The 242,227-nt window shown below is 45.3% G+C and overlaps 2 protein-coding genes across 2 annotated transcripts; both read right to left on the bottom strand.

Annotated features, from left to right (window-relative positions):
* Positions 1-87,420: 87,420 nt before the first annotated feature.
* Positions 87,421-198,195, bottom strand: LOC144251269 (alpha-1,3-mannosyl-glycoprotein 4-beta-N-acetylglucosaminyltransferase A-like). Its single transcript, XM_077794310.1, is given in 20 exon segments — positions 87,421-87,623; positions 89,096-89,283; positions 105,877-105,994; positions 107,575-107,712; positions 109,613-109,703; positions 111,925-111,959; positions 114,578-114,644; positions 115,264-115,342; positions 117,746-117,939; positions 118,045-118,152; positions 119,893-120,023; positions 120,988-121,102; positions 131,002-131,077; positions 131,978-132,091; positions 133,798-133,843; positions 148,521-148,664; positions 157,700-157,840; positions 159,959-160,126; positions 193,789-194,118; positions 198,127-198,195. Coding segments are annotated over 17 exon segments (1,752 nt in total). The 5' UTR covers positions 193,883-194,118; positions 198,127-198,195; the 3' UTR covers positions 87,421-87,623; positions 89,096-89,283; positions 105,877-105,983.
* A 13,629-nt stretch (positions 198,196-211,824) lies between these two features.
* On the bottom strand, positions 211,825-239,681 carry LOC144251272 (uncharacterized). The gene is made up of 7 exons (XM_077794314.1): positions 239,481-239,681; positions 237,788-237,996; positions 237,198-237,313; positions 236,800-237,030; positions 235,602-235,716; positions 235,310-235,407; positions 211,825-211,925 (listed from the first exon to the last, which is right to left on the bottom strand). Exons 1-7 carry the CDS (start codon positions 239,540-239,542, stop codon positions 211,902-211,904), a joined length of 855 nt encoding a protein of 284 aa, XP_077650440.1. The 5' UTR covers positions 239,543-239,681; the 3' UTR covers positions 211,825-211,901.
* Positions 239,682-242,227: the final 2,546 nt, after the last annotated feature.

Genomic DNA, 242,227 nt, shown 5'->3' with positions numbered 1-242,227 from the left:
ACTACAGGAACACCTTTCAAGGAAATAGCCCCTTGTACCCCAGTACCTCTTAGTTCACGTTGGACCCATCAAAGAGAAACAGCTAGACTTTGTATCTGGATTGGTCCCCAAAGACTCATGTGTTGAAGGTTTTCTCCCCACTGCAGCAATGATCACAGGTGGGTTTGGGGAAAAGCACTTGATGGTGGGTGCCTCCACCTTGACAGTGGACTCATCTACTCATACAGGGCTACACTAATTGGAGGGGTATGGTTTGGAGGTGTGTTGAGGTACTTAGGTACTCACCCCGGTCCGCCTGGCTCTCAGGCTCTGCCTGGCTTGATCTGCCATCTTCAACCTGGGCCAGCAGGTGGTGTGCTTGGTGCTCCAGGTTAAAGCCACTCAGGAGGAGCCACATGTACGGCAGCAGCTGCTGCAGACTCAGAGAGCCTGGAGGCTGATGGGAAGCCTCGGAGTAGAAGTTCACCCAGGTCCCCAGGAAGGAAGATGAGGCACTGTGGGGAGGCAGGTGTGGAGTCAGCAAAACCCTGGCCTTGCCTTCGCCACGGCCTCCAGAGCAAACCTCTGACCCTACCCTCCTGAACCGTCCCTGGTTCTGAACACACCAGTCCACCTCAGGCAAGACACAGTGGCTGTACAGGCAGGGTCAGGACAGGTCGCTACAGGCAAAGAACCTTCAACGAAGGAGCGCTAGATCCATGGTTTGACCAGCTCTCCCCTCCTCTGGGCAGGCCTGACACTCTTCTTCCTCTTGGCTACATGCTCTCCAACCTGGAATGCACCTTCTGGGAGTGTCTGTCCTCCTGCCCACTCTTCTCGGGGCTCAAGAGACACCTCCTCCCCTGGCGTGGGCTGCAATGCTACCTCATTCTCTGTGAGCTCTCACTGAGTTCCCCTGAGTAGCGGTGGACCTCTCTTTTCCCATGAGTGCAGACCACATCTCTGTGGCCCTGGGGGAGGACAGGGAGGTGTGGTGTGGGGGGATCCATTATCCCAGGGCCTTCCCCAGAGGACCCTGACTCCACCTACAACTCCCCGCCTTACCCCTCCTACTGTTGAAGCCCCACACCTTACACTGCAGGCAGAAAACTGAATTGGGCAGAGCAGTCTTTCCTCAGCCTTCCCAAGTCAAATCACCTTGCAGGTCCCTATTCTGGAAACAGGAGCCCACCCTCTTGACCCCAAGCCCATTCCATGTTGAAGTTGGTCCAAGGGTCCACCATAGTCACTGAAGAGGACAACGTGCAGTTATGCCTCATGGAGTCAGGGATGCAGTCACATGGAGGATATGTACTCATGGCACCTGCGGTTTAGGCTGACCCCATGAAAAGGGACACAATGGCAATCATTTGCACCCCATTTTTCACTGAATTATGAAACGTGACTGGAAACGTGTCTTCACACAGTGGGTGCTTTCTCCATGTTCACCAGTGAATGAGCCCAAACTGCTGATTCCCACATATCTCTGGGTGTGGGAGCTGCCATGTCCAAAGCCCCTGTCCAGCTATGTCCCAGCTAGGACGCTCTGTCCCACTATGGAAACTAACATGTCTTTATTAACCCAAAAGTGCTTTTCCCAAGGCCCGAGTTTTGAGACGCCTCTGGCACAGATCTACGTTCTTCACAAAGCCAACATCACACCAGAAAGACCACCTGGCCTCACTGAGTCCACCTGGGAATGAGCTCAGTGCACACCATTGAGCTGTGGTGCCCAGTGTGTGGGGACTGCTCCATGGACCTCTGTGGATCAGCTGGAGTCAGGATGGTTTCTCTGCCTGAGAGGGGAAGTTCACTGCCCTTGCAAGGCTGTGGCAGGCACCTCCAGGACTCGTACCATTCGGGGCTGACATTCCACTATGAGTGTGGTCCTCTATCTCATTAGGTATCACAAACCTTTGGGTCCCTGAGAGGCACATGGCAGCCCCAAGACAGAGGCATGAGGGGGCTACACACTTGGGCTTGGTGGTCTGGTGCTTACCTTGGGAACAAGAGATCCAGCACCTGCTGGGTGGGGATGAAATCCCAGGAGATTAACCCCATGTGGCTGCTGAACTGTAGGTTCCTCCCACAAATGACAGGCAGGAGCTCATTCCTAAGCTGGTCCTGCCTGTAAGGTTCAAGGCTCTGAACCCTGAAGGGCTCCTCCGTGTTCTGATCATTTTCACCCTGGGTTGGGACCAAGAATGGTGGGTTCAAAATGGAAATGGTGACAAACAGAAAAATGACTTGTGCCAATACACTAGAGTCAAAGCACAATGGGACAGTTCCCATCAGTACAAACACACACACACACACACACACACACACACACACACACACACACAGAGTCAGAATAGGAGTCCTGGGCCATTCATCAGGGATCAGACTAGAGGGCCTGCTGGGCTCACCTGCCCTGTGCTACTCACTGTTACTCTTGAGCTCCTCTGCGACAATCGCCAGAGGCTCTGGCGTCTAAGATGAAGCCTCACCCAGTGTATCCACAAAAGGGCTAGTTGGCCCCCCTGAGATTCCTGGGAGCCTGAGGCTCGGCATTGTCTGCAACCACAGGAGAACATCCTTCTCCCTCCAGTGGCTCCAACCAAGTGAGCTCGGATGGCTTGGTCAGTGAAGTGGGTGCCTGGATACCAGGGTTCCATGTTCTGTTGGATCCATTGTCAAGGCAATGATGTCATTTCCTGTGCCCATACCTGAGCCTCTTTTCACATAAGACCACTTTCAAAAGCCCTATGGGCTGCTGATTTCTCCTCCATGCCTACCCATCTCAGGTGCACAGGTGTTCACCAACAACTACCCAAACATCCCCACCAGCATCTGCCCTGCTTGGTGCCACTAGAGTTCCAGCTTGGAGCCTTCAAAAATGCATTCACAACCAGTCCTTCCCTCTCAGCAGCTTTTGGACCCTGGTCCCATCATTGTGCAACTCATGGTGTGCCCAGTCTTTTCTGGAAAGTAGGGTAGCATCTAATCTCTAGGGTTTATTGTGTCTATTGGCCCCTAACACCCTCTATTCTCTCTGAAACCAGAGATGGGACTCACAGGTGGCTAAAGCACAAATGTACAGATGGGACAATCACAAGAAGGGGAGAGACAAAGAATGCACCCTAACTCAATCAGGCCTGTGTCCCACACAGGGACATGGCCAATGTCCGTCCCATCGTGGCTGCAGTTCCCTCTCTACACCATGGCAAGTTGGAGGGGACTGAGATGCAGAGGCTGCTCCCCTCTGCCATACAACTTCCCAAGGCTTCTCCTAAGATTTCAAAAGGGCCAAGTGTGTCTAGTGTTGGGGTCTCACAGAGACTCCGAGGTACCACAGCATCCTGCTGCCCAGAACCGGTTCACCCCTCACCTCAAGGGGGCTCAGCCTCTGGATTCATGGGAATTGAAGTGGGTACAGGTGATGGGATATCACCTCCAAGACTGAGTTATGCCAAGTCCATGACCCCTGTCTGCATCCCTGTCTCCAGCACCACTCCCCCCTCTCTCTTTCCTCCTCAGAGCAAACAAATCCATTTAGCAAGTGTGTCCTGTGATAAAGACATGACGGTCACCCATCCTCTCATTACAAAAACACTGAGGCTCAGCCAACATGGATCCTACCAGGAACACAGGCATAAACTCAGAGTCCGATCCTCCCAGCCGAGCCTCGGTGGAGCCTGGACTCCCAGCCTCCTGAGTCAAGGAAACAGAGGTGCCTAGCCGAGCCACCTTGGATGCAGCCGCACACAAACTGAACTCATCAATGCCCCTTGCTCTCAGTTGTGAGTAAGAGGGGAGGGTGTTTCACAACCCTGGACATCCAGTGCAGTCTCCAGGCTTTGGGGTGTGCCCTGGCCTCTCTCTATCTGCCCAGGCCCTCCAACCCACACTGGCCTCTTACCCAACCTCCTCCTAGGGCCAAACTCAATCCTGCCTCTCAATTTCTGCTGCCTTCCCCAACACACTGCTCCCCAAAATGAGCAGGGCTGGCTCTCTGTTATCATGCTGGTGCCAGCAGCAATGCCACCCCACTGACAGAATTCTGAGTCCCAACCTAGGCACTCCAGCTGTCTTTGCCACACCTGGCCTGTTTGGGCTCTGGCTCTTGCTCTTTTCTTTCATGTGCATGTGTTTTGAGGTTTTGAGTTTCTCCCACTGCAGAACTGCAGCTGTGGCAGGGTAGAGCTCATGAGGGTGACACTCTGAGCCACATCCAATCCCATCAGGACTGTTAACTGGGGTGATGCTGGAACACAGTGATGAGTGAACACATGGGAGGTGGTTGGACCCACCTTGCCTCTGAGTGGTTTCCTTTCAGGACAGGAATGTAGGGATGGGAGCCCCTGGCGCGGGATGCTTTGCACAAGGCGTGACCACGGGCTCTTTCCTGGCAAAAATGGCTCCACTCAGCATGGAGAGCACTGTCATTCCTGGTGGCTAACAACAGCCCTGGACCCCAGAAAGGAACCCACACTCAAGATTAACATCTGAGTGTGCGTGTCCTTGAGGAAATGAGGTCTCCTGATCCCAGGTGCAAAGGGGTAAGTCCTCTAACTCCAGGGGCCATGAAGGGACATCTGAGTTTCCCTCGTCCTTCTTTCCCTCTCTGAACCCAGGGTGTCCTCACACTAACCACAGTTAGGACCCTGGCCTCATTCCCCAGTGAGGATCATTAGGCTCCATAAAGGACAGTCTCTAAGATGCTCAGTGGACCAACACCCTCTGCACAACCCATAACCCTATTCACCCAAGAGGCAAGAGGATTTCTATTCAGGAAAACCAGGAAAGGGAGAGCCTTTCTCAAGGACACAAGGACATTAGTGAGTGAGGGAGTGATTAATGGATGGAGAACTATTTCCAACACCAACTTCCAGGAGCATATATGGCCCTTTGGAGAATTCTGCAGTGTGTTGGTGATTAAGGAGAACGTGTGAATCCAGGGGTCACTAGGTCCTCTCAGCCATAAGGAGGGAAACTGCCATAAAGGAACTAGGACAAGGGTGCGAGGAATGCTCACTGGGGGGAGATCGGAAGGAAGGAAAGTGTACTCATTAGAAAAGTGTCGCCTGAAAATTCTTAAGCCAGCCAAAAGTCGTGCGGACTTGTGTGGGAAAAGAGTCTTTGCACAGTGATGAAGCTAAGAGCTCACATGATGGAACACAGCATCAACTGGGACCAAATCCAATATCTGATATTCTTGTAGGAAGAGGAGAGTCTGGACCCAGATACCAGGGAGACTTGGGGATACCAGCTATGTGAGGTTGGAGCCAGGGCGGGATGCCCATATGGGAACCACAGATCGTGGGCAGCAATAGGAGAGTGGGCAAGGGCTGGGAGAGTTGGGGGGACAGTCCCCTAGGAACCTGTGAGGTGTTTTGGCAGTGAGACCGCCCAACACCTTGTGTGTTGAGCCCCTGGAGCTTGAGGGAAGGCCCTTCCTCTGTTGTTGGCCACCCAGTTGACAGAGTTTGGTTGTAGCAGGCCTAGGACCCAGCCGAAGGTCTGAGCATGTTGGCCATGCAGGGTGGATCTGGACCGCAGACACACTCTGATGACTGTAGGGTTTCAGCCATGCACCAACACAAGCACCAAGTCAGGCCAGGTGGGGAAAGGGCTAGGAACACACTCTGGGGGCTGGTGCCTATATTACTGGGAGCACTTCTGACCCCAATTCCCTGATCTGCTGCCAACACAAGCTACAGAGGAGGGTGGAGGGACACAGAGCATGGATCTTCCCCACTCAGTGGGCCCAGGCATGTACCATGGCCAGCAGCCTCGTGCCTTGCCCGGTGAGTCCTGAAGCGGCCCCCTCTTCCCATCCTGAGAGCTCTTCCCTTCCTCATGTGCTACTACCTTCCCACTGTCTCTGGAAATATCTACTTGCTGTGGTCCTCAGGCAGTTTATGATTTAAGTTAAAAAAAAAAAAAACAGGTCTTGGTGCTCAAAAATATTTGATTTGCCCATCCTCATCCCCCAACCCCAATATTTTCATTATTTCCTCAACATATGAAATTTTACTAGCAAAAAGTTAATTTTGAATTATACAAAGTTGATTCAAATAACATTGGTATACATAATCAATCACAGTACTTTCAATGTTTGTTCTCCTTTCCTGTTAGAAACTGCTCGGAAAAAAGAGAACAGAGGGGGCTGGGGATGTGGCTCAAGTGGTAACGTGTTCGACTGGCATGCGCGAGTCAGTGGGTTCGATCCTCAGCACCATATAAAATAAAATAAAATAAAGATATGTCCGCTGAAAACTGAAAAAAAAAAAACAAAAAAAAAAAAACAAAGAGAACAGAGGACAGACTCATGGAAGTACTTGAACTGATAAGAAGCTCCCACTCAAGCTCAGCATTCAGTCCTGGACAGGGTAAGACCAGGCCACTTTGACATATGTTCCAAAGAGTCTACCAGACAGAATCCTCTGACTGATCCCTGACTGAGCCATAGGAACTGGCTAGAAAAGCCTTCACATCCTCAATACATTCTTCACTTCAGAATACTGGACAAGCATTGATATCCATCTCTCGTTACCTTGCTCCCCAGCCAACCATTCTTCAACAAATTCAAAGGAGCAACTCATGCAAGCACACAGAAAGGGATGTTCACTACACACATCCATGTGCGAAAAAGACAACTGGTATTTCTTGTTTGGGCTATTTCAAATGAAATCACTTCTGCATGACCTCCACAAACCAAAGGAAAATATTTTTGAAATTCCCACGTAGAAGACAAGATACACTTGCCAAGGAGGCAGTGCCAAGAATTTTGACACTCCAAATGTAGAGTGTGTGTTTAGGAGGCAGTCACAGTTTCCATGAGAGAGTCCCATGAAATCAATTAGGAAGATCCATGCTCTAGCCCTACCATGCAAGTGATGTGACTTGAAAGAGTCACTTAGTCTTAGTAACCATCATCACTAACAACTAAGTCAATGAATAAAGGTCCTCAGGTGTCAAGCTACAAAATGAGCATGGATGAGGATGGGTGGGAGAAGTCTCCAACTCTAACACAATTAGGGAAGGCTGTGCCTGTCCTCAAGTGGCTGGGGGGGCTTGGGATCCTGCCACAGAGGGGGATTCCAAACCTCACATCCCCTGACCCAGGCCAGAAGACCAGGTAGAGTCCAAGGACCCTGGGGTGGCCCAATGGCAATAAAGGTCAAAAGGAACTAGGGATCTGCCTGGTCCCTCAATCCCCTACTCTGAGCAGGGCTGCATGACGAGGCCAGAGGCCATCCACAGCAATCTGCCTTTACAGGAAAACAGGGACTGCAGGCTGCCTCTGGCTCACTGAATCAGGGTGGTGTTTTCATAAAGCAAGACCACTTCCTCACATTTGACCAGCAGCTCATGTGTTGACAGCACAATGACTGACTTGACTCAGGCCCTGATGAATGAAATAGAAAATTCATAGCAAACCCATCTTTAGCTCTTCCACATCATCAGGGGCTCTGATTCAATTCCGTCCAGAAAGGTGTCTGAAATGATTTCTAAACATGCTGGGGACTCACCTCTGTGTGGAACTTTTCAGGAAAAAGGGGATCAAGTCTCATGAAGCAACTCTTCTCTCTTCTAGCCCATGGGCAATGCAAGGAACCTGCATGATACCAGAGGCTCACTTCTCTCTTCTCATGTCTTCTGGAAAGGATTCGTTAATGCTTCCTGCAAGGTGAAGCAGAAGCCTGCATTCCCAGCTGCACAGAAGTGTTTGAGGGCAGTGTCTCCCTTAAAACCCAAAAATAAAAAAACAGGTCATTCAACAGGCACATGGATTAGAGTACATGTTCAATGATCCCTCCTCCCTGGAGCCTTCCACATGCCCATCTTCCACATTCACAGAGCAATGCTTGGCCATTCTCAAGACCAGGAGACCATGATGCTCATCACCAGGAAGTCAATAAGGAACATGAAGAGAGCAGCATGGATTGCAGAAGGTGGCACATCAAGGATCTTCAGCTCTGCTGCTAGAACACAAGAGCTTAACTTCAGTATTGACTTTTTGCCAACTACCAAGTACGATAGCAGTGTCAAGCCCAATATGCAGATATGCAAGTAGTAGGTGACACCCCGCATCCATTCACAAAAGTGGGCAACATCTGCATCAGAACAAGGAAGTATCTTACCCTTACTCATAAAAATCATCAGAAACAAAATAAAATGGATGCAAGACTTCTCATTTCACTATTAGGTAGCTGTTGGAATTCCCTATTAAATAATACCTCCTCCAAAATAAAAAGTATCTCAGACATGTGTTAACTATTCAATGGATGACATTTTAAAAACTATGGACTTTAATTAATATTTATGTATGCTATATCCCTGCCTAAGGCTCTATGAGAAAGGAGCACATAGAATTGGATCTTTGAAAATCTCACATTTGCTGATAAATATTACTGCTGATCTCAGGCATGGCGAAGTGAAAAGTGGGACTTTGGATATTCCAAGAATGCTATGTTGTGGGATTGGTGTCCCTGATTCATACATAGCATATGGTTTCTATGAAATCCAGTGAGGGAGCAGGAGTAACGAAGCTGATTGCACAGATGACCTCAGGGAATACTGACAGATAGGCCAAATGAAAAATATGTTCCAGCTAACCATTGGTATTTGGGCTTCTGATCCCAGTCCTGTTTTTAAAAAAGGTGCAGACAGGCAGTGTTCATTAAAAACTGTCTACCATGTAAAAGTGGGTAATTTAAATGGCATCTAGTTACACATCTGATAGAATGGTCTGGCAACATATGAATTTCATTCTAACAACAACAACAACAACAACAAAACATAGAAAATGAGACATAAAGATAAAACCTTGTCTTCACCAGGATGCCTAAAAATAGGTTTTATTTGGCTCATGCAAATAAATATCTTCAATAGAATTTCTGATTTCCGAATGAATCCATTCAACTTCATACTGCACAGATCACAAGGTTTTCTTTACAGAATATTCTCTTCTTCTTCTTAAAGCCTCACATAGAAAATGTCTCACAGGACATAGGAGGGGAATGACCCAAAGGATGAGAGAATGGCTGGAACCGTTCTCAAATGTGCCCATGTAGCCTAAAGTTTGAAGGCATCTAATTGTACTCTAAAACAATTATGAACCTATTTGATCCATTATTAATAAATATCACCACTTTACCACTTGAACCAAATCACAGAAAATTGGAAACAGATGATCATTTGCTTTGATACCTTTACTTCTGTTTCATTACTCAGAGTCGATCAACTCTATACTTCAAGTGACACAGATTTATTACAGAATGCCTAAGATCCTAAGGATCTATTTTAGCTCAGCCCATGGTATTGCTTCATTATTTTATTATTTTGTAAGTAATAAAATATAACTTCATGTTGGATGATATATTCAAGCCATGAATATATCATCCAACATTGTTCTTCCCAAAATATTAGCCCAATTTCTGCGCGTGCTCACTTACTGTTTAGGAATTTTACTAATTGTCTGAAGGTTCTAGAGGACCTGTTAGACTCCTAATGGACAAACCATACAACATACTCCAGAGAACGGACGAGTGCCATAAGAAGAAAATAAGGTCAGCCTACAGCAATGGGCAGCTGCCTGCCCTCGGCTGGGAGGAGCCCTGGCCATGGCACCAGGGCTGCTGGGCAGCAGAAGCCTCCACAGCCCTGCAGGGAGCCTGGAGCACAGCTCTGCCTAACCATGCTCAGCCCTGGACAGATGCACATGAGTTCCCATCACAGGCTCGAGTGTGACAGTCCCAGGTGCATGCCTGTCATGCCAGCCACCAGGGAGGCTGAGGCAAGAGGAACGTTTGAGGTCAGCCTTGGCAACTTAGACCCCGAGGCAAAGGGGAAATACTTTTACAGGGGTCTCTGAGGGTGTAGCTCAGGTAGGTCACTTGCCTCACAGGCTCAAGGCCCTGGGTTCAATCCCCAGAACCCACGTACACACAAAAAGTGAACTTGGAATATTGTTTAAAATGATGGATCAGGTACACACAAGGACTTCAATATGACCTCTCAGAGGAGCTCAATTTGAGATCAGACTGAACAAAAGACCACCTGGACCATTGACTCAGTGTCTGAAACCCTCTGTGAGCATGGGAAGCACTGCTGGCAAGACACCAGAGGGCCAAAGCACTTGTGCCCCCTGCAGGGGTGTCTCTTGTCTACCGCCAAAGACTGTTCCCCTCCTGGGGCAGCTGAGAGCAAGCTGGGCCTTGGAGCAAGGACTAGTGCTTTAGATATAGACTATGCAAGCAAGGGGCAATGTCTTTAATAAAACTAAAATTAAAAAGTCACATTGAAAAAATTTTAAAAAGAAGAAAATAAGGTCAAGTAGAGGAAGCCCATTTTCACAGGAAAAAAATCCCCCAGTGAAAAGCATCAGAATAGATACCAAGAAAAATACCAACAAAAACAGTGTGCTCCCACTATGTATCTACTCAACATGCAAAAGTTAGAAAGCTAGATAATACAATCCTGGCCACAGGTAGAGCTATGCAGAGGAGCCACCTGGCAGTGCTTAGTCAAAGAAGTAAACATGCACACTTTGACCTAGAAATTCCACCTGTGTGTAAACCAGGCGGTGCTTAAGCAGTTTCACAAGGGGACATGCACAGGGAAATTTATCCTCAGGTTCTTATAGAGTTGTCTGTGCTTACAGGGAGTTGATGGTTGTCAAGATGCCCACAGCTGCGAAAGTCAAAAGCTAAAAAAATAATAGATGCCAACCTGGATATATTAATAATCCCGTATCTATGATCACCTTCATAAGGTAGCTTCCCAACTTCTGTGTGGAAGTGTGTTTCTCCTTGGCCCTTACACTGTTGTGGAGACCACTAGGAGTTCAGCTTTGTGCAGGATCATCTGACCTGGACTTTTTGCAAGACCTGTACAACCCTCACACATGCTCAGATGCTACAGGACTTTTCAGACCAGTCCAGACAACAGTAGGCATCCATTCATTGTCTGCACTCTACAGATTCCTAGATGCACGACATTCATTACCATCAAATGCAGAATTTTCATCAAAAACTAATATATATATCATTCCAATCTCAATCAAGAAAATCGGAAATATCCCCAAATCCAAAGAGTGGATCCCCATTGTGATGCTACAAGTTGAAAATTCCACAGCTGACCTCATGGGATGGTTCACAGTCAAAAGACAGCTGCATGAAAAATATTACATGACCTTCCTGCTATGTGAAAAGTGGCATGTGAAGTACACATGCATGCCTTCCTCAGACATGGGTTCATTTGCAAGACACCTTGTGCAATTGAAAATACTCCAAAAGGGGAGAAATCAGAACCATGTCTCCAAAGTATTTCAGCAGGGACCAACTCCATCTGTCTATCTATCTCTCAGTGAGTGTGTGTGCTCTTGTGTGTGTTTGTGTGTCTTTGTTTGTGTTTGTACCATCATAGCTGATACTTCATTGCCCCCATTGGAAAACTGACTCAGATAATGCCATCTGCCAAACTCCTAAAAACCAAAGTTCTTGCTGATAGAATGAAACATTCCTTCCTGTTGGTTTGGATGTGTCCTTTAGGAATCACTGCTACATTTAGTATACTCAAATCATCACAGTAGATCAGGTAACAAAAACATATATATTTTAAAATAATAATATATTAATGGAAACAACAAATACAGGATAGAGTAACAACTGTGTTACTAAACAAGGTCAAGGACAATGGCAAACTATAGATTCAAACTTTGAAGAAAATAGTAATCAATGTAAATATTCCTGGGCTGCCTCAGCCCCGCCCAGGCACACAGCAGCAGAATGGTTTTGCAAGCATCCTCAGGAGGGCTGGAGCCTTCTTTCCAGGACGAGAGGGAGGTTGAGGCTCGATCCACCCATCATTCTTTTGGGAGAGGCTCCTTTTCCTCAGCACAAAGTTGGATTTTTTGTGAGGATTCTTGGCATAAAATACGTTGGCCTCTGCTGGAATCCTCAGCTCTGGGGAGAGAGGGGTGTACAAAAAGAAGGTGGCACTCAGGAGGTGCTCCCTAGGACACGCCAACATCTGAGAGCCTGTGCCAGAAAAGGCCAGAGCCACACACCTGAGAGCTCTCCAATTCAGCACCAATACCAACAAAGACAGCCTCCACAGTCCTCCCTGAGGAAGAACTAGGCAGAGCACTTCAACAGACCTAATGTCTGTTCCTACCAAAGGCTTTGGACTCCAGAATATCTCAGGTCCTCTTGCATCTGCCAAAGCACACCACTAGGGTTTGCATCTGAAATCTCCCACAAAAGGCTCCTGTGCCGAAGATTCAGTCCCCACATGAGCCATCTTCATAGGTGGGTTTGGAGGGAAGCATTGGATGGTGAGTGCTCTGATGTCAACATGAAATTCTCATTCAAGATGAATACACTACTGGGGGGTGGGAGGGACTGGAAGAAAGGTTGAGCATGGTTGGAGGAAGACCTAAACAGGGTTGTGCCCTGGGCAACAGTACCTTGTTCCTGTTGGCTCCACTGAATCCTCATTCTCCAAGTAGAGGTCCTCCCTCTCCATCTTTCTCTCTCTCCCTCTCTGCCAGCCTCGTTCTCTCTCTCCCAGTCTATGCCTTTGTGGCAAGGGCTGAGGAGCTCTCCACTGCCACACACTAGAGCTTTATGGACAGCCTCAGTGCACAACCAAAGAGAAAGCTATGAAACCCAGAGAAAAGGCCTAGGATTCCTCCTCTGAGTTATTTTCCTCAAGTATGGCCACAGTGAGGACAGGCTGACCAGCACGGATACCACGTTAGAGCCATGCTTCTGCGTTGGTGGAGCCCGCCTCCATGTGAACCAGGCTTCTGAGAATGGAGGCCACATTCCAAATACTGCCCTACTGAGAACAATGGTTCCAAAGACCAGCAAAGGGACTGCTTCCCTCCAACATGGTGTATGGCCCAGTGGTGCCATGACCCCGAGTGGGGGAATACAACAGCCGCTTCTCCTTCCTCTGAACATGTGTTTCCTGTCGCCCTCCTCTAACCTAGAGCCTGTTCTCCATCCCTTCTGGGTTGGATGTGGAGATCTCTGCTATGAATTTCTTAGGCTACCAAGGCCCCAGGCAGACTTCCTCTTCCATAGACTCTACTAACCTAACAGTAGGTTAAGATAGGAGACAAGTGATCCTAGAACTCATAGGGATGGTGGTCTTCAGGGTACATAGGCTGGGATAATGGCTGCTGTGGTGTTTGGCTCACAAAAACCAACCAACCAACCAACCAACAAAAAAGCGCTGGCATTATTATCAGATGAGCTCTGTGGCTAAGTGCTCAGGAAGCCCTCATCTGACTTTAGTTAGGGATCACAACCTGGCTATTGTGATCACTCCTTGCCTAGTGGACTCAGGTGCGTAAGACCATGGAATTTATGCAAAAACAGATGATTCAGGCTGTCTCCCAGGCTGTGTTTTCTTCCCAATTTCATCCTGTTACTGCTTGCTAGAATCCTGGCAATGCTCTGCCCAGGCAGTGGTTTTTTGGTCACACAGAAGGCTTTCAATAGTACTGCTTCAGTCCACAAAATGCCAGTTCCCTCTTTAGCCCATGCATTCCCATGTTCCTTTGAAACCACTCCTATCCCAGACCATGAAAACATACTGCTCCTGGAGAGAGGCTTTCCTCCTCACTCCTCAAAGATGTCAGCTTTGGATGCCTGTTCATGTCCAGGGGAGGGCACCTGGTGGGGAGCCGCAATATCCACTGGGGTATACTATTGGACCTCAAGACCTTCCACCAGCAGAAGTGCAGTTGGCTTTGTGCACGAACCCAACACACCTGTTGGAGTGTTCTTGGGGGTCAGAGACTACTCTTTGTTGCTAAGAGTTGACCTGAGTCCACATCCTGACCCTTGCTCTCTGCTATCTGATTGTCTCACTTACTCTGACGGCGAGAGATGATTTGGCCCAGCTCATAATCCTCTGGATTCTCCTCAGTAAGGAAGTGTAGGTCGAGGGCGCTGCGGATGACAACAGGAGCCCTATCCTGGCAGGTCACCTGGAGCAGCATGGGAGACAGGCCTTCAGGAAATGGGCCTTGAAGTGACTACTCAAGGACAGTGGGCAGGGGCATTCTGGAGGCACCTCCGCTCTAAATACAAGTGCAACATCCATGACCCTACTACCTGAGGCTGACCTCCTGCTCATCGTGTGGGCTCTTCCCACAGGCTACTAGCCCAATCCTTGTACATAGGACTTCCTGGGCCTGCCATTGCTCTTTGTGGAGCTGCACTCCTCTCGGAGTGAAAGGACCCCACTACCTGCATACAGATGCAATCTCATCCCACAAGTTGGGAGGAATGGGACAATAGCCTCCAAGATCCCAGGTATGCCCGAGGATGCAGGCGGCATTGGGAATGGCCTAGGCACAAAACCTAGAGGCTTTGGTCTGGATTGCCAGGGCCAAAAACAGACCCAGGAACATGACCACACACAGGAGTGCTGAAAGATAGCCACGAGAGCTCCTGGCCTCCAGAGGCTCAGTGCTGGCTGGGATGTAGGAGGGCACCTCATCCGGCAAGGGTGGTCATTGGGTTACCTGGACATTTAGTGTGCTTGCTCCACATCCATATCGACTCTGCAGAGAGACTCTCTCAGCTCCTTGTTCAAGGAACACGGAGAACCTCACACTGCTGTCCTCCTCCATAGACGTCAGCATCCCATACAAGGGAACCTGCAACCTAGTTCCTGTCCTATTCTCATCTGTCACCCATACCTGTCCCTGCCCTTCTGGACTGCATGCTGCCACCTGACACACAGACTCCCTCAGACATGGCAGTGGACAAGCTGCTGCACTCGCTCATCTCAGCTCCAGCCCTTCAAACTGACCTCTCCCTTCTTGATTCCCATCTATCCTCCTGATCATCCAGAAGCTCCAAATTCAAGAGGGCATGAGTAGTCCATGGTATTGGACCAGTGTCTGCTCCCCACCCAGGTGTAAGCACCAAGGGACACCCCTGCTCCCAGGCTTACCAGAACACTCTTGGCCATCTCTGGACTTTGTGTTTCTAAGTGGACACGAATTAAGCAGGTGTCTCCCACCTGCTTGTGGGAAAGCGGCCTGGAGGACTTGCAGGTTGATTCTGAGAACTGTGGGGGATGGAACATCAGCAAACCCAGAAAGAGAAAGCCACCCCAGACTGTCAGTTGGCTCTATGGGCTTCCAGCAAATATGTCCAGGTGCTGAGGCTTCTTATTTCCTCAGGTCGGAGTGGAATGGCAGCACATGCACAGCTTGAATAAGGTAGGTGTTTACCTCCTTTCCCTTGACCTGGGGGCGTTTCCTCACGATGAAATATTGTACTCCCAGATTCATGGACAGACACACGAGTGAGTGGTCAGAGACCTTGATTTCTGCAGAGCGAAGTGGAGAGAATTGTTAGGTGGCACTCAAGGATTATACCACAAAACACCCACAACCCCTGAGAGTCTCCGCCAGGCCCATCACACTTTGGTATTTTGGGGCCAAGGCCCACTTTCTCTTGGCTGTCAGTTATCCTGAGCCCACTGTGGATCATGTCTCCCCACTGTCTGATTGTCCTACTTACTCTCATCCTCAGACATCATATACAGCAGCTCAAAGTTGTCCACGTCCTCATGCTGCAACAAATTTTGGTCCAAGGCCCTGCGGATGAGGCTTGTCACCGTCTCCTGAAAGGTCACCTGGATCAGGGTGGGACAAATGTCATCAGAGAATGGCTTTTAGAAGAGCTACCCAGAAGACTGTGGTCAAACATTCAGGAGAAATCTCAGCTACATATACAAGGGCACAATCTTGTTATCCTGCTACCTGAGTGTGTCCTCCATATACCACCTGGGTTCTTGCAATGTGCTACTAGAACAATCCTGGTACAAATATCTGCCTGTACCTGCCATCTCCCCTCCCCCTGGGGAGCCACATTCCACTCATGTCAAAGGACCAAACTGCCTATGCACAGACACACTCTCATCTCACTGAGATGAGAGCAATGGGCCAGGGATCTGCGCACCAAGTGTGATCTGGGATGCAGGCTGCCTTTGTGGGTGGAAGAGGCAGATGCACTGAAAATTTGGGTCCTGACTGCCACGACACAAAACAGACTCAGATACAAGAGTGTGCACTTGAGTGCTTCATGATAGCTTTGAGAGGCCCTGGCCTCTGGAAGCTCGGTGCGGGTCTGGTTGTAATGATGTACTTGACTCAGCACTGGCAGTCACTGAACATGTCTCCTCTGCAGCTGGACACCTGCAGCATTAGCGTGTCTACTGCACATCCATAGAAATTCTGCCAAGAACCCCTTTAGCTCCGTATTTACATACATGCAAAGCCTAACATTCCGAAGCTTTGGCATGACCCCCCAGGTGATCCCGACCCCAAATTCCTACACCTAGTCATGCTAAGGAGGTTCTCTTCCCTGCCACCAGGAACACATCCCCTCCTACACATGTGACAAGTCACTGCCACCTCCTCTGCTCCAACTTCACTCATTGAGAATACCAAGTTCTAGGCACTGCAGCCTGCACCCTGGACATATCTCTGCCTTCATCTGTCCACAGCACTTCCGTCTGCACTTCTGGCCTGCAAAACCCACAATACACAGGCCCACTCACCACGGAAGCTGGGCATGCTGATGCTCTCCCTCCTCAGGTCAAGCCCTTAAGACGGACCTCTCTCTTCTTTATTTCCCACCATAGCCCTGGGGTTGGCTGTGTCTCCTGCCTTCCACTGTGTGGACACCCAGGAGGCAGCCCTGCTGTCGGGCTTACCGGGATGCGCTTTGTCTCCCTCAGGCTCTGTCCCTCTAGGAGGACGTGAACAACGCGGCTGTCTTCCACCTGCTCGCTGGAGTGAAGCAGTGAGGAGCTGCTACTGGTGACTTTTCTCATGCAGCACTCATTGCTTTGGGTGGCCTGGGGCAATGATCCTGCAGCCACTGCAGAGCTGCTGCTCACAGCTGCTGGGGTCCTGGATGCCACTGCCACAGAAGGTTCCAAGAACTGTGGGGGATGACAACATCAGCAAAGCCCAGCAACTGCACCCCACCCAGCCTGGCAGTTGGCTCTGTGGGCATTCTACAACATCCATCCAGAACCTGAGGTTCTTGTCCCCTTGGAGGATGTGGAGTGGCACCAGGAGTAAAGACTGAAGAAGGTGGCTGTTTACCTCCTTTGGTTTGACCTTCAACGACTTGCTGGCATCTGTTTCTCGAAGAAGAAAGTCATAATGCACTCCTCCAATCAGGCCGTGATAGACTTTCGCATCAGCAGGGACCCTCAGCTCTGGAAAGGCAGGGGCAGAGGCGTGGTAGGTGACACTCAAGGAATACACTACCCAACATCCCCCACAACTGAGAGCCTCTGCCAGCTCAGGTCTCACACACAGACCTGAGAGCCCCCGAATCCAGCTTCTGTTCCACCAAAGACTCCCCACTGATTAATCCCTGAGGACCCTCTATGCACAGGAGGTCCACTACAGGAACACCTTTCAAGGAAATAGCCCCTTGTACCCCAGTACCTCTTAGTTCACGTTGGACCCATCAAAGAGAAACAGCTAGACTTTGTATCTGGATTGGTCCCCAAAGACTCATGTGTTGAAGGTTTTCTCCCCACTGCAGCAATGATCACAGGTGGGTTTGGGGAAAAGCACTTGATGGTGGGTGCCTCCACCTTGACAGTGGACTCATCTACTCATACAGGGCTACACTAATTGGAGGGGTATGGTTTGGAGGTGTGTTGAGGTACTTAGGTACTCACCCCGGTCCGCCTGGCTCTCAGGCTCTGCCTGGCTTGATCTGCCATCTTCAACCTGGGCCAGCAGGTGGTGTGCTTGGTGCTCCAGGTTAAAGCCACTCAGGAGGAGCCACATGTACGGCAGCAGCTGCTGCAGACTCAGAGAGCCTGGAGGCTGATGGGAAGCCTCGGAGTAGAAGTTCACCCAGGTCCCCAGGAAGGAAGATGAGGCACTGTGGGGAGGCAGGTGTGGAGTCAGCAAAACCCTGGCCTTGCCTTCGCCACGGCCTCCAGAGCAAACCTCTGACCCTACCCTCCTGAACCGTCCCTGGTTCTGAACACACCAGTCCACCTCAGGCAAGACACAGTGGCTGTACAGGCAGGGTCAGGACAGGTCGCTACAGGCAAAGAACCTTCAACGAAGGAGCGCTAGATCCATGGTTTGACCAGCTCTCCCCTCCTCTGGGCAGGCCTGACACTCTTCTTCCTCTTGGCTACATGCTCTCCAACCTGGAATGCACCTTCTGGGAGTGTCTGTCCTCCTGCCCACTCTTCTCGGGGCTCAAGAGACACCTCCTCCCCTGGCGTGGGCTGCAATGCTACCTCATTCTCTGTGAGCTCTCACTGAGTTCCCCTGAGTAGCGGTGGACCTCTCTTTTCCCATGAGTGCAGACCACATCTCTGTGGCCCTGGGGGAGGACAGGGAGGTGTGGTGTGGGGGGATCCATTATCCCAGGGCCTTCCCCAGAGGACCCTGACTCCACCTACAACTCCCCGCCTTACCCCTCCTACTGTTGAAGCCCCACACCTTACACTGCAGGCAGAAAACTGAATTGGGCAGAGCAGTCTTTCCTCAGCCTTCCCAAGTCAAATCACCTTGCAGGTCCCTATTCTGGAAACAGGAGCCCACCCTCTTGACCCCAAGCCCATTCCATGTTGAAGTTGGTCCAAGGGTCCACCATAGTCACTGAAGAGGACAACGTGCAGTTATGCCTCATGGAGTCAGGGATGCAGTCACATGGAGGATATGTACTCATGGCACCTGCGGTTTAGGCTGACCCCATGAAAAGGGACACAATGGCAATCATTTGCACCCCATTTTTCACTGAATTATGAAACGTGACTGGAAACGTGTCTTCACACAGTGGGTGCTTTCTCCATGTTCACCAGTGAATGAGCCCAAACTGCTGATTCCCACATATCTCTGGGTGTGGGAGCTGCCATGTCCAAAGCCCCTGTCCAGCTATGTCCCAGCTAGGACGCTCTGTCCCACTATGGAAACTAACATGTCTTTATTAACCCAAAAGTGCTTTTCCCAAGGCCCGAGTTTTGAGACGCCTCTGGCACAGATCTACGTTCTTCACAAAGCCAACATCACACCAGAAAGACCACCTGGCCTCACTGAGTCCACCTGGGAATGAGCTCAGTGCACACCATTGAGCTGTGGTGCCCAGTGTGTGGGGACTGCTCCATGGACCTCTGTGGATCAGCTGGAGTCAGGATGGTTTCTCTGCCTGAGAGGGGAAGTTCACTGCCCTTGCAAGGCTGTGGCAGGCACCTCCAGGACTCGTACCATTCGGGGCTGACATTCCACTATGAGTGTGGTCCTCTATCTCATTAGGTATCACAAACCTTTGGGTCCCTGAGAGGCACATGGCAGCCCCAAGACAGAGGCATGAGGGGGCTACACACTTGGGCTTGGTGGTCTGGTGCTTACCTTGGGAACAAGAGATCCAGCACCTGCTGGGTGGGGATGAAATCCCAGGAGATTAACCCCATGTGGCTGCTGAACTGTAGGTTCCTCCCACAAATGACAGGCAGGAGCTCATTCCTAAGCTGGTCCTGCCTGTAAGGTTCAAGGCTCTGAACCCTGAAGGGCTCCTCCGTGTTCTGATCATTTTCACCCTGGGTTGGGACCAAGAATGGTGGGTTCAAAATGGAAATGGTGACAAACAGAAAAATGACTTGTGCCAATACACTAGAGTCAAAGCACAATGGGACAGTTCCCATCAGTACAACACACACACACACACACACACACACACACACACACACACACACAGAGTCAGAATAGGAGTCCTGGGCCATTCATCAGGGATCAGACTAGAGGGCCTGCTGGGCTCACCTGCCCTGTGCTACTCACTGTTACTCTTGAGCTCCTCTGCGACAATCGCCAGAGGCTCTGGCGTCTAAGATGAAGCCTCACCCAGTGTATCCACAAAAGGGCTAGTTGGCCCCCCTGAGATTCCTGGGAGCCTGAGGCTCGGCATTGTCTGCAACCACAGGAGAACATCCTTCTCCCTCCAGTGGCTCCAACCAAGTGAGCTCGGATGGCTTGGTCAGTGAAGTGGGTGCCTGGATACCAGGGTTCCATGTTCTGTTGGATCCATTGTCAAGGCAATGATGTCATTTCCTGTGCCCATACCTGAGCCTCTTTTCACATAAGACCACTTTCAAAAGCCCTATGGGCTGCTGATTTCTCCTCCATGCCTACCCATCTCAGTTGCGCAGGTGTTCACCAACAACTACCCAAACATCCCCACCAGCATCTGCCCTGCTTGGTGCCACTAGAGTTCCAGCTTGGAGCCTTCAAAAATGCATTCACAACCAGTCCTTCCCTCTCAGCAGCTTTTGGACCCTGGTCCCATCATTGTGCAACTCATGGTGTGTCCAGTCTTTTCTGGAAAGTAGGGTAGCATCTAATCTCTAGGGTTTATTGTGTCTATTGGCCCCTAACACCCTCTATTCTCTCTGAAACCAGAGATGGGACTCACAGGTGGCTAAAGCACAAATGTACAGATGGGACAATCACAAGAAGGGGAGAGACAAAGAATGCACCCTAACTCAATCAGGCCTGTGTCCCACACAGGGACATGGCCAATGTCCGTCCCATCGTGGCTGCAGTTCCCTCTCTACACCATGGCAAGTTGGAGGGGACTGAGATGCAGAGGCTGCTCCCCTCTGCCATACAACTTCCCAAGGCTTCTCCTAAGATTTCAAAAGGGCCAAGTGTGTCTAGTGTTGGGGTCTCACAGAGACTCCGAGGTACCACAGCATCCTGCTGCCCAGAACCGGTTCACCCCTCACCTCAAGGGGGCTCAGCCTCTGGATTCATGGGAATTGAAGTGGGTACAGGTGATGGGATATCACCTCCAAGACTGAGTTATGCCAAGTCCATGACCCCTGTCTGCATCCCTGTCTCCAGCACCACTCCCCCCTCTCTCTTTCCTCCTCAGAGCAAACAAATCCATTTAGCAAGTGTGTCCTGTGATAAAGACATGACGGTCACCCATCCTCTCATTACAAAAACACTGAGGCTCAGCCAACATGGATCCTACCAGGAACACAGGCATAAACTCAGAGTCCGATCCTCCCAGCCGAGCCTCGGTGGAGCCTGGACTCCCAGCCTCCTGAGTCAAGGAAACAGAGGTGCCTAGCCGAGCCACCTTGGATGCAGCCGCACACAAACTGAACTCATCAATGCCCCTTGCTCTCAGTTGTGAGTAAGAGGGGAGGGTGTTTCACAACCCTGGACATCCAGTGCAGTCTCCAGGCTTTGGGGTGTGCCCTGGCCTCTCTCTATCTGCCCAGGCCCTCCAACCCACACTGGCCTCTTACCCAACCTCCTCCTAGGGCCAAACTCAATCCTGCCTCTCAATTTCTGCTGCCTTCCCCAACACACTGCTCCCCAAAATGAGCAGGGCTGGCTCTCTGTTATCATGCTGGTGCCAGCAGCAATGCCACCCCACTGACAGAATTCTGAGTCCCAACCTAGGCACTCCAGCTGTCTTTGCCACACCTGGCCTGTTTGGGCTCTGGCTCTTGCTCTTTTCTTTCATGTGCATGTGTTTTGAGGTTTTGAGTTTCTCCCACTGCAGAACTGCAGCTGTGGCAGGGTAGAGCTCATGAGGGTGACACTCTGAGCCACATCCAATCCCATCAGGACTGTTAACTGGGGTGATGCTGGAACACAGTGATGAGTGAACACATGGGAGGTGGTTGGACCCACCTTGCCTCTGAGTGGTTTCCTTTCAGGACAGGAATGTAGGGATGGGAGCCCCTGGCGCGGGATGCTTTGCACAAGGCGTGACCACGGGCTCTTTCCTGGCAAAAATGGCTCCACTCAGCATGGAGAGCACTGTCATTCCTGGTGGCTAACAACAGCCCTGGACCCCAGAAAGGAACCCACACTCAAGATTAACGTCTGAGTGTGCGTGTCCTTGAGGAAATGAGGTCTCCTGATCCCAGGTGCAAAGGGGTAAGTCCTCTAACTCCAGGGGCCATGAAGGGACATCTGAGTTTCCCTCGTCCTTCTTTCCCTCTCTGAACCCAGGGTGTCCTCACACTAACCACAGTTAGGACCCTGGCCTCATTCCCCAGTGAGGATCATTAGGCTCCATAAAGGACAGTCTCTAAGATGCTCAGTGGACCAACACCCTCTGCACAACCCATAACCCTATTCACCCAAGAGGCAAGAGGATTTCTATTCAGGAAAACCAGGAAAGGGAGAGCCTTTCTCAAGGACACAAGGACATTAGTGAGTGAGGGAGTGATTAATGGATGGAGAACTATTTCCAACACCAACTTCCAGGAGCATATATGGCCCTTTGGAGAATTCTGCAGTGTGTTGGTGATTAAGGAGAACGTGTGAATCCAGGGGTCACTAGGTCCTCTCAGCCATAAGGAGGGAAACTGCCATAAAGGAACTAGGACAAGGGTGCGAGGAATGCTCACTGGGGGGAGATCGGAAGGAAGGAAAGTGTACTCATTAGAAAAGTGTCGCCTGAAAATTCTTAAGCCAGCCAAAAGTCGTGCGGACTTGTGTGGGAAAAGAGTCTTTGCACAGTGATGAAGCTAAGAGCTCACATGATGGAACACAGCATCAACTGGGACCAAATCCAATATCTGATATTCTTGTAGGAAGAGGAGAGTCTGGACCCAGATACCAGGGAGACTTGGGGATACCAGCTATGTGAGGTTGGAGCCAGGGCGGGATGCCCATATGGGAACCACAGATCGTGGGCAGCAATAGGAGAGTGGGCAAGGGCTGGGAGAGTTGGGGGGACAGTCCCCTAGGAACCTGTGGGGTGTTTTGGCAGTGAGACCGCCCAACACCTTGTGTGTTGAGCCCCTGGAGCTTGAGGGAAGGCCCTTCCTCTGTTGTTGGCCACCCAGTTGACAGAGTTTGGTTGTAGCAGGCCTAGGACCCAGCCGAAGGTCTGAGCATGTTGGCCATGCAGGGTGGATCTGGACCGCAGACACACTCTGATGACTGTAGGGTTTCAGCCATGCACCAACACAAGCACCAAGTCAGGCCAGGTGGGGAAAGGGCTAGGAACACACTCTGGGGGCTGGTGCCTATATTACTGGGAGCACTTCTGACCCCAATTCCCTGATCTGCTGCCAACACAAGCTACAGAGGAGGGTGGAGGGACACAGAGCATGGATCTTCCCCACTCAGTGGGCCCAGGCATGTACCATGGCCAGCAGCCTCGTGCCTTGCCCGGTGAGTCCTGAAGCGGCCCCCTCTTCCCATCCTGAGAGCTCTTCCCTTCCTCATGTGCTACTACCTTCCCACTGTCTCTGGAAATATCTACTTGCTGTGGTCCTCAGGCAGTTTATGATTTAAGTTAAAAAAAAAAAAAACAGGTCTTGGTGCTCAAAAATATTTGATTTGCCCATCCTCATCCCCCAACCCCAATATTTTCATTATTTCCTCAACATATGAAATTTTACTAGCAAAAAGTTAATTTTGAATTATACAAAGTTGATTCAAATAACATTGGTATACATAATCAATCACAGTACTTTCAATGTTTGTTCTCCTTTCCTGTTAGAAACTGCTCGGAAAAAAGAGAACAGAGGGGGCTGGGGATGTGGCTCAAGTGGTAACGTGTTCGACTGGCATGCGCGAGTCAGTGGGTTCGATCCTCAGCACCATATAAAATAAAATAAAATAAAGATATGTCCGCTGAAAACTGAAAAAAAAAAACAAAAAAAAAAAAACAAAGAGAACAGAGGACAGACTCATGGAAGTACTTGAACTGATAAGAAGCTCCCACTCAAGCTCAGCATTCAGTCCTGGACAGGGTAAGACCAGGCCACTTTGACATATGTTCCAAAGAGTCTACCAGACAGAATCCTCTGACTGATCCCTGACTGAGCCATAGGAACTGGCTAGAAAAGCCTTCACATCCTCAATACATTCTTCACTTCAGAATACTGGACAAGCATTGATATCCATCTCTCGTTACCTTGCTCCCCAGCCAACCATTCTTCAACAAATTCAAAGGAGCAACTCATGCAAGCACACAGAAAGGGATGTTCACTACACACATCCATGTGCGAAAAAGACAACTGGTATTTCTTGTTTGGGCTATTTCAAATGAAATCACTTCTGCATGACCTCCACAAACCAAAGGAAAATATTTTTGAAATTCCCACGTAGAAGACAAGATACACTTGCCAAGGAGGCAGTGCCAAGAATTTTGACACTCCAAATGTAGAGTGTGTGTTTAGGAGGCAGTCACAGTTTCCATGAGAGAGTCCCATGAAATCAATTAGGAAGATCCATGCTCTAGCCCTACCATGCAAGTGATGTGACTTGAAAGAGTCACTTAGTCTTAGTAACCATCATCACTAACAACTAAGTCAATGAATAAAGGTCCTCAGGTGTCAAGCTACAAAATGAGCATGGATGAGGATGGGTGGGAGAAGTCTCCAACTCTAACACAATTAGGGAAGGCTGTGCCTGTCCTCAAGTGGCTGGGGGGGCTTGGGATCCTGCCACAGAGGGGGATTCCAAACCTCACATCCCCTGACCCAGGCCAGAAGACCAGGTAGAGTCCAAGGACCCTGGGGTGGCCCAATGGCAATAAAGGTCAAAAGGAACTAGGGATCTGCCTGGTCCCTCAATCCCCTACTCTGAGCAGGGCTGCATGACGAGGCCAGAGGCCATCCACAGCAATCTGCCTTTACAGGAAAACAGGGACTGCAGGCTGCCTCTGGCTCACTGAATCAGGGTGGTGTTTTCATAAAGCAAGACCACTTCCTCACATTTGACCAGCAGCTCATGTGTTGACAGCACAATGACTGACTTGACTCAGGCCCTGATGAATGAAATAGAAAATTCATAGCAAACCCATCTTTAGCTCTTCCACATCATCAGGGGCTCTGATTCAATTCCGTCCAGAAAGGTGTCTGAAATGATTTCTAAACATGCTGGGGACTCACCTCTGTGTGGAACTTTTCAGGAAAAAGGGGATCAAGTCTCATGAAGCAACTCTTCTCTCTTCTAGCCCATGGGCAATGCAAGGAACCTGCATGATACCAGAGGCTCACTTCTCTCTTCTCATGTCTTCTGGAAAGGATTCGTTAATGCTTCCTGCAAGGTGAAGCAGAAGCCTGCATTCCCAGCTGCACAGAAGTGTTTGAGGGCAGTGTCTCCCTTAAAACCCAAAAATAAAAAAACAGGTCATTCAACAGGCACATGGATTAGAGTACATGTTCAATGATCCCTCCTCCCTGGAGCCTTCCACATGCCCATCTTCCACATTCACAGAGCAATGCTTGGCCATTCTCAAGACCAGGAGACCATGATGCTCATCACCAGGAAGTCAATAAGGAACATGAAGAGAGCAGCATGGATTGCAGAAGGTGGCACATCAAGGATCTTCAGCTCTGCTGCTAGAACACAAGAGCTTAACTTCAGTATTGACTTTTTGCCAACTACCAAGTACGATAGCAGTGTCAAGCCCAATATGCAGATATGCAAGTAGTAGGTGACACCCCGCATCCATTCACAAAAGTGGGCAACATCTGCATCAGAACAAGGAAGTATCTTACCCTTACTCATAAAAATCATCAGAAACAAAATAAAATGGATGCAAGACTTCTCATTTCACTATTAGGTAGCTGTTGGAATTCCCTATTAAATAATACCTCCTCCAAAATAAAAAGTATCTCAGACATGTGTTAACTATTCAATGGATGACATTTTAAAAACTATGGACTTTAATTAATATTTATGTATGCTATATCCCTGCCTAAGGCTCTATGAGAAAGGAGCACATAGAATTGGATCTTTGAAAATCTCACATTTGCTGATAAATATTACTGCTGATCTCAGGCATGGCGAAGTGAAAAGTGGGACTTTGGATATTCCAAGAATGCTATGTTGTGGGATTGGTGTCCCTGATTCATACATAGCATATGGTTTCTATGAAATCCAGTGAGGGAGCAGGAGTAACGAAGCTGATTGCACAGATGACCTCAGGGAATACTGACAGATAGGCCAAATGAAAAATATGTTCCAGCTAACCATTGGTATTTGGGCTTCTGATCCCAGTCCTGTTTTTAAAAAAGGTGCAGACAGGCAGTGTTCATTAAAAACTGTCTACCATGTAAAAGTGGGAAATTTAAATGGCAATCTAGTTACACATCTGATAGAATGGTCTGGCAACATATGAATTTCATTCTAACAACAACAACAACAACAACAAAACATAGAAAATGAGACATAAAGATAAAACCTTGTCTTCACCAGGATGCCTAAAAATAGGTTTTATTTGGCTCATGCAAATAAATATCTTTCAATAGAATTTCTGATTTCCGAATGAATCCATTCAACTTCATACTGCACAGATCACAAGGTTTTCTTTACAGAATATTCTCTTCTTCTTCTTAAAGCCTCACATAGAAAATGTCTCACAGGACATAGGAGGGGAATGACCCAAAGGATGAGAGAATGGCTGGAACCGTTCTCAAATGTGCCCATGTAGCCTAAAGTTTGAAGGCATCTAATTGTACTCTAAAACAATTATGAACCTATTTGATCCATTATTAAGAAATATCACCACTTTACCACTTGAACCAAATCACAGAAAATTGGAAACAGATGATCATTTGCTTTGATACCTTTACTTCTGTTTCATTACTCAGAGTCGATCAACTCTATACTTCAAGTGACACAGATTTATTACAGAATGCCTAAGATCCTAAGGATCTATTTTAGCTCAGCCCATGGTATTGCTTCATTATTTTATTATTTTGTAAGTAATAAAATATAACTTCATGTTGGATGATATATTCAAGCCATGAATATATCATCCAACATTGTTCTTCCCAAAATATTAGCCCAATTTCTGCGCGTGCTCACTTACTGTTTAGGAATTTTACTAATTGTCTGAAGGTTCTAGAGGACCTGTTAGACTCCTAATGGACAAACCATACAACATACTCCAGAGAACGGACGAGTGCCATAAGAAGAAAATAAGGTCAGCCTACAGCAATGGGCAGCTGCCTGCCCTCGGCTGGGAGGAGCCCTGGCCATGGCACCAGGGCTGCTGGGCAGCAGAAGCCTCCACAGCCCTTCAGAGAGCCTGGAGCACAGCTCTGCCTAACCATGCTCAGCCCTGGACAGATGCACATGAGTTCCCATCACAGGCTCGAGTGTGACAGTCCCAGGTGCATGCCTGTCATGCCAGCCACCAGGGAGGCTGAGGCAAGAGGAACGTTTGAGGTCAGCCTTGGCAACTTAGACCCCGAGGCAAAGGGGAAATACTTTTACAGGGGTCTCTGAGGGTGTAGCTCAGGTAGGTCACTTGCCTCACAGGCTCAAGGCCCTGGGTTCAATCCCCAGAACCCACGTACACACAAAAAGTGAACTTGGAATATTGTTTAAAATGATGGATCAGGTACACACAAGGACTTCAATATGACCTCTCAGAGGAGCTCAATTTGAGATCAGACTGAACAAAAGACCACCTGGACCATTGACTCAGTGTCTGAAACCCTCTGTGAGCATGGGAAGCACTGCTGGCAAGACACCAGAGGGCCAAAGCACTTGTGCCCCCTGCAGGGGTGTCTCTTGTCTACCGCCAAAGACTGTTCCCCTCCTGGGGCAGCTGAGAGCAAGCTGGGCCTTGGAGCAAGGACTAGTGCTTTAGATATAGACTATGCAAGCAAGGGGCAATGTCTTTAATAAAACTAAAATTAAAAAGTCACATTGAAAAAATTTTAAAAAGAAGAAAATAAGGTCAAGTAGAGGAAGCCCATTTTCACAGGAAAAAAATCCCCCAGTGAAAAGCATCAGAATAGATACCAAGAAAAATACCAACAAAAACAGTGTGCTCCCACTATGTATCTACTCAACATGCAAAAGTTAGAAAGCTAGATAATACAATCCTGGCCACAGGTAGAGCTATGCAGAGGAGCCACCTGGCAGTGCTTAGTCAAAGAAGTAAACATGCACACTTTGACCTAGAAATTCCACCTGTGTGTAAACCAGGCGGTGCTTAAGCAGTTTCACAAGGGGACATGCACAGGGAAATTTATCCTCAGGTTCTTATAGAGTTGTCTGTGCTTACAGGGAGTTGATGGTTGTCAAGATGCCCACAGCTGCGAAAGTCAAAAGCTAAAAAAATAATAGATGCCAACCTGGATATATTAATAATCCCGTATCTATGATCACCTTCATAAGGTAGCTTCCCAACTTCTGTGTGGAAGTGTGTTTCTCCTTGGCCCTTACACTGTTGTGGAGACCACTAGGAGTTCAGCTTTGTGCAGGATCATCTGACCTGGACTTTTTGCAAGACCTGTACAACCCTCACACATGCTCAGATGCTACAGGACTTTTCAGACCAGTCCAGACAACAGTAGGCATCCATTCATTGTCTGCACTCTACAGATTCCTAGATGCACGACATTCATTACCATCAAATGCAGAATTTTCATCAAAAACTAATATATATATCATTCCAATCTCAATCAAGAAAATCGGAAATATCCCCAAATCCAAAGAGTGGATCCCCATTGTGATGCTACAAGTTGAAAATTCCACAGCTGACCTCATGGGATGGTTCACAGTCAAAAGACAGCTGCATGAAAAATATTACATGACCTTCCTGCTATGTGAAAAGTGGCATGTGAAGTACACATGCATGCCTTCCTCAGACATGGGTTCATTTGCAAGACACCTTGTGCAATTGAAAATACTCCAAAAGGGGAGAAATCAGAACCATGTCTCCAAAGTATTTCAGCAGGGACCAACTCCATCTGTCTATCTATCTCTCAGTGAGTGTGTGTGCTCTTGTGTGTGTTTGTGTGTCTTTGTTTGTGTTTGTACCATCATAGCTGATACTTCATTGCCCCCATTGGAAAACTGACTCAGATAATGCCATCTGCCAAACTCCTAAAAACCAAAGTTCTTGCTGATAGAATGAAACATTCCTTCCTGTTGGTTTGGATGTGTCCTTTAGGAATCACTGCTACATTTAGTATACTCAAATCATCACAGTAGATCAGGTAACAAAAACATATATATTTTAAAATAATAATATATTAATGGAAACAACAAATACAGGATAGAGTAACAACTGTGTTACTAAACAAGGTCAAGGACAATGGCAAACTATAGATTCAAACTTTGAAGAAAATAGTAATCAATGTAAATATTCCTGGGCTGCCTCAGCCCCGCCCAGGCACACAGCAGCAGAATGGTTTTGCAAGCATCCTCAGGAGGGCTGGAGCCTTCTTTCCAGGACGAGAGGGAGGTTGAGGCTCGATCCACCCATCATTCTTTTGGGAGAGGCTCCTTTTCCTCAGCACAAAGTTGGATTTTTTGTGAGGATTCTTGGCATAAAATACGTTGGCCTCTGCTGGAATCCTCAGCTCTGGGGAGAGAGGGGTGTACAAAAAGAAGGTGGCACTCAGGAGGTGCTCCCTAGGACACGCCAACATCTGAGAGCCTGTGCCAGAAAAGGCCAGAGCCACACACCTGAGAGCTCTCCAATTCAGCACCAATACCAACAAAGACAGCCTCCACAGTCCTCCCTGAGGAAGAACTAGGCAGAGCACTTCAACAGACCTAATGTCTGTTCCTACCAAAGGCTTTGGACTCCAGAATATCTCAGGTCCTCTTGCATCTGCCAAAGCACACCACTAGGGTTTGCATCTGAAATCTCCCACAAAAGGCTCCTGTGCCGAAGATTCAGTCCCCACATGAGCCATCTTCATAGGTGGGTTTGGAGGGAAGCATTGGATGGTGAGTGCTCTGATGTCAACATGAAATTCTCATTCAAGATGAATACACTACTGGGGGGTGGGAGGGACTGGAAGAAAGGTTGAGCATGGTTGGAGGAAGACCTAAACAGGGTTGTGCCCTGGGCAACAGTACCTTGTTCCTGTTGGCTCCACTGAATCCTCATTCTCCAAGTAGAGGTCCTCCCTCTCCATCTTTCTCTCTCTTCCTCTCTGCCAGCCTCGTTCTCTCTCTCCCAGTCTATGCCTTTGTGGCAAGGGCTGAGGAGCTCTCCACTGCCACACACTAGAGCTTTATGGACAGCCTCAGTGCACAACCAAAGAGAAAGCTATGAAACCCAGAGAAAAGGCCTAGGATTCCTCCTCTGAGTTATTTTCCTCAAGTATGGCCACAGTGAGGACAGGCTGACCAGCACGGATACCACGTTAGAGCCATGCTTCTGCGTTGGTGGAGCCCGCCTCCATGTGAACCAGGCTTCTGAGAATGGAGGCCACATTCCAAATACTGCCCTACTGAGAACAATGGTTCCAAAGACCAGCAAAGGGACTGCTTCCCTCCAACATGGTGTATGGCCCAGTGGTGCCATGACCCCGAGTGGGGGAATACAACAGCCGCTTCTCCTTCCTCTGAACATGTGTTTCCTGTCGCCCTCCTCTAACCTAGAGCCTGTTCTCCATCCCTTCTGGGTTGGATGTGGAGATCTCTGCTATGAATTTCTTAGGCTACCAAGGCCCCAGGCAGACTTCCTCTTCCATAGACTCTACTAACCTAACAGTAGGTTAAGATAGGAGACAAGTGATCCTAGAACTCATAGGGATGGTGGTCTTCAGGGTACATAGGCTGGGATAATGGCTGCTGTGGTGTTTGGCTCACAAAAACCAACCAACCAACCAACCAACAAAAAAGCGCTGGCATTATTATCAGATGAGCTCTGTGGCTAAGTGCTCAGGAAGCCCTCATCTGACTTTAGTTAGGGATCACAACCTGGCTATTGTGATCACTCCTTGCCTAGTGGACTCAGGTGCGTAAGACCATGGAATTTATGCAAAAACAGATGATTCAGGCTGTCTCCCAGGCTGTGTTTTCTTCCCAATTTCATCCTGTTACTGCTTGCTAGAATCCTGGCAATGCTCTGCCCAGGCAGTGGTTTTTTGGTCACACAGAAGGCTTTCAATAGTACTGCTTCAGTCCACAAAATGCCAGTTCCCTCTTTAGCCCATGCATTCCCATGTTCCTTTGAAACCACTCCTATCCCAGACCATGAAAACATACTGCTCCTGGAGAGAGGCTTTCCTCCTCACTCCTCAAAGATGTCAGCTTTGGATGCCTGTTCATGTCCAGGGGAGGGCACCTGGTGGGGAGCCGCAATATCCACTGGGGTTTGCTATTGGACCTCAAGACCTTCCACCAGCAGAAGTGCAGTTGGCTTTGTGCACGAACCCAACACACCTGTTGGAGTGTTCTTGGGGGTCAGAGACTACTCTTTGTTGCTAAGAGTTGACCTGAGTCCACATCCTGACCCTTGCTCTCTGCTATCTGATTGTCTCACTTACTCTGACGGCGAGAGATGATTTGGCCCAGCTCATAATCCTCTGGATTCTCCTCAGTAAGGAAGTGTAGGTCGAGGGCGCTGCGGATGACAACAGGAGCCCTATCCTGGCAGGTCACCTGGAGCAGCATGGGAGACAGGCCTTCAGGAAATGGGCCTTGAAGTGACTACTCAAGGACAGTGGGCAGGGGCATTCTGGAGGCACCTCCACTCTAAATACAAGTGCAACATCCATGACCCTACTACCTGAGGCTGACCTCCTGCTCATCGTGTGGGCTCTTCCCACAGGCTACTAGCCCAATCCTTGTACATAGGACTTCCTGGGCCTGCCATTGCTCTTTGTGGAGCTGCACTCCTCTCGGAGTGAAAGGACCCCACTACCTGCATACAGATGCAATCTCATCCCACAAGTTGGGAGGAATGGGACAATAGCCTCCAAGATCCCAGGTATGCCCGAGGATGCAGGCGGCATTGGGAATGGCCTAGGCACAAAACCTAGAGGCTTTGGTCTGGATTGCCAGGGCCAAAAACAGACCCAGGAACATGACCACACACAGGAGTGCTGAAAGATAGCCACGAGAGCTCCTGGCCTCCAGAGGCTCAGTGCTGGCTGGGATGTAGGAGGGCACCTCATCCGGCAAGGGTGGTCATTGGGTTACCTGGACATTTAGTGTGCTTGCTCCACATCCATATCGACTCTGCAGAGAGACTCTCTCAGCTCCTTGTTCAAGGAACACGGAGAACCTCACACTGCTGTCCTCCTCCATAGACGTCAGCATCCCATACAAGGGAACCTGCAACCTAGTTCCTGTCCTATTCTCATCTGTCACCCATACCTGTCCCTGCCCTTCTGGACTGCATGCTGCCACCTGACACACAGACTCCCTCAGACATGGCAGTGGACAAGCTGCTGCACTCGCTCATCTCAGCTCCAGCCCTTCACACTGACCTCTCCCTTCTTGATTCCCATCTATCCTCCTGATCATCCAGAAGCTCCAAATTCAAGAGGGCATGAGTAGTCCATGGTATTGGACCAGTGTCTGCTCCCCACCCAGGTGTAAGCACCAAGGGACACCCCTGCTCCCAGGCTTACCAGAACACTCTTGGCCATCTCTGGACTTTGTGTTTCTAAGTGGACACGAATTAAGCAGGTGTCTCCCACCTGCTTGTGGGAAAGCGGCCTGGAGGACTTGCAGGTTGATTCTGAGAACTGTGGGGGATGGAACATCAGCAAACCCAGAAAGAGAAAGCCACCCCAGACTGTCAGTTGGCTCTATGGGCTTCCAGCAAATATGTCCAGGTGCTGAGGCTTCTTATTTCCTCAGGTCGGAGTGGAATGGCAGCACATGCACAGCTTGAATAAGGTAGGTGTTTACCTCCTTTCCCTTGACCTGGGGGCGTTTCCTCACGATGAAATATTGTACTCCCAGATTCATGGACAGACACACGAGTGAGTGGTCAGAGACCTTGATTTCTGCAGAGCGAAGTGGAGAGAATTGTTAGGTGGCACTCAAGGATTATACCACAAAACACCCACAACCCCTGAGAGTCTCCGCCAGGCCCATCACACTTTGGTATTTTGGGGCCAAGGCCCACTTTCTCTTGGCTGTCAGTTATCCTGAGCCCACTGTGGATCATGTCTCCCCACTGTCTGATTGTCCTACTTACTCTCATCCTCAGACATCATATACAGCAGCTCAAAGTTGTCCACGTCCTCATGCTGCAACAAATTTTGGTCCAAGGCCCTGCGGATGAGGCTTGTCACCGTCTCCTGAAAGGTCACCTGGATCAGGGTGGGACAAATGTCATCAGAGAATGGCTTTTAGAAGAGCTACCCAGAAGACTGTGGTCAAACATTCAGGAGAAATCTCAGCTACATATACAAGGGCACAATCTTGTTATCCTGCTACCTGAGTGTGTCCTCCATATACCACCTGGGTTCTTGCAATGTGCTACTAGAACAATCCTGGTACAAATATCTGCCTGTACCTGCCATCTCCCCTCCCCCTGGGGAGCCACATTCCACTCATGTCAAAGGACCAAACTGCCTATGCACAGACACACTCTCATCTCACTGAGATGAGAGCAATGGGCCAGGGATCTGCGCACCAAGTGTGATCTGGGATGCAGGCTGCCTTTGTGGGTGGAAGAGGCAGATGCACTGAAAATTTGGGTCCTGACTGCCACGACACAAAACAGACTCAGATACAAGAGTGTGCACTTGAGTGCTTCATGATAGCTTTGAGAGGCCCTGGCCTCTGGAAGCTCGGTGCGGGTCTGGTTGTAATGATGTACTTGACTCAGCACTGGCAGTCACTGAACATGTCTCCTCTGCAGCTGGACACCTGCAGCATTAGCGTGTCTACTGCACATCCATAGAAATTCTGCCAAGAACCCCTTTAGCTCCGTATTTACATACATGCAAAGCCTAACATTCCGAAGCTTTGGCATGACCCCCCAGGTGATCCCGACCCCAAATTCCTACACCTAGTCATGCTAAGGAGGTTCTCTTCCCTGCCACCAGGAACACATCCCCTCCTACACATGTGACAAGTCACTGCCACCTCCTCTGCTCCAACTTCACTCATTGAGAATACCAAGTTCTAGGCACTGCAGCCTGCACCCTGGACATATCTCTGCCTTCATCTGTCCACAGCACTTCCGTCTGCACTTCTGGCCTGCAAAACCCACAATACACAGGCCCACTCACCACGGAAGCTGGGCATGCTGATGCTCTCCCTCCTCAGGTCAAGCCCTTAAGACGGACCTCTCTCTTCTTTATTTCCCACCATAGCCCTGGGGTTGGCTGTGTCTCCTGCCTTCCACTGTGTGGACACCCAGGAGGCAGCCCTGCTGTCGGGCTTACCGGGATGCGCTTTGTCTCCCTCAGGCTCTGTCCCTCTAGGAGGACGTGAACAACGCGGCTGTCTTCCACCTGCTCGCTGGAGTGAAGCAGTGAGGAGCTGCTACTGGTGACTTTTCTCATGCAGCACTCATTGCTTTGGGTGGCCTGGGGCAATGATCCTGCAGCCACTGCAGAGCTGCTGCTCACAGCTGCTGGGGTCCTGGATGCCACTGCCACAGAAGGTTCCAAGAACTGTGGGGGATGACAACATCAGCAAAGCCCAGCAACTGCACCCCACCCAGCCTGGCAGTTGGCTCTGTGGGCATTCTACAACATCCATCCAGAACCTGAGGTTCTTGTCCCCTTGGAGGATGTGGAGTGGCACCAGGAGTAAAGACTGAAGAAGGTGGCTGTTTACCTCCTTTGGTTTGACCTTCAACGACTTGCTGGCATCTGTTTCTCGAAGAAGAAAGTCATAATGCACTCCTCCAATCAGGCCGTGATAGACTTTCGCATCAGCAGGGACCCTCAGCTCTGGAAAGGCAGGGGCAGAGGCGTGGTAGGTGACACTCAAGGAATACACTACCCAACATCCCCCACAACTGAGAGCCTCTGCCAGCTCAGGTCTCACACACAGACCTGAGAGCCCCCGAATCCAGCTTCTGTTCCACCAAAGACTCCCCACTGATTAATCCCTGAGGACCCTCTATGCACAGGAGGTCCACTACAGGAACACCTTTCAAGGAAATAGCCCCTTGTACCCCAGTACCTCTTAGTTCACGTTGGACCCATCAAAGAGAAACAGCTAGACTTTGTATCTGGATTGGTCCCCAAAGACTCATGTGTTGAAGGTTTTCTCCCCACTGCAGCAATGATCACAGGTGGGTTTGGGGAAAAGCACTTGATGGTGGGTGCCTCCACCTTGACAGTGGACTCATCTACTCATACAGGGCTACACTAATTGGAGGGGTATGGTTTGGAGGTGTGTTGAGGTACTTAGGTACTCACCCCGGTCCGCCTGGCTCTCAGGCTCTGCCTGGCTTGATCTGCCATCTTCAACCTGGGCCAGCAGGTGGTGTGCTTGGTGCTCCAGGTTAAAGCCACTCAGGAGGAGCCACATGTACGGCAGCAGCTGCTGCAGACTCAGAGAGCCTGGAGGCTGATGGGAAGCCTCGGAGTAGAAGTTCACCCAGGTCCCCAGGAAGGAAGATGAGGCACTGTGGGGAGGCAGGTGTGGAGTCAGCAAAACCCTGGCCTTGCCTTCGCCACGGCCTCCAGAGCAAACCTCTGACCCTACCCTCCTGAACCGTCCCTGGTTCTGAACACACCAGTCCACCTCAGGCAAGACACAGTGGCTGTACAGGCAGGGTCAGGACAGGTCGCTACAGGCAAAGAACCTTCAACGAAGGAGCGCTAGATCCATGGTTTGACCAGCTCTCCCCTCCTCTGGGCAGGCCTGACACTCTTCTTCCTCTTGGCTACATGCTCTCCAACCTGGAATGCACCTTCTGGGAGTGTCTGTCCTCCTGCCCACTCTTCTCGGGGCTCAAGAGACACCTCCTCCCCTGGCGTGGGCTGCAATGCTACCTCATTCTCTGTGAGCTCTCACTGAGTTCCCCTGAGTAGCGGTGGACCTCTCTTTTCCCATGAGTGCAGACCACATCTCTGTGGCCCTGGGGGAGGACAGGGAGGTGTGGTGTGGGGGGATCCATTATCCCAGGGCCTTCCCCAGAGGACCCTGACTCCACCTACAACTCCCCGCCTTACCCCTCCTACTGTTGAAGCCCCACACCTTACACTGCAGGCAGAAAACTGAATTGGGCAGAGCAGTCTTTCCTCAGCCTTCCCAAGTCAAATCACCTTGCAGGTCCCTATTCTGGAAACAGGAGCCCACCCTCTTGACCCCAAGCCCATTCCATGTTGAAGTTGGTCCAAGGGTCCACCATAGTCACTGAAGAGGACAACGTGCAGTTATGCCTCATGGAGTCAGGGATGCAGTCACATGGAGGATATGTACTCATGGCACCTGCGGTTTAGGCTGACCCCATGAAAAGGGACACAATGGCAATCATTTGCACCCCATTTTTCACTGAATTATGAAACGTGACTGGAAACGTGTCTTCACACAGTGGGTGCTTTCTCCATGTTCACCAGTGAATGAGCCCAAACTGCTGATTCCCACATATCTCTGGGTGTGGGAGCTGCCATGTCCAAAGCCCCTGTCCAGCTATGTCCCAGCTAGGACGCTCTGTCCCACTATGGAAACTAACATGTCTTTATTAACCCAAAAGTGCTTTTCCCAAGGCCCGAGTTTTGAGACGCTTCTGGCACAGATCTACGTTCTTCACAAAGCCAACATCACACCAGAAAGACCACCTGGCCTCACTGAGTCCACCTGGGAATGAGCTCAGTGCACACCATTGAGCTGTGGTGCCCAGTGTGTGGGGACTGCTCCACGGACCTCTGTGGATCAGCTGGAGTCAGGATGGTTTCTCTGCCTGAGAGGGGAAGTTCACTGCCCTTGCAAGGCTGTGGCAGGCACCTCCAGGACTCCTCCCATTCGGGGCTGACATTCCACTATGAGTGTGGTCCTCTATCTCATTAAGTATCACAAACCTTTGGGTCCCTGAGAGGCACATGGCAGCCCCAAGACAGAGGCATGAGGGGGCTACACACTTGGGCTTGGTGGTCTGGTGCTTACCTTGGGAACAAGAGATCCAGCACCTGCTGGGTGGGGATGAAATCCCAGGAGATTAACCCCATGTGGCTGCTGAACTGTAGGTTCCTCCCACAAATGACAGGCAGGAGCTCATTCCTAAGCTGGTCCTGCCTGTAAGGTTCAAGGCTCTGAACCCTGAAGGGCTCCTCCGTGTTCTGATCATTTTCACCCTGGGTTGGGACCAAGAATGGTGGGTTCAAAATGGAAATGGTGACAAACAGAAAAATGACTTGTGCCAATACACTAGAGTCAAAGCACAATGGGACAGTTCCCATCAGTACAAACACACACACACACACACACACACACACACACACACACACACACACACAGAGTCAGAATAGGAGTCCTGGGCCATTCATCAGGGATCAGACTAGAGGGCCTGCTGGGCTCACCTGCCCTGTGCTACTCACTGTTACTCTTGAGCTCCTCTGCGACAATCGCCAGAGGCTCTGGCGTCTAAGATGAAGCCTCACCCAGTGTATCCACAAAAGGGCTAGTTGGCCCCCCTGAGATTCCTGGGAGCCTGAGGCTCGGCATTGTCTGCAACCACAGGAGAACATCCTTCTCCCTCCAGTGGCTCCAACCAAGTGAGCTCGGATGGCTTGGTCAGTGAAGTGGGTGCCTGGATACCAGGGTTCCATGTTCTGTTGGATCCATTGTCAAGGCAATGATGTCATTTCCTGTGCCCATACCTGAGCCTCTTTTCACATAAGACCACTTTCAAAAGCCCTATGGGCTGCTGATTTCTCCTCCATGCCTACCCATCTCAGTTGCGCAGGTGTTCACCAACAACTACCCAAACATCCCCACCAGCATCTGCCCTGCTTGGTGCCACTAGAGTTCCAGCTTGGAGCCTTCAAAAATGCATTCACAACCAGTCCTTCCCTCTCAGCAGCTTTTGGACCCTGGTCCCATCATTGTGCAACTCATGGTGTGTCCAGTCTTTTCTGGAAAGTAGGGTAGCATCTAATCTCTAGGGTTTATTGTGTCTATTGGCCCCTAACACCCTCTATTCTCTCTGAAACCAGAGATGGGACTCACAGGTGGCTAAAGCACAAATGTACAGATGGGACAATCACAAGAAGGGGAGAGACAAAGAATGCACCCTAACTCAATCAGGCCTGTGTCCCACACAGGGACATGGCCAATGTCCGTCCCATCGTGGCTGCAGTTCCCTCTCTACACCATGGCAAGTTGGAGGGGACTGAGATGCAGAGGCTGCTCCCCTCTGCCATACAACTTCCCAAGGCTTCTCCTAAGATTTCAAAAGGGCCAAGTGTGTCTAGTGTTGGGGTCTCACAGAGACTCCGAGGTACCACAGCATCCTGCTGCCCAGAACCGGTTCACCCCTCACCTCAAGGGGGCTCAGCCTCTGGATTCATGGGAATTGAAGTGGGTACAGGTGATGGGATATCACCTCCAAGACTGAGTTATGCCAAGTCCATGACCCCTGTCTGCATCCCTGTCTCCAGCACCACTCCCCCCTCTCTCTTTCCTCCTCAGAGCAAACAAATCCATTTAGCAAGTGTGTCCTGTGATAAAGACATGACGGTCACCCATCCTCTCATTACAAAAACACTGAGGCTCAGCCAACATGGATCCTACCAGGAACACAGGCATAAACTCAGAGTCCGATCCTCCCAGCCGAGCCTCGGTGGAGCCTGGACTCCCAGCCTCCTGAGTCAAGGAAACAGAGGTGCCTAGCCGAGCCACCTTGGATGCAGCCGCACACAAACTGAACTCATCAATGCCCCTTGCTCTCAGTTGTGAGTAAGAGGGGAGGGTGTTTCACAACCCTGGACATCCAGTGCAGTCTCCAGGCTTTGGGGTGTGCCCTGGCCTCTCTCTATCTGCCCAGGCCCTCCAACCCACACTGGCCTCTTACCCAACCTCCTCCTAGGGCCAAACTCAATCCTGCCTCTCAATTTCTGCTGCCTTCCCCAACACACTGCTCCCCAAAATGAGCAGGGCTGGCTCTCTGTTATCATGCTGGTGCCAGCAGCAATGCCACCCCACTGACAGAATTCTGAGTCCCAACCTAGGCACTCCAGCTGTCTTTGCCACACCTGGCCTGTTTGGGCTCTGGCTCTTGCTCTTTTCTTTCATGTGCATGTGTTTTGAGGTTTTGAGTTTCTCCCACTGCAGAACTGCAGCTGTGGCAGGGTAGAGCTCATGAGGGTGACACTCTGAGCCACATCCAATCCCATCAGGACTGTTAACTGGGGTGATGCTGGAACACAGTGATGAGTGAACACATGGGAGGTGGTTGGACCCACCTTGCCTCTGAGTGGTTTCCTTTCAGGACAGGAATGTAGGGATGGGAGCCCCTGGCGCGGGATGCTTTGCACAAGGCGTGACCACGGGCTCTTTCCTGGCAAAAATGGCTCCACTCAGCATGGAGAGCACTGTCATTCCTGGTGGCTAACAACAGCCCTGGACCCCAGAAAGGAACCCACACTCAAGATTAACGTCTGAGTGTGCGTGTCCTTGAGGAAATGAGGTCTCCTGATCCCAGGTGCAAAGGGGTAAGTCCTCTAACTCCAGGGGCCATGAAGGGACATCTGAGTTTCCCTCGTCCTTCTTTCCCTCTCTGAACCCAGGGTGTCCTCACACTAACCACAGTTAGGACCCTGGCCTCATTCCCCAGTGAGGATCATTAGGCTCCATAAAGGACAGTCTCTAAGATGCTCAGTGGACCAACACCCTCTGCACAACCCATAACCCTATTCACCCAAGAGGCAAGAGGATTTCTATTCAGGAAAACCAGGAAAGGGAGAGCCTTTCTCAAGGACACAAGGACATTAGTGAGTGAGGGAGTGATTAATGGATGGAGAACTATTTCCAACACCAACTTCCAGGAGCATATATGGCCCTTTGGAGAATTCTGCAGTGTGTTGGTGATTAAGGAGAACGTGTGAATCCAGGGGTCACTAGGTCCTCTCAGCCATAAGGAGGGAAACTGCCATAAAGGAACTAGGACAAGGGTGCGAGGAATGCTCACTGGGGGGAGATCGGAAGGAAGGAAAGTGTACTCATTAGAAAAGTGTCGCCTGAAAATTCTTAAGCCAGCCAAAAGTCGTGCGGACTTGTGTGGGAAAAGAGTCTTTGCACAGTGATGAAGCTAAGAGCTCACATGATGGAACACAGCATCAACTGGGACCAAATCCAATATCTGATATTCTTGTAGGAAGAGGAGAGTCTGGACCCAGATACCAGGGAGACTTGGGGATACCAGCTATGTGAGGTTGGAGCCAGGGCGGGATGCCCATATGGGAACCACAGATTGTGGGCAGCAATAGGAGAGTGGGCAAGGGCTGGGAGAGTTGGGGGGACAGTCCCCTAGGAACCTGTGGGGTGTTTTGGCAGTGAGACCGCCCAACACCTTGTGTGTTGAGCCCCTGGAGCTTGAGGGAAGGCCCTTCCTCTGTTGTTGGCCACCCAGTTGACAGAGTTTGGTTGTAGCAGGCCTAGGACCCAGCCGAAGGTCTGAGCATGTTGGCCATGCAGGGTGGATCTGGACCGCAGACACACTCTGATGACTGTAGGGTTTCAGCCATGCACCAACACAAGCACCAAGTCAGGCCAGGTGGGGAAAGGGCTAGGAACACACTCTGGGGGCTGGTGCCTATATTACTGGGAGCACTTCTGACCCCAATTCCCTGATCTGCTGCCAACACAAGCTACAGAGGAGGGTGGAGGGACACAGAGCATGGATCTTCCCCACTCAGTGGGCCCAGGCATGTACCATGGCCAGCAGCCTCGTGCCTTGCCCGGTGAGTCCTGAAGCGGCCCCCTCTTCCCATCCTGAGAGCTCTTCCCTTCCTCATGTGCTACTACCTTCCCACTGTCTCTGGAAATATCTACTTGCTGTGGTCCTCAGGCAGTTTATGATTTAAGTTAAAAAAAAAAAAAAACAGGTCTTGGTGCTCAAAAATATTTGATTTGCCCATCCTCATCCCCCAACCCCAATATTTTCATTATTTCCTCAACATATGAAATTTTACTAGCAAAAAGTTAATTTTGAATTATACAAAGTTGATTCAAATAACATTGGTATACATAATCAATCACAGTACTTTCAATGTTTGTTCTCCTTTCCTGTTAGAAACTGCTCGGAAAAAAGAGAACAGAGGGGGCTGGGGATGTGGCTCAAGTGGTAACGTGTTCGACTGGCATGCGCGAGTCAGTGGGTTCGATCCTCAGCACCATATAAAATAAAATAAAATAAAGATATGTCCGCTGAAAACTGAAAAAAAAAAAACAAAAAAAAAAAAACAAAGAGAACAGAGGACAGACTCATGGAAGTACTTGAACTGATAAGAAGCTCCCACTCAAGCTCAGCATTCAGTCCTGGACAGGGTAAGACCAGGCCACTTTGACATATGTTCCAAAGAGTCTACCAGACAGAATCCTCTGACTGATCCCTGACTGAGCCATAGGAACTGGCTAGAAAAGCCTTCACATCCTCAATACATTCTTCACTTCAGAATACTGGACAAGCATTGATATCCATCTCTCGTTACCTTGCTCCCCAGGCAACCATTCTTCAACAAATTCAAAGGAGCAACTCATGCAAGCACACAGAAAGGGATGTTCACTACACACATCCATGTGCGAAAAAGACAACTGGTATTTCTTGTTTGGGCTATTTCAAATGAAATCACTTCTGCATGACCTCCACAAACCAAAGGAAAATATTTTTGAAATTCCCACGTAGAAGACAAGATACACTTGCCAAGGAGGCAGTGCCAAGAATTTTGACACTCCAAATGTAGAGTGTGTGTTTAGGAGGCAGTCACAGTTTCCATGAGAGAGTCCCATGAAATCAATTAGGAAGATCCATGCTCTAGCCCTACCATGCAAGTGATGTGACTTGAAAGAGTCACTTAGTCTTAGTAACCATCATCACTAACAACTAAGTCAATGAATAAAGGTCCTCAGGTGTCAAGCTACAAAATGAGCATGGATGAGGATGGGTGGGAGAAGTCTCCAACTCTAACACAATTAGGGAAGGCTGTGCCTGTCCTCAAGTGGCTGGGGGGGCTTGGGATCCTGCCACAGAGGGGGATTCCAAACCTCACATCCCCTGACCCAGGCCAGAAGACCAGGTAGAGTCCAAGGACCCTGGGGTGGCCCAATGGCAATAAAGGTCAAAAGGAACTAGGGATCTGCCTGGTCCCTCAATCCCCTACTCTGAGCAGGGCTGCATGACGAGGCCAGAGGCCATCCACAGCAATCTGCCTTTACAGGAAAACAGGGACTGCAGGCTGCCTCTGGCTCACTGAATCAGGGTGGTGTTTTCATAAAGCAAGACCACTTCCTCACATTTGACCAGCAGCTCATGTGTTGACAGCACAATGACTGACTTGACTCAGGCCCTGATGAATGAAATAGAAAATTCATAGCAAACCCATCTTTAGCTCTTCCACATCATCAGGGGCTCTGATTCAATTCCGTCCAGAAAGGTGTCTGAAATGATTTCTAAACATGCTGGGGACTCACCTCTGTGTGGAACTTTTTAGGAAAAAGGGGATCAAGTCTCATGAAGCAACTCTTCTCTCTTCTAGCCCATGGGCAATGCAAGGAACCTGCATGATACCAGAGGCTCACTTCTCTCTTCTCATGTCTTCTGGAAAGGATTCGTTAATGCTTCCTGCAAGGTGAAGCAGAAGCCTGCATTCCCAGCTGCACAGAAGTGTTTGAGGGCAGTGTCTCCCTTAAAACCCAAAAATAAAAAAACAGGTCATTCAACAGGCACATGGATTAGAGTACATGTTCAATGATCCCTCCTCCCTGGAGCCTTCCACATGCCCATCTTCCACATTCACAGAGCAATGCTTGGCCATTCTCAAGACCAGGAGACCATGATGCTCATCACCAGGAAGTCAATAAGGAACATGAAGAGAGCAGCATGGATTGCAGAAGGTGGCACATCAAGGATCTTCAGCTCTGCTGCTAGAACACAAGAGCTTAACTTCAGTATTGACTTTTTGCCAACTACCAAGTACGATAGCAGTGTCAAGCCCAATATGCAGATATGCAAGTAGTAGGTGACACCCCGCATCCATTCACAAAAGTGGGCAACATCTGCATCAGAACAAGGAAGTATCTTACCCTTACTCATAAAAATCATCAGAAACAAAATAAAATGGATGCAAGACTTCTCATTTCACTATTAGGTAGCTGTTGGAATTCCCTATTAAATAATACCTCCTCCAAAATAAAAAGTATCTCAGACATGTGTCAACTATTCAATGGATGACATTTTAAAAACTATGGACTTTACTTAATATTTATGTATGCTATATCCCTGCCTAAGGCTCTATGAGAAAGGAGCACATAGAATTGGATCTTTGAAAATCTCACATTTGCTGATAAATATTACTGCTGATCTCAGGCATGGCGAAGTGAAAAGTGGGACTTTGGATATTCCAAGAATGCTATGTTGTGGGATTGGTGTCCCTGATTCATACATAGCATATGGTTTCTATGAAATCCAGTGAGGGAGCAGGAGTAACGAAGCTGATTGCACAGATGACCTCAGGGAATACTGACAGATAGGCCAAATGAAAAATATGTTCCAGCTAACCATTGGTATTTGGGCTTCTGATCCCAGTCCTGTTTTTAAAAAAGGTGCAGACAGGCAGTGTTCATTAAAAACTGTCTACCATGTAAAAGTGGGAAATTTAAATGGCAATCTAGTTACACATCTGATAGAATGGTCTGGCAACATATGAATTTCATTCTAACAACAACAACAACAACAACAAAACATAGAAAATGAGACATAAAGATAAAACCTTGTCTTCACCAGGATGCCTAAAAATAGGTTTTATTTGGCTCATGCAAATAAATATCTTTCAATAGAATTTCTGATTTCCGAATGAATCCATTCAACTTCATACTGCACAGATCACAAGGTTTTCTTTACAGAATATTCTCTTCTTCTTCTTAAAGCCTCACATAGAAAATGTCTCACAGGACATAGGAGGGGAATGACCCAAAGGATGAGAGAATGGCTGGAACCGTTCTCAAATGTGCCCATGTAGCCTAAAGTTTGAAGGCATCTAATTGTACTCTAAAACAATTATGAACCTATTTGATCCATTATTAAGAAATATCACCACTTTACCACTTGAACCAAATCACAGAAAATTGGAAACAGATGATCATTTGCTTTGATACCTTTACTTCTGTTTCATTACTCAGAGTCGATCAACTCTATACTTCAAGTGACACAGATTTATTACAGAATGCCTAAGATCCTAAGGATCTATTTTAGCTCAGCCCATGGTATTGCTTCATTATTTTATTATTTTGTAAGTAATAAAATATAACTTCATGTTGGATGATATATTCAAGCCATGAATATATCATCCAACATTGTTCTTCCCAAAATATTAGCCCAATTTCTGCGCGTGCTCACTTACTGTTTAGGAATTTTACTAATTGTCTGAAGGTTCTAGAGGACCTGTTAGACTCCTAATGGACAAACCATACAACATACTCCAGAGAACGGACGAGTGCCATAAGAAGAAAATAAGGTCAGCCTACAGCAATGGGCAGCTGCCTGCCCTCGGCTGGGAGGAGCCCTGGCCATGGCACCAGGGCTGCTGGGCAGCAGAAGCCTCCACAGCCCTGCAGGGAGCCTGGAGCACAGCTCTGCCTAACCATGCTCAGCCCTGGACAGATGCACATGAGTTCCCATCACAGGCTCGAGTGTGACAGTCCCAGGTGCATGCCTGTCATGCCAGCCACCAGGGAGGCTGAGGCAAGAGGAACGTTTGAGGTCAGCCTTGGCAACTTAGACCCCGAGGCAAAGGGGAAATACTTTTACAGGGGTCTCTGAGGGTGTAGCTCAGGTAGGTCACTTGCCTCACAGGCTCAAGGCCCTGGGTTCAATCCCCAGAACCCACGTACACACAAAAAGTGAACTTGGAATATTGTTTAAAATGATGGATCAGGTACACACAAGGACTTCAATATGACCTCTCAGAGGAGCTCAATTTGAGATCAGACTGAACAAAAGACCACCTGGACCATTGACTCAGTGTCTGAAACCCTCTGTGAGCATGGGAAGCACTGCTGGCAAGACACCAGAGGGCCAAAGCACTTGTGCCCCCTGCAGGGGTGTCTCTTGTCTACCGCCAAAGACTGTTCCCCTCCTGGGGCAGCTGAGAGCAAGCTGGGCCTTGGAGCAAGGACTAGTGCTTTAGATATAGACTATGCAAGCAAGGGGCAATGTCTTTAATAAAACTAAAATTAAAAAGTCACATTGAAAAAATTTTAAAAAGAAGAAAATAAGGTCAAGTAGAGGAAGCCCATTTTCACAGGAAAAAAATCCCCCAGTGAAAAGCATCAGAATAGATACCAAGAAAAATACCAACAAAAACAGTGTGCTCCCACTATGTATCTACTCAACATGCAAAAGTTAGAAAGCTAGATAATACAATCCTGGCCACAGGTAGAGCTATGCAGAAGAGCCACCTGGCAGTGCTTAGTCAAAGAAGTAAACATGCACACTTTGACCTAGAAATTCCACCTGTGTGTAAACCAGGCGGTGCTTAAGCAGTTTCACAAGGGGACATGCACAGGGAAATTTATCCACAGGTTCTTATAGAGTTGTCTGTGCTTACAGGGAGTTGATGGTTGTCAAGATGCCCACAGCTGCGAAAGTCAAAAGCTAAAAAAATAATAGATGCCAACCTGGATATATTAATAATCCCGTATCTATGATCACCTTCATAAGGTAGCTTCCCAACTTCTGTGTGGAAGTGTGTTTCTCCTTGGCCCTTACACTGTTGTGGAGACCACTAGGAGTTCAGCTTTGTGCAGGATCATCTGACCTGGACTTTTTGCAAGACCTGTACAGCCCTCACACATGCTCAGATGCTACAGGACTTTTCAGACCAGTCCAGACAACAGTAGGCATCCATTCATTGTCTGCACTCTACAGATTCCTAGATGCATGACATTCATTACCATCAAATGCAGAATTTTCATCAAAAACTAATATATATATATATATCATTCCAATCTGAATCAAGAAAATCGGAAATATCCCCAAATCCAAAGAGTGGATCCCCATTGTGATGCTACAAGTTGAAAATTCCACAGCTGACCTCATGGGATGGTTCACAGTCAAAAGACAGCTGCATGAAAAATATTACATGACCTTCCTGCTATGTGAAAAGTGGCATGTGAAGTACACATGCATGTCTTCCTCAGACATGGGTTCATTTGCAAGACACCTTGTGCAATTGAAAATACTCCAAAAGGGGAGAAATCAGAACCATGTCTCCAAAGTATTTCAGCAGGGACCAACTCCATCTGTCTATCTATCTCTCAGTGAGTGTGTGTGCTCTTGTGTGTGTTTGTGTGTCTTTGTTTGTGTTTGTACCATCATAGCTGATACTTCATTGCCCCCATTGGAAAACTGACTCAGATAATGCCATCTGCCAAACTCCTAAAAACCAAAGTTCTTGCTGATAGAATGAAACATTCCTTCCTGTTGGTTTGGATGTGTCCTTTAGGAATCACTGCTACATTTAGTATACTCAAATCATCACAGTAGATCAGGTAACAAAAACATATATATTTTAAAATAATAATATATTAATGGAAACAACAAATACAGGATAGAGTAACAACTGTGTTACTAAACAAGGTCAAGGACAATGGCAAACTATAGATTCAAACTTTGAAGAAAATAGTAATCAATGTAAATATTCCTGGGCTGCCTCAGCCCCGCCCAGGCACACAGCAGCAGAATGGTTTTGCAAGCATCCTCAGGAGGGCTGGAGCCTTCTTTCCAGGACGAGAGGGAGGTTGAGGCTCGATCCACCCATCATTCTTTTGGGAGAGGCTCCTTTTCCTCAGCACAAAGTTGGATTTTTTGTGAGGATTCTTGGCATAAAATACGTTGGCCTCTGCTGGAATCCTCAGCTCTGGGGAGAGAGGGGTGTACAAAAAGAAGGTGGCACTCAGGAGGTGCTCCCTAGGACACGCCAACATCTGAGAGCCTGTGCCAGAAAAGGCCAGAGCCACACACCTGAGAGCTCTCCAATTCAGCACCAATACCAACAAAGACAGCCTCCACAGTCCTCCCTGAGGAAGAACTAGGCAGAGCACTTCAACAGACCTAATGTCTGTTCCTACCAAAGGCTTTGGACTCCAGAATATCTCAGGTCCTCTTGCATCTGCCAAAGCACACCACTAGGGTTTGCATCTGAAATCTCCCACAAAAGGCTCCTGTGCCGAAGATTCAGTCCCCACATGAGCCATCTTCATAGGTGGGTTTGGAGGGAAGCATTGGATGGTGAGTGCTCTGATGTCAACATGAAATTCTCATTCAAGATGAATACACTACTGGGGGGTGGGAGGGACTGGAAGAAAGGTTGAGCATGGTTGGAGGAAGACCTAAACAGGGTTGTGCCCTGGGCAACAGTACCTTGTTCCTGTTGGCTCCACTGAATCCTCATTCTCCAAGTAGAGGTCCTCCCTCTCCATCTTTCTCTCTCTCCCTCTCTGCCAGCCTCGTTCTCTCTCTCCCAGTCTATGCCTTTGTGGCAAGGGCTGAGGAGCTCTCCACTGCCACACACTAGAGCTTTATGGACAGCCTCAGTGCACAACCAAAGAGAAAGCTATGAAACCCAGAGAAAAGGCCTAGGATTCCTCCTCTGAGTTATTTTCCTCAAGTATGGCCACAGTGAGGACAGGCTGACCAGCACGGATACCACGTTAGAGCCATGCTTCTGCGTTGGTGGAGCCCGCCTCCATGTGAACCAGGCTTCTGAGAATGGAGGCCACATTCCAAATACTGCCCTACTGAGAACAATGGTTCCAAAGACCAGCAAAGGGACTGCTTCCCTCCAACATGGTGTATGGCCCAGTGGTGCCATGACCCCGAGTGGGGGAATACAACAGCCGCTTCTCCTTCCTCTGAACATGTGTTTCCTGTCGCCCTCCTCTAACCTAGAGCCTGTTCTCCATCCCTTCTGGGTTGGATGTGGAGATCTCTGCTATGAATTTCTTAGGCTACCAAGGCCCCAGGCAGACTTCCTCTTCCATAGACTCTACTAACCTAACAGTAGGTTAAGATAGGAGACAAGTGATCCTAGAACTCATAGGGATGGTGGTCTTCAGGGTACATAGGCTGGGATAATGGCTGCTGTGGTGTTTGGCTCACAAAAACCAACCAACCAACCAACCAACAAAAAAGCGCTGGCATTATTATCAGATGAGCTCTGTGGCTAAGTGCTCAGGAAGCCCTCATCTGACTTTAGTTAGGGATCACAACCTGGCTATTGTGATCACTCCTTGCCTAGTGGACTCAGGTGCGTAAGACCATGGAATTTATGCAAAAACAGATGATTCAGGCTGTCTCCCAGGCTGTGTTTTCTTCCCAATTTCATCCTGTTACTGCTTGCTAGAATCCTGGCAATGCTCTGCCCAGGCAGTGGTTTTTTGGTCACACAGAAGGCTTTCAATAGTACTGCTTCAGTCCACAAAATGCCAGTTCCCTCTTTAGCCCATGCATTCCCATGTTCCTTTGAAACCACTCCTATCCCAGACCATGAAAACATACTGCTCCTGGAGAGAGGCTTTCCTCCTCACTCCTCAAAGATGTCAGCTTTGGATGCCTGTTCATGTCCAGGGGAGGGCACCTGGTGGGGAGCCGCAATATCCACTGGGGTATACTATTGGACCTCAAGACCTTCCACCAGCAGAAGTGCAGTTGGCTTTGTGCACGAACCCAACACACCTGTTGGAGTGTTCTTGGGGGTCAGAGACTACTCTTTGTTGCTAAGAGTTGACCTGAGTCCACATCCTGACCCTTGCTCTCTGCTATCTGATTGTCTCACTTACTCTGACGGCGAGAGATGATTTGGCCCAGCTCATAATCCTCTGGATTCTCCTCAGTAAGGAAGTGTAGGTCGAGGGCGCTGCGGATGACAACAGGAGCCCTATCCTGGCAGGTCACCTGGAGCAGCATGGGAGACAGGCCTTCAGGAAATGGGCCTTGAAGTGACTACTCAAGGACAGTGGGCAGGGGCATTCTGGAGGCACCTCCACTCTAAATACAAGTGCAACATCCATGACCCTACTACCTGAGGCTGACCTCCTGCTCATCGTGTGGGCTCTTCCCACAGGCTACTAGCCCAATCCTTGTACATAGGACTTCCTGGGCCTGCCATTGCTCTTTGTGGAGCTGCACTCCTCTCGGAGTGAAAGGACCCCACTACCTGCATACAGATGCAATCTCATCCCACAAGTTGGGAGGAATGGGACAATAGCCTCCAAGATCCCAGGTATGCCCGAGGATGCAGGCGGCATTGGGAATGGCCTAGGCACAAAACCTAGAGGCTTTGGTCTGGATTGCCAGGGCCAAAAACAGACCCAGGAACATGACCACACACAGGAGTGCTGAAAGATAGCCACGAGAGCTCCTGGCCTCCAGAGGCTCAGTGCTGGCTGGGATGTAGGAGGGCACCTCATCCGGCAAGGGTGGTCATTGGGTTACCTGGACATTTAGTGTGCTTGCTCCACATCCATATCGACTCTGCAGAGAGACTCTCTCAGCTCCTTGTTCAAGGAACACGGAGAACCTCACACTGCTGTCCTCCTCCATAGACGTCAGCATCCCATACAAGGGAACCTGCAACCTAGTTCCTGTCCTATTCTCATCTGTCACCCATACCTGTCCCTGCCCTTCTGGACTGCATGCTGCCACCTGACACACAGACTCCCTCAGACATGGCAGTGGACAAGCTGCTGCACTCGCTCATCTCAGCTCCAGCCCTTCACACTGACCTCTCCCTTCTTGATTCCCATCTATCCTCCTGATCATCCAGAAGCTCCAAATTCAAGAGGGCATGAGTAGTCCATGGTATTGGACCAGTGTCTGCTCCCCACCCAGGTGTAAGCACCAAGGGACACCCCTGCTCCCAGGCTTACCAGAACACTCTTGGCCATCTCTGGACTTTGTGTTTCTAAGTGGACACGAATTAAGCAGGTGTCTCCCACCTGCTTGTGGGAAAGCGGCCTGGAGGACTTGCAGGTTGATTCTGAGAACTGTGGGGGATGGAACATCAGCAAACCCAGAAAGAGAAAGCCACCCCAGACTGTCAGTTGGCTCTATGGGCTTCCAGCAAATATGTCCAGGTGCTGAGGCTTCTTATTTCCTCAGGTCGGAGTGGAATGGCAGCACATGCACAGCTTGAATAAGGTAGGTGTTTACCTCCTTTCCCTTGACCTGGGGGCGTTTCCTCACGATGAAATATTGTACTCCCAGATTCATGGACAGACACACGAGTGAGTGGTCAGAGACCTTGATTTCTGCAGAGCGAAGTGGAGAGAATTGTTAGGTGGCACTCAAGGATTATACCACAAAACACCCACAACCCCTGAGAGTCTCCGCCAGGCCCATCACACTTTGGTATTTTGGGGCCAAGGCCCACTTTCTCTTGGCTGTCAGTTATCCTGAGCCCACTGTGGATCATGTCTCCCCACTGTCTGATTGTCCTACTTACTCTCATCCTCAGACATCATATACAGCAGCTCAAAGTTGTCCACGTCCTCATGCTGCAACAAATTTTGGTCCAAGGCCCTGCGGATGAGGCTTGTCACCGTCTCCTGAAAGGTCACCTGGATCAGGGTGGGACAAATGTCATCAGAGAATGGCTTTTAGAAGAGCTACCCAGAAGACTGTGGTCAAACATTCAGGAGAAATCTCAGCTACATATACAAGGGCACAATCTTGTTATCCTGCTACCTGAGTGTGTCCTCCATATACCACCTGGGTTCTTGCAATGTGCTACTAGAACAATCCTGGTACAAATATCTGCCTGTACCTGCCATCTCCCCTCCCCCTGGGGAGCCACATTCCACTCATGTCAAAGGACCAAACTGCCTATGCACAGACACACTCTCATCTCACTGAGATGAGAGCAATGGGCCAGGGATCTGCGCACCAAGTGTGATCTGGGATGCAGGCTGCCTTTGTGGGTGGAAGAGGCAGATGCACTGAAAATTTGGGTCCTGACTGCCACGACACAAAACAGACTCAGATACAAGAGTGTGCACTTGAGTGCTTCATGATAGCTTTGAGAGGCCCTGGCCTCTGGAAGCTCGGTGCGGGTCTGGTTGTAATGATGTACTTGACTCAGCACTGGCAGTCACTGAACATGTCTCCTCTGCAGCTGGACACCTGCAGCATTAGCGTGTCTACTGCACATCCATAGAAATTCTGCCAAGAACCCCTTTAGCTCCGTATTTACATACATGCAAAGCCTAACATTCCGAAGCTTTGGCATGACCCCCCAGGTGATCCCGACCCCAAATTCCTACACCTAGTCATGCTAAGGAGGTTCTCTTCCCTGCCACCAGGAACACATCCCCTCCTACACATGTGACAAGTCACTGCCACCTCCTCTGCTCCAACTTCACTCATTGAGAATACCAAGTTCTAGGCACTGCAGCCTGCACCCTGGACATATCTCTGCCTTCATCTGTCCACAGCACTTCCGTCTGCACTTCTGGCCTGCAAAACCCACAATACACAGGCCCACTCACCACGGAAGCTGGGCATGCTGATGCTCTCCCTCCTCAGGTCAAGCCCTTAAGACGGACCTCTCTCTTCTTTATTTCCCACCATAGCCCTGGGGTTGGCTGTGTCTCCTGCCTTCCACTGTGTGGACACCCAGGAGGCAGCCCTGCTGTCGGGCTTACCGGGATGCGCTTTGTCTCCCTCAGGCTCTGTCCCTCTAGGAGGACGTGAACAACGCGGCTGTCTTCCACCTGCTCGCTGGAGTGAAGCAGTGAGGAGCTGCTACTGGTGACTTTTCTCATGCAGCACTCATTGCTTTGGGTGGCCTGGGGCAATGATCCTGCAGCCACTGCAGAGCTGCTGCTCACAGCTGCTGGGGTCCTGGATGCCACTGCCACAGAAGGTTCCAAGAACTGTGGGGGATGACAACATCAGCAAAGCCCAGCAACTGCACCCCACCCAGCCTGGCAGTTGGCTCTGTGGGCATTCTACAACATCCATCCAGAACCTGAGGTTCTTGTCCCCTTGGAGGATGTGGAGTGGCACCAGGAGTAAAGACTGAAGAAGGTGGCTGTTTACCTCCTTTGGTTTGACCTTCAACGACTTGCTGGCATCTGTTTCTCGAAGAAGAAAGTCATAATGCACTCCTCCAATCAGGCCGTGATAGACTTTCGCATCAGCAGGGACCCTCAGCTCTGGAAAGGCAGGGGCAGAGGCGTGGTAGGTGACACTCAAGGAATACACTACCCAACATCCCCCACAACTGAGAGCCTCTGCCAGCTCAGGTCTCACACACAGACCTGAGAGCCCCCGAATCCAGCTTCTGTTCCACCAAAGACTCCCCACTGATTAATCCCTGAGGACCCTCTATGCACAGGAGGTCCACTACAGGAACACCTTTCAAGGAAATAGCCCCTTGTACCCCAGTACCTCTTAGTTCACGTTGGACCCATCAAAGAGAAACAGCTAGACTTTGTATCTGGATTGGTCCCCAAAGACTCATGTGTTGAAGGTTTTCTCCCCACTGCAGCAATGATCACAGGTGGGTTTGGGGAAAAGCACTTGATGGTGGGTGCCTCCACCTTGACAGTGGACTCATCTACTCATACAGGGCTACACTAATTGGAGGGGTATGGTTTGGAGGTGTGTTGAGGTACTTAGGTACTCACCCCGGTCCGCCTGGCTCTCAGGCTCTGCCTGGCTTGATCTGCCATCTTCAACCTGGGCCAGCAGGTGGTGTGCTTGGTGCTCCAGGTTAAAGCCACTCAGGAGGAGCCACATGTATGGCAGCAGCTGCTGCAGACTCAGAGAGCCTGGAGGCTGATGGGAAGCCTCGGAGTAGAAGTTCACCCAGGTCCCCAGGAAGGAAGATGAGGCACTGTGGGGAGGCAGGTGTGGAGTCAGCAAAACCCTGGCCTTGCCTTCGCCACGGCCTCCAGAGCAAACCTCTGACCCTACCCTCCTGAACCGTCCCTGGTTCTGAACACACCAGTCCACCTCAGGCAAGACACAGTGGCTGTACAGGCAGGGTCAGGACAGGTCGCTACAGGCAAAGAACCTTCAACGAAGGAGCGCTAGATCCATGGTTTGACCAGCTCTCCCCTCCTCTGGGCAGGCCTGACACTCTTCTTCCTCTTGGCTACATGCTCTCCAACCTGGAATGCACCTTCTGGGAGTGTCTGTCCTCCTGCCCACTCTTCTCGGGGCTCAAGAGACACCTCCTCCCCTGGCGTGGGCTGCAATGCTACCTCATTCTCTGTGAGCTCTCACTGAGTTCCCCTGAGTAGCGGTGGACCTCTCTTTTCCCATGAGTGCAGACCACATCTCTGTGGCCCTGGGGGAGGACAGGGAGGTGTGGTGTGGGGGGATCCATTATCCCAGGGCCTTCCCCAGAGGACCCTGACTCCACCTACAACTCCCCGCCTTACCCCTCCTACTGTTGAAGCCCCACACCTTACACTGCAGGCAGAAAACTGAATTGGGCAGAGCAGTCTTTCCTCAGCCTTCCCAAGTCAAATCACCTTGCAGGTCCCTATTCTGGAAACAGGAGCCCACCCTCTTGACCCCAAGCCCATTCCATGTTGAAGTTGGTCCAAGGGTCCACCATAGTCACTGAAGAGGACAACGTGCAGTTATGCCTCATGGAGTCAGGGATGCAGTCACATGGAGGATATGTACTCATGGCACCTGCGGTTTAGGCTGACCCCATGAAAAGGGACACAATGGCAATCATTTGCACCCCATTTTTCACTGAATTATGAAACGTGACTGGAAACGTGTCTTCACACAGTGGGTGCTTTCTCCATGTTCACCAGTGAATGAGCCCAAACTGCTGATTCCCACATATCTCTGGGTGTGGGAGCTGCCATGTCCAAAGCCCCTGTCCAGCTATGTCCCAGCTAGGACGCTCTGTCCCACTATGGAAACTAACATGTCTTTATTAACCCAAAAGTGCTTTTCCCAAGGCCCGAGTTTTGAGACGCCTCTGGCACAGATCTACGTTCTTCACAAAGCCAACATCACACCAGAAAGACCACCTGGCCTCACTGAGTCCACCTGGGAATGAGCTCAGTGCACACCATTGAGCTGTGGTGCCCAGTGTGTGGGGACTGCTCCATGGACCTCTGTGGATCAGCTGGAGTCAGGATGGTTTCTCTGCCTGAGAGGGGAAGTTCACTGCCCTTGCAAGGCTGTGGCAGGCACCTCCAGGACTCGTACCATTCGGGGCTGACATTCCACTATGAGTGTGGTCCTCTATCTCATTAGGTATCACAAACCTTTGGGTCCCTGAGAGGCACATGGCAGCCCCAAGACAGAGGCATGAGGGGGCTACACACTTGGGCTTGGTGGTCTGGTGCTTACCTTGGGAACAAGAGATCCAGCACCTGCTGGGTGGGGATGAAATCCCAGGAGATTAACCCCATGTGGCTGCTGAACTGTAGGTTCCTCCCACAAATGACAGGCAGGAGCTCATTCCTAAGCTGGTCCTGCCTGTAAGGTTCAAGGCTCTGAACCCTGAAGGGCTCCTCCGTGTTCTGATCATTTTCACCCTGGGTTGGGACCAAGAATGGTGGGTTCAAAATGGAAATGGTGACAAACAGAAAAATGACTTGTGCCAATACACTAGAGTCAAAGCACAATGGGACAGTTCCCATCAGTACAAACACACACACACACACACACACACACACACACACACACACACAGAGTCAGAATAGGAGTCCTGGGCCATTCATCAGGGATCAGACTAGAGGGCCTGCTGGGCTCACCTGCCCTGTGCTACTCACTGTTACTCTTGAGCTCCTCTGCGACAATCGCCAGAGGCTCTGGCGTCTAAGATGAAGCCTCACCCAGTGTATCCACAAAAGGGCTAGTTGGCCCCCCTGAGATTCCTGGGAGCCTGAGGCTCGGCATTGTCTGCAACCACAGGAGAACATCCTTCTCCCTCCAGTGGCTCCAACCAAGTGAGCTCGGATGGCTTGGTCAGTGAAGTGGGTGCCTGGATACCAGGGTTCCATGTTCTGTTGGATCCATTGTCAAGGCAATGATGTCATTTCCTGTGCCCATACCTGAGCCTCTTTTCACATAAGACCACTTTCAAAAGCCCTATGGGCTGCTGATTTCTCCTCCATGCCTACCCATCTCAGGTGCACAGGTGTTCACCAACAACTACCCAAACATCCCCACCAGCATCTGCCCTGCTTGGTGCCACTAGAGTTCCAGCTTGGAGCCTTCAAAAATGCATTCACAACCAGTCCTTCCCTCTCAGCAGCTTTTGGACCCTGGTCCCATCATTGTGCAACTCATGGTGTGCCCAGTCTTTTCTGGAAAGTAGGGTAGCATCTAATCTCTAGGGTTTATTGTGTCTATTGGCCCCTAACACCCTCTATTCTCTCTGAAACCAGAGATGGGACTCACAGGTGGCTAAAGCACAAATGTACAGATGGGACAATCACAAGAAGGGGAGAGACAAAGAATGCACCCTAACTCAATCAGGCCTGTGTCCCACACAGGGACATGGCCAATGTCCGTCCCATCGTGGCTGCAGTTCCCTCTCTACACCATGGCAAGTTGGAGGGGACTGAGATGCAGAGGCTGCTCCCCTCTGCCATACAACTTCCCAAGGCTTCTCCTAAGATTTCAAAAGGGCCAAGTGTGTCTAGTGTTGGGGTCTCACAGAGACTCCGAGGTATCACAGCATCCTGCTGCCCAGAACCGGTTCACCCCTCACCTCAAGGGGGCTCAGCCTCTGGATTCATGGGAATTGAAGTGGGTACAGGTGATGGGATATCACCTCCAAGACTGAGTTATGCCAAGTCCATGACCCCTGTCTGCATCCCTGTCTCCAGCACCACTCCCCCCTCTCTCTTTCCTCCTCAGAGCAAACAAATCCATTTAGCAAGTGTGTCCTGTGATAAAGACATGACGGTCACCCATCCTCTCATTACAAAAACACTGAGGCTCAGCCAACATGGATCCTACCAGGAACACAGGCATAAACTCAGAGTCCGATCCTCCCAGCCGAGCCTCGGTGGAGCCTGGACTCCCAGCCTCCTGAGTCAAGGAAACAGAGGTGCCTAGCCGAGCCACCTTGGATGCAGCCGCACACAAACTGAACTCATCAATGCCCCTTGCTCTCAGTTGTGAGTAAGAGGGGAGGGTGTTTCACAACCCTGGACATCCAGTGCAGTCTCCAGGCTTTGGGGTGTGCCCTGGCCTCTCTCTATCTGCCCAGGCCCTCCAACCCACACTGGCCTCTTACCCAACCTCCTCCTAGGGCCAAACTCAATCCTGCCTCTCAATTTCTGCTGCCTTCCCCAACACACTGCTCCCCAAAATGAGCAGGGCTGGCTCTCTGTTATCATGCTGGTGCCAGCAGCAATGCCACCCCACTGACAGAATTCTGAGTCCCAACCTAGGCACTCCAGCTGTCTTTGCCACACCTGGCCTGTTTGGGCTCTGGCTCTTGCTCTTTTCTTTCATGTGCATGTGTTTTGAGGTTTTGAGTTTCTCCCACTGCAGAACTGCAGCTGTGGCAGGGTAGAGCTCATGAGGGTGACACTCTGAGCCACATCCAATCCCATCAGGACTGTTAACTGGGGTGATGCTGGAACACAGTGATGAGTGAACACATGGGAGGTGGTTGGACCCACCTTGCCTCTGAGTGGTTTCCTTTCAGGACAGGAATGTAGGGATGGGAGCCCCTGGCGCGGGATGCTTTGCACAAGGCGTGACCACGGGCTCTTTCCTGGCAAAAATGGCTCCACTCAGCATGGAGAGCACTGTCATTCCTGGTGGCTAACAACAGCCCTGGACCCCAGAAAGGAACCCACACTCAAGATTAACGTCTGAGTGTGCGTGTCCTTGAGGAAATGAGGTCTCCTGATCCCAGGTGCAAAGGGGTAAGTCCTCTAACTCCAGGGGCCATGAAGGGACATCTGAGTTTCCCTCGTCCTTCTTTCCCTCTCTGAACCCAGGGTGTCCTCACACTAACCACAGTTAGGACCCTGGCCTCATTCCCCAGTGAGGATCATTAGGCTCCATAAAGGACAGTCTCTAAGATGCTCAGTGGACCAACACCCTCTGCACAACCCATAACCCTATTCACCCAAGAGGCAAGAGGATTTCTATTCAGGAAAACCAGGAAAGGGAGAGCCTTTCTCAAGGACACAAGGACATTAGTGAGTGAGGGAGTGATTAATGGATGGAGAACTATTTCCAACACCAACTTCCAGGAGCATATATGGCCCCCTGGAGAATTCTGCAGTGTGTTGGTGATTAAGGAGAACGTGTGAATCCAGGGGTCACTAGGTCCTCTCAGCCATAAGGAGGGAAACTGCCATAAAGGAACTAGGACAAGGGTGCGAGGAATGCTCACTGGGGGGAGATCGGAAGGAAGGAAAGTGTACTCATTAGAAAAGTGTCGCCTGAAAATTCTTAAGCCAGCCAAAAGTCGTGCGGACTTGTGTGGGAAAAGAGTCTTTGCACAGTGATGAAGCTAAGAGCTCACATGATGGAACACAGCATCAACTGGGACCAAATCCAATATCTGATATTCTTGTAGGAAGAGGAGAGTCTGGACCCAGATACCAGGGAGACTTGGGGATACCAGCTATGTGAGGTTGGAGCCAGGGCGGGATGCCCATATGGGAACCACAGATCGTGGGCAGCAATAGGAGAGTGGGCAAGGGCTGGGAGAGTTGGGGGGACAGTCCCCTAGGAACCTGTGAGGTGTTTTGGCAGTGAGACTGCCCAACACCTTGTGTGTTGAGCCCCTGGAGCTTGAGGGAAGGCCCTTCCTCTGTTGTTGGCCACCCAGTTGACAGAGTTTGGTTGTAGCAGGCCTAGGACCCAGCCGAAGGTCTGAGCATGTTGGCCATGCAGGGTGGATCTGGACCGCAGACACACTCTGATGACTGTAGGGTTTCAGCCATGCACCAACACAAGCACCAAGTCAGGCCAGGTGGGGAAAGGGCTAGGAACACACTCTGGGGGCTGGTGCCTATATTACTGGGAGCACTTCTGACCCCAATTCCCTGATCTGCTGCCAACACAAGCTACAGAGGAGGGTGGAGGGACACAGAGCATGGATCTTCCCCACTCAGTGGGCCCAGGCATGTACCATGGCCAGCAGCCTCGTGCCTTGCCCGGTGAGTCCTGAAGCGGCCCCCTCTTCCCATCCTGAGAGCTCTTCCCTTCCTCATGTGCTACTACCTTCCCACTGTCTCTGGAAATATCTACTTGCTGTGGTCCTCAGGCAGTTTATGATTTAAGTTAAAAAAAAAAAAAACAGGTCTTGGTGCTCAAAAATATTTGATTTGCCCATCCTCATCCCCCAACCCCAATATTTTCATTATTTCCTCAACATATGAAATTTTACTAGCAAAAAGTTAATTTTGAATTATACAAAGTTGATTCAAATAACATTGGTATACATAATCAATCACAGTACTTTCAATGTTTGTTCTCCTTTCCTGTTAGAAACTGCTCGGAAAAAAGAGAACAGAGGGGGCTGGGGATGTGGCTCAAGTGGTAACGTGTTCGACTGGCATGCGCGAGTCAGTGGGTTCGATCCTCAGCACCATATAAAATAAAATAAAATAAAGATATGTCCGCTGAAAACTGAAAAAAAAAACAAAAAAAAAAAAACAAAGAGAACAGAGGACAGACTCATGGAAGTACTTGAACTGATAAGAAGCTCCCACTCAAGCTCAGCATTCAGTCCTGGACAGGGTAAGACCAGGCCACTTTGACATATGTTCCAAAGAGTCTACCAGACAGAATCCTCTGACTGATCCCTGACTGAGCCATAGGAACTGGCTAGAAAAGCCTTCACATCCTCAATACATTCTTCACTTCAGAATACTGGACAAGCATTGATATCCATCTCTCGTTACCTTGCTCCCCAGCCAACCATTCTTCAACAAATTCAAAGGAGCAACTCATGCAAACACACAGAAAGGGATGTTCACTACACACATCCATGTGCGAAAAAGACAACTGGTATTTCTTGTTTGGGCTATTTCAAATGAAATCACTTCTGCATGACCTGCACAAACCAAAGGAAAATATTTTTGAAATTCCCACGTCGAAGACAAGATACACTTGCCAAGGAGGCAGTGCCAAGAATTTTGACACTCCAAATGTAGAGTGTGTGTTTAGGAGGCAGTCACAGTTTCCATGAGAGAGTCCCATGAAATCAATTAGGAAGATCCATGCTCTAGCCCTACCATGCAAGTGATGTGACTTGAAAGAGTCACTTAGTCTTAGTAACCATCATCACCAACAACTAAGTCAATGAATAAAGGTCCTCAGGTGTCAAGCTACAAAATGTGGGATGAGCATGGATGAGGATGGGTGGGAGAAGTCTCCAACTCTAACACAATTAGGGAAGGCTGTGCCTGTCCTCAAGTGGCTGGGGGGGCTTGGGATCCTGCCACAGAGGGGGATTCCAAACCTCACATCCCCTGACCCAGGCCAGAAGACCAGGTAGAGTCCAAGGACCCTGGGGTGGCCCAATGGCAATAAAGGTCAAAAGGAACTAGGGATCTGCCTGGTCCCTCAATCCCCTACTCTGAGCAGGGCTGGCATGACGAGGCCAGAGGCCATCCACAGCAATCTGCCTTTACAGGAAAACAGGGACTGCAGGCTGCCTCTGGCTCACTGAATCAGGGTGGTGTTTTCATAAAGCAAGACCACTTCCTCACATTTGACCAGCAGCTCATGTGTTGACAGCACAATGACTGACTTGACTCAGGCCCTGATGAATGAAATAGAAAATTCATAGCAAACCCATCTTTAGCTCTTCCACATCATCGGGGCTCTGATTCAATTCCGTCCAGAAAGGTGTCTGAAATGATTTCTAAACATGCTGGGGACTCACCTCTGTGTGGAACTTTTCAGGAAAAAGGGGATCAAGTCTCATGAAGCAACTCTTCTCTCTTCTAGCCCATGGGCAATGCAAGGAACCTGCATGATACCAGAGGCTCACTTCTCTCTTCTCATGTCTTCTGGAAAGGATTCGTTAATGCTTCCTGCAAGGTGAAGCAGAAGCCTGCATTCCCAGCTGCACAGAAGTGTTTGAGGGCAGTGTCTCCCTTAAAACCCCAAAATAAAAAAACAGGTCATTCAACAGGCACATGGATTAGAGTACATGTTCAATGATCCCTCCTCCCTGGAGCCTTCCACATGCCCATCTTCCACATTCACAGAGCAATGCTTGGCCATTCTCAAGACCAGGAGACCATGATGCTCATCACCAGGAAGTCAATAAGGAACATGAAGAGAGCAGCATGGATTGCAGAAGGTGGCACATCAAGGATCTTCAGCTCTGCTGCTAGAACACAAGAGCTTAACTTCAGTATTGACTTTTTGCCAACTACCAAGTACGATAGCAGTGTCAAGCCCAATATGCAGATATGCAAGTAGTAGGTGACACCCCGCATCCATTCACAAAAGTGGGCAACATCTGCATCAGAACAAGGAAGTATCTTACCCTTACTCATAAAAATCATCAGAAACAAAATAAAATGGATGCAAGACTTCTCATTTCACTATTAGGTAGCTGTTGGAATTCCCTATTAAATAATACCTCCTCCAAAATAAAAAGTATCTCAGACATGTGTTAACTATTCAATGGATGACATTTTAAAAACTATGGACTTTAATTAATATTTATGTATGCTATATCCCTGCCTAAGGCTCTATGAGAAAGGAGCACATAGAATTGGATCTTTGAAAATCTCACATTTGCTGATAAATATTACTGCTGATCTCAGGCATGGCGAAGTGAAAAGTGGGACTTTGGATATTCCAAGAATGCTATGTTGTGGGATTGGTGTCCCTGATTCATACATAGCATATGGTTTCTATGAAATCCAGTGAGGGAGCAGGAGTAACGAAGCTGATTGCACAGATGACCTCAGGGAATACTGACAGATAGGCCAAATGAAAAATATGTTCCAGCTAACCATTGGTATTTGGGCTTCTGATCCCAGTCCTGTTTTTAAAAAAGGTGCAGACAGGCAGTGTTCATTAAAAACTGTCTACCATGTAAAAGTGGGTAATTTAAATGGCATCTAGTTACACATCTGATAGAATGGTCTGGCAACATATGAATTTCATTCTAACAACAACAACAACAACAACAAAACATAGAAAATGAGACATAAAGATAAAACCTTGTCTTCACCAGGATGCCTAAAAATAGGTTTTATTTGGCTCATGCAAATAAATATCTTTCAATAGAATTTCTGATTTCCGAATGAATCCATTCAACTTCATACTGCACAGATCACAAGGTTTTCTTTACAGAATATTCTCTTCTTCTTCTTAAAGCCTCACATAGAAAATGTCTCACAGGACATAGGAGGGGAATGACCCAAAGGATGAGAGAATGGCTGGAACCGTTCTCAAATGTGCCCATGTAGCCTAAAGTTTGAAGGCATCTAATTGTACTCTAAAACAATTATGAACCTATTTGATCCATTATTAAGAAATATCACCACTTTACCACTTGAACCAAATCACAGAAAATTGGAAACAGATGATCATTTGCTTTGATACCTTTACTTCTGTTTCATTACTCAGAGTCGATCAACTCTATACTTCAAGTGACACAGATTTATTACAGAATGCCTAAGATCCTAAGGATCTATTTTAGCTCAGCCCATGGTATTGCTTCATTATTTTATTATTTTGTAAGTAATAAAATATAACTTCATGTTGGATGATATATTCAAGCCATGAATATATCATCCAACATTGTTCTTCCCAAAATATTAGCCCAATTTCTGCGCGTGCTCACTTACTGTTTAGGAATTTTACTAATTGTCTGAAGGTTCTAGAGGACCTGTTAGACTCCTAATGGACAAACCATACAACATACTCCAGAGAACGGACGAGTGCCATAAGAAGAAAATAAGGTCAGCCTACAGCAATGGGCAGCTGCCTGCCCTCGGCTGGGAGGAGCCCTGGCCATGGCACCAGGGCTGCTGGGCAGCAGAAGCCTCCACAGCCCTTCAGAGAGCCTGGAGCACAGCTCTGCCTAACCATGCTCAGCCCTGGACAGATGCACATGAGTTCCCATCACAGGCTCGAGTGTGACAGTCCCAGGTGCATGCCTGTCATGCCAGCCACCAGGGAGGCTGAGGCAAGAGGAACGTTTGAGGTCAGCCTTGGCAACTTAGACCCCGAGGCAAAGGGGAAATACTTTTACAGGGGTCTCTGAGGGTGTAGCTCAGGTAGGTCACTTGCCTCACAGGCTCAAGGCCCTGGGTTCAATCCCCAGAACCCACGTACACACAAAAAGTGAACTTGGAATATTGTTTAAAATGATGGATCAGGTACACACAAGGACTTCAATATGACCTCTCAGAGGAGCTCAATTTGAGATCAGACTGAACAAAAGACCACCTGGACCATTGACTCAGTGTCTGAAACCCTCTGTGAGCATGGGAAGCACTGCTGGCAAGACACCAGAGGGCCAAAGCACTTGTGCCCCCTGCAGGGGTGTCTCTTGTCTACCGCCAAAGACTGTTCCCCTCCTGGGGCAGCTGAGAGCAAGCTGGGCCTTGGAGCAAGGACTAGTGCTTTAGATATAGACTATGCAAGCAAGGGGCAATGTCTTTAATAAAACTAAAATTAAAAAGTCACATTGAAAAAATTTTAAAAAGAAGAAAATAAGGTCAAGTAGAGGAAGCCCATTTTCACAGGAAAAAAATCCCCCAGTGAAAAGCATCAGAATAGATACCAAGAAAAATACCAACAAAAACAGTGTGCTCCCACTATGTATCTACTCAACATGCAAAAGTTAGAAAGCTAGATAATACAATCCTGGCCACAGGTAGAGCTATGCAGAAGAGCCACCTGGCAGTGCTTAGTCAAAGAAGTAAACATGCACACTTTGACCTAGAAATTCCACCTGTGTGTAAACCAGGCGGTGCTTAAGCAGTTTCACAAGGGGACATGCACAGGGAAATTTATCCACAGGTTCTTATAGAGTTGTCTGTGCTTACAGGGAGTTGATGGTTGTCAAGATGCCCACAGCTGCGAAAGTCAAAAGCTAAAAAAATAATAGATGCCAACCTGGATATATTAATAATCCCGTATCTATGATCACCTTCATAAGGTAGCTTCCCAACTTCTGTGTGGAAGTGTGTTTCTCCTTGGCCCTTACACTGTTGTGGAGACCACTAGGAGTTCAGCTTTGTGCAGGATCATCTGACCTGGACTTTTTGCAAGACCTGTACAGCCCTCACACATGCTCAGATGCTACAGGACTTTTCAGACCAGTCCAGACAACAGTAGGCATCCATTCATTGTCTGCACTCTACAGATTCCTAGATGCATGACATTCATTACCATCAAATGCAGAATTTTCATCAAAAACTAATATATATATATATATCATTCCAATCTGAATCAAGAAAATCGGAAATATCCCCAAATCCAAAGAGTGGATCCCCATTGTGATGCTACAAGTTGAAAATTCCACAGCTGACCTCATGGGATGGTTCACAGTCAAAAGACAGCTGCATGAAAAATATTACATGACCTTCCTGCTATGTGAAAAGTGGCATGTGAAGTACACATGCATGTCTTCCTCAGACATGGGTTCATTTGCAAGACACCTTGTGCAATTGAAAATACTCCAAAAGGGGAGAAATCAGAACCATGTCTCCAAAGTATTTCAGCAGGGACCAACTCCATCTGTCTATCTATCTCTCAGTGAGTGTGTGTGCTCTTGTGTGTGTTTGTGTGTCTTTGTTTGTGTTTGTACCATCATAGCTGATACTTCATTGCCCCCATTGGAAAACTGACTCAGATAATGCCATCTGCCAAACTCCTAAAAACCAAAGTTCTTGCTGATAGAATGAAACATTCCTTCCTGTTGGTTTGGATGTGTCCTTTAGGAATCACTGCTACATTTAGTATACTCAAATCATCACAGTAGATCAGGTAACAAAAACATATATATTTTAAAATAATAATATATTAATGGAAACAACAAATACAGGATAGAGTAACAACTGTGTTACTAAACAAGGTCAAGGACAATGGCAAACTATAGATTCAAACTTTGAAGAAAATAGTAATCAATGTAAATATTCCTGGGCTGCCTCAGCCCCGCCCAGGCACACAGCAGCAGAATGGTTTTGCAAGCATCCTCAGGAGGGCTGGAGCCTTCTTTCCAGGACGAGAGGGAGGTTGAGGCTCGATCCACCCATCATTCTTTTGGGAGAGGCTCCTTTTCCTCAGCACAAAGTTGGATTTTTTGTGAGGATTCTTGGCATAAAATACGTTGGCCTCTGCTGGAATCCTCAGCTCTGGGGAGAGAGGGGTGTACAAAAAGAAGGTGGCACTCAGGAGGTGCTCCCTAGGACACGCCAACATCTGAGAGCCTGTGCCAGAAAAGGCCAGAGCCACACACCTGAGAGCTCTCCAATTCAGCACCAATACCAACAAAGACAGCCTCCACAGTCCTCCCTGAGGAAGAACTAGGCAGAGCACTTCAACAGACCTAATGTCTGTTCCTACCAAAGGCTTTGGACTCCAGAATATCTCAGGTCCTCTTGCATCTGCCAAAGCACACCACTAGGGTTTGCATCTGAAATCTCCCACAAAAGGCTCCTGTGCCGAAGATTCAGTCCCCACATGAGCCATCTTCATAGGTGGGTTTGGAGGGAAGCATTGGATGGTGAGTGCTCTGATGTCAACATGAAATTCTCATTCAAGATGAATACACTACTGGGGGGTGGGAGGGACTGGAAGAAAGGTTGAGCATGGTTGGAGGAAGACCTAAACAGGGTTGTGCCCTGGGCAACAGTACCTTGTTCCTGTTGGCTCCACTGAATCCTCATTCTCCAAGTAGAGGTCCTCCCTCTCCATCTTTCTCTCTCTCCCTCTCTGCCAGCCTCGTTCTCTCTCTCCCAGTCTATGCCTTTGTGGCAAGGGCTGAGGAGCTCTCCACTGCCACACACTAGAGCTTTATGGACAGCCTCAGTGCACAACCAAAGAGAAAGCTATGAAACCCAGAGAAAAGGCCTAGGATTCCTCCTCTGAGTTATTTTCCTCAAGTATGGCCACAGTGAGGACAGGCTGACCAGCACGGATACCACGTTAGAGCCATGCTTCTGCGTTGGTGGAGCCCGCCTCCATGTGAACCAGGCTTCTGAGAATGGAGGCCACATTCCAAATACTGCCCTACTGAGAACAATGGTTCCAAAGACCAGCAAAGGGACTGCTTCCCTCCAACATGGTGTATGGCCCAGTGGTGCCATGACCCCGAGTGGGGGAATACAACAGCCGCTTCTCCTTCCTCTGAACATGTGTTTCCTGTCGCCCTCCTCTAACCTAGAGCCTGTTCTCCATCCCTTCTGGGTTGGATGTGGAGATCTCTGCTATGAATTTCTTAGGCTACCAAGGCCCCAGGCAGACTTCCTCTTCCATAGACTCTACTAACCTAACAGTAGGTTAAGATAGGAGACAAGTGATCCTAGAACTCATAGGGATGGTGGTCTTCAGGGTACATAGGCTGGGATAATGGCTGCTGTGGTGTTTGGCTCACAAAAACCAACCAACCAACCAACCAACAAAAAAGCGCTGGCATTATTATCAGATGAGCTCTGTGGCTAAGTGCTCAGGAAGCCCTCATCTGACTTTAGTTAGGGATCACAACCTGGCTATTGTGATCACTCCTTGCCTAGTGGACTCAGGTGCGTAAGACCATGGAATTTATGCAAAAACAGATGATTCAGGCTGTCTCCCAGGCTGTGTTTTCTTCCCAATTTCATCCTGTTACTGCTTGCTAGAATCCTGGCAATGCTCTGCCCAGGCAGTGGTTTTTTGGTCACACAGAAGGCTTTCAATAGTACTGCTTCAGTCCACAAAATGCCAGTTCCCTCTTTAGCCCATGCATTCCCATGTTCCTTTGAAACCACTCCTATCCCAGACCATGAAAACATACTGCTCCTGGAGAGAGGCTTTCCTCCTCACTCCTCAAAGATGTCAGCTTTGGATGCCTGTTCATGTCCAGGGGAGGGCACCTGGTGGGGAGCCGCAATATCCACTGGGGTATACTATTGGACCTCAAGACCTTCCACCAGCAGAAGTGCAGTTGGCTTTGTGCACGAACCCAACACACCTGTTGGAGTGTTCTTGGGGGTCAGAGACTACTCTTTGTTGCTAAGAGTTGACCTGAGTCCACATCCTGACCCTTGCTCTCTGCTATCTGATTGTCTCACTTACTCTGACGGCGAGAGATGATTTGGCCCAGCTCATAATCCTCTGGATTCTCCTCAGTAAGGAAGTGTAGGTCGAGGGCGCTGCGGATGACAACAGGAGCCCTATCCTGGCAGGTCACCTGGAGCAGCATGGGAGACAGGCCTTCAGGAAATGGGCCTTGAAGTGACTACTCAAGGACAGTGGGCAGGGGCATTCTGGAGGCACCTCCACTCTAAATACAAGTGCAACATCCATGACCCTACTACCTGAGGCTGACCTCCTGCTCATCGTGTGGGCTCTTCCCACAGGCTACTAGCCCAATCCTTGTACATAGGACTTCCTGGGCCTGCCATTGCTCTTTGTGGAGCTGCACTCCTCTCGGAGTGAAAGGACCCCACTACCTGCATACAGATGCAATCTCATCCCACAAGTTGGGAGGAATGGGACAATAGCCTCCAAGATCCCAGGTATGCCCGAGGATGCAGGCGGCATTGGGAATGGCCTAGGCACAAAACCTAGAGGCTTTGGTCTGGATTGCCAGGGCCAAAAACAGACCCAGGAACATGACCACACACAGGAGTGCTGAAAGATAGCCACGAGAGCTCCTGGCCTCCAGAGGCTCAGTGCTGGCTGGGATGTAGGAGGGCACCTCATCCGGCAAGGGTGGTCATTGGGTTACCTGGACATTTAGTGTGCTTGCTCCACATCCATATCGACTCTGCAGAGAGACTCTCTCAGCTCCTTGTTCAAGGAACACGGAGAACCTCACACTGCTGTCCTCCTCCATAGACGTCAGCATCCCATACAAGGGAACCTGCAACCTAGTTCCTGTCCTATTCTCATCTGTCACCCATACCTGTCCCTGCCCTTCTGGACTGCATGCTGCCACCTGACACACAGACTCCCTCAGACATGGCAGTGGACAAGCTGCTGCACTCGCTCATCTCAGCTCCAGCCCTTCACACTGACCTCTCCCTTCTTGATTCCCATCTATCCTCCTGATCATCCAGAAGCTCCAAATTCAAGAGGGCATGAGTAGTCCATGGTATTGGACCAGTGTCTGCTCCCCACCCAGGTGTAAGCACCAAGGGACACCCCTGCTCCCAGGCTTACCAGAACACTCTTGGCCATCTCTGGACTTTGTGTTTCTAAGTGGACACGAATTAAGCAGGTGTCTCCCACCTGCTTGTGGGAAAGCGGCCTGGAGGACTTGCAGGTTGATTCTGAGAACTGTGGGGGATGGAACATCAGCAAACCCAGAAAGAGAAAGCCACCCCAGACTGTCAGTTGGCTCTATGGGCTTCCAGCAAATATGTCCAGGTGCTGAGGCTTCTTATTTCCTCAGGTCGGAGTGGAATGGCAGCACATGCACAGCTTGAATAAGGTAGGTGTTTACCTCCTTTCCCTTGACCTGGGGGCGTTTCCTCACGATGAAATATTGTACTCCCAGATTCATGGACAGACACACGAGTGAGTGGTCAGAGACCTTGATTTCTGCAGAGCGAAGTGGAGAGAATTGTTAGGTGGCACTCAAGGATTATACCACAAAACACCCACAACCCCTGAGAGTCTCCGCCAGGCCCATCACACTTTGGTATTTTGGGGCCAAGGCCCACTTTCTCTTGGCTGTCAGTTATCCTGAGCCCACTGTGGATCATGTCTCCCCACTGTCTGATTGTCCTACTTACTCTCATCCTCAGACATCATATACAGCAGCTCAAAGTTGTCCACGTCCTCATGCTGCAACAAATTTTGGTCCAAGGCCCTGCGGATGAGGCTTGTCACCGTCTCCTGAAAGGTCACCTGGATCAGGGTGGGACAAATGTCATCAGAGAATGGCTTTTAGAAGAGCTACCCAGAAGACTGTGGTCAAACATTCAGGAGAAATCTCAGCTACATATACAAGGGCACAATCTTGTTATCCTGCTACCTGAGTGTGTCCTCCATATACCACCTGGGTTCTTGCAATGTGCTACTAGAACAATCCTGGTACAAATATCTGCCTGTACCTGCCATCTCCCCTCCCCCTGGGGAGCCACATTCCACTCATGTCAAAGGACCAAACTGCCTATGCACAGACACACTCTCATCTCACTGAGATGAGAGCAATGGGCCAGGGATCTGCGCACCAAGTGTGATCTGGGATGCAGGCTGCCTTTGTGGGTGGAAGAGGCAGATGCACTGAAAATTTGGGTCCTGACTGCCACGACACAAAACAGACTCAGATACAAGAGTGTGCACTTGAGTGCTTCATGATAGCTTTGAGAGGCCCTGGCCTCTGGAAGCTCGGTGCGGGTCTGGTTGTAATGATGTACTTGACTCAGCACTGGCAGTCACTGAACATGTCTCCTCTGCAGCTGGACACCTGCAGCATTAGCGTGTCTACTGCACATCCATAGAAATTCTGCCAAGAACCCCTTTAGCTCCGTATTTACATACATGCAAAGCCTAACATTCCGAAGCTTTGGCATGACCCCCCAGGTGATCCCGACCCCAAATTCCTACACCTAGTCATGCTAAGGAGGTTCTCTTCCCTGCCACCAGGAACACATCCCCTCCTACACATGTGACAAGTCACTGCCACCTCCTCTGCTCCAACTTCACTCATTGAGAATACCAAGTTCTAGGCACTGCAGCCTGCACCCTGGACATATCTCTGCCTTCATCTGTCCACAGCACTTCCGTCTGCACTTCTGGCCTGCAAAACCCACAATACACAGGCCCACTCACCACGGAAGCTGGGCATGCTGATGCTCTCCCTCCTCAGGTCAAGCCCTTAAGACGGACCTCTCTCTTCTTTATTTCCCACCATAGCCCTGGGGTTGGCTGTGTCTCCTGCCTTCCACTGTGTGGACACCCAGGAGGCAGCCCTGCTGTCGGGCTTACCGGGATGCGCTTTGTCTCCCTCAGGCTCTGTCCCTCTAGGAGGACGTGAACAACGCGGCTGTCTTCCACCTGCTCGCTGGAGTGAAGCAGTGAGGAGCTGCTACTGGTGACTTTTCTCATGCAGCACTCATTGCTTTGGGTGGCCTGGGGCAATGATCCTGCAGCCACTGCAGAGCTGCTGCTCACAGCTGCTGGGGTCCTGGATGCCACTGCCACAGAAGGTTCCAAGAACTGTGGGGGATGACAACATCAGCAAAGCCCAGCAACTGCACCCCACCCAGCCTGGCAGTTGGCTCTGTGGGCATTCTACAACATCCATCCAGAACCTGAGGTTCTTGTCCCCTTGGAGGATGTGGAGTGGCACCAGGAGTAAAGACTGAAGAAGGTGGCTGTTTACCTCCTTTGGTTTGACCTTCAACGACTTGCTGGCATCTGTTTCTCGAAGAAGAAAGTCATAATGCACTCCTCCAATCAGGCCGTGATAGACTTTCGCATCAGCAGGGACCCTCAGCTCTGGAAAGGCAGGGGCAGAGGCGTGGTAGGTGACACTCAAGGAATACACTACCCAACATCCCCCACAACTGAGAGCCTCTGCCAGCTCAGGTCTCACACACAGACCTGAGAGCCCCCGAATCCAGCTTCTGTTCCACCAAAGACTCCCCACTGATTAATCCCTGAGGACCCTCTATGCACAGGAGGTCCACTACAGGAACACCTTTCAAGGAAATAGCCCCTTGTACCCCAGTACCTCTTAGTTCACGTTGGACCCATCAAAGAGAAACAGCTAGACTTTGTATCTGGATTGGTCCCCAAAGACTCATGTGTTGAAGGTTTTCTCCCCACTGCAGCAATGATCACAGGTGGGTTTGGGGAAAAGCACTTGATGGTGGGTGCCTCCACCTTGACAGTGGACTCATCTACTCATACAGGGCTACACTAATTGGAGGGGTATGGTTTGGAGGTGTGTTGAGGTACTTAGGTACTCACCCCGGTCCGCCTGGCTCTCAGGCTCTGCCTGGCTTGATCTGCCATCTTCAACCTGGGCCAGCAGGTGGTGTGCTTGGTGCTCCAGGTTAAAGCCACTCAGGAGGAGCCACATGTATGGCAGCAGCTGCTGCAGACTCAGAGAGCCTGGAGGCTGATGGGAAGCCTCGGAGTAGAAGTTCACCCAGGTCCCCAGGAAGGAAGATGAGGCACTGTGGGGAGGCAGGTGTGGAGTCAGCAAAACCCTGGCCTTGCCTTCGCCACGGCCTCCAGAGCAAACCTCTGACCCTACCCTCCTGAACCGTCCCTGGTTCTGAACACACCAGTCCACCTCAGGCAAGACACAGTGGCTGTACAGGCAGGGTCAGGACAGGTCGCTACAGGCAAAGAACCTTCAACGAAGGAGCGCTAGATCCATGGTTTGACCAGCTCTCCCCTCCTCTGGGCAGGCCTGACACTCTTCTTCCTCTTGGCTACATGCTCTCCAACCTGGAATGCACCTTCTGGGAGTGTCTGTCCTCCTGCCCACTCTTCTCGGGGCTCAAGAGACACCTCCTCCCCTGGCGTGGGCTGCAATGCTACCTCATTCTCTGTGAGCTCTCACTGAGTTCCCCTGAGTAGCGGTGGACCTCTCTTTTCCCATGAGTGCAGACCACATCTCTGTGGCCCTGGGGGAGGACAGGGAGGTGTGGTGTGGGGGGATCCATTATCCCAGGGCCTTCCCCAGAGGACCCTGACTCCACCTACAACTCCCCGCCTTACCCCTCCTACTGTTGAAGCCCCACACCTTACACTGCAGGCAGAAAACTGAATTGGGCAGAGCAGTCTTTCCTCAGCCTTCCCAAGTCAAATCACCTTGCAGGTCCCTATTCTGGAAACAGGAGCCCACCCTCTTGACCCCAAGCCCATTCCATGTTGAAGTTGGTCCAAGGGTCCACCATAGTCACTGAAGAGGACAACGTGCAGTTATGCCTCATGGAGTCAGGGATGCAGTCACATGGAGGATATGTACTCATGGCACCTGCGGTTTAGGCTGACCCCATGAAAAGGGACACAATGGCAATCATTTGCACCCCATTTTTCACTGAATTATGAAACGTGACTGGAAACGTGTCTTCACACAGTGGGTGCTTTCTCCATGTTCACCAGTGAATGAGCCCAAACTGCTGATTCCCACATATCTCTGGGTGTGGGAGCTGCCATGTCCAAAGCCCCTGTCCAGCTATGTCCCAGCTAGGACGCTCTGTCCCACTATGGAAACTAACATGTCTTTATTAACCCAAAAGTGCTTTTCCCAAGGCCCGAGTTTTGAGACGCCTCTGGCACAGATCTACGTTCTTCACAAAGCCAACATCACACCAGAAAGACCACCTGGCCTCACTGAGTCCACCTGGGAATGAGCTCAGTGCACACCATTGAGCTGTGGTGCCCAGTGTGTGGGGACTGCTCCATGGACCTCTGTGGATCAGCTGGAGTCAGGATGGTTTCTCTGCCTGAGAGGGGAAGTTCACTGCCCTTGCAAGGCTGTGGCAGGCACCTCCAGGACTCGTACCATTCGGGGCTGACATTCCACTATGAGTGTGGTCCTCTATCTCATTAGGTATCACAAACCTTTGGGTCCCTGAGAGGCACATGGCAGCCCCAAGACAGAGGCATGAGGGGGCTACACACTTGGGCTTGGTGGTCTGGTGCTTACCTTGGGAACAAGAGATCCAGCACCTGCTGGGTGGGGATGAAATCCCAGGAGATTAACCCCATGTGGCTGCTGAACTGTAGGTTCCTCCCACAAATGACAGGCAGGAGCTCATTCCTAAGCTGGTCCTGCCTGTAAGGTTCAAGGCTCTGAACCCTGAAGGGCTCCTCCGTGTTCTGATCATTTTCACCCTGGGTTGGGACCAAGAATGGTGGGTTCAAAATGGAAATGGTGACAAACAGAAAAATGACTTGTGCCAATACACTAGAGTCAAAGCACAATGGGACAGTTCCCATCAGTACAAACACACACACACACACACACACACACACACACACACACACACACACAGAGTCAGAATAGGAGTCCTGGGCCATTCATCAGGGATCAGACTAGAGGGCCTGCTGGGCTCACCTGCCCTGTGCTACTCACTGTTACTCTTGAGCTCCTCTGCGACAATCGCCAGAGGCTCTGGCGTCTAAGATGAAGCCTCACCCAGTGTATCCACAAAAGGGCTAGTTGGCCCCCCTGAGATTCCTGGGAGCCTGAGGCTCGGCATTGTCTGCAACCACAGGAGAACATCCTTCTCCCTCCAGTGGCTCCAACCAAGTGAGCTCGGATGGCTTGGTCAGTGAAGTGGGTGCCTGGATACCAGGGTTCCATGTTCTGTTGGATCCATTGTCAAGGCAATGATGTCATTTCCTGTGCCCATACCTGAGCCTCTTTTCACATAAGACCACTTTCAAAAGCCCTATGGGCTGCTGATTTCTCCTCCATGCCTACCCATCTCAGGTGCGCAGGTGTTCACCAACAACTACCCAAACATCCCCACCAGCATCTGCCCTGCTTGGTGCCACTAGAGTTCCAGCTTGGAGCCTTCAAAAATGCATTCACAACCAGTCCTTCCCTCTCAGCAGCTTTTGGACCCTGGTCCCATCATTGTGCAACTCATGGTGTGTCCAGTCTTTTCTGGAAAGTAGGGTAGCATCTAATCTCTAGGGTTTATTGTGTCTATTGGCCCCTAACACCCTCTATTCTCTCTGAAACCAGAGATGGGACTCACAGGTGGCTAAAGCACAAATGTACAGATGGGACAATCACAAGAAGGGGAGAGACAAAGAATGCACCCTAACTCAATCAGGCCTGTGTCCCACACAGGGACATGGCCAATGTCCGTCCCATCGTGGCTGCAGTTCCCTCTCTACACCATGGCAAGTTGGAGGGGACTGAGATGCAGAGGCTGCTCCCCTCTGCCATACAACTTCCCAAGGCTTCTCCTAAGATTTCAAAAGGGCCAAGTGTGTCTAGTGTTGGGGTCTCACAGAGACTCCGAGGTACCACAGCATCCTGCTGCCCAGAACCGGTTCACCCCTCACCTCAAGGGGGCTCAGCCTCTGGATTCATGGGAATTGAAGTGGGTACAGGTGATGGGATATCACCTCCAAGACTGAGTTATGCCAAGTCCATGACCCCTGTCTGCATCCCTGTCTCCAGCACCACTCCCCCCTCTCTCTTTCCTCCTCAGAGCAAACAAATCCATTTAGCAAGTGTGTCCTGTGATAAAGACATGACGGTCACCCATCCTCTCATTACAAAAACACTGAGGCTCAGCCAACATGGATCCTACCAGGAACACAGGCATAAACTCAGAGTCCGATCCTCCCAGCCGAGCCTCGGTGGAGCCTGGACTCCCAGCCTCCTGAGTCAAGGAAACAGAGGTGCCTAGCCGAGCCACCTTGGATGCAGCCGCACACAAACTGAACTCATCAATGCCCCTTGCTCTCAGTTGTGAGTAAGAGGGGAGGGTGTTTCACAACCCTGGACATCCAGTGCAGTCTCCAGGCTTTGGGGTGTGCCCTGGCCTCTCTCTATCTGCCCAGGCCCTCCAACCCACACTGGCCTCTTACCCAACCTCCTCCTAGGGCCAAACTCAATCCTGCCTCTCAATTTCTGCTGCCTTCCCCAACACACTGCTCCCCAAAATGAGCAGGGCTGGCTCTCTGTTATCATGCTGGTGCCAGCAGCAATGCCACCCCACTGACAGAATTCTGAGTCCCAACCTAGGCACTCCAGCTGTCTTTGCCACACCTGGCCTGTTTGGGCTCTGGCTCTTGCTCTTTTCTTTCATGTGCATGTGTTTTGAGGTTTTGAGTTTCTCCCACTGCAGAACTGCAGCTGTGGCAGGGTAGAGCTCATGAGGGTGACACTCTGAGCCACATCCAATCCCATCAGGACTGTTAACTGGGGTGATGCTGGAACACAGTGATGAGTGAACACATGGGAGGTGGTTGGACCCACCTTGCCTCTGAGTGGTTTCCTTTCAGGACAGGAATGTAGGGATGGGAGCCCCTGGCGCGGGATGCTTTGCACAAGGCGTGACCACGGGCTCTTTCCTGGCAAAAATGGCTCCACTCAGCATGGAGAGCACTGTCATTCCTGGTGGCTAACAACAGCCCTGGACCCCAGAAAGGAACCCACACTCAAGATTAACGTCTGAGTGTGCGTGTCCTTGAGGAAATGAGGTCTCCTGATCCCAGGTGCAAAGGGGTAAGTCCTCTAACTCCAGGGGCCATGAAGGGACATCTGAGTTTCCCTCGTCCTTCTTTCCCTCTCTGAACCCAGGGTGTCCTCACACTAACCACAGTTAGGACCCTGGCCTCATTCCCCAGTGAGGATCATTAGGCTCCATAAAGGACAGTCTCTAAGATGCTCAGTGGACCAACACCCTCTGCACAACCCATAACCCTATTCACCCAAGAGGCAAGAGGATTTCTATTCAGGAAAACCAGGAAAGGGAGAGCCTTTCTCAAGGACACAAGGACATTAGTGAGTGAGGGAGTGATTAATGGATGGAGAACTATTTCCAACACCAACTTCCAGGAGCATATATGGCCCTTTGGAGAATTCTGCAGTGTGTTGGTGATTAAGGAGAACGTGTGAATCCAGGGGTCACTAGGTCCTCTCAGCCATAAGGAGGGAAACTGCCATAAAGGAACTAGGACAAGGGTGCGAGGAATGCTCACTGGGGGGAGATCGGAAGGAAGGAAAGTGTACTCATTAGAAAAGTGTCGCCTGAAAATTCTTAAGCCAGCCAAAAGTCGTGCGGACTTGTGTGGGAAAAGAGTCTTTGCACAGTGATGAAGCTAAGAGCTCACATGATGGAACACAGCATCAACTGGGACCAAATCCAATATCTGATATTCTTGTAGGAAGAGGAGAGTCTGGACCCAGATACCAGGGAGACTTGGGGATACCAGCTATGTGAGGTTGGAGCCAGGGCGGGATGCCCATATGGGAACCACAGATCGTGGGCAGCAATAGGAGAGTGGGCAAGGGCTGGGAGAGTTGGGGGGACAGTCCCCTAGGAACCTGTGAGGTGTTTTGGCAGTGAGACCGCCCAACACCTTGTGTGTTGAGCCCCTGGAGCTTGAGGGAAGGCCCTTCCTCTGTTGTTGGCCACCCAGTTGACAGAGTTTGGTTGTAGCAGGCCTAGGACCCAGCCGAAGGTCTGAGCATGTTGGCCATGCAGGGTGGATCTGGACCGCAGACACACTCTGATGACTGTAGGGTTTCAGCCATGCACCAACACAAGCACCAAGTCAGGCCAGGTGGGGAAAGGGCTAGGAACACACTCTGGGGGCTGGTGCCTATATTACTGGGAGCACTTCTGACCCCAATTCCCTGATCTGCTGCCAACACAAGCTACAGAGGAGGGTGGAGGGACACAGAGCATGGATCTTCCCCACTCAGTGGGCCCAGGCATGTACCATGGCCAGCAGCCTCGTGCCTTGCCCGGTGAGTCCTGAAGCGGCCCCCTCTTCCCATCCTGAGAGCTCTTCCCTTCCTCATGTGCTACTACCTTCCCACTGTCTCTGGAAATATCTACTTGCTGTGGTCCTCAGGCAGTTTATGATTTAAGTTAAAAAAAAAAAAAAACAGGTCTTGGTGCTCAAAAATATTTGATTTGCCCATCCTCATCCCCCAACCCCAATATTTTCATTATTTCCTCAACATATGAAATTTTACTAGCAAAAAGTTAATTTTGAATTATACAAAGTTGATTCAAATAACATTGGTATACATAATCAATCACAGTACTTTCAATGTTTGTTCTCCTTTCCTGTTAGAAACTGCTCGGAAAAAAGAGAACAGAGGGGGCTGGGGATGTGGCTCAAGTGGTAACGTGTTCGACTGGCATGCGCGAGTCAGTGGGTTCGATCCTCAGCACCATATAAAATAAAATAAAATAAAGATATGTCCGCTGAAAACTGAAAAAAAAAAACAAAAAAAAAAAAACAAAGAGAACAGAGGACAGACTCATGGAAGTACTTGAACTGATAAGAAGCTCCCACTCAAGCTCAGCATTCAGTCCTGGACAGGGTAAGACCAGGCCACTTTGACATATGTTCCAAAGAGTCTACCAGACAGAATCCTCTGACTGATCCCTGACTGAGCCATAGGAACTGGCTAGAAAAGCCTTCACATCCTCAATACATTCTTCACTTCAGAATACTGGACAAGCATTGATATCCATCTCTCGTTACCTTGCTCCCCAGCCAACCATTCTTCAACAAATTCAAAGGAGCAACTCATGCAAACACACAGAAAGGGATGTTCACTACACACATCCATGTGCGAAAAAGACAACTGGTATTTCTTGTTTGGGCTATTTCAAATGAAATCACTTCTGCATGACCTGCACAAACCAAAGGAAAATATTTTTGAAATTCCCACGTCGAAGACAAGATACACTTGCCAAGGAGGCAGTGCCAAGAATTTTGACACTCCAAATGTAGAGTGTGTGTTTAGGAGGCAGTCACAGTTTCCATGAGAGAGTCCCATGAAATCAATTAGGAAGATCCATGCTCTAGCCCTACCATGCAAGTGATGTGACTTGAAAGAGTCACTTAGTCTTAGTAACCATCATCACCAACAACTAAGTCAATGAATAAAGGTCCTCAGGTGTCAAGCTACAAAATGTGGGATGAGCATGGATGAGGATGGGTGGGAGAAGTCTCCAACTCTAACACAATTAGGGAAGGCTGTGCCTGTCCTCAAGTGGCTGGGGGGGCTTGGGATCCTGCCACAGAGGGGGATTCCAAACCTCACATCCCCTGACCCAGGCCAGAAGACCAGGTAGAGTCCAAGGACCCTGGGGTGGCCCAATGGCAATAAAGGTCAAAAGGAACTAGGGATCTGCCTGGTCCCTCAATCCCCTACTCTGAGCAGGGCTGGCATGACGAGGCCAGAGGCCATCCACAGCAATCTGCCTTTACAGGAAAACAGGGACTGCAGGCTGCCTCTGGCTCACTGAATCAGGGTGGTGTTTTCATAAAGCAAGACCACTTCCTCACATTTGACCAGCAGCTCATGTGTTGACAGCACAATGACTGACTTGACTCAGGCCCTGATGAATGAAATAGAAAATTCATAGCAAACCCATCTTTAGCTCTTCCACATCATCAGGGGCTCTGATTCAATTCCGTCCAGAAAGGTGTCTGAAATGATTTCTAAACATGCTGGGGACTCACCTCTGTGTGGAACTTTTCAGGAAAAAGGGGATCAAGTCTCATGAAGCAACTCTTCTCTCTTCTAGCCCATGGGCAATGCAAGGAACCTGCATGATACCAGAGGCTCACTTCTCTCTTCTCATGTCTTCTGGAAAGGATTCGTTAATGCTTCCTGCAAGGTGAAGCAGAAGCCTGCATTCCCAGCTGCACAGAAGTGTTTGAGGGCAGTGTCTCCCTTAAAACCCAAAAATAAAAAAAACAGGTCATTCAACAGGCACATGGATTAGAGTACATGTTCAGTGATCCCTCCTCCCTGGAGCCTTCCACATGCCCATCTTCCACATTCACAGAGCAATGCTTGGCCATTCTCAAGACCAGGAGACCATGATGCTCATCACCAGGAAGTCAATAAGGAACATGAAGAGAGCAGCATGGATTGCAGAAGGTGGCACATCAAGGATCTTCAGCTCTGCTGCTAGAACACAAGAGCTTAACTTCAGTATTGACTTTTTGCCAACTACCAAGTACGATAGCAGTGTCAAGCCCAATATGCAGATATGCAAGTAGTAGGTGACACCCCGCATCCATTCACAAAAGTGGGCAACATCTGCATCAGAACAAGGAAGTATCTTACCCTTACTCATAAAAATCATCAGAAACAAAATAAAATGGATGCAAGACTTCTCATTTCACTATTAGGTAGCTGTTGGAATTCCCTATTAAATAATACCTCCTCCAAAATAAAAAGTATCTCAGACATGTGTTAACTATTCAATGGATGACATTTTAAAAACTATGGACTTTAATTAATATTTATGTATGCTATATCCCTGCCTAAGGCTCTATGAGAAAGGAGCACATAGAATTGGATCTTTGAAAATCTCACATTTGCTGATAAATATTACTGCTGATCTCAGGCATGGCGAAGTGAAAAGTGGGACTTTGGATATTCCAAGAATGCTATGTTGTGGGATTGGTGTCCCTGATTCATACATAGCATATGGTTTCTATGAAATCCAGTGAGGGAGCAGGAGTAACGAAGCTGATTGCACAGATGACCTCAGGGAATACTGACAGATAGGCCAAATGAAAAATATGTTCCAGCTAACCATTGGTATTTGGGCTTCTGATCCCAGTCCTGTTTTTAAAAAAGGTGCAGACAGGCAGTGTTCATTAAAAACTGTCTACCATGTAAAAGTGGGTAATTTAAATGGCATCTAGTTACACATCTGATAGAATGGTCTGGCAACATATGAATTTCATTCTAACAACAACAACAACAACAACAAAACATAGAAAATGAGACATAAAGATAAAACCTTGTCTTCACCAGGATGCCTAAAAATAGGTTTTATTTGGCTCATGCAAATAAATATCTTTCAATAGAATTTCTGATTTCCGAATGAATCCATTCAACTTCATACTGCACAGATCACAAGGTTTTCTTTACAGAATATTCTCTTCTTCTTCTTAAAGCCTCACATAGAAAATGTCTCACAGGACATAGGAGGGGAATGACCCAAAGGATGAGAGAATGGCTGGAACCGTTCTCAAATGTGCCCATGTAGCCTAAAGTTTGAAGGCATCTAATTGTACTCTAAAACAATTATGAACCTATTTGATCCATTATTAAGAAATATCACCACTTTACCACTTGAACCAAATCACAGAAAATTGGAAACAGATGATCATTTGCTTTGATACCTTTACTTCTGTTTCATTACTCAGAGTCGATCAACTCTATACTTCAAGTGACACAGATTTATTACAGAATGCCTAAGATCCTAAGGATCTATTTTAGCTCAGCCCATGGTATTGCTTCATTATTTTATTATTTTGTAAGTAATAAAATATAACTTCATGTTGGATGATATATTCAAGCCATGAATATATCATCCAACATTGTTCTTCCCAAAATATTAGCCCAATTTCTGCGCGTGCTCACTTACTGTTTAGGAATTTTACTAATTGTCTGAAGGTTCTAGAGGACCTGTTAGACTCCTAATGGACAAACCATACAACATACTCCAGAGAACGGACGAGTGCCATAAGAAGAAAATAAGGTCAGCCTACAGCAATGGGCAGCTGCCTGCCCTTGGCTGGGAGGAGCCCTGGCCATGGCACCAGGGCTGCTGGGCAGCAGAAGCCTCCACAGCCCTGCAGGGAGCCTGGAGCACAGCTCTGCCTAACCATGCTCAGCCCTGGACAGATGCACATGAGTTCCCATCACAGGCTCGAGTGTGACAGTCCCAGGTGCATGCCTGTCATGCCAGCCAACAGGGAGGCTGAGGCAAGAGGAACGTTTGAGGTCAGCCTTGGCAACTTAGACCCCGAGGCAAAGGGGAAATACTTTTACAGGGGTCTCTGAGGGTGTAGCTCAGGTAGGTCACTTGCCTCACAGGCTCAAGGCCCTGGGTTCAATCCCCAGAACCCACGTACACACAAAAAGTGAACTTGGAATATTGTTTAAAATGATGGATCAGGTACACACAAGGACTTCAATATGACCTCTCAGAGGAGCTCAATTTGAGATCAGACTGAACAAAAGACCACCTGGACCATTGACTCAGTGTCTGAAACCCTCTGTGAGCATGGGAAGCACTGCTGGCAAGACACCAGAGGGCCAAAGCACTTGTGCCCCCTGCAGGGGTGTCTCTTGTCTACCGCCAAAGACTGTTCCCCTCCTGGGGCAGCTGAGAGCAAGCTGGGCCTTGGAGCAAGGACTAGTGCTTTAGATATAGACTATGCAAGCAAGGGGCAATGTCTTTAATAAAACTAAAATTAAAAAGTCACATTGAAAAAATTTTAAAAAGAAGAAAATAAGGTCAAGTAGAGGAAGCCCATTTTCACAGGAAAAAAATCCCCCAGTGAAAAGCATCAGAATAGATACCAAGAAAAATACCAACAAAAACAGTGTGCTCCCACTATGTATCTACTCAACATGCAAAAGTTAGAAAGCTAGATAATACAATCCTGGCCACAGGTAGAGCTATGCAGAGGAGCCACCTGGCAGTGCTTAGTCAAAGAAGTAAACATGCACACTTTGACCTAGAAATTCCACCTGTGTGTAAACCAGGCGGTGCTTAAGCAGTTTCACAAGGGGACATGCACAGGGAAATTTATCCTCAGGTTCTTATAGAGTTGTCTGTGCTTACAGGGAGTTGATGGTTGTCAAGATGCCCACAGCTGCGAAAGTCAAAAGCTAAAAAAATAATAGATGCCAACCTGGATATATTAATAATCCCGTATCTATGATCACCTTCATAAGGTAGCTTCCCAACTTCTGTGTGGAAGTGTGTTTCTCCTTGGCCCTTACACTGTTGTGGAGACCACTAGGAGTTCAGCTTTGTGCAGGATCATCTGACCTGGACTTTTTGCAAGACCTGTACAACCCTCACACATGCTCAGATGCTACAGGACTTTTCAGACCAGTCCAGACAACAGTAGGCATCCATTCATTGTCTGCACTCTACAGATTCCTAGATGCACGACATTCATTACCATCAAATGCAGAATTTTCATCAAAAACTAATATATATATCATTCCAATCTCAATCAAGAAAATCGGAAATATCCCCAAATCCAAAGAGTGGATCCCCATTGTGATGCTACAAGTTGAAAATTCCACAGCTGACCTCATGGGATGGTTCACAGTCAAAAGACAGCTGCATGAAAAATATTACATGACCTTCCTGCTATGTGAAAAGTGGCATGTGAAGTACACATGCATGCCTTCCTCAGACATGGGTTCATTTGCAAGACACCTTGTGCAATTGAAAATACTCCAAAAGGGGAGAAATCAGAACCATGTCTCCAAAGTATTTCAGCAGGGACCAACTCCATCTGTCTATCTATCTCTCAGTGAGTGTGTGTGCTCTTGTGTGTGTTTGTGTGTCTTTGTTTGTGTTTGTACCATCATAGCTGATACTTCATTGCCCCCATTGGAAAACTGACTCAGATAATGCCATCTGCCAAACTCCTAAAAACCAAAGTTCTTGCTGATAGAATGAAACATTCCTTCCTGTTGGTTTGGATGTGTCCTTTAGGAATCACTGCTACATTTAGTATACTCAAATCATCACAGTAGATCAGGTAACAAAAACATATATATTTTAAAATAATAATATATTAATGGAAACAACAAATACAGGATAGAGTAACAACTGTGTTACTAAACAAGGTCAAGGACAATGGCAAACTATAGATTCAAACTTTGAAGAAAATAGTAATCAATGTAAATATTCCTGGGCTGCCTCAGCCCCGCCCAGGCACACAGCAGCAGAATGGTTTTGCAAGCATCCTCAGGAGGGCTGGAGCCTTCTTTCCAGGACGAGAGGGAGGTTGAGGCTCGATCCACCCATCATTCTTTTGGGAGAGGCTCCTTTTCCTCAGCACAAAGTTGGATTTTTTGTGAGGATTCTTGGCATAAAATACGTTGGCCTCTGCTGGAATCCTCAGCTCTGGGGAGAGAGGGGTGTACAAAAAGAAGGTGGCACTCAGGAGGTGCTCCCTAGGACACGCCAACATCTGAGAGCCTGTGCCAGAAAAGGCCAGAGCCACACACCTGAGAGCTCTCCAATTCAGCACCAATACCAACAAAGACAGCCTCCACAGTCCTCCCTGAGGAAGAACTAGGCAGAGCACTTCAACAGACCTAATGTCTGTTCCTACCAAAGGCTTTGGACTCCAGAATATCTCAGGTCCTCTTGCATCTGCCAAAGCACACCACTAGGGTTTGCATCTGAAATCTCCCACAAAAGGCTCCTGTGCCGAAGATTCAGTCCCCACATGAGCCATCTTCATAGGTGGGTTTGGAGGGAAGCATTGGATGGTGAGTGCTCTGATGTCAACATGAAATTCTCATTCAAGATGAATACACTACTGGGGGGTGGGAGGGACTGGAAGAAAGGTTGAGCATGGTTGGAGGAAGACCTAAACAGGGTTGTGCCCTGGGCAACAGTACCTTGTTCCTGTTGGCTCCACTGAATCCTCATTCTCCAAGTAGAGGTCCTCCCTCTCCATCTTTCTCTCTCTCCCTCTCTGCCAGCCTCGTTCTCTCTCTCCCAGTCTATGCCTTTGTGGCAAGGGCTGAGGAGCTCTCCCTCCACTGCCACACACTAGAGCTTTATGGACAGCCTCAGTGCACAACCAAAGAGAAAGCTATGAAACCCAGAGAAAAGGCCTAGGATTCCTCCTCTGAGTTATTTTCCTCAAGTATGGCCACAGTGAGGACAGGCTGACCAGCACGGATACCACGTTAGAGCCATGCTTCTGCGTTGGTGGAGCCCGCCTCCATGTGAACCAGGCTTCTGAGAATGGAGGCCACATTCCAAATACTGCCCTACTGAGAACAATGGTTCCAAAGACCAGCAAAGGGACTGCTTCCCTCCAACATGGTGTATGGCCCAGTGGTGCCATGACCCCGAGTGGGGGAATACAACAGCCGCTTCTCCTTCCTCTGAACATGTGTTTCCTGTCGCCCTCCTCTAACCTAGAGCCTGTTCTCCATCCCTTCTGGGTTGGATGTGGAGATCTCTGCTATGAATTTCTTAGGCTACCAAGGCCCCAGGCAGACTTCCTCTTCCATAGACTCTACTAACCTAACAGTAGGTTAAGATAGGAGACAAGTGATCCTAGAACTCATAGGGATGGTGGTCTTCAGGGTACATAGGCTGGGATAATGGCTGCTGTGGTGTTTGGCTCACAAAAACCAACCAACCAACCAACCAACAAAAAAGCGCTGGCATTATTATCAGATGAGCTCTGTGGCTAAGTGCTCAGGAAGCCCTCATCTGACTTTAGTTAGGGATCACAACCTGGCTATTGTGATCACTCCTTGCCTAGTGGACTCAGGTGCGTAAGACCATGGAATTTATGCAAAAACAGATGATTCAGGCTGTCTCCCAGGCTGTGTTTTCTTCCCAATTTCATCCTGTTACTGCTTGCTAGAATCCTGGCAATGCTCTGCCCAGGCAGTGGTTTTTTGGTCACACAGAAGGCTTTCAATAGTACTGCTTCAGTCCACAAAATGCCAGTTCCCTCTTTAGCCCATGCATTCCCATGTTCCTTTGAAACCACTCCTATCCCAGACCATGAAAACATACTGCTCCTGGAGAGAGGCTTTCCTCCTCACTCCTCAAAGATGTCAGCTTTGGATGCCTGTTCATGTCCAGGGGAGGGCACCTGGTGGGGAGCCGCAATATCCACTGGGGTTTGCTATTGGACCTCAAGACCTTCCACCAGCAGAAGTGCAGTTGGCTTTGTGCACGAACCCAACACACCTGTTGGAGTGTTCTTGGGGGTCAGAGACTACTCTTTGTTGCTAAGAGTTGACCTGAGTCCACATCCTGACCCTTGCTCTCTGCTATCTGATTGTCTCACTTACTCTGACGGCGAGAGATGATTTGGCCCAGCTCATAATCCTCTGGATTCTCCTCAGTAAGGAAGTGTAGGTCGAGGGCGCTGCGGATGACAACAGGAGCCCTATCCTGGCAGGTCACCTGGAGCAGCATGGGAGACAGGCCTTCAGGAAATGGGCCTTGAAGTGACTACTCAAGGACAGTGGGCAGGGGCATTCTGGAGGCACCTCCACTCTAAATACAAGTGCAACATCCATGACCCTACTACCTGAGGCTGACCTCCTGCTCATCGTGTGGGCTCTTCCCACAGGCTACTAGCCCAATCCTTGTACATAGGACTTCCTGGGCCTGCCATTGCTCTTTGTGGAGCTGCACTCCTCTCGGAGTGAAAGGACCCCACTACCTGCATACAGATGCAATCTCATCCCACAAGTTGGGAGGAATGGGACAATAGCCTCCAAGATCCCAGGTATGCCCGAGGATGCAGGCGGCATTGGGAATGGCCTAGGCACAAAACCTAGAGGCTTTGGTCTGGATTGCCAGGGCCAAAAACAGACCCAGGAACATGACCACACACAGGAGTGCTGAAAGATAGCCACGAGAGCTCCTGGCCTCCAGAGGCTCAGTGCTGGCTGGGATGTAGGAGGGCACCTCATCCGGCAAGGGTGGTCATTGGGTTACCTGGACATTTAGTGTGCTTGCTCCACATCCATATCGACTCTGCAGAGAGACTCTCTCAGCTCCTTGTTCAAGGAACACGGAGAACCTCACACTGCTGTCCTCCTCCATAGACGTCAGCATCCCATACAAGGGAACCTGCAACCTAGTTCCTGTCCTATTCTCATCTGTCACCCATACCTGTCCCTGCCCTTCTGGACTGCATGCTGCCACCTGACACACAGACTCCCTCAGACATGGCAGTGGACAAGCTGCTGCACTCGCTCATCTCAGCTCCAGCCCTTCACACTGACCTCTCCCTTCTTGATTCCCATCTATCCTCCTGATCATCCAGAAGCTCCAAATTCAAGAGGGCATGAGTAGTCCATGGTATTGGACCAGTGTCTGCTCCCCACCCAGGTGTAAGCACCAAGGGACACCCCTGCTCCCAGGCTTACCAGAACACTCTTGGCCATCTCTGGACTTTGTGTTTCTAAGTGGACACGAATTAAGCAGGTGTCTCCCACCTGCTTGTGGGAAAGCGGCCTGGAGGACTTGCAGGTTGATTCTGAGAACTGTGGGGGATGGAACATCAGCAAACCCAGAAAGAGAAAGCCACCCCAGACTGTCAGTTGGCTCTATGGGCTTCCAGCAAATATGTCCAGGTGCTGAGGCTTCTTATTTCCTCAGGTCGGAGTGGAATGGCAGCACATGCACAGCTTGAATAAGGTAGGTGTTTACCTCCTTTCCCTTGACCTGGGGGCGTTTCCTCACGATGAAATATTGTACTCCCAGATTCATGGACAGACACACGAGTGAGTGGTCAGAGACCTTGATTTCTGCAGAGCGAAGTGGAGAGAATTGTTAGGTGGCACTCAAGGATTATACCACAAAACACCCACAACCCCTGAGAGTCTCCGCCAGGCCCATCACACTTTGGTATTTTGGGGCCAAGGCCCACTTTCTCTTGGCTGTCAGTTATCCTGAGCCCACTGTGGATCATGTCTCCCCACTGTCTGATTGTCCTACTTACTCTCATCCTCAGACATCATATACAGCAGCTCAAAGTTGTCCACGTCCTCATGCTGCAACAAATTTTGGTCCAAGGCCCTGCGGATGAGGCTTGTCACCGTCTCCTGAAAGGTCACCTGGATCAGGGTGGGACAAATGTCATCAGAGAATGGCTTTTAGAAGAGCTACCCAGAAGACTGTGGTCAAACATTCAGGAGAAATCTCAGCTACATATACAAGGGCACAATCTTGTTATCCTGCTACCTGAGTGTGTCCTCCATATACCACCTGGGTTCTTGCAATGTGCTACTAGAACAATCCTGGTACAAATATCTGCCTGTACCTGCCATCTCCCCTCCCCCTGGGGAGCCACATTCCACTCATGTCAAAGGACCAAACTGCCTATGCACAGACACACTCTCATCTCACTGAGATGAGAGCAATGGGCCAGGGATCTGCGCACCAAGTGTGATCTGGGATGCAGGCTGCCTTTGTGGGTGGAAGAGGCAGATGCACTGAAAATTTGGGTCCTGACTGCCACGACACAAAACAGACTCAGATACAAGAGTGTGCACTTGAGTGCTTCATGATAGCTTTGAGAGGCCCTGGCCTCTGGAAGCTCGGTGCGGGTCTGGTTGTAATGATGTACTTGACTCAGCACTGGCAGTCACTGAACATGTCTCCTCTGCAGCTGGACACCTGCAGCATTAGCGTGTCTACTGCACATCCATAGAAATTCTGCCAAGAACCCCTTTAGCTCCGTATTTACATACATGCAAAGCCTAACATTCCGAAGCTTTGGCATGACCCCCCAGGTGATCCCGACCCCAAATTCCTACACCTAGTCATGCTAAGGAGGTTCTCTTCCCTGCCACCAGGAACACATCCCCTCCTACACATGTGACAAGTCACTGCCACCTCCTCTGCTCCAACTTCACTCATTGAGAATACCAAGTTCTAGGCACTGCAGCCTGCACCCTGGACATATCTCTGCCTTCATCTGTCCACAGCACTTCCGTCTGCACTTCTGGCCTGCAAAACCCACAATACACAGGCCCACTCACCACGGAAGCTGGGCATGCTGATGCTCTCCCTCCTCAGGTCAAGCCCTTAAGACGGACCTCTCTCTTCTTTATTTCCCACCATAGCCCTGGGGTTGGCTGTGTCTCCTGCCTTCCACTGTGTGGACACCCAGGAGGCAGCCCTGCTGTCGGGCTTACCGGGATGCGCTTTGTCTCCCTCAGGCTCTGTCCCTCTAGGAGGACGTGAACAACGCGGCTGTCTTCCACCTGCTCGCTGGAGTGAAGCAGTGAGGAGCTGCTACTGGTGACTTTTCTCATGCAGCACTCATTGCTTTGGGTGGCCTGGGGCAATGATCCTGCAGCCACTGCAGAGCTGCTGCTCACAGCTGCTGGGGTCCTGGATGCCACTGCCACAGAAGGTTCCAAGAACTGTGGGGGATGACAACATCAGCAAAGCCCAGCAACTGCACCCCACCCAGCCTGGCAGTTGGCTCTGTGGGCATTCTACAACATCCATCCAGAACCTGAGGTTCTTGTCCCCTTGGAGGATGTGGAGTGGCACCAGGAGTAAAGACTGAAGAAGGTGGCTGTTTACCTCCTTTGGTTTGACCTTCAACGACTTGCTGGCATCTGTTTCTCGAAGAAGAAAGTCATAATGCACTCCTCCAATCAGGCCGTGATAGACTTTCGCATCAGCAGGGACCCTCAGCTCTGGAAAGGCAGGGGCAGAGGCGTGGTAGGTGACACTCAAGGAATACACTACCCAACATCCCCCACAACTGAGAGCCTCTGCCAGCTCAGGTCTCACACACAGACCTGAGAGCCCCCGAATCCAGCTTCTGTTCCACCAAAGACTCCCCACTGATTAATCCCTGAGGACCCTCTATGCACAGGAGGTCCACTACAGGAACACCTTTCAAGGAAATAGCCCCTTGTACCCCAGTACCTCTTAGTTCACGTTGGACCCATCAAAGAGAAACAGCTAGACTTTGTATCTGGATTGGTCCCCAAAGACTCATGTGTTGAAGGTTTTCTCCCCACTGCAGCAACGATCACAGGTGGGTTTGGGGAAAAGCACTTGATGGTGGGTGCCTCCACCTTGACAGTGGACTCATCTACTCATACAGGGCTACACTAATTGGAGGGGTATGGTTTGGAGGTGTGTTGAGGTACTTAGGTACTCACCCCGGTCCGCCTGGCTCTCAGGCTCTGCCTGGCTTGATCTGCCATCTTCAACCTGGGCCAGCAGGTGGTGTGCTTGGTGCTCCAGGTTAAAGCCACTCAGGAGGAGCCACATGTACGGCAGCAGCTGCTGCAGACTCAGAGAGCCTGGAGGCTGATGGGAAGCCTCGGAGTAGAAGTTCACCCAGGTCCCCAGGAAGGAAGATGAGGCACTGTGGGGAGGCAGGTGTGGAGTCACCTTGCCTTCGCCACGGCCTCCAGAGCAAACCTCTGACCCTACCCTCCTGAACCGTCCCTGGTTCTGAACACACCAGTCCACCTCAGGCAAGACACAGTGGCTGTACAGGCAGGGTCAGGACAGGTCGCTACAGGCAAAGAACCTTCAACGAAGGAGCGCTAGATCCATGGTTTGACCAGCTCTCCCCTCCTCTGGGCAGGCCTGACACTCTTCTTCCTCTTGGCTACATGCTCTCCAACCTGGAATGCACCTTCTGGGAGTGTCTGTCCTCCTGCCCACTCTTCTCGGGGCTCAAGAGACACCTCCTCCCCTGGCGTGGGCTGCAATGCTACCTCATTCTCTGTGAGCTCTCACTGAGTTCCCCTGAGTAGCGGTGGACCTCTCTTTTCCCATGAGTGCAGACCACATCTCTGTGGCCCTGGGGGAGGACAGGGAGGTGTGGTGTGGGGGGATCCATTATCCCAGGGCCTTCCCCAGAGGACCCTGACTCCACCTACAACTCCCCGCCTTACCCCTCCTACTGTTGAAGCCCCACACCTTACACTGCAGGCAGAAAACTGAATTGGGCAGAGCAGTCTTTCCTCAGCCTTCCCAAGTCAAATCACCTTGCAGGTCCCTATTCTGGAAACAGGAGCCCACCCTCTTGACCCCAAGCCCATTCCATGTTGAAGTTGGTCCAAGGGTCCACCATAGTCACTGAAGAGGACAACGTGCAGTTATGCCTCATGGAGTCAGGGATGCAGTCACATGGAGGATATGTACTCATGGCACCTGCGGTTTAGGCTGACCCCATGAAAAGGGACACAATGGCAATCATTTGCACCCCATTTTTCACTGAATTATGAAACGTGACTGGAAACGTGTCTTCACACAGTGGGTGCTTTCTCCATGTTCACCAGTGAATGAGCCCAAACTGCTGATTCCCACATATCTCTGGGTGTGGGAGCTGCCATGTCCAAAGCCCCTGTCCAGCTATGTCCCAGCTAGGACGCTCTGTCCCACTATGGAAACTAACATGTCTTTATTAACCCAAAAGTGCTTTTCCCAAGGCCCGAGTTTTGAGACGCCTCTGGCACAGATCTACGTTCTTCACAAAGCCAACATCACACCAGAAAGACCACCTGGCCTCACTGAGTCCACCTGGGAATGAGCTCAGTGCACACCATTGAGCTGTGGTGCCCAGTGTGTGGGGACTGCTCCACGGACCTCTGTGGATCAGCTGGAGTCAGGATGGTTTCTCTGCCTGAGAGGGGAAGTTCACTGCCCTTGCAAGGCTGTGGCAGGCACCTCCAGGACTCCTCCCATTCGGGGCTGACATTCCACTATGAGTGTGGTCCTCTATCTCATTAGGTATCACAAACCTTTGGGTCCCTGAGAGGCACATGGCAGCCCCAAGACAGAGGCATGAGGGGGCTACACACTTGGGCTTGGTGGTCTGGTGCTTACCTTGGGAACAAGAGATCCAGCACCTGCTGGGTGGGGATGAAATCCCAGGAGATTAACCCCATGTGGCTGCTGAACTGTAGGTTCCTCCCACAAATGACAGGCAGGAGCTCATTCCTAAGCTGGTCCTGCCTGTAAGGTTCAAGGCTCTGAACCCTGAAGGGCTCCTCCGTGTTCTGATCATTTTCACCCTGGGTTGGGACCAAGAATGGTGGGTTCAAAATGGAAATGGTGACAAACAGAAAAATGACTTGTGCCAATACACTAGAGTCAAAGCACAATGGGACAGTTCCCATCAGTACAAACACACACACACACACACACACACACACACACACACACACACACAGAGTCAGAATAGGAGTCCTGGGCCATTCATCAGGGATCAGACTAGAGGGCCTGCTGGGCTCACCTGCCCTGTGCTACTCACTGTTACTCTTGAGCTCCTCTGCGACAATCGCCAGAGGCTCTGGCGTCTAAGATGAAGCCTCACCCAGTGTATCCACAAAAGGGCTAGTTGGCCCCCCTGAGATTCCTGGGAGCCTGAGGCTCGGCATTGTCTGCAACCACAGGAGAACATCCTTCTCCCTCCAGTGGCTCCAACCAAGTGAGCTCGGATGGCTTGGTCAGTGAAGTGGGTGCCTGGATACCAGGGTTCCATGTTCTGTTGGATCCATTGTCAAGGCAATGATGTCATTTCCTGTGCCCATACCTGAGCCTCTTTTCACATAAGACCACTTTCAAAAGCCCTATGGGCTGCTGATTTCTCCTCCATGCCTACCCATCTCAGGTGCACAGGTGTTCACCAACAACTACCCAAACATCCCCACCAGCATCTGCCCTGCTTGGTGCCACTAGAGTTCCAGCTTGGAGCCTTCAAAAATGCATTCACAACCAGTCCTTCCCTCTCAGCAGCTTTTGGACCCTGGTCCCATCATTGTGCAACTCATGGTGTGCCCAGTCTTTTCTGGAAAGTAGGGTAGCATCTAATCTCTAGGGTTTATTGTGTCTATTGGCCCCTAACACCCTCTATTCTCTCTGAAACCAGAGATGGGACTCACAGGTGGCTAAAGCACAAATGTACAGATGGGACAATCACAAGAAGGGGAGAGACAAAGAATGCACCCTAACTCAATCAGGCCTGTGTCCCACACAGGGACATGGCCAATGTCCGTCCCATCGTGGCTGCAGTTCCCTCTCTACACCATGGCAAGTTGGAGGGGACTGAGATGCAGAGGCTGCTCCCCTCTGCCATACAACTTCCCAAGGCTTCTCCTAAGATTTCAAAAGGGCCAAGTGTGTCTAGTGTTGGGGTCTCACAGAGACTCCGAGGTACCACAGCATCCTGCTGCCCAGAACCGGTTCACCCCTCACCTCAAGGGGGCTCAGCCTCTGGATTCATGGGAATTGAAGTGGGTACAGGTGATGGGATATCACCTCCAAGACTGAGTTATGCCAAGTCCATGACCCCTGTCTGCATCCCTGTCTCCAGCACCACTCCCCCCTCTCTCTTTCCTCCTCAGAGCAAACAAATCCATTTAGCAAGTGTGTCCTGTGATAAAGACATGACGGTCACCCATCCTCTCATTACAAAAACACTGAGGCTCAGCCAACATGGATCCTACCAGGAACACAGGCATAAACTCAGAGTCCGATCCTCCCAGCCGAGCCTCGGTGGAGCCTGGACTCCCAGCCTCCTGAGTCAAGGAAACAGAGGTGCCTAGCCGAGCCACCTTGGATGCAGCCGCACACAAACTGAACTCATCAATGCCCCTTGCTCTCAGTTGTGAGTAAGAGGGGAGGGTGTTTCACAACCCTGGACATCCAGTGCAGTCTCCAGGCTTTGGGGTGTGCCCTGGCCTCTCTCTATCTGCCCAGGCCCTCCAACCCACACTGGCCTCTTACCCAACCTCCTCAGACAATGCTTCCACCTGAAAGATGTCACCAACTTGTTCTCATTCACATCTCCACAGTGCCACAAAAAAGAAACAAAGTCTGATACTCTATTGAGTGAATCCTCAAGTGGACCAAACACCATACTTCCTTCCATATTTTAAAATTAACAAATGTAACTTCAACTCAATAACTTGCATTAGGCAACATGCAACCCTAACCTCTTACACGTACTCTTTTACACACTCACGTGTCCTAGGTTCTGATCTAACTGTCCATTGAGCAGTCAGAACACGTGCTACTTCACATTCCTTACAGGCGACCAACCCATTCACTGCTAAGCTGAAGACAAATCCCTGGTCACAGGAGAATGGAAGCATATCTCCCACAACAAAAATGCATCAGGAAACATTGGGATTTTCAATAAAAACTCTGGGGACACCCTTTTGAAAATCACTTAACCCCTGAAAAGGCACCTGCCATTCTCCTTGCTGTGGGGGGCGGCGTATTTGAGTCAATTTTTAAATACCTTTTCACAGTTGAGAACATCACTGCACACACCAAAATAACAACAATAATAATAATAATAATTATTATTATTATAAAAAAAATCACTGCAGAAGGGCGTGGAGTAGGGAAGCAGCTCAGGAGGGCACACCCGGGAAGCAGAGAGAGAGCTCCCTTCACCAGGACAGAGTAGCAACCCCAGGGGCCTTCCCTAGAGACCCACCACCTCCAGCCACACCCTACTGCCTACAGTTACCACCCAGTTAGTCCCCACCAGGGGTTCAATGCACTAATTAGGTCAAGGCTCTCCTAACTAGCACTGTCTCACAAGGGAACTTTTGAGGGACACTAACAAACCATCACATCTGTGAGCTGCAAACATCTGTACCCTCACCCTTTCTCATAGGACATTTTCCCCAGCCATCAGCCCTCAGGCCTTCTGTAGTTTCACGGATTGGAAATCTCACTTTTAAATGGTGCTTCCAACTGAACACACTGCTCTACAGGGAGCCAGGTATTTCTGGTCCTATATACACTGGACAGAGAGATGTTGAGGTCCTACTAGGTGTCAGATACTGTTCAACATTCCGGGATACAGCACAGACCTGGCCTTGGCCTCCCAGAGTCTGTCATTTAGCTACTTGTTTATGTGTAGCCTGAGATTAAGGAAGCTTTGAGTGGGGAAGGTAGGGTGTGTGTGTGTGTGTGTGTGTGTGTGTGTGTGTGTGTGTGAAGATTGTCACCATTCACAGATTACATTTAACTAATTAGTGTTGGGAGCATCAAAGGCAAATGAAACAAAATCTCTTCCCCAGGGCAAAAGAGGGGAGATAGGGTGCATACTCAAATTTTAGTAATTTTATAGGTTACTTCTGATACACTGTTATAATTTTCCCCGGGTCTCTAATTCTACCCCTCATAAAAGAAGTCTGTATTTGTTATAGAGGTGTTTTAAAATAATATATAATGGAAAACATCAAAAGATAATGCCTTGCTTAAGAAAACAGCAGGCATACTTAATGACCATTATATAACATTGGGGTTTTTAAAGTCAGCATCCTGTTTTATACACAGCCTACTGCTAAGAATTACACTTCACACCTGGTGTGGTGGTGCAAAAAATATGTGGTTGGCCATTATTTTTCACATCCAATGGACTGTCTTTTTACTGTATTGATGTTATCTTTTTATGAGCAAAACTTCAGTTTTCATGAAGTCCAATATATTTATTTTTTTCTAGTTGCCTGTGCTTTTGGCATTTTATCAAAAAAAAAAAAAAAATCATTGTTAACTCCAGTGTCCTGAATCTACTGCCCTATGTTTTCTTTTGTAGGTGTTGTATTAGGTAAGAGTTCAACTTCATTCTTTTGCATGTGTATGTCCAGTTTTCCCCAAAATGATTTGCTGACAAGACTGTTCTTTTCCTCATTGAATGGTCTTGTGTCCCTTATCAAGAGTCATTTGACCATATACACAAGGGCTTACTTCTGGGCATTCTATTCTGTCCCATTGATCTCTTTCTGTCAACACCACACTGTTTTGATTGTGCTAGCTCTGTAGTAGGTTTTGAAATCAGGGAGTTTGAGTCCTTCTAATTGTTTCTCGTTTTCATAATAGGATTGGCTACTTGGATTCCCTTGATATTCCATAAGAATTTTAGGATGGGTTTTTCCTTTTTCTGCAAAAATTGTCATTGGGAGCTGGGATTGTAGCTCAGTGGTAGAGTGATTACCTAGCATGTGAGAGGCACTGGGTTGTATTTTTTTTTCCTCAGCATCACATATAAATAAATAAATGTCCATTGACAACTTAAAAAATATTTTTTAAAATTGTCATTGGTGGGCTAGGGTTGTGGCTCAGTGGTAGAGCACTTGCCTAGCATGTGCGAGGCACTGAGTTCAGCACCTCATATAAATAAATGAATAAAATAAAGTTCCATCAACATCTAAAATTTTTTTTAAACTGTCATTTGTATTTTTTTAGGGATCAAATTGTAGATTTGGGGTGGTATTGACATCATAATATTAAGTCTTCCAATTCATGAAAATGGGATGCTTCCACAAATTTATATGTTCTTCAATATCTTTCAACAGTGCTTTATCATTATCATTACACTATCATCTTCCACTTCCTTGGTTAATTTCAAAGTGCTATTTTATTTTTTGTTGATGTTATTGAAAATGGTATTATCTTTATAATTTTCTTTGAAGATTAATTAGTAGTAGTACATAGAAATGCAGTGAATTTGTTATGGTTTGGGTACGTGGCATCCCTCAAAAGCTCACATGTGAGATAATGTAGGGGTAAGGTGATTAGATTATGAGAGTTGTAACCTAATCAGTGGATTAAGACACTGAAATGGATTAACTGGGTGGTAACTAAAGGCAGGTGTGGTGTGGCTGGAGGAAGTAGGACTCTGGGGTCATGACTTTGAGGTTTCTGTTTTGTCCCTGGTTAGCGGAGCTCTCTTTGCTTATTGGTGGCCATGCCCTGAGCTGCTCTCCTCTGCCACACCCTTCTGCCATGATGTTCTGCCTCACCCCCCGCCCAGAGCTATGCAGTCGGCCAACCTGGACTGAACCTCTGAAATCCTGAGCCAAAATAAACTTTTCCTCCTCTAAATCGGTCTTGTCAGGTATTTTGGTCACAGTAAGGAAAAGCTAACTAAAACAATTTTGGTGTGTTTTCTCGGGATCCTGCCACTTTGAAACTTCTTTTATTAGTTCTCATAAAACCAACTATGTGTTTGTGTGTACTCTTTAGAGTTTTAGATGATGTGTGATCCTATCATCTTAAAGACCATTTGATTTGTTCTATCCAATTTATGTGCTTTTGTTTTTTTAATTTTTTTTTTTTTTTAGTTCTTGATAGACCTTTATGTATTTATTTATTTTTATATGGTGCTGAGAATCCAACACAGTGCCTCACGCATGCCAGGCAAGTGCGCTACTGCTGAGCTCCAGCCCCAGCACCATGCCTTTGATCTTTCCCCTTGCCAAATGACTCCATCAGGGACTCCCAGGGCTCTGGGAATTACAAGTGGCCATCCTCATCCTACTCCTCATCTCAGAGGAAAAGCTTTCTGTCTTCAGGGGTGGCTCACAACCAGGCCTCTCCCCTTGGCTCATCAATGGCCACCTTCCTGCCACCTGTTCACAGGGTCATACGCTGTGCTCACACACTCCTGGTGTCTCTTGTGTGACCAATTCCTTCTCCTTATAAAGACTCTAGGCATCCTGGACGAGGGTGGCTCCCCAGTGACCCCACTTTGACGTAGAAGCTTTATCTCCAGATAGCTCCCATTCTGAGGCTCTGGGCTCAAGATTTCAACCTGTGAATCTGGGAGAACAGACTCAGCCCATGAGAGCAGATGGAGGAAAGGGGTGGGAAGAGGGCTTGCCCAAAGCTCCAAGGGGAAACATGATGGCAGAAACCAGATTTTCTCCTGGAAAGAAATCCAGCCACCACGAACGAACGTCAAATTCCTCTTCTCCCATCACCCCCTGGCCCAGACTCTCCCCAGAGGTGGCTCTGGTCATCTGTTTGTTAGGGAGTCACCCGTGGTCCCCTACCTCCCAGAAGAGAGGATCACCTCAGCTACTGTCCCTAAAGCCAAGTGATGGCTGCGGTTTCCACACTGTGTGGATCTGGAGAGATGCACAGTGCCGCTGGACCAGCCTATGTTCAGGGCTCTGTCTGTGTCCCACAAGCTGAAACACGTGGTCCAGGGTCTTCTTTCCACCCACAGGTCCTAAGAACTTGCAGGTCCTTATTCACTGTGGCCACAGACTTCCTGCCAATGGCCATTTCATTGTACATGTCTTATAATTTAACACAACATTGAAATGAATTTCCTTCTGGGAGCTTCCCAGGGCATGTACCAAGACCTAAATTTCTGAGTTGTAGGCAGCATAGCATTCGTGCATTTTCATGGATAATGTTAAATGTGCCTCCAAAGTGTATGAAAAAAGCTTATCTTCCTATCCCCTTCCCAGCACATATTATCAACATCCTTAGATTTTGTAAATAAATGAATAAAATAAAATACGTCATTTGAACTTGTGATCATCTGCTTGCCAGCTGTGTTCCAGCGACCTCGGCCCGTGCAAAGTCCTCATCTGTGTTTCTCCTCGAGCCTCCTGTTCTACTGGGTTGCCATTTCCTCCCAATCGGTCCCTCTGTTTTGACAATGTTTGGGGCATATTTCGTTGGAGAGTAGTTTCTAATGTGGATGGTCAATTGAACCATCTTGACAGCTTTGGGTTTTGAGGATTGAAGCCAAACCTCCCCATTTCTAGGCCACAGCCTCTTCTAGATTTCTACCAGTATTCCAGTAAATATTTCTTTTGATTTGGTTGATCTCTGTGTCTGGGTTCTAGACTTAGGTCCTGCACTTGCTAGCAGGGACATTGTGCTTTCTGGTTTGTTGTGTTGGCTTCTTGGGGACACTGTGAGGATCAGGTAGGCAAGGCAGGTAGAGTGGCTGGCCCAGAGCATGGCCCAGAGGGAGCGTTTGATCAACATTATTTGTAAAATGTCTGCAGTCAATTATCACACCCGGCATGAAAGGCCATCATAATAATCATCATTATTAAAATATCAGTCACAATAATTTTTTCTACTTCCATGGTGTAACTGTATTATATTCTCAATGAGTGAGCTCACAGGCAGGTTTCTTTCCATGCCTGCTTCTGTCACTTAGCCTGGAAGCCCCTGAAATAGTTTGCACTTCAGGACTAGAAGCTCTTTTTTTTTTTTCCTCTTTATTTTTTTTAATGATTTTTAAAATTTATTTATTGGAGGCTATTTTACAATATACTTTTAACTGGCCATTGGCCTCCTGATGGTACTCCATACGTCATTGGAGCCTGGCTTGCATCTGCCAGTCACCATCCTCTGGGATGAGCCAGATGCTCAATCACATCCCGGGGAGTGCAGATGGCTTTGCTAAGTCCTGTCCCTCCTGGGCCTGCAGTGTTGGGTCAGCCCTCACAATGGAAAAGAGGTGTTGATGAGTAGGCACACATGTCCTGCTCCCTCCTGGGGTGGGAGGAAAGTTCTGAGGTTTCCAGGCAACCCAAGTGTACTCTGGAAAGCACCATTTATTACCCAGAGGAAGTACCTGCCTCCTCCTTGTTTACAGATTTTTTCAGGAATGTGTGTGCTTTCTATCAGATGTTCAGGCTTCTCCTGGAGAGATTCCAAGGTTTTCCTCTTCTAAGCTGATTCTCCAGCTAATGACTCCAACATAATTCTGTCCAGTCAGTCGTGCGGCCATTGTTGTGGCAGCCCTCTGGTCACTTGAACCCCTTCATGCAATGATTTTTTTTTTCTAGGAGAAAGATGGAAAGAATATCCAGGACCTGGTGGCCCAGGCAGGGTCCCTTCTCTGGAAGGCAACCTCAGGGTGGGGCTACAATTTCCACGTCTGATCAGTCCTGGCGACTGTGCCTGCTTATTGCTTAGTGGGAAGATGCAGCTTCAGGTCCTGACAGACGATGGCAGACCTGTGGGTTCTGCTTAAGGGGTAGAACCAAGCCCCCCAAATGCCCCATGCCCACCTGTCAGGCCCTCAGAGGCTGCTGTGCATTCCAGCCAAAGCCCTCTGCAGCCTGCTCAGGGACCAATGAGCCACTGTTTAGAGTCCAGGACATTCTGGCTAGGGAGAAACCGCACACTGGCCGAGAGATGGCCAGCGATGAGCAGCCCTTTAACGGGTCTCCACGTCTTGGTGTCTTGACACGTATCTTCCACACCAAAGAAATTAGAGTGAGGCTTCCTCCAGAAAAGGTGCAATGTCCAACTGTCGCAGCTTCCAAGTAGAAATGCTGCAGCATGCTTTCAATTGCCAAATGTGTTTGGGGTTTGGCTTTTGGATGCATTCGTGAGATCAACATGTAGATTTCTTGTGTGTGTTTCCTGGGCAAAATAATACAAGCCCCAGAGAGTTTTATCCCATTGCCCAGAGATGGACAAGCACTCTGCTTTTCTAAAAAGCTTTTAGGGGGTGCTTGCAGACAGCCAGATTGGGACTCAGTGACTCATTCTCACCCTCGTTGTGCTGGTGATGGAAGGTTTATGGAAGGTCTTGAGGATGACATGGACATATGTGGTCCTCTAGTGCCAGCTCTGCCTTAGTGGGGTGGGGGGTGTTAGCCTCTGTGCACACTGCCATGTTCAGCTCTCCCTGCGGAGCCAGGGCAAGGGGGACTCTCTGCTTTAAGAACCCATGGCTTCCATGCTGAAGGTTCCTGAGACCCAATCTGAGCCAAGTATCCCTTTTTTTCAAGTGCCAGTATCCCTTTTTTTCCTCTTCTGGGGCTTGACCCCACGGCTTCACTGTCTGTGTTCTTTTGTTTGTTTGTTTATTCATTCATTCATTCATTCTGGGGATGGAATCAGGGGGGCTTTACTACTGAGCCACATCCCAGTCCCCATGTTTTATTTTTTATTTTGAGACAGGGCCTCGAGTTTGCTTAGGGACTCACTAAGTTGCGAGACTGGCCTCAAACTTATAGTCCTGCCTCAGCCTCCCAAGTCCCTGGGATTACAGGCGTGCACCCCCACACCTGGAGCCTGTATCCTCTTTATTGCTACTAGGAAGCCCTGGCCATGCACCATCTTGGGAACACATAGGTCATTAGATGTGTGTGGGCAAAGCCCTGCACTTTCCGGAACCATCTCGAATCCCCTGCTCTGCCCCATTCTCCCAGGAGGGGTGGAGGTGACTCTGTTTGGTCCTGAGTAAACGCAGGGCCTGAGAAAGGACACTGCATCTCAGGCACACTCCAGGGCCATTTGTTCCGGCTCCTGCAAGACAACATCCTGTTTTGCTAGAAACTCCATCGACAGAGGCTTGGAACTCCTGTTGTTCATTCTCTGAAGTTCTGCCATTTCTTCTCAGATGGCTCCATCTCCAAATCTTTCAACCCCCTCCCCTGCTCCAGGACTTTGAAGTGGTTTCTTTGGAAGCTTCTGCACAGGGATAAGGACAAGCCATTCCTCACATGATTCTTCAACAGGAGGAAGAGAGGGACCAGAGGGGCCACAGGGAGCAACCTCCTGCTCTGTTCCAGGCAGCCACTTCCAGGCTGGGGCTGCAGCCTGGGGCTGTCAGGACGGCTCTGGCTAGGGGGGAAGCCCTCCCCAAGCCTGGGTCACAGCCTCCCGTGCTCCAGGGCAGCTGGTGAGCACTGGTGGAGAGTGGAGGGGAAGGCTTGCCCCCCAGGAGTCGGGTCTGGACAGCATTCAGGTGGGAAGAGACCACTGGTCACCAAGGGGATGTGAAGCAGGGGTGACCCAGGGCAGCCATGAGATCTCCTCTAAAGACCACTGTGGTCCCAGCAGTACAAAGGGACTGAGTGACATTATTACTCTTCCCTGTTTTAAGGACAGAGGTATGGAAGGGATTCCTGAGAGTCACAGAAAACATGGCTCACAGGTTTCAGTTTGCCATCAAGGAGTGACCTTGGCCGCACTGGTGGCAATTCCCCGGACCCTTGATGAGCCCCTGGCATCCTCCCAGTGAGTCCTCCCAGGCCCAGTCTCAGGGGCAGACAGCTGCCCTAACTGCTCTCCCTGGACCTGAGGATGACATGGGGTTTTGAAATCCTTTTTGTTGCCGCACTGGGCATTGAACCCAGGGCCTTGCACATGCTAGGCAAGTGCTCTACCACGGAGCTCACCTAGCCCTGAGGGTGACAGGTTTGGAGAGCATTGGCTAACTGAGACTTGGTGAGGTAAATCCCCATAGTCCTACAGTCAGCACCTTTCTCTACCAGCTGCGTTTGCAGGGTTAAGATCTTAGCCTGAGTTTTCCCTTATTTCTTTCTCTCTCTCCCCCTTGGTATTTTGGTACAAGGGGTTGAACCATGGGGTGCTTTTCCACTGAGCCACATCCCCAGCCCTTTTTAAAATATTTCATTAGAGACAGAGTCTCACTGAGTTGCTCAGAGCCTCACTAAATGGCTAAGGTTGGCTTCAAACAGGCCATCCTCCAGCCTTAGCCTCAGCCTCCAGCGTTGCTGGGATTACAGGCATGCACCACTGCCCCCCCAGCTCTGCACTATTCTTAATCAGAGAACCTGTGGGGCTATGTTTACTAGGTATGAATTGAGTTGCCCTCCAGAGAAAAGAAAAAGTAACAAAGCACTGCTGTGTGGGCAAATCAGGGATGACCCCAGGACAGGGTCAGCTTTCTCTCCAAGGAAACTCCACTGCCAAAAATGAGCCTCTTGGCCAACGCAGTGGTGCACTCCTGTAATCCCTGCACCTCGGGAGGCTGAGGCAGGAGGATCAAAACTTCAAAACCAGCTTCAGCAATGGCAAGGCACTAAGCAACTCAGCGAGACCCTGACTCTAAATAAAATACAAAATTGGGCTGGGGATGTGGCTCAGTGGTCAAGCACCACTGAGACTAAACACCGGTACCTCCCCCACCCCCCAAAAAAGAGACTCTGTTAAGGACTTCCATGTTGGCTGAGGCAGCTGCCTGCAGTGGGTGTCCTGCAGAATGCAGTCAATCTCCCCAGGCCTGGGCTGTGGGGAGGCTTGGCCTGGTGACCAGGGGTTAGCCCCCAGCTAATGATCACTTGGTATTGTGGTTTGGATGTCAAATGTCCCCATTGCCCATGTGCTAAAGGCTTGGTCACCAGCCTGTGGCCCTTGGGACATAATGGAACCTTTAGGAGGTGGGGCCTAGTGGACGGAATGAGGTCATTAGGGGTGTGACCTTGAGGGGATATTGGGACCCAGCCCAGTCCTACCCCTACCCCCTACCCCCACCCCACTTCCCAGAGGTGAGCAGCCTCCTCTGTCACAAGCTCTAGCTGCCAGGATGTCCTACTGTGCTGCCACAGGCCCAAAGCAACAGGGCTAAAATCCCATGGACTGAGACCTATACAGCCATGAGCCCAAAGAAACCCTGTTTCCTTTTAAGGGGATTCTCTCAGATGCTTTGTCACAGCAACAGAAAGCTGACAGCACCCTTGGTCTGTGCCCTTGCTTTATAGATGGGGATGCTGAGGGCCCACAGGAAGCCGAGCAGCCCCAGTCACATGGTCCTGTAAAAACAACTATTATCCATTCATTCACTGACTACATGGCAGGAGCTGGACTCCAGATCTCAGTGTTTGAAAAAGTTGTGTTTCCTTCCTGCCCCTTAATCCCTCGCTCTCTCTTTGTGTATGCATCCAAGAAGGACCTTCAGGAGATTGCAATGCCACCCAGTCATCCTAGCCAACTTTAGACTTGAACATGAAGTTCATGGGATTGGGCAAAAGGGGAGAGTGGGGAAGGCTTATGGGGGCTAGCAAAGATGGTGAAATCAGATGGACATCATTACCCTAGGTACATATATGACTGCACAAATGGTGCCTCTCTACAACGTGTACAACCAGAAAATTGAAATGTTGCACTCCGTTTTTGGTATGGTGAATTGAAATGCATTCTGCTATCATGTACAACTAAGTAGAACAAATAAAAATAATAATAAAAAAAGAAATAAGAAAAGAAATTTTACTTGTGCAAATTTTTTCTATATACTTCTAAAGGATAAAGACTTACAATAGGTAGCCACAGTACCAACATCACATGCACACTGACTGTTCCTTAGTGTTGCTCACAGCCATCTCATGATTCTAGTGAGTGGCCATGGGTCTGACCAACAGTGGGGGTCTGAACGGAGTCTCACGAGATACACAGGCTCTGAGCACAAGGACCAGGAGAGGGTTCTGGGACATGTGACTGTCTGCCTGTGGTGCCCCGGTGGCTAACACAGAGCTCATCATCATCTACTGAGTGACAACAAGGAAAAAAATTCACCCACATGATGGCCTAACCAATAGCAAAAGCATCAAAGAAAAATCCAAACTATGAAAAGCGAAAGAACTGGCCCAGCCTGTGCCTCTCCCCAGCTCCCAGTTTGGGCTCCTACAACATTTCACGCACTTCTCCCTCCAACTGCCCACAGAACACCTGCATGCACAACCAGCCACGAAGAAAGCCAGAGACCTGCTCACCTGTTCTGAGGCAATCTGGAGACATTACATTTGGATGTATTTACGAAACCCAAGTTTAGACACATAACATTATCTATATAAATCTCTAATATAATGATATATATACTCAATTTTTAAAATTAAGTATGCTCTATATTTACAAGAGGCAAATGGTTTTGGACACTTGTGGAAAGATTCAAATGCCCAGACAGATGGGGAAAAAATACATTGCTATAGAGTAAAACTATGATATCAATGGAACTTCTGAGTGGAATTTAGATTTTAATGAACCAGGAAAATAAAACCAACAATTTTTCAATTTGTAAATGCTGAATCCCAAGAAATGAGGTTCATCACAAGTTGCAAAAATGCTTCCATTATTTGCTGCCATCAGTTAGGGAAATATATAACCTTCAAAAGGAGGCTTTCTAAGCAAAACACAAGCCAGAAGTGATCTAGGACTGATAAATTTGCTATATTAAGGTTTAAACTTCTGTGGATTTTAAAACTTTAGTGTGAAAAAAAAATTAAGAACAAAGTCAAAATATCTGATAGACAGAAGGCTCATGTCCTTAACTTACAAGAAGCTTATCCCAATCAAAAAAGAAAATAAACCACCCAATTAAAAAATGGGCAAAACACCCGAACTGACAGATGTCCAAAGTGAAAGCGCAATGGTCAATGAACATGAAAATGGAGTCCACACTCTCCTAACTTAGAAAGCGCAGGTGAAACTAGGAGAGATGTCTCAGGGACCAGATGACAATCAGTAAAGTCTGAGAATACACAGGGCAAGGATGGGGTGGCACAGAGGGACACAAACTGCTGCAACCTTTGAGGAGGTGATCTGGCAATGTTTGACATTTACACCTAGTGCAGCAGCAATTTCAAGATATTTCAAGCAATTTCAAGACATTTCCCCTATTGCTATACTTGCAAAAGTTCAACAATCTATGTACAAAAAGTTCAGTTTTTTTAAGTAAATGATACAAATTTGCAAACAAAAATATTCAGCAATAGGGAGCAGGTAACAAAAATCAGGTCTGTGCATACGCGGGGACACTAGGCAACCAGTACCGGAACAGAGGGGAATCTGCTGTGCTAACCCAGGATCACTGAGGGCAAAACCAAGCAAGAAGGGCAAGGTGCGAACTCACGGCTGTAACATGATGTCTTGGTGAAGCTTTTTACAAGGTTAAGGGTGATAACTGGACACAAAATTACTGAAAAGATATTTTTGGAAAGAGACAACAGTAACTGCTAACCATGATTTCTTACACCAACGCACTATCATGTGTATTACTTTTGCTTTGAAAGTGTCAGTATGAAGCAACTGATGGTTTTTCTGTTCTATTTGAATATATATCACAAACTAGATGTTCACTAGGGAAACTTTAAACAAAAGTCTAAAGAAGAAAATTTAAATGACTGGCAAACCTACTAATCCACATAAACACTTAACAGTGTATAGTGTTCTAAATTTTTCTTAACATACAAATGACTTTAAAAAAATCAACATTACTGACACATTAGTTACTGACACAGTAATTATGTAAGTGATTTTTCACAAGCTAGAGAATAGTACATTGGACAGCTATCCTGTTTTTGTAACTGGGCCAGATTGGACTTGCTCTTCTAATTTTTCACTATTATACACAATACAACGGTGACTTAACCCTTTTAAATACCCACTGTCCTCAGATGTAGGTCTTGGAGCTCTTCTTTTTTTACCCTGAGAAGCCTTGTGGTTTACCACAAGGTTTCTGAGCCCAGACCTCTAGACGCTCAGTGAGGGGGAAAGTAGGCCAGCAGCAGGGCCCCGGGCTCCCAGCGGGGCAGCCAAGCCTCTGCACACCACCACCTCCATGTCCAGAGTCACCCCACTCACCTGCAGCTCCCTGCCCATCCCCCACAGCCACCAGGACACGGACCCATCTCTTCCTTCCCTCTTTGGCTGTCATATTAAATACATTTCTTACCTAAAAGACAAAATGGCTCACCAATAGAATAGCTAAAGAAAACTCTGAGGTAGAGGACGAGGACCTGCTGGCTCAGCCACACAGGCTTGGTGAGGGGCCCAGCACCTCCAGTCTGTAGGCACAGAAGCAAACTCCCCAAATGAAACCTCCCTCCGGAGCATTTCCTCAAGAACAGCATGGAAATAAGACTTTCTCCTCCTATTTCACAAGGTTATTAGGAGAGTTAACTGAGATCACCTTGAAAAGAATTTGTAACTATATACCTCAATATACCCCATCGTAATCAATGTACCACAGGAAAGAAAACACTGTGGGTTGAACTTTGAAATAGTTTAACGCTGACTGTAAGACACATTCCAGGGTCAGAGACACTAAAGTGTCTTAGAAATGGTGAAATACAACATAAGAAGTTACTTGGCCGGACTGGCTCGCTACCTTAAGGATGAGGCTGAAACGAGGATACAAACTTTGGAAATACCTGCTGATTATGAACTTCAGGGAAATCTCCAATTTTTTCGGCCTCTTTTAAAGGCCAGGAACTATAAAAGTATCAACTAAATTGCTTCAAAGCTAGCTGACTCTGGCTCATGGTGGCCCCTTTCTTAGGAAATGGCGTTGAAGGAAAAGGGAGGCTGAGTCCATTCTTGTGGATGATCTAATAGGAAACAACCAACATATGAAAGACTCTTTCAATGGGATCAACTTTCCAAAGCTATGAACTGGGCTGGGTGCAGTGGGGGAGGCTGAGGCAGGAGGAGGGCAAGTTCAAGGACAGCCTGGGTAACTTAGCAAGACCCTTCTCAAAATAAAAAAATAAGAATGGCTGGGGATGTGGCTCAGTGGCAGAGTGCTTGCCCAGCATGCACAAGGCCCTGAGTTCAATACATTGTGTTGGCTGGGGGGAGGGGGGGAATAATACACAATGGGATGCCAACATAAAATGCTTCTAAACATACTTTAAATTCCATGATATAACTGATATTTAAGAAACAATATACATATTCAGAGAGGCTTTGTCACAAATTTGATATATTGATTGTTCACTTTTTTTTTTTTTTTTTTTTTTTTTTTAAGGGTAATGGGGACTGAACTCACGGACCCTCAAACCACTGAGCCACATCCCCAGCCCTATTTTTTATTTTATTTAGAGACAGGGTCTCACTGAGTTGCTTAGAGCCTCACTTTTGCTGAGGCTGGCTTTGAACTCAAAATCCTCCTGACTCTGCTCCCGGACCCCCTGGGATTACAGGCTGCACCAAGGTGCCCCACAAGGTAACAGTTTTAATCATTCATTTAAATTAAAAAGAGGCAATAAAATTCTATGGAACTTATGATTCACAAGATAAAACTGAAATTTTGTATTATTATTCAATTTATCAATTTAAGTGATAATATTTTTGTTTTTTTAATTTTTACGTTTATCAGAAATTTTTTTATTGTATTGCTTTTGTTTTCTTTATATAGGTCCTGCAGTGGCTCAATTTTATTTGACTGTTACACTGTGAATATTTTCCTACATTCATAAATATTATTCACAACTATGACTTTTTAATGTCTACCCGTTGAATTAAGTTCTTTATTAACATGCATTTTACTATTTTAATTTCAAGTAAAGACTATTGAACTTCAAAGGCTACTTAGATTTACTATTATTTCAACTCTTTCTGACACTTTCTGGAGGGACAATGAGGTTAACTTATACACCTGTTAATTACACTTATGTGAGTGAAGTTCATGTTTGAAACAGATGTGTGCATGTGCACACACACCGCATGCACAATCCATTGTAGCATCCACGCTAATAGACTGAACTCTTTCTATTTTTTGCAGTGCTGGGGATTGAACTCGGGGCCTTGTGCAAGCTGGACCAATGCTCTACCACTGAGCCACAGCCCCAACCCAAGTTCTTTCTTAATCATGCAAGTTACACCACTTACTAAATGGGACCCATGGCATTTAAGTGAGGACTCTACAACAGGGCACAGTTTCAACAAGTACAAGGTTACATCCTCTTCAGTAAGTTTTGAAAACCCATGAGTTTCTGTGTCTTGGAGATCTAGAATTTCAAAAGCCATTTCCTCATTGTCCTAGGGGCAAAGTTGCAACATATGCAGTCAAGGGGGAGAAATAAAGAATGTCCCTTCACTTCTGCCCTTTTCAATGCTTTATTCACTAGAATCACTCAATAAAATTTCACTCTATAGGTTCTTAATCAAGACGACGACCATCCTTCATGCTATGCACTGTAATAGACTTTATAATCAATTCACAGCAAACTATTCTAGATTAATTCTAAGCACTGCAAACACACTTAATCATGACAGGCTAATGACAGACATTCCCTCTGCAGGCTAAGTTCAAAAGTCTCAAGCCTTAGGCTTTATGTCCAGCAGACATACACACTCACTCAGACCGCGGTGATCAGGTCAGGAACCAAGGCAGGCTTCTCCTGAAATGGAGCTGACGGCCGGCTGAGGAGAGGGTCACAGGGAGAAGTTGCGGCTCTCACCAGGGTCAAGATGTGGCTATAGAGTTGGAGAGCGGTAAGGATCAGGCACAAGATGACAAGTGATGAGATGTCAGTCCAGGTCCTCATCAGACACTCCAGCTTGGGTGCATCCTTGTTTTGGCTGGCTGAATGTCTGTTCATTTGTTTGCTCTATTATTTATACTAAATTTGGGGACTTTTGACCCCCCTTTCAATCCTTATCAGTTACCACCAGATTTCTCAGTGACAACATTCACCCTGGGGTTAAAACATCTGGTCTGGTGGTCCCTCCCTGATTTTCTCGTCTTTCCCTCTTTTCAGGGTAGAACAGCCTGACAGAGGCTTCTCTCTGTTTCTCAGGATGGGGAGAAGTGACTTGATTGTGTCTGAGGCCATCCTGGAGGGCTCCCTTAGGCATGCCAGGTGAGACTGCAGGTTTCAAACTGAAGTTTTTAAAATGGGGTCGCTTAAGCTCAGGCCTAAGGCCATCCTCACACTCCTGAAATAGCAAAGCACACTGGCTTCCACAGAGGTCTCCCACTGTAGCCCAGCTCAGCAGGACTCAGGAGCAGCCACCTCATAAGTCCACATAACTGAGGACAAGGAGGGCTGGTGGAGAGTCAGAGGCAGATGTGGGTCAACAGTGCAGGTGTGCGAGGATGAGGGGCACGCTCGAACAAGAAGAGTTGGAGAAGAGCCTTTTTCGAGCAGGGAAAAGATGATCAGAAATAAAATTCCCAAGGCCTCTGGGTCTAAAATACTCCTCTAAGGGTCAAAGTCAACTCAGAAAAAAATGAGGCTGTGGGCATGAGGGGGAGAGACCAGCGGGCCCAGCTCTAGCCACCTCTCTTCTCCTTGCACCTAAATCCACAGGTACAACCAAGCCTGTGGTACTCCAGCCCCTTGACCTGACATTCATATCTGTGTCACTATGCCACTAATCCAGGTACCACGAGTACCACGAGACTTCCACGCTAAAATGATCCACATCTTCACAGTGGAAAATTCCATGGTCACCACACAGCCCGGGGAAGCACAGGACATGGTGCTGTGTGAAAAGAGTGGCAGTCCATTGTTGGAGAAGCAGATCACTTGCCAGCTAATCCCTTCTGATTTTTCTATATCTGCTGAACATTCTAGAATGATCATGAATTGCCTTGGTTATCCAAAATTTAACCTACTGCTAAACTGTGAACTCCATCTCCATTGATTGCCTGACAAGCTAATTTAGTCCAGATCACACTTTCAAACACTATCCCAAAGAGGAAGCGTGAGTAGTGATGTCTCTTGAACTTTTCAAAATGAGATGTCCTATCTCCTCAGCTAAGGCCCAGCTAAAAACAGTGTGTGCTTCTTGGTGTGACTCTAAATCAGTAGGGTATCTGGGGCACAATTCAATACCTTTAGTCCTCAGGTGCCCCAAATAAGGGGCTCCAAGTAAACCAGCGGCTCTCCAAATACAGGTCTGGCATGTGAGATAATTCTAGGTACTACTTGAACAAGATCATGCATTTTTAGTTTAACAATCACTAAAATGTTAATTCTTTAAAAATCAAGTCAGGAAAGCACCCCTACTTTCCTGTTGCAGGAGGTGGAAGTGTGTGCCAGTCTACATACATTTAGTGAAGAAGCTGTAGGGTCTGTACTGGTGGCCTGACCAGCTACTGGAAGGAGAGATACAGCACTGTGTCTGCAGCGCATGGCTCAAGCTGGTGAAGTGTCTGCTGTCTCTGGCTCCCCGCAGTGACAAAGGGCCTACAGAGAGATGAAACAAAACCAAGTTAGATGTCCCTGGCTGTGGAGCTGCCAGCACCAAATAACTGTCACTAAAGTCACTAAAAATTCTAATCTTTTGAGAATCATATTTAAGGACAATTGTTGTTTAAACCAATTTTTGGCTGATAGCCAGCTAAATGCCCATCCTCATTAGAGAGGTTACAGTTGCTTCACTCAGTGGATGTCCCAGTCTCAAGAAAGCTCTGTACAGCCAGGGTTTCTGCCCTGCATTACCCAGCCCAAGCTCCTGGGCTGCTCTGGGCAAATGGCGCCCTCTGCTGTATGCAGCTGGGCCGTGGGCAGATGAGGAAAGACCTTCAAGTGAAACTGTTCAGAAGAACAAGACTCAATGTGTGCTATGTTAAGGTTTAAAACTTCTGTGGATTTTAAAGCTTCGATGTGGAAAAAAATTCAAAACTAAGTCAAAATATCTGATAGACAAAAAGGGCTCATGTCCTTAACTTACAAGAAGCTAATCCCAATCAATAAAGACAAGAAAACCACCCAATTAAAAAAATAGGCAAAGCACCTGAACTGACAGATGTCCAAATGAAAGCGCAACGGCCAATGAACACGCAAAATGGCGCGGCACTCTCCTAACTTAGAAAGTACAGGTATAAACTAGGAGAGACGTTTCAGGGATCATACTGACAATCAGTAAAGTCCGATACTACTCAGGGCAAGGATGGGTGGGACAGAGGGACATAAACTGATGCAAACTTTGAGGAGGAGATCTGGCCATACTTGACATTTACACCTAGTGCGGCAGCAATTTCAAGACATTTCTCCTATTTCTATATTTCCAAAAGTTCAACAAACTCCATGTACAAAAAGGTCAATGTTATTGTTGTTGTTTTTAATAAATGATACAAATGTGGAAACAATAGGGATTGGGTCAAAAATCATGTCTATGCACACACTGGAACACTATGAAACCAATACCAGAAATCTGCTTATGCTAACAGAAGACCTCTGAGGGCAAAACCAAGCAAGAAGAGCAAGGTGCAAATTCATGGCTATAATAAGATCTCTGCTAAGCTTTTTATAAAAAGGTAAAGGGAGGTAACATGGACATAAAATTTCAGAAAAGATATTTTTGAAAAGAGACAACAGTAACTGCTAACCATGGTCTCTTACAGCAACGCCCTATCGTGTATTTTGCTTTTGCTTTGAAATTTTCAAAAGGAAGCAACTAACAGTTTTTCAGTTCTATGTGAACACATTTCAAAAACAAGATGTTCAGTAGGGAAACTTTAAAAATCTAAAGAAGAAAATTTAAATGGTTGACAAACCTGCTAACCCAAGTGAACACTTATCAGTGTATAGTCTTCTAGTTTTTTCCTTGCATATAAATGACTTTAAAAAAAATCATGATTACATGACAAATTTTTAACAAAAATTACTTATTGTGTAAGTAATTTTTCACAATTTTTTAATGGCTATAGAATATTACTTTGGAGGCCTGTGGTTGTGGCTCAGAGGGAGAGCACTCGCCTGGCATTCGTGAGGCACTGAGTTTGATCCTTAGCACCACATAAAAAATAAAGATATTGTGTCCACCTATAACTAAAAATAGATATTAAAAAAAAGAATATTATATTGGACAGCTATCCTGTAACTAGGCCCGATTGAACTTGTTCTAATTTTTCACTATTATGCACAATACAATAGTGTCTTAAGCCCGTTAAAATACCCAGTCCTCAGATGTAGGGCTTAAGAGCTTTTCTTTCTTTCTCTGAGAAGCTTCGTGGTTTACCACCAGGTTTGTGAGCCCAGACCTCAAGACGGCTCTATTAGTAGAAAAAGTGAGACTAGCAGCAGGGCCCTGGCTTCCAGCCGGGCAGCCAGGCCTCTTTGTGTCCAGTGTCACCCTACTCACCTGCAGCTCCCTGCCCATTCCCCACAGCCACCAGGACACGGACTGATCTCTTCCTTCCCTCTTTGGCTGTCATATTGAAAACATTTCTTACCTAAAAGACAAAATGCTTCATCAATAGGACAGCTGAAGAAAACTCTGAGGTAGAGGACGAGGACCTGCTGGCTCAGCCACACAAGGCTTGTGCAGGACCCAGCACCTCCAGTCTGTAGGCACAAAAGCAAACTTCCCAAACAAACCCTCCCTCTGGAGCATTTCGGGAACACAATGGAAATAAGACTTTCTCTTCCTATTTCATTGGGTTATTAGGAGAGTTAACTAAGATAATCTTTAAAGGAACTTACAACTACACAACTCAATATACCCCATCTTAATAAATGTACACAGGAAAGAAAACACTGTGGATTAAACTTTGAAATAGTTTAACACTGATTATAAGACAAATTCCAGTATCAAAGGTACTAAAATATCTTAGATATGATGAAATGCAACGTAAGGAAAAAACTTCGCAGGACTGGACTGCTATGTTAAGGATCAGGCTTAAACAAAAATACAGAATTTGGAAACAGCTATTTATTATAAACTTCAGGAAAATCTCCCATTTTTTCAGCCTATTTTAAAGGACAGGAATTATGAAACTATTAACTAAACTGCTTAAATGACAGTTGTCCCCTTTCCTTCCTAGGAAGAAGTTTAAGGAAAAGGGAGGCTGAGTCCACACTTTTGAATGATCTTATAGGAAACAACCTACATATGAAAGACTCTTTCAGTGGGATTAACTTTCAAAAGCTATGAACTGGGGTGTATGTAGGGGCACACGCCTGTAATCCATGTGACTCAGGAGACTGAAGCAGGAAGAAGGCAAGGTCAAGGCCAGCCTGGGCAACTTAGCGAGACCCTTCTCAAAATAAAAAGTAAAATGGGCTGGGGATGTGGTTTGGTGGAAGAGTGCTTGCCTAGCATGCACAAAGCCCTGGGTTCAATCTCTAGAATTGGGGTGGGGGGAATAACACACAATGGGATGCCAACATAAAATACTTGTAAACATATTTTAAAAATTCCATTGCCGCAGTCTTGGCTGGGCACTAGATCACGAGCCACTCACACTTTGTAGATTCAAACAGCAATTTTTTATTCCCCAACTCACACCGGCCTCTACACACGTTCTCGGGAAATCCAAGTTCTGCCCGCACAATTCACGTCCCAAATTACTTTCTCAATTCCAAGAGAACTCAACGGGAACTCAGGCAACAGGAACATCCCTAAAACCCAGATTGTCTTAAACCGGGAACACCTTAAACCCAAATTATCTTAAACCGGGATACTTCCTAAAACCTGCAGGATATACACCTTAAACCTGGATCCACCCTGGTCCTTGAGCAGGGTCACCTTTCTCAAAGACACATGCAATGTCACAGCGAATTTCCATTTAACATGGGGTACGCTGGCAAGGAAATTTCGATGCGTCATTCCTACTTGGCAATGGCCCTCAGCATTCCATAATATAACTGATATTGAAGAAATAATATACTTATTCAGAGAGGCTTTGTCAAAATTTGATATATAAATTATTCCACAATTTGGGGAGGTACCAGGAATTGAACTCAGGGGCACATGACCACTGAGCCACATCCCATCCCTTTTTTGTATTTTATTTAGAGACAGGGTCTCACTGAGTTGCTTAGGGCCTTGCTTTTGCTGAGGCTGTTGAACGCACCATCCTTCCGCCTTAGCCTCCCAAACCACTGGGATTTCAGCTGTGCACCGCGCCCGGCTCTGTTCCACATTATTAAACACTGATTAAATGCACAGTGCCAGCTCAAAGGAACACTGACCATTGGAGAACCACCCTGGAAGGGTGGGTCAAGTACACCTGATACAGGATCTGTGAGCAGCCCAGAGACCACTGCCCTAGTCAAACTGGACACTGGCCATAACCTGAGGCTTTCTGCCCCTGCCCCTGCTCCTCCCAACCTGTTCTCTGAGTGTGTCCTAGATACAACTGGTGTACAGCTCCACAAGAGGCCACCAGATAGCACACTCTAGCTCCAGAAAGAAGGAACTTAACATAATCTCCAAATTCTGCTCCTGAATTTTCCCCTCACAAACCTCAATTTCATAGTTCCCTAAAAACCAAGGCAGCAGTGGGGACCACCAACATGAAGGAACTGAACTTCAAATTGTGTTAATTCCTCCCTGAACTTGAGTCTGTGTCCGAGAGATCACTGTGACCACAGCTTTGCTCAGCTCCTCCTGCCCACCCCACCCCGGCAACCTCTCCAGAGGACCCTGGGAGTTGAGCTCGGCAGGCCTACCTCGAGTATCCTGGTATCAAAGTCCTCATAGGTCTCTACAAGGAGAGAAGAAAAAGCATACAGATAAGAGCATCCAAGCTGCTCACGTGTGACAGCCTTTCCCAGGTGCCATCAGACTTCTAATGGGAAGAACCTGAGCTCTCTGGTGCCGCTCTCCAGGCTGCGCCCCAGTTCCCATCATCCACGGGGACTGCCTGGCCTGACTTCACGAGCTCAGCCACGGCTCTCTGACCGCAGCCTCCCCCTCTCCAGCTCCCTGCCGCCGGCTCCCGAGGCACAGGTTCCTGGAGCGCCGACACCTCCAGAGCCTTCATCGCTGCTTTCCCATCTGGTCTCCTGGGGTCTTCACAGCCTCTCTCACCAAAGTCCCTCAAAGACACCAAAGTCCCTCACTCCTCATAGATCTCGCCAACGTCCTCAATCCCTACACTTTTGTCTCTACCGCCCTCTCCAGGCCAGAACCCAGGCAGCTGTCTGGTCACAAGTGGCCTGCTGGTGCTGCCGGGAGAGATCAGAGCCTGGCCTACGCTCACCACTCTCAACTGGGGGTCTGACCCACTTGGGAACTCCCGGCTCCTCAGCTTTCAGTTCTCTTAATTCAGCCTCTGCTCACCACCACAGCTGTTTCAAACACTCCCCAATTCTCTTGCTTTTACTTATTACAGAAAATCTCAATTACATAATAAAATAGGAGAGCAGAATAAAAGCTTCTGTACCCAGCAGTCGGCTTTGAAAGCGGTCAGCTCAAGAGTCAATCTTCTTTCCTGGACACTGCCCGGGTCCCACCCACTGGTGAAGCCAGTGCCAAGTGCCACCTTCTCATCAAGAAATATTCTGGTGGCCATGTTCACCAATGCCACTATCTGGCTTGATGACTCCTGACCAAAGCTACCAGATACCAGGTGACCTCCCCGCCTTTCCACCCGCATTGCACAGGCTCACCCAAACCTGCACCCTGCCCCTGCTGGCTAACAGCAGCCTGTCTGTCTAAACTCTGGGTCTGGTTACTGGGGACTTGGCTCGTGGGCAGGTCCTCTCCCTCCCAGACCTCCACCCTCCTGCACGCTCGCCCCATCCTCTCCAGCCCAACCGTTCCTCTACTTTGAGCCAAACTCCTGTTTGCTTCCTCCTTTCCCACTCACTGGCAAGAGCAAGATTTTCAGGTGAATTTGCCTTTTGGGGGAGGGGGAGGCTTTGTTTTCTAATTCAGCCTAAGTGTCGTCAGTTTTTGTTTCATGTTTGCTTTTACGAAGGCTTAGTGACAGCTCTCTGGGGTCTTTCAACTCTGCTGTTAAACAGCACTCCAAGCCTGAGGCCACGTGTTTGGGAAACACTGTGCCCTACAGATCTATAATGCACACCACCATGTCTAAGGCACCTGCTAAGGCACTGGGACCCAGGGCTTTCCATCCTGTTGGAGGAACACTTCCTGGTTACAGGCCTCTAGTGTCCCACAAATGCAACTGGGATAACAATGTGGAAAGTTAGTCAAAGAGGTCAAATTCTTTTTTCAAAAAGGGTAATCTAAACAGACAAGTAAACAATAAAATTATTTTCAGAAACACTGTAGGACGACACGTCCTCTACCCAAAGGCAAGCAAACCAGGCCTCCACTACCTCCATTGGGACCAGGGTCCGGGGGACCGAGACTGAGGCCACCCCGTAGTGGGCCGTTAGTTGGTAGGGCTTAGTAGAAGGAAGTTAGGTCACAGGGAGCGTGCCCCTGAAGGGGACATTGGGACAGCCATCATTTCCCAATCTCTCTCCCTGCTTCTCCGTCACACACTCCCACCATGACTAATGCCTCCACCATAGGCCCTAAAGCAATAGGCCAACCAACCATGGAGGGAAACCTACAAAACTGTGAGTCAAACAAAAATGTTCTCTTTCTAAGGTGATTTCCACAGGTGTTTTGTCATAGCTACAGAAAACTAACAGAAGTGAGGAGGCATTCATCAGGAGGAGAAACCACAGAGGATCAGTTGAGACAGAGGAAACAGCCACACGGCTGCACATAGGGCAGGAGGCACCGACTGGAGGAACAGCAGCCTCGGGTTTGGAGATACAAAGCCTAAGAGGAAGGAGACAAGAAGTGAAGGGGGATGGGGGCTAAGGACTGACAGGGGAAAGTCACTGAAGATTCTGCCAAGGTCCACACTGCTGTCAGGACCATCACGGAGGTGACCAACACAGCCCCAGCTCTGAGATAGACACAGAGGGCACGGGCATCCTCACAGATGGGGCAACTTGGGGCTCTCAGGTAGGGAGAGGGGGTGTAGAGCATGACTCCAAAGGAGAAGTTCAGCCACCAGATAACAAGGACGGCAATGGCCAGTGAAGAAATGCCGGTGTTACAGGTGCTCAGAACAGGTGGCGATGGCTGCCCAATGTCTCTGGCCATCTCCACACAGACCTGAGGCTCAGTAACAGAGTTCGACCAATAAGAGGCAAAGGGCAAGAGGCAGTGGCCGCAGACTTGCTGTCAGTGAGGATCAGCAATGACATGGCCCGTGGGGGGCAGTGAAGGTGCCTTGGATGCCAAACCCACACTGGTAATCGCCATCTCAAGTTGCTTAACAGCTAATAAGAGTTTGAAATTACTTTAGGAATAGGTTCAGAAAAATAAAAGACATTGTACTAAAGTAGGTATTACCTATTCTGAAATAGCCATCTTCTAATCGTTTGTCTTTGGTTTCTTTGCTTATTTCCAAACCTTCTCTCTGAAATAAAACCAAAGTATTAATTTACAAGTAATTGCTTCTATTGAAAACAGACGTGAGTCATGACAATGTCTTCACAAACTCAAGTGGCACTTGGGGTGCAGCTCTCTCCAGAGAGCAGTGTCAGTCACCAAAAAACTGGTCAGTAAAGGTGCTTTGTTTACCCATCATCTGAATCTGGATATAAAATATTGATGGCTGGAAAATTAGACACTAAATCTTGTACAGCAGTCAAGAACGTGTGTTGACTTGGAAGAAACCAGGTATTTCTAACAGAAAAATAAATTGATTTTGTATATTCACCAACAGGTACTTAAATGCCCAGTGGTATCTGGAGACTCAAAATAGAAACTCCAAATAAACACTGAAGTAAACAGTCTTTTTTTTCCCTAGAACAAATGTCCACATTATTTTCCAACAGAAAACAAAATGAAGGCTCTGTGAATGAGGACATGGGCCAATATGCCGGGGCTCAATATTTCAAGACAATTTTAGATCACCCCCCACTGGAGTCCTACAGACCATGAGATGTTCTTTTATCTCATTAACAAGAACAGCCTCACACCAAGGCTACAGGGATTAATTCCTCGGAAAGGGAGAGAGGAAGGAATTGTTGTACCTTAAGTGGCAAAACTTCAACAGTTGTGTTGAGCAGAATATCTCCTGGGTGCTCCTGGTTGCCACTGTGGAAGAGATAACTGAAATGCGACAGAAGAATGTGTGTTGGTTATTAGAGAAAGTTTTCATACGAAAAGTGCTAGTCACGGCAAGTTCAAAGACTAATTGTAGCCAATATAAATAATTTTAGTATTAGGAGAATGAAACTAAAAAGAGCTTCTTCCAAACCCTGAACATCATGTGTCACTATTTCAAACATTTGAAAAATCATGAATTACACGACATATTGAGATAAACCTAACACACACTTGGTGTGAGTATGACATTCTCAGAACTAAATAGTGGGTATTTGTAAGTGTGGGAGAAATGGGACCAGATAGGAAGCAGGAAGTATATCTCAATACAAACCTAACTTAGGGTTAGTTACAGTGACTGATTAAAAGTTTAGGCTTAGCAGTCACAGAGATCTGATCCCTTGAGTAACTTTCACTAGTTTTCTGAGTTTCTTCCACCTACTACACATATTCCCACCTTCCACTATTTCAAGGAGTTTATGAGAACCAGCAAGAAAGCACCCGAGTGTTAAAAATAATCAGCCAGGTGTAAGTTACAGGTGATGACAGGATTGACAAAAGGGTATTTGTAAGCAAAAATCACCTGTGATGACAACTGATATTTAAACTACACACAGAATTATACCTATCATTTTCCCATGAGAAAGACCTGTGTGTGTGTGTGTGTGTGTGTGTGTGTGTCTGTGTGCGTGTGTGTGTGAGAGAGAGAGAGAGAGAGAGAGAGAGAGAGAGAGAGAGAGAGAGAGAGAGAGAGAGTCAGTCTCTGTTGTCCAGAATGAACTCCTGGGTTTAAGTGATCCTTCCACCTGGGCATCCCACGTTGCTGGGGCTGCAGGTGGGGCTGCTTTTCCAGAAGGCACCTTGACTTGGAACACTGATCATACAACTACAGACCCTTCACTATCTGCTCAACAGGCCCAAGCTGGGGCGAGGGCAGCCACATTAAGAGCACGTGAATGTGATCTGGAGCTTAGACTGAGTCAGAGATGCTCACCAGGTGACAATTCACTGTGGAACAACTCCAAACCAACTAGAAGTTTAGCAATGGATGAAGGAATCGATGGGGTGTTAAGTGGTCACTGAAATGCTCAGGACAGACCTGAACAGAAAAACATACAAATCAAAAATTACCCGTGGACTTTGACCCAAAGCAGGAGTACCAAGAAAAACAACGTGCCAACCCAGCCATGACGGTGGCTTTGGGGTAGGGATTTTTTTTTTTCTGACTCTTCACACTTTTAAATTTTTTAATAAGGAACACATATGCAATCTGGAAGTATTTTTATAATGCATCATTTCTATAATGACAACTACAACTCCCCACCCCCTTAGCAAATAATGCACTGCAGGGATCAGGGAGTGGTTCCTTTTCTCTGTCCTAGGATGGGTGGGCTCCACACACAGTAGGAAATTCCTATCACCACAATTCCAGAAGAACTGTGTCACTACGTTATATTGTCCTCTCAACCACAAATAACTGTAAGGTCAAAATTACCTGACAGAGGGTTATTGCAAAAATACTGGCTGTAAAGAAATTTAACCTCCAATATGTAATTTCTTTATCAGATTTTTGATGGACACTTTTTCATTTGCTAAATAGTATATTATATATAGAAAACATAGATGTATATATAAAAACACAATACATAAAATAACTTTTTTTCTTTTCCTGATTTCAAAAGCAAATTGCTCGCTGGGACTTCCACTTGGGAAGGCGAGATGCAGGTAGCTTCCCTCTTCCTCCCTCTAAACCCAACTGAAGCCCTGGACTCTGTCAGACTCGAGAAGACCAGGGCAGCGAGAAGATCAGCCCGTGAGGGATCGGGGGTCCAGGGAACAACAGGCTGGACGGTAGGTTTTCTTTCAACTAATATGTTCTAGACTCAGAGCCAGAGAAGCCAGCAACCTGGAAACACCACCAGGATCAGAAGCAAAAGTCCTCCAAAGGCTGCTGTCGGCCTAAGGATGAGGAGGAGCACAGCCCGGCAAGATAACCTTCAGACCCAAACACGGAAGAGTGCTGCAAAGGCTGAGCAGGAGCTGGCTTCCGCACTCACCAGGCCATGCCACAGGGCTCCAAGGCCACTTAGGGGTGGCACGCCAGGCAACGGCACAGGAAACAGGGACAAGGCTCACCTGCCCCAGCCAGCCAGTCAGCATCAGCACAGGTCTAGTGGGGCCACCCTATCAGGGAGTGCCTTTCCTCCACCGGTGTCAATAAAACAAACCAGAGAACCAGACTGCCACCGGATGGGGAGCAGCTCCCCTCCCTGAAGGAGCCACACTGCAGGAAGCTGCCCAAGCCAAAGGTTTAAAGAAGACCCAGTCTCCTAACATTATGCCCAAAATGTCCAGCTTCCAATTTTCAAAAAGTACTCATTGCATCAAAAACAAGAAACAGTCACTGACCTTTCGACATTGACTGGCTTATCAAATTTGAACAAGATGTAGTCTCCAGCTATTGGGGTGATGGCCCAGAAGAAATCCTCCCCCATGTACGTTTTTTCCAGTGTGTGTCCTTGGTAAACCTTCAAGGAAGTAGACACCTCGGCAGGAGGGTTGACATGGATCTTGAGAAGTAATGGTTTCATGTAATCTTTATCCTAGCAGGAAAGAGATACGCAATTAAACAACACATGCAGAAAATTACCAGCTATACACTGAACTACAAATGGTACATCATGAGAAAATCCAATCAAATCACTCACCGTGAGTTTCTGAATTTTTCCCGACAGTGATGAATGCAGACCAACGTGTTGGAAAAGGGACGGTCTGAAGCAAATGCGTAGGTTTGCTTTCTGTCTATCACAATGTTTCTAAATATTAAAAAAAAAAAAGTGCTATTGTTATTTGATAAAGTGAGACCTTGTCCTTATCTGGAAAAATGAGAAGTCCTTTAGAAGAACACTGAAATCACAATTCCAGAGTATGTGATTTTTATGGTCCTTTTTGAGGTGTGAAGAGATTGCTGCACACCTGACAAAAGGCCATGATCCGGGGTTTAAAAATGGCAACAATAGGGGCTGGGGATGTGGCTCAAGCGGTAGCGCGCTCGCCTGGCATGTGCGGGGTGCTGGGTTCAATCCTCAGCACCACATAGAAATAAAATAAAGATGTTGTGTCCACCGAAAATTGAAAAATAAATATTAAAAAAATGGTAACAATAAGCCCAGCTAAGGGAAGAGCAGAGGGCTGGTTTCACCCATCCTTCAAGGCAGGTCAATAAAGATTTAATTTTGAAGGTTAAAATGCACCAACTTTGGAGGTTCCAAAATATCTTTAAATCAGGTAATATAATAAAGAATTTGCCAAATATCTTTAAATCAGATAATAAAATAAAAAATCTGCAAGTACTAAGAGGCACACATTGTTGGAAGGTGAAGGTGGTGAACAGCTTTGTGTCCTATAATAAAAAATCCTGAAAGTCACACAGAACATATAAGTTAAGGCCTATATCTTAAAAATGGTTTGTTCAAATCAATTTATATGCTGAATTACTGTTAGAAAGTTCACAGATACTCCACTACTTCTCTGTGGTCCATGATTTGCTCTAAGAATTTATTGTTTGTAGGTTTTATTGTTGGTTTTTTAAACAAAGAGAATGCAACAATATCTCAAGGACCCCAGAAGGCAGAGTCCTAAAAACCAGCAGGCAGGATGATCAAACCTCCCAGGACAAAAATAAGGCAACCCCCTAACAACAGGGCTTAGAATATTCACTCAACATTATGTGTTACAATTGATAAGAATTGACATGTTTATATTTTGATTATGCTTACACCAAATACATAAAAAGTTGAAGAATTATATTCCCCCAGAGGTATGATTCAAATTGGACAAGGAAATAAATCTTTTTTTTTTTAGTTGTGGATGGATACAATCTCTTTATTTTTATCTATTTTTATGCGGTGCTGAGGATCGAACCCGGGGCCTCAGGAGTGCAAGGCAAGCATTCTACCACTGAGCTACAATCCCAGCCCTCTATTTACTTTTTATACTAAGAATTTTGGAAAGAATTTGCTGTCTGAGTGTCTGAAACAAAAGCTGTCATTCACTTACTTATCTGCCACCCTCATCCTAAAGGTGAGCACACTGCTATGTTGCTTGCAGTCAGACACCAGAAGTGCCTTGACTTATTATTTTGGCATAGGTATTACTTCTATCTTATTCATTATTCCAGATAGAGTCTGATTTGTCCCCAAAGTATTTGGAAAATGAGGATTGGCAGAGAATAAGACGACAACAAACTGAAACACCCACAGGACAGGTGGGATCAGTATCAACAGCCAATAACAACAGAACAGAGAAAGGCCACTGTCCTGCGACAGGCTTCCCTGCTTCATGGGGTTTCCCAATATTTTAAAAGTCTTTGCAACATTGGAAATTTTCACCGATTTGGGAAAGACCACAAGCAGTGGAAACACCGCCTTCTCCCAGCTGCCTCATTCAACTGCTCACTGGCCAAATCTGGCTCCCCAAAACCCACAAAAGCCACATTCATTCAGAACAAAATACAGAGTTGCAACTCCCACCCGCCTCCCGCAGAATTAACTTACTGCATCTTTTTCAGGGTTACAGACTTTGACCCAGAGAATGTGGTCCAGGAGCCAATCGATGGGTTTCTCCTTATAGAACATAAATATGAATTCTACGATCAGAGTGAGGTCTGGCACTTGGAACATTTTACCTGAAAAGACACTTCCAGTCAATAGCTGCAATAAAGAAACAGGTCATCAAAATCATACGTGAAATCTGAACACTAAGTACATTGATCAAAGCTAGTGCTCTCAGCTACAAATCCCCCTATCTCCCACTTGCACCATCAAGAACAGACAAACTCGCTCTAGCTAGGCATCTACTCGCTCAAGCTGTCACCTGGGTATAAACAGAAGTAGTGACCTCCTGACATTATTACAAAATCTATCACTACTGGCTCAAAGGAGTCAAAGAGCAAGTCAGAGTCTTCTTTCATGTCTTACTAAGATTCTTCCTATAAAGAAAGGAACAAGAGAGGTTTAGGTAAAAAGAAAATTATCTAAATCAATAAATAAAAAAGAATAATGGAAAGGAATCCCAATTGTGTTTTTAATAAAACCTTCACAAGATGTTTCTGAATCTTAAATAAGTTCTGAGCTGAGTGACCAACAAGGTCAGAGATCCAGGTTCCAAGACCTAACTTTTTAAAATAACATCGGAAGTGAAATGTCTTCTGAGTACTTTTTAAAAACACATAAATTTCCTTCAAGTCTGAAACTTGAAGCATATTCTCTTCATTGGCTAATTTAGGAATATTAAACCTAAAAGGTCTTAAATGAGTTCCCCAAGCCATTAATGAAAAAAACAAAGTGATTAAAAAGGAACCCTCTCTGAATGCCAATCCTGGGGTGACGACGGAACTGCTGGGTATCAGGAGAAGAAACCAGACATGCTCCTAGGATGGAGGCTGGCACGGTGTTGGTCTCTGGATACTCCAAACTCTGTCTGGGGCTGACTTTCATCTTTTCATACTAAGAAACTGACATATGTTCAAAAACAATCTATTCCCATAGGGGGAAAAAAAGCAACTTTAGGATCAAAAAAAAGCAATTGGTTTAAGATTCTGAGAATCAATTATTTTTCTGAAAAGTAGATAAATCTTATACTTTTCTTACCAATGAAGCCCAGCTGGGAAAATTCTAGAATCATCCATTCCTCAGAAGAAAGTTGGAGTGCAAAATTTTTTATAGTATTAAAATAATTCTGTTTGACAATAATGTCATCTTCAAGCTAGAGAAAATTGAACAATCATATTAATAAATCAAAAAATTAAGATGCAGATAGGACATTATTATGGAAAAACTCAAGCATACTTTCATCAGAAAAGTCAAGAAAACAATGGTCAAGAAAAAAAGTCAAGAAAACAATGAAAATACAAAAACTAGACTTCACTAAACATATTCAGAAAATAAAATGGAAGAGACACACTGCGGTTCAACTAAATCACTCCTTTTCTATGGGAATCACTGTCCCTTTCCATCAACAGGTCCCTTTTGGTTCTTTTATGATGCTGAAGATTTAACACTATTTTTCCCCCTTTCAAAGGAAAATAAGTTTTGCAGTACTTTTGAATTTTTGCTTCTAGTCATGGAGTTAAAGAAAAGCCAGCAGCTTTCCTTCTCTACCCTTACCCTGCTAGTTAACCTATGTGAAAAGTTGGGTGGACATGCATTTGACACCTTCTGAATGCACATACAGACCAATATATGAGGTTCCCATATGCTAGAGTTTGGATCTACTAACTTCCCAAAGGCCACGTGTTGAAGACTTGGTTCCCAGTCCATGGCACCATGGGAGGTAGTGGGGCCTTTAGGAGGTGCCTGGTGGAAGGAATCAGGTTACTGGGTGTGTGCCCTGAAGGGACTATTGGGACACTGGCCCCTCCTCTACCTTGATCTGCTTTCTGGCTGCCATTGGTCAATAATTTTGCTCCTTTGCACACTTTCCACCATGATGTTCTACTTTGCCAAGAGCCCAAAGCAACAGGGCCAAGCTGCCATGGACTGAAACTTCTGACACTGTGAGCCAAAAGTAACCTGTTCTCTTTGTAAGCTGATTGTCTCTGGTATTTGTTACAGTAACGGAAAGCTGACTCCCATACCATCCCTTGTGTCAATTTTATAAAAAGGATCATACCATGACACTGACTTTTTTTCTTAATACATCATGAGTATCTTACCAAGTAATAAACATCTACTGAAGTCATTTAGTTTAACAATGTCTCATGGTTTATTCAGTTCTTCTCTGCTCACAAGCAGATATTCAGGTTGTTTCCTAGTTGTTGTCCACACAATGCTGCAATACTTACGCTTATACCTATATGTTAGTGCATTTCATTCCTGTAGAACAGATCCCTAAAAGTTCCTTTTATATTAATAAACACCTACAAAATATTGAGAGCTGTGGCAATTCACAGAGTGCTAGTTCCCCTGGGCTTTGCCAGTGCCCAGCGCACTCTCTGTGTGGAGTGTTGGCCAATACCAGAGAAAAGACAGAAATGAGGACCTTGGCCTGTGGAGAGCCCTCCTCCCCAGAGTCTCCTCTTACCAAACTTCATTTTGTTTCTGTTTCTGGCAGGACTCCAGGACTCGGGTTTCAACCAGGGCCTTGTGCATGCTGGGCAGGCGCTCTACCACTGAGCTGCATACCCACCTTTTCCTCAAATATCAAAGCCACAAAAATATTTGATATCTGTAAGGTCCTTGCTTAGCATGTGGGTGTCCATCTTAAATGACAGCCACCATTTAAGGCTTTCCCGCCCAAGGACCTTTCTGAAAAAGGCTCATCACTCCCTCATACCAGCCCCACCCTTAACTGCCCACATTAGGACACTCCAGCTCTAATCCCTGAGCCCCCCACCATAAAAGCCCAAACCTCAAGCCTGTGCCTCCTCTCTCCGTCTATGGAGAGATGGCCTTTATTTGTCAGCTCTCACAAACTCTTGTGTGTATCTCTGCCAAGTCTCCATCTTTCATTTCTTGCTGCCTGTCTCCCGGTTCCTCGCTTTCCTTTCAATAGCCTAAGAATATTTTTCCTTTTCTGATTTCAGTTACCATTTCTCATTACCTGAGTAATATTGTCTTAGTGTTTGATTTTTCATGTACTTCAGTACTGCAGGTTTTCTTCTTCCTATCTATGAAGAAATACAGTGTTTGGAAAGGTACGCTATTGATGGGCTTGCCAACTATTTATTGAGCTTCTGTTGTACTGTGGACTAGTGATGAGTCCAAGGCCATCACTGAACAGGAAAGACGCCAGCTTTACTTCCTTGGAGCCCAGAGGGGCTGAAGGGAAAGGCAGGCAAAGCACAGAGCCAAGTGACATTCAACCTTGCTTTTGGCAACAAGAGACACCTCCACTCATGCCTGAATGGCTATGCCCCACAGGAAGGACACAGAAGAGATGCATGGCAAGGATCCCCTCCAGCCCTTTAAGACCCACTGCAGCTGGCCGCCTCCCTGACCTGGGCCCCCAGGGCCTGCTCTCCACCTCCCAGTTCTGTCTCCTCCTTAAGAGGGCTACGTAAATGGAATCATGCTATGTAACCTCTGAGACTAGCTTCCTCATTCAGAACAATTCCCTAAGATCCAAGCTGTGGATCAACAGTTTGATTCTGTTGGTTGTTTAGTATCCTACGTATGGATGTATCAATATGAAGTCACCTTATTGGCATCAGGTCAACACTGGCATTAGATCCGCCATTTCAGGTTGGGGCCACTTTTATCTAAGGAGTCCTAGGTTTCGATTTAGGAGCCATTTTATCTAGAGATCCTGAGGAACTGCTGCTTGGCCTCCCACAGAACGTGTGCCTACTAAAGGGTCCACCCCACCCCAGCCCAGCCCATGACATAACCCCTAAAGCAAGCTTGTGAAATTGCTCCTGCAGGTTATAAAGATGCTCTGTAAGTGACACTCACTTCTGCTCCCCTCAGAGGGACAGCCTTGTCAGTTTGCTCCATGCTCTGACAATAAACCTCGAGTGGTATTCTGGTGTGTGGTGTAGTTCTTGGACTTTTCGAGTCTCCTTTCACACCAGCTGAAGCACAGCTGGGTGACCTGCAGTCTGGGGGCAATGAGTACACGGCTGCTCTGAAGACATGACAGATTGTTGGTGGACAGAGTACTTCAATGACATCAATATCTCATGGCAGGAGCCACCATGAAGACTGATGTGCCTCATTAGTGACTGTGAGTTTACAGAGGAAACAAGATACAAAATACTGTTTTTACACTATGCAAATGTAATACTGGAGAGAGGAATGCTCTAAACACATACCTGCTTAAATTTTTAAAAGCTAGAATGAGAAACTAAAAACTGTGGTGGGGGCTGGAGCTTTGGCTCAGTGGTAGCACACTTGCCTGGCATGTTTGAGGCACTGGGTTCAATTCTCAGCACCACATATAATAAAATAAAGGTTTATCAACAACTAAAAAATATTTTTAAAAAAATACTAGTCGTGGGGGCTGGGGATGTGGCTCAAGCAGTAGCGCGCTCGCCTGGCATGCGTGCGGCCCGGGTTCGATCCTCAGCACCACATACAAACAAAGATGTGTCCGCTGAAAACTAAAAAATAAACATTAAAAAATTCTCTCTCTCTCTCTCTCTCTCTCTCTCTCTCTTTAAAAAAAAATACTAGTGGTGGGCACCCATAGGGGAGGGAGGAACCAGGGTAAAGAGGGATAAAAGTGAGATGTTGGTGACCGTACCTTCTTTTATAAAAGTTCCGAGTTTGAAATGCAGGGCTCTATGTAAAAAAAAAGAAAACTCTAAAAACTGAATATAAGCCAAAACAAACGGACCTAGTTTCATATCAAGTTGGCACCACGGTCACACAAGATAAAGAACCACTCAGGTGACTTTCCAGAAACCATACTTGACTATATATACACACCATGATTTATTCTATGGGGAAGTAAGCACAAAGAAAGTTCAAACTGCATTTGGAAGTCTTATTGTTAGTAGTGATATTAATATTTTGAAATCATTCTAGAAACCATTTTACACTATATAGCAAAAAATATATCAGGATCAATCATGCTATTATAAACCAAGACTTTCAGTGTAAGAGGAAAAGAAGTATAAAAAATTAAATGAAAACCCTCTAATCACATCTGAACTGGAAATATCAATACACACTTGTGCAGTTTCTTTCTCTGAAAAACACCCTCTTCCTTGCTCCAAGTCCTAGAAGCAGAGACACAACAGCAACCAGCATCTCAAGTGCCCAGATCATGTTCTTAGCCATCACATGCCTTTGAGAGGAGCAGGCACCTGAAAGTGACCGATTCCTGATCTGGGAAAGGAAACAAGCAAGATGGGCCAGCCAAGGAAGTGATCAAAGATCCTGAACTTACAGAAAGGAAATAATAGCCAACCTATGAGGCTCTTCTTTATCACAATGGTGTACCAATGTGAGCATTGGTAAGAATAAAATTAATAGACAGAATCAAGCATTTATTCTGCCTTTTCTTATTGAACTATTTTTCAAAGTAACCAAATAGCTGAGAAAAGAAAATTCTTTATAGAAAAACTCGGCTTCAAGGAACATCAGTGAAGTAGAAAATTACCACTTGAGAACCTTTAATAAAATAATCTAGGGAGAGATCACCAGTGGAGACTGAAACCCTCAGAAGAGTGGATCCTGGGAGCTTCTCCGGAGGATGAGGCGGGCACACAGAGCCCACTGCCAACCTCAGCACCACTGTCAGGGGGGCCACCTCACAGGTGAGGTATCAGGAGAATACAGCACCCCATGAAGTTCCAGAACCATGTAAGTCTTCCAGAAGACACCGTCTTCCAGAAGACACCGTCTTCCAGTCATCAACGAAGCACTTTATGAAACCAGGAATGACAGTGTCATGGTAAACTTCATTCTGAGCTGCAGGCCTAACACCAGGACAGCTGGCATTCCCAGACCCCCTCGAGTGTGTGTCCTTTGTGGTGCCAAGCAACGCCCAACTCTGCTGCCTTTTTAAAGGAAGCCTCTGAAAGCCTTGAGTATGACATTCCCCTCTCCTGTAACCATGAAGCCACTTTCCTAGGGGATCACAGCAAGGTCTAGAATAAATTCCTTTGCTCCCTCGACCTTCATCCTAATACTTCAGATGTTCCCAGGTGACCTCTTTCCTTCATAAACTAACATATCAGAGGACTTTTTAGGCTAAGATGTTTTTAACACTAATACTCTGTAGGTAGGTCATCTGACCTCATTAACAGAATTCTGCATAATTTAAGATTGTAAAGACTAAATATAAAGCAATTTCCTCTTTCCTGAGGCATAAGTTTGGGGAACATACAATAATTTTAAGAAAATTCATGGAATTCATATTATTAGTAAGAGCTGAAAATTTAGAAACAATCAGCAATAAGATGATATCTGGATAATGGTACTTCAAGAAATAATTAAAAATTACATTTTAACAAATGTTAAAAATAACAAAACAGGCTATCAGACAGTATGTACAGTCTGATCCTGTAACTGTAAGAGAGTTATTAGACATCAGCAAGAAAGTAGAATAGGGAATTCCAAGTCTGCTTCCTCCCCCACACAGACACAGATTTAAAATTGGTGCATTCAAAGCCCTCCCTTGGGTGTGGTACCGTGTGACTGCAAAGGACTCCCAACTTCTGATTCTCCCTGGATCAAGAAAGGAGCAGATGTATCCCTAAAAAATGTAAGACATTGGATATATATCTCAAGGGACTGGTTTTTATCTTGTCTTAATCAAAGCAGGGAGTAGAACAGAGCACCACATCAAGGACCAAGAACAAAGGCTGTCCATTAGCACCAGAGGCTGCAGTACCACAGACAGACACTAGGTAGAGCTCCAGGACTATGGCGCTACCATAATCAAGCTGTCAAAAGTCAAAAGTCAAAAAATAAAAATAAAAAAAATCTTGCACGCAGCGTAAGAAAAGTGACCCATCATATACAAGAGAGTTTCTATTAGTGTCAGAAGACTTCTGAGAAGAAACACTGCAGGCTTGAAGGGACTAGGATGGTATATTCAAAATGCTAAAACCAAAATAACCAATGAAACAAGAATACCTGGCAAGAGAGAAGTTAAGACTTCCCAAGATAAGAGCTGAGTGAGTTCAGCACCAGGTTTCTTACTGATAAAGAAAATCCTTCAGCTTGAAGTGAAAGAATGATAAATAGCAACAAACACTACAAAAATATAAAGCTCCCTGGCAAAAGTAAATATACAGACAAATATAGAATTCTGCAGTAAGGTAATGCAGTTGCATAAGTCATTTTAAATCTTATACAGAATTTTTAAAACCAAAAGCATAAAAGTAATCACAAATCTATTAACAGATGAGCAATATAAGAGCGATAATTGAGACAAAGAATAACAAAAGGCAAGGGGACAGATGTAAAGAAGCATGAATTTTATACTGAAGTTAAATTATCAGTTTAAATAACTTTAAGAGGTTATAACTTTAAGAGGTTTTGTGATTGCAGTGATACCACAAAGAAAACAGATATACACAAAGAGGAATGAGAAGGGAATCACCATATATTATTATAAAAATCAATAAAACAAAAAAGCAAGGATTTTAAAAATGATCAACAAAACGGATAAAACTCTAGGTTGAGTGACTAAACAAAAAAAATGAAGACTCAAATAATTAAAATTGGTAATGAAAAGGGGAGCTACTTGGAGGCTGAGGCAGGAGGATTGTGAGCTCACGATCAGCCTGGATAGCAGAGCAAGACCTCACCAGTAGAAAAGGAAGAGGAGGAGAAGCAGGAAAAAGAGAAGCAGAAAAAAGAAGAGAAAGAGAAAAAAGAGAAAGGATGAGGAGGGAAGTGATGAGGAAGGGGAGAAGACAGGAAAGGAAAAATGAAAGAGGGCATTACAACTGGTAAAAGGGTTATAAAGATGACCAGTAATAATTATATACCAACAAACTGGATAATCTAGAATCGTCAGGTAAGTCCCTACCAAGACTGACCATGGAGAAATAAAAAGTTGAACACACTTATAACAAGGAGATTAAAGCAGTAATAATGAAAAATAAAATAAATGAATCTAAAAGAACATCTCCCCGCAAAGAAAAGCTTAGGACCAGAGAACTTGACTTAGGAGTTCTGCTAAGCATTTAAAGAATTGACACCAATTTGTCTCAAACTTTCCCAAGGAACTGAAGCAGAGAGAACACTTTCAAACACCTTGAGGTCAGAACCAAAACCTTTCCCTCTAAGATCAGAACCAAAAGGGAGCCCATTCTCACATCACAATTAGTCATACTAGCTAGACCATGTTGACAAGAAGAGGAAATAGGTATTCAAATTAGTAAAGAAGTACACCTAGCATTATCCACAGATGAAATTATTTTATATAGAGAAAAATCTAAAGAATACATTAAAAACCATACAAATAAATGATTTCAGAAGTTTCAGGATACAAAATCAACACACAAAAATCATATTTCTGTCTACCAACAATGACCAATGCAAAAATAAAAACCATCCCATTTCCTAAAGCATCAAAAAGGATTAAACACTTGGGAATAAACCTAATAAAGGAGGTAAAAGAACTCTGGTGAACTACTAAACATCACTAAAAGAAATCAAAGAGGATAAAAATAACTGCAAAGATACCCAGGCACTCGTGGTTGGTGAGACTTAGTATTAAAATGTCCGCACCACCCTACACCTTACAAGATCTACAACAATCTACACCTTACAAGATCTACAACAATCTACACCTTACAAGATCCCTGCCAAAGTTCTCATGAGATTTTTCACAGAAATAGAAAAACAAATCTCAAAAAGATAAAAAATAAATAAAGAATCTCCAAGGATTCCAAATAGCCAATCTGGAAAAAGAACAGAATAGGAAGTCTCATTCTTCCTGATTTCAAAGCAATGGTGATCAAATCAACATGGTACTGACATAAAGACAGATACCTATCTGCTTACCTAGGTAGGTAGAGAGACACAGACACACACACACACACACACACACACACACACACACACACACACCCCAATTAGATGGAATAGGAAACCCAGAAATACACCAATGCATACATGGCTAAATAATTTCCCACAAAGGTGTCAAGAATATACAATGAGGAAAAGATAGTCCTTTCAACAAATAATTCTGGGAAAACTGGATATTCACATGCAAACAAAAATCTGGACCCAAACTTTTTATTATTTACAAAAAAAATTAACTCAAGATGGATTGGACTTCAACCAAGGAGCTAAAATTATGAAACTCCTAGAAGACATAGGGGAAAGCTTTAGGCACTGGATTCAGCATCTGTACTTTGGATATGGCTTCAAAAGTCTAGATAAAAAATCAAAAGTGGAGAGATGAGACTATGGCAAATAGAAACTTTCGTATGTCAAAGGAAACAACATAGTGGAAGCTCCACAATCGCACTGGAAAAAATATTTGCAGATCTTCTAAAAAGGGTTACCACCCAGAATGTTTAAAGGAATGTTAACGAGGAAAAATCAAATAACCTAGTTAAAAATGGACAAAGGGTTTAAATAAATATTTCTTCAAAGATCACACAGATGAAAAACAAGCACATTAGCTGATGCTCAACATCATACATCATGAAGGAAATGAAAATCAAAACCACAACCAGATGCGACCACATCATTAGAATGACCATCACTAAAAGAAGAAAATAACAAGTACTGGTGAGAAGGCAGAGAAAATGAGCCCTGTGCGCTGCTGGCAGGAATGTGAGCTGGCACAGCCACCATGGAAAATACTACAGCGGTCCCTCGAAAAATCAGAAATGGCACAATAATGACTCATCAACCCCCTTGTAGGTATATAGCCAAAAGAATCCCAACAAATTGTGGAGAGAGAGGTACTCACTCCAGCTTACCACAGCATCATTCCCAGTAACCAGAGCTGGAAGCAGGCCAACAGATGAACTGACGCGAAAATGCGGCTCAAACACACAATGAACATCATGCGGCTCTAGAACAGAAGTCCTCCCTGCCACATGCTGCAACAGGTGACTCCACTAGTATGGAGCACCTAGAACCGTCAAAGTCACAGAATCACGGGTAGCAGGAGGTGACTAGGAACATGGGGGAGGGACAGTAACTGATGTTTTTGGATAGAGTCTCTGTAGGCTTTGCAAGGTGAAAAGGTCTTAGAAATCTGTTGCACAACAATGTAAAACACTTCACACTACCGATCTGTACTCTCAGGAAAGGTGCAGACGGTAAATTTAACGTTATGTGTTTTTGCCACAGACTAAAAGGGGCTGTATTAAATGGTATAAGTATAAGCACAAACCGTAAAGAACGACAGCCTGGCAGCAGGCAACCAACGCAAGCTCACAGCTGCCACTATCACCATAGCTTACTCACTGCTCCTTAGGAAACATTGCCTTACTACTCTCTCTCTCATCCCCATCCTATCCTTAATTTCTTAAATAATTATTCTTCCTAGGCTCCACCAAAAAAAAAAAAAGGCATTAAGTTTCCATTAATTCTCTCCTAGGAGCTAAACTGAAAAAAATAAACTTTAAAAGCAACATAAGGACACTTTAAAGTTCCCTACATCAAGTTCTTAACTGTAATGTACAATGTATACATTGGCCACAGAACAAAATAGCCTATCATTAAGGAGAATTAGATTTGAAGAAATAAGAGTTTCCTAGAATTCTTTGCTATTGCCTACCAGGTTAACAAACCCCACAACAGTGCAGGATTCTTCTGCTTGAATAGCATTAGGGCCACAATGCTTTGGGGGGGGGGGGGGATTTGAATTTATTATCTTCAATATAAATGTAACTGTATTGTGGCTTTCAAAAAGATTTACTCTACCATGAGACCACTCAAAAAAAATGTAACAGTGGAGAGAGGAAGGAGGAAAGAAGATGGAGGAATGGAGTTCAGAGGAAGCGAGACATAGTGAGGTTGCCCCTCCACACAGGAGCTGGAGCCACACATGCTGCACTTGGGAACCCCAGAGCCCACGTCCTCAATTGCCATGGGGATCCTGCTCTCTCTGAGATATAATTAGGACTACACAGATCTGAGGAGGGATGTGCTTCCAAAACCTCCTGCTTTAATGATTATACACCCTTGATAACACTTCTTCTTTAGAAGCGTGAAAAACATTAAAGGAAAAGCCACACTTACCTGAATGTAATATATGCCCTTTTCCTGAGCATACATCATTAGAAAACAGTAATCTAAGTTTTGCTTTGTTCTCCATCTGAAACAAATAGTTTCAAAAATAGGTTAGGAATCAGACTGAAATTTAACAAAGTAAGATTAGATGTATAAGCCTCAAGTTTTTTATTATAACACAAGAGTCAAAGAAAATTCTCTTTTCTCTAATGCAGCATTAAATACACCAAATACATTCCTAAGAACACCAATCTTCAAGGTGTCCTGAAGAAAAAAAGGTCGAGTAAGTTTGGGAAAAACTGTGCACATATTTCTTTCCTGGAGATATGCTAGTACATTAGAGACACTGAAACATCTAGCAGCAAAAACATTTGCTGAGAAAAACTTTTTTTTTTTTTTAAACCATGCTGGGGATCAAACCCAGGGCATCACGTATACTAGGCAAGCACTCTACCACCGAGCTACATCCACAACCCAAGAAAAAGAAATTTTAATCCAATATTTTCCAAACTTCCTTGACCACAGAAAATGTTCAAGTAACATTTGAATGTCTTGATGAACTAATCCTTAGATAAATCATACTTTAGGGAACTCTGGTACCTAGGACTGTGTTTTACATACAGGTACAGATTTAAAAATATGTATTGAATGTAAGTACAAATAAATAAATACATATTTAATGTTAAAAAATTAAATGTAGAATATTTAGACCTTTCAGTGAATTCCTGGAAGCCTATAGAAACACACTAAAAATGTATAACAGAAGTGATTCCAAAAGCCAGTTTAAGGAAAACACAGTAAACTAAAAGCTTATACTAAGAAAACTTCCAGAATACATCTCACAAGCTGCCCTGGGCTTCATGAGATGATCTTGAGTATGTTAGCAAATCCAGCCCTAAAATTTTTGCAGGTTTGATTGACAGAAACCACATTTATTAACTCCCACACTCACAGAATGGAAGACTTTAAAGGACACTCAGCTCACCCCACTCTTTCTTTTGAGTCTCCAAACGTCTCCTTTAGGTTTGTCAAGTCAGGGTAATAACTTTCAGGGGGTGATATTACTTCCACCAGGCCAGAACTGATTTCTTTAGAAAATCTGCCATGAGAAAGATAAGCTCAGTTATTGAAGCTCTGTGAGATTTTATTTAACATCCAATTTAGCACATTTTACATAAAATACACCAGAGAACATGTGTAGCAGGAATAATGTGATGGTCAAAATGTGCTAAATAAAGCTGCTTATCACTGAGCTTATTTACCTGAAAACACAGGTTTTTCTAGTAGCACAAGGTTTAGGGTTTTGTTGTTCTTGTTCTTAGTACTGCTTTAAAAAAAAAAAAAAAAAAAAAAAACCAGTATAAAATGCCATTAACCTTAGAGTAACAGAAAGCCCAGGAGAACTGCAGTCTTACATTCCTACAGGCAATCGGAATATTTAAAAAAAAAAAAAAAATCAAGGTCCCACAGAAAGTAGGGAAATAAAGGAAAGAAAACAGATTAATTTCTGTATGCATCTAAATACATATACTTGTGCAAAATTCAAAGTTCTTCAATTTTCCAGAAGCTACAATTTTCCAGAAGTTGTAGGTTATAGATTATGTCACTCCAGGCCGGTGCTTCTCAACTTGGGTGATTTTATCCTTTCTGAGACATTAAGCAACATCTGGAGGCATTCTGGCTGTCATTACTATAGGAAATACTATTAAAAATACCGGTCAAACGTACTCTGCCCAGGTCAGCCCTGACAACAAAGAATTACATAACCACAAACATTAATAGCATTAAGCTGGAGAAATCCTTTTCTGAAGTTTTAAATCAGTCTGCATGTGTACAAATGTAATTTTTCCACATCTGCATTCTTCCTCATTTTTGCAAATCTCCAGAAAATGCTTATGTAACTACCTGCCTTTGCACAAATGTTCTTAGTGTTTGACTGAGCTTTGTTTCTGGCCTTGGTTTTCCTGCACATTGAGGAAGAAGTAAGTCAACAGAATGACTGCACCAGCCCACCACAGGCCTGCCCGTTTGGTCTAGGGGAAGGGGGACCAGTTATTAATTACTGCCCTGTTCCTTCATTTGAGGACTCCACATATCAAAGTGCATTTCTACAAAGAATGTCAAGAACTTTAGCACTTGAGGAAAATCTAACAAATGACAAATTTAATCCTGAACTATGCGTAATATTTTTTAAATCTCCAGGTTTAGCATTTCAATGGACAAAGTATCATATTATTTTAAATAGAGAGCTAGCAAATAATTGCAACTTCTCTGGTCTTTAAGCAGATACAATTCAATGAAGAAACCTATGTCAAGACTAATTTTTATGATATCATTATTAAAACTACTAATGCAATACTGTAAAAACTAATAACAGGCTTCCCACCTGTTACCTGGTTCATGCCCTGCATACTGCAGGATCAGGGGGCCAGACACAGCTCAGCGCTGAGGCCTGAGATGCTACATGAAGATATGCCCGGCAGCCTGTCTATTTAATAGAGGGTGAAAGACTTAAATAATCTCTTAAAGCTATCTTCACTGCCTTCATGAACAAATATTTATTTGATAGTGTTACACAAACGACATTCAAATCTCTTCTATACTGAAATACACCAATTTATTCCAGCAGATAAATGAACTTAAACACATCTGCTTTATGAGAATGTAAAAGACAATGATAGGAGGTCTAATGAACGATGATCTCCAGAGGGAGATTAACTATCAAGGCAGGTGCTTTCTTTTAGCAAAAAGCCAAAGACAGCAGTAAACTAAAATATTTCCATTTCCTAATTAAGAAGTACTTACTCTTTCTCCAGGTTGGCCACAACACTGTGGACATATCAATACCTGTCTGGGAAAGAAAAAAATACCAAAATTCATATTTGTATTCAACCTTTTTATATTTTTTATATTTTTATTTAACTTTTAATACTGAACTCAAAATTAGACAAATGACAAAACATGCAGCAAAAACATTAAATTTTCAGGCATCTTGAGGGATTTGCATTTCTGATTTTATTGTATTATTGTGCTATTCAATATCACTAAATACTTCATACAGTGAGCAGATTTGTAAGTGTTTATTCTTTCCAATTGCCTACACTCGATCACCAGGAAACTGGGCACAGAAACTACTCCTACTTCTGGAAACACCCAGACCCTGAGTAGTGGGCAGAGGCACCAACAGATGCAGCCTGCTGTCAAAAAAGACTTTTCCATTTGGAATCTTAACACTTGGGTTCAAGATTTGCCTCTGGGGCTACTGGACAGTATCATCTGAAGTTACTTCTCTGAATTTAAGTTTCCTATTCCATGAAAAGAAAAAAAGTGGGAGAAAAATTAAGACCCCAGAGATGACAAGTTTAAATGATAAAACTGAAAAGCATGCAATGCAAAGATGTGCTGGGCTTCTGAGGACCCCTGTGAAGAAAGCCGCACCTCTGACCAATCCAGAAGCATCTGGCCAAGGCACCCGGGTCTCTGCCGGGTACTCTCCTTGCTCCTCTCCCACTGGTTGGCAGCAAAGACAGGTGGTCACTGAGCTCTCAGGGCCTGCTTACTTTTAGAGAAAAATTTTTCCTGATTATATTTTTTAAAGGCACATAGATCTTTTTTAAAGGTAGTATTACTACCCAATTCTGAGAATAAGTTTGTGAATCTAAAATGAATATACAGATTCTAAAGAAAGAGCATTTTTTAATTAAGAACCAAGTGTTTGTCCTGGTTAAGTAAAATTAAGAGCTGGGCTGATATGTGCTACAATGAGATGAACCTTGAAAACACCATGCTAAGTGGAAAAGCCAGTTGCAAAGGACTACATATCATGCAACTGCTTTTATATGAAATATCCAAAGACAAGTATCTGCAGGGACAGAAAATAGATTATCGGTTGCCTAGAGCTGGGGGAATAGGAGGATGACTGGGCAATGGCTAAGAGTTTCTCTATAGGGTGAGGAAAATGTTCTGAAGTTGACTGAGGTGATGGCTGCCCAACTGTTTTAGTGGGTGGATTATACATTGTGTGAATTACTTTTAAAAAACAGAATAAAGCTAAAGGTATAAAAATTAAGTATTTCAGGTTGTATACCTGGATCTAGATCACTCAGCTTCTCTTAGAGACACATGGAAAAGTTGGATATATATGTTAACATGAGCCCAGAGGAGATGGTGTCAGCAAGGAGGCAAAATCATAAGCCTCAGGCTTCACCCCACTACAGAAAGCTCAACTAACAACTACCCACAGACCAGAACACCTTTCTGAAAACCCTACTACTTGAAAACAAGCATGAGACATGCTGCTGGTTGGCCGAACTGAGGACAGCAGGATAAGAAAGAATGGTCCCACCACTACCACGGCACTTCTCCCATCCAAGCCGACACAATGACACAGAGAGAGAACGTCTAGGGTGTTTACTGAGGAAGGAGAACCAGGGACAGTCATGCAGCTTCCCGAGCATCCAGAGATGCATCCCACTCTAGTCTCACCTCGTGGGCAACACTGGGGGTATGGCACAGCTTGACCACCAGGAGCCAGGAAAGGAGGCAGAGAGCACAGTGACCAGCACACGAGCCCTGGTGGTGGCACCTCTGTGCTTCTACCACCCATGTTGGGTGACTAGAGTTAAAGCCTACTTCAGAGCCCGTCCACAAAGCTGAACTGGTTGCCTTCAGCAGCACAGCGGGAAGTTCAACCCAGCTTGCGTCCCTACACGGCCAGCCTCCAGCCCAGCCTCACAGCCCACTCCAATGACCCTAAGTCCAACACCCACCTCCGACATTTCAGAGAAACATGGGGCTAGACCTGCTTGACCCAGGAAGTCAAGTGTTGGCCAAAATGCCCCAAAGATCCTGTCTAGATAGGGTCTACACATTGTGGAGAAGCTCAGAGGGTAAAGCTATTTGACCCAGGAGGTCAAACAGTCCCTCAACTCAGCCAAAAGCCCACTCCATGGCACCACTGTGATAAGGAAGCAATCCTCAATCATGCATTTCCAAGGAGCATAGCCTCTGACCCCACTCATCCAGAAGAGCAATGTTGCCTAACCTTGGAACCTGTATTCCTGCCCAACTACAGATCCTAAATAGTGGAAATGCCTGACCAGGGAAGACATCCTCTGACTGGCCTGGCCAGAAGCCATCACACTATGCAGCCAGGACCACATCCAACTAGAGAGCTCACAAGAAGCTCTGCCTCTATAGGAGCTTCACCAGTTGGCCCCCTAGAATCACAGGCTAAATAGTGAAGGATGGGCCCTGCCAAAGAATGCCTGCGCAGGCCAGAAGAGGGAGCTGTCTCCTCAAAGGTACACAAAGTAATGCAAGGACACAGTGATTACAAGCAGGGAATTATAACACACACACACACACACATCTCTCTCTCTCTCTCTCTCTCTCTCATATATATGTGTGTGTGTGTGTGTGTGTGTGTGTATCTAACAGACCTCCAATAACAGACCCTACAGATATGGCAATGTATGAAATGACTGATAATCAGTGAACCACAAAAATATAGGGTTAGAAAACCAAATGTAATTTGGAAAGCAATACATACACAAATAAATTTGACAAAGGAATAGAAACAATTTTTAAAAATAATTAAGCAGAAATCCTAGAAATGAAGAATGAGTGAACTAAAATTTTCAACAGAAAGCTATGACAGCTGACTTGATCAAGCAAAAGAATCAGTGAGTTAAAAAGAATTTGAAATTACCTGGACAGAGGAACAAAAACAAGAAGGAAGGAAGGAAGGAAGGGAGGGAGGGAGGGAGGGAGGGGAGGGGAGGGGAGGGGAGGGGAGGGGGGAGGGGGAGGGGGAGGGGGAGGGGGAGGGGGAGGGGAAGGGGAGGGGGAGGGGAAGGGGAGGGGAGGGGAGGGGAATGGGAGGGAGAATGGAGGAGGAAAGAAGGAAAGGAGGGGAGAGGGAAGGAGGAAGGAAAGGAGGGTGGGGAGGGAAAGAAAAGGAAGGAAGGAAAGAAAGTCTATGTGAACTACAGGAGAACCTCAAGAGGCCAAATCTGCATGTAACAGGAGCTCCAGAAGATGAAAGAAAGAGGGAAAAAGGCCAGAAAGTATGAACAGCAGAGAAATCCCCTAATCTGGGGGTAGATGCCAACAACCAGGTACTGGAAGCACAGAGCTCTCCAATAAAATTTAACCCAAAAAGGAGCTCAGCAAGACACCAAGCAATCAAAATCAAAGACAAAGTTCTCACAGCAGAAAGGCCGCATCTAGGGGAAGCAATACCACTATCTCCAGATGTCTCCACAGAAACCCTGGAAGACAGGAAAGGAGAATGATATATTCAAAGCACTGAAGGGGAAAAAAATCACCAACCCAGAATACCTTACCCAACAAAGCTGTCTTTCAAAACTAGATAAATAAAAACTTCCCTTGACAAACACAAACTAAGGGAGTTCACCACCCGACTTTAAGGAACTCCCTAGGTAAAGGGAGTTTTTAAGCTGAAACAAAAGACCTCTAAATAGCCCACAAAGCATACAAAATTATAAAACTCAATGGTCTAAGGAAAAGAGCCATATTCAGAATACTCTAGACAATGACAGTGTATATAGCAAGTCTGTTCCTAGCAAGAGGGTTAAAACACAAAACTACTCATATCTACAGGAGCAGAAATGAATTAAATTGAAACAAAAAATTTTTTTTTAAAAATCAAAGAAACAAAAAGTTGCTTCTTTGAGAAAAAATAAAAATTCTCATACAAAAAACATAAAATGTTGGGGGAGGAGTAAAGGCAGAGCTGTGTGCAGTCAGCTTGAAACAGGCTGTTGCAGGCTTAAATTGCTCTGTGTAAGCCTCACAAAGCAAAGCTCTTCAGTGGAGCACACAACCAAAATAGAAAGTATTCAAAGCATACCAGCACATCACAGCAGAGAGGACAACAGCAAGAAAGGAAGGATGCACTACAGGCGACCAGAAAGCGATTAGCAAATGGCCATCACTAAATAGTGAGTCCTTACCTATCAGTAAGAACCTCGAATGTAAATGGATTAAATTCTCCAATAAAAAGACAGTGACTGACTGGATTGAAAAATAATAACCAAGACCCAATTCTATGCTGCCTGCAAGAGAGTCAATTCACTTTTAAGGACACACACACACACACAATCTGACAGGGATGGAAAAAGATTTCTCAGGAAAACCAAGGAAGAGATGTGTTTTTACATCAGACAAATAAGACTAATAAAATACAACAACATTCTATAATAAGGGGGTCAATTCATACAATTGTAAATATATCTGCACCAACATCAGAGCACCTAAATATACAAAACAAACATCAAAGTCCCTGAAGGAGGGAGAGTGTGATACTGAAGAGTGACCCTGAAGACCTGCCACGTGGCTGCCCAGATTTCAGGCTCTCTGAGCTCTGGGAACTCCTGGCTGTCCCTTTACCAGCCCTGGGCATTCCCCACGTGTGGCCTGATTCAGCCAACACTGAAAGGTGTCATTTTCTGGGTAGTACTCTACCCTCTGGACCTCTGCTCTGCAGTCTCCAGCTTCTCTGTTTGGTGCCCTTTCTGCATACAGAAATATGTTTCATTGGGATAGAGAAATATGTCTCTAGACAGAAAACTGGGACAATCATGGTGCTTTCCCTCTATCTCAGGCAGCCATGTCCTGTGTAGTCTGCTGTCCAGTGTCCGAGAACAGTTGATTCACACACTTTGTCCGGCCTTCTACTTGCTGACATCAGGAAGATAAGTCCAGTTCTTGCTAACTCCACCACAGTGAGAAACAGAAGTCATTTAACATAACAAGGAACCACTGAGAATTCCAGAAATATAATGTGTACATGTGACAGATCAGCAGGATTCAAAGGACAGGGATATGTCAAAATGGGGCTGGCAGCTCACAATAAATTTTATTTCCCTAGGATCCAAGGAAAAGTTATGACTACCCACCTAATGCTTGATTTTTTTTTTTTTACTTTCAATTAAACATGACACACCAACAGAGCCAAACAATGTCACATTATTTTAGTTAGCCAGGTTTCTAAAATGGTCAAGGGCTGAAAGATTAATAAGAAAGAGGAAGTTCAAGGGCTAGACAAAAGAAAAAAATTACTTCTTCATTTGCAGTACGTTTGCATAGTTTTCCTGCCGCTAACTAGGATGCTGAGGCCTGATGCCATAGCAGTGGCTCACATTTTTTTTTTAACCATAACCCAATCCGTTCAATATGCTTATAAATCAACTATTTCTGGATTCTTCCATGAATATCCTACTTCAAGCCTCAGCTGGATTATGACAAGTTTTCCCAGGGGTCTCCCATTTCTGCCCTTACCAAAGTAGCCAGCAGAATCCTTTCAAAAAAGTAGTCATATTACTCTTGCCAAAAATCATAATGTAGTCACAAGAAAATATGAGATGAATCCAAACTGAGACATTTTGCAAAATAATTTACCAGTGCTCATCAAAAATACCTAAGTTCATTAAAGACAAGAAAAAAGAGAGGAGTCGTCTTGGATTGAAGGAAACCTACAGATTCAGAACCACTAAGTGTAGTGTGGGACTCTGTAATGGATACTGGAATAGAAACGTGTCTACAGGTGGAACAATATGAAAGTCGAATAAAGGCTGCAGTTGAATCAAGAGCATTACACTCGTGTTCTGGTTTTTTTTATCAGTGAGGATGGCTGCATCAGTAGTCAGCCTTCAAGTGAGACAAGTGAAGGGAATGCTGTATAATTTTTGTAACTTTTCTCTAAACCTAAAATTATTAACAAATAAAAAGGTATTTTGTAAGTGCCTTTAAAAAAAATTAGTAAATTAGGTGTCTTCTCTACTCGAAACTCCTGAAGGACTTTCCATCTTAATTAGAGCAAGGATTGGCAAAGTCGATCCTTGGCCTGGCATCCCAAGGTAAAACCTGACTGGAACACTGCTCCATGCATCCCCTTACATGCTGTCCATGGTTTGTTTTCATGCTAAAATGGCACAGTTGAACAGTTCCAACAGAGACTGGATGACCTGCAAAGTCTAAAATATTTATCATTGACCCTTTACAAAGTTTGTCCTTACCTTTCGCTGACAGCAAAAGTGAAGTTCTTAAGAAACTGTAGCGTCATATGTGGTCTAGCCCAGCCTGTCCTTCTCTGGCTGCCCATTACTAGTGAGTCCCCTGCCTCCTCCACCAAGCCACTCAGGCCTCTCCTTGCTGTTCTGCAAAACATGCCAAGCAATGCCCTGGCTCGGGGTCTTTGCTTAACAGTTCCTCTGCTATACTGTTTCACTCCTGTCTCCTTCAGGCCTCCGCCCAGGTGTCCCTGCTAACCCCACACTGGACGACCATGCACTCCCTTTCTTCCTTACCCATTTATCCGCCACCATGCTAACATCTAACATTCTGCATATTTGAATTTTTTTTCTGTCCTTCTCTGTAAGCTACAATGGGCAGAGGTTTTGTTTTATTGTACATATGCTTAACAATTTACCACTCTTTCAGAAAATATTTATTAAATTACCACCAAATTTTATGGGATAACATGTACACACGCAATTTCTTCTTGATAGTCATTTGTGTGATTTATGACCAAAGCATACACAAACATTGTAAAAATCTAGCTGCTGGGAAATTATAGGCCAAAATACTACTGATGCATTATAGTAATCTATAATTTCAAATGAAGAATAGAAGCAAAAACTAGAAGATAACCAGCAAGAATACAGAAGACTTGAACAACACAGTCCACCAACTTCACCCAACCGACATCTACAGAAAGATCACTCCACTACATCTACAGAATCCTCCACAGCAGAATCCACTCCTAACACAGGGAACCTGGTAGGTCAGATCACACACTGGGCAATGAACAAGTACTGAAAAATGTTAAAGGACTGAAATCACACAAACTACACTCTCTCACCACAATGTAGTTGAATAAGAAATCAGGAACAGGGGAAAATTTGGAAAGTCCTCAAATAGATAAAAATTTAAAAAGCACATTTCTAAATAACTTTTGGGTCAAAGAAGAAATTACAAGGGGATATACAAAGTATTTTTGATCTGAATACAAATTAAAACATGATAATATCAAAACTTTGGAGATGCAGCTAACATGAAACTTAGAGGGAAATTTGTAGCTTTAAATTGCCTATATTAGAGAAAAGATCTCCAACCAACAATCTAAACATTCACCTTAAAAACCTAGCAAAAGGAGAGCAAAACTGAAAGCAAGCAGGAGGAAAGAAGTAATTATTATATTAGAAATTAATGAATCATAAACTAGAGAAATACCAGAGTCTCAAAGAGTCTCTCTACTCACATGCCTGCCTGCCAGCCCACCAGGGCTGAAAAGACCTTAACAGTCTCACAGTAAGAAAGGGGGCATGGATGGGAGGGTGAAGATGAGACTATTCAACATAACATACTTCGTAAAATTACTGCACTCTTTAGCAAGGCATACACACATTTTTTTTTCAAAAAAAATACAGCCAATGATATAGAAAAACTAGTATTTTTGTACAATGCTAGACTTCAGGAACACCATCTACATTCTGATAGAGCTTTAATTTTTTTTTAATCTCCAGAACCTTCCCTATTTTAACTCTTCAATAAAAATTTATTCAGTGAGTAAAAGAATTCTTAGAATGAAATCTGAACTCTTGCCATTATTTAAAAATAGCCTCAGGCAATGAGGAGAGTTTGAGAAAATATGATGACAGCAAGGGCCACCCTGAGACCACCAAGCTCTTCAGGTGCTTCAGGGTAGAAGAAAGTTCAAAAGCAAAGTGCCCAGGTAACCACACCCTGTGGGTGGAAGCGCATCAGGCTGTCCGACTAGAAAGACTAGCCTGCTGAGGGAGAGTAAAGAAACCGCAGACTACTGTCCGTGAGAGCCAGACTCAGAAACACAAAAATTTTCCTTTTGAAAAATAACTGAAATCCTTAAGCTTGAAAGGATCTAGTTTGGTCCTAATATCCAGAGGTAACAAGAAGAACTACTCAGACTAGCTGGATTGACAGGAAGCAGCCTGGCTCCGTGGAAGGAGGGAAGACAGTCTTTGTTTCAAATAAACCAAATAGTCTGGAACACTCTCTGACCCCTCATCCTCTGGCACGACAGCAGCCTGAAAACCCATTTCCTTCAATGATGATTCATAAGAAGGGAACCAGCCCAGCATGTACACTAAATAATAAGGAAAACTTAGCAAATCTAGCAGAAATGGAGAGGACAGCAGAGAGACAAAGCTTCTCACCTCCTCTGTAGTATCTGTAGTCAAAGGATGCTAAGCAGGCATACCAGATGACAGCAGAGAATTCCATTTCTTAGTACAATGGTGAATACTACGTAAGACAATATAAATCAGGCAGAAGAGAAGAGGTACGGTAGGAAAGGAAAAGAAGAAATAATACCAGTTTTATTGCTTCCCATGTCGGGAAGCCATAGATACCATCTAAGAAAACAGAGGGTTATATAAGGGTTCTGTATAAAGTTACAGCTACAACAGTAATCACTGGTATAAAAATACATACTTTTCTCAAATAGAAAAATGAAGCACACAAAATAAAGCAACACAAATAAGCAACAAAAAATCCTATAAAAGACATATGGGGAAGGGGGGGAATCCCATAAAATGATAGGATTAAGACCAAATAACTGCATACAGATATATAAATTCATCTAGAAGAGAAATGCGTTCTAATTAAATCACAAAGCAAAATTCAACTCTAGGATGTAAACTAGATGTATTAAAAAAAAAAAAAAAAGGTGATTTAGAAAGAAAGGGAAACAAAAGGGAGGACATAGGAATACCAGACAAACGCAAACCCCAGGAAAGCGTAGGTCATAATACTGCCACCCAGTAAGGGCGAATTTGGGCCCTCAAAATTAACATAATGCATAAGTCACTTTAAAATGCCAGCAGGTGTAATTGCCAATTAAGTTATAAATGTCCACCATAAAATAACATTACTATTTATAAAACAAAAAAACTATAATACAGGAAAAACAAAAACAGTAGCAGAAGATGTTTAACTCCTGAGTCCACAACACATCAAGTGGGAAAAGATAAGGATATATGAAGCATAAATGCAACAGAGCACACATAATTGAATTTTGAGAACAAGTAACATATCTCCAAGAGCTCATGGAACACTCACAAAAACAGAGCATCTCCTAAGCTACAACGAAAACACCCACCAATCTGAAGTAGAAGCTGCACAGACAACACTCTACAAACTCACAACAGAAACAAATAGTAACAAACCAATGTCCATGACAAAAGAACAGCATGAAAATATCACTGAGAGGGTGGCAAAGGACAGAACTAGGCCAAGTGACTCCGGAAAACAGAACTCTGGATACTGTAAGGCTGAGACAAAAGAATTGTAGACAAATATTTCCCTCTAGGCAGTGCTATCCTCGGGTAGGGTTAACAACACAAAAACACTGTATGTCCCCTTGAGATGTAAAAGAATACAGATACACTGAGTCATAAAAAACTGGGTTTCTCACTGTTGGAGAAGAGTTGAAAAATTAAGGGGATGGGGGGAGACTAGAATGGACTCTGAGACTGGAATCAAGTATCATTAGAAATCATGATGTCTAATATACAGACAGATGGACACACATCTGTCCACTCAAAGGGCCAGAAGCAATGATCTCTCAGTAGCCAGCACCCTAGTGTCCAGATCCTGTTTTTTAATCCATTCTTCAATAAAAAGAATAAGGTCCCTTTGAAAAATGGCTGATTTCAGGACTGGTGCAGGGGAAATATAAGACTAGCCTAGAACTCTTAAGCTGTTAGAAAGCAGGGAAACCGCTGGGGCCATATCAGGAGGACAGAGTCGCCAATTCAAAACGAGCTAGTGAACAAACTTGGAATAATTGATCAACAAAATAAAAGCTTATTCTTATTATGTACAACTCAACACTGATGCAAGTGACAAAATAAAAAGAAGAGCTCCTCTTAACAGTATCCTAATTATTAAATGGAAGCTAAATGATGAAACTAGAAAATCACCATTTGGTAAACACAATAATAAGACTGCTCACTTGGTAAAAAGTTAAGATGAGAAACAGGATATCTGCATGATTTCAAAGTATCACCTCCAAAATAGGCTACTAACTACACAGGAAAAAGAGTATCTTCGCAGTAGAAAAACTGGGAGATGTCATCTTAATCAAGTGATGACAGCTAACATTCCCGGTAATGAGACGGGTCAACATCATGTAGCCTTTAACACTAGGCCCTGAAAAAGAACACCACCTCACTTCTGTGATACAACCTGAATTCAATGATGAGGAAACACCAGACAATCCCAAACTGAAAGACATTCCATAAAACAGCCAGTAATCTTCAAGAGTGTCAGGTCATGAGAGGACAGCAGTGGAACATTTGGAGAAATCTAAATAACACTTGTAACTTAGGACAGTACTTATGGCATTTGCAGGTAAATGGATGGAGAATATTATGTTAAGTGAAGTAAGCCAATCCCAAAAAACTAAAGGCCGAACGTTTTTCTCTGATTACTGGATGCTGATCTATGATGAGGGGTGGTATGGAAAGAATGGAGGAACCTTGGACTAGGCAAAGGGGAGAGAGTGGGGAGGAGTTATGAGGATAGGAAAGATGGTGGAATGAGATGGACATCATTACCCTAGGTACATGTATGAATACATAAATGGTGCATCTCTATACCATTTACAATCAGAGAACTGAAATGTTACACTCCATTGGTGTACGATGAATTGAAATGCATTCTGCTGTCACGTACAACTAAGTAGAACAAATAAAAATGATCATGATAAAATTGGTATAAACAATATAAGAAATGTTCTATATATAATAAAAACAACAAAAAATGAGATTTACAAAATATTAGAATATAAAAATTATAATTAAACTCTAAGGAAAAATAAACACAGGAATGATACAACCTTAAAATCTGAATAGCACACTTTGATCCTACCAAGGAGCTTTAAGGGAGATAGAATGCATTCCTGTCAATCCCTTCTCAAGTTCAGAATGGGTCAGCAACTTTCAAATAATGCAACAGTGTATTGCTTAACACTCTGTATGTTCTATAAATGTCTCATCACATGCCAAAGGGATCAATAAGGGTGAAATGACCAACAAGGAATAAGGCAACTAATTACTTTTCTCTCTTCTTCTCCTTATGGTTTCTCCCTTTCAAGCAAAAAAGAATACAAAGAACTGGGGGTCATGTGAGGAAAAGATGATGGTAACTCTTTTCTATGTGCATCTCCAGGTTTTCATTCTTGATTTTTCTCCTCAAATATTAAAATGGAGCAGAGAGAATTCATGCCTTTATATAAATTCCTAATTTATCTCAAAGCAAAAGGAGAGCAAAACTAAAAGCAAGCAGGAGGAAAGAAGTAATTAATATTACAATAGAAATTAATGAAACATAAAATAGAGAAATGCCAGAGTCTAAAGAGTCTTTCTACTCACCTGCCTGCCTGGTTAAAGCTGCCTATTTATCCTAGATTAATTTCAAATGGGAGACTCAGGATGGTTTCTCAAAAGATGATAAACTGGGAGTTGAAGGATGAGAAAGAAAGGGAAAACAGCAGCAATAGTTTGGACTTTGGAATAACATGAAGAGAACTGAGGACACACGACACACGTGCCCTGTGGATCTGTATCATGATCTGGAAGTAGAATAACCACAGCACAGGCCTATTAACACCGTATACAAGAATCCTTTCATAAGCAGATGGGAAACCTGGAAGAGCAGCAGTTTGGGAAAGTCAGATTAATCTGGCTCTGGACAGATTAAAACTAATATTCAGATACCACAGTGAGGTAGGCAGGTGGAAATACAGGCTCAGGAAGAGCCTGGAAACCTAGGCCCAGAAACAACTCCACACGTAGGTCACCCTCAAAGCCACACAGCACATACCTGTTCCTAGTGTTATTGAGGCCCCAGCTTAGAACTACTCATCAAGGTGGAATCAAACACTGTGATTAATAATAATTTTAAACCAACTAAAGGCAATTCAGTGCACTCTTTAATTCTTCTGTTCAGATTTTCTTGATTGAAATTCTGCATAGATATATAGACAAACAGTGCATTTGGGAGAAACGACTCTTCAGAGACGGGAACACTGCCAATGTTTACAAGGTTTCCCCTGTGTGATCTCGCAGTGCCTCTGCAACAACGATGAGCTCCAAACAGTCAACAGCATCACTCTTATTGAAGAGATGAGGAAACTGAGGCTCAAGAAAGCATAAAAAGGAGCAGAATCCAGCCCAGAATACAGTCCCTCTGGATCCAAACCCTATAATACTGCATCTTAATCCAGATTAATCATGATAGAAAGAGGGTCTCAAATCCATAAGGACATTAGGCTCTGTCTGTAAACTGAACATTATTTTTCAAGTATGTAAGAATGATTCTTTCACAGTTAAAGGTTTTTTTGCAATTAAATATTAATATGTGCTCACTGTAAGTAAATTATGATTTTATAAAATTGTATGCAATACAAAGTGACATCAGTCCATAATCCCAACTCTCAAGCTATTTGCTAGTGAGAGTATCTGGTATATTACAGGAGATTACTTTCCTTACCTGTTTTATTAATACACATATAAGAGCTATATAAATGTTTATGTACTTGAATGTATTTCTGTATTTGCAAATGTTTCTATTGGGTCTATTTTTAGAAGCAGAATGCTGGGTTAAAGTGTATGTTTTTAATTTTAATAGCTATTACCAAGTTCCTTTTTGATTGGCCAGTTTGGTTACTTAAAAGGAAAACTTTTATAACAGATTAAAACATCTTAAGTTAATACAAGTAACAAATGAGAAAATATTTCATATATGAAAATGTCTTACAAATCACAATTTACAACCAAAAAATGAGCAAAGCTTATAAAATAATTATACATACTAATGATCCAAAATAAAACTTCATAAACCAACATTTAATCCCACTCAGTAAAGAAATCCAAATTAACAAAAGTCAAGTATTATTTTCAACCCATCCAATTGACAAAAATATTTTAAAACTAGTATGAACTATAGGAAGAAAGAAATATCTCTCTCAGACTTTTGAAAAGGAGATAAACAGATTTAATTTCTACAGGGTATGCTGGCTATCTATGAATATTTTTAATGTGTATGGATTCTGAGAGAGCAATCTGTATTTAAATTGGTTCCAAGTCAGTAACTATAAAAGTATACAATTTATTTACAGAAGTGCTTATTTCAGTACTGCTTATAACTGCAAAAACTCAGAAACAGCCTATCAATCAAATAACTCATGTTGAGGGGGTGGGGCTGTAGCTCAGTGGTAGAGTGCTTGTCTAACACATGTGAGGCAATGGGTTCAATCCTCAGCACCACATAAAAATTAATAAAATAAAGGTATTGTGTCCATCTACACTAAAAAAGTTTTTAAAAATAATTCATGTTGAAACCATACAATGGAGTATTTTTTAGCCATTAAAAAATGATGCTATGAGGCTTGGGTTGTAGCTCAGAAGTTAAGCGCTTGCCTCACATGCATGAGGTACTGGGTTCGATCCTTAGCACCACATAAAAAAATTAATAAAATAAAGATATTGTGTCCATCTAAATTTTTTTAAAAAATTTAATTTTGTTTTTAAAAATGATGCTGTGATTTTTAATCTTTTTAGCATGGAAAGATGTTCATGGTATTAAAATATGTATAGAATGATCCACTCATATATGTGTACACAAGTCATAGGAAAAATTCTTTAAGACACATTTAAAAATACTTATAGTTCTATCCACATGAAGGTGTAAGAGGGGAGTTTTCATTACATATTTATTTAATTGTTTTAAATAATGTGCATATTACTTTTTTCATTAAGAAAACATTAAGATCATTTTTATTTAAAGAGACAGAGGACCCTGAAGGAGTGGGAATCAGAGGTCCAGAACTATACACAGTTATACTATGTCCATTTTCTGCCCCCCACCTTCTTTTTTCTTACCTTTTATTGGGGACAGAGTGGGGGGATCAAACCCAGGGCCTTACGCATGCTAGGCAAGCCATCTAGGTGAACGTTACCCTTAGCCTTTTCCCAGGCTGAAATTTGATATGATAATTAAGGAAATATTTACTCAGGGCACTTGTTCCTTGTGGTATCAGACAAAAAAGATTCTTTATCTAAATCTTTTGAGGAGACTAAAATTGAAGAGGTATAGTCAAGTGATTTTCCTCTAATAAAACGATGGCTGCTTCATAGGGGTTAGCCTAGGCTGGGGTTATGCCTAGGCTAAACCCTCCTTCAGTTTCACAACTGCAATTTAGGTCTCAGAGCTAGAAATGGGGATTCATTTTTTTATGATCTATGTGTATAATATTATCCTACTGACAATGAAGGTTATCATTCCTGGCTTTAACTGCAGGGAAGAACTTAGAGCAAACAACACACAAGATTTACATTAACTAACCAGATAGCATAATTACCTAAGCTTCACTCAGCACATTTTAAAAATTCTTTATAAAGCATATCTGAATATTCAATTATAGTTTTACTCTTAAGACTATATATAGTAAAAAAAAAAACAAATAATTACCTCTCCTATGAAGACTACTATAACACAGTCCAACTTCTCTTCAGGATACAAATTATCAATAAGGGAATGAAGAGTTTCTATGAGGTAAGATTTAACTTCTCTCTTCACTGTGGGAATCCCCATTACTATTGAAACTGAAACAAAACAATACAGTAATTACATAAAAAGACTTCACAAGGACAATAATAGAAAAATACTACCATTTTGAAAATACAATGCTTCAAATTCACAGGAATTGAGGGATTTAGTTTCAATTTCAGAAAGAAATTAATCAAAGGATACAAGAACATACCTATAATACTGTATTATCATACGTTCCACATGACTTAACCATAAAGGGGTGGGATGGGACAGAGAAAGAGGGAGAGAGAGGGAGGGAGGGAGGGAGAGGGAGAGAGAGAGGGAGGGAGGGAGGGAGGGAGAGGGAGAGAGAGAGGGAGGGAGGGAGGGAGGGAGAGGGAGAGGGAGAGAGAGGGAGGGAGGGAGGGAGAGAGAGAGAGAGAGAGAGTGTGTGTGTGTGTGTGTGTGTGTGTGTGTGTGTGTGTGTAATGTCAAAGAACTGGTAAAAATAAGAGTCAACCTCACATTAAAAATGAATGGCTATAAAGTATAAACAGAAAAATTTTATACGACTAAAACTCAGAAACACTAAACATGCCTTAAAAATTAATGTCTTACATATCAACATCAAGTCCATGACGCACTGAGAAGGGAACAGCACCACTTCTGTGGTTTTCTTGCCAAAAGGAATAACCTCAACCTGACCAAAAAGAAATATCAGACAATTCCAAATTGTGGGGTCAGTCCACAAGATAGGCAGCCAGTCCTCTAAAGCATCAAGGTCATGGAAAACAAAGAACTGTCCCAGATTGGAAAAGACTGAGAAAACATGACTATTTAAGGAAATACAAAATCCTGACTCGACCTTGGAACAGAAAAACAATGAAAATTACAAAATCTGAATAAGAGCCAAGGTTAGCTAATAGTGTGGCGTTGGTGTTAATTTCCTGGTTTGATCATGATACCATGGTCATGGGTATGCACGGTAGATGAGGGATAGGGAAACGCTGGGTGCTACAGGAATCTGTGCAACATTTTTAAGGTCTAAAATTATAGTTGATTCTACTAAACTGCTTGTTTTGATTGCAAATTTGTTTCTACATGATTAATTTATTAGGGATCAACATGGGCATAGCATGAATTTCACATTTGCTTATATGCAACTTCTCCTGAGACACTCACATAGGTGAATAATAGACAACTGTATGCAGGCTGGGCACCATGGTGCATGCCTGCTGCCTCCAGCAGCTTGGGAGGCTGAGGCAGGAGGATTGTAAGTTTAAAGCTAGCCTCAGCAACTTAGCAGGCCTCCAAGCAACTTAGTGAGACCCTGTCTCAAAAAAGGGCTGGGGATTTGGCTTAGTGGTTAAGCACTCTGGGTTCAATCTCAGTACTAAAAAAAAGAAAAAGAAAGAAAACCATACCCAGGCTAAACCAATTCAGGAAACTAAACTTTGTCAAAATACCAAAATGCACACACCACAAACCTCTACCAGCTGCCTCAGTTCTTCACATGCTGTCGACCATACCCATCCACACTGGGGGTTCCACGTTCCTTCAGATTTCAGATAACGCAACTTGTACCACCAATTTGTGGTAACTTGTAAGCTACAACCCCTCTATAGCCTGCAGCAAATGGCAGGTCCCTTTCAGGCAGAGTTCCATATTATATTAGTTATGTATCATTTAATCACTTAACATGTACAAAATTGTGCTGCCATCTTCATTAGGTTTTAACCTGTTTTTATGTTTGCCTGGTTTTGAGTGCTGTGATCCTAATCCCATTCTTCTCTTTCTGTTGCATAGCTTTGCAGGGTGCAGTGGTTTGAGGAACACACATTTACTATAGAAGTGACTACATTTCAAAGTAAGTTTCTAAAATTCACATCTTAAAGTCGTAATATTCTGAGTGCTATATGTCAACAGAGAAGTATTTTGCAGATGTTAAAAATAATCTAGTCTTAATTATGGAACAATTAATTGGAAATGTTACCAAATACTTAGAATTCATAGAATCCTAAAACTAGAAGGAAGCTTAAAGAACATAGGTCAACTGGTCTACAACCATGATTTGCAGGTAAGAATACTAAGTACAAAGGGGTTAAGGGACTGCACCTGTTCTGTGGCACAAATTATCTGAGTGAATGATATAAAAATAAGCTCCCTGCCCTCACAGAACTTACACTGCTGAAGAGGGAAGAGAGATAATAACCTTAGAGGATAATCCATGCTACACAAACTCAAATGTGATAATGTCAGCGTGAGGAATGGAGGGGTGCCTCTACAGACAGTGTGGTCATGAAAGGGCTCTCTGTTTTCAATTGAGCTGGTTAATTAATGATGAGGCAGAACGTTCCAGAAGAGGGAACAACAGGGAAGGCACAGTGGTTTTGACATAGTAAAGAAACATCAGGAGCAAAAACATATCTAAAGTAGAATAAGCCTAGATCCAGAGAATTCGTTAAGGGTCAGGTCACATGGAACAAATACAGTCTTAATTCCTAGAATAAAGAGAAAACCATTATCAAGTTGTAAGCTCAGCAGTGACATTACCCAACCTGTAATCCTAAGAGATTACCAAATGTTATGGAAAGTAAAAGCATAACTTTAAGAGTATTTGGGGAAGATCAGTTAGGAAGTTACTGCACTAATTAAGGAAAAAAATGGTGGTTTGAATTAGGATGTCTGAAGAGTTGAAAATGAACAGATAGATGAATTTAGGACGCAGTCTAAAGACCTTCACCAGGGGACCAGGAGAGAGAGGAAGAAGTGGGATCCAGGATGACTTCAGGAAGTGGAAAGGGGATCTTTTATCCAGAACAACACATCTGAGGGGAAGAAGGCTCCAAATCAAGATTTCTATCTTGATCATATTACTTTGAGATGCCAAAACACAGGATGAGTTATCTTGGAAGCAAATTTTCATATACTCAACCTTAGAATCTAAAAAAATACATATTTTAAATATTTAAAATATAGATTAAGAGTGTAACAACTATGATATGAAGTGTTCCTAGGCAATGCCAACTCATAAGTAATTCAAAAACTTTATGGAAAAAGCAAAATACATTGCATTATTACTTTATTGCATGCTCTGGATCAAAGTGTCTATTCCCTACTGACTAGGGATGTTTTTGCTTACATTTTGGTTTATTTAAGCTTAAAATGGCATGTTTTTGAGATTAAGCCATTTTCCCCAAATATACTCTGTTTTGGAGCTGAAATTTAAATTCTTTAGTTTAAGGACTCCAAAAAACATTGAAAATGAAAGTACTAATTTTGGTCACACTTTCAGAATTAGAGTAAACCATGCTAGTGATAATTCAAAAAGTGACCACAAAAAAAAGGAAAGAAAGAAAAGAATCTTTCATTTTCTAGGATATTCCACGCTCCCTTCCGTCACAGGGAAGTGTTGTGGTGCACTTCCCACTTTTTTCCCCATTGTGGTAGAATAGATGGCCTCCCAAAGATGTCCATGTCCTAATTCCTGAAGGCAGTTTTCCTGGTCTTCTGGGGTGGAGTAAAGTTCAGAGTCATCAGTCTGAGCACCGTATCTGTAGTCTGAAACCCTTCAGGATGTCTTTTCTGTTTGGCAGGGTAGCCAGTTATATTCAAGATGGCAAAGGCTCTGTCAGCCTGGATCCCTGAGTGATCAGTGAGTGCACAAAACCCTATCAACCACACTGGAAATATACTGTCAGCAAAAATTTAAATAAACCTTTGCTATGTAAACCACTGAGATTTGGAGGTTGTTGGATACCACAGCATAACCCAATCTGCTCTCGTTTGACATTACCATCTTCTATCACTTACAGTCTAGGAAATGTGTGTATTCTAAGGGGTTAGAGTTCAGGGGAAATATGTCAGCAAAGTGAAGAATATAGTCAGATCATCCTTTTAGAGAGAAGAATAAAGGAACCCAAGAGAAATAGAACCAAAGGGTTGGACTATATTTCCAATTTAAATAATAATTGTGCACATGAAAACTGACCATATACTAGACACTCTGAAATGCAGTCGTAAGGTTGGTGAGGCCCCCCACCTTGTGCTGTTATTATGTGATAGGGACATCAATTGTTATGTCACTTTTCTTCCACTTTCTTGGGAAGTTTTCAAATTCTAGTATTTATTTCCTTTAAAATTGAGAACATTTTCAGAACAATCTTGATTTGGCTTTTCCAATCTTCAATTAGTCTATCTTTATTTGAACTAAATTATATTCCTTTTTAAATATTCATTGCTACTTAATATTTTTAGCCCATCATGTTTCCCCTATGGTTTGACTTAAGTCATTTACTCCCCCATTTCTTCCTTTATATTCCATGACAATTTTTTGTCTTCTACTGCTCAGTTGTACTTTCTGTCTTCCTTTATCCTCTTCTTTCACTGGAAATTAACTGCTGGAGAACTTTGAAGGTTCAGTCCTGGGCCATAGGTGATCTCATTTATATCCATGTCTTCAACAACCACTTATTCATAAACAAAAACTCCTAAAAATTAAACCTAACTCTTATTTCTCCACTGAGTCTGAGATTTAAATGTTCACCTACCTGCATGACTTCTCCACTTCATATCCTTTCCCCTTGAAACTTGACATATCCATATTTAATGCATCTCTTACAAACCAACGCTGCAAACCATTTGCTACTGTCTCCTATCTCTGAATGCACCCAGCATGCATTGCTCCATCCAGAAACCTAAGGCTTGTCCACAAATCCAGTCCATAACTATGATTTCTCTTAAATGCTGCCATATAGTCCAAACAGCCCTTAACCCCATCTTCTTTCCTTCTCTACAACCACCGGCCACTGCCTAATCTGAATCCATCCTTCTCCAGTCCCCCAGAACAGCCTCTTACCTGGTCACCCACATCTCCTCTTCTTCCCATACTTTCATTCTTCCCATTGCAGGAAATGGGACCTTGCAAGATTTAAGTCTTAAAAAGTCATCCTTGCCAAGTTCTATTTAAAACTCTTTAGTTGCTTCACATTGCTCTTAAGATGAAAACCAAACTCCTGTAACAGGTCTGAAAAGCCCTGTGATTTGGGGCCTGAACTCCTATCTCTAGCAGCACATTGTCCTGTGCTTCCCCTCACTCTGCACTAACTACAGTGGCCTTCTTTCATTTTCTAGGATCTTCCATGCTCCCTTCCGTCACAGGGAAGTGTTGTGGTGCACTTCCCACTTTTTTCCCATTGTGGTAGAATAGATGGCCTCCCAAAGATGTCCATGTCCTAATTCCTGAAACTTGTGAATATGTTACCCTACATGAAAAAGGGACTTTTACATATGACTAAATTAAGCATCTTGAAACAGGATTATTCTAGATTACCAAATGTGCTCAAGATAACCAAAGAGGTTGTACAAGAGGAAGGCAGAAGGGTCCGAGGGAGAGGAGGTGAGGTGGTATCAAAAGGAGAGATGTGAAGACACTCTGCTTTAAAGATGAAGGAATGCAATCAGCCTGTGCACTCCACAACAGCTCGGGAAGGGATGATCAATCACACCGGGTTTCTGAAGGAACACACCCCCCCAGACACCTTAAATTTAGGATTTCTACCCTCCAAAATTGTAAGACTATAAATGTATGTTAAGTCCCTGAGTTTGTGTAGTAGTCTGTTAACAGCAGCGACAGGAAATACCCACCTTTACCTGTTAACTATATATTCTACTAGTCTCAGATCCAATGTATTTTTGAGACTTCCCTAAACCTCTTCATCAGGGGAGATGCCCCTTTTCTACATTCTCAAAGCACCCTTTACATCACTAAAGGGTGATACACTTTAGTTACACTAAAGGGTGTAACTGATTATTTGACCAACACACATATCCTGTACTATGCCAAAGCTCCACAAAAACAGGAACCATGTTGAATTCTATAAACCAGAGTGCCTGGCACATGGAGGTGCTCATGGACTTTAACTTCAGCTAATACTTAAAGAAATTACCTGTGGTCCTCTCCTGACCAGGAGCACCATTTGGTAGATAACCTAACAAGAGTCTTTTGTCAGTTATCCTGCTCTTCACTGAATAGGCCCTTATTATGAAGACCTGGGTGCTTCTTCAACTCAAAAATTTTTTCTTCTGTACTTATTTGACTTTCTAAAAGAACCAAACAGCTCAATCTTCCTGATCACTAATTTTATCTTCAGATGTATCTACTCTTCATCAACCTCCTGATGGAAATTTTAAATCACTGAAATGAAAAACACAAAGATTTCTGTTTCTTTTATAATAGTTATTATTTTATGGGTAAGTTTTACATTCACATCCCTCTAAAAGCACACTGTGTTTTGTTTTTAAGTCATATTCCATTCTATAAACTAAATTTTTTTTTTAGTATTAAATCACTCGTGGTGCTGATCTTAGATTTTGGAGGACTCCCAGTTGAAGAAGATGCCCTTCTACCCATCTGTAGTTTCCACACCTGGTTTTTGTGTCCTGCTTTTACAAATCTTTGTGGGAAGATGTAAGTGTGGTGCTAGGTGGGTGAGGAGTTATTTGTCCTGGACACGAGGATCCCTGACCCTCTCCTAGGGGTCAATAGCAATCCAAAGCACTGCCCTCCCCCTGCAGCCAGGGGAAGGCTTTGCTGCTAAGGGAAGTTTGTCAGCCTGACCACTGAAGAACAGAATTTTTAGTGAGCAGTAGTTTTAATCTGATCTCAAAAACTGAAGTTTTTAATACAAGTCCCTAGATAGGTTCTAGGGTTTCATAAAAATCTCAAAAATTACATACAAAATTGTTTTTTCCCTATGCATTTTTCTAAGCAGAGGCCAATAGCTTTCTTGGAACCTCTAAAAGATTGGTGTGAACATACTTTATATACAGAGATAATGAAAAATTGTGCTCTATATGTGTAATAAGAATTGTAATTCATGCCGCTGTCGTGTATTTAAAAAAATAAAATCAATTAAAAAAAAAAAAAAAGAACCACTGCCTAAGAATTTAGGAAGGAAATTCCTTTCACATAAATCTGGGCACATTCCCACCCCCGACTCTAAGCTGTATGCTTTTTCTTTCAAAATTAGTGTCAGCTTTATAAGAATGTTAACTGCTGAACTAGTCATGATGGTGCACACCTGTAAATCCCAGCAACTCAGGAGGCTGAGGTAGGAGGATCAACAAGTTTGAGGCCAGTCTCAGTAATTTAGCTAGACCCTATCTCAAGAATTTTTTTTTTCTTTTTTTGTACCAGGGATTGAACCCAGGGTGTTTAAGTACTGAGCCAAGTCCCCAGTCCTGTCTCACTAAGTTGCTGAGGCTGGCTTTGAACTTAACCATCCTCCTGCCTCAGCCCCCCAAGCCACTAGCATGGGCCACTACAATCAGCTCAAGATAAAATTTTTTTTAAAAAAGGACTGGACATGCAGTTCAGTGGTGGAGCACCCTGGGTTCAATCTCCAATACCAAAAAAAAAAAAAGAATGCTAGCTGTTGGAAAGCTGGCTGACAAGATTTTATTGTATTTAAGATGGTAAAGAAATAAAGATGTATAAACAAACAAAATGGAATAAGTACCTCCAAAAAGGAAGTGAACGTCACATTCATAAAGGACAGGCTACTATAAAAGAACCTGTCAGAAACTTTGAAAAAGTTAAATGACTTTAAAAACACTTCTATTTTCATTTTCATTTATCTTACTAATAAAATATACAGTCTAAACCAATGAACCCACAATTTTGGCTAAGGCATATTGTCCAAATCGAAACTGTTGAAGGGAGAGATACAGTAAGTACCAGCTTCAAAAAATAATGAACAATCAATATTCTAAAAAAGTTAATTTAGAGTACCCTACATGTCTTGTTCGTCTTTATATATCTGGCACCTGCAGAATTCCTGGCCTCAATAAATATTTCTTGAATTAATAAAGAAATGAAAAAATGGGCTGGGGATGTGGCTCAAGCGGTAGCGCGCTCGCCTGGCATGCGTGCGGCCCGGGTTCGATCCTCAGCACCACATACAAAGATGTTGTGTCTGCCGAAAACAGAAAAATAAATATTTTTAAAAATTCTCTCTCTCTCTTTTTAAAAAAAAAGAAATGAAAAAGTGAGTGAGTCTGAACATGGTATTTTAAGAGTTTACACCTCCTCAGGAAGATAACGTGTTATTTTAAACGTTTAATAAAACAGAAAGATATAAAATTAAATCAAGATGAATATAAATGCTTATGGTAACAGACTAAACAATATGAGAAAAAAATGTGACCAAAAAAGAAAAGACAGGAAAATACTTAAGATTCTTACTATATCAAGAGTGGACTAAGTCCGTTTTTCAAAGAACATTCACACAAAAATGAATTTCAATATTCATAAAGTAATCATCTTGTCACTTGTTTAAGATTTGTAAGGGAGCAAAATCTGCACTCCAAAATCTACAAAGAGCTGGGTATAGAGGACACACCTTAGTCCCAGCTTCCTGGGAGGCCAAGGCAGGAAGATGGCAGGAGGCCAAGGCAGGAGGATGGCGGTAGCCCAAGAGTTCAAGATCAGCTCCGCAACACAGTGAGACCCCATTTTTTAAAAAAAATAAATTAAAACTACAAAGAAAAGGTTAACAATGTCAAAAAGGAGGGATAAAAGTAGGAAAGCAGTAAGTGGTCCAAACAGCTCTGGTTGCCCTGCCAAGTAAGAAAAAAAATCACAAATTATGTTTTGAGTACATTATAAAAAGAAGCAACTGAAGTGTTTCTATTATTCTGTGGAAAGTTTATATAAAAGGGACTGGCCCCTGACATCTTGGTAAAAAAAAAGTAGGACACACATAAGAACCACCTTCCTGGCAGCCTATGAGAGCTATTAATGTTGAAATAAGAGGAAAAGTCATCTCTCTACCTCCCAAGTTTTTAAAACAGAAAAATTACAAAGGTTTAAACATTTGTCTGCCTGAACTAGATTTCTCTTGATCTTTTTCTGCAATATTATTCTCATCTACAAAGAAAAGTGTCCAACTTCTTTCAACATGGCGTCTGGCCAGTGTAAGCCAAGTGCACAGATAAAGAAAGAATTTTTTTCTTTGACCTGTCAGACTGCTCATGGTCAACATAACATGCCAAGTCACAATTCAGACCAGCGGGACAACCACACTAAGAAGTAAGAAAATAAACATACCTCCTGTTCTTCCATTGCCAATCTGCACAGCAGGCTGAAGGCTTCCTTCGTTTTGCAATAAATGAGGCAAATGATAATAAATAGTTGGCACTTGAAGGGATTTTTTGCTTGTTAACTCTTTTAGTAGCTTTAGGGTATTACCTGAAACACAGAAGTATAATTAATTCACAGAACATCTTACCTTATAGAAGTTGCTGATTTTATAAAAACAGCAGTAAAAATTTATGAGAATTAGAACTAAAAAGGTTTTTCCTAATTTCATAGCTTGGTGGATGGATGAGTCTCCATTCAAAATGAGAAGGACACTTTCCCAACAAGAGTCAGGATACGGATGAATAGGTGGATGAAGCCAAGGCACAGGACCAGGACAGGTGGGATGCCGATTACCCACCTCTGCACTCAGTCAGACTCACTGAACAGACTCAGTGTGCCATAGACTTAGGAAAATGTAACAATGCCCAGTACCCTGACCACTGATAGATGACTTCCACCTTTGTTACACATTAACACTTTATCAAATTTTTATGTATTTTTTCTGAAAATAAAATCTTATTTCCATTATGCAAGACTTTCAAATTTTCATTAAAGTATAGTGTTAACCTTTAAACAAGGAAGTTGGCAGAAAGGACTTGTAGCCTCAACTCCATTAAAAAAATAAGACAAAACCAAAAACTCACAAAAGAAATGCCAATACAAATATGTGAAATTCAAGTTTAATCTTATGGGTAAAGAAACAATTACAAACTACAATATGTCATCTCTACCTATTAAATCAGTGGATTAAACAATAATATTAAAACAGCGTCAAAATCCCAGAAACATTCTGTCCTGTTATTCAGTAATTTCCCTTTAAAGAATTTAGCTTTTATGTAGTGTTCAACCAGAGAAAAATTGTGTTCTATATGTGTAATATGAATTGTAATGCATTCTGCCGTCATATATAACAAATTAAAATTTAAAAAATAAATTAAAAAAAGAATTTCGCTTTTATGTACTCAACAAATATTCAGTGGTTTTTTTAATATTTATTTTTTAGTTGTAGTTGGACATAACACCTTTATTTCACTTATTTACTTTTATGTGATGCTGAGGATTGAACCCAGGGTCTCGCACGTGTGAGGTGAGCATCCTACCGCTGAGCCCCAGCCCCAACCCTATTCAGTTGTTTTCTATCCAATTCCAGGAATGGTGCTAACGTATTTAAAAATCAACAGTCATCAAAGCATAGATCCTGTTTTTTAGAAAGTCATAATCTAATAAAAATAACTTAAGGGCTACCAGAAATGTGATCAACTGATAGTCAAAGATGTTCATCACAGAGTTATAAGCTGGGGGAAAACACCCAGGAAAAAAACATTTGATTAATTGTAGGAAAATGTTTAATATATTATGGTATTTGATCAGCTGGATATCTACAGCTACTAAAAATAGCATTTTTAAGTATATTTCATGTTAATAAAAATGCTCACAATATACTCTCAAGAATAATAATTCAGAAGAAAAATATGCATAAAAAGATAAAGGAAATAAAAAGTTTATTTTTCATCTATACCATTCAATAATGGTAAGCACTACCGTGACTGACAAATTCATCATAAGGAGGGGAAGCAAGGAACATAAAATTTTGAAAAATAAGTTAAGGTGATAGATCTAAAGATGAAAGGAACTCACAGTTCTTTTTAGAATAGTAGAAGCTCAATGAGAAAGTATGTTAGTCTGCACAAATCTGGAGCCAAATGGTTATAAACACACATCAGTCTAATCATCAGAACAAGAGCAGGACACAGCAAAGACAACTGTGCTCATCTCCCCTGCCTCATGTCCTCAGAGAAGAACGGTCAGCTACTCCCAAAAGTGTCTGTTACAAAAGCATGTATCTCCCTTGCTATAATTCAGATTTAAGACCACTAACTGCTCCAAATAGCTCAAAGATTCCTCCAGAAACCAGGCTAAACATTAGTCACAACCTGTATACTTGTAAAAACAAAAAGTTAAATTTGAATGTGTTTTCAAAGACGCAATATGTTCAATGAAGTTTATACAACTGATATTGAACTTAACAGTACTTTCTTAAAATCAAACTTAGCAATTAATACAAATTATTTTATCAGAATAAGAATGTTTTGGGTGCTGATTTCTCTCTCTGAAAGGGTGATGAAAGCTGGTGGATAGACGGCCCTACTCAACTTCTGAAACATACCTACAGAACACCTGAGAATACCATCTTTTTATAATATGAAAATATATATATATCTGTACCTGAAAATTTATTCAACGCATCCTTACTTCCATTTGTTTCGACCCCTACACTCCGGAACTGTTGGACAATGTTATTCAATTCAGAGGAGCGCTGGGAAATTCGATGTTCAGCTATTCGAAGACGTTCTTTTAAAGCAAGAAATTCTCGTTGATAAGCAACTAGTTTTTCTAGAGGCAAAAGCAAAAAAAATTTTAAAAGTCATCAGTATACTTCTAAACAAAAAATTCCAAACAGAATTGTAATAACAAAACTTCAATTAAAGTCAAGTTTGGGGGAAGAAAATATTTACTCGCTGATACAGAACTGAAAATTAAAGAACTAAAGAAAACTAAAGAACTAAAGAAAATTAAAGAATTAAAGAACCCTGGCTTGCTAGCTAACATGGGAACTAATTTTGTGCTTTTATTATTTGTAACATTGTGAACACTCCCTACTTAAAATTCAGAAATTTAAAGATGGAGAAAGATAAAAGTCGTTAAATTTAACACTCCAAGTATAATACACCTTCTCAAAAGTATAAACAACTATAACGACCACATTTGTATCAACCAGATAGAGATGAGTTAAAAGCTGGTAATATGTATGAGATAATGGAGATACCGCATTTACAGCATAATCATTATTTTCCATACTTCCTATCCTGCCAAGATTTCCCTAGGCCAGACTTTGGTCAAATTCCGCATTCCTAAAAACCTCAATGAGCTACATGTACAATGAATCCAGTTTAAAGTAATTCATTTTAATAATTTGAGAGAATCAGAGATCAAAAAATACAGCTGGTCAAGGCTGGGGCTGGGGCTCAGTGGTACAGCGCTTGCCTAGCATATGCAAGGCACATAAAAATAAATAAATAAAATAAAGGTATAAAAAAAATCACATCAACCTTTAAAAAAAAAAAAGAAACTTAGCTGGTCTGGGAAATAAAGTGGGTGTAAGGAAGATAAACAGTGAGCATGAGCAGGAGAACCCAGGGACAAAGCACACAGCAGGGGGAGGCGAGGACAGGACTGGACACATGAGCCAACAGGAAGGTGGAAGGGACCGCCATTCCCATCACCAGTGGCACACACAGTGGTTAAGGCCTGGGTGTGGTAGCTCCACCCCCTCCTCAAATCAGGAGCAATCAGAACAAAGGTTTTCAACTTCTCTATCAGCTAGACAGATCAAAGTCACTACTGTGACACCAAAACACGTCTTAGAAAGGCTGTTTTCTACTTAACATTATAATCTTTGCCTTATGCACAGATAAACTCAGGAAGAAACAGACTTACTGAATCCTCGTTTGTAAACTGGTCTTAGAAGCTGTCCCACATGCTATTCCTTTCTGGCATGAGCAGAATTAGACGTTTCCCCATGGGACTTAAGCAGTACCTAGATACTGGCCTCTAACACCACTTGCCAATATAAAGAAGTAGAATTCTTTGGAGAAGTAACTTTAATTAAGATAAACCTAGAACATTCTTACATCAGCAGGAAGGAAAGTATCAAAAGAAAAAATGACTGGACACATCAAAAGGGCACAAGAGGGCTGGGGTTGTGGCTCAGAGGTACAGCCCTCACCTAGCATGCATGAGGCACTGGGTTTGATCCTCAGCACCACATAAAGTAAAATAAAGACATTGTGTCCACCTATAACTAAAAAATAAATATTAAAAAAGGGGGGGCACAGGAGATGCAGGGTGCCGTGGCTCACACCTGTAATCCCAGCAGCTTGGGAGGCTGAGGAAGAAGGATCAAGAGTTCAAAGACAGCCTTAGCAAAAGCAAGGCGCTAAGCAACTCAGTGAGACCCTATTTCTAAATAAAACACAAAATAGGGCTGGGGACGTGGCTTAGTGGTCGAGTGCCCTTGAGTTCAATCCTCTGTACCAAGAAAAGAGAAAAAAGGGGGGGCACAGGAGGTGACTTGAGAGGCCCCCACTGGCCAGACAGGAGACAGTGATGGTGGTAACAGACTGTAACCTACTAAGTAAGAATCCCTGAGTCTATACCAACATGAAGAAATAAAGATCAACAGATGAGGGGAAAGCGTTTCTGACTGTATGAAACCAACTAATATGTGTAGAAGGAACAGCGATCAGTGGAAAATCTCCATTTTGCAACCACAATAGCAACTGACACAGGCCAGATTGAAAAGGGGATGAATAACCAGCAGGTGAGTCTCATGAGGAAACAATACGTAGATCATCTCAAGTATGCCCTGCAAAGCACTATTTTATAAAAGGAAAGACTTTTTTTTTGAACAATAGGGAAATATGGAATACGTCATCTTAATGGAGTGATCAAAACTCACATCAGCAATAACAGGACAGAGGTCAGGTGCCCCCTGAAGTGATGCTTGGGGAACCCAGCTCATTATGTGGCAGTCCTGCCAAAAAATGCACAATCTGAATCTAATCTCTAAGATACTACAGACACAGCAAAGTGTGACGTAGCAAACACATCACCTGCACTTGAAACACTGTCAACGTCATCAAAGATAAAGGTTAAGAAACTGCCCAAGAGAACACAGACAATGAAATGCACAGAACAGTCCTGGACTGGATCCTAGACCAGGAAAAATATGTATGAAGACACTGTCGGGAAAACACACGCACACACTCTAGACCAGAGAAATCAAAATACTTGTGGACATCAAATTTCCTGAACTTGAAACGGTACTGGTAATATAAGAGAATGTCCTTGTTCTTATCACTAAAGTAATAGCAATAAACACCGACGTGTTTAGGGGTGAAAAGAAACATGATTTCAGCAATTCACTTTCAAAGAATTCCAGAAAAAAAAAAGTATCTCTACAGTGCGAAAAGTAACAGAGATAACAGGTGAAACATGCAGAGAAGTTATTTATACTATCCTTAAACTTGTCATTCCTTCTTCTATTTTAATGAAAAGTTTTCAAAGCAAGCAGGAGGACTGGGTGTCAGAATGATTAGGTCTTTGAGCAGCTCTGGGGTGACAGGGAGGGATACAGGTCTGAGGACAATCTCTATCTGGACACATTTTCTTGGTATATTGAAATCAGCCTCACAGAGAGGCCAGTTTCACCAAGTGGGAAGACAAACCAATTTGTAGAAAAAGATCTCTACCCCTAATTCCAAAAACTCCCCTGCGTGGAGCAGAACTGGACCCTCTTTTGGTAGATTATTTGAGAGAGGATACCTTGGGCCCATGAACCCAAGCGATCATTGGACCATGGGACCAGGCCATGAGCCTGCTGATCCAGATGCTGTTTTTAGCTCAAAGTCTACAGCTATGAGAAAACTCCATCTTTTGTTTCTACTCCATTCTTCCATATTCAGAGAGTATTCCACAAAATCAGGGCATGTTCATACTCCATCTAGAGAGCCAACTCAGCTTTCTAGAAATTTCTAGACATTTCTTAGAATTTTCTCCACCCTTCTTTCCCATAATACTACATAGTTCTTGAGTTTATTTCAAATTTTAATAGACAAAAATATCTCCAAATTAATATGTTTGACAAGTCCCTATTTTCAACATTAATTGCAAGATTCCTATATTTGCTTTTCTTTGAATAATCTCAATTGGTTTATGTAGGGGGACATGGCAGGAAACTAAGAGACTCTTGCTTACCTCGTACTGGGAAGCACTCAGTTTTGCTTACTGCTTCTTCTTTAGTATAAATGCAATGTTTTGTTTTGCTTGCAGTACAGCAGAATTGAATCCAGTGGTGCTCTACCACTGAGCCCTACCCAACCCTTTTCATTTTGTATTTGGAGACAGAGCCTCACTAAGTTGCCCTCAGTCCTGAGATCCTCCTGCCTCAGCCTCCTGAGTAGCTGACCTTATAGATGTGTGCCATCACGCTTTTAATAGTAGAAAATCATGTATCTAAATCAGATGACAAAAGTTAACAATCATGTTTTGTGAACCTAAGGTTTTGAAACATACAAACATTCTAAAACAGGGGCAAACATGTAATTTTATATGGTTCAACAGTTTAATTAATAGCCTTGGACTCAATTTTTTAAAAAAACTGGTCAACAGTATAGATGAATAATTAACAAACACTATTAACAAGTACTTTTTCAAGCAGTACCTTAGCAGCAAGATAGAGGAACACTACTGGAGTCTATGCACCATCATAAAAATTACCAAAAATTAAATCCACTTTTAATTCTTAAAATTTTAGGGTTTATTAAATAATAAAATTCTTCTACTGCAAAGAATGTTGATAAGCCATCTGGTTCATCCCTCTGTCCCTTTAATATTGCACAGAACTTCACACAGAGAAAGTTTTTTTAAAAAATAGGATTGAGAAACTCCTTCAGTAATAAGATTCCAAAATTTAACAAGCTTTACTTTTCAGAAAGAAACTGCCTTTGGAAAACATTTTATTTCACTCTTTAAAAAATTTTCATATTCATCATTCTTATACAACCAATTTAAAATAGAAAAGAGAGCCTGGATGAAATGGTGGGCAATTTCCTACTTGGAAACCTCTAAAACAAAGAAAAAATAATAATAATAATAAAAGAAACAGATTCAGGAGGTGTTAAGGAGGACTAAAGCCTGGAAAGGCCAGAGATAGAGAACACAGGTCCCAAGGAAATGGGCCAAAAGAACAGAACTTGAACTGGCGATGCTAACAGAATGAAACTGGAACCAAATTTTGGCTCTTTTAATTTTTTATTTGTTCTACTTAGTTGTACAGGAGAGCAGAATGCATTTCAATTCATCGTACACAAATGGAGGGCAACATAACAACCACAGAGCAATGCCTCACATGCCTCTCACATGCAAGCCACCTGGACGGGCTGGATGAGGCACTGAATTCTGGACTCTACCTCCTGGAAACCAATTGAGGAGGTGAGAGGTGGGGCCTGAGAATGTCAAACTGGCTCCTGGTGATGCTGATGTGCCCAAGGACACCCCCCTCCCCACCCCGCTGTGAAGCTCAGAGGTGCCAATACTATCCTGGAGTCACTCTGAAGTGGCCTAGAAATTCACGCTGCCCTCTCCCAGCTCCTCCTCCATCCTTCCCTCTGGCCCACGTGTTAGAGAGATCCCAGAGGCAGGGTGAGGGAGTAGGCATTAAAACCACTAGGACCATAATTTACAAGATTATATTTGGGGAAGAAATGGTCTCAAAGCATCGGTGGACACACATTTCAAAGGTCTCTCTAAGAGTTATGTGGACTTGTCAACGTCATGCCCTATTTCTAAGAGTATACCAGGCAGGATACACCACATAAGCATGGATTCTGAAAAGACCCTTTTAAGCTCAAAAGGGAAAATGGGGCTGAGCTAAACAGAACCATATACTTTACTTAAATTAAAACACAGAATATAATTCATCTGTTCCCTTCCATGAGGTTTCATTGTACTTGCAAAATAAGATCCTAATTAGTGAATGCTAACATTGAAAAGTTTTCTGGAACACATCCCCTATTTCTGAGTTATCCCCCAAGTAATCTAATCATTAACAGTGTAATTCTTCCAGGTACATGTTCAATAAGTTGAAATCCATCCAGTGACCTTATGAAGCCCAACATCTCAAGACCAGTCGGACAATGCTGCACATGCCTACAAGATGCACTTCCTCAGAAAGACGTTCTTAATCTGAATGCAGTCATTTTCTTTGATTTCCCTGGAGTGGGGGGAAGGCTCTTTTCAGTAATCTTATCATAAAGTCCCAAATTTCATTATCATAGTGAAACGAGGGTGGAGGGGGAACAAGTTGTGTAACTTCAATAACACATATTTACGTATGTATACTTGGCTATATGTTCAAAATAGTACTTTTAAAAATACTGACAATGATCTTATTCAACAACCTTAGGGGCTTGGAATAAACATTATCGGATGGTCATAAATCCTTTTTCTTAGGCACTTAAATTTGCTGGCAGCCATTGTTTCAGCAAGTGTTGTTTTATTCTCCAAGGAAAATAAAACACATCTTGTACTCTGAGGATCTAATGCCATACGTTTTCCTGTGAAGAAGTCATCGAGACAGCCCTTGCTTTCTGTTGGAGCCATCCGGGTGTCAAAAGCAAAGCCCTAGGACTGGCCAGCCCTCCACCAGGGAAGGACCTCCCCACAGCGCTGCTGCTCCTCCTGCCTTCCACCTGGATCCGGTTACACACCTAGGACTCAGTTCATGTTCTTCCTCCCTCTCCTCACCTCGTGTTACTGTTCTTTCATTTCCACACTTCCCTTCCAATATCCTTCTGCAATATCATTTTCAAATCCTCCTCCCGTGTTTCTTTTCTGGACTTTTCTTTTTTGATCACAAACTTTGCTTCTCTCACCTCTTTCTTTTTATTTCTACTCCCCGCCCGCATGCTCCCACAATATCCTGTCTCCTGTTTTGTTTCAAATGGCTGAGGACGCTCTTTTCCAACTGGGTGATTGAAACAGTCCACTTGGCTGCCCCCCTCCAGACCCCAATTCCCCTGGACACCACCTCTAATACCAACTAGCGCTTTGGGGCCGATGGCCTCCACTTCAACAGGGGAATTCAACAGATACTGCTGTCTTAGGAAAGGAACCTTGTGAGCCTGAAGATGCCCCAGACTGAAAAAGAAAAGTAAACGCGGGTCCACAGAGGGGAGTGAGAACACTGGGCTGCAGCCCGGTCCTGGGCTCGGCTGGCTCATCACATGCAGGAGGCAAGCACGGCCACGTTAATGTGTCCAGGTGAGGACACAGGTATCAAGACAGCTCCCTATTCCCACTCCTTGGTGACCCCAGTGTGCCAGTCTCTACTGCACCCACACTTAGCTCTTCAGGTTCTATTTTGAAATCTTCTATTTTTAAGGTTCATGAGTTTTAGTCTTTCTTAGAGGTCTTCCAAAGAATAAAGAGAACATGTTTTTCTTTTCAAAGAGTAAAACTCAGTTTATCTTTCAAGTACCATTTGAGTCCATGAGACTGTTTTATAAATCTAAGATATTCCAACAAACAGATTCTAAGATGACCCAGTGATCCTCGTCCCTTCAGTCTCACAGCCCAACATGAACCCCACCCTCGGTGTGCCCAGGAGCTACGGCTAGCTCCTCTAACTGACAGAATATAGCAAAGGGGGTGGATGCTACCTCTGGGATGGTTTCATTATATGGAACTCTGTCTTGCCAGCAGACATTCTCCCTAGATAGAGATTCTCACCCAAAGTAGCAAACGGCTGTACTGGAAGGCCCATGTGACAGAGGCTCAGAGCTCCTTCCAGCCAAGAGCCACAAAAAGCTGGGTTCTCAGTCCTACTGTGACAAGAAGATGGATTCAACCAACAATCTGGATGAGTTTGGAAGTGAATTCTTCAGCAGAGGACCTAGACAAGCCATGCCTAGATTCCTATCCCATGGAAACTACGAGGTCTTGGTACATGTCATTTTTTTAAAATATTTTTTTTAGTTGTAGTTGGACACAATACCTTTATTTCACTTTTTTATTTTTATGTGGTGCTGAGGATGGAACCCAGGGCCTCGCACGTGCAAGACGAGCGCTCTACCGCTGAGCCACAACCCCAGCCTAACATGTCATTTTTAAGTCACTAGAGTTGTGCTAATTTATTATGCACCAAAAGGTAACTAATACAGATATATTATGGGATCTCAATAATGCTTTTTCCCTCTATTTTAAAACTTTTTGGAATTTCATTGTCCTAATAATTATTTCATAACTAATTATTCCTAATCATGCTAATGAAATAAAATGCAAGATTGGTACACTTACCTAGAAAGATGTTGTAAAAGAACTTGATAACTTTGTAGTCTTTTGTGATCTTCACTGAAAACAACTGAGATTTTAGGATTTTTCCTTTTATACCCATGGTGGCAAAGAGAAGGAAAGTAACAGAGGAAGACATTTCACAAGTTTTTTGGACAAATCAGAAAATGAATGCAGAAAGGCAGGTACTATCACTGTAGTCTCTAGTCACTTTGGTGAAATTAACTTTTAAAAGCACATCTCAAGACTATGAGTCCTCAGAAGACAATATGCTAGAAGAATTTTGTTCAAGATCCAGACTTCTATTTCCACACCTCTCTATTCTTTTTGCTAAGTAAAATAAAAACCCAGATGTTACATAGTAAACCAACATAAAAAGACAAAGGCAGAAGGCTGAAGGGAGGAGTTGAGTTCTTGGGATGCAGAGAAAAAAAAACAGCATTCACTTCCCCGAGTTTCTTTTTGCCTTACAGATCCTAGACAAGGTGCTAGAGACACCAGCAGCCTGGAACCAACAGCCACACATGAAGAAGTACCAGAAAAGCCTGATCTCTACAGCTGAAGGACTCAGGAAGGGGCAACCAAGTAAGACAGAAAACTTCTAGATGACTACTGCTCTATACCAGCCACACACCATGAAGCAGCAGCCCTGGACCTATCTCCACCCCACTAGCAATGGCCAAGAAGGGAGCCTAGATCCTCACCCTTGCCAGGTAACATCGCCCTCAACACACACACTCTTCTTAGGATGGTATCAGAAAAGTCTGAGTGAGGAGCTGGGGCTTTCACTACTCTCTGGCACCATGAGATGTCAGAGGAGGCTGCATGGGAAGCAGTAACAGGGCACCGCTCTCTGTACCAGCCAGCACAATGTCAGCAGGGACCATGCAGGAATTGACCTCTTGCCCTGCACAGGAGTGACAGGGATCCCTCCCTGCTGTGTATCAAGGGAGGCCATGTGAGGATCCTAGACGTCCATCCCATCCTCACCATCCTCATCCCATCCGCATTAGCTGTAGTGCAGTGGCATACCTCCCCACATTAGCCACCTAGAAGGGTGACAGAAAAGATCTGCTAAGACAGATAAGCTAAATAATATCCAGTTTTATAAGACCCCAAATGCCTTGAATAAAACTAAAATCACTTATAAGACTAAGAACAGGAAAACCTCAAGTCAAATGAGAAAAAAAAAATAACAGATACCCACATCAGGACAACTCAGATGTTGAAATCATCTAGTAAGAATCTTTTGTTTTGTTTTGTTTTGTTTTAAGGGCCAGCCTTGCACATGCTAGGCAAACTCAGCCTTGCACATGCTAGGCAAAAGCTCTGCCACTGAACTAAATCCCCAGACCTTCTATAAGAATCTTAAAGCAACTATCATAAAAATGCTTCAACAGGTAAGTATCTAAAAACTAGAAACCCCAGGCAAAGAAAGAAAAGACACAAAGAAACAAATGAACATTTTAGAACAGAAACCACACTGAAACAAACACCCCTTAATGGACAGGCCCAAGAGCAGATAGGACAGAGGAAAGAATTAATGAACCTGAAGGAAGACAATGGGAATTAATCTAAAGAACAGAAAATAGGTTGAGGGAGAAAAATAACAGGGCCTCAGGGATCCTTAGGAATATAAAATGGTTTGAGACCTAACATTCCCACCATCAGCATCCCAGAATGAAAGGAGAAAGAGGGCAGGGTAGAGAAAATATTGGAAGAAATGATGGCCAGTATTTCCCAAAATGGACAAAAGACATAAACCCACATAAAGGTTCAAGAAGCCAAGCAAACCCCAAACAGGAAAAACTCAAACCCATGCCAAGAAATGCCATAATTGAACTTAAAAAAAAAAAAAAACTAGGTACAAAGAGAAAATTTTGAAAGCAATCCAACAGAAATGACACATTACCTACCCAGAAAAAATAAATAAATTGAATGACAGCAGATTTCTCATCAGAAACCATGGAAACCAAAGGAAATGACATAATATTTTTCAAGTATTAAAGAAAAAAAACCCTCAAATTCCATATATGGCAAAATTATCCTTAAGGAACAAAAGGAAAAATCAAGAAATCCTCATAAGGAGGAAACCTGTCAACAGCAAACCTATCAAAAACAAATGACTAAAAAAGTCCTTAAACAGAAAGGGAATGACAAAAGGAAGAATCTCAGAACATCAAAAGGGAAGAAAGAACTGAAAGAGGAAGAAAAAAAAAGACCACAGAAATGTCCTTTTCCTCTAGAGTTTTCCAAATTATATTTGATGGTTGAAGCAAAAAAGTATATCATAGTCTGGTGTGGTTCTCAGTGTAGAAGAAATACTTCAAACAATTATATCACAAATTAAGGGAAGAAGAGGAGGCTTTTAAAGGCCAGGCTTCTGTACTTCACTTTAATAAATGCTGACACCAGTAGACTATTATACACACACACACTAGTAATATATCTCAACAGAGGATATACTCAAAAACCCTACAGATAAATTAAGTGGAATCTGTATGAGCATGAGTGAGGTACTGGGATCAAACCCAGGGGCACTCTACCATTGAGCTACATCCCCAGTCAACTCATCCATTTGTCCATTCGTCAATCATTCATACATTTTTAGAGACAGGGTCTCACTAAGCTGCCCAGGCTGTCCTTGAACTTGCAATCCTCCAGTCTCTGCCTCTCAAGTCATTGGGATTTCAGGCATGCACCACCCCTGACAGCTCAAAATGGAATTTTTAAAATGTTCAAATAACTTTCAAAGTGTCAGGAAAAAGAAAAAACAGAGCACAATGGGTTAAAAAAATGTAGATTAATTAAATCTACAATATCACTAATCACAAGAAATAAACGGTCTACAACAATTAAAAGAGAGAAAGTTAGAGCTGATATAAAGACATGACACAGCTGGGTGTGGTGGTGCACACCTGTGGTCCCAATTATTCAGGAAGCTGAGACAGGAGAGTCCCTGGAGCCCAGGAGTTCAAGGCCAGCCAATACAATGTAGCAAGATGCTGTCTGAAGGAAAGAATACTTACATATATGATCCAATTATACACCATAGACACCATCTAAAAGAATGATACACACACAATGGAATCCTACTCAGCAACAGAAAAGAACAAATTAGTGAAAACTCCAACAGTGTGGATGGATCTCAAGGGCAGCATGCTGAGTGAAAAATGTCCATCTCTCACACACTATAGGGTTCCATCAATAAGACATTTCCAATATGACAAAATCATAGCTGTGCACAACAACAGATCAGTGGTTACCTGGAGTTAGGGGTGGCAGGTGGGGTGTGACTGTGACAAAGGAGCAGAGGGGAAATGGCTGTGGTGTAGTAATGGTTGTCTGGTGCTGGTTACAAAGATCTACACATGTGAAAAAAATGGCGTAGCACCATCCACACCAGTAACACCCATGTTGGTTTCCTGATTTTGAGGCTGTACATTGCACCTAACTTATCACAAGAAGTAGCCATCGGGGGGAATTGGGAGAAGGTTGCAGGGTCTTTCTGTACTACCCTGCAGCTTCCTATAATTCTGTAATTCTTTTCAAATAACGAGGTGGTGGGGAAGCCAAACAAAAAAGAATCAATGAACCAATAATAATATTTAAAGGGAAAAGAAAATATGATATTTTCATCATCCATCAACTAGAAGGGCCTCATCACACTGTGTATCATAAGGACCCAGAACATCCTGTGTGGCTAGAGGGACTTGCAATGGTATTCTTTCATCCACAACAAGATTTACTGGGTAGGCTCAGGAGCAGACAAATCATAAGCCTAAACAAAACTAATGTTTTGGCTGGGTACGGTGGTGCACGCCTGTAATCCCAGCGGCTCAGGAGGCTAAGGCAGGAGGATTGTGAGTTCAAAGTTAGCTTCAGCTATGGCAAGGCGTTAAGCAACTCAGTGAGACCCTTTCTCTAAATAAAATACAAAATAGGGCTGGGGATGTGGCTCAGTGGCCAAGTGCCCCTGAATTCAATCCCTGGTACAAAAAAAAAAATTAATGTTTTGTGTTTTGGAGACACAAGTGCAGAAGAACTAAAAGTAATGGTGAGCTATTAGATGTACCAGAACCTATTAGAGATGTAGCAGTTGAAATGTGGAATTACAATGTACAAGTAGGATGTGTTCCAGGTTCCCACATGACAGTTAATAAGCAGTTTGCTCTAGTCAAAAGACACTGTCCATTTCAGTTTTGACTAAACTAGAAATACGTGCAATAAAATTTTGGCTTTGTGATGTTTAAGTTCTTATAAATTACAATGTAAAGTTGTTTGTCACTACCTCTTTATCCTATTTATTATTTGTAAAATTACTTATAAGAATAAAATAGGTCAACTAGATCCAGATAGTAAATACCTTTACTTAACACATACCAAAATTCCAGACTCCAAGAAAGCAAGCAGTGGCTCAGATAAACCACACAGCTTGCAGGAATAGTACAGGCACAAGGAGCGGGTCAGATCACATACAGCAAGTTTCACATCAGTGTCAGCAAACAGCCAAGTTCCCAGATACCAGCCAATGGCCAACCTTGCAGGCAGGTATTTCTGATGACAAGCAGTCTCTGATCTGCATGCTAACTCTTTTCTGTATAGCAGTAATCGTATTTTAGCATTTCTTCTTTGCTTCCCACTGAATGTTCTCATATTGCCTTGCAGTAGGGCCAAGCAAATGGTAGCAAGGGGTCAGCTAAGGCAAATCACCTTACATTTTGAGAGTCCTTAAAAATTCATCAAAAATGTTCATGAAACCAATCACAGCATTATTTATAAAGGTAAGTTAATTATGATAATTATATAATGGAATATTATGGAACTGCTAAAACTCATGACATGGGAAAAACATTTGTGACAAGATAAGCAAGAAGTAGCATACATATGCACAGCCTGGTGTCTTATTCTCTAAGGAGATAACAGTTCTCACACTTTTGGACTCAGATTCCCTTTATACCCTTCTAAATTAGTGGACCCCAAAGTCCTTTTGTTTATGTGAATTATATTTATCAACATTTATCATGTTAGAAATATCAATAGACTTGCAAAATATTTATTTAAATAAAAAATCATTTTAAAATCAATTACATAAGTAGCACGGTGTGAAAACTATTTTCTAAAAAAAATTTTCAGTGAAAAAAGTAACACTTGCTCAACTCTTTTTAATGTGTGGCTTAATAGGAAAGAGTTGAATTCTCATATCTGCTTCTGCTATTTTTTATAATATTGAAAAAGGTAAATAACCAAATAACATCTTAGTATTATTATGAAAATAGTCTTGACTTTATAAACCTCCTAGAAGAGTCCAGAGAACCCCACAGGTCCTTTTACATTGTTTTGTGCTTTGTTATGTTTTGGGGTGTGGTTCAAGGGGGTTGTGTGCTTCTGGTTTTTTTGGTTCTGGGGCTTGAACCCAGGGGCCACATCCTTAGCCCTTTTTATTTTTTGAGACAGGGTCTCACAAAGTTGTGCAGGCTGACCTTGAACTTTCGATCCTCCTGCCTCAGCCACCCAAGTAGCTGGGCTTACAGGTGTGTGTCACCACGTCCAGCAAGATATACTTTGAGGACTGTTAGTCCAGAAAAATGAAAAACAAAATACCAAAAATGAGCCAGGTTTGAGGCTCTGGGTTTAATCCCCAGTACTGAAAAAAAAAACAAAAACAACCCACATTGATTTGCTATGAGATTCAGTTTCAGTTCATTAGCACTCTACACTTCCATGCACTTTAGATCTATTAAAAAAGACTGATCAACTGTCTCTTTCTTATGCTATGCTTACCCACTGGTTAAGAGTACAATACACCTTTATCCACATATTTCATCAGACAATCTCCAAAATCTGATTGGCAGTCTTTCTAAAGTAGCACCAAAAAAATTAGTTAGCTAATGTTCTGTAATAACCCAATGTTCTCAATTTAGTCTCTTCTAATATGTCAGCCATGAATAATTTCCTTTCAGAGTTAAGAATACATCAAGCCTAGATTCCAGACAACCTCTGAGCATAGCACATGCTTAAGAAGCTTTCCAACCTGGAAAAATTAGATTAGGTGACTGTTTTAGGGAATGGAAGCTAGCCAACTAAGCTGCACGTGAGTCCAAGTTCAAGGACTCTACAACTGTCAACTTTAATACATAAACAAGAAAGATTTCTGGCCAACTTGGAAAAGGTAAGATCTATCTGCTAGCCCCTCTTTAGGTATTGTCTTAAAATTAGGCCCTTATTTAATAATACCACTGACAGTAGTGACTTTTTTTTTTTTTTAAGTCCACATGGAAAAGAGTTTTGCCATGCCACAATCTACAGCTTGGGGAATTCTAGGTGTAACTGACTGGCTGAATACCAGAATCACTGGGTTGGGGGGGTGGACGACATTCCAAAACTGCCCAGGGGACTTCTAACTTCTGGCATAAGAGAGGAGGCCCACAAAACCTCTCCCCAAAAGGCAACTATAAAGCTTGACAAGTCCAAAACCAAACATTCTGGTACTCTGAAAATCAACCAAGGGCATTCAACAGACTGAAATTATTTATTCATAAAAACTACTGAACTTCCGGTAAGAACAGCACAAAGTCTGACTGTCTTGCCAGGACTGCCCTCATCCCTCCCCATCTGTGGTCACTTCAGAAGGTCAGCAGGGTGGGGCAGGACTTGAAAATCAGCAGCTTCACTATGCTGCCAGAGGGGACTCATCTGACTCAAGGGTGTTGCCAGTCCAAGTGGCAATCTCAGAGGCAAGTGCAAAGAAGGGCCAGCGCTCTGCTAGCCTGAGGCTAGTGTTCTATTTGGGGCTACTGCTCTATTTGAGGCGAGCAAGGGGCTGGCACACCAGCCAGACACTTAGCAGGCATTTCCAGGAAGTAAAACAGTTGTCAGGAGTTCACAGAGCTCTTGAGATCCCAGGTGGACAGCAGGATACATGCATTCACAGCAGACCCACCCAGACCTGGCCACATAAATCCCGCACAGAGAACAGAGGAAGCCAAAGGAAATTCAAGGTGGGGCAGATGTGAAACAGCACGGAGTGGGGCTGTGGCCCAGCACACATCTCCATCCGCAGAGAACGGAGCCTTCCAGGCTTCTAGGGTTTCTCTCCAACCTCCACCCGGCCTCTTTTTTGACACAGGGTCTCACAAAGTTGTCCAAGCTGACCTTGAACTTGCTGTGCAGGCACCAGGGCAGCCCCTCTAGGAAACCAGGCTTAACAACAAAAACAAATCAAAACCAAAGGGCAGAGATAAATCGGACACTGTAGATGAGACAGACCTTGGCGATTTAGCTCATTCCAGTTCTAAATAATGAGCTAACAAAACCACCACCACCACATTCTTCAGGGGCACAAAGAAGAAACCCAGTGCCACAGCAATGTATTACCTAAAATACAGAGTAGTCAACAAAACTTTACAAGATAGACTGAGAAAAAAGAACTGTGATCTCTACTCAGGGGGGAGATAAGCAGCAGTCAATAGAAACAGTCTCTGCGTGTTCCCAGATGCCACAGTTAGCAGAAGACGACTTCAGAACAGCTACTATAAATATGTTAGAAGAACCAAATAAAACCATGTTTAAAGAACATGGAAACAAGAAGAGTGTGATCAAACTGACTCAAAGAACAAGGAAAATAAAGAGACAGCAAATGTAAAACAAAATGGAAATTCTGGCAGAGATGCTCAACTGCAGATTTCAGATGTCAGAAGAGCGGGAGAGTCAATGACCTGGAAGTTAGATTAATACAAAGTATCCAATCCAAAGAACAGAAAGGAATGAAAGAACAAAGAAAACTGAACAGAGCCCCTCACAGTGTATGATGTCAAGTGTATCCAGAGAAGAGAGAAAAACAGTACAAATAAAATATGAAGAAAGTAATGGCTTGCCATAACATAGGAATAGAGGCAGCTCCTTAACTTGATAAAGAATATCTACAAATGACAGTTATTACTCTTTTTTAAATTTTTTTTTCATTTATTTTTTTAAGTGTAGATGGACACAACACAATGCCTTTATTTTTATGTGGTGCTGAGAATCGAACCCGGGTCCAGCCTGTGCTAGGTGAGCGCTCTACCACTTAGCCACAATCCCAGCCCCAGTTATTACTCTTGTTGATAAGAAATTAGACGCTTTTCCACTAAGGTCAGAACAAGGCAAGCCAATCTCCTCTCCTATTTAATACCGTACTGGAAGTTCTGGTTAACGCAAAAAAAAAAAAAAAAAAAAACAAGAAAAGGAAATAAAAGGTGTACAGATTGAAAAGAGGAAAGAAAACTGTGCATATTTGTCTTAATGTCCCGAAGAATCAACAACAAGAAGAAAACCCACCTAGAACTAATAAGCAATTATAGCAAGGTTGTAGGACAGAAGGTTAAAATACAAAAATCAATCACTTTCTAATTATACCAACAAAGAACAAATGGCATCTAAAGCTAAAAACAGTATCACTTAACACTAGCACAAAAAAGGTATAAGTCTAACAAATAAGTACAGAAAACATCAAAACTTGCTGGAAGAAAGACCTAAATACACAGATATTTCATGGCATTAGTTTTCCCCCGCTTAATCTATGGATTTTTGTTAATGATAAAACTGAAAGTTAATCCTTTATGAAAATCTTTCCACAGAGAAAAACACAGGCTTTTTGCCTAACTAGATAAAACCCACATGAAACTTTAAAAAGATGCATTAAAGGCATTTGACGTAATCCAACACTCATTCGTGACAAACTAGGAACTTCCTAGTTCCATACTGGCAAATTCCTCAACATGATAAAGGGTATCTATATTTTTAAAACAATCTAAAATTCACATCGAATTTAATGGAAACAAGGCAAGGATGTCCACTCTTGTCACTTCTATTCGACATTATGTACTAGAGTTTCTAGTCAATACAAAAAAGACAAAAGAGAAGGATATAAATTAATTCTTTTTTTTACAGTTTCTAAAGCTGGGGATGTAGCTCAGTGGTAGAGCACTTGCCTAGAACACAGAAAGCCTGGGTTTAATTGCCAGCACTGCAAAACAGAACAAAAGTTCATGAAGCGCAGGAAGAGGTCATATACAAAGAATACAGGACTCATCTAGATAGCCATCAGAAGACAAGAGCTGCCAGAACACACGGAAGGCACGTCTGAAAATTTCAGAGGAAACACATTCAGCCTAAAATTCTTTACCCAACAACCAAGTGTGAATTTAGGAGTATAAAAGAATTTATTTATTCATTCATTCATTCATTCATTCATTCTCTCTCTCTCTCTCTCTCTCTCTCTCTCTCTCTCTCTCACACACACACACACACACACACACACACACACACACACACACAGAAGGGTGAAGGGTGGTCCCAGAGGCCAAGAACCCCTCCAGTGCAGGCCCTAGGACAGAGCTTCAGGAGGAAACACTGGAAAGAAAACAAACCTGATGTTATCTGGTACACTAGGGCACTGGAAAGAACTGATAGGTGAGGTATCTTAAGAATCCACTCGGGGGAGGAGGAAAACCCATAACCATACAAAGGAAGGAAGAGACGGCCATTAACACCAAGAATATAAAACACTGGAAATAAGGGAAAGGTGAGAGCACCATACTGGGCTCAAAAGAAAGATAATTTCATTCATTCACAATAACATCAACAAGAAATAACGCTTTAGCTAAAAATTATAGTGAAACAAGTGAGCGAAGAGAACAAAAAGCACATTCTTATCTGCAATACGAAGTTCACTCATGCTGTCTCAAACTGAAAACAATAACGCAACAGCACTTTATGAGTATAATTTAGAAACACGAAATACCAAAAAGAATACTTGCCTCTATCACTTCTTCAGCATGGGTTTCCTAACGTTCTTCCTGCCTCACTACCTCCCCTCCACTTGATCTGCCAAAGCCTCCACCCCCAGGCTTTGGATTCCATCTACATGCCACTTACACCAAAACTCACATCTCAATTCTTCTCTAGATGGCCACCTCTAAAACCTGTTCTTCTCCAAGCTTTCCCAGTCTTAATAAATGGTGCCACCAGCCATCATCTCAGACGAAACCTAAGAACCATCCTTGATCCCTCTACCTCCTCTCCGATCCAACAATACATGCAGTCAGGTCTATCCCCAAGACTCTGGTGGGATCCGTCCATGAGGCCTAGCCCACATCAACCTGGCTAACACAATAGAGAAAAACCCTCTCAAGGAAATTCCTATTTCTACTTTGCCTCCTTAGTAGCAGAGATCACTCTGAAAAAGTAAATTGGTTCAGAGCTCGTTCCTGGTACACAATTTCCAAGACTTCCCATCGTGGAATCCAGGGTTCTAAGGCCAAAGTGCTCCGACCTGTAGGCCCCATTCCAGCTTCCCCAATAAACTCCCTGCGCATCTCACACCAGGGTTGTCCACACTTTCCTTCGTGTTCAACATGCCATGCTCATTCCTGCCTCAGGGCTTGGATACCTGCTCCTCAGCTGCTGAGTTCCCTCCTCACTCTGCTTCTCTGGTTTCTCATCAGTGAGGCCTATTCTCCTTAAAGACCCTGTCTGATGGCACCTGCATCTTCACAGTCCCTGTCCCCCTCTTCATCAAGCAGCTTCATTGTCGCTATCCATTTCAACCTGAAAGATGTCTATCTACTTGCTGACTATCACCGTGTAAGCCACCCCTCCAGGACCGCTGTAAACGGCTCTAAGACAGCAAGGATGTCCTTTATCACGTTTACCATCACAACTCCAGTGTAACAGCACCTCAACAAATATTAATAAGTAGACAAATGACCTGAGCTCAAGAGAAAAGGGAACACGAAGGAAAGCTCCTCACAAATCAAAGAGCACAGGGCCAATAAACCACTAATATCCCACAACTGGGATTAGTAAATTTCCCTCCAGACCTAAACTATTATTGCAGTAGTTGAAACTCTCTGACCAATAGTCAGTGTCCAATTACTCCTCTCCATTTTAGCATATCAGCTTCTAGGGACCATACCAAAGGAACAATTGACACATAGGAAGGAAGTTCCCCTAAGGCAAGTCACAAGAGGACAAGAGGAGCTCCCATTTCTACTTTATCTTTCATCCTAGTTTTCAGAGAGGAACAACCAAGTCTCCTGGAGGCTTATTTCCCTTGAGAAGAGGGTTTATGAAGCCGCCACATCTTATCAGCACACTAAAAGATAACTGCCTCCACAAAGTGCTCACCACCACCTCAGGAAACATCTGTCCCCTCCCAGCTGAAAGCATTAATTGCAACAGGAGCCATGTCATGTGACTGCTGACTGGATCCCACAGGTACAGAGACTCACAAGGACTCTGAATCATGGTTCTAGAACGTGGCACACTCCACTTCCCAGCATGACTGAACCAATTCCACAGCAAAGCCCAGGTTTCCTGTCCCCTCTACACTCGGCCAATCACTCCCTACCACTATGGCTCACCGAGTCAACAGGGTGACGATGTACATGTCTGCTTAGGACAGTTCCAATTTACAACTGCTGCTGCAGCATTAATTGTTAATAGCATGCCCTTTGCTCTCAAGTGCCCTAGATTGGGGAAAAAAATTATATGATCACTATAACTGTAGAGGGAAAAAAAAGATCCGTTGACCATAGAGTAGCCTGAACGTAATGAAAATTAACAAAATTCCTATTATGAGATGCAAAGAACTAAGCTTAAAAATGATGAAGACGATGTGGACATTGATTTGAATGAGAAAAATAATGCAGAAATACTGATAATGGGTCCTAAATGTTATCTACCATATACACAGAGACAAAAAGCTTTGTCTACTCCTTTGTGCCATGACCTAAACCACAAAAGACAAGCTTCTGAATAAACAAGGTTGAAAATTTTACACAGTACCCAGTCTAGTGGGATCTGAACCAGACTCCTTCTACAACTAAAGAACAAAATGGTATAAAAAGTGGTTATTAAACGGTGTTGGAGAAAATAGCAGAATGAGGACCTCGGGGGTACATCTCTCCCCAAAACCACAATGTGAGGGGGGCTGAAAAGGAGGGGGCTGAGGTGTGGCTCAAATGGAATGCATTTGCCTAGGATGTGTGAGGCCCTGGATTCCATTCCAGCAGGGGTTGGGGCATAGCACACCTATAGTATAAAATTATTTGTGTAAAATGTTTAAAACACACAAAATCATATATACACACATACACATATGTGATTTCTAGATAGTCATATCCATAAAGCAACATATAAAATGGAGTGGGATCCTACACAGGTACGATGTGGTCGCCTCCACCAGGGAAGGAAAGCAAAAGGGACACTGGATGATGGATGTTAAATAGATCTGCTGTGCTTTGCTCATTAAAAATGAAAAGAAATTCTAGAAGTAAATATGAAAAAACCTGGGTAACGGAACCACAGGTATTTCTATCTTACTTACTATACCTTCTGAATAATCTTAAATTTTCTTAAGTGAGGTGTGATGGGGGCATAGTCTCTGCCCTTAAGAATCTCACTGTTTTGACTCGGCTTATAATCACGGCTTCTTTTTATAAACGTTCATGCTCACGAAGTTCCCAGTGAATATCTGTCCCAAATGTCAAGCTCTGTAATTTGCAGGATCTACCTTCTTTCATCGAGAAGGGGGAAAAAAAAAAAAGAGCCCTGTTTTCCTATATTTGCTTTACAGAACTTTTCCTGGTTTTTATAATTTCTCCAGGGTCATCACAGTAAAATAAGAGAAAAAAAATTTAGAGCCATGGATATGGCTCAATAGTAGAGCACTTGCCTAACATGCACAAAGGCTGGGTTCAATCAACAACGAAACTTTAATTTTAATTTTTAAAAAGCCTCAAGAGAGCCACAGTGGCTTTTCTAAAATGAAAGAGTAAGCTACGAAAGAAACAAGGTCCCAACACATTTCATCCCAGTGAACACCATCTACACCAGCCCTGCCTTGCCCTTGGACAAGCAACCAAATCCTACTATTTCAAAACAAGGCTGGTCATGTGCGACCTCTGGAGTCTCCTGGATCTTCTCCAGGATGTAGTTCAAAGTGTGAGTTGACTGCCAGAAGGCCAAATACCCCACCTTTCATGACACACCTAATCCTCAGTGTGACTCTCAGAAAATGGTTTCAAAGTAACAGAAGTTCCACACTGCACACCTGCATTCTCTACTTTTTTATTTTTAATTTTTTAGTTGTAGATGGACACAATACCTTTATTTTTATTTATTTATGTGGTGCTGAGATCAAACCCAGTGCCCAGTGCATGCAAGGCAAGCACTCTACCACTGAGCCACAATCCCAGCCCTCTACTTTTTTTGTACATTAATTTTATTTATTTTAATTAGGTATATGAGACAGCAGAATGCATTCTGATTCATTGTACACAATTGCAGCACAACTTTTCATTTCTCTGGTTGTACATGATGTAGCATTGCACTGTATGCGCAGTACCTAGTTGCACCTAGTACATCTACCTAGGGTAATGATGTCCATCTCATTCCACCATTTTTCCTGCCCCCCCATGGCCCTCCTCACCCCTCCCTCCCCTTTGCCCAAAGTTCCTCCATTTTTCCCATGGCCCCTTTCCTCATTATGGATCAGGATCCACTTATCAGAGAGAACATTCAGCCTTTGGTTTTTTGGGATTGGCTTACTTCACTTAGCATGATATTCTCCAACTCCAGCCATTTAACTGCAAATGCCATAATTTTATTCTCTTTTAATGCTAAATAATATTCCATTTTATATACATACCACAGCTTCTTTAACCATTCATCTATTGAAGAGCATCTAGGTTGCTTCCACAGTTTAGCTATTGTGAATTGAGCTGCTATAAACATTGATGTGACTGCATTACTATAGTATGCTGATTTTAAGTCCTTTGGCTGTACACTGAGGAGTAGGATAGCTGGGTCAAATCATGGTTCCATTCCAGGTTTTCTAAGAAATCTCCATACTGCTTTCCAGATTGTCTGCACTAATTTGCAGTCCCACCAGCAATTTATGAGTGTGTCTTTTCCCCCACATCCTCACCAACACTTATTGTTGTCTGTATTTTTTTTTTTTTTTTACTAGGATTGAACTCAGGGGCACTCAACCACTAAGCCACATCCCCAGCCCTATTTTGTATTTTATTTAGGGTTAGGGTCTCAATGAGTTGCTTAGCACCTTGCTTTTGCTGAGGCTGACTATGAACTTGTGATCCTCCCATCTCAGTCTCCTGAGCTTCTAGGACTACAAGTGTGCACCACCATGCCCGGCTTTGTTGTATTTTTGATGACTACCATTCTGACTGGTATGAGATGAAATCAGAGTAGTTCTGATTTGCATTTCTCTATTTACTAAATGTTGAGCATTTTTTCATATATTTGTTGATCAAATGTATATCTTCTTCTGAGAAGTGTCTGTTTAGCTCCAGAAATCTACCCCATTCACCTCAAAAATAAAAAATAAAATACTTGGGAATCAACAAAATGTAAACTACAGAACACAGAGAAAGAAACTGAATAAGACCTTAGAAGATGGAAAGACCTTCCATGCTCTTGGGTAGGCAAAATTAATACTGGCAAAATGGCCATACTACCCAAAGCACTATATAAGTTCAATGTGATTCCAATTAAAATTCCATCATTATTCCTTATAAAAATAGAAAAAGCAATCATGAAATTCATTTGGAAAAATAAGAGACCCAGAATAGCCAAAGCAATTCTTAGCAAGAAGAGTGAAGCAGGAAGCATCAAAATACCAGACCTTAAACTATAATACAAAACTATAGAAACAAAAATGGCATGGCATTGGCACCAAAATAGACATGTAGACCAATGGTCCAGAATAGAAGACACGGAGACAGGCCCACATAAATGGAGTTATCTCATTCTAGACAAAGGTGCCAAAAACTTTGGAGAAAAGATAGCCTCTTCAACAAATGGTGCTGGGAGAACTAGAAATCCATATGCAGCAAAATGAAACTAAACCCTATCTCTCACCATGGACAAAACTCAAATCAAAGTTGGATCAAGGACCTAGGAATTAGACCAGAGACTCTGTGCCTAACAGAGAAAAGAGTAGACCCAAATCTTCATCATATCAGATTAGGCCCCAACTTCCTTAACAAGACTCTTAAATCGCAAGAAATAAAATTAAGAATTAATAAATGGGATGAACTCAACTAAAAAGTTTTTTCTCAGCAAAAGAAGCAATCAATGAGGTGAAGAGAGAGCCTACATTTTGGGAGCAAATTTTTGACACACACACACATCAGATAGAGAACTAATCTCCAGGATAGATAAAGAACTCAGAAAACTTAACAAAAAAACAAACAACTGTCAATAACTGAACTAAGGAGCTGAACAGACACTCCTCTAACTACTTCTAATGGTGCTGCGCTGTCACATTTATTTTCATCCACTCTGTAACAGACCCAAACATCAATCAAGTCCACAGCTCCCTCCCCTGAGAGTCGCTCAGTGCTGAGGTTACTGCAGAGTGTGCGGCTGACAACAGGCTCCTTTTCAAGCCCAAGATAAAAATAAATGTAAGGTTAGTGAGGTTTTCTAAATTTGATGCAGTCAATGTGCTTTATTTTATTCAAAATCCACAAGATTCAGGTTTATTGTTTATGCACCAAAATAATAGGCACACACCTGTAATCCCAGTGGCTTGGGAGGCTAAGGCAGGAGGAGTGCAAGTTCAAAGCCAGCTGCAGCAACTTAGCAAGGCCCTGTCTTAAAATATAAAAAGGCCTAAGGATGTGGCTCAGTGGACAAGCACTCCTGGTTCAATCCTGGGTAGTCCCCCCACCAAAAAAAAAAACCCCTAAAACCCAGATTCCTGTGTATCACTGGAAGGGAAAAAAGGTTACATTCCTCCTAAAATTTGGCATATATTTTGCTAAAGACAGTTTAATGGTTGTGTTTAGTAATGAAACAAAAATCCCCCTTCATCACTCAAGTTAACATAACTTTTCCAAAAATACCAGCAACTAACAACATAAACTCTTCAATTTAAAGGGAACACTGATATTTCACACGACTTGAGTAGCCTTTAATAAACAGCAACATAAATTGATTACTTTTTCTTTATAAAAACTGGCTGGGGGGAGGAGCGCGCTATGACTAAATATGAACTAATAAAGTAGTTTTGACCAAAGCATAGAAAGAAATCCCATTAGGTGGCAGACAATGGGAGGTTTCCAGAAGCTTCTCTAAGGAGACACATTTGGAAGCCCAGCTCTGCTGTACTGGAGTTCATGCCAGCCTCTGTGAGCTGATGCGGAAGAATGAGCCATGGAGTGAACAGCGCCTGGTTCAGACGAGGTTTCTAGCACTCTCCAAGCACCAGGTCAAGTGCTTCAGTGGTAGGCCAACTGCCTGACCGTCTTCACAGCAATTGGGAGACTAATGCCTACGCCCCAGAGCTGCTAAGAGGACTGAAGGTGACCAGGACAGAAAGGTGGTCATCAAATGATATCCCCCACCATTCCCACCCAGCAGGGTGCTTAGCTTCAGTTTTGAAACTGCAGGTTCATTTCCCTGAAAAGGCAGCGGCAGCATCAGGTGGGTCCTACATTTCTCTGCAAAATTGTTTGCAAACAAGCACAACTTTACTAAAAGTAAAAGGGAGGGAAATAAAACAGATAAAAGATTTGGGAGATAAATGCTAACTATGAGGGGGACTCTTTATTCCACAAACCCTGAAGGTCATGTTCTTAAGCTTAACTTGGCTGACTCACTGAAAGCACACACAGAAGGGCCGACCAGCAGCACACACGGGGTGTCCAGTCTAGGACTGCCCCAGTTCAGGAACATTTACTTCCTTTCTCCATAATTCACACAAAATGTCAGGGGAAGAAAAGATGAGGGGTGCTTGGAGATAGCGGCTCTCCACACAGGAGCTTGCCAGGATAAACAAGGTGAGTACCGGCTGGCTGGCTGGCTGCTGCCATGTGAGATGAACCAGCTGGCAGACGCCTTTCCAATCCCACACAGCTTTCTCCTCTCAGTAACAAGTTCCAGCTGCTAGCTTGCCTCCAGAGTTCCAGTCCTACTGGAATTAACTCCTTGAATGAGCTGGGCTCCATCACACAGAGCTAAGTCCTACAGATCAATGAAACCTCATCCCCAACGCAACATGATGGTTCAGCTAACAGCCAACCAATGACATTTTCTACAGCAACACTGTTTCCATCTAAGTCTCAAGAGCACCCAGCTTGGGTCTCTAATATAATTCTTACAGGCAGAAACTAGGACTCTTAAGGGGTGACTAATCCCACATTTCCTGGTAGGAAAATAGAAGGATGGGTCTGAAGCACAGAAACAGTACAATACAAGAAAGCACAGATGCTTTGGAGAGCGGGAGTGAATGTTAAACACACCAAGAAGGCAGCTAAGAGGACCCTCACAGCCGCAGGGTGACAGTGTGGACACAAAAAGAAAACAACTTTGTTTCTAGGACAAATTCATTTTGTAACCGGTGCCAAAACATTTGAATATCAAAAAACTTTGAAATACAAATAAAAGGCAAAGACTATGGGGCTTTGTTGTTAATCTGAATAAGAATACATCAATATACTTGAGTATTTCTATTCTCCAATAAGCATATGTGCTTAAAACACAGAGAGAAACTTGTATCCGTCTGCATATTCCAAAAAATGGGAGGGAAAGGGAAATTTTGAGCAAGCCCTCGGTTTGGGATGAAGTAAGAAGCCTAACAAAAATAGGGGGAGAATCTAAGTTAAAAAAAAAAAAAAAGAGGGGCTGGGGATGTGGCTCAAGCGGTAGCGCGCTCGCCTGGCATGCGTGCGGCCCGGGTTCGATCCTCAGCACCACATACCAACAAAGATGTTGTGTCCGCCGAGAACTAAAAAATAAATATTAAAAATTCTCTCTCTCACTCTCTTTAAAAAAAAAAAAAAAAAAAAAAAAAGAACATTCAATTATCTGTCCTAAAATGATCAAGCTTCCAGACCAGCTCCCTTATCTCAGACCAAGAAAATTCTAGGTGAAGTTCGAGTCAGAAGACTCTAACAAGGAATACTTGAGCTTGCAACACTCTACCATGGCAAAGAAAGGCCTAGGACAGTAAGGAATCCTAATTCCTGAAGGGAAAACACCACATGGAAGCAACAAATCTGTCTAACAAGAACTCTAAGGCCTTGTAACACACATGTTCAATTGTGAACAAAGAATGTGTTAGTCAGAGGTCCATTACAAGTACCAGAAATAATCAGCTTACACAGAAGAAGGGTTTACTTTGGTGCAGTTTTAGGTTTTGATCCATGAATGGCTGCCATATTATGGCAGGAGCAGGTGGTACAGCAAATCTGCCCACCTCATGCAGGCAAGAAAGAAGGGCCAGGGTCCCACAGTTCCCTCTGCAGCTCACCCCCGACGACCCAAAGACCTCCTAGTCCATCTCACCACTTGAAGGTTCCACCACCTCCCAACAATGCCAGCTGGGGACTAAGCTTTTACCACACAGGCCCTGAAGGACATTTAAGAACCAAACTATACAGGACCCAGCCAGACAAGAGACTCAGATGAGAAGCAACCAGGTCCCCCTCCCCACTCAGTCCTCCCAACCATCCCTGATCCTGACTGGCATAGTTCTCAGAAGACCACCCCGCCCTTTTTTCCCAGCTTGTTATGATTTTCAAAATTCCCAAAAAGGTATTAAGTAATTATTACCATAATCATAGAAAAAATCATAAATGAGGAATGAAGTTCATGGTACTAACGGTTTCGAAAGAGTTAAAATATAAGTATGGTAACAAGTTTTGCAGTATTTGTACTTGTTTTGTCTACTGACTAAAGGATTGAAGTTCAAAAGAATACATTTTACCTTTAATTAAACTATAAAAGAGAAAAGACATGTGCATGTACATGTGTAAGTGGTGTATTGTTATCAATGAAAAAAAAATAATGTACCCAGTCTAAAGAGAGAATTTTTTTTACAGGAAGTAAAAATTTAAGATAAATAAGATGATGAGGGGCTGGGGTTATAGCTCAGCGATAGAGCGCTCACCTAGCACGTGTGAAGCCCTGGGTTCAATCCTCAGCACCACATAAAAATTAAAAAGTACAATAGAGATATTGTGTCCAACTACAACTAAAAATATATTTTTAAAAAAATAAGATGATGAGACACTCTCCACCACAAACTCGTCCAGAGCCCTTAAGGTCTCGTTGCCTTTATTGCAACCAATTAATAAACAGTTCCTGGAACTGAGAGAAGTTTCCAGTTCCTATCCTCTCTGAATTAGAAGCTTCCAGTCCCTGTTCCCTGCTAACTCGCCTGGTCTCCCCCACTGTTTTTGTGAACTTTGGCCTCTGGACCACCAGGCCAAAACTCTGTGGTCCATCAGGTCACACACCTCCAGTTCACCAGGCAAAACTCTTCCACTTTTCAATATGCTGTCACCTTCATAAACTTTGGTTCAACCCAACATCTACCTTCTCTATTATTACAAGGTATTCCCAGGCGAACTCCTAAGCAAGAGATTCCTTTCTCCCTCTAATTCCTAATCGCCTTTAGAACAACTCAAATGTCACTTCTCATGAGAAACCTTTACAGAACCCCTCATCAGAACAGTCTTTACCTAAGAGACAGCCCTCTGCCCCTGCCTTGGAACGACATCAACAGCACTGAATATTCATGTCACCTGTCTGCTCTTGCACAGTGGCCTCCTTCACAGGGTGGGTTTTCTGTCTTTGTCTTCTTGGCCTTCCCCCCACTCAGGGCAAGGCACACAGCATTTTATGAATGTTGGAGAGAAGGAAGGCAGGCAGGAAGGCTAACTACAAACTGCAATGAAGAAATAAAGCCTAATATTGGTTTCTGCATAGAAGCCCCATGAGAAAGACCCTTTTCTAAAAAAAGAAGTTGCTGCCTCAGAGACTTCTAAGGAAAATGTCCAAAGAACTGTGTACCAAAGTGCACTCCGGCAGTGCTGAGATGCCCACAGCAGCTCGTTATAAGGAGATGCACACTTGGGTTTGTGCACTTTTCTTTAATGCAACTAAAACATTTACTGAAACTGTCCTGAAGACACTAAATGTCTATATGTGTTGAAAAGAAAATGGATTTGCATGCCTACTTCCCACCCTCTGGGCTAGAAAGTTCTAAGGTACCATCGCAACTGCAGAGGGGGAAAAAAAAACCTGGCATGTGACCATTTACTACCTTTTTAAATCTTTTCTGGTTGTAGAAGGACACAATACCTTTATTTTATTTATTAGTTTTTACGTGGTGCTGTAGACCAAACCCAGTGCCTCACACACTTTAGGCAAGCACTCTACCACAAGCCATACCCCCGCCCCCCATTCACTATTTTTAATCTGGAAAAATAAACTTTAAAAGTAATGAACACTGACTATAATTTGCTGCCACTTTCTAGCTTCCTGTTGGGAAAGTAAAGAATAGAGCTTTTTAAAAATTGACCTAACTTTTATCCTTTGGTTTCAAAAACTGAAAATTAACTTTCACAGGCAAGCAAAATGTACTTTAGCAAAAAAGATATGACTCTTACTTTTCCTGAATAAATTTAAGTCTAAATGTTAATCAAATCAACTCTATCCCCAGACTTTCATGTTTACAACATAAAGGGCAATTACAGTTTTTTTCCAAAATTAAATTCTTGATTTCCCATGGAAATTAAGGTGACCATTAAAAGATTAAAAAAAAAAAAGTAGACTAGATTTCCATTATTCAAGTCCTAGCACAATGCTTAGAATAAGCATTAAAAATAAATAAATAAGCACTAAAGCACATGTAAGGACTATGAATAAAAACCAAGTGGCCCTGAACAGATGAGTGGTTGAATAAATTACAATGCATCTACACCATGGAGTATTATGCAACTGTTAAAAAAAAAGGTATTGATGAATGAATATGGAGTGATTTCTAGGATATAATACTAAGTGAAAACTGCAATGGATAAAAGCACCTACCACATGCCACTGTTCAAATGAGAAGGAAGACAACATGAGGAAATGCAAAGGTATCTGCTCAATTTGTGCAACAAGAAATCCAGGAAGGATAAACCAGTACACTGTAATATTGAAAGGGAAAGACAGAAACTTGGTAAAGGGAAGAATGGAAATGGAATACCTCTCAGTATGCTCCCCCCACACACAAGTTCTGATTCAATGAAGATGATGTTTTACATATTCAAAATGTAAATAAATTCAATAAAACAAGGTATTAGGGAAACCCAAAATAATACAAAGAGTAATAAATGGGCTTAAGTGCATGCATTATAAATGAAAAACATAAGCACAGAGAAGAGGAAGTGACTAAGATAAAAAGCAGGCCAAGTAACTTTAGAAAACAGCAGTCAACTATGTTTTACAAGACAAAATATAAAAATAACTATGTACAAAAACAGTACCCTGGTAAATTTACTTTTCACTTGGGTTATGGTTAGCAATTCTGAAACCACTTTATGTATGTATTGGGCATTAGTAATGATATTGGGATAGGAAGATGGTGTTTTGTGATGTCAAGAGACTGGTGTGACAGGGAAAAGACGAGGCTAGTGCAAACAGTATAGTATTACCTTAAAAACTGAGCGACTGCTAAGAACATGTGCTTAGGCTTTAAAAAAAAATACAGATGGACAGGAACAGAGACTTGTGTATACATACATACGTTTCCTTGTTGTCCACAGAGAGGGACTGGAGGTGGTGATAGCACAGTAGGATGGGACAAAGGGAGTAGAGGCTGCTTGGAGAAATGATTGCATCCAGGCTGGAATAGAGAAATTACCAGACAAACCTGGAGCACATTATAGCATCATAAAGTAATCAATTGCCCAAAACATGCAGGAACTAGACAAAGGTAGTGGTTGTACAGCATTGTGAATGCCCCCTGGAGGGTGCAGACTTCTATGAAATAATGCAACAGTCACTAAACAAGTCAGCAAATAACAAGGCCCAAGGGTAGAAGAATTCCAGTATCCAGAGTTGCTAAAATGTATTTTTCTAAAATATTCATTAGCCAATAAAACAGGATGTGCAAAGAAACAGCAAAATATAACTCATTCATCAGATAAAAGGAGGCAACAGAAACCACCTATGAGTACAACTAGATGGCAGACTTCAGAGTATGTTCCAGAACTCAAGGAAAGCTTAAAGAAGTTAAGGAAGGGCTGGGATTGTGGCTCAGCTGTAGAGCGCTTGCCTAGCATGCACGGGGCCCTGGGTTCGATCCTCAGCACCACATAAAAATAAACAAATGGAATAAAGGTACTGTGTCCAACTACAACTAAAAAAATAAAAAAGAAGTTAAGGAAGGCATGGCAACATTGGATTGAATACAGAATACCAATAAAGAGACAAATTTTAATAAAGAACTAAATAGAAATTCTATAGTTGCAAAGTACAATAACAGAAGTTAAAAAAAATTCAGTAAAGGACCATGTGATGGTCAATTTTATGTGTCAACTTGACTGGGCTAAGGGATGCCCAGATAGCTGGCAAGACATTTCTGGATATGTCTATGAGGGTGTTTCTAGAAGAGATTAATATTTGAATTGGTAAGCTGAGAAAAGATGATCTCTCTCACCAATATGGGTGGAAATCATCCAACATATTGAAGGTCTAAAGAGATAAAGATGGAGAAAAAGCAAACTGGGAGGTGGTGGAATCTTTAGTAGGTAGGGTCTAGTGAAGGCAATTAGACCACAGCCCTTAAATGAACTTTTGGGACACTCCCCCACCCCAACAACCTTTGCTTCCTGGCCACCATAATGTTAACAGGCCACCTCTGCCACACACTCCCCTGCCATAATGTATAGTAACACCTCCACAGGCCCAAGTGACCACAGACTGAACCTCTGAAACTATGAGCCAAAGTAAATCTTTTCCTCTTCCAAGTTTATTTTCTTGGGTTATTGGGTCTTGGTGATAAAAAGCTAAATAGATAGTATATATACAGACACATATGGGCATACAGACCCATGTGTATCCATATAAGGTAACACTGCTCATCCATAAGAAATGAGATGCTGATACATGCCATAAGATGGGTGAATCTTGAAAACATTATGCCACATGAAAGCAGCCAGTCACACTATACAATTTCATTTATACCAAAGTCCAGAAGAGGGAAATCTACATAGATGGAAGGATTAGTGGTTGCCTAGGGTAGGCAGACAAGATGATGAGAACCAGGGTAGTGACAGATACAGGGGACAGGATTTCTTTTTTGAGGTGATGAAAATGCTCTAAAATTGACTGTGGTCATGGATGTAGACATCTGTTAGCATACCAAAAAACACTGAACTTTGCACTTTAAATGAGTATAATGTATAATATGTAAATTATGTCTCAATAAAGCTGTTGAGATTTTTCTTAAATACATTTTTGCTGAATGAATCATTTACCAAATATTTACTAAACGTGCATTAACCACCAAGCACTGGTCAGGTATACCAGATATAATACCAGTCCTGGTCCAGGGATCTATGACTACTTAATTGGTTTTGCCTGGTTTCTCGATTGTGGTCAACCAAAGCACATTAGGTGCATTAGGATCCCTACCACCACCAGCAAGTGAGACATGTAATTATTCTTGTCCTACCCTCACAACGCCTACCTATAACCCTCCCAAACTAGCCATCCCACGAAATTAGAATTCTGCCTTATTTTTAAGTAGAAATCCTATGTAACCTGCTAAAACTGGTACCCTTCCCAGCTTCCTTAGCAGGATTCCTGACATCCTCATCAACCTCTGCCAATCTCATGGGTCAGTTCTTATTCTTCCAAGTGGCGAATTAAGATGGACAGTAACTGTACTATGATTACCAACTAAATTCAAGACAGCCTAGGAATCCCATGTGCCAGGTATAGTGAGTGTCTCATGACTCCAAAGCATAACTGGTCTACCCCCCTTCAGAACTTGTAGTTGTATGCACAAATATTTACTAAATATATTTACTAATATATATGTACCTGCAGCTGCCTGCATCTGGTATGTCCACTGACCCCTCCTCTGCCTGGCATGCCCTTCACATTCATCATTTACACTCTACCTCCTCTGTGAGACACCTGAAGAATTAGCAGCCTCTGTGCCCTTCTAGGTGGTAGACCAATACCTCAGAGCCTAAGCTCTGAAATCATCTACCTGAATTCAAACTTCTCCACCACTTAATGTATAACTCTGATTAAGTACCTCAACCACTCTGCCTTGGTTTTCCCAACTACAAAAAAGACATGAAAATATTTACAGGGTTGTTATGAGGATTAAATGAGATACAAATGTTTAGAACAAGACAGGCACTGTGACTGCCTCTATCTAATTCTGTCTGATGGTACACTTGTTTACATGCCTCTTTCCTGCCAGTCCCTGTTCAAAGACATGTCATTTCTTTTTTCTTTTCATGTTCACAGCATATAATACAGTGCTAGGCACAGGTGAGGTACATGTAAAAAGCCCATGATAAAAAATAACAACTCTTAGTCCAGCAATGGCAAAGGTTATTGAAATCACACTTTGAAAATAAAAATGAGAGCACATGGTTTGTGTATAGTAGAACTGAATATCTAAAAGCAGGCCTGCCCTGGAAAATCCAAGCTGTCTATCTAGAAAGAATCCAAGGGCTCAACAGTGAAGAGTGGTTACATAAACGACAGCAAATCAACACAGGGGATTTCACCCAACCATAACAGGAGGCCTGTGCTGATCCCTCAAAGTCTGGACAAAACACTGAGCAGAACAACAGCAGAAGAGTAGGCACAGATGATGTAGAGCTGTTCAAAGAGCCATGATCAAAGAAAACAGACTGTGCGTCTAATACTACAGAGACAGATCCTTTACATTCTTTGAATTATTTTGATGCTAAAGACAGCCTAATAAGAAACTAATAATAATGCCTCTAATGCCTCTACCTAAGAAACAAGACAAATGGCCTGGAGATTCCAAAACTTTAGAGCTCTTACATGAGACACAGGGAGAAGGGTTGAGCTTATCTATTACTATCTCTGAACTGATGATAAGTTTCCTGATAAGAAAAAACCCACCTACTACTGTTACAGTCAATTCTCTTATTCAGAGGTACCCTTCACAGCCAGTCACTTCTTTTGTTTATGTCAAGGATTAATAATCTGATTAATCAAGATGCTTCCTGATTAATACTTCTCATTTGGTACAATTAAAAACTAAAATCTAAAAAGTCTGTATTTGTACACAAAGAGCTTTCCTTCAGCAATATTTCTCTTGTTTTCCCCCTAAGAGTCCATTCCCCAAATAAGAGAAAGACAAACACTGGGAAAACAATATTATACTTGCTTATACATAGATCCACAGAAGTATATATGCACACACAGAGATCTATGTACAGAAACAAACATACACCAAAAAAACTGAGTCAAGAAACAACCTTTTCAATTTCTTCATGAGACAATACAATGATGTCAGCAATAGCATCTTCAAATAGCCCAGGTGATGATGATATTATAACTTGACTAATAAAATAAATCCCAACACCTCCATCTTTCTTGCCATCAACAGCCTTAGATTAATATGAGGAAAGGAGCAAATGAAAGGAATTTGCTCCAAATATTCTCTCTTCAAAAAAGAAAAGGTAGAAATTCATTATTCCTCAATATAACAATTCCTAGCAGTGAACAGATAACTTTCCTTTAAAACACAGTTCAATAGTCTAAATAAAAAACTTTTAATATTCCAATCAGCATGTCTCCTCACCGGCTTCTCAAACGCTTTTGCCTAAGCAGCAATCCGTCCAGGCCTGTGGTTTAAATCATTAACTACACAGCACCAAATCATTAGCATAATTGGCATGTAAATTTCACGAAGGCACTGATTGTGTCCTTTTAAGTGTTCTACACAACAGCCAGTACAAGAAAGCTTATTAAACATTTATGATGATTAGCTAAAAAATAAAACAAAATACCCAAACAAAAGTCTTTGTTATTCAACTTGGCTGTCATGTGTAATGTAAACCACTGATCAGTATCTGTTTCTCCAAGTGCAATTATAAGACATTGAAAACAAAACAAACCCCTTTGGAATTAGAAATTCTGTCTCCTCTGTCCAAGAATACATTGCATTTCTGTGTCAAAAGAAACTGCCAGCAGAGAGCAAGCAAATGCAGGTTGCTAGGATATTTAACTTGAGCATCAGCGCACCGTTTACAAAGCAAAAAGCCCCCACATTTCACGCACATATCCGCAGACATTTTCCCTACCTTTCCCATTTTGCCATGTAGTATACCAAGATAAAGTGAGGAACGACGTGATAAATGCTAAAGCAGTGGCTACAGTTCCATTTCGGAGCCTCATCTCATTTCACCATCACACTGGTTCATATGTTTGTGATGACAACCAAGACTGTTTTCTTTTTAGCCTGAAGTCAACTGAATCCAGTACTCCTGGCTCCAGGCCAATCAAAACAATCAATGCAAGAGGTTCATTTCAGATGCTCAGGCAGAAGGTGTCTAGCAAGAATACCATTCACAATTGCTACTCAGGATTGTCTTCGCCGTCTTCATGTGCTCCTGTCTTGGGCTGTTTTCTCCCTATCAGTGGGAGAAGAGAAAGAAAACTTGTTCAATAATGCAGAGCACAGGTTTCTTCACTGATTACCCCACTCTGAATGGATTTTTGGCAGGGCTAAGCTGTCCTACCTCCCAACTACACATTTCATATACCAGAATTATGGTCTTTCCCCTCCAAGGAAAAAGTTTCAAATGATATTCCTTCTTCACTGGTTTGGTTATGTCTGTGAAAAGAAACTTCCGGTTACTTATTTACATGAAGAAGTTACAGGGCTTAGGAGACTCTAGTGATCATACAATGGCTCCTGAGTAACAAACAATCTTGACTCTCCCCAGTTTTCCTATGGCACAGTAACAAGAAATATTTAGAAACACACACACACACACACACGTATATTTGTGAAAACTGACAAACAATATAGAAGAGTCAAAAGACCTGGGTCCTAGATCCAGGTCTGACATTACTTACTCCAAGGTTCACCTATAAAATGAGAAAAGCACTTGTCTTTCACATATTATCTTTCACATATTGTCATAAATAGTAAAAAGCCTACAGTTATTATTACTGTTCATCATCATCGCAAAATAACCTCAGTCTTCCCAGTGACTAACCCAATTCCTAGGGGGTAAATTCAGAATAATTAGCATTTAGAAAACGCAGCAATCCAGCCCCTACCTTATCAGCCAGGGCCTATCACTTCACATTGTTTTAAGTCAGGAAATTTGGGAGATCACCACCAATCTAACAAAACTGCTGAGAAAATGAAAAGAAATGAGGTCCTTACAAGTACTTAAGTATAGTGCCCAGCACATAATAGGCTCCCAATAAATGTTAACTATATTAAAATATAGAAGCAAACAGCCACTCCTTCAGTCGTCTGTACATAGAAACGGTCCCATTCCCCAGGGGTGTGTCAGGCAATCTGAGATGTGCATGGACTCCTGGTTGCCTCGAGGGGACCACAAAGATGCTCTTGGCAATATACTAAATGATACTCTAGTGGAATGAATTAATGCATCCCCAAAATGCCTAACAAACCCAAGGGGCAATTCTCTCAGTGGAAGACCATGGCAGGCAATTCAGGAACTACCACCTCAGCTACTTCTCATCACTGAATACCACTACAAATCTCCACTAGTAAAGAAAGGTCACAGGTACACCTAATAATGACAAATAGAACCACAACTCACTGAATGTCTCCTATGTGCTGGGTCAATTATGTGGTCTAAACCTTTACAAAATCCTACAAGATGGGCATCATTAACACTATTTTACACACAAAGAAATCAACATAAAGAGAAAAGCTAGATTTGTATGATCCCAAAGTTCAAACACTTTGTCCCTCAAATTCAGCCACCTGTAGTACAGCAGTATAAAGAGAAGAGCCAGGGATACTGGAAGTCTCAGTTTAAACTGGACGATCTTCCCAAAATGTTAATTTTACCCAACTGTAAGTGTGAATCTCAAAAATGTTTTATATTCTAGAACAAACATGGATTCATTATGGTAAAAGTTGCAAAATTCACAGTAATTTTCAAAGTCTAAACATACAACTTTTAACAAATTTCTCACTTCCTGCAGCTTTTGGCTAGTTCCCCACCCCAGAACTCCCAACAAAGCATGCCTGTTTCCCGGCTTTGGACAGCAGCTCTTATTTCCATATATCATTCTAAAAATACTAAACCCCACTCCATTGGTTCCTCTTACTACCTGAGCACAAAGACATTATCACATAAAGTTATCACTGCTAAGCCAAATGTGTTGGCCTTTCTATAGTCAAGATAACTTAATACTGAACAGCTTAGAATCAAAATCTTTGTGGCAAAAAAAAAAAATCCTATAATTTAAAATTCCATAGAGCATCTAATTGTCTGAAATCAATAAGCACCCAACAATGAGTTCTGATTATAAAAATAGAGGTGATAATGGAGTGAATTATATAACTTGGAATTCTCATCCTGGTATGACATTACACAAAAATGCTTGCAACTTTCTGTTGCTATGCACTTAGCCAAATTTTACTTCAGAAAGGATTTTTTTTCTAGTAAGAGATCTAAAAAATATACAGGTCATTAGAGTAAACACTCACTAATGGAGAAGCAGAGAAACAGAATCATCGAATAAGGATATTTCAAAATACTGTTTTATTAAGTAGGGGAAAAATCTGCATAAAATTCAGTACAAATGTGTGAAGGCAAACTCTGAAATTAAAATTGACTATAGCTATGCTATCCATAATACATGAAAAACATAAGGAAAATTAAATACTGGATTCAAGAAATTAGCAAACTCAGGTTTGAAGAAGATACGTATAATGAATTTTACTAATAAGACCTGAAATTTCACAAGAAAAATATGAGAGCCTTTCACTCAGCAAGAATGTAGTCATACATTTTTAATTAGGATTTCTAAACTAATGAAGTTTAACTGCGCAGCACAAGTGAATGAAATCTCCAGATGAGAGCAAAACTAATGAGCTACAAGCTCTTAAATCACTACAGGCAGTATCAGGCTGGCTTGTCAGACACAGGTGACCCACATTTTTATCAGTGTCCACATATGCAAACATTTTAATCTAACACCTGAATACTCTCACTTAACACATTTGAATCTTTAAATCACACACACACACACACACACACACACACACACACACACCTAGGTAGTGGCTAAAATTACTTGTCATTTCTCTAGCCTCCCAAAGATGAATGGAACTTTCAACTCCTGACATGATGAAAAATCTGTTTGGTTAACAGACTTAACAATCTTACGTCGTTAGTCTTGTACTGCTGGATTCAAAACCTTTTAAAGCGTTCACTGAAATATTTAGCATGCTCCATGGCTGGGAGAACACTCTGCTGAACGTTTGGCATATTCCTTAATCGGCATCCCACAGACAGAGGTGCCTGAAGAACAGAAGGCACAATCCGGATATCCACAATCAATGAAAACCATGACGTAAGCTTTGATAACTTTACCACCACAATTATGTTAAAATCGTGTTGTTTTCCCTTTATACAGGGATCGATCTTTTTCTTTAATACAGCTTACATAATTTCGTCGTCCAGTGCGTTTTCACATTTACTCTTGCGGGTTAAAGAAACCTCTCTCACACTAACCTGTTAATCACCCTATTTTTTTTTAAACATTCAGCAAAAGAAATCAACCACACCTATTATCTGATTCTAAATTTAGACTTCTCTCTTCCAACGAAAGGCTGTGCCGTCCTTTTATCAAGATCTCGTCCGACCGCAAAAGGCACAGCAGCCTCGGGGACGCACAGGGTCCCTGCCCGCGGCTCTCGGTGCGGAAGGCGAGCCCCGCGAGGGCTCGGGGAAGCAGGGTCCTGCGAGCGGCACTGGGGCCAGCCACCAGAGCTCGCCTTCCAGATGTCACCTGGCCCCAGCCTCGGGGTCCCGCTCGGCCCGGTCCGGACCGGGAGCTGAGGCCTGGGGCACTGGGGGGGAGGTGCTCCCTCACCCCGGACCACCAGGTCGTCACTTCAGGGCAAACCCGCCACCCCGGCGGCACGCCCGGTCCCCTCAGCGGGAGCAGCCCCTGCCCCGGCGCCCTGGAGCCTCGCGGGGCGGCTCCGCGTCCGGCGGGCAGCGGACCCCGGCCCCGCGGCGCCCCTCCCTCCCCTCCCCACCCTCGGGAAGCCCACACACTTTGCTCTACTTTCCCCCAAAGTCGAGGAGCCCGGCGAGCGCCGGGAACGCACGGGGCGCTGGGCGGGCCGCCGGGAGGGCGCGCGGCACCGCGCGATGCAGGGCGAAGCGAGGAAGGCGTCCCGGCCCGCGCCGCGCCCCCAAGGCCCAGGCAGCGCCCCCGGCCAGCCCCGCGCGCCAGAGGCGAGAGCACCTCCCGGCGCACCAGCTCCCGGCCGGGCCGCGGCGCCCGCGGCTCCGTTACCAGCAGGTGGATCTCCCGCAACCGCGGCGCCGCCCCTCAGCCCGCTCCCTCCGCGCAGCCGCCCTGCGCTCCCGCCGCCAGGCCGCCGCGCGCCTCCGCAGCCCAGAGCCGCTCACCTGCCGCTGGCGCCGGCGCTCCCGCCGCGGCCGCAGGCAGAGCTGCTGTGGCCGCCGCCGCCGCCGCGCCCCGCCCTCCCGCCGCGGCTCCGCCCCGCCCCGCCCAGCCCGCGACCCCGCCAGCCATTGGCCGCCCGCCGCCGCGCCAGTGGCCCGCCCGGCTGTCACTTAGGGGCGCCGTCGCTCGGCCTATATAACTCTCGTGAGATCTTTCCCGGGGCACTCGGCGTCACCGCACGGTCCGAGCGGTGCCTGGCTCCCCGCGCCCGGGCTCCGGTGCTCGGCGCACTCCCCGCCGCCTCAGCCGGCTTTGGTCCTCCGCGGCGTGTGCGGAGGCAGCTCCCGCCGCCAACAAAGGCCGAGGCAGCGCTCGGCCTCCGCCTCAGCGCGCGACCGGACCGCCCCGGGCTGCCCGCGAGTTCCACCCCCTTCCCCCAGCCCCCGTCGCATCCCCGGTCCGCATTCCCAGGGACAAGTCCCGGTCCTAATCCAGGGTCAGCTTCCAGGCCCTGGGCTTCCGGGCATCTCACTGACAGCCCCAGCGGGGGACATTGTTGCCCCCAACTCACCGATGAGGAACACGGGACTGGAAAGATTGACTTAAACCCCTAGGACGAGGAAACAGGGCTAGGATTTAAATGCATATCATTCGGGTGCTCATGCCCCTAGTTTTCCCGTTAGGCCTCTCAGTTTTGCCCCTTTCTCCTGAGCCCTAATCTATCACCGTTTCATGAAGTTTGAAGTTAATTTTAGAACCAAATAGGAAATCATCCATAAAAACCTGGGTGGGCTGACCCTCCTTTTTTGTAGTGTCTGTGAGCATCATGACTTAATAGTAACTACCCGTGGGCACACCATCTTTTGGATACTTACTATATGCCAAGCCCCATTTTACATCTTTAATTGCATCCTCTCATATTTTAACTCCCATTTTTTCCCATGAGGAAACTGGAGCACAGAGAAGTTTAAAAAGTTTACCCAAGGTCACAGGCCGGTAAGAGATAGATCTCGGTTCAAACACAAAGGATGTGCTGTCTTTGGTGCTACAATAAAGCTTACAACAACCCTGCAAGATAATTTGCAGGGAGTAGAGGGGCAAAAGATCAAGGAGACAGGCTTGTCCGTGCCAATCTCCCAAGGTAATAGATTCTTTTCAGAAAACAGTAATTCAAATATTGAAAACTAAGAGAAAACATCAATCAGAATGAGTTTATATTTTCCAACATAATTCTTTTATTTTTGTCTCAAGATAACAGTAATTAATAATCAGCTTTGACATGTGCAGGCATCTTGATTCTCTCATGTTTAGGTTTCTCTCCATGACTGTTAAACTGTTTTAAAAGTGCAAGGCAACACATGACACCCCTCTTCCCATGGTTCCCCACTGACTGAGGAGGAGCAGACAGGTTTTGTCCACTCTCCAGCACTGTGGACATGACTTGTGCATAACAGTCATAATACCCAATGACAACTTTGCTCTCTACTTAGGGAAGTAGAGCCTGGTTTCTTATATTATATGGCACACACATTGCCACATAGCAAGTTGGTGACAGATTTCATGTCGGATGTAAACAATAAAGACAAACCATTCCAGGATACACCTGACACATTGTTGGATATATCATGCTTAAAACATCTAGGAGTAGACTATCCTAGGCCTTGCTATGCAGTGCTCCCCCTAAATCAGTGAGAGACCAGGGGAAGTGGGTGTCATGTGTCTCCTCGGACTTCTAAAATAGTTTAACTGTCATGGAGAGAAACCTGAGCATGAGAGCCAAGAAACCCACGCATGTCCTAACTGATTATTAATTACTGTTATCTTGAGACTAAAGTAAAGGAATTTTGTTGGGGAATAAAAACTTCTGAATAATGTTGTCTATTAGTTTTCAATCTTTGAAACGCTGTTTTCTGAACATCCTCTTCATGACAGACAAGCTAACTACTCCTTGCACATGAAGAGAGCATTGCCTTTTTTTAAAACTCTTTTTTTTTTTGGACACAATATCTTTATTTATTTTATGAGGTGATCGAACCTACTGTCTCATGTGTGTGAGGCAAGCTCTCTGCCCCTGAGCCTCAGCCCCAGCCCCAAGCATTGCCTTTTGAGAGAAAGTTCCCAAGCTACTTCCACAGGATTGACCAAAAGACCAAACAGCACAAGTAACTATCATAATCCTTACAGAGGAAGAAACTTGAGACCCTGAGAAATTAAGTAATTTGGCAGATGCAAATAGTAATTTAGGCAAGTAGTAAATGGCCAAGTCAGAATTCAAATCCAGGTCTGTTTGATTCCAGAGCCTGTATGATACTCCATTGCCTTTCTTCCTTCTTTAGCAATGGGCAAAATCTCGTTGTGTGGATGAATAGTAAAAAGATGTATTTCTCTCCCTCTTCTCCATTTTTTTCCCTCTTTGTGAAGATTTGAAACCATATGTTAGAGACATATGTCAAGAGGAGAAAGGAAAGGAAAGAGGACAGATAAGCTTCAGTACAGCCTGGCTGACTTATTCAGAAAGACAGCAGAAATTCCTCCTAAGCTCTGGTTAGTGGCAAAGCTCACAGCCAGGACAAAAAGCAAACAAAAACAAAACAACTGCCTTGCTTTGGGGATCTATTTGATACTTTGTCACTACTTCAACTGGCAGCAGAAGGACCATATGGTTAAACTTGTATCAGACTATTCACCCTGTTGCTCAGGGAAGAATAGAATTCAACTAGTGTCCTAACCAATCAAAATACTCAGGAAAACAGGCTTCCCAGGTGTGGGTGTGAATTGGTGATTCATCTTACTTTTGCAGAGTACAAAATATTGAATTTTTCCAACTACATCTGTTCAATTAACAATCAAAGACCGTCGATCCAAACCCCATGGAGTCCTATAGATTTCTTTCTCCTTGTTTTTTCCATGATGATTTCCCTTCTATCACCTTTTTTGTTTGTTTGTTTGTTTCTTCTCCACCTCTGCAGTGTCTGGGTCTACCTTCTCCTGACCTTTATTTCACACTGTCAGTGGAATTATTGACAAGAAGTTCTGCCTATAATCTCACCATTCTATAGTCTGTCCCCAACAAAGCTGCCACGTGGTAGCTCTCCTTTCCAACATTTTCATTATTCCATCCACTTTTTCTGAGGCCTGTGATTACAGAGGCAGCTGGTGCCTCACCATGGAGCGTTCACAGACTAGTGGAAGACATTGGTAAGTAATTAAACCACAGTACACCATGTTGGGACAGCAGATAGGATGGGGTCATTAATCAGATCCTCTGGGCAGGGAAGCCTTCCTGGAAGTGACATTTGAGCTAAAAGCAGATACCACACAGGAAATGAATCTTTGCCATTTATCTCTTTGATGGTAAGTGGTTGCTGGTGGGGCCATGTCTATATCAATCAGTCTCTAAGAAATCAAGCTCAGGATCTCTAGTTCTTTTCTACTCTGCCCCTCATCCATGCATTAACAATCAGACTTGCATCATTTATGAGCATTTATAAATGTGATTCTGGAGTCTTCCACTACAGGCTCTAGTGGGACCTTTTTGAAGTATACAATCTACAAGAGGCATCACTTCAGGAGGTTCTCCCTGGCTTTTTAAATGATGCATGTAGAGGTGGTAGAAGACATCTTATTTTAATTGGTAGACAGTGCATTCAATGACTTTCACCCAAAAACTATAGTGGACCTGGGACCCTGATGGGCTATAAGAGTCTATGGACCCTTTGCTAGCTGCAAAATGTTTCAGAGGTAGTAACAATTTCTCTCCTGTCATCAGACAGGGCACATGCCGTCCCAGAAATCAATGAAAGGGAATGCAAATGGAACCAACCACCACATTTACAATTCAACTCTACACGGAAATTAAGGTCCATACAGATGAAGAACAACAGAGAGCTAAATTATTCTTAATTTTTATTCTCCTTCCTCTCACCTTGGCTCATGAAAGATGCCTGTCCTAAATCACATTTATATCACTGGGATAAATGTTCCTACTGGATTATTCAGACAAAAGCCAGATTGTGTGCCCCCCCAGAGATGGAATCATAAGATCTTATCGTATTTAAATGCCTTGGCCATCGAAGTTTACATAATGTGTACAAGGCATTGCTGAAGTTTTTCAAGGAAACCCTAAAACAAAAGAGAATCCATCTTGCTGGGAACAGCCTCTCTCCCAAGCACTGTTAGAACAATCTGCAATGCTGGGACAGAAAAAGTCCCCGCCAAGACAGACTAAGAAGCTGTGACAGCTACACCATTAAAGCTGATTTATTATATTTGATGTATACTCAGAAGGCATAGTGGAGAGAACAGTGTGCCAGAGAATTACGAGCTTTGGATTCTGTTTGTGTTGGTTTTTCCTTTGTGAATTTGGTACTTGTAAAAGGTGTTGGATCAACAGTTATGCATCTGAAATCCACCCATGCATAAAACCAACCTAAGGAGTCCAACCCTGCTACTTTATCAATACATTTCAAACAGAATAAAAACCTTGACTCATCTAATATACCCAGGACCATGACCGTCAATGCTGCGGTTCTAGGTATCTGGAAAATCTCAGATTTTTTTTTTTTTTACATTCTTTTAGGGCAACTGAACATACTTAACCCTACAGGTAAGTGTATTGGATTTCAGTCAGGAAGAGGAGGAGGAGAAAAGGAGGAAGCTGAAGAGGAGGGAGGGAGAAAAAGAGAAGATGGAAAGAAGAGGAGAGGAGGAGGCAGAAAACTAGGAAGGAGAGAAGGGGAAGGGGGAGGAAGAGAAGGAGCAGGAAGACAATTTTAGGTATTTTGGACAGAGTGACTATCATACAGGGGGTTGGGTGCAAAGGTTTTGGGAGGACTGGAAGAACCCAGTGTGTGTGGGGGGTGGGGGGGAGAGAGAGAGAGAGAGAGAGAGAGAGAGAGAGAGAGAGAGAGAGAGAGACCTGAAGAACAAAGAAGAAGCAGGATGGATTCCCAAGGATCAGAAGCTTCTGTGCTGGTGACCCTGAGCTCACCTCTGCAGATGGACTCTTGATGTTGGTTCTGGAAGCCTGAAAGACCTGGACAGCAGGAAGTAGGGCTTGCCCTCCCCCACTGCTCTGGCAACCTCCTGCATCTGTTGCCAACCACCTGCATCAACTGCCACACTTGTTAGGGGGAGGCAAAAGCAGGAAGTCACTCTCCTTCCTCTACCCTCTGATCCCCCGCCACAGCCTCCCCCTTAGAGAAGCAAACAGAAAGCCATCTGGTGATGGAGCCCAGGAACTGTAGCTAGCTAGCCTCAGTGTGGCAGGTTGGAATACAGAAAGGCAGCGCATGAGACTGAAAATGTGGGGTAAATACCAACCAACATCAGAATAAAAAAGCACAGTTGGGCATTCTTTCAAGCTAGACCAAAAGTTTGTCCCGGAAATCCAAGGGGCGAGATAAGCGTAAGCCTCAGGTCTTTCAGCTTAAGTGAGACTCATACAAACTCTAGAAAACATCTCTCATGCTGGCATGGCTTCACAAAGAGACTGTTCTCTCTCATGGCTACTGTCACAACAGTATCACTGGTAGAGACTTTTCTACCAAATAATGACGCTGTATTGAGCCTCCATCTAGGGATCAACAGTTCCAAAAACCCAGGATTGTAAAAATGTGATCTTGACCCTCAAGAGATCAAAGTCTGGCTGAAGGAACCAGGACCCACCTCATCTCACCACTAGGGCTGCCTTTTAGCCACCCCTGAAGCTGAGCCATGCTGACCTCTCCATACAGGGCACATGCAATGGCCTCTGACACACTCCCTCTCCACCCCCACTCCACTGCCCTCTTTAACATCCTTCAAGACTGAACTTGTTGTCACCTGTTCAGGAAGCCCTCCCTTGCCCTAAACCTGGGAGAAGTACCCACTGCCCAGTGACCCTGCACCTACCAGTACATTTCGCACACGGTAGCATCACCCCAAGTTTCCAAGCTAGTGTGCTCTCCACATCGTGATTGGAGGAAGAACACACTTAAGAGCCTTTCATCTTTTGGAGTAGCTGAGTGGGACCTGGAGCTGTTGAAGCCTTCAGGTACAAGCAGACCCCAGGTGCCAAGGTGAACATAATTATTTTCTCTGTGTTTTATTAAGTGAAAAAGACTGGGCAGCCCAGCATCATTACCTGCTGACTTATCTGCCTCCTGCACTCAACTGCAGGCTGCTTGAGTTCAGGGACGATCTTATTTATCAATAAGGCACTTGGGAGCCTTCCTGCGAACAGGAAAGACTGGGTCTGAACCTCGAAGAACAAGGGAAGGATTTGGACAGTTGTAGGGAGAGGGAAATAAGCTTTACAAGAGAAGCAGCACAGAGTCCCAAGGAGGGCAGGGCCTCCTCTGTGTTCCAGGCACCTGGGCAGGATGGCCTGACCAATGGGGACAGACACCCGGCAGGCCAGGAGAGCTATGCAGGAGAGGGTGCAGGTGAGCAGTGGGTAAGAGGAGAGCTCTGAAGATACCCGAATAGAGAAGCAATGTGATGGCAGAAGTGTTCAGAGGTGACTATTTGAACCAAAAACAAAAGTATGAAAATATTCAAACATAAAATATATGGGAAAAGGACGAATTAGGTAGCCTGATGTCAATGCTGCCAGCTAGATAGTCGCCGTAATGTCTTCAACTTGAATGAAAAAATGGGTCTTTTAAAAATTAAAAATTACTGAGTAGCTATAGAACACCCAGGCTATATATCTCTAGTAAAGGCACACAATAAATATTTGCTGCTTCTGTTGGGTTTGCCTCCTAATTTAAATTTTACAATGATCTAGGATTAAAATCACAAGGTTTAATAAAGGATAAAGGGGAGTGGGGAAGGAAAGCTCTCTTCCGGATGTGATTGAGAGTTCTCATATTAATGTCTCAGAGGGAACTGAAAATGCCAGATCACTTCAGAAGTGCCTCTTCAGAGAAAAGAATCTTCCAGAACTATGAACACTCCACTCAATACACTTGTTCAAGTCCACCTCTATGTAAGGAATATGGGAAGACAGGGACTGTAAGAAATCCAGAATGCTGTCCAAAAGTAACATCTCAGCCTACGGAAGTATCAATAAACTACTCCATGATAATCTCCACAGAGTGCGTGGTAAACCTAGTTTTATTTTGCTTTTTGTTTTTTGTTTGTTTGTTTTGGTACCAGGGATTAAACTCAGGGCCACTCAACCACTGAGCCATATCCCCAGCCCTATTTTGTATTTTATGTAGAGACAGGATCTCACTGAGTTGCTTAGCTCCTCACTTTTGCCGAGGCTGGCTCTGAACTCATGATCCTCCTTCTTCAGCCTCCCGAGCAGCTGGGATTTGGGGAAAAAATAAAATAAAATCTTTAAGAGCATTTTGATAGCAACGTGTTTTGTGTTCTTAACAAATGCTTCTGGAAGATACACACTGTAAGAGTAAGCTTCCTCTGGTTCCGCATGGGAATGGATTCGAGGAGCAAAGTTTACAACTTAGCCTGGAGCTGAGAAGATGTCAGCAAGTCCTTCCTGGTTATAGAAGAGAAGAACAATTTTTAGAGAGTTGCCAAAAACCTGAACACAGTTGAGTCACAAAACAGAGGCCTCTTCCCAGCAGAACTTAGGTCTCACACCATCCAGGTTCCAGTCCTCTTTGGGGCCCCAGGCTGGTTCATAGTTTGGACCCAGCCTCCAGTCAGCCCACTGTGATTTCCCGAGCTGTCTTATTTCACCAACTGAATAGTTCCTCCATCTTTTCTTTCAACACCAATAACATTTTGTTCCTGTTGTTTTTCCTCCTGTGGACTCCAAGTCATCTGAAGCTTTCTCGCATCAAGTAGGCAAATGTATTTAGTATCATTTCCTTATTATCCACCAAATCATACACAGACATACAGATTATATAGTTCTGTGTGTGATCCTGGTATGGCTATCCCAGAGATAGCCACTAGCAGGATACAGGGTCATAGCCCTAGGACCCGCCCCATAGGGATGATTTGAATTGGACCAAGACCAACAGAACTCCCAGATCTTACCTAGGAAGGCCTTTGACATACAGTCTCATTCACTGTCAGAGCAGAACAGAAACACAGGACAGAGTATGCAAAAGCTGTGAGTGAAGCAAGAGGAAGCCAATGGCAGAGAGGAAAGGAGTGGGTACCGGTGTAGGGTAGCGGGGAGAAGTGAGCCAACAATAGGGGAAGAAGGCGAGAATCAAAGGAGAAACAGACAGAGGGATCCGGTAAGGCTGTTGCTAGAGCTACTTTGGAAGCCGAGTTGCTGTGGGACTCTAGAAGGATCTGCTCTTGCAGGACAGGGACAGACAGACTCAAATGTGTTCATGAGGCTGAAGGACATTCCTGTCTGGGTTCCTGCTCTTCTTAAGACTTGCCGTCATCAAGGGCAGTATAGAGGAGTCTGGGCATTGAGAAAGGGTGTTGGGTCATTAGGAATCCACAGCTCTTTGTGAAGGACAGTGAATTCTTACAGCATCACATGTGCAGAGCCAAATGCAAACGAGAAAACATTCTAGAATGAAAGGCTTCTGGATTCTCCTTGGTGTGTGTTATGTGTTCTGTCTGCCCATTAGTTAGAAAAAGACTGTAGCAGGGCTGGGGACATAGCTTAGGGTGGAGCACTTCCCTGTCACGCATGTGACCCTGGGTTCTATCCCCACTCCTACAAGCAAAAACCCTGGACAAAGAAGAACTTCATTAAGTATAATTTAAATTTCATTTTAAAATTTGAATGCAAGACAAATGAGCATACAGTGAAGAGGTAGAGAGATCAAACTTCCAAATCTCATCAAGGCACCAGAGAGCTGTGAGGCTCTCTGGTGTGACTTACCAATACTTTTTTTTTTTTTTTTTTGCAAAGGAACCTCCCAAAAGAGTGAATCCAGGGCACTTGACCACCGAGCCACATCCGCAGCCCTATTTTGTATTTTATTTAGGGACAGGGCCTCACCAAGTTATGAGGGCCTTCATAAGTTGCTGAGGCTGGCTTTGAACTCACCATCCTCCTGCCTCAGTCTCCTGAACCACAGGGATTACAGGCATGGATCACCATGTCTGACCCCAAATTATCTATTTCTAATAATCAATATCATGATATTCCTGTTACATTCATTTTACCAAAAAACGAAAATACTATAAAATGATCAGATCATCCAGGTTCATTCAGCATTCACTGGAACCATCTATGTGAGATTATTTCTTTAAATCATTCTTCTTATTTTTGAACATGAATCCTATCTCACTGGCCACATTTTTGTCACCATTCAGCAATAACAGAGAAGGCGATATTCAGAAGTATTGGGGAACTTCTAGCAGGATGTGGATTTGGCATCATGGGGTTATAATGAAAAAAAATATAAAACTGCTCCCAGCTAATAGAAAAATAAATTGGAATTGTGTCGGGAAAGTGCCCAAAAGAACTCACCTCAAATAAGAACTGGGTTTTTATTAGAAAAATCTGATAAGAGTGAAAAAAACCCCCCCCCAATAATCCGATGATCTTTATATTTCATTGTTTCATGACCCTCCTACAAAAGGATTTTCCATTTCTTCTACCCAGAAACCTTAAGTAATTTCTTCTTTCAAATGAAAGCTTCAACCTCATGGTAAATAAGTCCATGTGCCAGTCTGGCATGGTGGCACACACATGTCATCCCAGTCACACAGGAGGCTGAGGAGAAAAGATGGCAGTTTGGAAGCCAACAAGGGCCACTTAGCAAGACTCTGTCTCAAAAAGTAAAAGGACTGGGGATGTTGCTCAGTGGCAAAGAGCCCCGAATTCAACCCCTAGTAGGGCATAATAATAATAATGATAATAATAATAGGGGCTGGGGCTGGGGCTCAGTGATAGAGCGCTTGCCTAGCATGTATGAGACACTGGATTCAATCCTCAGCACCGCATAAAAATAAATTTTTTAAATGAAGGTGTTGTGTCCATCTACAACTAAAAAATTTTTCTTTTAAATTATAATGATGATAATAATATCCACAGGCTGGTTTCTTCCAAGCACTGAAGGCAGAACAATCATCTTGGCACAAATACTTAGGAAGCTGCTTCTTGTGGACCTCAGTATTTGCCATAGTGGCTGTTTGATTATATATCCGGTTCCTTTCCTGTTTAACAAATACTTACTAGATGATTTCCTTGTGCGTGGCCCAAACCCTGCTTGACTGTCACACACTGAAAACACACAGCTGAAAGGCTCTTGGTACAGGTGGAAATGCTGGCACAGGAAGATGGAAATGGGAGTCTCTGTGCTTTTATGAGTCTATGGGAAGATGGGGCGCATCAGGGTTGACATCAGGAGCTCGGATTGTATTCCAGTTGATAATTTGAGCTCTTTTGAGAATGACCTGGTCAGAGCTGTGGTCAGGAGAGTGTCTTGGTGACAGCCCCTGGGTGGGAGGACAGGGAGGGTGGGGTCCTCTGGGCAAGAGCTCATCAGTGCTGACTTAGGGCTACTGAGGGAGCAGATAAGAAGAGAAGGCACACGTGGCATTGAAGTTTGGGAATTGTGTCAGAAAAGTGCCCAAAAGAACTCACCTCAAATAAGAACTGGGTTTTTATTAGAAAAATCTGCTAAGAGTGAAAAAAAAAGTCCCCCCCAATAATCCGATGATCTTTATGTTTCACTGTGTCAGGGCTGGTGGCAGCATTCCACATCAAACCAGTGATCCCATGCCCATGTTGGGAGGAGGATGACCGCTGTGTTGGCTCCTCTTAAAGTCAGCAGTCAGAGACATGTTCATGCTCACTTTGTTGCTCTTTGGACAAAGTAGAAATGAGCTTTAGAGCTTAAGAGAAAGACCTTGGCCAGCTTAAGAGAAAGTCCATGCCTATCATCCCAGTGGCTCAGGAGGCTGAGGCAGGAGGATCCCAAGTTCAAAGCCAGCCTCAGCAACAGTGAGGCACTAAGCAACTCAGTGAGACCCTGTCTCTACATAAAACACAAAATAGGACTGGGGTTGTGGCTCAGTGACCGAATGCCCCTGAGTTCAATCCCCAGTATCCACCCCCCCCCCAAAAAAAAAAAACCAGAGAAGGATCTGGTGACAGTGGCAAGATGGAGAGAGATGGAGCCATGCACAGAAACTATGGGGTCCACCCACTCGGTTCTGGTCATCTTTGCAAGAGCCACTTCAGCAGTGTGCTATTGGCTAAAGGCACGTGGCCATTTGTTGGGGGTGTGAATGAAAGGAGGCAGAGACAGTGAGCTTGAGTCGTGATTTTATAGGGTTCAGAGAACGCATTCTGGTTTTCTTAAGAAAAGTTTGAGGGCTAGGGTTGTGGCTCAGCGGTAAAGTGCTCGCTTAGCATGTGTGGGGCCCTGGGTTCGATCCTCAGCACCACATAAAAATAAAGAAAATAAAAGGTATTGTTTCCGGCTGCAACTAAAAAATAAATATTAAAAAAAGAAAAATTTGAAGAGTAATAAGAAGGGGGTCTGGTGGATGAACTGTGATCTTTTGCAGGACTGACTCTGTCCTGCTGGGCGTTCCCTTTGGATTTTTCCAGCTAGTTTTCCTAACTATTCCCAATGCCTCTGCTATTTTTCTGTAATTGTAGAATGAAATAATAGTAAAAAATAGCTAGCATTCCAGGGTGTTCCTGCCCTACCAGGCTTTGCTCTAAGAACATCATTACATTTTAATTCATCTGATCTTCAGAACGCCCTTGAAAGGTTGAGGCTCCTGTTTTTTTTTGTTGTTTTGTTTTTGTTTGTTTTCCTGTTTCACAGATGAGAAGACCAAGGCAAGAGAAGTTAAATAACTCACATCAACTCACCCAACTGGGAAGTAGCTGAGCTGGGGTTCGCTCAGGCTGTCTGCTGAAGTCCACGTGTTTTATCAGGATGTTGGCTACCACCAGCCATTGCACAGATACAGAAGGAGTCCTGGGACATTTGCAGATACTAATGTTTGGAAAGCTCTCAAACATTTGTTTTATTTATACACTGGCTCATTTTAGGGGAAACAGGCTAAGTTCAGCATCATGGTTGCTTTAGGATAAATCGTTATATAGGACTGCTGAAAGATCTGCCAACATCTTTTTTAAAAAAGAAATTTTTGATAGTTGTAGATAGACAGAATGCCTTTATTTGTTTATTTTTATGTGGTGCTGAGGATCGAACCCAGGGCCTCATGCATGCTAGGCAAGCGCTCTGCCGCAGAGCTACAGCCCAGCCCCCAACATCTTTTTTTTTATTTGCTCTTTTTAGATATACATGACAGTGGAGTGCATTTTGACGTATTATACACTTGTGGAGCATGACTTATTCTAATTAGGATCCCATTCTTGTGGTTTTACATGATGTGGAGTTACACTGGTCGTGTATTCATATATGAACACAGGAAAGCTATGTCCAATTCATTCTACTATCTTTCCCAATCCCATCCCCACATCCATTCCCCTTGGTCTGATCCAATGAACTTCTATTCTCTCCAACCCCCACCCCCATTGTGTGTTAGCATCCACGTATCAGAGAGAACATTCAGCCTTTTGTTTTTTGGAACTGGCTTATTTTACTCAGCACGATGTTTTCCAGTTCCATCCATTTTCTGACAAATACCACAATTTCATTCTTCTTTATGACTGAGTAATATTCTATTGAGTAGAGATACCACAGTTTCTTTATCCATTTATCTGCTCCAGGGCATCCAGATTGCTTCCATAGTTTAGCTACTGTGAATTGATCTGCTACAAACATTGATGTGGCTGCATGACTACAGCATGATAATTTCAAGTCCTTTGGGTATAGACCAAGGAGTGGGATAACTGGGTCACATGGTGGTTCCATTCCAGGTTTTCTGAGGAATCTCCATTCTGCTTTCCAAAGCTGTTGTACCAATTTTTCTGCCAACATCTTAAGCCTGGAATCAAGGACTCTTGGAGCTGGAAGAGACTTTGAAGACTCTCTGGTCAAGTGTCTTCTTTTACATACGAAGAAGCTCTCATCGGGGGCAGTAGAGAGTGGCTTGGCCAGGGTCACATCACAGCTAAGAGCTGAGTCTGGAACTCAGTGAACTCCATGCCAGGGAGCTGGAGGTGGAGGAGACAGGAAGGGCTGCAGGCAGACAGGAAAGAGGCAGCTGGGATGAGGCTGGGGCAGAACCTGGTCAGGTGGAGGGTTCTAAGGCACTGCCTGCCCACAGGCTGCAGCCCTGGTCTGGGCTCCTGCTGAGAGTCCCCCTGAGTTTGCACGTCCCTCTCTGCCATTTACCACACCTCTCTCTCTCTCTCTCTCTCTCTCTCTCTCTCTCTTTCTCTCTCTCTCTCTCCCTGGGGACCTTACACTATCTGAGCACAGAAGAAAGAGCTGATGCGGCCTGGCTCCTGAGTGCTCAATTAATATTTTTTAATTAATTAATTGATCATTTAGGAGGCCATGATCCAAAGAGAAATGCACAGGAAAAGTAGCTCCATGGATCTGTCCTTGACCTACCAGAGAAGCGAGACTCGATCCAGAGAATCCTTTGGAATCCTACAAAAAGACGTTCTCTACCAGTGACTTGAACTGTGCCGTGATGGCTCTGGCCCTTATTTTATTTTCTTATTTTTACCTTTTTTTTTTTTTGGTGCGTTGTGATTACACATCATGGTGGGGTGGTGCTACGTCTTCGGGTACTGGTGTCTTTAAAGATTTTGTCCACTTCTTTGACATGGAAGGTGCAGGCAAAGGCGCTGCAGCTGGTGACTTTCACCTTTTAGTGGCATTTCCTCTCGCTGCCAGCAGGGAGGCAGCAAGGTGAGAACACCACAGGAGCGTCTCTTGCGGAAACAGCCTTCCACCCGAGGGGGAGAAGTTCACGGTGCAAACACGGCTGGCCCCTAGATGGCCCCACACGTAGGCCAAGAAGCAAAAAGCACATTTTACAAAATAACCACTTCTCCCAAAACTCTGATCGCTTTTTTTTTTTGGGGGGGGTAGAGGGGAGGGGATGGTGTTAAATCTTACAAACAAGAGCAGGAGAAATGATTCCCAGCCAACGGTCATCGTATGCATTCATGTATGGCATTTGGAAGCCATTCCATGTGCACAGTGAAGCTCAAGGATGTGAGGAAGATACGAAAGCACTTTTCATATCCCACATATAACTGGTTTCTGGCTGGGACTGGACAGTATGCAGAGCAGGCAGTGATTTTTATGGGTTTGATTAAGGACATCAGAGCCACCCCAGACCAAACAGAAGACTTTTCTCGGGGGTCCTCTAAGGCCTGAATGTGTGCCCTTCTTTACGAACGGTGACCCCGGTGTGGGCTTTCCCTCGGCCAAGAGTGAATGCCCATGGAAGGGACACCGCATCACACCAAGGTGGACACGAGCCCGTCTGTGGGTGCAAAGAGCTTGGTCAGAATGTCCCTGTCTGGGCACCGCTGAGGACCGCCATGCCTGTCCAAGTCAGGGAGGCAGGAGGGAGGCCTGGTCATGGTCTGAGGGGGCAGCCACCACCCAGCTCCACACACTTGTCACCTCCTGGAATAGAAGCCAGATGAGTCACATCTTCCCCTTTTTCTGAGGACATTGAAATTTTGACACTGACATTAATTGACCCAATGTTAAAGTAGCAAGAGGACAAGGTGGGGCACCTTTTCTAGCCATATCTGGCTTGGGGACCTCAGCATCCAACCTCTGAGAAAGCCCCTTGGTTATCATTGTCTCAATGTGAACCTGTGGATTGAGTCCTTAGACCTGGTCAGAAGCCCAGACTTTCCATTCAGTATCTGGGTTAAATATGAAAATATGGCTTATAATATATATGCTGCCTATTAATGTCATAGATTATATATTTATTAATATATATGTACATTATTATGTTAATATAGTATAATATATACTCTACATATGACACTAGTGAAATATACAATATATACCCAATTGGTTCTGTATGTCATATTAATATACTTGTAGAAGCCCAGTTTTCACATCTGTAAAATAAAAATAGCCAGCTTTTCATTACTATAATGAAACACCTGAGGTAGGCTGCTTTATAAGGAAAATAGGTTTATTTTGGCTCATGGTTCTAGAAATATAAGATCCAAACAGTATGGCATAAGCTCTGTTGAGGAACACGCTGGGCTGCTTCACATGATAGCAGGACTGCACATGTGTCTCTGTGTGATCTCTCTCCCTCTCAGGAAGCCATCAGGATTCCATCATGGGGACTTTGCCATAATAACCTAATCTAATTGCATCACTTCCCACAGCCCCCACGCCTAACACCATAGTTAAATTAAGTTTCCTCTCTCTTAATCCCACTCACGTACAACTTTGGAGATGAAACTCTTGCCTGAGTTTGGAGGAAATGAACCCTATTTGAAGTGCAGCAGCAGCCACCTTGCGGGGCTTGGTGCTGATGGCAAACTTGCATGTTTTAGGGGAGCTACCTGAAACCTGGGGCCTCCTCAGTTGGATACTTTTGGGGAAAAAAAATCTTGTCCTAGAGCCAGAGTGAGGCACACAGGAGCGGATCTGGGACGGGGGAGTTGGGGGACATCGGAGCAGCGGAGGAAGGGAAGGCCGGAGGGGCAGGTTTCTTACCCCCGGCTCCTGGCTCCTGTTTTCTTGACAGTCTGGACCCTGGTGTAAGGCAGGTCCTTCCCAGGAGCACTGGGCTGTCCAACTGGACCAGAGGTGAATGGGCAGGGTTTGGGGTAGCAGAGAGGAACTGGGGCAGGAAGTGACCCCCGCCTGCCCAGGAGGTGTGTTCTCCCAGGCTGGTGCCGTCGCCCTCCTGCCTCCCTGACGTCTGATCTGGCCCAGACCCATCCAGACCCCAGGATTCGAAGTTCACCAAAGTCAGCCCAAGAATCCTACCTGCATAAGAAGAAGAGCATGTGCACACCCATACGGGAAACATCCTGGGTGGGACGTGCCAAAATGCGGGTGGGAGGGGAGCTGGGAGAGTTCCAGTTTTACCTTTGTGTTGGCCAAATGGACAGTTTTCCACGGGACCCATGAGCTCCCAAATCCCCTGTTCTCAGGCTGCATTTCCCGCCCTCCCCAACAGCACCACCCTCTGCTGGGCCCTTCTGGGTCTCCCCTACGCTGCTGGGCCCTGCACCTCCCTGGACTTTCTGCCTTCTTTCTGCCTGCCACGGTGATGGGTCCAGGTCCTCATCCGAGTCCTCTCTGTTCTCTTTCTCCCAGAGCATCCTTTATTCCCTCTTCCGCCCCTGTTCCTGCACCTGAATCAGACCCACTGGTCCATCTCCCCATGAGGAGTATCTGCAGGGGGACTACACTGTAAAGTGCAGACACAGAACTGGCCCAGAGTGCAAAATGGGAGGACCCAGCTCTCATCCCCTTCCCCTTCTGAAACCAAACACATCATTCCCCCCTCCCCCAAAATGCATCCCTGCTCTACTGCAATTTGCATGGGGTGTGTCCCCCCCCCCCAAGAGTTCACACAGGAGAAGCTTGGTCCCCAGGGTGGCAGTGTCAAGTGGTGGTGGAACCCAGCCGCCCAGTGGGAGGTGATTGCATCATTAGGGGCATGACCCTCAGAAGGAGCTAACCTGGTTCTTGCGGGACCCTGCTCAGTTCCATGAAGATGAGTTTTTCTAAAAGAAGTAACCCTGGACCCCCTCCGTCACTGGCTTTCTCTCTCATCATGTGTGCAGAGCAGAGGAGCCCTGATCATCAGCTGATTCTGCCTCCTAGGCAAAGGCAAGCCCAGGAAACATTCCTGGCCAAAGGCGAAGATGTTATCAGCTTTGACTCTTGGCTCTGATGCTCACAGTTATCAGAAGTCCCAGGACAATGGGTGTCCTGGGTACAGCAGGATGATTACAGAATGTTCTTAGCACTCTAGGACAGCGCTACAAAATGTTGCTAGCTCTGTAACTTTTTAGTGTACAAAGAAGCCTCTGACAGTTTACAACAATTCACAACAATGCCCCTATGTTTAACTTCCGGATAATCAAACTCTATGTAATAAACTTGTGAGCTAGTTCTCGGTCACTGTTACTCCATCAGAGTACAGTTTTCCCACCTGGCCCGGGCTTTTCATAAAATTATCTCTGTGTCCTTGTCTCTGTGTTTTTCTTTGTCTCCCATCCCCTACTTGAGAGTCCTTCCTGGATGCTGCCCGGGTTTTGGCAATCACGTGATCCATGTTGCACCCCTTCCTGCTGTGACAACAGCAGGCAACACCTAATCTCCGACTTTCAGCTTCCAAAACTGTGATCTAAATAAACCTCTTTCTTTATGCACTACCAGCCTCAGGTGTTTGGTTATAGCAACAGAAAACAGACTAATACATCCTCCCAACTTTCCTAAGTGGGACATTGCATCCTCTTGCTCACCATGACTGCAGTCCACATCTCCGCCTCAGCCCTGTTGTTCTTTCTTGTCTTGCACATCAAATCAGTTGCCAACTCCCACATGCCTGCCTTTTTAAACTGTCATTGATTATTTTTCTCAAATATACCTCAAAGGTTCTTGCTTCTCTTTCTTCATACCATTCAGAAAAACATGATTTTAAATTGCAAGGGCCTTTATAATTTTTTTAAGAGAGAGAGAGAGAGATTTTTAATATTTATTTTTTAGTTTTCGGTGGACACAACATCTTTATTTTTTTATTTTTATGTGGTGCTGAGGATCGAACCCAGCGCCCCACGAATGCCAGGTGAGCGCGCTACAGCTTGAGCCACATCCCCAGTCCTCTTTATAAATTTTAAACAAGAAATGTGAAATGCAAAAAGAAACATGTCTCTTTAAGGTGAAGACCTCACTTTCAGTAAGACACCTGTAAACCTAAGGCTTAATTTGCCTTGACCTCAGAAAACACACTCTTGTTTTAAATAAATTTACAATTAGATGCATGACAGAAGTTTCCTCCACTGTATACTAAAGAGGTTCCAGAGATGTGAAGGTATGCTCCAAATGTTCCCACCCCCCGCAGATTCCTAGGTGGAAGCCCCAACACTTAAGGCGAGGGGATATGCAGGTGGGAACCTTTGAAAGGTGATCAGGTCATGGGAGTAGAGCCCCAAGAATGGAATCTTGCCCTCATGAAAAAGGTCCCAAGCTGGCCATGGTAGTGCATCCTGTCATCCCAGCAGCTCTGGAGGCTGAGGCAGGAGGATCACAAGTTCAAAGCCAGCCTCAGCAAAAGTGAGGTGCTAAAGCAACTCAGGGAGACCCTGTCTCTAAATAATATACAAAATAGGGCTGGGGATGTAATACAGGGCCAAAGTGTCCCTGGATTCAATCTCCAGTGCCTTGATTTTGGACTTTCCAGGCTCTCAAACTATGCAAAATAAATTTCTGTTGTTTATAAACGATCCAGTTTATGATATTTTATTACAGTAGCCCACAAGGACTAAGGCAGAGGGGAACTCTAATGGGCTTCTGTTGATTGTTGTTGGACAGGCACTCTTATAAATAACCATTATCCACTCTTCCTCACTAATGGAACGCTAATTTTCAAGGGATGGCAATATACTCAACCCCACAAATACATTTCCCAGTCTGACCTTGTAGATGAGTGACAACATGATGAAATTCCTGTCATTCATAATCAAGTTTCTAGGTGTGGCTTTTACCCCAGGTTCTTCTTCTTGTTTGAGGAATGTGGATCTGATGTCTGAGGCTTTAACCGTCATTTTATGACTATGAGGAAAAAGTAGAGCATAGATCTGGGAGAAGGTTGGGTCCCTATTGTTCTGTGAAGCTGCCACACCAGCCCTGAACTGACTAACTTCAGATTTCTTGCTTTGTGAAAAATTAAATAAATAGAGCCTCTAATCCATAGTTCCCATCTTTGGTAGCCCAATGGGCCTTACCAGAGGAACTTTAAAATTATTGCTACCCAGATCTCACCGCAACAGATTCTGATGTAATGGATATGGGGTGCAGCGCCAACACGCAGTTTTCCAGAACTTCCAGAGGATTCTGTGTTGTAGCAGCAGAAGATGAGTACCACCACCCCACTTTGTTTAAGCCACTGCTTTCTAGTTTTGGGTACTTCCAGCCAAATACAATGTTTCATAGTTACTACTTTTTTTATAGTTGGGTATTCCAGCTAGAATCATCATCATGCTTGTAGATGTGGGGCACACAAGATGTCACACAGAATTAGTAGGGGGGACCAGGGGCTAGACCAATAACCTAACCAGGGCCAGTCAAACAAAGTTTTAGAAGCAGGGGAGGAAATTCCATGGTTCTAGGGCAAAAGATTTATTCAACAGAATGTAAAAAGCCCCCACCATAAAAGAAAAAAAATGGCAAGATTTTTCTTTTATTTTATTAAAATAAAAAATCCAGGGCTGGGGCTATAGCTGAGTTGGTAAACAGCTTGCCTTGCATGCACAAGGCCCTGGGTTCACTCCTAGCACCACAAAAAGAAAAAAAATCCATTCACCGAAAGACACTGGTAAATGAATGAAAGGAAAAAACCTTGGACAGAAGATATTTGCAATATAGAACAAAAGACTTATATCCAGAAAAAAACAAATAGTGCACGTCGATCAATACATAAGAGGGAATCAGCTCAGCCCAATAGGAAATGGATGGAAGGCTCGATCAGGCACTTTATTAAATATGATGTTCAAATGGTCATCAGTTCCTGAAAAGATGCTCAATCTACTTGATCCTAAGAAAAATGTCAAGTAGAGTCAGACTTAGTGCTGCACACCTGTAATCCCAGCAATTCAGGAGGCTGAGGCAGGAAGATCTCAAGTTCAAAACCAGCCTCGGCAACTTAGCGAGGCACTAAGCCACTCAGTGAGACCCTGTCTCTAAATAAAATACAAAATAGGGCTGGGGATGTGGCTCAGTGATTGAGTGTCCCTGAGTTCAATCCCTGGTACCCCCCCCAAAAAAAAACCCAAACAATTTCAAGTGGAACTACAGCGTGATCTCTCTCCATAACCACTGTCCACTGCTGTAAGACCAAAAAGACTGACAAAATCCAGTGTTGCTGAGAATATGGAGTAGCTGGAAATCTGCATTGCCAGTTGGTGGGTAATGAATGCAACAGCATTGGAAAACTGTTCAGCAACATCTGTAAAAGCTAAATCTTGAGCCAAGTGCGGTGGTGCATACCGGTAATCCCAGCAACTCAGGAAGCTGAGGCAGGAGGATCTCAAGTTCAAAGCCAGCCCCAGCAACTTAGTGGGACCCTAAGCAACAAAGTGAGACCCTGTCTCTGAATAAAATATAAAAAATGTGGGGATGTGGCTCAGTGGTTAAGCACCCGTGGGTTCAATCCCTGGTACCAAATAATAATAATAATAATAATCATCATCATCATCATCATCATCATCCTAAATCTTGAATTTTTTGAAGGGAATAACGTGGAATAATTTTTTTAGACATCTTTTATAACCACCCAAATCCTTTCTCGGCTCTCAAATTCAATATGCTTAAAAAAGAAAGAAAAACAACCCCACCTTCAAATCAGTAATGCTGTAGGACCAAGTAAACAGTATAATGTGTTTTATAATGTGTTTATAGCAATGACACATGGTGATGCCACCTCAGCTGGGAGACAACATATCCATCCAGGGGCTAGAGGGCCAGCTCAGTGACAGAGCACCTGCTTTGACCTGCTTTGCATGTTCAATGCCCTGGGGTCCATCCCCAGCAAAAACATACAAGGAAAAAGAGTTATAGGTTTTGCTTTTATTTTTGTTTTTTGGTTGTTGGTTTTTGGGTTTTTTTTTTTTTTTATTCTGGGGATTGAATCCAGGGGTGCTTAACAATTGAGCCACATCCCCAACCCTTTTTATGTTTTATTTTGAGACAGGATCTCAATAAGTGGCTCAGGGCCTCACCAAATTGCTGAGGCTGGCTTTGAACTCACAGTTCTCCTGCTTCAGCCTTCCAAGCTGCTGGGATGACAGGTGTGGTGTGTGCCACCACACCTGGCCTATAAAAGGTCTTTATGAACTCATCCCTGGTGTAAAATGTAATTGCTGTGTATACGTAATTTATTTGTTTTATTTAGTGACGCCTGGTTTAGCTTCACTGTAATAATTAGGACCACTTTGGTTGCAAGTGTCGGAACCCAATTAGAACAACACTATCAAAAAAAGGAGGGTTCTCAGTTAGAAGTCATTCGGGGATAGGGATGAAGATGACTTCAGGAAGGAGTGGGTGCAGACACCCCTGGGAGGCCCTCTCTCCCTGGCTCCTGCCTCTCTCCAGTGTGGCCTCACTCTTTGTGCTAATCATGGTCTTGCCTCTGTCTATGTCGTCTCAGGTTATAATTCTGTCCACTGGGCTGACACTCACAGTGCCTTCCCAGGCAAAGAGGCTGATTAGCCCAGTGTGGGTCCAGACCCCACCCTTGAATCACTCCATTATTGCCTGGGAGTGAGGCATGGCAGAGGCGTGGTGAAAGGCCAGCTCTGGCCAGGTGCCCTGCTTCATACCAGTTGATCAGGGCTCGGAGGCAGATTTTCAAAATGCCTACTCCAGAATCATCAGGAAGACGAGATGAGCACAAGGAGAAGCAATGCCAAGAAGTGGGGAGCACCAGATGATAGAGCGACGGGAGGCCCTGCTGCAGGGAACGGGGACTGTGACCATTGAATATCAGGTGGCCTGACTGTGTTTTCCTGTATGGCCGGTTCTCCAGGGTAGCCTCTCGGAAGGCTGCAGCTGGTAGAAAATCAGCCACAGGTCCTGATCACAAGACCCTTTGAGAAGCATCCAGGAGAACATGGGATGCTTCAAACATGTGCCCCACATCTGTCAGCTATGATATGCACCTGGACTTACAGACTAAGAAACACAGAGCACCCGGAATACAAAAAGACAGGAGCTCATTGAAAAATACAGACCATGCTGTGTTCCCTAAACCAGAACCTAAGGGGTGCTAGAGGAAGCTGAGTGACAAAGCATGGATGACAGAAGTGCACCCCCATCCTGCAGAGTCCTGGAGGAGCGCCACACGCCCCAGGCATGGAATGTGTTCTCTGGAGACAGTCAACTTGGGAGACCACGAAATGTAGCTCTGTACTGTCCAAGACAAAATATGGAGGCAAAAATGTGGATGTAAGCCAGGCACAGTGGTGCATGTCTATAATCCCAGCAGCTTGGGAGGTCGAGGCAGAGGATCATAAGATCAAAGCCAGCCTCACCAACTTAGCGAGGCCCTAAGCAACTCAGCAAGACCCTGTCTCAAAATAAAATATTTTAAAGAAAGTACTCCTGAGTTCAATCCTCAATGCCAAAAAAGAAAAAAGTATAAAACCCAATTTCTGAATACATCAAATCCCAAAGATCAACCTGTTCCCTAGAGAGAAATTTGAAATGTCTTTATTAGGGTCACTATAGCTGCATATATCTAATGAAATCCCACAAGCTCCAAAACGAGGCAGACATACCTTTAAAGAATGAATTGTATACATGTGACTGAGACTCAGACCACAACAGTAAAACTCTGCCTTCCTATCATGAGTTTTATCTTCCAACAGTTAAAGCAGTTTATAGAACTTATTTTTCCCATATGTTGACCAGCACAGAAGATGCCTGGTACTGATCTCCCAGCCTGCCACCTGCACTCAAGGTCAGGTACGCTCACAGTAGACCCTCCCTCCCCCACCCCCCTACAAACAAACAATGGCAGACTTCCCGTTCACATCTTGGTTTATACACAGGTTGAAAGCAAATATTGCTTCATCCAGTGTTTCTTAACCCATTTCCTCCGCAATTTCAGCTGTCTTCTTTCAATTCCCCAAAATGTGCATTAATATTTATTATAGTAACATTGTGATTCCTAAAAATTTGACTCCTGAGTGTCATTAAAGAAGTAGCATACATAGAGCAAAGGGACCCTGCTGCGCTTGCTGCTGGGGGTGGTGTAAATTAGTATAGTCATTATGAGATACCGTAGGAGGGTCCTCAGAACATTGAAGAGAGAATTACCATATGATTCCACCATCCCATTACTCTGTATATATCCACAGGAAACAAAATCAGTGTGTTGAAAAAGACCCACACTCCTCTGTTTAGAGCAAAACTTTTCATACTCTTCAAGATATGGAAGCAATCTAATCACTGGATGAATGGATAAAAAAACTGAATGAAACACTATCCAGTCTTAGAGAAGAAGGAAGTCCTGACATTCGCAACAGTGTAGATGAACTCGGAGGACAGTGTGCTAAATCGAATAAGCCTGAAACAGAATGGTAAATACTGCAACAATCTCAATTATAAGTGGGATCCAAAAAAGTGGAACTCGGTTGGGTGTGGTGGCACACACCTGTGATCCCAGTGACTCAGGAGGAGGAGGCAGGAGGATTACAAGCTCCAGGCCAGCCTCAGCAACTTAGGGAAGAACTAAGCAACTTAGTGAGATTCTGTCTCAAAATAAAAAAGAGAAAAAGAGCTGGGGGATATGGCTCAGTGGCTAAGCACCCCTGGGTTCAATCCCTGGTATCAAAAAAATTAAAAAGTTGAACTTGTGTCACTAGAGGGTAGAGGCATGGGGTGGAGATTAGGTAAGAAGGGTTGGGTGGGGAATGGGAAGATGTTGGTCAAAAGATTCAAAATTTCAGCTACACAGGAGGAATCAGTTCAAGAGATCAATTTTATAGCATATGACTACAGTTAATAACAGCATATCTTATCCTTGAAAATTGCTAAGAGAGTAGGTTGCACATGTTCATTAATTTACTTTAGCCATTCTACAATATATTCACATATCAAAACATGTTAAACCCATAAACAGTTTTATCAATTAAAAAAAAGTAATCTGGATCTACTTCCAATTGACAGAGCCAATCTGTGTGTCAATATTACAGGGAAATAATTTAAAAACAAAGAACTAAATAAATTGCCTGTTAGCATCAAAAGAGCCATTTATCAAACTAAATTCTACTGGAAGAGTTTGGATACTACGCAGAAAGAGCCTAGGATTCTCCAGGACCTCAGAGCTTTTATCATCAAAGACACATTTCTCTGGTTGAATGGAGGCAGGGACCCAAAGATGGTGGACAGAAAGAGCCAGGAGCATGGCCGGGTAGGGTCTCAGCCACCTGTGCTCAAGAATGCACAGAAGACAGTCTGGATGAACTAATGTGCATTTACCTGCTTTCATGTCACCTTAAAATAGAGACCTGGAACCCAATGTGAATTCTCCCTGCTTCCCTGCCATGCTGGTCATACCCTGGTAAGGCAGAAGGTGAAACTCAGGAAGGAAGATTTAGCTACAATTTTTAAATCAATGAGGACATGTGTGTCTCCTGTTCATACTGCCCCTGGTTCTCCTAGAGTCTGGAGAACTTTGAGAAACAAAGAGAAAAAATACAGGAAGGAAAAATCTATTACAGTGATCAAGGAGGTGAGTTCACGTCTAATTTTAAAAATCGTAGTTGGTGCAAGTGCTCTGCACCATGCAAGGAGGGATGAAGGTAGAAGAATCCCAAGGAAAGATGGGAGAAATAGAAATTAGAGTTTCCTCCCATGAAAAGCGACCACTTGTACAAGTATACAAGCGAGATAAGAGATTACAAACAGCCTGGGTGAATTGGACCAGTCGACAGGTGTATTCAGCCCAGTGTTTTGAAACTCAGGAGATTTCCATATTAATGGGACTCTGACTTTTTGTGAGGATGTGCAACACCAGGGGTGTCACTGCAACACCTGCGTGAGTCACACAGTAGCTGGGGCTCTTTAGTTAGCCACAGTTCCCTCCCCCACATCCCTCTTGCATTCCTCTTCATCAGCAGAATTGTTTGGACCCTACAGGAATTGATCACTTCTGGCCATGACACCTACAATGTGAAATTCAAGTACAATTTTGTTAACTCAACAAAAGGCTACTTGTTACATGGCCACCATTAATTCTTTGTAGATGGAGGAACAGCACTCAATGATTTCATAAATGATCCCAAGGATGACTGCTGAATGGATTCATCCGTCTTCTGGAAGTTGGACAGGGAAACCTAATCGTTAGTGGCCAATTGAGTGCCAATCACCGGCCTTGAGCCCACTTGGGTGAGCCCTCACCATGGAGAGGAGGAGTGGACTCTAAGATGAGGCACCAACTGTATACACAGCTGCTCAGCTCGGGGCTCAGAGAGGGGAACCATGGGTCCTGTCTAGACATCAGCCTTCAATATCGGCGGGGGGTGGGGGGGGTGGGGTGGGGGGGGTGGTGGTGGTGGCTTGTAGCTCAGTGGTGGAGAGCTTGCCTTGCATGTGGGAGGCACCGGGTTTGATCCTCAGCACTGCATAAAAATAAATAAAGGTATTGTGTCCATCTACAATTAAAATTAAAAAAAAAACCATCAGTGTGGGATGGAGGACCCCATGAATCATTCATATCACAAGCAGATTGGTGCTCAGCAAGCCTCCATGGGAATGAATGGCCTCGTGTGCATTTCCTGCCCAAATGTCACGTCCTTCAGTGGGTGGATGGTTAGACAAACTGGTGCAGCCAGGCCATCGAGATCTACTTTGCAAGAAATAGGAACCTAATATGGATACTTGCAATCACTTGGATCAATCTAGGGGGAATTTTGCAGCACAGAAAAAAAAAAGTCAATTCCAAAAGATTACATGTTGCATAATTTCATTTATATGCTCGTTCATATACTATACATATGAACTAAAAAATATGTAGAGATGGAAAACAGCTTAGTGTTTGCCTAAGGTTAGGGACAGAAAGGAGGCAGGGGAAGGAAGTGGGTGTGTCTACAAAAGATCAACAGAGGGACTCTGGTGGCAAGGGAGCTGTGCCGAATCCTGAGCTGAGGGGCACACGCAAACCTGCATAGGTGGTTAGGGTTGCACAGAACTAAATACACACACACACACACACACACACACACACACACACACACACAGAATATGAGCACAAGTGGGATGATATGGCTAAGATCAGGCGTTCTATTTATGTGAACAGCCTGGTGTGGTGGTGCTGGGGTGTTGCAGGATGTTACCAGGGGGGTACGCTAGGCGAAGACATCTCTGCACGTCATTCTAAATGTGAATCTACAACGGTCTCGAACATTCCCACTTGCTTTTAAAGAAAGTCAGTGTGCACTCGCTTCTTTGGGTGATCTGCAGCTGGGCTCCGAGTGTGCAGGTTCATGGGGTGGGCGGGGGAGCGACAGAGAACGATGCCTCTGCTTCGGTGGCTGTAACTTGGGGACTCCACCTGGCTAACTGGCAGTGCAGCTGCCAGCCTCAACTCCACCTGGATTCTGAGTTGCAGGCAATGAGAATGCTTGATGGAACCCCTCCTGCCACTTCTCTTCCAAATACCGCTAATTCCTGCAGGCCACACGGCTGCCTGTCACACGGATCCTAAGAAACGGAACTTCATGAGGCTTTCCTGACGATGCTACTTTTCTGTCGTTGTTTTGTTTGCTTTTCGATGAGACAGTTAGATATGTCGTGGTGGAAAGTCAAGTATATCATATTTTAATGCTCATTAATGGACATTATATGTTTTTACTTATTAAAAAGCTACGTGTTGGCGGTTGTGGTGGTGCACACCTATAATCCCAGTGGCTCGGAGGCTGAGGCAGGAGGATTGCAAGTTTAAAGCCAACCTCAGCAATTGAGTGAGGCCCTAAGCAACTTAGCAAGACCCTGTCTCTAAATAAAAAAATAAAAAGTGCTGGGGATGTGGCTCCGTGGTTAAGTGCCCCTGGGTTCAATTCCTGGTACCAAAGCGAAACAAAACAGAATAAAAATAAAAACAAGGAAAACAAACTCTTCAGAGTTAAAAAATAAATATAAAGTGCTAATATGATAAATGGCCATGCATCATGCTAATGGAGAAGGCAGGCTGTAGGGAACGCGTGGTATAAAGGGTGGAGTTTATTTGCAACAAAGAAGAGCTCAGACAGTGCATTATCAGGAAGACACGGAACAAAACCTTTGGAAACACAAATAGAAAACACCAAGCCAGTGATTTTGTGCAGAATTAAAATTTTAGAGGGTCCTCATGGAAATCTATGGACACCTTTCATACTCTGTGTGACTAACCTGGCCTCCTCTCCAGGATGCATTTAAAAGGAAAATTGGTATCCGATTATGTTATAAACATTTCTCCAAGTCAGTAAATCTCTTTTTAAAACATAATTTTAATGGCTTTATGCTGTCGATACAGTAGATACATCATCTTTTTCTTCACTACCAGACACGGACATTGTCTGCCTGTTTTTTTATATCTCTGGTATTGATTATGTTCTCATGTGTCGTCCCCATGAGAATCACAGATGAAAAAGGATGAACACCTTGGTGTCATATTGGGGTCCAAGTTTCCCCCAAAAAAGGTGTTGTGTAAACTTACCTCCCCTAGAAGAGGGTTTGCTACAGGAAAACCTTTTTAGAACTTGGTGGTGTATTTTTAAAGAGAAACATGTGCTAATTTTGTCATGGAAAAGTTGCATCCTATAGCTTTTTTTTTTTTTTTTCTGGTTGCTATGTGGGAAATACTTTCCCTGTGTGTCCGTGAACAAGGGGAAGTCTCCTCTGAAAATCGTTTGTGCCTTTTGAATAGAGCCCAAGAATGGTCCCATCCATTTGGATAAGTGTGCAACTTCATTGAGAAGCCAAACTGGAGTACATTTTATCCATTTTCTGCTGTGGCTCTGGGTGGTTTATGAATTATAGTATTATAAATTAATTCTGGTATTCCCCAGCAGATATTAAGCTGGTGGTTTCTGCAGGTGAGTCACTGTGACTAGAGCAGTGACACAATGGTACAAAGGACCTGCCTTGGAGGGCCTTCCATTCCCCTGCAGGTAGGGAGTCAGACCCTAACCGGACAAGCCTGTGACAAGTCCGTGGGACCAAGGTGCCAAGGAGAAAAATACACAGGGAAAGAGGACCTGGGGGTGTAAGTTCGAGCCTGTGCTATTTTTAAGGCTGGTGTTAGGAGAAGGCCTGAAGGATCAGAGGCCACAAAGAAGTCAAGCAGAGGTCAGTAGGGAAAGTGCCCCCATCAGAGAGCCCAGAAAATACAGAGGTTCTCATGCAGGTCCTAGGAAGGACAATGGTGGGTGGCATCCCAGGTGGAGGGGAGATGACGGGAGACGGGGTCATTGAGAGGGCCAGAGGCCAGGTGTCTTTGTAGGTAGATGGAAAATCATTCAGGACTTGTGGCCTGGTACGGGCGATATGGCTTTGTTTATATAAAGGCTGGTAGTCTCTGACTGCAGGTAGAGAATAGGCTTTAAAGAGTCGCACAGAGAAGCCAGGAAGCCAGTTGGGTCATGGCCACGCTCCTGTTAAGGGGATGACATTGGTGGATTTTTGGTGTTGTCTGGAGAATCGGCTGAAGGATGGCTTGGGGCCTGGGAGGGAGGGAGAAGTCAAGGTGGCTCCAAGATCTGGGGCCTGAAGTGCCATGATACCCGTGCACAAGTCGAAAGGGGCACCGCCACTCCGCAGTTCTGCTCTGATATCACAAGCTGGACTTGAGCCTGAGCCCAGGGCGGAGGGGAGGAGACAGCAGCGTGTGAGTCGGCCAGTCCTGGAGAGGGTGGAGACCTCGACTCAGAGGCTGTGAGCAGGGCTGGAGGCACAGCTCAGTGGCAGAGCGCGTACTCAGTGTCCACGAAGCCCTGGGTTCCATCCCCAGCAAACCCCAACAGAAAAAGGATGGCTTCAGAGGTTACGAGTGATTATAACCAATGATACCCCCTATATATAGAGAGAGGGGTCCGTGACTGAGAACCAAGCCCTGGGTAGCCCACCAACCTGCAGTTTGGGTTTACAAAGAGGAACAAATCTGAGACGGAGCATTGAGGCAGGAGGAGAGCAGACAGTACCACTGGGACATCCAGACAAAGTCCAGGTCCTTGGTGTGCTGAACAAAGAATCGAGCAAGACAACGGAAGTAACAGAGTACAGATCTACTGAAGGGGAAGAGAGCCCTCCATGAGGTGGAACAGAGGGGGCTGGGAGGGAGAGAGAGAGAGAGAGAGAGAGAGAGAGAGAGAGAGAGAGAGGGAGGCCGCCCCAGTCTCTGGAAACTAGGGTGTTATATTCTGAGCTGTTTGAAGACCTTACCCCACTTTCTCCCATTGGTCATCTTATGATTCCTGATTAGAGTATTTTCTAATTTCCTCCCCATTGGTTACTTTAGAAAACCTACTTAGAATATTGCCCACTTTACTTCCCTGGGTAATTTTCAAATTTGAACCTGAGGTGGGAGTTGTCACGTGTTGTCCCCAGTGGTGGGGCTGTCATGGTAACGGGATTTTACTGTACACCAGGACAGGACTTGTCTGCTCGTCTGGTCCTCCAGTGGCTTCTTTCTGATCCCTGTCTCCGCTGTCTTGGTGACCCTGGACTCCTGCCCAACACGGGGAGACGGGTCCAGACTTCCGTGAGTTGGTGGGTTTGTTGGTGGAGGTTGGCAGAAGTTCTTTTCTGGTTTCTTCCGTCTTTTCATTGGGATAAGAAGCAAGGTCGTCAGGTGGAGAGGAGAGAAGGTGTGAAGGGCTGTCACCAAGGGAGAACACACAAAGGAGGGTGGGTGCTCAGGCGCCACCTGAGCAAGTGGTCGAGATTTTCCAGGGAGACTTGTCTACAGGTTGCATGGCTTTCTTCAGCCTCCGGCTTCTCAGTTGCAGGTGTGCAGAGAGGTGGACTTGTGCGTGGCTGGGGTTTGGCCAGGTGAGTCTGATCCAGGGAGACCTGGTCAGATATCCCAGGGCACGGGTGAAGGAGTAGCAGAGCCCAACGAGGAAGGAGGCAAACCTATAAAGACCTACTGTGAACTTGATTCAGGAAAGCCAGATACCTTTAAAGTAAGGGGAGTAATGTAATGCACTGGGTGTTGGATTTTTTTTATTTATCTACTTGGAGAAAGAAGAAGTGAAGTGGCACCCCCTTTCCCCACAGAAAAGCCCTCTTCACCAGGGCTGATTTTAGGACTGTCAGCAAAAGAGTCCAATGTAGATAAACTTTCTATTTTCGTGTCTCCCTGTTTACTTGGCCACTGGCCGAGAAGATACCAGCACTCCAGGTGCTGGACACCCCCTTACTAGTTATCACAAATGCATCCAGGATAGTACTTTGAAGAAATGTGTAAACAAGGCCTCTGGCCTTGAGCTGAGCTTCACAGAGATGTCTACATTTTTTTAAGATAAGTTACAAATGGGCTCCATGGTAACAGCTGGCAGGGGGAGGGAAGAAAGGGGAGAAGAAGCTCTCCCCTTCTCAGGTGTTGTCCTTGAAGAGTTGACTTGCCCAGAACAGTGAAAGAAAAAGCTGCTTTTATGTGAACTTCTGCAGACTGTGAACTTCTGAGCCCCTCCCCTTACACGCTGGGTATAAAACTCTGAAACTTCCTGAACTCAGGGTTCAGGGGATTGACTGATTACGGCAAAAGCTGTGCCCTCTGAGCCTGGCTGCAGCCAAATAAAACTGTTTCCCGCTATCTTCGGTGCCTTGCCTCGTTTGTCCCTACAACAGAAGAAGAAACTCTTCAAGTTGTCTAGCAAGCTTGGTGTCCCTGGCCCCACGTGGCCACTGAAGTAGATATAAGAAGGACTCTATTTTGCAGTTCGGTAAGTCTTTAAGTACAACTAGAAGCTGCTTGGGAGGGTGATGTCAGACAGTGCAAGATCTATGGGCTCAACCCCCACACTAGCCAGCTTTTTGTTACTCTAAAGAAACACCGGTGGCAGTCTACTTATGAAAAAACACAAGAGAGACATTTATTTAGCTCACCGTTTTGAAGGCTGAATGTCCAAACAGCACAGCACAGACTCTGGTGAGGGAGGACCTCATGGCAAATGGTAGGAGTGCATGGTGGAGGAAAAGATCACATCTCAGAATAGAAAAGCGGAGAACAGTGGAGGGCAGGCTTGGTCTTCCAACAACTACCTTAATTCCTTCTGAGGGCATGTCCCCACTGACCCAAGGATCCACCACTTAAAGGTTCTATACCAACTCTCCACACAGCCACCCTGGGGACCACTCCTGTAACATATGACCCTTGGTCGCGACCCACTGAAACCCAGCTCCTTCAGTGAGCAAAAGGCAAAACTCCTGCCCTCATGGAACTTGCAATAACAGAACCTACCACTCAAATACAAAGCAATGAGGAAGAGGGTCTTAGGAGTGGGGTTGGGGATTACATTTTCAGTTGAGTAGTCAGGGGGACACCCCACTTTGAACATGGCATTTATGTAAATTCTTGAAGTAAAAATAATATCTGTGAATATCTAGGGGAAGGGTGTTCCGGGCAGAAGGAATGACAACGGCAAGGGTGTGGCTCTCTCTGGTCTGTGTAATGACATGAACCTGGAGTGGGCAAGGGCAAAAGCAGAGAGAGATGCAGGACAACTCCTGGGGTCATCTGGCAGGCGGCAGGGGAGAATAGATTTCAGGCAGGAAGGAAGTTAGTGACGATGGTTCAAGAGTGAGAGAACTTGGTTGGCTCATGCAAGGGTAGAGGCTGAGAAACACAAATCCAGGAGGGACCACGGAAGAGTTCCAGTCCAAGGCCAAGAGCAAATGAAGACAGATGTCCTGGCTCAAAGACGGCGAGGCAGAGAGAAAAATATTCCTTCTTACTAAGCCTCTTATTCTTTTCAAGACTTGGATGATTGGATGAAGCCCACCCACATGTCAGAGGGCAGCAGTCTGGGCTCCGTCTCCTGATTCAAATGTTAATCTCCCCCAGCAATGCCCTGGAAGACACATGCATAGATGACATTTAAGCAAATATCTGGGCACCCCATGGCCCAGTCAAATTAATCATCACATGGGCCTTATCCCCAGAAAGCATGATTGATTTGCCATCTACAAAGATCAATCCATGTCACATAATGAAGAACGGGAATCACAGGAGGCTTTCTGTAGAGGCAGGGGATGCCTTTGACAAAATCCAGCACTCCTTTATTATAAAAACACTCAACAAACTGGGAAGAGAAAGGAAACTCCTTGACCTCGTAAAAGATATCCATGAGAAATTCAGAGATCGGGCACAGATACAATGTGTCTGTGCTCACCACTTCAGTTCCACACACTGTGTGGGGAGGTTCTGGGCAAGACAAAGAAATGAAAGACATCTGGTTGGAAATGAAAAAGTAAAACGTCTTTATTTGTCACGGCATGACTTGTATATAGAAAAAATCCTAAGGAATCCCCCACACACACCAAAAAACGATCAGAACTAATAAATGTGTTCAGCAAAGTTACAAGATGAAGGATCAATATATAAAAATATTATGTCTAGACACCTGTGATGCGGATATAAAAATAAAACTGAAGGGCTGTTCAATGGAGAATGGCATCCAAAAGAAGGAATTCCCCTGCTCTTTCTCTTAGTTTGGGTGCAAACATTAGCATTTGGAGAATCAGGCAAGATCTGACCCTCAGTGGGCCCATTAAGAGGGTGACTCCCAGGAGGTATGTGGTGGAAGGGTTCAATGACTCCTGCAACCTGCCCTGATGGAAACCACTTTCAAGTTAGTCCCTCAGTCCCCACTTGAAGACACTTTGCCATGCAGATAAAAGTTTGAATTTCTGTAACTCAAGAAAATGTCCCTGCAAGAGACATTCCCCGTTTGCTAGGAATGAAGCTATAATCCTTTCATGCTAAACTCAGAGGGGGAAAAAAATGGAAAGAGATTGGGTACTTCTGGAAGCCAAAATATAAAGTGGGAAGCAGCAAAGAGTGTTGGAAATAAACTTTTCTTGATGCTCGGTATAGATTTTGTTGAATTAAATGGAGTGATTTCAAATGAAAGGAAGATCCTTGATCCTTGGGTGTAGTTTGATGGTTGATAAAGCACGGGTGTGGTCTCATATGGTCTTTAGAGATGACTCAGTGAAGAAGCATTGATGTGATCCCCATTTTCGGGGAAGAAAGTAGTACACAAAACTAATGATCACCTCAGGTCCCACCGCTATGAAATGATAGAGCCTGAACTCAAATTCAAATTCTCTTCTTTCCAAATTCTTTGCTCTGGCAAGAGTGGAAAGAGTTTGTCTACTTATCCCGTACAGAGATTTTAAATCACAGTTCATACCCTTTAATAGGACACCATTTTTGAAATAGCAATTTTAAAAGAGTTTCTTAAGTAACTGAAAAAATGTAGGGAAGAAGCACTCGTTTTGCCAAATTCATCATTAGAACCTTCAAGTTCATTTCTTGCTCCAAAAGGCCACATCCCAAGGAGGATATAAAAAATCATGAGGCCATGAGCTCATGTTTGAGAATTTGCTGTTTGAATACAGGCCACGGTTTGTCAAATGAATTAAGGCATATTTTAGAACTGGCCCTTGCCAGGGACCACCCATATGTCCTTCAACTGAATTACTATAAATTCTTAGAGAAATGCTAATATGATGAGCATTTTGTGCTAAGCACCCGCCTTGCCCCAAAGCACTTGTGTTGGTGGTCCAAAAGCAGATCAGGGAATTTTTTTTTTTTTTTTTTTTTTTTTTTTAGGATAAACACTTTTCAATTTCCATAGGTCTTTGCCTACATAAGGGCTCAGTTGATATGGAAACGGAAGCAATCAGAATTGTGTCTTCCTGGCGTACACAGGGTTTCAGTGGCTGAGCAAACGGCTGGCGTTCATGCAGGGGAGGGTGGGTGCCGTGGGGGAGGATGGGAGAAAAGACAAGAAGGTCCAGCACCCGGATGCCAGGTGCTCTCTCTTAGCAGCAGCATCATTGGGAAGGACTCCAGGACCTACCACAGGGAGGGCACTTACACCAAAGAGGACCCTGGGGACTTTGATGGACAAACACTAACCCCACACCCGTATTGCGGGAGGCCTCTACCAGCCTTGCATCCTTCTCCCTGGCTGGCAGAGGGGGGGCCTCACAGGACCAGCAGCCTGCCTTGAGCCCAAAGCTGCACATGGGGTTTGACCCTGCTGAGGTCAACCTGGAGGTCTGGGGTGTATGTGGTGCTCAAGCAAATCCATGAATGATGAAATGCGGAATCTTTGCACCTTCTCTATATCTGAAGCTCCGGGACAAAAACCGGCATCTCCAATCCTGGTTAGGAACCTGGCAATGAGAACTCCAGATGGGGTTTGACGACATCATTCTCCATTTCTGTTAATTAGTTTTTCTGCCATCTTGAGGTTGCTTTCCTGCTTCTATTAAAACATTCTAGTTAGGTGGGGGGGAAAAAAAAAGTCTCTCTGGGAAACAAAGGGAAATGTGTCGCTGTATTTTTTATTGAGACATCTGGGGATGTTTTTAAACATTCACCATAAAAGAATCATATTTCCAAGGAGCGAAGAAGGATAATGGCATCAAGTTGACCTTGGCCACGTAATTATATTTCTCTGGGCCTCGATCTCTTCGCCAATAAAACGAGGAAGACGTGAGCTGGCCGACGGAACATCTGGAGGGTTCCCTGAGAACTCTCTTCTGCCAAGGAGACCCTGGAGCAGGAGGGTGCCAGGGGGAGGCTGGCCATGACCTTGGGCGGAGGCTTCGTCCATAAGTGCGGTGAAGCTCCAGCAGCAGCCTGTGCTCCCGCTGCCAGGAGCCGGTGACTCCGGCACCCAGGCCCTAGGGAGCCTGTGGTTCCCTGCACCTGACTGACCTTTCCCAGGTCCCACCCGGGACTCAGCTTTCCCAGGGAATGTCTCTGAAGCTCGTGAGCGGCTCTGGGGTCAGAGGAACCTGGGTCTGGGTCATCTCAGCCGCTGACTGTGTGGGGGATGTTCGGGAACTGATTTAACTCTCTGGGGGTCTCTGTGTCTCTTTCGTGGTAACATGAGAACGATCGTTTTGTAGGTTCTACTTGGTGGTTCAGGGATGAGGCTTACATGGAAGATTTCTGAGAAGAGGGTTTGGAATACAGAAATTTCTCCAATAAATATGAGTCATAACAGCCGCTGTGGACAGAGGAAGCTGCAGATGCGTCTGATTGCCTTTGGCCCTGGCACGCATTGGCTTTTGGTCACTGCCTTCCAATTTTTGTATGGCCATTATGAAGTAAAACCAGCAGAAGCTGGGTAAGTGTTATGGATTTCCTCCGCTCAGCATTTGCTGGGCACGTGGAAGGAGTTCTAGTATTTGTGCAGAAAATGTTCAGGAAGGGGATAGAGCTAGTAGTCATGAGAATCATAGCAAACACCCTGAGGGACCACCTGATCCCCTGCAGGCATGAAAGACTCGCTTCCTCCAAGGCCAGATGTCGCCATCCATTTTCTGTTGCTATCATGAGATACCTTGGGCTGGGTACTGTACAAAGAAAAGAGGTTTATTTAGCTCACGGTTCTGGAGGTTTAAGAGCACAGTGCTGGCTTCTTCTTGGCTCTCGACAGGGCCTCGTGGCAGACGGTATTGCGATGGCAGGGAAGATGTGTGAGAAGGGCAAGGGTGACAGAGGGGTGGGCTCAGGCTTGCTTCTAACAATTCATCCTTCTAAGAACTAATCCAGTCCCTCGAGACCTGCCTTCATCCCTTCCAAGGATGGGGCTCCCGTGACCCAACTATCTCCCACCAGGCCTCCCCTCTTCAAGCTCCTGCCACCTCACACTGCCATTCTAAGACCCTGCCTTAAGTCTACCTGGCAGCTCAGCTTCTCTCCCTGCCTGGCCCCTCTCCCCTTCCTGCCTCTGCTTCCTTCCACGGGCATCGATCCTAGGGGCCCTGGTGGAGATAGGCCTGGGGACCAGACCAGGAGGAGTCTGGACAGAGTCCCGAGGCGTCCATCCGATCTGGGGTGCTAAGTTGCGAAGTCTTCATCTCATGACTTGTGGTTCACAGCCTCTGAGACGGACGGGTGCTCCATAGTGGGTCAGAGTGCCAAGCCCGGCCTTGTCCCCAGCTCAGGGCCCTTGGAAAAGGGCGTCTTTAGCAAGCTCCAGGGTTATTCTCAACCATAAAGGAAGAGTGGCTGCCTAGGAAGGTAAACTTCGCATTTTTTAAAAAAAATTTTTAAATGTGTTCTAATTAGTTTTACATGACAGTGGCATGCATCTTGACGTTACATAAATGGGGTGCAACATCTCTTTCTTCTGGTTGTACACGATGGAGAGCTACACCGGCCGTGTAGTCCTATCTGCCCATAGGGTAAAAACGTCTGACTGGTTCTATTATCACTCGGGGTTCTGAGTCTCCTGGGGTCAGAGCGGGGTGTGGATGTTGCTTTTCTGCTCTTAGAAGGGGACGTGGGCCAGCGTGGCGATGAGAGGCAACATCCTTTAAGGGGCTTCAGTGCCACTGGCTGCCTCTTCTTGGTGTGGCCGGCGATTCTTGGCCCTTCGGAGTGAAATGACCTCCAGGTTCGAATAGCTTTGCCAGCCAGACCTATGATTTCAAGTAGATTTCAGAGACGATTGATATAGGTGGTGTTGGAAAATGAGTCAGAGATTATTGGCAACTTTAAATGTAATTGTCAAAGGAGGATGAGTCCCATCCCCAACAGCAACAACAACAACAAAAACATCTGATCAGCTATGAAATATGTATAGGTCACTGTATTAATTCATGTCAGCAGGAACTCAGGAAAGACCCCAAATTTCATAGGTAAGCTCATCACTCATTTCTAACCCTGACGTGAAGATGAATCATTTCAGGAAACTGTGCAGTGAAAATTCAAGACTCTAATTTACTATCACCACTGAAACTGGAGTCCAGCCTTGAGCCGAAACACACTTTCTCTCTGCTCAGTACCTGCTTCAGCAAGGCCACAGTCAGGACACGTCAGCATCCCATACAAGGGAACCTGCAACCTAGTTCCTGTCCTATTCTCATCTGTCACCCATACCTGTCCCTGCCCTTCTGGACTGCATGCTGCCACCTGACACACAGACTCCCTCAGACATGGCAGTGGACAAGCTGCTGCACTCGCTCATCTCAGCTCCAGCCCTTCACACTGACCTCTCCCTTCTTGATTCCCATCTATCCTCCTGATCATCCAGAAGCTCCAAATTCAAGAGGGCATGAGTAGTCCATGGTATTGGACCAGTGTCTGCTCCCCACCCAGGTGTAAGCACCACGGGACACCCCTGCTCCCAGGCTTACCAGAACACTCTTGGCCATCTCTGGACTTTGTGTTTCTAAGTGGACACGAATTAAGCAGGTGTCTCCCACCTGCTTGTGGGAAAGCGGCCTGGAGGACTTGCAGGTTGATTCTGAGAACTGTGGGGGATGGAACATCAGCAAACCCAGAAACAGAAAGCCACCCCAGACTGTCAGTTGGCTCTATGGGCTTCCAGCAAATATGTCCAGGTGCTGAGGCTTCTTATTTCCTCAGGTCGGAGTGGAATGGCAGCACATGCACAGCTTGAATAAGGTAGGTGTTTACCTCCTTTCCCTTGACCTGGGGGCGTTTCCTCACGATGAAATATTGTATTCCCAGATTCATGGACAGACACACGAGTGAGTGGTCAGAGACCTTGATTTCTGCAGAGCGAAGTGGAGAGAATTGTTAGGTGGCACTCAAGGATTATGCCACAAAACACCCACAACCCCTGAGAGTCTCCGCCAGGCCCATCACACTTTGGTATTTTGGGGCCAAGGCCCACTTTCTCTTGGCTGTCAGTTATCCTGAGCCCACTGTGGATCATGTCTCCCCACTGTCTGATTGTCCTACTTACTCTCATCCTCAGACATCATATACAGCAGCTCAAAGTTGTCCACATCCTCATGCTGCAACAAATTTTGGTCCAAGGCCCTGCGGATGAGGCTTGTCACCGTCTCCTGAAAGGTCACCTGGATCAGGGTGGGACAAATGTCATCAGAGAATGGCTTTTAGAAGAGCTACCCAGAAGACTGTGGTCAAACATTCAGGAGAAATCTCAGCTACATATACAAGGGCACAATCTTGTTATCCTGCTACCTGAGTGTGTCCTCCATATACCACCTGGGTTCTTGTAATGTGCTACTAGAACAATCCTGGTACAAATATCTGCCTGTACCTGCCATCTCCCCTCCCCCTGGGGAGCCACATTCCACTCATGTCAAAGGACCAAACTGCCTATGCACAGACACACTCTCATCTCACTGAGATGAGAGCAATGGGCCAGGGATCTGCGCACCAAGTGTGATCTGGGATGCAGGCTGCCTTTGTGGGTGGAAGAGGCAGATGCACTGAAAATTTGGGTCCTGACTGCCACGACACAAAACAGACTCAGATACAAGAGTGTGCACTTGAGTGCTTCATGATAGCTTTGAGAGGCCCTGGCCTCTGGAAGCTCGGTGCGGGTCTGGTTGTAATGATGTACTTGACTCAGCACTGGCAGTCACTGAACATGTCTCCTCTGCAGCTGGACACCTGCAGCATTAGCGTGTCTACTGCACATCCATAGAAATTCTGCCAAGAACCCCTTTAGCTCCGTATTTACATACATGCAAAGCCTAACATTCCGAAGCTTTGGCATGACCCCCCAGGTGATCCCGACCCCAAATTCCTACACCTAGTCATGCTAAGGAGGTTCTCTTCCCTGCCACCAGGAACACATCCCCTCCTACACATGTGACAAGTCACTGCCACCTCCTCTGCTCCAACTTCACTCATTGAGAATACCAAGTTCTAGGCACTGCAGCCTGCACCCTGGACATATCTCTGCCTTCATCTGTCCACAGCACTTCCGTCTGCACTTCTGGCCTGCAAAACCCACAATACACAGGCCCACTCACCACGGAAGCTGGGCATGCTGATGCTCTCCCTCCTCAGGTCAAGCCCTTAAGACGGACCTCTCTCTTCTTTATTTCCCACCATAGCCCTGGGGTTGGCTGTGTCTCCTGCCTTCCACTGTGTGGACACCCAGGAGGCAGCCCTGCTGTCGGGCTTACCGGGATGCGCTTTGTCTCCCTCAGGCTCTGTCCCTCTAGGAGGACGTGAACAACGCGGCTGTCTTCCACCTGCTCGCTCGAGTGAAGCAGTGAGGAGCTGCTACTGGTGACTTTTCTCATGCAGCACTCATTGCTTTGGGTGGCCTGGGGCAATGATCCTGCAGCCACTGCAGAGCTGCTGCTCACAGCTGCTGGGGTCCTGGATGCCACTGCCACAGAAGGTTCCAAGAACTGTGGGGGATGACAACATCAGCAAAGCCCAGCAACTGCACCCCACCCAGCCTGGCAGTTGGCTCTGGTGGGCATTCTACAACATCCATCCAGAACCTGAGGTTCTTGTCCCCTTGGAGGATGTGGAGTGGCACCAGGAGTAAAGACTGAAGAAGGTGGCTGTTTACCTCCTTTGGTTTGACCTTCAACGACTTGCTGGCATCTGTTTCTCGAAGAAGAAAGTCGTAATGCACTCCTCCAATCAGGCCGTGATAGACTTTCGCATCAGCAGGGACCCTCAGCTCTGGAAAGGCAGGGGCAGAGGCGTGGTAGGTGACACTCAAGGAATACACTACCCAACATCCCCCACAACTGAGAGCCTCTGCCAGCTCAGGTCTCACACACAGACCTGAGAGCCCCCGAATCCAGCTTCTGTTCCACCAAAGACTCCCCACTGATTAATCCCTGAGGACCCTCTATGCACAGGAGGTCCACTACAGGAACACCTTTCAAGGAAATAGCCCCTTGTACCCCAGTACCTCTTAGTTCACGTTGGACCCATCAAAGAGAAACAGCTAGACTTTGTATCTGGATTGGTCCCCAAAGACTCATGTGTTGAAGGTTTTCTCCCCACTGCAGCAATGATCACAGGTGGGTTTGGGGAAAAGCACTTGATGGTGGGTGCCTCCACCTTGACAGTGGACTCATCTACTCATACAGGGCTACACTAATTGGAGGGGTATGGTTTGGAGGTGTGTTGAGGTACTTAGGTACTCACCCCGGTCCGCCTGGCTCTCAGGCTCTGCCTGGCTTGATCTGCCATCTTCAACCTGGGCCAGCAGGTGGTGTGCTTGGTGCTCCAGGTTAAAGCCACTCAGGAGGAGCCACATGTACGGCAGCAGCTGCTGCAGACTCAGAGAGCCTGGAGGCTGATGGGAAGCCTCGGAGTAGAAGTTCACCCAGGTCCCCAGGAAGGAAGATGAGGCACTGTGGGGAGGCAGGTGTGGAGTCAGCAAAACCCTGGCCTTGCCTTCGCCACGGCCTCCAGAGCAAACCTCTGACCCTACCCTCCTGAACCGTCCCTGGTTCTGAACACACCAGTCCACCTCAGGCAAGACACAGTGGCTGTACAGGCAGGGTCAGGACAGGTCGCTACAGGCAAAGAACCTTCAACGAAGGAGCGCTAGATCCATGGTTTGACCAGCTCTCCCCTCCTCTGGGCAGGCCTGACACTCTTCTTCCTCTTGGCTACATGCTCTCCAACCTGGAATGCACCTTCTGGGAGTGTCTGTCCTCCTGCCCACTCTTCTCGGGGCTCAAGAGACACCTCCTCCCCTGGCGTGGGCTGCAATGCTACCTCATTCTCTGTGAGCTCTCACTGAGTTCCCCTGAGTAGCGGTGGACCTCTCTTTTCCCATGAGTGCAGACCACATCTCTGTGGCCCTGGGGGAGGACAGGGAGGTGTGGTGTGGGGGGATCCATTATCCCAGGGCCTTCCCCAGAGGACCCTGACTCCACCTACAACTCCCCGCCTTACCCCTCCTACTGTTGAAGCCCCACACCTTACACTGCAGGCAGAAAACTGAATTGGGCAGAGCAGTCTTTCCTCAGCCTTCCCAAGTCAAATCACCTTGCAGGTCCCTATTCTGGAAACAGGAGCCCACCCTCTTGACCCCAAGCCCATTCCATGTTGAAGTTGGTCCAAGGGTCCACCATAGTCACTGAAGAGGACAACGTGCAGTTATGCCTCATGGAGTCAGGGATGCAGTCCCATGGAGGATATGTACTCATGGCACCTGCGGTTTAGGCTGACCCCATGAAAAGGGACACAATGGCAATCATTTGCACCCCATTTTTCACTGAATTATGAAACGTGACTGGAAACGTGTCTTCACACAGTGGGTGCTTTCTCCATGTTCACCAGTGAATGAGCCCAAACTGCTGATTCCCACATATCTCTGGGTGTGGGAGCTGCCATGTCCAAAGCCCCTGTCCAGCTATGTCCCAGCTAGGACGCTCTGTCCCACTATGGAAACTAACATGTCTTTATTAACCCAAAAGTGCTTTTCCCAAGGCCCGAGTTTTGAGACGCCTCTGGCACAGATCTACGTTCTTCACAAAGCCAACATCACACCAGAAAGACCACCTGGCCTCACTGAGTCCACCTGGGAATGAGCTCAGTGCACACCATTGAGCTGTGGTGCCCAGTGTGTGGGGACTGCTCCATGGACCTCTGTGGATCAGCTGGAGTCAGGATGGTTTCTCTGCCTGAGAGGGGAAGTTCACTGCCCTTGCAAGGCTGTGGCAGGCACCTCCAGGACTCCTCCCATTCGGGGCTGACATTCCACTATGAGTGTGGTCCTCTATCTCATTAGGTATCACAAACCTTTGGGTCCCTGAGAGGCACATGGCAGCCCCAAGACAGAGGCATGAGGGGGCTACACACTTGGGCTTGGTGGTCTGGTGCTTACCTTGGGAACAAGAGATCCAGCACCTGCTGGGTGGGGATGAAATCCCAGGAGATTAACCCCATGTGGCTGCTGAACTGTAGGTTCCTCCCACAAATGACAGGCAGGAGCTCATTCCTAAGCTGGTCCTGCCTGTAAGGTTCAAGGCTCTGAACCCTGAAGGGCTCCTCCGTGTTCTGATCATTTTCACCCTGGGTTGGGACCAAGAATGGTGGGTTCAAAATGGAAATGGTGACAAACAGAAAAATGACTTGTGCCAATACACTAGAGTCAAAGCACAATGGGACAGTTCCCATCAGTACAAACACACACACACACACACACACACAGAGTCAGAATAGGAGTCCTGGGCCATTCATCAGGGATCAGACTAGAGGGCCTGCTGGGCTCACCTGCCCTGTGCTACTCACTGTTACTCTTGAGCTCCTCTGCGACAATCGCCAGAGGCTCTGGCGTCTAAGATGAAGCCTCACCCAGTGTATCCACAAAAGGGCTAGTTGGCCCCCCTTAGATTCCTGGGAGCCTGAGGCTCGGCATTGTCTGCAACCACAGGAGAACATCCTTCTCCCTCCAGTGGCTCCAACCAAGTGAGCTCGGATGGCTTGGTCAGTGAAGTGGGTGCCTGGATACCAGGGTTCCATGTTCTGTTGGATCCATTGTCAAGGCAATGATGTCATTTCCTGTGCCCATACCTGAGCCTCTTTTCACATAAGACCACTTTCAAAAGCCCTATGGGCTGCTGATTTCTCCTCCATGCCTACCCATCTCAGGTGCGCAGGTGTTCACCAACAACTACCCAAACATCCCCACCAGCATCTGCCCTGCTTGGTGCCACTAGAGTTCCAGCTTGGAGCCTTCAAAAATGCATTCACAACCAGTCCTTCCCTCTCAGCAGCTTTTGGACCCTGGTCCCATCATTGTGCAACTCATGGTGTGCCCAGTCTTTTCTGGAAAGTAGGGTAGCATCTAATCTCTAGGGTTTATTGTGTCTATTGGCCCCTAACACCCTCTATTCTCTCTGAAACCAGAGATGGGACTCACAGGTGGCTAAAGCACAAATGTACAGATGGGACAATCACAAGAAGGGGAGAGACAAAGAATGCACCCTAACTCAATCAGGCCTGTGTCCCACACAGGGACATGGCCAATGTCCGTCCCATCGTGGCTGCAGTTCCCTCTCTACACCATGGCAAGTTGGAGGGGACTGAGATGCAGAGGCTGCTCCCCTCTGCCATACAACTTCCCAAGGCTTCTCCTAAGATTTCAAAAGGGCCAAGTGTGTCTAGTGTTGGGGTCTCACAGAGACTCCGAGGTACCACAGCATCCTGCTGCCCAGAACCGGTTCACCCCTCACCTCAAGGGGGCTCAGCCTCTGGATTCATGGGAATTGAAGTGGGTACAGGTGATGGGATATCACCTCCAAGACTGAGTTATGCCAAGTCCATGACCCCTGTCTGCATCCCTGTCTCCAGCACCACTCCCCCCTCTCTCTTTCCTCCTCAGAGCAAACAAATCCATTTAGCAAGTGTGTCCTGTGATAAAGACATGACGGTCACCCATCCTCTCATTACAAAAACACTGAGGCTCAGCCAACATGGATCCTACCAGGAACACAGGCATAAACTCAGAGTCCGATCCTCCCAGCCGAGCCTCGGTGGAGCCTGGACTCCCAGCCTCCTGAGTCAAGGAAACAGAGGTGCCTAGCCGAGCCACCTTGGATGCAGCCGCACACAAACTGAACTCATCAATGCCCCTTGCTCTCAGTTGTGAGTAAGAGGGGAGGGTGTTTCACAACCCTGGACATCCAGTGCAGTCTCCAGGCTTTGGGGTGTGCCCTGGCCTCTCTCTATCTGCCCAGGCCCTCCAACCCACACTGGCCTCTTACCCAACCTCCTCCTAGGGCCAAACTCAATCCTGCCTCTCAATTTCTGCTGCCTTCCCCAACACACTGCTCCCCAAAATGAGCAGGGCTGGCTCTCGGTTATCATGCTGGTGCCAGCAGCAATGCCACCCCACTGACAGAATTCTGAGTCCCAACCTAGGCACTCCAGCTGTCTTTGCCACACCTGGCCTGTTTGGGCTCTGGCTCTTGCTCTTTTCTTTCACGTGCATGTGTTTTGAGGTTTTGAGTTTCTCCCACTGCAGAACTGCAGCTGTGGCAGGGTAGAGCTCATGAGGGTGACACTCTGAGCCACATCCAATCCCATCAGGACTGTTAACTGGGGTGATGCTGGAACACAGTGATGAGTGAACACATGGGAGGTGGTTGGACCCACCTTGCCTCTGAGTGGTTTCCTTTCAGGACAGGAATGTAGGGATGGGAGCCCCTGGCGCGGGATGCTTTGCACAAGGCGTGACCACGGGCTCTTTCCTGGCAAAAATGGCTCCACTCAGCATGGAGAGCACTGTCATTCCTGGTGGCTAACAACAGCCCTGGACCCCAGAAAGGAACCCACACTCAAGATTAACGTCTGAGTGTGCGTGTCCTTGAGGAAATGAGGTCTCCTGATCCCAGGTGCAAAGGGGTAAGTCCTCTAACTCCAGGGGCCATGAAGGGACATCTGAGTTTCCCTCGTCCTTCTTTCCCTCTCTGAACCCAGGGTGTCCTCACACTAACCACAGTTAGGACCCTGGCCTCATTCCCCAGTGAGGATCATTAGGCTCCATAAAGGACAGTCTCTAAGATGCTCAGTGGACCAACACCCTCTGCACAACCCATAACCCTATTCACCCAAGAGGCAAGAGGATTT

Source organism: Urocitellus parryii (assembly GCF_045843805.1).
Source record: "Urocitellus parryii isolate mUroPar1 chromosome 12 unlocalized genomic scaffold, mUroPar1.hap1 SUPER_12_unloc_3, whole genome shotgun sequence".
In the NCBI taxonomy this organism is placed as follows: Eukaryota; Metazoa; Chordata; class Mammalia; order Rodentia; family Sciuridae; genus Urocitellus; species Urocitellus parryii.
This window is presented reverse-complemented; position numbering and strand designations above follow the sequence as displayed.

Bases quoted from the DNA above. Each gene is read 5' to 3' on its own strand.
- LOC144251272 (XM_077794314.1), bottom strand. From the start codon at position 239,542: ATGGGGTTAATCTCCTGGGATTTCATCCCCACCCAGCAGGTGCTGGAT. The intron at 235,717-236,799 runs GTAAGCCCGACA...ACCCTGATCCAG, and splicing joins GGGAGACAAAGCGCATCCCG to GTGACCTTTCAGGAGACGGT. The intron at 211,926-235,309 runs GTAAACACCTAC...GGGGCCATCTAG, and splicing joins CCCAGGTCAAGGGAAAGGAG to GGGCCAGCCGTGTTTGCACC.